The sequence below is a fragment of the Dipodomys merriami genome, unplaced genomic scaffold (assembly GCF_024711535.1).
Source record: "Dipodomys merriami isolate MVZ:Mamm:240054 unplaced genomic scaffold, mDipMer1.0.p SCAF_9, whole genome shotgun sequence".
NCBI classification, from domain to species: Eukaryota; Metazoa; Chordata; class Mammalia; order Rodentia; family Heteromyidae; genus Dipodomys; species Dipodomys merriami.
Window position 1 is genome coordinate 21,932,556 of NW_027206512.1, and position 222,148 is coordinate 22,154,703.

A 222,148-nucleotide genomic window follows, 5' to 3' on the forward strand; every position below is an offset into this window, starting at 1 on the left:
TTTTGTCAATACTGAGATTTGAACTCAGGGCTTTACAGTCACTAAGCAGACTATATTTAAAGCTTTCCATCTGTCCCTTTGTGTTAGCTGTTTCCTAGATAGAATTTTGCTTTATGCCTGGGCCTGCCTTGACTATGAATCCTCCCATTTGTGCTTTCTTACAGCATTGCGAGAATAGGTACACATCATCAAGCCAAGTCATCCATTGAGTGGGAGTCATATGAACTTCTTTTGTTCCAGTTGGCCTCAAACCACGATCCTCTGATCTCTGCCTGCCAAGTGGCTACATACATTATAAGCTTGAGCCACCTTGTTTAGCAGTGCTCATGTGGTTTCAGAAAAGCTAAGTTAACTTATATATTTTAATGTACTTTTCCATGAACAAAAGAGGCTTTTGTTTCATAGCTGAATAAGAATTGAAATTTCAAGTTTAAGTTAAAAAAAAAACTAATGTGTTCCATGGGCCACTTTCTCTATGGTCTGTCCTAGATTTCCACAGAGGACATTGTCTCTGTATGTCAAACTTTCTAAAGCTTTCTGAACATGTGCAAACCATGAGGCCCAAAGAAGAGAAAGCAGTTGTTAATATGAAAATATGAAGTCATGCATTGAATTTAAAAATGACCAGTATGTCTTTTTTTTTTTTTTTTTGGTCAGTCATGGGGCTTGAACTCTGGGCTTGAGCCCTGTCCCTGCTCTCTTCAGCTCAAGGCGAGCACTCTACCACTTGAACCACAGCGCCACTTCCAGTTTTCTAGTGGTTTATTGGAGATAAGAGTCTCACAGACTTTCCTGCCTGGGCTGGCTTTGAACCGTGATCCTCAGATCTCAACTTCCTGAATAGTTAGAATTATAGGTGTGAGCCACTGGTGCCCAGCTCAGTATGTCTTTTTGAGATTCTAATTTCAATAACTATTGTCTTAAGCTTAGATTTTTGTGATAAATCTGTTAGATATAACTTCAGTTCTATATTTTTTTCCTTCTAATGGAATCACAAACTCATTATTTTGGTCACTTTTCAAGATATATGAGACTTTTTTTTAAAGTATCAAGTTGCTAGACATTTGGAAATAGTCAAACACTGTTTCTGGTGAATTAAAGGAAATACTAGACTTTTTAACAGCACCATTAGCCCAAGCTAATCCTGATAAGGGTGATAGACAGTCCTACGTCTCTAATGTGCCAAACTTTTAAAAACTATAAATTTGATCGAATATTCCATTTTAAAATGACATTCAGTAGAATTCTTTAAAAAATACAAAAATTAGAAACTTTGAAGATATGTATTACCTAAAATTGTATGTTGGAAAAAAATTGTACAAGAGGCACTTTATAAAGCCATAAGAACTGTGTTATGTGTTAAAAGCTGGGCACTAATCTCAACTACCTGGAAGGCTGAGGTGGGACAAATCAAAATATGAGGCCATAACTGTGTTATGTGTTAAAATCTGAGCACTAATCTCAACTACCTAGAAGGCTGAGATGGGACAAATCAAAATTTGAGGCCACCTGTAGCCAAAACTTAGCATGATCTCATATCAACCAATAAGCTGAGTATGTTGGTACTCACTAGAATTCCAAGCTACACAGAAAATACAGATAGGAAGATTTCAGTCTAAAGCTAGCCCAGGCAAAAAGAAAAAAAATCAACATGAAACTATATCCAAAAAATAAATTTAGTAAGATCTGGGACTGTGGCCCAAATGACAGAGCATTTGTTCAGCAAGCATGGGGTCCTAAGTTCAAACCTAGTACCACCAAAAAAAATTCCTATGTTAAATTTTGTTTATAAATCAACCCAATTTGAAAGTCTCTGGAAGTACAACTATGCAAAAATTAGCAGATATAATTTTGTAAGATGTAATTTTGTAATTGCAGGTGCAAATTACAAGATACCCTTTTTTTTTGTTTATTTTCCAGGTGACAATAGTTCAGTTTGTATAAAAGTGTAGTTTCACTGTTATTTTCTAGGAAGAACTTAAAATTATATGAATGTTTCTATATTCACTAATTTTGAGGAGTGACACACAGGATAAAAAGAAAAGGAAGCAATAAAATGAAGAGGAACCTATAAAAGAATGATGACATTCAACAAAATCCCACTCTTTAAAAGAAGCAAGAAAGTTGTACAGAGATACATTTATTGTTATTAATGAAATTTATATTTATTATATAAAAGTTAAAATCATGTATAAATGGTATGAACATAATGCATTTACAAATATTTATGTACAAATACTATGTACATATGAAGATATATACATAGGAAATTCTGAAAGGGCGTAAAATACTAACAATACTTATCTATTTGTTAAAGAATTAATTGCTTCTCTGTCTTAATATCAATAAACAAATCATGTATTACTTGTACTTGGTAAGGTTAAAAAAAACACTATACAAGAAGATGGTCTCCAAAGTGAACTAATTTCAATGTGGTTTCCTAATTGGATACGCCAGTTCTCTTAGTGAAACATCCGTCAATTCTGTGGGGGAAATAAGTCTACTTAGCTCTTGGCTGTTTCCACTATTTTTGTGGGGGTGGGGAGTGCACGTGCACACACATGCACACCAGTCCAAGTGCTTGAACTCAGGACTTAGGTGCTGTTCCTGAGCTTTTTTGCTCAAGGCTAGCACTCCACCACTTGAGCTACAGCTCCACTTCTGGCATTTTTTGGTGGTTAATTTGAGATACGAGTCTCATAGACTTTTCCTGCCTGGGTTATCTTCAAACCCTAATCCTCAGAAGTCAGCCTGCAGAGTAGCTAGGATTATTTACAGGTGTGAGCCACGGATCGGCAACATCTGTACTTATCTCACGACAATGATTATGTCATAGATTCTACTCAGTATCTATTTTTAATCTCCTTTTCTAGTAACAAACCCCTGATTTCACTGAGATGGGCAGTGAGCCCAACTAATACAAGATGTCTCAGAATTGATGTTGGCCTTGGGCTAAATACTGCCAGTTATTATGATCAGCTGAAAAAAGTAATGGATGTCTTCTTGAAAGAAATCCCTGAAGGTTCACTCCTATCATCCTTCCCTCTTGAGTTCTTTGCAAGACATGTAAGAAAAGAGAAAACTTTCATCTATTTTAGCATTTATTATTTTAGTTCTTCTCCTATATACTGCTGAGCCCAATGTCAAATTGTTCATCAGAAAACGATGTTATATTCATTGTGTCAATCCTTTCTATGGCAATGTCCTGCAGCTAGAAACTACTGGTAGCAACTACTGAGAACATACCCACCCATGGGTGTCTTGTGAGGATGAGTTAGAGAAGATTCCCAGGATTTGGGATTGTGTTCAGACGCTTGGAGGAGAAGTTCAGAAAATAAAACTTTGCTTTGGATTGGATGCTATCAGTGAGTTGGTATACTTCTGTGATTTGATTTTCTAAGTAAATCAACTGTGGAAGGAGAGAGACTAAAGCTCTAATGATGTTAACAATCAGTTGTCACCTGTTCTAGCCAGGATACTGGGGTGTTTTGCATGGTTGTGGCTTGGACAATGTTCCTGTTTTGTCAATGGTCAGTCATAATTATAGATGGTCTTGCCTTGCCTTAATCTGTCATGACATTGTATCCTTGTATAATGAGTTAATGGTGAGAGAACTTGTTGTGTTCAGTATAACATAAAGGCTTAGGTGATAATACCAGACCACTCCTGAATGTCAGGAGTTGCTGTTTCATTCCACCTATAATGGTGCCCAGAACATGATAGAAGCTCAATTAATGTTCAGTGAACAAAATGAAATAAATTAACAAGTATTTAGTAAACAAATCAGGAACATGGGCTTGTTATCTTTATTTCATAGTTAGCAAGGTAACATTTATAGCAACTTATATCACTTCTAAAAATATTTATTTTTTAAAATTATCTTTACATAGTTGTATAGAGGAGTTTCCACTTAATAAAGCAATTTATGAATACAATGCATCTTGATCAGTGTCACCCCTTTCAACATTCTCATCCTTCTCACCCAATCCTTCCCTTCTTTTTCTTAATCTTGTAGAATATAAAATTGAATTCTTGACAGCCTTCTCCCCTCCACTCTTGCTTCTCCTCTTCATTCATCTACCCCTCTCCTCTTGACCCTACCCTACTCCTTTCAACTATCCACTTCCTGGGGTTTAATTTGTTGAACTTTGACTTTTTAATGTAACTACCAAAGCTAAATGAAAGAGGTACTTGAAAGACTATGGATAATTAATTGTGTCAAACATGGATAATTTCTGAAAACAGAAGAAGCAAAGATGCATTTTATTCATCTGTTCATTACCTTTAATTCCTACATTATTTAAAAATATATCAGATGTTTTCTATAAATATTATTTACCACAGTATACAGGTTCTGAGGTAGGAATAGAAATGCATTGAGTATTATATTTTTTCAGAGGGAATTGAGGTCAAGGAAAGGGAACAAATAGAGAGAGGGAGGGTAAGGGAATATAATCCTAATATCTAATGTACATATGTGAAAATGGGAACAGGTAACATGAAGGAATGGGTGTGGTTGGAAGTGATTGTGGAGAATGATGAAATTCAAGTGACATTGATCCAGACATATTGTATTAATATTGTAACCAATTGCACTAATATTATAACTAACATATTGAATTGAAAGCTTTGTACAACTACTTAAAGATAAAAAACAAATAGAGCCATATATAAAAATTAGCATTCATAATTATGAAGCCATTCATTTGAGTTTATATTCATTTTATAGCAAGATGTTTCTGTGATGAAAAGAATACATTTCAATTATAAATTCATCCCATAATTGAGGTAACTTTTATTGAGAGTTTATACTCTAAGCAGTCTATAGATCTGTATCCTAAAATCCTCCTAAAACTGTTATAAAGTGACTGTTTCCAGGCTCATGGAAGAGATGAGGAAATCAGCTCTTCAATTAATTTGTTTAATGGTCACATATTTTCCCCAGAGGAAGGATCCAAATGCAGGTGTTTTTGACCAAGAACCCATGCATTTAATTTCTATATGTTACAGCCAGCATAGCATAGAGTGTTTTGAAGATAGAAATGAATAGTTGTGACAAACTGAAACATTATTGACATGAGGGTATAACTGGAAGGAAGTCTAGGAATAAATTGACCTCTGATTCTATGAACAATAGAGCACAGCAAAAAGATCCAAACTGCTTGTAGGCCTATAAGACATTGTTTTAACTTAAGAGTAGCCATAGTAGAAGAGGATTTAGGAAGGAAAAAGTTGATTCTGTACATGTATCTAAGAAGAGTCATCTGTGACACAAGGAAGCTGAAAGCTTCCTTGAAGTTCTCATATCCATCTCTTTCTACCTAATGCCATTAGGCTTTTCCAGTTAGAATTTCTCTTTTCTAGTTACCTAAGATAGGGGAGGCTAGATAGATTCTTGTACTTAAATAGCAGTTGTAAATACAGATAATTAGTCTTCTAGATTTGTACCTCACATGGTGTATATATGAGTCAGCTTTACCCTTTGTTTTACCCTTGCAAAATACTTATTCTGGATTTCTGGGGCTGCAAGTCATTTTTCTATTCAGCACCAATTACATCCCAGGCCTTGTAGTAGCTACAGGGCTGAAATAATTAGTAAGATCATTATTTTATGCAGTTTCTACAGCAGAAATAGATACTAATCAGATGAGTTAGATGAAGGTTGAGTGATCTTGTACATAAATTTAGTGGCTGTGATGGAAGGAAGGAAGGATGGTAGTGTTCTTGGCAAAGAGAACAGCATTTGCCAAGGCATACAACTAGTTAAGAACTAGGGAAGTGCTACTGACAAAGTTTTAGCAATCAGCTAGTTGGGCCCAAATTAGCAGTCTTGCAAATACAATGAAATAGATCTAACGCTTAAGACAGATTAGATGTCTCATCCTTACAACAAATCCTCTCCTTTCATGACATCTTTTTTTTTTTTTTTTTATCATGGGCCACATAAACAGAGAGCAAATCCCAGGCAATTTGTGGCTTTTCTCTGGCTGACATCATCTGTGTCCTGATGTTTTGAGAGAGATTGTTTCCTTCCAAGAACAGTTGGGCTAAAAGAGTCATTTCTGAGATCTGAACGTGTAGCACCCTTCTTGTAGTCAAGAGTTCTCCAGATGAGATACTGTTTGCAAATTACACAATTCAGGGACTCTGGGGGTTGTTATTGTAAGCTTCTGGTGTAACCTTGTCTAATTCTTTACAAGGAATCAAAGAAGGATTTCCCCAGAGCAAACTGAAGAAAAGATTCTCAAGCAGCTCAACATTAAAAGGGTTGAAGTATGAAAAGAGTAATTTTGTATAGAGTAAAAAGACCTGGGGATCTTAGACATTTGAAGAGTATATCCTAAATGAAAGGGTACGTGTGTCATTTCATATGGATCTTTGCTCCAGTCAACTAAATCAAGGGCAGTGATGGAGCAGAAATATGGAGGGTACAACTGAAAGGAAGAGTTTATCAGTTCTCTTAATTATTGCCACACGAAAATCCACATTTTTCTTTAGTAGTGAGGATCGAATCCGGGACCTCATACTTGCATGAACGATGCTCCAAATATTTTTGTTCTTATTTTGGTTTTGAGGGAGGATGTTAACTTTTGGCTGGCTTTGAACTCCCAGTTCTCTTGCTCTGTCTCCCAAGTAGCTGGGATTATAGACATATACCACCATGCTGGCTCAACTGGGTATTCCTTATGACATATTTTAGCTTCTTACTTACTCAAAATGTCCAAAGTGTGTCCGGGAAAAAAAATAAAAAAGCTTTATTTATAAAAGAAAAAAATTAATAACTATGAAACCAAAAGACTTTCGTAGAAGTGAGACTTCTTTAATTGATTCTGAAACACCATTGAATAAGAATAACTCACTAAACCTCAGAATGGAAACTGAGTTGGTTTATCAATTTAATTGTTACATTTTCAAATTAACCATTTGGTATGTTTAAATAAAAGGAAATCAAGAGGGAAACATGAATGAAATAATTCCCAAAGATTTCTGCCCAAAAGTTCACTTTCTCAGTGTTGCCACTGGTTTTCATTGGTTTTGATTCTTCTGGTGGAACTGTACAACTTCATAGAGTACTAGATAGAATATGTAGACTAAAACTAGGATGGTTGTAGCCACCAAACATTTTTAGCTTACTATTTAGTCCCCTGTGACAAGAAGTAATGTCATCTATAATCCATCTCCAAAGATGGCTAATTTGTGATTTTTTTGTGACTTATTATTTCTCTTTACTCAGTAGCATTTATGACTCTAAATGATGCATTTACAAGGCTGTTTTGGATTTATTGACTTTACTGAGAGAAACACTAAATCCCTTCAAAGAAAAAAATAGACATGAATGTATTTTGCTCTCTTGAGTTCCCACTTTTTATTTTTCACTTCCCAAGTTTTAATGGTTACTTCAGTATGGTAATATTATTCTATTTTATAACTTGACAATCTATTTGAGTTACAATAATTAGCCTCATTTGAGTTTTCAATGATTTGAAAATTAATAGCTCACAAAATTATAGAAGCAAGCAATATTGTGCCCGTTGAGAGATGCTATTGAAGATTTTTCATTCTTTCAAGCATTGCCCATCAAAATATTTCACAAGAAATTTCTGGCTAATTTCTTTTTCTTCTGGTAGGTCTTATCCAGCTGGGAACATTTCCGGCATGTTGTATTACTGTTCAGATTTTGCCTTTAGCTATTTCTATTGCCTAAGATATCTTCTCTAGACTTTAATATGGGGTAAGTGATCTGTTATTTGTGTCCTTATATATTGAAAAGGTTTCTACTTTTATAGTTGGTAGAGATGTTGGCTGTGTATCAAACTCCAGTTTTAGAATATTGTCACTTAGTATTATTGCCACTTCTTCCTGGCCTTCTCATACCCCATTTGAGTGCCTAAAAGTCCAGCATCTTCAATCTGGCTCCCACCTTTTAGGTCTCCTTCCATTTGCTATTTTGAAATGCATGTAAAATCATAAAGGATGGTTTTCCCTTTTCCCTTTAAATGGTTCCCTTAAGCATGATTTTAAAGTCTATCATATTTCTATTCCAGTTTAGTATGAATTATTACTATTAGCACTTTCAAGTATAAATTTAAAATTTATAATTGTAAATTATTTCTAATGAAATTCTAGTGCATTGATTACAAAAGGCAGATCATGAAACACAAAATACAGAATGAAAAATATCATGATGGACCTTTAAATGAGAAAAGCATTATGAGCTTTAACCATTTTTATTATAAAACATCTATATACAAATCATAGGTAATTGAAGTAATAATTCAAACAAAATTTTTTCTAAATGAACAATGTTTTACTGTGGCAGTGCTCATAACAGCAAACTTTAGAATCAGCATATGTATCCATCACTGGATGAATGGATAAAGAGAATGTGAACTATACAGACAGTAGCGCACTTCAGCCACGAGGAAGAATGGGATCATGCTACTTGTCAGATAATAGATGGAACTAGAGATAATTAGGCTAAGCAAAATATATCAGACTTGGAAAGGCAAATGTCACATTTCTTCTTCATCCCCAAAATCACATGAAAGAAAAATGAAGAGGGGACCATTATGAGGGAAAAGGGTCATATTAAACATATTCATGATCAAAGTATGTTCTGTACATAAATGGAAATGTCAAATTGATACTCATTTTGAATAATTAAAACCAATGATATTCAGGCACTGGTGTCTAATACGTGTAATCCTAGTTAACCAGGAGGATGAGATCTGAGGTTCAAAGCCAGTCCAGGCAGAAAAGCCCAAGTGAGACCCTTATCTCCAATTAACCACTCAAAAACTGGAAGTGGGGAGCTGGGAAGCTGGCTCAGTGGTAGAGCGCTTGCCTTGTATGCATGAGGCCCTGGGTTTGATTCCTCAGTACCACATAAGCAGAAAAAAAACGGAAGTGATGCTGTGGCTCAAGTGGTAGGGCGCTATCCTTGAGCTGAAGAGCTGAGGGACAGCGCCCAGGCCCAGAGTTCAGGCCCCACAACCAACAACAACAACAAGAAATACCTGGACGTGGTGCTGTGGCTCAAGTAGTAGAGTCCTAGCCGTGAGCACAAAGAGGCTCAGGGACAGCCTCATAACTGAAAACAACAGCAACAAAGACAATGATAAAGAGGAAAGAGCACTTGGGTATCCAGGCTCCAGTTTTACTGTAACTGATTGTTACCTGTTAGTAAATCCTTTGAGACAGTTTTCTAATCAGATGTAATAATTTTCCACCTAACAGTTGTTATGTAAACCACAACATGGTGCATTCCTTGTTTTCACCTACATATTTTGCAATGCATTTTCATCACAGTACTTTAATTGATTTCAACAGGAGCTTGACACAGGGGGAGCTATGTGGAGACTCAAAGAAAGAGCCAAGTTGGCTTCTACAAACATGCTATGTACCATGTCTGAGTCATACTATTTTGTTGACTGTTTATTTTCTCTGTTGTCAGCACTATAGAGCTAACACCAACGACTTGGAAGTGAGTTACTTGCTATTCTTAGTTGATTACAACCAGCTCTTGATAACTTGGGGACTCATTATCTACTCTGAAGAATGGTTTCTTTCCCCATACTTTTGCTTGGAACTTGGGGACTCATTATCTACTCTGAAGAATGGTTTCTTTCCCCATACTTTTGCTTGGAAGTGGCCTGTACTGGAGTAATCAATTCTTTAAAGCCTTAACTTTTATCATAATGCCAAAGTGTGTTTGAGGTAGAAATATTATCGAGCCTACAGGTGGGATCTTTACTCAGCAGTTTAATAGTTGGCCAGTCTTAGGATGGGAATGGCATCTTACAACCTCTATATTATCTGCTAACTCTTGAAATTCTTTGATTTAATCAGAGAGGAAGAGTTGTCTAACTTGTTGCGAAGATGATTATGAATAAAGAAAAAGATGTCTTAATTCTTGGTGGAGAGAATCTAAATTAGAAGAGTCTATGCTCTTTTCTTAAATGAGTATATTTATCTAAAACAATGTGAGATAATGAAATACAAAATTATGAAATACTTATTGAAATGCTCAGTAATAAAAATATGAGCATTACTGAATTAAAAAGTAAGGCCCTAACATCTGGACTGAGATAGCTTGGATTTAAATATTGCCTATTCTACCTACCATGGAGAAGTTTACAAGAACATATTTTGTTTGACTTTGAGAAACCACTTAGCCCATGATCACCTTAGTTTATTAAAAACAGCACCCTTTTATGATTGAATAGGTTATTGTGAAGATTATAGTAGAATACTGTGCTTGGCATTGTGAGCATTGTGAGCATTCATACATCTTTATGAACATTTTTTATTTTATTTTTCTATTTTTCCCCAGAGCATTTTGTTCTACTACTCTACCACTTTGTAAAGTTCTTTAGGACTTTTACTTAAAGTTAATATATATGTATTTTATATGTTAAGTTTATATATACATATTATATATATTAAGATATATATGTGTGTATACCATATATTGTATATGCCATATTTATACAATTATCTATATATTATATATATATATACACATACACACATATATTTTCATGAACCAGCAATTCAACTCCTATGTATTTTATAAAGAGCATGCATATCAGGGTTATTAATAATTGCACCAACCTAGAAGCAACTCGAATTTCCATCAAATCATATCTTTGTTAAGTGAAATAATTGCAAAGAAGAAGAACATATGCAATGAATGCTTGCATATATGGCTGAATCTCAAAAACATTATACTATGTAAGTAACCAGACACAAAGATATAATTAGCATATTTTTCTGTTATATGGGTTCAATAATAGTCAAAAAGAATCTTTAATATAAAAAGACTCAAAGTGCCTGGTCTTGTCAGAAAACAAAGAAAGAACTGAAGAGGACTGGGACTTTCTAATTAAAAAATACTTTAGGGGCTGGGAAGGTGGCTCAGTGGTAGAGCGCTTGCCTTGCATGCATGAGGCCCTGGGTTCGATTCTTCAGCACTCCATAAGCAAAAAGAAAAAAGCTGAGAGTGTCGCTGTGGCTCAAATGGTAGAGCGCTAGCCTTGAGCCGAAGAGCTGAGGGACAGCGTCCAGGCCCAGAGTTCAGGCCCCAGGACCGAACCAAAAAAAAAAAAAAAAACCAACTTTATACATGGTTTAGGTAGGTTACATGGTTATATTATCTCTGTCAAAACTTTTCAAATGGAGACTGGGAGTCCAATGGTAGGACTCCAGCTGGGAATATAGGAAGGAAGAGAAGGAATAGGGTCTCTGTGGGAAGAACAAGATAAATATTCAATTATTGGAACTGTATAAGACTACAATTAGCATAATCAGGGAGGCTTGGTCAGAGAGGACAGATGACAAACATGGCGTAATGTTGAACCAACATAACTGGCTAAGGACTCCTTACAATTTCCCCAAATTGACTAGAAACATAAATAGTCCCAAAACTGGAACAGGAAAGAGGCTGTTTTGAAGAGTGGGCAGGTGAGCCATAGCCAATTGTTTGCACTGGGATTTGGACAAAAGTCACAGAAGAGGGCACTAGTCACTAGCAGGCAGTCCTGCTCACTTTCTTCTTGATGTCCACGCTCCATCAGTAGAGCCACTCAACCTACACATTTCAGATTTCAATTTAAAATCCAGTTTTACCACCTTCTTTTTTCCTATCTCATCTCCCCATTCCATACCCAGATTTTCCCTTACCTTGAGTAGCGATGCCTTTTCTATAGAAGTTATAGTAATTGCAAATATCACCACTGCTAAAGATTGATTCATCAAGACCAACAAGAGCAATATAGAGGCCACTGGTTGTGAAGAAGGAGAAAAATTTTTATGGCAAGAGTGAAATTCAAACTACAGATAGCTGGCGAGAAAAGTGGTTTTCTGCTTAGCTTCTTTTCTGTAGTAGGATATGGAATATGGATAGCTGTATTTATTAGAACATTAAAATAAAACACAAACACACATCTATCGAAGTCCTGGTGTCCAGGGCCAGTCTATTTCCTTCCTTTGTTCCTTTATTCCCTCGTTCCTTCTTCCTTCTTTCCTCTTTTCTTTTATTCTTGTTCCTTCCTCCTTTCTTTTCTTTCCCTTCCTTCCTTCCTTTTTCTTTCTTTCTTTCTTTCTTTCTTTCTTTCTTTCTTTCTTTCTTTCTTTCTTTCTTTCTTTTCTTTCTTTCTTTCTTTCTTTTCCTCCCATATTTTCTTTCCTCTTTCTTCCTTCCCTTTCTCTTTTCCCATTTTCTTTCTCTTCCTCTCTATCTTCTCTTCCTTTTTCACAATGAAGCTAATAACATAAAGCAGGATCATAAACATGTACAAAAGGAAGCAGAAGTGAATGGCCTACTTTTCCCTCCTATATCAAGGCAGTTGTCACAAGCTGTCACATCCAAATACAATATGATATGAAATATGCAATAAGAGTAGAGAAGCAGATATTGAAGATGAATTCCTTTTCTCACATCAGGGTCCTTGAGCACATCATAGTGTAAGCAGAATCCATTAGGTTTAGAATCAGAACAAGTTTTAATTTGAAATATGTGATCTTGGACAGGCTATTCAAAAACTATTATTTTGGAGCTGGGAAAGTGGCTCAGTGGTAGAGTGCTTGCCTCACATGCATGAGACCCTGGGTTTGGTTCCTCAGCACCACATAAACAAGAAAAGCCAGAAGTGGCGCCGTGGCTTAAGTGATAGAGTGTTAGCCTTGAGCTGAAGAGCTGAGGGACAGCACCGAGGCCCAGAGTTCAAGCCCTACAATTGACCAAAAATAAAAATAAATAAATAAATAAATACAAACTATTCTTTTCAGTATTTTTATCTGATTAATGGGAAGAACAAGGCACATTATGTAGAGTTACTTTGAGAATACTGGATCAATAGTAGATAGCCAGTAAAGCCAGGCTGCACCCAGGTACTAGACCTTGGACAGTGTGTGTCTGAATGTTCCCCCCACATAACCATTGCTTTTCTCAACAAAGAAGTACAGTGAACTAAGATGATTCTACGTTATACAAATACAAGTATTTTGTTTATCAAGTTCGTCACAATGAACAAAGTGTTTACACATACATAAACAAAGGGAATCTGAAGAAGATAAGTGAGTAACCAGATGACAGAGACCCCCCTCAGGACTGATTCATCTTCTGAGTTTCAGCTCATAGAAGGGCCAAACTACATCATATATTTACCTCAAATCTTTAATGTTGTTTGTTTCAACTCTGAGGTGACTAGATTCAACAACCAGCTTGATGCACTGCTTTCAATAAAATTCTTTTATCAGTATAATTTGCAACTATATGCGACCACAATATACATTTCATATTTGCTTCCTTCATCCAGTAAATATCTACTGACCATCTACTATATCAGGAGCTTTCATGGCTGGAGGTGAGCTCTGTTTTCACTCCAATGAAGAGGCACAGACAATAATTTCAAATGATGGCAAGATAACAAAAGAGTCAAATGAATTAAAGAGGGTTAAGGTGATGATGCCAATATGTACTGAGAAGGAAAGAAAATTCCAGAGTGAATCACTGAACTGGATGATTGATGCGGCGATAACTATGGGATGCTTTAGAGAAACAAAGTTTGGGCAGAGAGAATAGCAAGTTTAAAGTCTCAGAGTCTATAATTATTTCAGGATGTATTACATAGAGTTCCCTGAGACCTTCTAAAAGCATATGTGTATGGGACAAATAACGATGTGGGATTATTTGATCAACATAGAAGGCAGAGTTACAAATGGGTGTTTCTACCTTGTTCCAAAGGAATGTAATGAACTAAAATCCTTAGTTAATAGTAAATAGTCAGCTCACATCCACAAGGGCGTTCAGGTTCACATGTCCTCAGAAGAAACTTGGCAAATGACTTAATGTAGTGAGTTCCACAAACTCCATTCCTTGACTTTGCTTCCCACTTGAGGAAGTGTCCAGAGAAAGATAGGTATGGGATGGGGGGTGTTCATATGCCCTCTTCTGTCTGCTCTTACCTCCCCCTACTTCCTTTCCCACTTTCCACAGAGGCAGCTGTGAGACCTCCCCCGTGTGAATAAGGAAATGACACTCATCTTCTACACCCACTTGGGACTACTGTGATGCCACTGGCCATAATTGTTTCTCTCTCATCCTTACCCCCACCTGTAACCCTGCCCACCCAGGATGAGAACATGGAAACTCATTTTAGAAAATGTGATCTAAATGGTCCCTAAATGTGACTTTGCTCATCCCTCGGTGATTATATGAACCATGACTTTGTTTTCTTCATGGTAGTTAGCTGTGTTCCATTTTGTTTGGCAACCAATATTAAAAAGTTATCTCTTTTTTTTTTGGACCTGTTGCTTCACAGAGGTAGATAATATCAGAAAAATGACCATAAGTTTCCAAGGGGCCACATCATTGTCTCATTATTAAAAATTAAAAGAAGAGTACTTATTTTAATTCACCAAAATGCCCATCTCAGCAATCAATATAAAGAAAAAGCTTTTACAATATATAATGGTGGGTACCCAAGAATAAGTCCCCATTTTACTTTATTTTAAAGCATTACTCAAGATTCTGTAGTGCATTTAGAATTCATTTGACTCAGTGAGAAAAGTTAAGGACATCTCTCAAACAGAAGGAGTTGTTGGGTGTATCATAAACCAGGAATAAGATAAACAGTTTTTAAAAGGATGTGATATCACTCATCTCTTTAGGACAGCATTTCTCTGTCTTAGAGCTAGAGCTCCAGGCAGAGGAAATGGGAAGGCGGGGAAAACATGGACCAGTTCCAGAGGAGAGGATGCGTCATGGAGAACGAATGAGGGTGTATTAGCAAGGGTTTGGGGAAGAAAGAAGAAAGGAAGCTGTTGGAGCCTTTAAATCTCCCCTGCCCACACCATGTACGCACATGGAGCTCTTGGGGGGACAGAAACTGTCCTCAGTGTCCTGAACAAGTGACTGTGTTCCCCATGCAGTAAGCCACTGCCAGAAGCTGGCTCAACTCTGAAGGAAAGTGTGACACACCAAAGTTAAGCATGGGAAGGAAGTCTAAGAATCGCTGTAATAGAATGGCATTGTAAACTGTCAGTATTTATGTCTTTTGTTGGAAAGAAAGCAAGAACCTGCTTTCTAAAGAGAACATGTACAAAGTAAGTGGATAGCATTAATTGAAAGGGAAGCTATTGTGGTTGCGTTGAATGGTGTTACCTTTAAGAGGCAGGTCTGGTGTAAGGTAATAAGGTCCCTGGGGGAAATGCCCTCTGAAGGAATTCATGTTAGTCTCTTGGGGTGAGTTTGTTCTACCTGGAACTTATTATTATTGAGATTAGCCCATGCACTTGGCACTGCCTTTGCTTGAAATGATGTTACAAAGTTGTCTTACTTAACTGCTTTAAGGTAGCCCAGAGGCCTCTCTGTATCATCTGTGTGAGGCATTTTAATGCCTCATAGCACAAATTGGAAGACCATTGTGTGTGTGAAAACCTACTTTTGTACCTTAGGCCTTGAACACATTTTTTTTTTTTGTCTGTCATGGGGGCTGAATCCTGGGCCAGGGTGTTTTCCCTCTGCTCTTCAGCTCAAGGTTAGAACCTTACCACTTGAGCCACAGCACCACTTCTGGATTTTTCTGCTTATGTGGTGCTGAGAAATCAAACCCAGGGCCTCATGAACGAAAGGCAACCACTGAGCCAACTTCCCAGCCTGGATACATTTTCTTAATGTTTGCCCAACTTTTTTTTCTCCCAGTACCAGACCTACTGCTAACATTTTAATTCAGAGCTTGCTTATTTGGCTGGTGTTCTACTGTATTTCCCACCTGGATTTTTGCTGGTTAACAGGAGATGGAGTCTAGTGAACTTTTCTGACCCAGCTGGTTCCAGATTATTATCCTGTACACCTCAGCCTTATGAATAGCCAAAACCACAGATAAAAGACACCGTTGGCAAACTCCAAGTCTTTTATAAGCGTTTCTTCATCATATTTATGTCCATAGCATTAGAAATCCTTCAAATTTATCTAGCACTTTTCATTCCAAAGATAGTAAAATTACTTATGGGAATATTTTAACCTAATGCTCGTGACTTTTAAACTCTATACAGGGAAACACTATGTAAATTTATACAAGATATATTGTAATTCAGCAATGTACACCCACAGGAGATCAGTAAATGAGCCTGATAGAAATAGAATTTGAGTTTTCTGTAACACTGCTTCATTTGAAGTAAATGTAAAGTGCTTAGAAGTATTTCATAATCTATTTCATAATCTATTTCATAATCTATTTCTATGCCCTCCAGAATAATTTATTTATAGTATTACATGGGATTAGGTTATTTCAACAATAGAAGTTATTTTTCTATAGGAATAACCAACAACAAGTGAATTGTAGCCCAACACTTCTGAATGACTGGCCTCCACCAGCCTGTCCACACTAGGGGTTTACCATGCATCCTGAGTATTATTTAAATAGTATTAAGTATTTTAAAAATATCATTATTTAAATAGTAAGTTAGGTGATCACTGAATTCCAACTTCATCGTTTGGTCCCCTCTTCAGTAACTATAGTTTAGCTCATTAGCTACCTCAAAAATTCAGAAGGAAGCCAAGCTCATTTTTATCTTTGGCCCCTGCTAAAGACATCCCTTCTGCCTAAAGTACATTTCTTCTCTTCATTGAGTTAACCATTTGGCATCTTTCAAGTCTATTGATGTTCACTTCTGCACACAAGTCTAAATCCATAAGCTTCGAATTCTAATTTCCAAAACTGTGTGCTTTATGAAACTGTTTTCTTTATAGAGTATTGAACCTCCGATATTTTATGTTAATAATAGAAAACAGGCAGAAACAGTTACATTTCTGTGAATTTCTTTAGTATCTGGTCTTCTCCACAAGCTCTTAGGCAGAGACCTGACTGGCTTTCACCACTATGGCCTGTGCATGTTCCTATGTAGTTGTCTTTTTCATGATGGGCATCGAGAGCATGGTAGACACTGGATCCATTTTGCTACTAATGAGACAATGATTATGTCATGGAATTTCCTTTTTTAAAATAAGTTTTTTATTGTGAAAAATACTGTACAGAGGGGTTACAGTTACATGAGCAAGGTAATGAGTACCTTTCTTATCAAACATTATTGCTCTTCCTTTGTTTTTCCCCTACCATCTCTTCCCTCCCATCTCCACAACTACATTTCCCCCTCCCCCGCCTAAATTGTAAAGTTCGTTTTTCGACATAGCATCTTGTACATCTCATTGTTGTAGAGGGTCAACCTGTATCCCTATTTAAGCAGTTTGTTTTTTCCTTTCCCCTCCCCAAATTATACCAACATCAACTACAGTGAAAACAGGAGTTATACTATGAGGGAGGGACATACAACGCAACAAAAAAAAATTATGTGGTATCTTATAAATACATTAGAAACAATAGCAAGAAAGAAAAAAAACATTTGCATCCTTCTCTTAGGGTTCATTTCACTTAACATCATCTTATCGGACCTTTTCTGCTTATCTCAGACATATACTAGTTATTGCAAATAAGGGGAACTATGAGACCTATGTTTCTTGGGGCCTGGCTTACTTCACTAAACATAATTGTTTCCAAGTCTTTCCATTTCTAACAAATGGGGCAATGGAATTTCTTGAACTCAATTCATTTAACCTCTGTTGAACTCTTATTCTGTACAAGACCTACAGGTAATAGCTCAAATCTAGTACTGTAAAGACTGGCTGGAACATGATAAAGAGGCTGAATCTCAAGTCCAGACCTATTGAATCACCATCTGTTGTTTAACAAGTTCCACAGGAAGTCCCAATTATGCTTCTCATTAAAGTCTAATTGCTCTAACTTACAGCACATTTACCTAATAAGCCTGGAAAAATAAAAAATTAAATGACTAGTCATCCTCTTTTCACTTCTAAGCAAATGTCATGGTCCATCAAATGGTCCAATTACAATTATTTTATTAGTATTGTTTTTCTCCACATTTTATTTGCACTGATTAGTTGAAAAAGGTGTGTGTGTGGGGGGTTATTCTTACATGTCCATATATGCATGCAATACACCTTAATGAGATACACTTCCTATATCACACTCCTGCACAACCTTCTTCCTTTTCCCCAAAGCAATTTCAACCAGCTTCATTGCTTCATTTTCACACATGTTCCTAAAGTATCTTCACCATACTCACCCTCATTCACTCTGAACCATAATAAGGAGCTAAACCCTAGCAAGACGTGTTTTACATTCTTATCATTCATTTAAGTGTTCACTGATACTTTATGCATGCATATATAGTACTTTAATCAGATTGGTCCCTTCACTTATAATTCTTTTTTTTTTTTGGGGGGGGGTCCGGTCGTGGGGCTTGAACTCTGGGCCTGGGCGCTGTCCCTCAGCTCTTCAGCTCAAGGCTAGCACTCTACCACTTGAGCCACAGCACCACTTCTGGCTTTTTTCTTTTTGCTTATGTGGTGCTGAGGAATCGAACCCAGGGCCTCAGGCATGCAAGGACTAAATAAGGTATCAAAAGCGAAGTAAGCTAGACCCAAAGAAACATAGGGTGCATGGTTTCCCTCATTTGTAGACTGTACCTACAAATCTACAAATAAACACAATGGATGGTAAAAGACAAAAAAAAAAACAAAACCACTTGGCTATGATAAATTAAACAGGGCTCTAAACATTCACACACTGAGACCAAAAGAGGATATTCAGAGGAAAGGATCACAAAGGCTCAATGGTTATTTGCATATGATCATATAAAATTATGTTTATAAAAATAAACTCCAAAAAATGGAAACAAGAGGTTTGTTACTTTACTTTTTGTGATTTTTTTTGCTTTGTTTTTCCCCTTTTGTAGCTGTTTTTGAGATCAGTACTTTTTGTCTTGTGTGAAAGTTTAACTGTTTTGGGGAGGGCAAAGGGAAGTTCAGAAATAGTAGAACAAAAAGTGATCTAATTCAGCAATGATACTCACTAAACACTATGCTGAAAATGAACTATACAACTTAGGGGGGGAAGGGGGATTGGGAGGGAAAAAATTGGGAGAGAATGAGAGAAGAGGTGACACTGTTTAAAAAGAAATGTACTCATTAGCAGACCTATGTAACTATAACCCCTCCATACATAACCTTTACAATGAAAATAAATTTAAAACTCTTAAAAGTGAGGAATTACAAGTGGAATTAAAGGTGACATTTGGTTTTGGAGATGTATCTTCAGTTCATAGCCAAAAAAGTTTAAAGTTTTCTTATTATTCTAAACATACTGAGATCATTATGGCAAACAAGAATAATTCAGTTAATCATAATCTGTTTGCTCATCTTGGACATTTTTCCTACCATAAACAAGAGTAGGCAGAATTAAGAATCCAATTGAAAATAAATAGAAAGGCACAAAGTATTGAAACTGCACAGTGGTTTTATACTAATTGTAATTGTTCTGCATAAAAATGTTCATGATTCGGCTGGGAAGGTGGCTCAGTGGTAGAGCGCTTGCCTTGCATGCCTGAGGCCTTGGGTTCGATTCCTCAGCACCACATAAGCAAAAAGAAAAAAGCCAGAAGTGGCACTGTGGCTCAAGTGGTAGAGTGCTAGCCTTGAGCTGAAGAGCTGAGGGACAGTGCCCAGGCCCAGAGTTCAGGCCCTATGACTGGACCCGCCCCCCCACAAAAAAAAATGTTCATGATTAAAAGTAAAACCTAGTGATACATAATAAACTCATTCGCACTGGTGACTCGCCCATCCTTTATGCATGTTTTCAAGTTAACTTTCACACAGAAGGGATTTTTTGCCTTTCACTTACTTCAACAATTGGTTTCCTGTTAATCAAGATTTTCAAATGCCATCTGTTTACTTTAGAATAGACCAGGACAGCTTAGGAGGACCCAGGCTAGTCTCCAAAAATGACAAAGGTGATCAAATGAACATTGATTTATAGAAAATATTGCTATACATTCTGTAGCTAATCTGGCATCCTCTCAAGTTGGGTCTGTTTTATAACCCTGAAGGCAATAAGGAAGGCAGAGAGAGAAAATTCAGGGTACATGCCAAGGCATGTCGAAACCCAGTACCATCCATCCATGCCAGAGAGCTGCTGAACAAAAATCTCATGTATTAGACAAATCTTCCAACATGTTTATATAGCTATTGATGTGCTTACTAGTTTTGTACTCATACCACTGAGAAAGTAAAGGTACTAATTTGTCTTACAAGATCCCAAATCCAGCACTTGAAAAGAAAAGGGCATCTGTAGATTATGAAATTGAATATTTTTATTGCAGTGTGTATTGTGAAGATGGATCTAGCTTATTTTTATGAATAGAGAATACAAATTGTCTCAATATATGCAATTTGCGGCATTTCCAAGAAAAAATAAAATTCTCAAGTCTTTGTAATAGAGACTTTGTAATAGGAGACTTGAAGCTTTGAAATCAGATAATCTAGACATAGGTATTGGTTTTCATAATTGAGCTTCCGCCATGACTACACAATAATTACTTAAGGTTTCATTTTTTGTTATGTTTTAGTTCAATAACAATGTTTAAATTACTTTTTAGTTATACAGAACTGTTTTAGATCACCGTGAAATACAGCTATAACTCAGTTATATAGTTTAAAAAACCTGTACCACTTTATTTATTGAATTTGCTGACCATTTAGTAGGGATTGAACAAGGCAAGATATGAGATTACAATGAAAAAAGTCTAGTGGTTTTCAAACAAAAGGACTGGTATATTATATAGAGCTGTGTCAGTTAAAGGGATAAATAAAATCCCATCATGCAAAAGAGTTACTAGGACATTTTAAAATTTTGCTGGTCCTAGGGTATGGACTTGGGGCCAAGGTGCTCTGCCTGAGCTTTTTTGGTAGTGTTGTTTTCTCTCAAGGCTGGTGCTTTATCAGTTGAGCCACAGCCACACTTCCAGATTTTTGGTATTTAATTGGAAATAAGAGTCTCACTGACTTCCCTGCCTGGGCTGCCTTTGAACCACATTCCATAGATCTCGGCTTCCTTGGTAACTAGGATTACAAGTGTACCTGGCACTTTCTGGAACGTTATACAGGTTCCTACAATGCTTTAAAATAGCTATCTTATCCTCTTAATCAGGGTTAGCTTTGAATACTTATTCTATTGAGTTACATATCATCACTGGGAATCCTAACTAATTATGCTAATTACTAGTAAAGAGAACAGAAAACCCTTTGAAATAAAATGAAGGATTTAGTAGAAATAAGGTATTCAGAAAATAATAATAATTTCCAAGTACAGTGGCTTATCCCTGTCCTCCCAGCTACACGTAGAGCTTGGGTAGTCAGGTTTTGAGGCAAGAAGTTCAAGAGACTCCCATCTCAACCAAAAATCAGGGCTTGGGGACATATGTTTGTGGTCCTAATTACATCTGAGGCATGGTAAGAGAATCACAGTCTGAGGCTGCACCTAGGCTAAAATGAAAGAATAAAATCTGGTGTAGAAAAGGACTTGGAGGCACAACTCAAGTAGTAGAAAACCTGCCTAGCACGTACAAGGCCCTGAACTTAAATCTAAATATCTCCAAAAAAAGTTTGTATAAAAGAATCACAAGCTTAAAACTGTATGAATTGTGAAAAATATCATGGAGACAAATTACAGAATGGCATCAAACTATTTCATAAAGCATGAATGTAACCATAAGGTCAGAAAAGGCTTTAAAGAAGAATAAGTAGAAGTCATGGCCCGGATTGGGGGCCATGATCAGGACAACAATCAGTGTATATATATATATATAGCATATAGCATATACATAGCTGGAAGACATGGCATGATTGGAGGCAATGATCAGGACTTTGTCTGATAGAGGGGCAACATGGAGCTGGATACATCTTATCCTGAATGCCAGTGGCTGCACTGGGGGCTTTGAAGATATGAATACTGTGAACTCATTACCTGGCTCATGGTGGAAGATAAATCTGAGTGTGAGTACAGTTGGAAACAAGATTACTTGTTAACCTTGGGTACATTCTTTCTGTAGGTAATATTGTTGGAGAATGAAAAGCACCAGTGAGAGGAAGCCTTACAAGCTCACATTTCAGTTCTCTTTCACTTCATCTTAAAACACATGTTGGCTGAGGGATTAAATAACAACTGTGTATATTGACTCATTCATTTCCACTGAAATTTCTTAATATTTTCTATGTATCTACTACCAACCCCTCAGCACTGGGAATAGAGCAGTGTATTCCTCTAATTAATTGTACATGGCAGTATGGGAAAAAATAGTTGATGAGCGAGTATCTAACATAAGGTACTTATAAAGAAAAATAAATCCAAATACAAGCATAAGGGAAGATGGTACAATTTTAGTGTGTTTAGAGAAGAGCACTCAGATCACATGATTTTTGAGCAAAAATTAAAGGTGAAGCACTTAAAATATAGAGAAAGATTATTCAGCTAGAGATAACATAGGTAAAGGTGAAGCCTCTATCAGTGTTATTATGTTTAACATTTTTAAGTTATCTGGAATTTTATGTACAGTTAATGTGATTCCACCATCATCACCATCATCATCGTTATCTTCATCACCATTACTATCCTTCTCAGCCCCCTTATTACCTTTTCTAACATGATAGCCCTCACCACTGTCATCTTTATTACCACCACTACTATCATCATTGCCAACATAATCACTGTCACCATCATTTAACTTTGAGGAAATTTCATATGGGCTCTATTGGCTACATTATAATATAGCTCCAACAAGTCATAGTTTTATGTTCAGTTAAAAAAGACTAAATAGTTATCTATCCCCATTTTTTTGTATCATTTTGGTACTAAAAGTTAGGAAATTAAGTCATTTAAGGCAGATTTTTTACTCATTAATGTTATCGAGAGTCAATGGGGGTACTTACTAAAATTCTCATTCCTATTTAACAATTGGGCTCATTGGATCCACACTGGAGGCCAGAATTACCCATGGGCAACAAGACTACTTGGTACAAGTTGTCCAATGTACTTTGGAAAGTATTTGACCCTGCTATACTATTTCTGAGTGTATATGAAACCAACTCTGCTTACTACAAGTGACACTGATGCACCCATGTTTATCACAGCACTATTCATAACAGCCAGGTTATTAATCACAGAATGAATAGAGAGAATTTGGCATATATACCTCATGAAATTTTATTCAGGCTTAAGGAAGAATAAAGCCATGTTGTTTGAAGGAAGATGGATGGAAATGGAGATCACCAGGGGAAATTAAATAATCCAGTCTGACAAAGGCAATCTTTCATTTTCTATGTGGAATCTGAGTGGGGATGGAATCTAAACCATAAAATGGGAATATGGTAAGGGAAATGGGAATTATGGATAAGGAAGGGCAATAAAGGGGGGGAGCAAAAGTGATTGAAATACCTTGTATGCATGTATAGAAATGTTATAACAAAACTCATTTAATAGCTAACATTCATAAGGAATAATGTTATGATTAATTAAGACAAGTGAAAATAACTTGTAAGTCTATTATACAAATATACGTAGGCTTGTAATATTCTGGCAGTCATAGGGTTTGAAAACAGGATCCTACATTCAAGGGCTCTACCACTTAAGCCACACACATACACACCTCCATCCCATTTTGCTTTATTTATCAGATAGCATCAAATGCTTCTGCCTTGAGCCTGAATCAGACCATGAGCCTCCTACCTCCACTTTCCATATGGTTGAATTAGAGGGGTATGTTAACACATCAGGGCCTAATAATTTTTAAACAATGTTTCAATATTAAATAATAATATTTTACAAATAATAATGTTACAATAATAAATAATAATCATTCTTGTATTAGGAATTTTCAGAAATGCCAAGTGATAGAACATGGTGGTTAATAAAATATTGGGTAATAGAAAACTGATATAAATGTATATCTGTCTTCAAATATTAATATTGGCAACAGAAATGTGTTTTAAACAGAATCTTCCTAGCACATATATTGAGTGAATTGGCAATTTCATCTTAAAGTTTAGTGGTAGCCAAGTTCTCTTTTTTGTACCTATTGTGATGATTATGTCTTGTTAGCCAGTTTCCAATTTTTAATAGTAGTTCCAGATCATCATTCTGCTTTGCCTTAGAAAAGGAAATTAATGGATAATATGGATCAGTATTAGAATCTATAGAGTTTCTTCTGCCCTAGTAATTAGCTCTTTTTTATCTATTTCAAAAGAGTAATAATAGTCTGAATGCTGTGTAGTGTTTTTGAGAAACATGAAGACTAAGCTAAAATATTTGTAGAAACATAGCAAAGATCATTAACAAGCAAAACATTAATTTTAGATTAGACTCTGAGATTCTGACCTTAGTAATTTGGCTAGATGATTCACCATGATAAGTCTTTTCAAGGTGCTTTTTAAAATAATTATGGTTATTATGATAAATAACTTTAGTTGGAAGTTGAACTTGAAAGTGAACTAATTTTTTTCATCTATGTAAATCACTTTTATATTTGGACTCAAAACTCAAAATAACTCTCTTCTACCTCTATTTTGGGTCCAACCATGATTCTTATTCTTTAATTGGTTGTTTACATGCAACATTATGTAGGCAATATTATGCTAAATATAAAGTTTGGGGCAGAATCTCTGCCATTGTCCCATTAGGCCTTTCACTATTCTTAAAACCCAATAAAATTGAATTCTTAAGTAGAATTTTAGTAGCTATGAAAAAAATATATATTTGTCCAAATGTCTATCTCACAATTTAGGAATCAGGATATGATACTGAGTAAGGTGGGAAGATTTATGATTTTTCTTTATTTCTTTCATTCCCTTCCAAGAACTTGGAATCAGAACAGCCAGTGAGGCACAATCTCTGATCTTCAATCTTCAGAAACTTAGCAGTCTCTCGGATGATGACTGATTTCCCTTGACATGGGAGTGAAATGGGCATGTAGACCCCTTTAGTCGACATCAAAGATCTCATTGTAAGGCCAGATACCATGAAAATATTACAGGAAGGGATAGAGGAAACAATGTGGCTCCTTGGCATGGGTCAAAACTTCCTAAGATCCAGAACCACAGCAAATCAAAAAAGGACTGGAGAAATGGGATTATATCAAGCTGAAGAGTTTCTGCATGGCAAAGGACATAGCTAGCAAGATAAATAGAAAGGACACAGAATGGGAGAAAATCTTTACTAACTGCATCAGACAAGGGTCTCATAATTAAAATATACATAGAGCTAAAAAAAATTACCCCCCCCCCAATCCTCAAAAAAACAACAGCTCAGGTAGTAAATTCGATAAAGACTTGAAGAGAGACTTCTCTGAAGAAGAAATAAGAATGGCCAATAAACACAATGTTCAACATCTCTGGCCATAAAATGAATGTAAATTAAAACAACATTAAGATTCCAACTCATTCCAGTTAGAATGGTCATTATCAAGAAAACTAACAGTAAAAGGTGCTAGTGGGGATGTGGCTGAAAGGGGACTCTATTACACAGTTGGTGGGAATGTAAATTTGTTCAGCCACTCTAGAAAGCAGTATAGAGGTTCCTTAAAAGACTAAACATAGAGCTTCTTTATGACCCAGCAATTCCATTCCTGGGCATTTATCCAATTGACCATAAACCATTCCATACTAAAGCTACAAGCACAACCATGTACATTGCAGCGTTGTTTACCATAGCCAAGCTATGGAATCAACCCAGACACTCCTCAGTGGATGAATGGACCAAGAAAATGTGATATATCTACACAATGTAATTTTATGCTTTCATCAGAAAGAATGACACTGGCCCATTCATAAGGACATGGAAAGACTTGGAAAAACTTATATTAAGCAAAGTAAGCCAGACCCAAAGAAACATAGGCTGCATGATTTCCTTTATTTGTAATAATTAGAATGTTCCTATGAAGCTACAAATAAACCCAATGGATAGTAAAATACAAAAACAAAATACATTTGGACATGATAAATTAAACAGGATTCTAAACATTCACACTGTGAGACAAAAGAAGGCTATTCTTAGGAAAGGATCACAAAGGCTCAATAGCTATGTGCATATGATACTGTAAGATGAGGCGTTTTGAAGTGAACTTCAAGAAATGGAAACGAGTTTTTTATTTTATTTTTTGTGTTTCTTTTTCTTTTTTCTGCTTTTTCCTTTTGTTGCAGTTTTTATTACTGTACTTTTTGTCTTGTATATAAGTTTATTTGAATTGAGGAATGTAAGAGGAAGCAAGAAACGGTGGGACAAAGGGTGAACTAATTCAGCAATGATACTCTCTAGACACTTGAAAATGAACTATACAACTTGTGGGGGAGGGAGGGTGGGAGGAAAAACTGGGAGAAAATGAAGGAAGATGTGACACTGTTCAAAAACAAATGTACTCATTACCTGACTTACATACTGCCACCTCTCTGTACATCATTTTTACAATACAAATAAATATTTAAAAAAAAGAATATAGAAGAAAAATTTTAATAAGTAACAAAGAAAAAGACATTGTTTGTGCTGCCAAGTGTACCTAAAGTATGAAGTTTTAAAAAGAAGGGAGAGGGGAGGAAGGTGCTAATACCAAGTGTTAGCTGGTATCTCAGCTATGAAGGTTTGGCTAATTAATACATGACTTAGTACTTTGACAAAAAAAGGATGGTGTAAAAAAGTCAGACACTAGGGCAGATTGGGGGATTCACAGCAGGTCTCTGCATCTCCTTTTAACTACTTCTTCTGGTTGGTATAACCTAAAGAAAAGTCCCTCTTACCTTTCCAAGAGTTGGCAGTGGCAGATTCTAACACACACATTCATATTTTATTTTAACCAGTTTTAAAAATCTTGATATGGAACCATCTCCTGGGTAGGGCAAGTGAAAAATCAACCACGCAAATAGAAGACTCAAGTATAGTCCTTCCAATGAGGAAATTACAAACCAGGTACATGGTAACTGGAGGCATTTGCACCATCTGCTAAGATTTCAGATTCTGTTGAAAACATTGCAAATGCACTCCTTTGTGCCTTTTAAGTTCCTAATGGGAGGAAGCTCCAAGTGATCGGAAGTTGTTCATTTATGATAGAAGGATTGCAACAATCTAAGACAGGCTGGTTCTTGATTGCCTGTTAGCTAAGGGAAAGGCACATGTAGCTTTTTGGCTCATGTCAGTCTTACAAGTCTGCTGAGGCATGTCTGTACTGATGGGAGATGTACAGCCAGCCTGGAAGTTGCAACCTCATTATTTAATACATTTCCTGGAATGTAAGCTCCCTGATCACAAGTGCTGTTTACTGAATCTAGAGCACAATGAGATGGTCAGAAGAATTTTTCAAAGTCAATTGAATTGTTCAAGAGGAGTTGACTGGACATTCAAACATGTGTTGAATGCTTCTGTGGAATCCAAAGATCAGATAAGAAATTAACCTTAAGGAATTTGAAGTTTATTAGAGGAGTTCAGTGTGAGTTCAGATACAAAAGTCAAGGACATTAGAGAGGTAAATAATTGTATTATGTTTCAAAATATCTCCATGTGAATCATTCAGTGTGGTTGGTTACACTGCTAACACTGTAATATAAAGAGCACTAAGTAAATGTAAGGGATATTAAAGCTAGCTCTGTTGTTTCTCTTGATCCAATGGTACAATCACTACTTCTTCTTCCTGAATTCCTACAGAGTTGTGAGGAAGATGTGGGAAATGTGTGAGGTCATTGCCTTGGCCTGGCTGAACATAGAATGCACTGTGACGATTTGAAAACTTCTCACACACAAGCTACCCTCCAGATCTTTGTACCTGAGTCCCTGGGTGTGGAATCCAGGTGGGCCTGTTTAGAAAGTTACAATATTAAGTGACCCCATTGGTTGAGGTAGTTGTTCTCAGCCTGCTCTCTCTGTGAATATTGCAAGTGACTTCTAAATACTGTGCTTTATCCACCAAGAGATTCTGATTAAATCTCTTGTATTGAATAGTAAGATTCAGTGGAAATTGGTAGGCCTGGGGTTAAAGGCTAACAAAAAAAGTAAATCAAGTCATGAAGAAGCTATGGTAAAAATCTATTTTGTAACTGATATTATTTCTTGGTCATATTGTGGCATCTAAGTAATATCCAGTCAAACAGATTGCTGGTTTGAACTAATTTTTTTCCCAAGTGGAGGTTTGTGTGAAGCTGATCTGAAAAGCTTTCTGTCCATGAACTTTTTGTAAAAATATTAATTGTGTAAGCTCATTTAAAAGTAGGAGGAAGCTGTGAAAGAAAGTAGCAAGATCCTTCAACTAGATAGTAGACCCAAAGAGGAGTCCTTCTATCCCTGAACTTCTGGTAAGTTGAGCCTGGGCAGCAAAGAAGACTGTCTTGCAATTCTTGGCCTCATGAGATGTTGTAGTCTCTCTTCATCATTCTTCCTTGGTAGAAGCCCAGGCAAGAGTAGCACGCAAGTGTGTCATCATTTTACCACAATGTAGCTGTCTATACAAACCACCATCTGGAAAAGAAATTTATCTCTTCTGTGAACAACTCACATGTTTTAAATAAACCATTGTGCTATTTCAACTATCAGTTATTTGTAAATACTTGTGTAATCCATGATACATTTTGGAAATTGTTTGTGGTCTCAGTTTCTCAAAACTATTGGTATAAATGGATCCTTCTAATGCATTCTATCAGCTTATTAGGATAAACACATACTACAAAATCAAAATTTTATCCAAAAAATCATCTATCTCTTTTCAAAGGCAAATTATCAACTTAAATTGAAAACATATGAGTAAGTGTAGGCTGATACTACAACTTGAGAACATTTGTATAGTTTCTGTCTAGTTGGGACCAAAAGAAAAACAGAAGAGTCACAAAACATTAAAGAAATGTTACAAGAAATGTTACTGGAGATTCTGAATGATGTTGGAGAGAATTCAGGTGCTTTTTGGAGAAAAGAATTTACTCTTTTCCCTAGACATTCAATTCATTTTATTTAAAGCATTTCATACAAAATTTTCCTAATGCCTTCAAATGGTATCATGTTTCCATTCAAATGAAGCACATAACTAGTAGTCTGGGGTAGTTTGTTTTGCTAGATTTTATTCCTAGCTCATCTCTCTCTAAACAAAAATCCAACAATTTCTCAGGGACTTGTGACTACAAAGATCTACACTGGAAGAATATATTTTGATGAGCCCCATAGTGTGTTTTTCTGCTGTGGGTCAACTGCTAATAAACATACTCTCTGGTACTATGTTCCTGGTGACCTTTAACTGATGGACATCAGCAGAGCAAATGATGCTTATTTAACAAACTGTGGTTAAGGGAATTTCATCTTAAAAACTTACGATGTTTACCCATGAATCTGCTAATATTCTGACTTGTAGTTTATAGCAATGTGCTATATGGAATTATGTTAGTTTTGATCAAAACAATGAGATAGTAATGGTATTAGTTTACTACGTAAATTTTGTCCCCTCTTAATCAGCTTGTCTTGAGAGATGACTCAAAACATCAAGAAAACTGAGAACCAAAAGAACACTCCATGCTCAGAGGGTTGCTTTTGGGAAAAACATCACTAGTTACCAGGAGAAAGAATCAGATGCAGACAGAAGATAATTATATGGCTAGCTCACTTTAGAATTTCCATTGTATGAACCATAGGATATTCTTACACTTGGGAAGTTTTGCATACTGATATCTTCTATGTGCCTGTGTAAAATCCTCTTCTCTGGGTTTGCCACTACTCTGACCTTCATGGCTTTCCTCCATCCTCTCTGTCCCCAGAATGTATATCCTGGCTCCCCATCCAGGATTATTATCTTTAATAACTTTCCATAGCCTGCATTTTCCCTTCATATCTGCTCATTAAAACCCCTCTCCTGCTTCAGCTCACATTTCTGCTAATATGATCCATGAATGTCTGATATTATAGTGAAAGTTGCTAATGGATAACATGTTATCTCCTATTCTATCGTGTTAGTTGTGTGTGTGTGTGTGTGTGTGTGTGTGTGTGTGTGTGTGTGTGTTTAAAGGAAATCACTAGTCTTAATTCAAAAGATTAATGAGACTATTAGGAAGACCATTTATGGTTTAGCAGTGAACATTTATCTGGAATAATGAAGATCTTTAGCACCTGCCAGTTACATCATGTAAAATGAATCCACTAAATCTACAAGGAGACGCCTACATTATTATGCATTCAATAGACACTGCTATCCAGAAACTTTCAACTGGGAAATAGACATCCACTTAATAGAAAAGAGTAATATGCAAATGCATAGCAATTTTATCTGCTGCCAATAGGTGGCATGAGGGACCATGAGTTTCCTTTTCTGTGTTCAGGCAAGAGTTTTATTGGATGTTTGCGTAGTTTTAAGGTGTATTATAAACACTCATCATTGTACAGTAAAAGTGATTCATTTACAAAGTGAATCATGTGGTTTTTTTATTCTATCCAAAGTAATTAAAGTCAGGGAAAGTTATAGAAAAAACGGAAGGACTTTTGACTTTAAGTAGATAATAAACATCAATGGCAAATGTCTATTGGCAGACATTAATTCAAGAAGGGAAGTTGGTTAGGAAATTTAAAGGTTAAAAAAGGCTGAACATATTGCCAATGAAACTTTTTAAAGAAATCACTGGTGACTCATAATCTGTTGGATTCTAAGTAGCATCGAAGTTGTAGTAACATGGGGCATCCCAAATCTGTCCTAAGAACTCAATATTATATCCTCAGAGATGATGGAGTATGTCATAGATGCCCCTTGCTCCCCCTCTGCCCCCCACCCCACCACTGTGAGTGAGCTAGTTATAGAAAAGACGCTTTGGGAAACATGAAATCAGAGGGAGCAGTCCATGGAGGCCTTTTGTGGGTGGAGGCAAGAGGGGATGATGAGGTAGAATATGATTGAAGTAAGTAGTATGGATGAATGAAAATATCATAATGAACCCCATTATTTTCTATAATTCATAATAATAGAAAAGATGCTCAGTGAAATATTTATTGCCAGATCTTTAACAAGATGAAGGTGCAACTCATATTTCAGTTTCGTTTACCTTTTTCACATTAATTCTGAATGAATTCCCTTTTTACAAAATTCAAATGGCCACAGTCCAGAGATAATATTATATTAATTGTATCTCAATGTATTCTCTTCTCTCCTCTCCCTTCCTTTTTTCTCCTCTTCTCTCTCTGTGTTCCCTATCTCTTTTCCTGTGGTAGTCTTTCTCTCCCTCCTTCCCGCCCTTCTCCATCTCCCTGCTCCCAATTCTTTTTTTCTGTCTTTCTCCACAATAGGATCACACTAGCTTCTGCAGTGACATGGAAGAGCGTCCATAATATCTCTCTTCAAGAAAGAAATTGCCAGCAGCTGTGACTGTGAGGAGCCACAGCCCAGTCTCCAGCTGTAGCCTCTGCAAAATCTGTCACAGGAATGGAGCCAGCTTGGCTCTTCACACTGTCCAGTGTGAGCACAACAGCAAGGTCTGGCAACTGGCCCTTTCTACCTCAAAGCAGGATCCTCTTCAAGCAACCCATGCCAGGTCTCTTGTTGGCCAAGACTTTCTTGGGGCTGTGCCACAGTGGGAGTTTGCTCTCACCCAGCTCTCTTTCTTCTTTCCTTTTACAGGAGGCAGGCCAATGGGACTTCTAAAGTCTTTCCCTCTGCCTCTCTTATCCCCTCTCCCTCATCTGTCATAGAATTCTTCTACCACAGGTCATTTGCTTCTCATAGGACCCACAAATACAATTTTATATCTTATCTTTTTTCCCAATAGCATTAAAATATTTTCATATATGTTTCATTTTGTGAATTCTTTATGCGATATGGATATATAAGATGTAGATATATCAGTAAATAAGATGTATGAATATATATTATTTATCCATGTTTTATCTTATATATAACATAAAAGATATACTGATATTCATCGCATGATGTATAATTGTCACTATAAGTAATATTATAACTTTTTAAATCTTCATCATTATTCAAAACATTTCTTCAGAATGGCTTGCTCAAATGCAATTATCATTCTAAGGTCCTTGCTATTAATTTGCAAAGTACATTTTTTAAAAAAGCTTTATCAACTTGCCTTCTAAGTAGCTCTTTAATCCCACATGTTAATGTGGTGTTCCTGTGTTCTTTAATTCAGAATCTCACTTTATATCTTTACAGATTTGCATCTACACTTCTATTTCCTGAGAAGTCTCTTGTTTCTTTGCACACACCTCTCTGTTTCTTCTTCTCCATTCCTGAGCTATGGTCTTTAAAAGGAAGCAGAAGCCACTCCCTCCAAGGTGACTCTGAACCTTCTCTACTCACTGTGATTATGATTCTGACCAGACAACTATAGAGGTGGGAGGCTATTCTCTGTGGTCTTTGAACTGTGCTGATGTCCAGAACAGCAAATGCCCCACTCAATGGAAACACTTCAGCTGCCACCTTCCCATCATGCTACTTCTCATCCTCCATGGAAGCTGTTTTGTCTGCTGTGTTAATCACTTTGAATCTGCCAGTCACAGCCAACTTAGGGGAGGAAGGATTTATTTGGGTTGGCAATTTCAGAGTTTGTCATCTTAGATTTCTGGCTTCAGTGCAAGGAGATTCATACAGTGTTTTCCTAGTTTTCTTCTTGGTTATGACTATCAGCAGCTCCTGTTGATTTAAAATACATGCTGCATTCCTAGTTACTTCAAGGTAGAGATAAGACTCCACATAGAGCTCTCCTATGACCCAGCAATCCCACTTTTGGGCATTTATCTAAATGATCACAAACAAGACCATACTACAGCTACCAACACAACTATTTACCATTATTGCAGCATTATTTACCATAGCTAAGATAAGGAGGATCACATATCTTTTGACAGATTCAATGACTGTTTCTTTCTCTTTTCTTTTGTTTACACTTTGCATTTTTCTTTGGCCCTCATTCTTGGAAGTATATCATCTGAAGTGCTGCTCTGGCTTTAGCAGGAGTTTCTGTGATGGGTTCCTATCACTAAAGCTTTAATCCTGTCTATTGTCCTGTAATGTGTTTGAAATCCAAGCTCTGCATTCAGAAGACATCATCAAAGAAGTAGATTGAGACTCAGGACATCTGGGATATTGTATAAGTCTGGTGATTTTTCAAATCACAACCTTCCTGGAGACTATATACTCTTTTTTATTTAAAAAAATTTTTTTGTGTGTGTTCTGTGTTGAATCCAGCATCTTTCACATACTAAGCATGAGTTCTACCACTAAACCCTACCCTCATTTTATTTCCTGTGGGTATAAATCTCTACCTGCAATCTCACAGTGTATATAGAAACAGATGAGCAGTAGAGGTCAAAATGTTCTGAAAATTATAAAACTATATAATAATTTTGAGGTAATACCAAGTATAGCAAATATGCCATTGCACACATACACCCTCTTGTTACCCTTAGATTCAACAAATTCAAACTAGAATCATTTTCTTCTTTGTTAAATTAAATTCTCCCTGTTTGCTTTTTTCTCATATCCATCTTCAAACACTACAAACTCCTGATTTTCAGTACGACGTGTCTAGTATTTTCTTCTTTTACTTTCTTCTCCCAGAAAAAAACCCTAATGTAAATTTTTCTCAGTTTACACATAGGTCATTATTGTACTCCATTGGCTGATCTTTCGATCTCCAGCCTCTGGATTTCACTCATCCATCTTCAATAGTTTCATTTTGATATTTGAAAAATACTGATGTATTGGATTTCTATTACTGCACCCCTTAATTTCTGTAGGTTACTGACTTAAAAACAACAAGAACAACAACAACAACAGAATTATATTCTGTTATAATTCTGTAGACCAGAATTTCAACACAAGCCTTGCTTTCAAATCAAGGTGTTGGCACTGGATAAACATGACCTGTCTTCTCTTCTTCTCTATTGTCTATAAGGGAGAGTCTGTTTCCTATCTTTCTTTTTTTATTTTTAAATTTTTTTAATTGTGAAATACTGGAGAGAGGGTTTACAATTACATGTGCAAGGTAATGAGTGCATTTCTTATCAAGCATTGCTGCCTCCTCCTTTGTTTCCCCTTACTATCCCTTCCCACCTCCCCCCCCCTTGCCAAAGTTGTAAACAACCCAGATGCCCCTCAGTAGATGAATGGATCAAGAAAATGTGGTCTATATACACAATGGAATTCTATGCCTCCATCAGAAAGAATGACATTGACCCATTTGTTAGGAAATGGAAAGACGGAAAAAACTATGTTAAGTGAAGTAAGCCAAGCCCAAAGAAACAAAGGTCCCATGGTTTCACTTATTTGCAATAACTAGTATATGTCTGAGACAAGCAGAAATGGTCACATAAGTTGTTAAGCGAAATGAACCCCAAGATAAGGATTCAAATGTTTTTTTTTCTTTCTTGCTATGGTTTCTAACCTATTTATAAGATATTTATTTTTTTTCGGGGGGGTCCCGTCGTGGGGCCTGAACTCTGGGCCTGGGCGCTGTCACTCAGCTCTTCAGCTCAAGGCTAGCACTCTACCATTTGAGCCACAGCGACACTTCTGGCTTTTTTCTTTTTGCTTATGTGGTGCTGAGGAATCGAACCCAGGGCCTCATGCATGCAAGGCAAGCACTCTACCACTGAGCCACCTTCCCAGCCCCTATAAGATATTTCTTTGTTGCTTTATATGCCCCCCCCCACGGTATAACCCCTGTTTTCACTGTATTTGATGTTGGTATAATTTGTAAAGGAGAAGGAAAGAAACAAATTGTTTAAATAGGGATACAGATGGACCCATTGCAACAATGAGATGTACAAGATGTTATGTCGAAATGTTTCCTATCTTTTTGAACTTTATAGACTATCAACATTTCTCAGCTTAGGACCTGGTTTATTCAGCAGAAACTACATGTAGGTGAATTCCTTTCATATCTCTTTGACCAAAGCTAGAACGACCTTTAGGCACTCATGTGCCTAATCTCATTTTTAGCATATATTCACAGATTCTGGGGATTCCAACATGGACATATTTGCATGTGCAAGGAGATTTTTTTTTCTGCCTGCCAACTCAATTTATAGAGCTAATTCTAATCATTGTGACATTTTTTATTATGAGGTATTCTTCATGATAGCCTATAAAATGTGATGCTTTTATGGAATGCATTTGCAAAGTAAAAGCATTGTACTCTTACATTGTCTCAAATTATACTTCTGATACTTTGTGTATATGCTGGGAGGAGTTTCTGGGCTTAAATTCAGGGCCTTATGCTTGGTAGGAATGAGCTCTACTACTCTAGCCACTTAATGAGGGAGGGGACAGCAAAATATTTTTAAACAAAGAAAGAGACCAGATTTTTACTCATGGTGCTAAATGTACTTTTAATTTTCAACTATATTTTTAGCCAATTTCCAATAAAAATAAATAAAAATGAACAATACCTTGTAAATTATCTACATTCTCCTTCAATATCTTAAGGTACACAATTATCAAAGCTGATATTGAACATAAGCAAATTGATACAATTCAGTACTCTAATAAATTCATAGTCAAATAAGTTACTTTAAACTGCATGCAATACAACTTTATGTTCCATAGCATCTTTAGCAGAAACTGTATACCAAAATGGCTCTTCAAACTTAAAAGTGCAATTATGGAGTGCAAAAATAGGGAAAGAGTAAAAACCATATATTACATTAACATGATCAGATTTGCATGAACAGATATGTTTTCAACTTAGTCATTCCTCATTTAAAACTTTAAATGTACAGCAGAAACACTAACTGCCCTCCCCCCCCCCAGTAGTACAAAAACAAAGCAAAGCAAAGCAAAACAAATAAACCCAGAAAACTTTGGGAAGTGAATCAAACATTTTTTTTCAAAAATTTAAAATAGAAATTGGAACAAAAATAATCCAGTGAGTCAGAGAGAGACATTACTGAATTTATCAGAAAATACACACTAGGATTGTATATTTGCTACACAAAAACTGATATGAAAGCAGATGACAGGTCAATTTAGCTAGCTCTATTCTCAAAGACTCAGATAAAACATAAAACCAGAATTAAGACATAGCACTGTCCGTGTGCCATTTCTCCATTGAGCTGTCTCAAGCAAAAGTGAGGACAAAATGTTGTATAAGAGAAACAGTAGTTATACTGCAGCAGAGATGCTTAAAATAGTAGATAAATCTCAGTTTTAAAATTAAATTTTTAGTACCACTTATACTATTTAATGTTGATTTGAGTGTATCCACTGAGATACTCAGTGGTCTTGTGAGACATTGTAAGTTATTCATTTTTATTTTTTATATTTTGCACTTAAGATTGTTTTGGTTCAATGAAGTATATGCAGTCTGTTTGGCACACAGTGAGAAATCCATAACATAGGGAGACAAACCAATGTGAGCCAAAATCTTTTCATTATTTGTAGGAAACACAAATTGATAGCCATATTTTATATGCTTACATCAACATTATTTTCACAAAGATCATCATACTTTTGACCTATATTCACATCCAAAATGCAAGCTGGATCATGACTTTTCACTACTTACTAAGTATTTATAGAGAATGGGGTGTTTTTAAGTTAGGGTGTTGCTAAGTTGTAGAGTGTTTGCCTACCAATTCTGGTCTGTGGGTTCAGCCCCCCCCCCCAGTACCAAAAACAAAAACAACACCACCAACAACAACAAAACGCTCACACTTATAAAATTTTAACTCTAACTTTTCTTCAGAGACTTTTTTAAAGTATTAAAAATTATGACAAAATATCTAAAGCCACTTGCATCAAGTTATAATTTATTTAATATATATTGGGATGCTTAAGATAGAGCGATATAAAAATATTGAGCTATTCATAGCAAATTTTTGTGAATGATATAAATTAATTGTAGTTGAACTCTAGTGAGTTTTTTCTTATAAAAGTGATCACTGAGAAAAGCAAATGGATCACAATAGATTCTTTTCCTCCTCCTCCTCTTTCTTCTCCTCCTCCTCCCTCCTCCTCCCTCCTCCTCCCTCCTCCTCCCTCCTCCTCCTCCTTCTCCTCCTCCTCCTCCTCCTCCTCCTCCTCCTCCTCCTCCTCCTCCTCCTCCTCCTCCTCCTCCTCCTCCTCCTCCTCCTCCTCCTCCTCCTCCTCCTCCTCCACTTCTTCTCTTTCTTCTTCTTCTTCCTCTTCTCTTAGCAGTACCGGGGTTGGAACGTCATGGCTAGCACTCTACCACTCAAGCCATGCTTCTACTTCTGGCTCTTTTGCTTATTACTTGGGGATAAGTGTTTCTAGGATTTGTCTGGGTAGGATTCTCAGATCTCAGCCTCCTGAATAGCAAGGATTCTAGGTATAAGCCTGACTTAAAAACAGATACACAGTTGTGTCTACAGAAAAGTATAGGATTCAAAACATGTTTCTACATAACACGTTCGACTTCAGCTATAATAAGTAGGAAATAAATATACTTTTAGGTTTTACTAATTTTAATTTCACTTTATCCTGTTTATAAGTATCTTGTTTATTCATAAAGTGACAAATTATTGTAAAAAATACTATGTTCAATGGAGCTCATGATTGTGTGAGCATTTGTATATGAATATGCACATGTATACATCATTGTTTTACTTATCTGCTTGCTTCGGTAATGCAAGGGGCAGGGTCAGGAATTTAAGTGGCAGCAATGTGAATGTACCAGGTATGTAAAGCAAGGCTCCATGTGCAGGCAAATCCTAGCACACAACACTACAAAGGTCAGCCTCTGTTTTGTCCTAACAACATGTCAGGCAAAGGTGAAGGAAGAATGGGTCCTCCCTGACCTGGTATGTGATCCAGAGTGACTCTGCCCAGCGGTTTAGCATTTGGTGAGGCAGCTCCCATGAAATCCAAAGGTGAGGACAGCTGCAATTTCCTTATGCAACCACCCAAAATACTCTCAGGAGCTAAGAGCACAAAACAAGCCTTAGTACCTTCCCAAAACATAAACAAATGACAGAAAGGGGCCCTAGTTTCATCTTAGCTACCATAGGAATGGGAGACCAAGTCTCTACATGTCAAAAGCTTGCAAGTACATTTCGTGTTTGGTAAATAGCATTGTGCTTTAATTTTCCTATTTTTCCCACTTCTTGTGTCAGGATACTCGACTAAGCCTATAACTTCAGGTCCTAGAAAAAGCTACTTGCAATACTATTTGTGAGTAAAAAACCCTCCTGAATAGAAAATGAAATAACTGTATTTCAATCTTTAGACAATCTTTAGAACTTTTGTCTAATTACATGTTCAAATAATGAGTCATCCACCAAATTTGTACTCAAATTTAATATTCAGTTCTTTAGCAAATTCCCTCTAAATACTCTAAAGAGAAGCACAAATTTTGTCTTCAAGTAAGGATTCTCTCTCTGATTGTCTGAGCAAGCAACAATTACCTCACATAATCATGTACTGTATAAAAATGAAGTCTCTACAATGCATATAACTATAATAAAAGTTTTTACATTTATTTTACTTAAGGAAAATCTGTTTGATAATGACTAGTAGTTACAGGAGTTGTGGGCTAACATAAGAAACTGTCCTGTTGCCCTCCAGCTAGACAAATGCCAAATGTTTGGTTAGCCATGATACGAGGAGCAAAGAGACTCACAAAATTCAGGTTCTTTTTTGGGGTTTTTTTTTTTGTTTTTCAAATTTGTAGTATGTAACCCAGAACCTGTGTTTCCTTCTCTCAAATCTCAGTTGTACTGCTGTTTTAATACAGTGGTCCCAGCGAATGTAACAAAGCATATATGCACGAGTGTGTATATGCCAATTATCATTTGTTTAAGGATTAGAATAGTATCTGAAAATAAAATTGTTTTGACCATATACTTAGACTCACAGAACTGTGTCACTTCGGACACTGGAACAATGAACCAGATTTGGCTGATCCCTAAGCACTGGGCCACATGCAGACTTCTGGAACCAACAACAACAAAAGAAAGCATTTCACTCAAGAAATTCTTACAAAAATATCAATTTTGTTCTGATATTAAATATTTTACACATAATATATTAGCAAATAGTCTCTCAAAAATAAAATTCTTTCTGAGTGCATTAAAAATATACACTTTTTGACCTAACACATGACCCAACATAAATATTATTAATAAAATAGAAATATGAACATAAACAAGTACACTGGGCATCTCTGCCCAAATATTTGATGGCATCATTAGACTTGTGGCAATACAGGGTCCCCGGAGGTCACTCTTTCGTATTCTTTCTTTGATTTTTTACTTTTTCGATTTTTGTACCTGGAAATATTAAAAAAAATAGTGATCAATAAGAATAAAAACAAAACATTTTAACCAAAGTAATTACTAGATAGACTTCTAAAGCACATTCATATAGTGTCCAAAATGACAAAAGTAACTAGATAAAAATAAATGGGTGAAGGAAAGAAGCACTTTATATTCAAACAAACTTGGGAGGAAAATGATGATTTCTCAAAGGTTCCAACACAGTGCATATAACTGTGCACTGTGAAGTTACAGAGAGAACTTCTGCTGCTCTGTCCTTGTCCCTATCTCTTTGTCTCTATTCCTCTTTCTTTCGCTGTCATACTCAGTTCTGTGATGAAAACTAATTAGAAGACATTTTATTTGATGCATACTTAGTCTCAAAAGTGGCATAATCAATTTGATCTTATAAAGGTAGCATACATTCAGAACATGAGTATTCATAGTAAAAACACTAAATAATTTGCACCAACTTCAAAATAACGATAAATTGGAGATATTTTCATGACAATTATTATTCATAACTCCCACTGTTTCTTGTGATCTGGTCCTAATCAATAAAACCTGTCAATCTATTACTGTATTTTCTCCTGGTTATCATCTTGTGACAATATTGAACAATGGAATCGGGTATGACTACTTTAGGGAGCAGTGAGATTATAAAATTATCTGAAAACTCATTTCTACAACTTTTCCTGAAATGTTAATGTCACAAGACCAGTTGGGTTATTCATTTACAAGCCAATGTTTTATCAAATAAAAATATGACCTAAAAAATTAAAATGAAAGAGTCTAATGACAGCATTCTGCCTCACAGTGTACTTCCTCATGTGTCTGTATTTTGTAGAGGAACTAATGTCCCTATTTGACTTTCTAATCACACAGGCAGTAAATAACAGAGCTCACAGACATTCTGCAACTTTGTAACTATCACAGTGCTGATTCTGTGTTATTCCTCTGGCACTATGTCCAGGTTTCTACCCAATTGTGTAAAGCGGCTGCAATCAGGAGAGTATAAAAGCACTGGCTTACCATCTGCAGAAGTAGTACAAAGAACCGGCGACTGTGACAAGAAACAAGAGGACAAGAATCACAGTCAGAACCACGTATTCTTTGCTCAAAGGTTGGTGGACGTTTAAAAAGGAGTGCTCACATCGGACTCCAGTGTAACCCACTTCACATCTTAAAAAAAAAAGAAGAAAAAAATCAGTTACAGAAGAGAAAAATCATGTTCTTTTTCTAAGAACTAATTTTGCACCATAGTTCATGCAATGAGGAAGATTTGCTGAAAGTCACAAAGATGAGTTCAAAGATTGAACTTAGAGAGGTTCTGTGTAGCTCTTGGGGCAAGGGGGGTGGAGAGGGATTGCAGTATTAAAATGACACAAATATTCACTTGGATGCCAAGACAGTAATCTAGAAGAATGTTTTAATGTAACATTGGTATGCATTGAGATACTTTTGGTATAAATCAATGCAATTATTTCTTAAAACAACAGTTGATGTAGATAGTCGATGAAAAGATTAAAAGTGGAGTTGCTGTTATAGCAAGGGTAAGGGAGAGGGGAGACACATCCCAAATCCTTTCTACTGTGTACCCTGAAACTTATGCACAATTTGAAAGCTGGAATTCCCTAATTTCAAGAGCACGCACTCCCTTCCCCTCCCTCCCGCCCTCCAACCCAGCAGTTCATAAGGAAATTCATAACAAGAAAGAAAGAACTGTAGGCTGAAACAATATGTTGGTACTTATTTTTGGAATATTACCTGCAGTAGTTTTCACTCATGTCCACAAGGTAGATGCACTGGCCATGCAAACAGTAACCGTTCATGTCAGAGCTACACTTTGTTATTGATACTTGAGCCACCCGTGGGTTGTCCTCTTTCTGAACTGTGAAAGAAATGGAAAGTTGAGTGCATTTGGTTTCAATTCCTGAGACCATCCATTTCCCTTCTGTAACAATAACACCTAAGTTGGTCAGGTGCCATTCAGCCAAAGAAATGTTCAGTTATCAAACTCTCTAGCCCAGTAAACAAACCACTGAAGCTCAAGGAACAGACCCGCACTAAATAAGACAAAATAAGATGCAAGGACTTCATTCTCAAAAGACAGACTCTGTGGATGGGAAGGGTAAGTTGAAAACACATACATACTGTTACTCTCCGTCATAGGGATTATTCACATCTCAAAATAAAATTTGTGTAGTTTTTTTCAGGTCTCAATTATGAAATTCATTATTTCCGAAAGCAATTAATTTCAAATTGAAACCACTAACTATGTCAAAAAGTAGTAAGTCTATTAGGGATTTTTATGCATGTAAATCTTATTGTTTTGGTGTATGTTCCCAAATTATTGAGGTTCAAAGTTTCTTTTTTTAAAATAAGTTTTTTTTATTGCGAGAATACTGTACGGAGGGGTTGCAATTACATGAGCAAGGTAATGAGTACATTTCTTCTCAAGCATTGTCGCCTCCTCCTTTGTTTTTCCCCTATCCTTCAAAGTTTCTTAACATCTCTTACATAGAAACCTGAACTTGAACTAGACAACCAGAGTTAGTAATGCCTGTTAAATAAATACAACAACAAAAGTCCAAGTTGTGTTAAAACTAGTGTTGTAACCTGCAAGGAAAATTCACTTTACATGTTTGTTTAATTACTAAGATGTGAAGCTTGTTTATGAAATTGTTTGATTTTTTTTAAAAAAGCAAACATCTTGACTGGAATACACTTATGCAAATAACCAAAAAGGATATGAACAGAGAGGCGGACCAAACCTAGGAAAGCTCAATGGTAATGGACAGGAAAAAAGCTAATGTTGTGGTTGAAATGTGCTGTTTCCTCAAAGTGACCCTTGACTTAGTCTGAATACAGAGCAGCTCTCTTGGAATACGCCTACAGTCTACAGACCTTGAGGAGAAACACTGTGCATTGTGTATCTTTATCTCCATGTCTCAGTATCTCAGTATAGTATGTGAGACATACTAAGTATTCTGGAAGAGTTTTTTCAATGCTGAGACTACAAAGGATCTCATTTGTTCCATATATATATATATATATATATATATATATATATATATATATACTTATAAGTATATAAGTATATATGTGTTTGTCTGTGGATGTATATACTTATAGTCAACTGTTTCCATTTATATCTTTGCTTTAAAATGTTTGATCACCTGATGCACCACTAATGAAGTTAGGCTCACCTAAAGCTGTGCAATTATTGTCAGATTCTCCTGGCATGCATGATGGGATCACAGTAGTGCCGAGAACTGCTGGTAGAAGATGGAAACCTAATAATGGAGGAAAATCAAAGACATAATTAATGCTCCAAAAAAAGAACAGTAAATCAGATTTCTACACAATTTCAGTATTTGGAGTGTTGTTAATTGTTTTAAAGGCTGATTCCACCAAGCACATAAGAGAAAATAATTCATGGAAGTGGGCATATATTGAAAATAATTGAGCTCCAGATCTTCTCTCCAAGGATAAAAGCCCTGGCATTTTATTCAAAGCAACAGATCTGACCTCTTTCAAATAAAACACAGGTTCTACTTCTGATAACAACTGAACAGGAAACTCAAAGTACATTCAAGCATTATTAATTTAAATGTCTAAGTTCCTTTTCTGTGTTATATTGCATGTGAAAACAGACCTAGTAAACTACAATCAGAATATGGTTGTCTCCCTTTAATCATGGAATTGATTCCAAAATCCTCTACAGATATCAAACTCTGTAAGTGTTCCAAGACTCTTATGTATAAAAACCTAATATTTACATATAACCTCTATGTAACTTCTTATATAATTTAAATCATCTCCAGATTCCTTCTGCTATCTAATACAATCCAGATGCTATGTATGTAATGACAATAAACTTTATACATGTTAGGTATACATTCAATATTTTTAAGAAATATTTTTGTACTTGGTAGATACAGAAGGCCTGCTTATCTGGCTTATCTAATATATGAAGGATCAGGCATATCAGGCAGACAACACCAGGTCTTAACACCCACTTTCTATGAGCACAGTTCGAGTGTGAACAAGCTGTTTCACTGTTTCCAGTAAACAAACAAACAAACAAACAAAAATATATTTGTTGGGGGTCTGGGAAGCTGGCTCAATGGTAGAGTGCTTGCCTTGCATGCATCCAAAAGTGGCTCTGTGGCTCAAGTGGTAGAGCGCTAGCCTTGAGCTGAAGAGCTGAGGGACAGCACCCAGGCCCACACAACTGACAAAAAAATGATATTTGTTGGAAAATAAGCAAAATAAACATCAGAATGACTCAAGGAGTTTGTTAATGGCATTGAGAACTGGCAAAAAAAATCCTTTCTAATGCCACACTTGTTGACTCATGAGCTTTCAGTCTTCTGTTTAAGTTTCAGGTATTTGCACTTCAACCCTATTCCAGTCTGTGGGAGCAAATGCTAGGTAATGAATATTCATGATGGCAGCAGTAGTAACAGCAGCATTTGGCATGTCTTGAACGTAATACTGTATGGAGGGCTTGACTCAATAATTTTCTGAGGACACTATTGTTTGTCCTATGAGACATGTAAGGAGACTGAGCATAAAGACTTTAGGCAACTTTTCCTAATTACACATGTTTCTGGATGAATTACATTGTCAATTTTGGAAATGGGAGAAAAAAAAACTGCTAGAGCTTAATGAGTATCATAGAGCCCACTGGGCTGTCCCTAACTGAAGCAGAATATTTACCTTTTAGGAGGAAACAAAGCATGATTTAAAAAAAAACACAATTGTATGACAAAACTAGAGCTATGCAATTTTTGGACATGTTATTTAACTTATTTAAGTCTCAGTTTTCTTTATCTTATAGAGTTTGGATAAGAAGTAGCAGCGATTCCTATAAAAGTTCCTTGACAACTTCTACCTACTAATTTTAGCTGTATGTGTGGATAGGGCCCTCTAGTGGGTTATAATAAAATTACAAATCTCTAAAATTTGTTGTTTGGAGGACTAGTATATGCAAAATAAGAATTTTATTTTTTCTTAAACACCACAAAGTTGTATTGATTAAGTAAGTTCCATATTCTTTGTGGACTAAAAGCCAAGTTATTTATCAGCATCACCATCATAGTTTATGTTTTCATATTTTAAACATGACACGTATAACAATCCTATGGCCTTATTAATCCTGTGAAGTTTTTAGTCCTCCTGTGCATACAAATTAAATATCTTAGCCAAAATTGCTTATAAAGTCTATGAACATAAGAGTTAAAAAATCAACTCATATGTTTTATCCATGATCTGAAAATACTGTTTTCTTGAATGCTATGAAACTATCTCCTCACGAGTGTTTTAGCTACAATACAAATACTGCTTCAATTGTGCTTCTAGAATTTCCTGTGAAAAACTATCCTCCTTATATGTTCTCACAAAATGGCTAAAAGCTGGATTTCATTGTCTGTAAAACAGAAATGAAAGTTCACGCACATTATTAAGGAATCAAACCCCTTAACTTAGTCTCCTCAATACAAACTGAGCTTCTCCTATTTTTTTCTTTCGTTCTCCTATTCCTCTATACTTTACCAAGAAAATCTGCACCTTCAAACCTAGTTTCCCCATCCTTTGCAAAAACCAATCCTTTCTTGCTTAGTGCTGCTTACAAATATAACCTACAATGGAATGCAGGTAATTGGATTTGAGGTGTTAACTTTTGAGTCTGTTGTTTTTCTCTCTGTTAAGGATTTTAGCAGCGATTAGTTTTTTCCACTGTTGGGAACTGTGTTCTAGTTGTTCAGGCGACAGCCCAGTGAAATATTTGTCTTTGTTAGTTCAAGAATGTTCAGCCCAGGGTGTGCCTCCATGAAATGTGGGCTTCCCTGACCTGCCACACTCCCTTGTCCATTGCTCAGGACAGTTTCTGTGAGACTTTCTATAGCAACCTAACAGCAGGATATCTTTGAGAGTAAATGGAAACATTTCTCTCACATGACAGTGTGTAACTGCAGCTCCATCATAGATACATGTGGCTAATGAGACAGCAAAGACAGTTGTAAATCACTTTTCCAAGGACGTGGCTTTACTGCTGGGAAACAGTGGTTCTGAAGTATGCCTCACTATGCCTCTACTCCGGGCCCTCAAACCTGGATAGTGAAGTGAGTGGGGAGATTAGGAGACTGCAAAGGCTGCCCTCAGAGAATTAGGATGCCTACTCTTAAAAGCCATTATTTAAGGTAGGTGCTGGTGGCTCGCATCTGTAATCCTAGCTGCTCAGGAGGCTGAGGTCTGAGGATGCCAGTTCAAAGCCAGCCCAGGCAACAAAGTCCGAGAGACTCTTATCTGCGATTAATCACCATAAAACCTGAAGTAGAGCTATGTCTCAAAGTGGTAGAGCAGGAGCCTTGAGTGAAAAAGCTCAGGGACAACACCCAGGCCCTGAGTTCAAGCCCCATGTCCGACCAAGAAGAAAAATATAGCCATTCCTCATTATTTTATAGTCATACAGAGAAGAAATAAGCACCAAGGTCATGGTTGTATATTTCCTCCATGATTTCCTTCAGGATTTTATCATTCTCTGTACATGACAATCTCTATGATTCAGTCACAAATGTGATATTTGAGTTTTTTGATCCTCTACTATGGATTGCTAAGGAAATGATTTACTATGATACTGAGGTTTTTAGATATTGTCTAGGTCCAAACCCAAATCTGGTGAAGAATTTTACACCAGTTACTACAGTACTGGAAGTTTTGTAGGGAGTATTGAGGAAGTTTGTGCAAGGTGATATGTAGGTGGATGATCTATAACCTCAAACTGACTGTGCAAATTTCTTCTCTCTAAATACAAAGACCAGACTCCCTTCAAAGGTTGTCATTTCTGCCACATTTCCAACTGGGTTAGGAATCTAACACTCACCTAGTCATCTCTCTTTCTTCCTCTTTTGGGGCTTGTTTCAGTGAAATCTCAAAAGCCAGCAGGAAGTGGAGCCACTGACTCACAGGATGCAAATCTCCTCTTCCCTCTGAGTCAGGATGAAGCGCTCAGCCTTATGCAATGCTGGAGACCATGCTCTGGGAGAGGCCCAGTGCCATCCCGGGAATGGGGATAGCACCAAATGCCACAGGCCCTAAAGCACCAACACACCCGGCAGAAAAGGTCCTCCTAGCACAGGTTTCCTCTGACTTTGCCTCTTAGTGGCTCACCTAAAAGGGAGCCATAAGCAGAGGAGGCTGGAATTCTGTAAGTGGCTGACCAAGCCAAGTCAACCATATCAATTGCAAGTCTTTGGGTTAAAAATGGCTCTTCTGGAAGGCAAATTTATAAAAATGATAGTAGAGAATGAGACGTATACACTTTCTTTTCTCCATTAAAATCTTTTAGAATATTCAGACGGGGGCAGCAGACTCATAATGAATCACTGTATTTGTGTGGCCCAAACAGGTAGTGAAATCTGCTTTCCTAACACTTTTGCTGTGGTGGCATGCCCAATGGCTCAGGGACTGTTCCTTTCCTATCTTCTCCTGAGGCAGTCTGTAACTTTAGGATTTGTCTGTAAAGTTGTAGGCTTGTTAGGTCTTGTGCATTTTCATAAGAGGGATATGCAATGCCCATTTTCTGATGTCATTTTGTTAAAAAGTAAATTTCGTTATTAGATAAGGTCAGGCTTCACTTTGGTTAAAAGTAACTGTAAACCCTTATCAAGTCAGATACTGAAAGACCTTTTATCAGTATTTTTTCATATAACTCTTTTTTTTTGAGAGAGAGACAGAGACAGAGAGAGAGCCTCTCATCTCACTATTATGATCCAGGCTGGCCTGGAACTCATTATGTAGCCCCACACTGACCTTGAACTCTCAAGCTGAAGAACTTCCTGTGGTCTGGGGTTATAGGCATATAGCATCATGTCATCCATTAAAAATTCATTCAAAATTTCCCCAAAGCTAACTATTTTTCATCCAGAGAACCCACCACAATACAACTCACATACTGAGAGCTATTAAGGAATTGTATAAAAATAAAATAGTTTATAGAAGTCTAGATTTGATTCATCTTGGAGACCTTGACCTCAGCATGAGGCACGTGGACATCCAACATAGAACACAGGGTAAAAAGAGCTTAGTTACAACTTGATGAGCAGAAAAAAGAAAGATGATAGCTTACTTTATACTCATTGTTGTTAATTTTTTGTGTCAAATGGTATTTATTTAATAAACATCTATTGAGCATTTTCTGCAGTGAGATATTAGGCCAGATGCTGAAAAAAGAATTAGTTCAAAAGACATAATTCTTGTCCTTTATAGATTTCATGGAGCGCCTACTGGAGTCGATGTTAACGGTAGAGAGTTCATGGGCAATACACAGTATCCAACCAGAACACCAAGATTCAGGTGTGATTAAATGAGTAGAAAACACAGGCAGAGTTACAAGTTGTGTTGGCATGTGGACAGAAAGAAATGGAGGACATCAGTGAATAATCAAATTTGGATTTATCTATTTGTATTTATTAAACAGTTGAAAACACAGACCTAGTGTAAAGAAGTGTGAATATAGTTGATGGAGCCTATTTGAAATTTCTACGTGGAGTAGTAGCCCATAAGTATGGGAGCCCTTCATTCACATATTGCAAGATAAATACCATGGAATGAAAAGCACAGAACTTTGGAGAAAGTTGGAGGAGAGCATACAGAAATGGTCAAGAAGGAGCAAAAACAAAAAGCAGGTGCTAATGGCTTGTACTTGTCATCTAGTTACTCAGGAGGCTAAGATCTGGCAGACTGTGATTCGAAGCCAGCTAAGACACAAAACCACAAGAGACTTCATCTCCAAATTAAACACCAAAGAGCAGGTTTGGAGGCATGGCTCAAGTGGAAAATTACCAGCCAAGCAAGCCAAACCAAGCAAGCAAGCAACCCTTAGTTCAAATCCTGGTACCAGAAAGGAAAGAAAGTAATGATAGAAACAAAGACTAGAAAGAAAATAATTTATATCTCCGTCTTGCCTTCCACACTCCTTCCCTCCTTCCTGCCTCCCTCTCTCCCTTCTTTACTTCCTTCCTCTCTTCCTCTCTCCTTCCCTCTCTCCCTCTCCCTCTCCCTCTTCTCTCCCTCACCTTTTCCCTCTCCCTCCCTCCCTTGCCCTCTCTCTGTGTCTGTCTCTCTCTCTCTCTCTTAGGCACACACAGAGTGCCAATGTCTTGACATTTTGGTCAACATACTATCAGTGAATACAGACTGATAAGAGATAAAAAATGTGGAGAAGAGGGGAAAATGATTCACTTAATCAGAAACAACAGAATCTCAGAGTATTTTCTCTCCAGTATATTTTAAAAGAACAATTTCTTGAACCAGATTTCAGTGGTGAGAACTCTGGATAAACTATTGACCTTGTCATCTGTTCAATAAGCATACACTGATGAGCAATATCTAGTTATTTTTACAAAGCTTCCACTAATCTTGGTTGAACACATCCCTGCAATGAAGTATGACAAGGACACAAGAGGAATGAATGAGGTGCAGTGGGGGGATGGGTTTCATCAGTGGAGAATTCCTGTGATGGTCCCACGATCAGTCCTAGTGAAGTAAAAAATTTCCTTTCATCAACAGGGAGCAGGGATTTGGGGGGGGTACTGCAGTAGAAGGTGCAAAGCCTTATTCGAGGTATACATCCTGTGTAACTGTTTCTTCATATTGTTCCTATTTCTTAATACTTTACTTAGCTAAATGGGCATTATTTTAAGAATCATATAAGGCCCTTTATAAGATAGCATTTTGATGACAATGATAGTGTTAATGATAGGTCTAGTTTATAAAGTACTTTTTATTCTTTCTTTCTTTCTCTCTTTCTCTTTCTCTTTCTTTCTCCCTTTCCTTTCTTTCTCTCCTTCCTTCCTTCTCTCCTTCCTTCTCTTTCCTTCTTTCTTTCTTTCCTCCTTTCTTTCCTTTTTTTCTTCCTTTCTTTCTTCCCTCCTTCCTTTCTTTCCTCCTTCCTTCCTTTCTTTCTTCCTTTCTATCTCTCTTTCTCTCCTTCTTTCCTTCCTTCCTTCCTTCCTTCCTTCCTTCCTTCCTTCCTTCCTTTCTTTCTTTCTTTCTTTCTTCCTTTCTTTCTTCCTTTCTTTCTTCGGCTTGAACTCTGGACCCAGGCACTTTTGCTGAAGGCTAGCTCTCTACCACTTGAGCCGCAGCACCAATTCTGAGTTTTCTGGGTAGTTTATTGGAGTTAAGTCTCATGGACTTTCTTGCAAGGCTGGCTTTAGATAGTAATCTTTAAATCTCATTCTCTTGGGAAGTTAGGCTTACGGACATGAGCCACACATGCCTGGCTACTTTTATTATTGTCTAATATAATCTTGCCCATTAAATCTATATATAGTAGGTTGATATAATCCACATTTTACAGGCTTATGGAAGAATATATCTGTCTAGAAGTATAAAATAAAAGAACTGATATTTTTTTAAATCTGTGTTTAATACACAAAGCCTCTTAATTTGAAACTATAAAGTTTTGACATATATAAATTGTGTGTATGTGTGTGTGTGTGTGTGTGTGTGTGTGTGTGTGATCAATCACTGTCATGCCCCAACTTTAAAATTGCAAAATTTTATCTAAGCATTTAAAGGCTGATATCTTATTTTCTGGGCAAGTATCAAATCATCCTAAGAAGTTTGAATGGCATGCTAGTTAATTAAATCATTACTTTAACTTAGAATGCCATTGAACCCTGGGTTGCCCTGTACCTAGACACCCAGTCTTACATAAACTACATGGCCAGAGGACACTGAGTCTGTTGCATTACCTCATGTTTTCAGAGTTTCCAGAATTGCATTGCAATGGTTGTCAAGCTACTCCTCCCTGAGGATCTCACCTATAATAGCCTTACAATGTCTTCCAATGGAATGTCCCAACTGCAGCTACAGCCACTTTAATACATTCTTTGCATAAGCCTATACTCAGAATGTACACGGAGTGATTAGAAAGCCACACGTATGGTCTCCTTGAGTATGGTCTCCTTGAAGAGAAGTCTTTTTTTTATGGGGGGAGGGATTGGTCATTGGGCTTGAACTCTGGGCCTGGGTGCTGTCCCTCAGCTCTTCAGCTCAAGGCAAGTGCTCTACCACTTGAGCCACTGTACCGCTTCTGGTTTTCTGGTGATTAATTGGAGATAAGAGTCTCACAGACTTTCCTTCCTGGGCTGGCTTTGAACCGTGATCCTCAGGTCTCAGCCTCCTGAGTAGCTAGGATTACAAGCGTGAGCCACCAGTGCCTAGGTTGCAGAGAATTTCTTAGTGGACATTTGTATGTCCAAAATTGGAAGTTCTTTCCCAGAACTCAATTCATTTTTTTTTCAAAATGACTATATGAGTATTGATACTAAAATGTCGAAAATGAACTTTACAACTTTGGGGGGGGGAAGGAGGGTTGGATGGGGGGAGGTGGGGGAGGATGGGATGGGAAGGGGAAACAAAGGAGGAGGCTACAATGCTTGATAAGAAATGTATTCATTATCTTGCCCATGTAATTGTAACCCCTCTGTACAGTATTTTCACAATTAAAAAAAAAGAAAACACCCAAGACAACATTTCTTTCTCATCATTAAAATAAATAGGTTCTCAATTCCAATTCAGTGTCTAATTGCTGCTATATTCAACTGCAATTATATAAAAATGCTACAAATAAAGTTCAAAAAACAAAAAAATAAATGAGATAGCATTTTGCTTTGTGTATTATACTCCCTGAGAAATTGAAAAACATAGCTAACTGACTCCAATAACTGCTTTATCATGGAAGTCAGATCTTAGAACAGTGTTGGTTTTAAAAAGTATGACCATGACCCAGAAAATTGATATCTTGTAGCACAGATTTGGAGGACAGTCATCTATTTTCTAGACCTGATTTTGCATCACGAGTCAGGATGCGTGTTTACATATAAACACTTTCCCTGGGTGTGTTCCCAGCACTTTGGGCAGCCTCAGACACCTCAGGAACTTCTATTGATGCTGTGCTCACCAACCTTCAGATCCATCTTATATGTTGTTTTAAAAAGAACCTTGCAACTAACTATCTCTAAGTCCTCGTAAGTTATTTTATTTCACTGAGTCATAGTTTCTGCTCTTGTCAAAAGTAGCTCTTGCCTGTAATCCTAGCTACCTAGTGGCTGAGATAAGGGGATCCTAATTCAAAGCCAGTTTATGTAGGAAAGTTCTGAAAACTCTTTTCCCCAGTTAACCAGCAAAACGTTGAAAATAGAGACTTGTCCTGAGCAAAAAAAAATAATGCTAAGGAAAAGTCTAAAGCCCTGCATTCAAGCCCCAGTACTGGCACAGAAAAAGAAAAACAGGCTAATCTTAAGTATATGAACGGTGGATTTAATGAGCAAAATGATGGATGTAAAGCACTGAACACCAACATTCTTAGCTCACTGCAGGCATTTTAATAACTACTGCCTTCCTTCCCACCTCTTGGATTTGGGTTCCAGTTCTGAACCAGACACCACAATTACCCCAGCTTCTCACCTGCTCACCTGGCAAGACAGCACAGAGGGCAACTGGGGGACTTGGGTCAAAATCCAGACAGGATTGGCCTGTTATGTGTCATCTCAGGTTGTGCCAAGACTTGGTAGCTCATAAACTCTCAGGGTCAACAGGGAAGATTTAAGGAAAGCTCATTGTCTCACAGAGTCATGCTTCTCCTATTTTCAAGAAAGAATGTTTACCCTGCTTCGTTTTCACCCATCATGCAATGACATTGGACCAAATTGTCTAGGCGATGTCACTCAGGATTGTGCTCAAAAACCCATCTGAACATGAATGAAAATGTTTGATTTAAGACAAGAGTTCCTAACATAACTGCAGAACTCAAGATAAACAGATCTTCTCCTCTTTTGAGAACAATCATAAAATTAGAAAGGAAAATTCAGCTCCCAAGTTTTAATTAGTCAGAAAGCTAATTCCCTGTACATGATATTCAGTAGGATAACCGTCAAGGTCAACCCAGATGTGAACTCTCAGTGTAGCATTCCCTTTCTGTGGGAATACGAGTCAGCTGCTCAAGCTCTGAAGCAAGAACATCAATATCAACACATATGATCTATAAATAATCAGACAATTATGTGTGTAGCTACTTAAATCTAGATGGACTGAGGAGAGAGAGTACAACCTCTCCCCTGAAATTCTAAGTGCATATAAATTCAACAAGAAGCAATAATCTCTTTGAGAAAAGTATTTCTATATAATCTTTTATGTGGAGAGGGGGGAAGCAATTTCAGAAAAAACAAGTAGCCTTGCCTTTCCCACCACACATGCTTTGGAATTAACCAATCAGAGCTGCATACCTTAATAGAGTATAGAGATATGATACAGAACTTCAAACAGGAACTTTCCTAGTGGCAGAGAAATATCTAAACAGACTGGGAAAACAGAAACTGACCTAGCTCATTTGGAACTGGGCTTGGCAGCTGATGAAATAGGTGAACTATAATTAAGTAATGCAATAAAGGAGTTAAGCACTTTCATGACAACAAAAACACACAACACACACACACACACACACACACACACACACACACACACACACACTAGGTGAGTAGTAACCAGGTTATTCATAGATTCTTCTTGTCTCAAATTAGAATGTTCAAAGAGATACTCAGAACAGACACTTGCATTGTTCAACACCACTTTACTGGTGGGAGTGGGGAAAAACACCATACCATTCTGACCTCTAGGTTAATTTGGAACTCTAGGAAGACTATTATCTTTGTAATTTCATTCTTTCTCACAGAAATCTCAAAAGGAAGACAGCAAAGCCATATTATCTATTGAGAATCTTCTAGCTAGTAGAAACCACAGATCTGGTTTCTACTTAGTTCCTGAACTTGAACACAACTATGCATAGTATGCGTTTTTATTAAGTCTCCCAATCCCTGAGATAAGGCATGTGGAAACAATAATTTAACTGTCACATCCTGCAAAGATGTTAGTGTGTGGGCAATTCACCTCCTTGCAATTTTAGGTTGAATATGATCCTGTAACTTTCTTATTAAAATCTTCATACATGGCAAGATTTCCTAGCCACGTCCAAATTCTTCTTGCATTTTAAGAAATCAGAAATAAAGAGATTTAGAATAGCTATAAAGACTCTATATAGGATTACTCGCCCTCACACAAACTTATTTAGAATTAAATCATCTCAAACAGGAAGACTGGCAATATAATAACTCTCCATACACTACAGAATTTGGGGTGCAATTATCACCTAATTTAACATCTAGAGGCACAGGTGGCTGGGAAAAACTAAGCCCCTTACAGGCTCAAGATACTCACAAAAGGGCATTTTAATTCTGTGGCATCTATTAGCTACAGCCAAACTGGCATAGGTGTACATATCAGTGCCCCCCCCAGGAAGTGAAACAGAACCAGCTTTTATAACACCGGGTGCAAGGCTGGGAGGAAAAGGGTTTCTTTTCCAGAGCTTTCTTACTTGCAGGTCTAGTCTCTCCCACCTTAACCGAGAAAGCAAAATACCAAGTATCAACAGTGCCTTCTGCTCTTTGGGATTTCTAGGAATGGCAACATTTGCAAAGTGAAAAAAAAAAAATACAAAGGTTTTTCAACTTTTTATTCTGCCTAGTAAGAAGGCAGGTTAATCAAGTACAACATAGATGCCCATAATAAGTTTATCCATGACAGGGATTTTTAACATCCATTTCACCCACTCCTTGCCAGAAGGTCAGCTAGATTCACAAAGGAGATCACTATGGGAGTGTGAGGACAAATCCACACCTGTCCTATGACAAATTCACCCGGGCTACTCTGAGCACTCTTTGGGAGTGGGGAAGGGGGCACGGGCGAGGGCTTACCCAGGCAGAGCAGCAGGGCCTGGACCAGACTGGAGGGATGCGTCTCCATCCTCCTTCCCGCAGGGACCTCGGTGGTGGCAGTGGCGGCGCTAGAAGTGCAGGCGGGCTGGCGGCGGGCAGCTGCGCAGGGGCACAAGGGTCCAGCAATCGGCTGGGCTGTGTCTGCAGCACGCTGGGAACAGAGCCTGGAGTCGTGGCTACTAGGTCTCCCTGCCAAGACCCGCTGTCACCGAGCCTGCCGGACAAGTGAGTTCCACTACCCATCTCCATGAGCTTTTATAAGTCTGGGGAGGTGCTTGGGGCCGGCAGGGCTGACTAGCGGGGTGAGGTACAAATGTCCAGAGTTTCCTAATCCCGGCCCCCGGGGGAGGAGGAGTGCTGGCTGGAGAATTGTCCAGCTGTCATGCCTCTCTCTCCCAGCACCTGAGAGGAGTGTTTGAGGAATGAAAAAACGTCCTTCTGGTGAGCCAGGGACTACTCCCCAAACTTTTCCATGCTTGCTGGCTGGCTGGGGACTCATCGCGGGAGGGGGTGGGGAGCACAGACCAGATGGGTTGGTTTGCTTCCTGGGGTCACCTGCCGGGTAGTGGGTGGCTTTGGTTGCTGTAAGTGACAGGCATAACTTTGCATCAAAGTCATCAAAGTCAGTTTTCCAGCCAGGCATCATGGTGTGTGTGTGTGTGTGTGTGTGTGTGTGTGAGAGAGAGAGAGAGAGAGAGAGAGAGAGAGAGAGAGAGAGAGAGAGAGAGAGAGAGAGAGACAGAGAGACAGAGAGACAGAGAGACAGAGAGACAGAGAGACAGAGACAGAGAGACAGAGAGACAGAGAGAGACAGAGAGAGAGACAGAGAGACAGAGAGAGACAGAGAGAGACAGAGAGAGACAGAGAGACAGAGAGAGACAGAGAGAGACAGAGAGAGAGAGAGACAGAGAGAGAGACAGAGAGAGAGAGAGAGAGATTGCTGACTCCAGTTCACCTTCCCCTCCTTCCCTAAACCCATCCTCTGCTTTCAACGTAATTCAGGCTATTAGCATCCATGAGTCTACTAAATTTGAAGACACGTCTTTATTTTTTTTAATTCTGTTTTGTTATCACTGTTCTTTTAGAATGGATGTCCCCAATTACCACCTTCATCTTGTTGTTCCTCCGTATAAAAATCTTTCAATAATTTTGCACTGCCTTTTTGGGCATGATACGCCACCGCTGAGAATCCAGTGCATCCTATTTCCTTAGTGCTCAATCGTTTGTCAGATGAATATCCAGGCTGCAGGCAGGCCAGAACTCCCAACAGACCTTTGCTGCTTCCTTCTTTCCTGCCTTTACTAATGAAGACACATTTAGGGGGAATGGCTGCCCTTTGTGGAGAATGGACAAATTCAGTAGAACTTTCATGGTTATGTTCAGGACCTGGAATTCTCAAACCTACCAAGATGGCTTTTCATTCTGATCTATAGCTATTTTCTCTCCTTGGTTTAATTTCTTCCTAGATTCAGAGAGTTCTAGATCTGGAACTGTTCACCAAGTATAATGACTTGATGTTTAAAAATTAAATACACTTTAATTGAATTTATTTTTATTATCTTTAGTTGCATGAAGGGGTTTCAAGTCATCATGTCATTTTATGAGTACCAGGTATCTTGATCAGTGTCACCCTTTCCATCCACTTATCAAAACTCCTCCTGTCCAAAGTTCCATTCTCACATATGTACATTGGGTATTATGATGAATTCACCCACCATTTCTCTGTCCAGTCATCCTTGCTTGCTAATACTCCTTGTATACATGTAAGTCTCACGTTCAGATCTTTGTGTTATTTTCAGTGGGATTCCCCCTGGAGGGCCTAAAAATGAGGAGTAGGTTAAATACTGCACAGCTTCGACTAGAAAGTAGAACTTGATGAATGTTAACTCTATACCACTTTATTTTTAATTTCAGCTATTGTACTTGTACTACTACTAGTAGTAATTGACAATGTCTACCTCCCTTAAGCCAAGGACTTTTTGTATATTTGTCTTGTTTTGTTTGTTTTCAGTACTAGAAATGGATAGTTGTGCCTCATTCATGATAGAAAAATGTGCTAGTCTTTTTGTTGTTATTTTGGAGACAGTTTGGTTAACTTTTATGCCAGGCTGGCTTCAATTTCTGGGTACTCCTGGGTTTTTGTTTATTTGTTTTATTTTTACCTCCCAAGTGTTTGGGATTACAGGATTACAGGTGTATGCCACCATGACTAGCTTCAATATATTTTAATGACCAGAATCTCTTGTTGGGAATTAATACTTCATGCTTCTTTCAGTGGTCAAGATTTAGAATGTGTATGTGAGTCCTTGAACAACTTATTTAATTTCTTTCTGTTTACTTGTATGTAAATTAGGGATAATAGTATTTCACTCCTAGGAAGACAATGTATCACTTAGCACAATACCTAGTAAAGCTAGAGCTCCTTAAAAGTAACTACTAAACTCAGGACTTTGGTGCATCATAGGTGGACAATAAAGTAAATAATATAAAGAATAAATAATAATAAAAGTTAATCGATGAACATTAAGATAGATGAAGGCTGGGTTCTTAAGTCTAGCTTCAAATCTGTCAAGAAAACCCCACAGTAAGTGACAGTTCACTTATGTGTTCTAAGAAGAATGGAGTCAAGAAAAATGACATTGGTGTGGAATATTTTTAATGAACAATTTATAGGAATTTTTCATAAATTAGAATTAGAAAAGAGACTTTGCAAAATAGTTTTTACCTTACACAATAGATCTGGGGGAAAAATAGCTCAATTGTCTGGACAACAAAAGCATAATTCAAAAGAATGAGGTGCCAGCTGGAATCATTTCCTGATTCTGCCTAGCGACACCTTCAGGTATCAGCTTGAAGCTACAGGAAGAAGAATTCATTAGTCCCAATGTCATCAAATAGTGTTGTGTCTTATGCTCAGAAGAAAGATGGGGGATTTTATGAGAAAAAAATGGGGTCATGATAACAGTTGGCAACAGCCAAGTCTACAGGATTGTTATGATGCAAAGAAGGATTATTTTTTCATTTGCTTGCTGGTGACTACAAGCATGAGCCATTACCAGTGTGAAAAAAATCCTCACGCGTGCCTCAAAATTTTCCACAGCACTATGCTCTTCAACAAGATGATTTTTAACATAGTATGAAGAAATGTTTTCTTTATTGGTTCTATGTTTACTCAATTTTCTAGCCATTACTTTTCAAGAATGACTCCACCATGACACATCAGGGAAGATTTGCCACTGCCTCCGCGAAATAGTATTCTTTTTTTTTTTTTAATAATTGGTAACAATTTTCATTAAGTTCATTTAAATGGACATATTACATAGTATGAAGTATAATCATATTTTCTCTTAAAGGCACAAAACACATTTGAAGATAGACTAGACTAGACTAGTGGAGGAAGAAGATAATCAGGTCATATAGAATTTTCCATTTAAGAAATGACTTCAAAGCATCAGCCAGATCAGCATTCTCAGTTAGACAGGCATTTGTATTTCTAAAGCTAAATATAAATTTAAATATAATCTACAGACTGACTATAATTATATAATACTATTAAAAATACATTGTGTCTATTATGATTAGTAAAATGTGTTTATTGATATGGTATTGATGATGGCTTTCTAGCATGTGTTTTAAAATGGTACTTAACAAACATAAGGACACTATTGGACTAGCTCTGAAAGTAATTGTTTTATGATAAAAAGTGCTCTCATATACAGGAAATGCTAGGCCAAGAGAATCCATATACAGGACCTGCACTAAACTCCATTGCTAACAAGTAGAGCAAGCTATAAAGCACTAACTCTATCCATAGACCCAACGTTTCCCAACAGAAAGGGACTTATAAAACCATTGTATTCTTCCATTTCCTGCTTTTTGTTCAAATTAACATTTTATCTGACCCAAACTGGCATTTGTTTATTATAATAGCATCACTGAAAAATAGCATCACTCTTTTAGTGAATTAGTTCTTATGTAACAACAAATGTTTTAAGTCATTTATTAGTTAATTGTTAGCAATAGTCATTTAGACAAAATAGTGTTGGGTTGCTTTTCAAATAATTAAAGTAGTCAGGCACTGGTGGCTCACACTTGTAATCCTAGCTACCCAGGAGACTGAAATCTGAGGATCATGGTTCAAAGCAACCTCAGCCGGGCAAAGCTGTAAGACTCTCATCTCCAATAAACTGCTCAGAAAATTCCAGAAATGGTGCCATGGCTCAAGTAGTAGAATGCTAGCCTTGAGCACAAAGAAGCTCAGGGACAGCACCAAGGCCCTGAGTTCAAGCTCCAGGAACGGCAAAATAATTAAAGTATCTGTAGAACAGATGCTTGCTATGCTGGAGACACTAAATACAATTTGAGTACACAAAAAGACAAACATAAATAAAGCAAGCCATTGAAAAATATAGGAAAGTGTTCAATAAAGGCTGTTAAAGTTAATATTCAAAACATGCGACCTTAAAAATGGATTCTTTACTAGTAAAATTATTGGGAAAGTTTTTAGTCTAAATGTATCCTCATGTTGACCCTCTACGGTCTTTTTGGCAAGCTCTGCCTGAGTGAAGAACTTATGTCTTCAATAATTTTTAATATATAATAAGTGAAAATGATGTATTATAAAAATAAAAATAAAGCACAAGTATCCAAGCAAAATTCTGGATACTGTATTTTCTCATATTTTTTGGGGACAGAAGAGACTTTTGGATTTTAACCTATAGTCTACATTTCTATCTGTACTCAACAATGCTAGCTAAGTAAATCTGTTAGCAACTATTTGTTAACTTATCAAGTATTTGTTGAATGTCTCTGTAATAGCATGGTTAAATAGATCCAATCTTCAACCCTCTTCTCCACCAAAAAGAAAAAAGAAAACCTTTCAATCAAATCAGAAACAAAGAAAAATACAGAGCATAGAGAATGGTATGATTCTTTTCTGCATTTAAATAGCCTGCATTACAGATTGAGGGAGGTATTTTTCCTTTGAACTAATCCATTATTAAATTGCTTTAAGAACCTCAAAAGGAAATTTCTCTCGTCTTTCTTTCAGCACATAATTTAAAGAGGTAGAAGAATATCAAAGCTGAGCACATTTTGAAGTTCATTGAATAGTAAAAGATTTTTCTCACTGATTAATCTGATAACTTGAAGGATATTCTGAAATTAAAATGGGTTCTAATACATTAGAAAATTCTATACCAATTGAGTATTGAGTGATATAGTTGACTAATCAGTTAAATAAGTTCTTCATTGTGATTTTACTAAAAGTTATTTTGATATGAAGAAAGAAACATGAACGTGGATATTAGTTCTTAAACTTAATGAGATTTGACAAATAACAAGGACACCAAATACTCATTCTGAGCATTTTTAACTCATTCAGTAGTTTTAAATACATTTTTTGTGTCTTACTCAAAATAACTCTGTGATATAAACACATTTTTATTTCCATTATATAGGTGACACTAAAAGAAAAAGAATAAAGAATTTGTTTAAGATCCCATAGCTCATAAACAGAGATAAGATTCAAATCAGGCAGCTTCACTTCAGCCTCCGCATCTTTCAGTACCTTCTATATTGCTTTAACCTGTAACCCCTAGTCATCTCAAGTAGAGGGTTTGGTTATACAAATACATATTTATGTAATCCATATAATATTATATAGTGTATATAATAGTATACTCATTTTATAGATACAAAACACTTAAGAGGTATGATAACACACATATATTCATATATATACTCTCACTTTTTACAGTCCTTTTTTTTCTGGAGTTTCATAGTCTCTGATGGTTTTCAAAGACCTTTCACATTTCTTGGTAGATAGTTTTTACTTTCTTTCCTTAAGAAGAACTTCCTATGCTGCGGTCTTCCTATTAAGGATAAAAATCATGCTTGACTTTCTTGTTTGGAGACCTTATTTTTAAAATCCTTGTGAAAAGCATTTTATTTGTTTTATTATTTTGTTACAACAAAATGCCATCTATAAAGCTCTTCAACAGAATCCTCTGGAGAATCTATTAGCAATCACAGGACCAAGCATATTTGCTGTTAGAAACCTGACTGAGTTTGAGGCTGCTATTGCCTACGCTTGCCAGGAGTTATGCCCTAATGACAGTAGAACCTCCCCTCTGTACAAACCCACACAGTGTTAATTATACACGTAGTGATGATGAATTAGGAATGCAGCTTTACCTACTTAAAGACTGCCCGAGTTTAGCTAACACCTAGTTGCATGGCCTGCATTGACATGTGCCTACATTAATGTGGCTGCTCCTTAAGCAACGTTTTTATAGTTAAATTGTGAGCTTTTATAAAGCCATCCATGATATCGACATTTTAGGTTTGTGTGTTCAACAAAACATTTTATGTCTCAGGAAAGCAGCCATGTAATTGAACGTATTTAATTCAGGAACTAAAATTAAATTACATTAAAATTGCATTTTTTATGTAATTGCATGTAGATTTATGGGCTCCTCTAAGTATTTAATATTAATAGTTTTAGGTGTGGCAAAAAAGATAAAATATACACAGAAACATTTAAGCAGAAAGTGATCTTGTCTTTCAGTTATCTCTAGGTTATTGGCATTACTTTCTGTATCTAAGTATTAATAAACAGCACCTAAGATCTCCATGTTTATGTGTGCCTGGGAGGCAAAACATCTAAAAATTAGAATGTCACAAAAAAAAATCCAGGAATTTTTTTGCGATGTTAAGAGAGAATTCCAACCTAGATCCTGTTAGGCCAGTATTCTACATTTGCAGCCCCAGGATTTCTTTTTTTTTCCTTTTCCTATTTAATTGTATCACTAAGAGACAAATAAAATTTTGCTAGTGAAGCCAGTAAAATAGTAACTATTAAAGTCTTTACTGCTGACATTGTGTGTTTGACTTAGAAAATACTCCCAATGTAGATTAACTACGTATCAGTAAAGATCTATTATATTTTATAATGACTATTGTTCTGTAAGGATATATTTGTATAGATGGTTAGTATTTTATTAGGTGACTAGATGCAAAATTGTCCTCAGCCATGTCTGCACTTAAAATCATTTGGTCAGCTTTAGAAAAAAATACTATTGCTTATGCCTTTCAGAGACTGAGGTTTTGAGCCCCAAACTGGTCCTAAATAAATATATGTTTACAAACAGCTTTCTGCTTTATTAAGTATGGAGTGAAAAATGGTTGAGCTGTATATTTTAGAAATGAACTGTAGTTCTGAGGCTACAAATGAATTTTTGTCCTATCTTGTATAGGTCTCTGGGCTTGATTCTTTTCATCCTAAAAAAGTAGATTTGAGCTATGGGATCACCAATGCATTAAGAATATGGTGCCCCTTGCACATGGCTTTAACACTGAACAAGATTCAGCAAGTTTGCAAAACATTGCTAAAATATCCTAAAGTGACAGCAAAGACCATGCCCTCAGGCTCTGTACAAGCCCTTCACCTTATAAGCAGGCTGCTCCATTTTTCCAAACCTTGACTTTAGCCTTTCTAGGATCTTTACTTGGACATCTTTATTATTTTGTTGTTGTTGTTTTATTTTCTTCCCTTTGTTTACCACTTAGTAGACGTGAAATCAAGAAAACAATATAGTGATTTAAAACTAGAATATCCAGACAATTTTGCAGACTAAGAGGATTATTATGTTTTAAGACCCAAATCACATTTCTGATACTTTCCCTTTTTCAAATGAGGGAAATAAAAAAAACCCCAACTATGTAGAATCTCCTTAAAATAAGAAAAAGTCAGTTAGAAGGAAAAAAGAGCAACCCTGTACTGCTTCCCATTATACATACTTCCACCTTATCATCCGATTTAAGCTCTTGTAACCTCAGTCGTAAAACTTGAAGATAATTACTCCTATCTTTCATGGAATTCAGATGAGTCCAATAAACATTGAGACATGACTGTAAGAGGCAATTGTTGACATTAATAAGCATCACATACTTATTTAGTTTCAGGAGATGCAAGAAAGAACAAAAAGTTTAGAAAGTAACAATCACAGTGCCAGATTGCTAAAAACCATGGAAGTAAGTAAGTGCTCTGAAGAAGAGGCGTGAACACCAACAGCAAGTGGAACAGTATTGTCAGGAGTGGACAAAGTCAAATCACTGACACATAATATCCTCCATTTCTTCTAATTTCCAATATCAGCAAAGAGGATCATCTGTCATCTGTCATCTGTGAACATCAGAATGAGGATACGTGCTGTGAAGGTTGTCAAAACATAATACAGAACCCTTTTAATAGGGATTTTTTTTCCCACACAAGCCTTTATCTTAACTTGTAATATATTCAAATGAATGAAATAGAAACATGGCTAATGATAGTTTTACCATAATATGCACACCTTACTTTTTAGTATTTAATTTAAAGTGACATATAGCTTTTATATGTGCTCATTTTATTTTCCTAAAAAGGCATCCTTATACAGTATAATTAAAATTCTGTACTATTTCACTGAATCCATATGTAAATTGGTTGTCCATTCCTTTTTCCTTTTCTATCCCTATTTGATCATTTGTGTCGAGGAAATGTGTGTGTGTTTGTGTATGTGTGTGTGTGTGTATGTGTGAGATGTGTATACACTTCAATCCATCTACCCCATACACATGGGCAGACAGACGGATGGATAAGTAAATAATTCATTTTGTCTTCAGTGAGGAGGTAATGGTGGACAGTAGAGAAACAGTCTTGGTCCAGTAGGTTCAGGCTTTAAATGCAGATAGGGAATTGATTTGAACTTCAAAATAGTATAAGATCAGGAAAAAAGATATAAAATGTGTAAATTTATGTGTAAATTACCATGTCTCTGATGGACTCTAAACCCAGCCTCAGGACCCTTTAAAATGTCCATTTTTCTAAACCAATAAATTCCCTAAAATGTTATAAACTGCCTTTCCTCTAAAGGTAAAGTTCTCAAGACAACCTATATATGAAATGCAATTTATCCTTCACTTTTGTGCCCAAGGTAATAATATTCAAGTTCTATTCATTCTGGCTCATTATAGTGCATTTTACTATAACATGTGTTAGAGAATATATACCTAAGAATATTTGAAACTGCTGTTATATTAAACCCAAAAGTCTTACCAAAAGAAAAACTAAGCTTTATGTAAAACTGAAGCTAATTTCTTAGAGGTTTTCTATGTGCTACTTAGATGACAAAATGTATCTTTGAAATTGGAAAACATTTTACACAGATAGCTGTGGAGTTCTAAATGGAATGAATGGTTGTAACTTGTCTTTTTTTAAAGTTACCTGTATGCCAGGCTCTCTGTAGATATTACAATACCCAACATTGAGACCTTGTGATCACTGTTATATGTTACACAAAAGTCTCTGGAAAATAAGATATCCTTGATTTTTCTAAAAACACAGATCAATGAGTTTTGTTTTTTTTTTAAGCCAGGTGCCAGGGTCTCACACCTGTAATCCTGGCTATTTAAGCGGCTGAGGTCTGAGGATCTTGGTTCAAAGCCAGCCCAGGCAGGAAAAGTTCCAGAGACTAATATCTCCAATTAGCCATTAAAAAACACAAGTGGAGCTGTGGCTCAAAGTGGTAGAGTGCTAGCCTTGAGTAAAATAATCTCAGGGATAGTCCCAGGCACTGAGTTCAAGCCCCAGGACCATCACACACAAAGAAAGTAAAAAACACAAACAAAACACACTGGGAAATGGCAGGGATTACAGGCTTTGCCTATAATCCTAACTTCTCAAGAGGCCAAGATTTGAGGATCTCTATTCAAAGCAAGCCCAGGCAGGAAAGTACATGAAACTTTTATTTCCAATTAACTATTCAAAAAAGCCAGAATTAGAGCTGTGGCTCAGATTCAACCATTGGGCAGTAGGAAAAATTATTTTCTCCTGTTCCAGTGTTTTCTCCTATTCCAGGGCTCGAACTGAGTCTCTCTCTCTCTCTCTCTCTCTCTCTCTCTCTCTCTCTCTCTCTCTCTCTCTCTCTCTCTCTCTCTCTCTCTCTCTCTCTCTCTCTCTCTCTCTCTCCCTCCCTTTCTCTTTTTCTCCACTTGCTTGCTCATTGTTGGTGTTCTACCACTTGAGTAACACCTCCAGCTTTATTTTTGCTGGTTAGAGATGGAATCAATTGAGTCTTGTGGATTTCTTGCTCAGGCTGGCTTCAAACCATAATCTTTTGATCTCAGTATCCTGAGGAGCTAGAATTACAAGCTTGATCACCAGTGAATGTCCAGCTCAAAATATTTCTATGACACATTAGCTCAGGTTGATTGGCACTTTTGCTTACTCTCTTGGTCAATTCTCTGAAAATCTTAACTTGAATTTTATTTTCTCTGGAAGTGTTACTTGGTCTTCCCAGACCTCGAGTAACAACCTTTATTACATCCGAGCTTTTTCTACTGTAAAACTGTTTACTTCTTCACATGAAGAAATCATTGCTTTCTGTATTAGTCCTATACTTTTGATATTTAATGTATTTTCTAACTCCCAAGAAGTACCCTGTAAAACATTTGGTTTAAAATAATTAATTAATATTTATTATGTTAGAAGACTTCACAACTTTGTAACAATTCTGTGACATGTAGTAAAAATACAAATATAAAGGCTGTTTGGGGGCACTATTAAAATACCAGGTAAAAACAATAAACTGAAATGTGTTTTATTCTTAGATCAAAACATCTTACGAGGGAAAGGGAAAAAACAAAAAACAAAAATTATCTTACGAAGTGCTTCTTAATATACAAGAGAGATACTTTAATATCCATGTTTATAGCCTCACTGTTTATCATAGCTAAGACTTAGAACCAGCCTAGATGGTTGGTTCATACAGTAATATGTACCATGAAATAAATAATTCATCCATAAAGAACAATGAAATTATGTTGTTCTCAGGAAAAATGGATTGAATTGTATCACCATATTAAGGGAGATAAGACAAGTTAAGAAATACAAATAGCACATGATTTCACTTACATGAAAATTCTAGACCTAAAAAATGAAGACCAATATGACATGATTGTAAAAAGAGGATATTTGAGGGAGGGAGAATCAGTATAGGTGGGGGAAATGAGGATGATGAGGGGGTGGATAGTATAGTATATTAAATATATGTATAAACATAAATTTTGATGAAACCCATCAAAATTTGTTTAAAAGGAGTAAAGAAGAGGAAGGTGGATTAAGGTAGAGAAATACATGGAATGAATTTGATGATTTGATCACACACAAACACACAAACATGCACATGTGCACATAAAAACATCCACAGTATATTTATCAGATTCCAATATTCTTTTTCCCCAATATTCTTAAAGTCAGAATGATCCTGTCCTATTATCTGAATACCTTATTTTCTCCAATTGTATATCTTGCACATAGAATAAAATACGTTATATGCATATTGTAGATATCACGAAGTACCTCCTTTAATGTATTTACACTAATAAATATTTTTCTAAAAAATGAGTTACTTGAATCATACTGGTTTCTGCTATACTTTTTCCATTTCTCATTTATTGTTCTTCATTGGCATTACTTAGAAAAATGTCTCTTTCCCTTTGACTCCTTTTCTTGTTTTCTTTATTTAAGTACCCAATCACTTATAATTCTCTTTTAAATCTTCATTGAGCTTCTAATACCACCTTTCTTCTGTTTCTCATCATGCTTACTTCTTCTCTACTTCATTTCCACAAAATCCTCCACCATGTCTTTAACAGTCCCACCTTTTGTTCATTGTCCTATATTTCGAAAGCGTAGTCTGAATGTCCTGTTTCTATGCTTTTAGCCCCTTATCTTGGTTTCCATTCTTAACCTCCAGTAATGTGCCCACTGTTCAAAGAATATCTGCAAAACTCTTCAATTGAGTTACCATTGACTTGCTAATCTTCTAGCAAAGCATTTTGTCTAATATATCCTTTATTGATTTGCAGATTTTGTTCTCTTCAGTCTTTTTTAGTTATTATCAAGTAGTATTTATATGATAGGATCCGAATTATAGTTCGGCTTTTAATTCTGAATCATTTCATTTAGGAAGTCCTGGTTTGTAGGTACATATGGTTTTCATTCTATCTTTGAAATCCCCACAGTAATCTAGCTATTTCATTTTGTGCTGGAGAGACTTCATGGCACACTGAACTCAATACAGTTTCTTACCTGCCTAAATATAATTATGTGGTCATAAGGAAGCTTTCTTATGTGTAAAGTAAGATGCTAAGGGTTTTTATGAGTGTTAAATAAATTAATAAACTAAAAAAAGAAACATTTACCGGCACATATTTTTTCAATAAATATTATTCGTCCTGTTAGTGATGATTTAAAGTTTATTTGGGCTATTGGACTAAGTCAGTGGTAAAATAGCAGGTTAGCATTGCAGAGACCCAGAGTTTGGTCTCTAAGACCACACACACACACACACACACACACACACACACACACACACACACACACACACACACACACACACACACACACACACACACACACACACACACACACACACACACAGTTTTTTCCTTAATGTCAGATTCTAATATTATCTTCCTGTTATTTGAATATCCTGCTGTCTCTAGTTGAGTGTCTTGCATATACAGTAAGCACTAAGTACCTAGTTGTTGGGTGAATTAATTGATTACCAAAGCTGAATTCCAAAGTATAAATTATAGGAAGAGAAGGAATTACACTAGGACTGTGTTGTCCTATATCTGGTAGCAATCAAACATGACAATGTTATTAATTACTTCATCTGTGAGTCTTACTACATTAATGATGTTGTATTATTTCAACTAGCTCTTGGACTAGTTTGACAGACAGTTGTGATTCCAATATAGTGCCAATCGTCTGGGAGAGTGGCCCCATTAATCACCGCACGTAACATTATTTCTCAGTACTGATTAGTGTCACCCACAAATCTTAAGATGATTTTGGTCCAGACAACCAAAAACTTGCTGAGCAAAAGCAATACTGTATGCAATCTTTTCAATATGCTGCTTTTTTGATGACTCTATACCATCTTGAATTATACTTGGAAAATGTGGTAGGAGATATGATAAATAACTTGGGAAAAAAATTTCAGCCCAGCAAGAATGATAGCTTTGTTGTCCACATAAAAAAAACTAATCATATTTAAATATTCAACTTAATGAAAATTAGTGTAGGAGAGTTATGGAAACTTGCAAGATAAACCTATCTCCAGTGTTATTGAGAGAAGAGACATTGTCGAATTAAATGGATTAACTGAGTTATTTGCTAAGCCCACTTTTTGAATTTGAAGCATTAGAACACTTGTACATGTGCATCACTGATTTATGAGTTATTTAGTAATTATGGTAAAGGTAAAAGACAGGCCAACTATTCAACAATATTATATTTGAAATTAAACCCCTATTTTTGATAAGAAAAAATAGCATTAAAGAAATGACTAAGGATCATTTCTCATTTCAAAGAAATTATAAGTAATAAAAAAAGTTAACTGCTAAAAAATACCCAGATTTTTTTTTCTAGTGTCTAAGATTGAGTTGAGGTCTTCATATCTGCTAGCTGGCATTACACCATTGAGCCTTTCAAAGATTTCTCTTTTTGTTGCTAACCATTCATAGGATTAATTCACACAAAAACCAGTTTGTAAAGATGAATCAAGATTGGGGAAATGGAGTAGGAAACAAAGGAAGGAGTAGTTATTCTGGGTGAAACATTACGCTAGGCCCATGCCACATATTCTGTGTTTGAATCCTCACAATAACCGAGTAGGAAAACATAATTAGCCCCCAAGTTACTAATGAAAATGAGAGTCTTGAGGGGTAATACATCTAAAGTCAAGGAGTCTGTATGGAGCTGGGATTTGAAATTAGGTTTTGTTAAACTTCAAACCCCTTAACTATTTGGTGTTCCTGGCTTCCTGTCACCAATATACTTCTGCATGGATCCCTGCCCTTGCCTTCTACCCTGCTACCCTGGCACCAGGTTCTATCCTGTACTTTCTATGCTGCTCTCCATCACCCAGGCTTCTCCTGGCCAATAGCTTTATGGCTCCTTTCCCTGACTCTGGGGCCCTCAGCTCATCCTTTAGATGAGCACTCTGCCTCACCTCTGCCTTAGCAGAGTCTGACTTTAACTTCTGTCCTTTGCAGCAGTAGGCTATATTAGGCTAATCTTGGTTTAAAACAGTATTATAGTCCAGCCTTGATCATTTCCCTCAACAATACCCCATCTCCTCGGTTTAGGCTGGATCCTCCACACAAAGAGCTAATGCTGACACAGCATCTCCAAGTGTCTCTGGCTTTGTTAAGAAATCATTAAGGGGTACTCATGGAAGATGGCGGAGGAGAAGCTGGAATCTGAACAAGCTCTCGCATAGAAAGCAGTTTTAGAGTTCCAGTGAACAGTCCTAAGCCAGAGAATCACACCAAGTGTGCCATCACAGGACAGAGATTTAGACAAGAGAGGGGAAGCCAAGGCAAGAAGACACATCTGAGCGCTTGCCAGCACCCGCTGCGGCAGCGGTGGCGGCAGGGTTGAGGCGCCCACCGCAGCCGGAGCCATATCTGAGCGCTCACACAGAGAGTCCGGGACGAAGGAGCCAGACGCAGCAGGTGAGCGGATTCTACTCAACACCAGCAAGAACCGACAAGGAGCGGACATCTTCATCCTGCAGTTTGCAGACCAGAGACGACCCAGGAACCAAGACTCGGCGTGAGTACAAGCCCGACGTCCTCACTCCTTCTCAGGGAGCAGAGGAGGGAAGGCCACCCCTCCCCCCCCCCCCCCCAGCACCGCTGATCTCCATCTTGGATACCGACAAAGCTCAGAGGAGCTGCTAGCTCCAACTCAGGCCTTGGAATAAAACGAGTCATTTAGCAGGTCATAAGAACTTAACTGCGAAGTGACCTGCCAGACTCAGCTCCATCCAGGGAAAAGTCACCCAGCTCAGGCGCCAGCCATTAGAGTGCCTTGCCTCACTGGGTAACCAGAGCCAGAGGCTGCCCCTCCCTCTAGCAGCCACCACAATCAATTGAAAAACAGAAACCCTGAGAATGGCTCCAGGCTGGGCTCTGTGAGTTTTTTCACAAAAGAGCCCCAGGGAAAAGCTACTGATTGTTGAAAGGCCTCACCACTGCATCCCCCTCTTTTGTGACTCTCAAAGCAGGTCACCCTCCATTAAACTAATCTGGGAGGGGGATCTCTAAATCTTGGGTAAAGCAGAGCATTTTTCTGCCTGTTCGAACAAACTGACTTAAGAAACCAATCAAGCCACAGGACCTCAAGCTGACCAGAGACTCCAACAAGAGGCTGGTTACAGACAAAAGGGAGATACAGGATTCTTCCCACCCCTCCCAAAAAAAAAAAAAAAATCAAAGAACTTTTTTTTTTCTTCTTCTTTTCTTTTTTTTTTTTTGTTCTTTTTTTTTGGTACCTTATATGTATAAAAACTTTTTTTCCTTTTCTAAAAATTTTATTAATCTGTAATTTTTGCCTTTTTTGAAAAAATAATTGTTTTCCAGTAACTTTTTTTTCCTCTTATAATTTTTATTTTAGGAATATGTGAATGTGCATTTTCCTTTCTTTTCTTGTCTTCTTTCTCTTTTTCTTTCTTTCTTAACTATCTTTTTGTTTTTTTGTTTTTTGTCTAGCTCTACTGAACTTCTGATCTTTTTTTCTCCCTTTCTTATCCTTTGCACCTTATCCTCTCTTTTGATCTTCTTTATGTGACTTAACTCTTGTCCTGCACATCCTCAGATAAACCCGTAGTTAACTAGTAGACCCTATCCCCCATTGTGTACACACTTAATCCACAAATTTATTACTCAATTCAAAACCTCTGAGACTTAAATTCCTTAATAGCAGTACTACCTCTTTATACCTATATAATATTTTAAGCATTTTTTTTAAGGTTTTCACTTCTCCTCTATGTCCCTTCCCTTCTCTTTCCTCATTCCTCTCTAAATAGATGGTCATTTAATCTCCATAATAATATTAATTTTTACGTTTCTATTTTTTTTCTGGTCTCTTTTCATTTCCCTTTCCCTTTCTTCTTTTTCTCTCTCTCTCTCTATTTGCATCCTACCCAACCTATTTCCTGCATTGGGATTAGGACATAGTTAACTCTCCCTGTGACTCCCCACACCAATCTATTCCTATTTTTTACCCACATCTCTCCCTAACCCTAATAATTTCTGGTTTTACAAATTCTTCACTGCGGTGTGAAGCCCATTAACATATAGTTGTTTGATGTTGAATAGATGTATCTGTTGAACTAGATTGTATCTGTAGATTATTGACTGTACAAATGCAAACTTGGATTGATGGTTGCCTTAAGATAGTGTTCTAGCACAAAACTGGTGCTATTTTCATCTCAAATGGGCAGAGTAAGCCGGAAAAACACAAGAAAAATGGCAAATCCGGATATCTCAATTCCCAATCTTGATAATCAGGGGTCAGAACAGACAATGAATAATCCAGAGGAGAGTTCCCAAATAGCTTTACAAACTCTGCTAGCAAACATGATAAATGAGAAATTTGACAACTTACAAAGGACTCTGTACGAGCGTGAAAGGGAGAGAGAGGAGGCATCCCAAAAGCTTATACAGGAATATCATAAGCATGAGGAAGCTATTCAAAAACAGATACAGGATTTGCGTGAACAACTTGAGAATACTCAAAGAGAAAGGGAGGAATGGCGTGAGCAGGCTGAGAACACTCAAAGAGAACTGCAGGAATCCCACAAACGGGAGGAAAGAGAACTACAGGAATCCCACGAACGGGAGGAAGCTAATCAAAGAGTAATACAGGAATTGAGAGACCAGGTAGAGAATACACAAAGATCACTAAAGGCATTCATGGAATCCATTAACAAAGAGCTGAAGGAAGTCAGGGAGACCACAAAGGGAATGCTGAATGGAACCCAACAGAAGGAATGGGAGTCCAAAGAAACCATAACCAATCAACTAAGTGATTTGAGAACAAACACTAAACACCAAATTAAGGAAGTAAAGAAATTCATACAAGACCTAAAACAGAGCTTCAACAAAGAACTTGAAGCCATCAAAACTGAGCAATTAGAAGGAAAAGAGATAAAAAAAAACAAAAACAAAGTAGAGAGTCTTGACAGCAGGTTAGACCATGCAGAAGATCGAATCTCAGGGATTGAAGACAGCCTAGATATTATAGAGAAAGAACATACAACCATCCAAGACAAGTCCAAGAAATATGATAGATCTATCCAACACCTGGAAGACACCATCAGAAGGCCTAAATCTAAGGATAATGGGTGTAGAGGAGCACCTAGAAACAGAAGTTAATGGTCTAGGAAATTTGTTTAACAGGATCCTAGCAGAGAACTTCCCAAACATGCAAAAAGATAGGCCTATTCAGATACAAGAAGCCTTTAGAACCCCAAATAGACCAGACCAGAATAGGACATCCCACTGTCACATTATAATCCACACAGGATCAACTCAGAACAAGGAAAAGATCCTTAAAGCTGTCAGGGAGAAAAGGTTAATCACCTATAAAGTGAAACCAATTAGAATCACCTCAGATTTCTCAGCAGAGACAATCAAAGCAAGAAGAGCCTGGAATGATGTATGCCATGCCCTAAAAACAAACAACTATCAACCAAGAATACTGTACCCAGCTAAACGCTCCTTCATAACTGAAGGCCAAATAAAAACCTTCCACAGCAAAGAAAAACTGAAACATCTCCACCAAACCAGCCCTACAAAAGATTCTTAAAGATGTCCTACACATAGAAAGCCAACAAGACCACAATAAAGGCCAACAAACTGCACCCAAACTGAGAATCCAAAAACCATAGGAAGAACCCAGTTTTCGCAGCCCCCAAGAAGGTGGATAACATGGCAGGAACTCCCAAATACCTCTCAGTCCTATCTCTTAACGTTAACAGGCTGAACTCTCCAATTAAGCGACATAGACTGTCTAGTTGTATTAAAAAAACAAGACCCTTCTATCTGCTGCCTGCAGGAGTCACATCTTGCCCATAAAAACAAACACATTTTCAATGTTAAAGGCTGGAACAAAACCTACCAAGCAAACGGCGCTCATAAACAGGCGGGAGTTGCAATCCTAATATCAGATAAAATAGACTTCAAATTAAAATTCGTGAGAAGAGATAAAGAAGGTCCCTACATACTAATTAAAGGATCTCTCCTTCAGGAGGATATTACAATTCTCAATATCTATTCGCCAAACAATGGAGCACCCAAATTTATCAAAGAAACACTACTTTCCTTGAATCCCATATAGATCCAAAGACATTAATTGTTGGGGATTTTAACACACCACTCTCCCTACTAGATAGATCAACTCGGCAAAAACTCAACAGAGAAACCACAGATCTAAACAGCTGCATAGATCAACTAGACTTAACAGACATCTACCGAACATTTCACCCAGCAGCATCAGAATACACGTTTTTCTCAGCAGCACATGGAACGTTTTCTAAAATAGACCACATTTTAGGCCACAAAGCAAACTTGTCTAAATTCAGAAACATTGAAGTTATACCTTGCATTCTCTCTGACCACAAGGGAATAAAATTAGAACTCAACAACAAAAGCCATCAAAGAAAGTCCGGCATCACATGGAGGCTGAACAACACACTGCTGAATCATGAGTTGGTCATGGAAGAGATTAGAAAGGAAATTAAAATGTTCATGCTATTCAACAAAAATGAACACACAAATTACCAGCTCCTCTGGGACACAGCAAAGGCAGTACTCAGAGGCAAGTTTATAGCTCTGCGATCCTACATCAACAAATTGGAGAGATCTGAAACTAACAATTTAATGACACATCTAAACCTCCTTGAAAAAGAGCAGCAAGATAAACCCCAATCCAGTAGATGGAAAGAAATAATCAAAATTAAATTAGAATTAAATGAATTAGAATCCAAAAAAACTATGAAAGAATCAACAAAACAAAGAGTTGGTTCTTCGAAAAACTTAACAAAATTGACAGACCCTTAGCAAATCTTATCAGAAAAAGAAGAGAACACACCCAAATTATTAAACTCATAGATGAGAATGGAAACATCACCATGGAAACAACCAAGATTCAGAACATTATAAGGGAATACTTCTCAAAACTTTATGCTAATAAGTTTGAGAACTTGAGAGAAATGGACCTTTTCCTAGCAAATATTGACATGCCAAAACTAAACCAAGATGAGTTAAACTATCTTAACAGGCCCATATGAAGCACTGAAATAGAAACAGCAATAAGAGACCTCCAAGCTAAGAAAAGTCCAGGACCAGATGGTTTTACAGCAGAATTTTACAAGGCCTTCAAAGCAGAGCTCACACCAATACTCCTCCAACTCTTCAATGAAATTGAAAGAGAAAGCTCACTACCGAACATATTCTATGAAGCCATCATAACCCTCATCGCAAAATCAGGCAGGGACTCATCATAGAAAGAGAACTATAGACCCATTTCTTTGATGAATATTGATGCAAAACTTCTCAACAAAATTTTGGCCAATCGACTTCAACAATTCATCCAAAAAATCATACACCATGATCAAACAGGATTCATTTCAGGGATGCAAAGCTGGTTCAATATATGCAAATCAATTAATATTATTCATCACATCAACAGAAGCAAGAATAAGAACCACATGGTTATCTCAATAGATGCAGAAAAAGCATTTGACAAGATCCAACACCCCTTCATGATGAAGGTCTTGAAAAAATTAGGAATCCATAGAACATTCCTCAATACAATAAAGGCTGTATATGACAAACCTACAGCCAGCATTATACTCAGTGGTGAAAAACTAAAGCCATTTCCTCTTAACTCAGGAACAAGACAAGGATGCCCACTCTCTCCACTCCTCTTCAATCTAGTATTAGAATGCCTAGCTACAGCAATAAGACAAGGTGCAGACATAAAGGGGATCCAAATAGGGAAAGAAGAAATAAAACTCTCCCTCTTTGCAGATGACATGATCTTGTATTTAAAGAATCCCATAGACTCCACTCCCAAATTACTCAAGCTGATTCAAAACTTTGGCAAAGTAGCAGGTTATAAAATTAACCCCCCAAAATCAATGGCTTTTCTGTATGCCAACAATGAGAAAAGTGTGGCTGAAATTAGGAAAGCAACTCCATTTGTAATAGCCCCACAAAAAATAAAATACCTAGGAATTAACTTAACTAAAGAAGTGAAGGACTTCTATGATGAAAACTTTAAAATCTTGAAAAAGGAAATCAACACAGAACTAAAAAAATGCCAAAGCCTCCCATGCTCCTGGATTGGCAAGATCAACATCGTGAAAATGGCAATACTTCCCAAGGCTATCTACAAATTCAACACAATATCTATCAATATTCCAACCTCATTCTTCAAGGAAATAGAAGAGGCAATCCAAAAATTCATATGGAACAATAAAAGACCCCGAATAGCAAAAGTGCTCCTCAACGGAAAGAACACTGCTGGAGGAATCTCAATACCAAATTTCAAACTCTACTATAAAGCCATAGTAATCAAAACAGCTTGGTATTGGCATAAGAACAGACCTCAGGACCAATGGAATAGAATTGAAAACCCAGAAATGAACCTACAGACCTATAGCCATCTAATCTTTGATAAGGGAGCTAAAACAATAGAATGGAAGAAAGACAGCCTCTTCAGTAAATGGTGCTGGCAAAATTGGTTAACTACATGTAGAAAACTAAAGCTAGATCCTTATATATCACCCTGCACCAGAATCAACTCCAAATGGATCAGAGACCTTGAAGTCAAAGCAGACACTCTGAAAACATTACAGGATGGAATAGGAGAAACCCTAGGTCTCCTTGGCTCAGGCCGAAATCTTTTGAATAGAGACCCGGAAACACAACAAATCAAAGAAAGGTTAGACAAATGGGATTGCATAAAGTTGCAGAGCTTCTGCAGGGCAAAGGACATAGCTGGCAAGATCAATAGAAAGCCCACGGATTGGGAGAAGATCTTTACTAGCCGTACAACGGACAAGGGTCTCATATCTAAAATATACTTGGAACTCAAAAAATTAAACCACCCAACAACAAATCCTCAAAGAAACAACTGCCCAATAAATAAGTGGGCGAAAGACTTAAAGAGAAACTTCTCTGAAGAAGAAAGAAGGATGGCCAATAGAAACATGAAGAAATGTTCAACATCCCTAGCCATAAAAGAAATGCAAATCAAAACAACATTGAGATATCACCTCACTCCAGTTAGAACAGCAAAAATCAAGAACTCTAACAACAACAGATGCTGGAGGGGAGGTGGACAGAAAGGAACCTTACTTCATTGTTGGTCGGAATGTAAACTTGTTCAACCACTTTGGAAAGCAGTATGGAGGTTCCTCTAAAGACTTCACATAGATCTCCCCTATGACCCAGCAGTTCCACTTTTGGGCATTTACCCAAATGTTTACAAAGAAGACCACACTAAAGCTACCAGCACAACAATGCTTATTGCAGCATTATTTACCATAGCTAAGATATGGAACCAACCCAGATGTCCCTCATCAGATGAATGGATCAAGAAAATGTGGTATATATACACAATGGAATTCTATGCCTCCATCAGAAAGAATGACATTGCCCCATTTGTTAGGAAATAGAAAAACTTGGAACAAATTATATTAAGTGAAGTAAGCCAGGCCCAAAGAAACATAGGTCCCATGGTTTCCCTTATTTGCAATATCTAGTATATGTATGAGTCAAGCAGAAAAGGTGAGATAATGTGAGGTCAGGAAAATGAACCCTTAGATATGTATTTTAATGTTTTTTTTCTTTCATGCATGTGTTTTTAACGCATTTATAAGATTATCTCTTTGTTGCTTTGTATGTCCCTCCCCCACAGTGTAACCCCTGCTTTCACTATATTTGATGTGAGTGTAATTTGTGGAGGAGATGGGGAAAAACCAGTTTTTTAAGGATACAGGTGGACCTGTTGCAACAATGAGAAGTACAAGTTGTCATGTCCAAAACGAGCTTTACAACGTCAGTGGGGGGGGGGGGAGGAGAAGGATTGGGACTGCGGGGGAGGGGGGAGCCTGGGATGGGATTTGAAGGGTAAACCAAAGGAGGAGGGTACAATGCTTGGTAAGAAATGTACGCATTATCCTGCCCATGTAATTTTAACCCCTCTGTACAGTATGTTCACAAATAAAATAAAATAAAGTTAAAAGAAAAAGAAAAGAAATCATTAAGGTCCTGGATGAGGGTCTGCTTGCCGCTGAGAAGCCAGTGGAGCAGGCTAGTTAAGGTGGGTGACCTACCACTAGATCCAACTGTTGAGGGCATTCAAAGCCAAGAGTCAACTCCTTCCCATTCCAAATAGCCAAGCAGATAGGGCAGAGGTTCCCCCAAAAGGGAGGATGGCTAGAGCACATTACCTTAATAAGGTAAAAGAAAAAAAAGACACTGTGGGAGATGGGGGCCCTCTATAGAAGGCAAAAACCAGAAAGTTTCTTGTCCAGAGGCTAAACAGATAAAGCCCTAATGATGACTCAAGAACACTGTCAGCCAAAGGTCCTTCTTGGCCTCTTTCAAGGGTACTTTTTAAAATAAGGAAGGAATCTCACTTCCTAGACTAGAGTAGGTCAAGTGATTTCTTTGTGGTCAGCTCCAAGACAGAAAGGTGAGGGGAGATTGCCGGTTCTCTAGCCAGCACAGGGAAGGAGAAATTTCAGTTTCAAGGATATGACTTGAGAGGTACTTCTGAGCCAGGAACCATGGATGAGAGCAAAATACCTATGTTGCAATATCACAACTGTGCTCTCACTTAAGTTCTATTTGGTCAAGAATTTGATAGTCTCCTGGGGGTTTGATTCTGGTAATGATAATTCTCAATATTTTTAGATTCTGTGTGTGTGTGTGTGTGTGTGTGTGTGTGATTGTGTGTGTGTGTGTGTGTGTGTTCTGGCCCTGATGTTTGAACTCAGGGCTTGTGTACTACTGTACCTGAACTCTTCAGCTCAAAGCTAGTGCTCTACCACTTGAGCTACAGCTCCACTTCTGCCTTTTTGGGGGGAGGGTAGTTTATTGAGTATGATAGACTTTCCTGCCTGGGCTAGCTTCGAACCACAAATCTCAGATATTAGATCTCATGCTCAGCTAGACTTCATTTTTATATCTCAACTCCCATACTGACTAATTTTAAGGTGTTTAACAAGATCAAATGATATTTTTTTCTGAAAAATGAAAAATAAACAGAACACATTTCTGAGGTCATGTATACTTCTTTTATTAATATTTTTTATTGTGAAAATACCGTACAGAGGGGTTACAATTACATGGGCAAGATAATGAGTACATTTCTAATGAAGCATTGTAGCCTCCTCCTTTGTTTCCCCTTCCGATCCCTTGCCATCCCCCCCTACCCCCCCCACCGAAGCCTCCTCCTCCTTCCCTCCCCCCCTCACCAAAGTTGTAAAGTTCGTTTTTTCGACATAACGACTTGTACATCTCATTGTTGCAATGGATCCATCTGTATCCCTGTTTTAACGATTTGTTTTTTTCTTTCCCCTCCACAAATTATATCAACATCAAATACAGTGAAAGCAGGGGTTATACCGTGGGGGGAGGGACATACAAAGCAACAAAGAAATAATCTTATAAATATGTTAGAAACAATGGCATGAAAGAGAAAAACATTTGAATACATATCTTAGGGTTCATTTCCCTAACATCAACTTATCTGACCTTTTCTGCTTAACTCAGACATATACTAGTTGTTGCAAATAATTGCAGCATTATTTACCATAGCTAAGATATGGAACCAACCCAGATGCCCCTCAGTAGATGAATGGATCAAGAAAATGTGGTATATTTACACAAATAGAATTCTATGCTTCCATCAGAAAGAATAACATTGCCCCATTTGTTAGGAAATGGAAAGACTTGGAAAAAATTATATTAAGTGAAGTAAGCCAGGACATGGATACTTCTTTTTTTGCCGGTCGTGGGGCTTGAACTCTGGGCCTGGGCGCTGTCCCTCAGCTCTTTAGCTCAAGGCGAGCGCTCTACCACTTGAGCTACAGTGCCACTTCTGGTTTTCTGGTGGTTTATTGGAGATAGGAGTCTCACGGTCTCTCCTGCCCGGGGTTGGCTTTGAACCGTGATCCTCAGATCTCAGCCTCCTGAGTAGCTAGGATTACAGGCGTGAGCACCAGCGCCCAGCTACGACATGGATACTTCTAAGGTCAATATAGTCTCACATATTTAAAATTTTGAACAAATTGCTTTGCGTACAAAGGTGCTCAAAGAATACATTTATATATGTATATATAGAGAGACTATATAGAATATATATATATATATATATATATATATATATATATATATGCAAGTATGAAAATATCACCACAAAGCCCCACACACTGTACTGTTAAGATATTCTGCAGAATATTCAAGGTCATGTCTATAATCTAAGCTACTCAGAAAGCTGGAATCCATGGATCACAATTCAAAGTCAGCTGAGGTAGGAAAGTCCCTAAGACTCCAATCTCCAATTAACTACTAAAAAACCAGAAGTGGAGCTATGGCTCTAATGGTAGAGCACTCGCCTCAAGCAAAAGAACTCAGGGACTGTCCTAGGCCCTAAGTTCAAGCCCCAGGCCCAGCACAAACATGCACGTGCACCGCGCGCGCACGCGTATACACACACACACACACACACACACACACACACACACACATACACACACAAATATATTAAAAATTTTTAAAGAAATAATATGTCAGTTCTGCCCAAGCAGTCACATGCATAAACACACATATACTTCTTGCCAATAAAAAATCATTGCTCATGACAAAGCTTGCAGATTAAACAACCTATGACCAAATGTCAGAAATGGCCCTTTTACTTCATTATGAAGTAAGTATATAAACATACCAGATACAAATGTCGTCTTTTTGAAGTGTTGCAATAATGTGGTGGCTTATAATGATGGTTTCACGTATGGGAAGTTGTTGGATAATCAGTAGTACATGTTACTGTAAATAATAGTTATTCCACATTTAGAGTTGGTAGGATCTTTGTCTTTTACGAAAGAGTTGAGTAACAGGATGTAGTATGTTTTTTTTCATGTCTAAACTTTGGACAGCTAAGTAATGCAGAAAGCATAGGCGTATGCTGAATGCTCTAACATGCCATGGGAGGCAGCCTGGGAACAAATTCTACTTTCGGGGTTTTGTATTGTGTTACATACCCAGGCAAGGGAGTAGGGGGTAGAAAGAAGTAATGATTCCTGTGTTTATTTATTCATGTGAGTGACATCCATCTTCGTTTTCATTTCTGAATTGACGTCAGCAGTGTATTATAAATACTGCAAGATAAATGTTTTAAGCCTGACCTTGTTTTACTCTTAGAACTGGGGGTTTGTTGTTATTGGTTTTTTTTGTCAGAAAGCATAAACGTTACATTTTTGCAACAGCTGCACATTTCAAATCTTATTTTGTTCAAGTATATAAACAATTGAAGTCCCGAGGAAGAAAACTCTTGGAAGTACACAGAGCAGTAGTAACAGACTAGACTATCTGAAACATTACACTCTCCACAGATTCCTGTAGCTGTCTACAAAACTATAAAGCTCCTAATATTTGTAGTAAATAATTGCTTGTATTAGACTATAACGTCCCTCCATATCTAAAATCAACAGACCCATCCCTCATTCTTAGTTGCCCATGGTCAATTATGGTGCAAAAAAATTTTGAAATAGACATTTCCTGAAATAGTTCATATGGTTGAGATTGCATGCCATTCTGAGTAGCAGGATAAAATGACCTCTCGTCCCGTCCCCCGGATGTGAATCATCCCTTTGTCCAGTGTATCCATGCAGTGTAATTTTCCTTTGTTAGTCACTTAACCATCTGACTTGTCAGATCCAGTACCTTGGTGTTCACACTTAGGTAACCCTTATGTAGCAGTCTAGTGCTGTGTCACAATGCCTCCCTCATTCATCTCGCTCCAGCTGATCACATCATCACTGTATCACTTAGCATCATCACACAAAGATGGTGAGTACAGCATGAAAAGACATTTTGGTACAGAGAGACTACTTTCATAACTTTTATTGCAGCACGTTGTTCTACTTGTTCTCTCTGGTTATTTTTATCTACTTTTTTATTTTTATAGTTTTGGTCTTTTGAGACAAGGTTTTGCTACAAGCCCGGATTGACCTGGAACTCATTACAAAGTTGAGACTCACAGTTCTCTTGCTGGGATTATAGGTGTGTCAACTTGGCCAGCTATGATTGTCCTATTCTATAGTTAGCTATTTTTGTTAATCTATTATTTCTCTTTTATAAATGTGTTGTTTTGCATTGTGAAAGAATGAATGAATGCATTTTTAGAATTATCTTTGTCTTGTACAAAGTTCCAATTCAACAGACGTACGATGTATCCTGATCAATGTCACCCCTCCCATCACTAATATAATTGTGTAGGAGATCTCAAGACTATGGGCAAGCAAGATACAAAGTCATCCCTTTGACCTTACCCTGAAAGTAGAAGAGATAAGGAATATCAAGAGAAAATAAAGATAATATTCAGAGTTTCCAGGCTTATGTCTAAGCTCAAGTAATCCTCTTTTCTCACTGAGCATCTACTCTTCCTCCAAATGGGTGTATTGCTGTTTGTTTGATACTACTCGACCAGATTGCCCTAAAACATCACATCAAATCTGGCTTTCATCATGTCCAACACCTCTGGGCTTTAAAAAATTATTATTTATCTTATTTTATCTTATTGTAAGGCTGATGTACAGAGGGGTTTCAGTTAAGTAAGGTAATGAGTACATTTCTTGTCCAATTGTTACCCCCTCTTTCCTTTTTCTCCTTCTTTCCCTCCCCTACCCAAGTTATAAAGTTAATTTCCAACATAGTGTCTCTGGGAATCACTGTTACATTTGCTCACCCTTTGTCCTTGTACTCACCATTTTGTGATTCTCCTTCCCATCCCCCAATCAGATAAACATATATACAAGATATACATCACCAAAATCAAAAACAGTGACTTCATTGTCCTAGCCAGTGATGAGTTGGTGCACTCACTCTGTGGTCTCAGACATACAGTGATGGCCTTAGAATACATTTCCCGTGTTTAAGTGGGGAACTGTTATATAGCATGCACTTTTTATTCTTTTGTCATTCCTACTGGTTAAGACTAATTGTATTGATTCCACTGATTTGAGTGAGTTTATTTTTTCAGTGTTAAGATAAAAACAGCATCTTTTGAAGCAGAATGTATGTTCTGAGCTACCCTGTACTCTCCATTCCAGCATTCCTATGTAGAAGGCCCAACTCTCAGTACCTCAGAATTGGAATGTATTTGAAGAGGAAGTCTTTTAAGAGAATAAAATAAAATGGGCTGTTAGAGTGGCTTCAATTCAGTCTGATGGGTGTCCTAAGAAGAAGAAATTTGGACATATAGAAAGATGGAAGAAGTGTCAACATGCACAAAGCAAAGAATACAGACAGAAAGTGAACTTTTGCCAGCCAAGCACAGAGGTCACAGAAGAAACCAACCTTTCTGTTATGACATTAATCTTCAACTTCTGGCCTCCAAAACTCTGAGAAAGTAAAACTGTTGGTTAAGTCATTTGATCTATGGTCCATTGTAATAGCAACCCTAGCAAACTAAGGCTTGATCCTTGCACATTAAAAAAAAAAAACATAAAACCAAAGCACAAGAAACTAGAATTTGAAACCAAGAGTTAAAACCTGGACATACCTGAACATAAATTGCCTAAGTAACAAAAGTATTTGTCTTCAGCATTCACTCAAGGATGGTTTAAAACTGGCTTTGCTTTCATTTCCTTGTGCTTTTTATTCATTGTTATGGCATGAACCCAAATTTTTATGCACATTAGCCAAGCATTTATACCACTGAGCTACATGCCCAGTCCTGAAACCAGCTTTTCTAGAATGGACATGGGTGCAGAAAAAGCCAGCTCTATGTCAATGACCTTTGATCTTTTCTTACCCCTCCCTCCCCCCTCATAAAGTTGTTTTTATAGCATTTGTATTAGTTACATTGGGCTGGGCAGGGGTGATTTCGCTGTTAACTTTCCCATACATGTTTACAATATATTCCAATCAACCTCACTCCCTCTGTCACTCTCCCTTCTGGCTGGTGCTTTCATGCCATACCAATCTTTCTCAGAGAATGGATTAATCCCTTTCTTCTTGGCTTCGTTTTTGTCACCTTTTTAAGGTGCTTGATCTTACTCACTGCTATGGTGCTACCCAGAGAACCAAAAAGCATCAATGACTTTTTGATGTTACAAACTCTAAGTCTTCTGCAACAGAACATATTTCCCCTCCCCCCAAAGAAGCCTGTGAAGAGAGATGATGACTTCCTTGATCTAAACATAAGAATCTCCATATCTTGGGATTCGTTTCACTTAGCATCATCTGAAGTGGTCATATGTACATGGCTTTTGAACTTTTCAGCTCATCTGATAAGATTATCCTAATGTATTCTAATTATTACAAATAAGGAAAACCATGGGACCTAAATGTCTTTGGAACTAGGTAACTTAACCTAATATGATTTTTTTCCCAAGTTTTTCCATTTCCTAACAAATGGGGTCATGTCGTTCCTTCTGATGGAAGCATAGGATTCCATTATTACCATATAAGATGATGCTAAGTGACATGAATCCCAAGATATGGGCACAAGAGGTCTGTCTTTATTGTTATTGGTTTAAATGTACCATGTGATTTTATTTTTTGTTGTTGCTTTTGTTTCCTTCGTATGTTCTTTCCCCTATGGCATATCCCCTGTCATCACTGGACTTGATTTTGGTTCCCTGCATCTTGTATATACGTTTGTCTAATCTGGGGAGGGGAAGGTAAATAACAAAATGCTGAAACAAGGACACAGGATTACCCATTGCAACAAGGATACCCACAGGACAGTATATTGGAAATGAAGGGTGGGGAGGAGTGTGGGAGGGAGTAGGGAAGAGATAGTGAGACAACAACAAGGGAGGGGTAACAATGATCGACATGTAATGTAGTCATCGCCTTACTCATGTAACTGTAACCCCTCTGTACAGCATCTTTACAATAACATAAAATACATTAATTTAAAAAAGAATCTCCAAATTCCTCCTTCTCCAATCAACAAGCACCTATTGCAATTCTGGTCCTTCCCAGAACTCCACCCTCCCCCTTCCCCTCCCCCGCTACCAAATGACCAGAGAGGAAAATAAAACCTTTATAGACTGTTGGACTAAACAATAAAGCAAGTTGTTCAGATGCAAGAGTAAAACACCAAAGCCTTGCCTTTCACCTTCAAGTTCCTTTGCTTTTCATACTGCATATGCTATGAGCAAGCATAGCCAATACAATTCTGAAAAAAATAGATTTAAAAATGATGAACTTCAGGCATGTTGCACAACTATAATTGTTCCAAAATATATGTTAGACTAAGGCAAGAAGACATAGAGAACAATGAGGTAGAGATGAAGCTCAGAAATGAGAGTATGAAATTAATATATTTAATATATTAATAAATTTTACAATTGCATATATAAATTGATGGCAAATTTAAAAGAATAAGATTTTCAGCAAAATCCTTGAATCAAATGAAATACATCAATTTCTTTTTGGTGGATAAAAAATGCTTAGGGCAAAAAGGTTAGTTGTGATAATGATCTTTTGATGTGAATATATTTTAAGTTCTACATTTCAAAGAGAAGTGATCTAACAAAAACTGAAAACATGTTGAAACAGATATTTGCAATGCAAATAGTGAAAGATTAATGTTGAAGCATTTTAGGTTTTCTATATGTAAATAAGAAACTTGAATTGCCACCTAAGAGAAAAATAGGCTATGCAGATGACGAGGAATTTCACAAAAGTAGAGTTAGAAATAGTCAATAACCTTATAAAATATCCAATATTCCTTTCAATGAAAGAAATTAGTTTGAAATGATAACTTTTCTTTGTTTAGTATATATCCTCACAACATAAATGGGAAGAAATTCTCACAGTTGTCTCAATTTCATGATAAAATAGGATTAAGAGACAGGCAGCTATAATTAGTTATTCCTATTGTGCAATATTCACATTACAATCATAACTTGGTTTTGTTGATATATTTCTGCTTAATCCAAGTAGCATCTGTATTTTCCTATACCTTAACAACTTTCAGAGCATAGTAACGGGTTATTTCCTGAGTTTTGTGCTCTTCTGCTCAACCACCTGATATTTTCTTCTTTTAAAAAATTGTTATAGACATTTGCACAAAATAACATATCTTTAGATATAAAGAACCATCAGGAACATCATAAAGGCCATAAAGCTAACTTGTAATAGAAAATAGCCCTATTGCAAAAAGGAGGAGGAGGAGGAGCAGGAGGAGGGGAAAGAGGAGGAGGAAAGGCAAAGTCCTGAGCAAAGGGTCTATCTTTCCTGTACCAATCCACAGAAAATAAATAAGAATTGTTATTATAAAGGAAATGTGCAAAAGATGTGCCATTTTGTGTCAGTAGTGAGCACATTTCTTTTCACCTGCTATTTTCTTTCCATACTTCTCTTCCTGTTTTTCTGTCCCTTCCTTTTTCCTCCTATCATTTTTGAACATTTCAAAGATTTATATTCTCTCCTATTTCTCTCTCTGTATATTTGAAATTGGAAATATATATTTGTTTCTACTTTTTAATAAAATAAATATTATAGATGTGTTACATATAATATATTATTATAATATATACAATAAATTGTATATTATACTTTTTAATGAAATAAATATTATAGATAACACACCTGGATTTCAATACTGTGCTAGATTGTGTCCTATATACTTTCCACAAATCCATACACTTATAATTCCTTGTTAATTGTTATAATAGCTCATCAATTAAGTAGTACTCATAATAATTCTATGAGTTAGCTTCTATTATTATATCCATTTCTCAGATGAAGCAACCAAAGTGTAGAGAGATGAGTAACTTGCCCTAGGTTATTGGAAGTGACAGAGCTAGTACCCAGGCTCTCTAGCAATGGAGTCCCTCTCCTATACATGAGCCCATTTGCCCTTATCCACTCTCGTTTTCATCCTTCCCCTCCAACTCAGATGCATCCTTCTATTATAGCCTTTGTACGTTTGTGTGAACAATGTATAATTCTGGAAGTGTGTGTATGTGCTCAAACCTTTACAAAAACTTCCATCTCTTTCTCTCTCTCTATATATATATTTTGCCATCTCTTTCTCTCTATATATATTTTTTGGTTTCTCACTTACATTTTCCGTAGCAATTAATGTTTTTGAAATAACTATTACTATTACTCAAACTGTGTTCTACAGTTCCATCATTTGGAACTTGGATCAATCTGTTGTTTGTTATGATCAGATTTTATCTGTAAAATGCCTTGTTTGTAAGTATACTGTTTTATTCCTAATTGTGTAACAGACATTGCATTCTGTAAAAATGTTTGTGATTTATTTGTAAGATATTTGCAAAATAATTTTCAAAATTATTTGAAGCCTCGGATTATTTCATTTTATTTTTTGAATTTGATTTGCACTTATCTGTAATAGGTGCCTGGGGAGCAGATTTAGAATGCCAGGATATCGTTAACCTAATTTCCAAGATGGTAACTACAAAGGTCTATTTCTAATTTACCTTTTTCTTACATGACAGTCCTTTGGTTTCCAACCCAGAGCAGAGGAACACACACACACACACACACACACACACACACACACACACACACCACACACAAACACACACACACACAACCATGTGATACCACATCACTCCACCTAGGCTTAGCACTTATCTCTGCCTCCAAAGTCACAAGTATTTTCTCAGACTTTCTATTTTCCCTGCTGGGGTTTGCAACTAGCCTCAACAGTAAAAAGAGACAACAGAGAGAAGAGAGAGAGAAAGAGGGAAGAAAGAGAAAGGAAGAAAGGAAGGAAGGGAGAAGAGAGAGAGAGAGAGAGAGAGAGAGAGAGAGAGAGAGAGAGAGAGAGAGAGAGAGAGATCGCCCCAGTGTTTTTTTTGGGGGGGAAGGGTTTTGGTCATAAATTCTGTAATTTCTCACTCTCTGGTTCGCTGTTTTTCAGTTTGCAGCAATTTAGTTCCCTCTTCTGCTCAAGTTGGCATCAGGAAGTAGAAATTCTTTTATTTTAAATATTTGAAACTAAATGAGCAGAATGCTCATTAGCTATGTACAAATGACCATATACGATGATGCTAAGTGGGGCTGGGAAAGTGGTAGAGTGTTTGCCTCACATGCATGAGGGCCTGGGTTGGATTCCTCAACACCACATAAGCAGAAAAAAACTGGAAGTGGTGCCGTGGCTCAAGTGGTAGGGCGCTAAAAAAAAAAAAAAAGATGATGCTAAGCGAAATGAACTCCAAGACATGGACACAAGAGGCTTTTCTTTGTTGTTGTTGTTTTTTTATGTACTATGTGATTTTTTGTTTCTTTTGTATGTTCTTCCTCCTATGGTACATCCCTGGTTGTAACTGTATTTGATTTTGACACCCTGATATTTTACATACTTTTATTTGAATTAGGGAAGGGAAAGGAATATAGAATAGAGAACCTAATGTAACAGCGATATACACATGACAATATGTTGGAAATGATCTGTACAACTTGGGGATGGGGAGTGGGCACAATGGAAAGTCGGAGAAAAATGAGGGAAGAGGTAACAAGTTTGCCAAGAAATGTACTCATTACCTTACTTATGGAACTGTAACCCCTCTGTACATCACCTTAACAATAAAAATAAATAAATAAATGTTTGAAACTTTGACTCATCTCTTATTTAGTCCATAACTTGCTAAAATGAATATATTTTCAGTTTTTAATCCATTTACTCTTTCATTTTTCCTGATAATTTCTCATCCATAGACTTCTTATCACAGGATATTGGTACAATTTTTCTTTTAACATTATGATAGAAGTTACTTCTGTGACTGAGTACAAATGCTCTGCATGTGCTTATGAACATGCACCTTTCTATGTTATTGGAGGAATACCATTTATTTATTAATTGTGCTATTTAAAGTTTATTCACCCATTTATTTCTTTTATCATCATTTTCTGTGAGATGTGTCCATATTTGGATATATAGTAGTTCAGTGTTATTAGAAGTTTGAGTGCATTATTATGTGTGTTTATTAAGTGAGTTTTCTCTTAATCCCAAAGCTTTTTGGCTTAAACTCTATCCTGATCAATATTTCACATACTTTAAAATACAATGAATATTTATATCCACAGACTGAAATTTAGTAATTATGTGTCTTATCAACATTTCAGTGCTTGAATTTTCTTTGGTCCAGCTTGAATATCACCAATTCTTTTTATTTTTATTGTGAAAATACTGTATAGAGGGGTTACAATTACATGGGCAAGATAATGAGTACATTTCTTTACAAGCATTGTAGCCTCCTCCTTTGTTTCCCCTTCCCATCCCTTCCCATCCTCCCCCCCTCGCCCCCCCACCCAATCTTCCCGCTACCCCTCCTCTCCCCCCCCGCCCCCTTCCCCTCACCCCCTCCCCCCCACCAAAGTTGTAAAGTTCATTTTTCGACATAACGACTTGTACATCTCATTGTTGCAATGGGTCCACCTGTATCCCTAAATTCTTAATTGTGTACAATGATTATAACTCATAGTATGCCTCTGCTATCTCGTTTTTTGATATTGTTTACTATTTAACTTAATATTTCTTTCCATCTTTTATTCATCCTTTTCTACTGTTATTGATTGAAAGAGGGTTTTTTTCCTGTTATATTTTTGTAGTCATTCCTGTTTTAGAATTGGGATATAATATCCCTCCTGGCATAACCATAAATATTTAATATAATTAAAGGTTAACTGTATGCTTTATACTTACTCTCAAATTTTCTAATTTTATAACTTGTTTCTTGTTTTAAAAAAATCTCTATTTTTACTTGAACAAGACAGGCTGAGCACACTGGAGATTTTTTGGGGTCCGGTCGTGGGGCCTGAACTCTGGGCCTGGACGCTGTCCCTCAGTTCTTCAGCTCAACGCTAACGCTCTACCACTTGAGCCACAGCGCCACTTCCAGCTTTTTTCTTTTTGCTTATGTGGTGCTGAGGAATCAAACCCAGGGCCTCAGGCATGTAAGGCAAGCGCTCTACCACTGAGCCACCTTCCCAGCCCCACACTGCAGATTTTTTTTCTGAATTCCCTCTTCAGTCTTCTTTGGTATTGTCCTCGAGTATTTAAGTTCATACTGGTAGCTTTCCCTACTTAGTATCCCATATTTATTTTTATTTACCAACATGCATTTGGTTTCCTTGCTCATCACTTCTATTTGCAAGTGTTATTGTTTCCTCCTGGCTTCTTTTTCTTTCTCACATATTCACTAGCAGTTCTTCCAATGATGGTTTGGGGATTCTAAACCCTTAGTCTCCTCTCAGGTCTCTAATTTAGACCTTCCTTGAAAGGAAAAGCATAGGTCATAAATTCTAATTGTATTATGACCATCATAGGAAACACTGAAAAGCAACTAGAAGATCATTATCACTAGTCTGTGGAAAGTTGAAGTACTGATTAAATCCCAGATCATGTGGATAAGAGGTCAGCCCATTAACTAGTGAGTTACTACAAAATTAAGTTCACTGTTCGGTTTTAGTGTGTCATCTGTCTCTAAATATCAGTTTAAGAAGAAAAAAAACGAATGATTTTGATCAATGTACAATTTTGAAATCTCAAAATGTTTAACTGGGGAAAACTGTATTTGTTCCAGAAACTGTTCATATACAGTTGCACACTCCTCATTATTGTTGACAACTGAGCAAAAAAGCCAAGCAAGAACAAACATCAGATCAAGTTTAATCTCTGGCACTGACACCGCCACCCCCACATACAAAATAAACAAAACAAAAAACAAAAAGAAAGTATCAAGATGCTTTGTGGTTAGAAGTCTTTGTTCTATTTTTCTTATTACAGGTGCAGAACTGTACTCTAACCTTGAGCTACTTAATCCCACTGTATTATGCCTATTTTTGCTTCTATTGGATATTTGTTCCCATTCTAATTTGCCTGTGGGAGGGGATATGTTCTATTGCTTATTGAATTTAACATTTTTAAAAATTATCTTTAAGTAGTTGTAAAAAGGAGTTGCCATTGAACAAAGAAGTTTATGAATGCAATATATCTTTTTTAATACATTTTATTGCAAAAATACTGTATAGAGGGGGTTACAGTTACATGAGCAAGGTAGTGAGTACATTTCCTATCAAGCATTGTTGCCTCCTCCTTTGTTTTTCCCCTACCATCCCTTCCTTCCCACCTCCACAACTATACTCCCTCCCCCTATCCCCCCCAACCTAAATTATAAAGTTTGATTTTCAACATAGTGTCTTGTACATCTCATTGTTACAATGGGTCAACCTATATCCCTATTTAGGCATTTTGTTTTTTCCCTTCCCCTCCCCAAATTAGAGAAGTATATATACAAGATGAAGAGCACTGACATCAAATACAGGGAAAACAGGGGTTATACCATGAGGGAGGAATGTATTTATAATGTACCAAGTTATTTTTTGAATGCAATATATCTTAATCAATGTCACCCCTTCCAATATTTTTACGACTCCCTCCCCTATCCACCTCTTCCCTCCCTCTTCTTTTTTTAAAATTTTTTTATTGTGAAAATACCTTACAGAGGGGTTACAATTACATGGGCAAGATAACGAGTACATTTCTTATCAAGCATTGTTGCCTCTTCCTTTGTTTCCCCTTCCCATCCCTTCCCATCCTCTCCCCACCCCCACACCCAAACCTCCTCCCCCCCCCACCAAAGTTGTAAAGTTTGTTTATCGACATAACAACTTGAGCATCTCATTGTTGCAATGGGTCCACCTGTATCCCTATTTAAACGATTTGTTTTTTTCCCTTCCCCTCCACAAATTATACCAGCATCAAATAAGTGAAAGCAGGGGTTATACTGTGGGGGAGCGACATACAAAGCAACAAAGAAATCATCTTATAAATATGTTAGAAACAATTGCATGAAAGAAAATATACATTTGAATACTTATCTTGGAGTTCATTTCCCTAACATCAACTTATCTGACCTTTTCTGCTTGACTCAGACATAACACTGGTTATTGCAAATAAGGGAAACCATGGGACCTATGTTTCTTTGGGCCTGGCTTACTTCACTTAATATAATTTTTTCCAAGTCTTTCCATTTCCTAACAAATGGGGCAATGTCATTCTTTCTGAAGGAGGCATAGAATTCCATTGTGTATATACACCACATTTTCTTGATCCATTCATCTACTGAGGGGCATCTGGGTTGGTTCCATCTCTTAGCTATGGTAAATAATGCTGCAATAAACATAGTTGTGCTGGTAGCTTTAGTGTGGTCTTGTTTATGATCATTTGGGTAAATGCCCAAAAGTGGGATTGCTGGATCATAGGGGAGCTCTATGTGGAGTCTTTTGAGGAACCTCTATACTACTTTCCAAAGTGGTTGAACAAGTTTACACTCCCACCAACAATGCAGTAAGGTTCCCTTCTGTCCACCTCCCCTCCAGTATCTGTTGTTGTTAGAGTTCTTGATTATAGCCATTCTAACTTGGGGGAGGTGGAATCTCAATGTGGTTTGGATTTGCATTTCTTTTATGGCTAGAGAGGTTGAGCATTTCTTCATGTGTCTATTGGCCATCCTTCTTTCCTCTTCAGAGCAGTTTCTCTTTAAGTCTTTCGCCCACTTATTTATTGGGCAGTAGTTTCTTTGAAGATTTGTTGTTGCCCTCCCTCTTCTTATTATGTAGGACATACATTGGATTGTCTGCGTTTTCCCCTTCTTCTATTCACTCCTCCCCCCTTTCCTCTTGGCCCCACCTCATTCTTTTCAAGAACCACTTCCTGGTGTTGTATTTTGCTGAACTTTGGTTTTGTCTTTCTAAGTAATTACAGTATTTGAGATCTCCCTTGAATACATTTTTAATCAATAATGTTCTCACCCATTTTATTGTGACTGTTTCGGTGTACATTTGTTTTTACTCATCTTTCTAAAGACTTAGGGGGAGCATCTTTAAGAACTGGAGTCTTGTTTTTCTTCTGAAATTTTTAGCAGTTACCCCAACTCTTTATTTTATACTTTAGGAATTTCATATGAATTTTCCCAAATGATTTTATGTCTTGTATCTCTTGTATCTAATTCTCTACACTGCATTCTAGGTAGTTTCTTCAGATCTTTCTTCAAGCCTCTAATTCTGTTTTCAGCAGTCCCAGATCTAATGTTTAACCTACCTGCAGGACTTGTGTATGTGTGTGTGTGAGAGAGACAGAGACAGAGAGAGACAGATAGACTGACAGAGAAAGACAGACAGACAGACAGACAGAGTGACAGAGAGAGAGAGGGTAACAGAGATAGAGACAGAGACAGAGACAGAGAGGAACTCACTAGCTTGGACCGTGATTTTCCTATTTATGCTTCAGGCCTTAGCTGGAATGACAAGTGCATGACACCACATCCAGCGTGTGCAGTCCCATGCACCTACTTTATGATTCTGCACCTGTGATCCTCCTGATCTCAGCTTTTAGCTATTGGGATAACAGGAATTGGTTGATATGTGGTATCACAAAGCCTTTGCCTGGGTTAGCCTTGATCTGGGTCTTTCCTTCTCAATCTCACTCTTCCCAGTAGTCAGAGCTACAAATGTGAGCCACTGGCCTTGGCCCTAAAGGATTTTCTTGAGTTGAAAATTCTATGTTTCCAATGTAGAATTTTCATTTGTTTTTTGACTCATACTACTCTACTACTGAGCTATACCACTAACCCTAAATTATCCTTAAGATAAAGCTTTTTAGATTATACTTTCTCTAGGCACTTAGGAGGAAATTTCACATTCCTGAATCTACTTTCTCCACTCTGAAATTCTTCATGTGTTTTATTCATGAGATCTTCCTAAGTTAGAAATTTTATCTTTATCCAGAATACCATTTATTATAGAAACTTCTCTAAAAAATTCCATGCTTCGTTTTGTTCAGTTGGTTCTGACTCTTTTGTTTTTCACTAAATCTCTCAGTGTGGGATTCATAAACTTTATGAGGAACTTGACTTCCAACTCCAGCAGCCTTCCTTGTTCTATCAAGTTTGAATGTATTGAAGTTGTCTTTATTTTGAGTTGTACATTTTTCCATTTATTAAGACCTTGACTGTCTGATGAGGTTTTTTTCTCTCACAAATATGAGGTTCTAGTTCAGGGCTCTAACCATCTCATGAGATTCCTAGGTCTTACGGCCTGTGTCAGGTGCAAATTCTAAACTATCCCTCTCTCCACATTCTGGCTTCAACCTCTGCCCAGTGGCTCTCAGGGAATCCCTGGTTTTCTGTCCCTTTCCTCTGAATTTGATCAAGTGGTGATCATTTCTTAAACTACAATAAATTTTTCCAGTGAAAATTTGAGCAGGCAATGTTATCCTCAGAGATCACAGACAAAGACCTTCAGAAAGCTTTGGATCTCTGCTGTGCTATCAGATTCTGCTGCTCTGTTGAGAAAGATGGCACACGTGTACTTGAGGCCTTTATTTGTGACAGTATTGTGTCCATGACAAATGAATCTTCTCACTGAAGTGATGCTGTTCAAGTTCATGTTTTCTCACTTATCACTTCAAAGTGTTTGATGGAGCCAATACCTGATTAACTACTGCAAAACCGCTGCTTGAATCACATCTGATATAACGAAAGGAAATCAATGGAAATGCAGAACCCTACCAAAGTCAGCACAACCATGGGATCAATTGACATCAGGACATTTTAGACATATTCTATATAAAGGACTTTTATTTCCCATTATTTTTATTTCATAGTCTGCCTTGAACAAAATTAGTCTATGAAACACTTTATATTGATGACACACAGCAAGAGCCATGACACCTAAGGCCTGATTCCTGATTCCAAGTTCTACACTCCAGCTGGATATATAGAAAGTATAATGGTCATTTCTTAGCTATTTTCTTTTGTTTAATGGATGCATCTTTCTATTAAATGTTCAGGTAACTTTTTTTGGTCAGTCATGGGGTTTGAACTCTGGGCCTGGGCTCTGTCCCTCAGCTCTTCAACTCAAGTCAAGTGCTCTACCACTTGAACCACAGTGCCACTTCCATAAGGTAATTTTTTAAGCAAGATGTTGCTGCTGGAATGTCTGTAGGTTGGGCTCATTTTTCTCTCTGGTTGAACCAAGGTCTCATATATGCTAAGCACGTGCTTTGCAAATAGCTACATCCCCAATCCAGTTTGAGCTACTTTAGTGCCTAATACAAATTGCTAACAGAAACAAAAGTTGCTCTGCACCATTTCAGCAATTTGGATTAACAGTAGCAGTTTATTCAGAAGATAAAGAAGAGGAGGGAAATAAGTGAAAATAGGAAATACAATTATACATTGTGAAATACAGTTAGGAAGATTTCTTTTTTTTCATTTAGAATGTGATGAAGGAAAGAATAGCCAATGAGACAACTAGAATTTGAAGTCACAGTCACAGGAGGCCTTGGAATTCTGTCCTCAACACTCATAATAGTGAGATAGAGAAATGAGGGTTTTCATGACCTTTTCCCACCCCCAAGGTCCTGATAATCAACTAAGATTTAGGTCAGGAAACAAGGGCTGTGTTCATTTCAAGGTACACTCAGTTTTATTTCCATGCTTGTTTTGACAACAGACATTTGTTCCATTTTAAAGAAAGGAACAATTTGCACATAACTGGGAATTTTGTATTTGCTTAGATATTACTTTATCTCGGAAGACTAGATACATGTGGAAAACTATTGAGCAGAGCAGTGTGGAACACACAGAGCACACATGCACGTGCATGATTGTGTGCACGCACACACACACACACACACACACACACACACACACCTCAAAGCGCACACCAGCTACCTGGGCTCGTGTTGATGTATGAAACATGTTCACTCACCACTTTACCTCACCAACTTCATTGTTGTTTGACAATATCAGGGAAGCCACAACTTTTACAAGTAATCTGTAGGTCTTTTCCAGGAGAACTGGTTGTATTTACTCTGTTATTTTTGTATATCTTATCCATCCAAAATGTACAAAACTGTGTTATCACTTTAATTAGATTTCCTTTTTTGGCTTGTTTGCTTTTAATATGTCATTGATGTTTTCTCCCAAGTGTTGTTCTCTGAATCCCAGGGGTTTCTTTAAACAAGTTTAGTGGGATTTTTTTTTCAACAGTAATGACCTTTAGGAATATGTGCCCACCTTATAATGAAACTATATTGAGCGTTTACAGTAAGTGTTCCAACAAGAATTTCAAATGTTTAATAACTATGATAAGTATTGCCTATTCCAGTGGACATTATGTTACAGATATTATATATATACTACCTAAGGATATATCTTAATCCTGAGAAGTGTGTTTTTCCTCTTTTATAAAGGAGTCAGCTGATTTAGAGGAATTCAATTATTTGTTCTTAGTCTCAGAAAGCTAATAAATAATTGGAAACTCAAACTCTAGTTCTCTAAGAATGCAGCTCCTATGTCAAACAACACTGATCAAGCTTATCCAAGGCTACCCCTCACTGAATGCAGAAGGGCCAGAGATACCAGCACGCATGCGTTCACTGGCCTTTCACTACTTCAGACCATGGGTCTTGCAGCTGGCCAGACTTAGAATCAAATCCAGGTTCTACCAGTTACTAAAGAGATGTTATTGATCGGGTTACTTACATTTCAATTTCAGCTTCCTAAGCTGAAAAACTAGGAGACAATTATAATAAAATAGTTAACATGTATTGAACACTTACCATTAACCTCAAAATATCCTCTGGTGCAAATGCCTATCCCTTTCTACAGGCAACAAGATTAGTCGAAGGAAAAGTAAAGAAACTTGATTAAGATAGGACAATTAAGAGATAGGCAAAGCTGGAGCTAAACCTCTGTCTATTAAACTTCAGATTCTCATCCTGTTAACCAGCATTTTTCCCTGACTGTCTTTCAACTGTCTCTGAGGACTGAGAGGGATACGGCAGCAAAATTATTTAGCACTGTGCCCAGTCTATGGCATGAGCCTAATGAACCACACTCCTTAATATTACTATTCCCCTTGGAACTTAGTCAAGAACATAAATGATTATAACAAGTGGCAGAAAGTATATAACATTTGAGAGATACCCAAAAAGGCTGTCAAAGAGTTCTGCTGAGATAGAGATGACATCTGTAAATAACAGAATGGTTCCTAAAAGAGGAGACTCAAAAAAAAATCACAAAAATCACCATTGTCCAGGACTTTGGCAGACAGTGATGAGAGCCTAATATATTTAGAAGGAACAGCAGAAAGGTGACAACACCTTCCCCCTAGCCACACATGCATGCCTTGAACACACAGGCAGAATCATGGCATCTACTTGGAGACTGAAATGTACTACTTACTGGGAAGAAGGGGACGTACTGAGAAAGACAGACCACCCAAGCCTCCCTAGGGAGGCCTTCAGCCTTCTGAATTTCAAGATCTTCTTAAACATGGAGCAGGCTGGAGAGTTGGAGTTCCAGCCAAGAGGGAACCCAGGCTAGCTCATGTGCTGAGAAGACAAACCTGGCAAGGATTGAGGCAGAGAGTGGCTGAGGGCGTGGGCAGGGCAGAGTGTCTTGAGTCACCAGATGCCACAGTGCCAGCTCTCAGGTGAGTGTGGCTTCTCCTACAGAGTACATTCCTGGGCAACACTTTGATGTGAGATTGCTTTGTGAGCTGTGAGGTGTGTAGAGCAACACCACCCTCTACAGGCACAGAGGAACTGGGTGAAAAGATCTGGAATCCAAAGAACCAAGTGTGCAGAGAATCTTGAGATGGCAGCTAGGCTGAGCTGTTGAGGCCTCATTCCTAACCGTAGCTCCTGGAGAGGACAGAGCCAGCACCTTGTATCTTACATTTCCAAAGGATACTAGATGGTTTTACTAAACCATCTTGGTTTCTGAATGTGGGCTTGGTTTAAAACAAACACAATGAATTCCAAAGGACATAATGTCAGTGGGTTAGACTTGTCTTAGAGGCTTCAAATTTTTTACATACCTAGTCCCATCAGGAAGGAATGTGGACGTCATCTTTAGGGTTCAACGTCTCCACTTAGCAGAAAAGAAAGTCATAGCGAAGAGGTCCCACAAAATTTAACAAATGTGTAGTTCCATTAGAACTCTGTCATTAGAGTGCTAACTTATTGTACAGATTTTTTTTTAAGGTTTCTATTTTTTCCCCTAAGGTGATCCATCATCTTTTACTGTTTTTTTCTTCAAAGTGCATATTGGGTCAAGAACAGGACTGGGAATTGAAGGAAAAAGGTTTTCACTGAATTGTACCATACAGGAGATGTCTACTGTATGGATGTCTTGTTGCTTCTCCCAGGGCCCACCTGAGTCAAGTGTGTTCCTGTTAAGATAGCACAGCAAGAGGACCGAGTCCTCCTTATCATTGCGTCCTGAGGATAAGCTAGAGTTTGTTTTCATCCTATAGTCTCTTCTTAGTCTGCGGCCCCACCTGTCCACAGACACTTGACACTGTTTGGCCCCACCCTGAGAACAGTATGCGTATCTCCTCTGCAAGCTGGAGCAGGGAATTTCTGTGATTGATTCACAGCAAAGGTTATTTTACATGTTCTAGTGAAAAGAAACTTCCTTGATCTACAAATCACTTGGGATGCATTATCATGGAGATCATATGGAGAGCCCTGGCCTTGGGTCTACCTGGTTCACATTCTACCTGGGACTCTTAAGAGCTGTGTGCCCTTCAACAAGTGACTTATGTTTTCTTAAGTACCATTCCATACAGATGGGGATTCATTAAAATAATGCAAATAATGCCTTCATGCATTCTAGGTGCTCACAAATGGTAACTCCACACACTATTGCTTCATCTTGATTTGTTAAAGGATTGAATATTTCAACCATATTTTTGTGCCATTTTAAAGTTCTAGCGGTGCCATTCTTTCCAGAAAGATATGAGGCTTAATGAACATTGTCTTTTAGATAATAAATTCTGCCAGAGTCAGGTATAACTGCAACCCTAGCTATTTAGAAGGCTGAGATCTAGAGGATCAAGTTTCAAAGCTAGCAGAAAAGATTCAGAGACTCCATCTGTAAAATAATCAGCAAAATCCTAGATTGAAGGTGTAGCTCAGATAGTAGAGAACCAGCTGAGCAAATATACCAAACAAATGAGAGGCCTTTCTTAAGTTTAACCTAAATACTGAAAAAAAATTCTTAATCAGATTTCAATCTAGGTGGCTTACATTCTAATTCTGAGACGTAAAATGATAAAAACTATCAGATGTTAAGGTAAGGTTCGACTCAACAATATATACTCTTTGTCATTGTATAATCACCGTCACAATCTTCTTGAAATGTTTCCTTGGTAGCTGCAGGTGCTGCCCACAGTCTAAAACATCCATCAGATTTAGTTTGGGCAGAGAAGTGTTTATACAAGGATATTCAGAGGGCTTATCCTTGTTCAGAGGGCTTATCCTTGGAATTGTTAGGAAATTAACTGTTCTGGAATTTGTATGCTGTACTTGTCATTGACTGATTGAACAATTAGGAGAAATTTTGTACAGAATCTAGAAAACACAGTCCTGAATATGCTACTGACGAGATCTGTGCTAAAGGTTTGAGCAGGAATGTGGACTCACCCAGATTAGCAGTGCCAGACTCTGACAAATTACATTTCAACACTGCCAGTTCATCTTGGCTTCTGCTTCTATCTGATGTCATGCAGCCATGATGTAAGCCAGAAAGAGTGATATTTTGCAACAAAGAGATTCTGCTAACCCTCCCCCTAAGTGTGGGTTGTGAGATATCAATATTTATATCACACACAGAAAGCATGTTACATTTTGTAATGCAGAGAAGTTAGATGACTTACTCATAGCCATCTCATCCATGAATTGTCCTTCATCAAAAGCTTAAATTGCTGATGTTTGTCTTGTTATTTTCTTAAGACATTTTTTTCAATTAAATATAATGAATGGAAATTTTATTGACGTCACCAAAGTGGATATGTCAAATTGAAAGGATTAGATCTACATTATGCCAGGAAAAAGATGAACTCTATTATAATTTCATTCTCTTTATGTAAACATGGCTACACACAAAACTAGTTTGGGGCGATAAAGGATACAATGACAAACTATCGTGGTTCCTTTTTTTGTAAATGTACAGGTATAGGTATGGTTGAGATAATAATGTTTGCGTTTCCCACCACACACCTTATATTCCAAATGCTAAATAATGAGGCCCTCATTGATATGGATGACCTAATAATATGCTCTCAAAGAACTGAAGGCCAGACATAAGTTAGAAATAATAAGGGAATGAAGTTGGGCAGCTCATACCTGTATCCTAGCTACTCAGGAGGCTGAGATCTGAGAATCTCATTTTGAAGCTAGTCCAGGCAGTAAAGCCCTGGAGATTCTTATCTCCAATTAACCACCAAAAAGTCAGAAGTGGAGCTGTGGCTCAAATGGTAGAGCACTAACCTTGAGCACAAAAGCTCAGGAACAGTGCCTAGGCTTTGAGTTCAAGCCCCCAGGATCAGTACACACACATACACACACACAGAAATAAAAGAAATAGATAAATTTAAGTCAAAGATGCCAGCACAAGTTGTTATTTCCTTCCTAATGATCTACCAAACTTACTGATCCATGATTGATAACTGGAAGTGTAGTTTGGGGAATGGGCTTCATTGGAAGGCTCTTTACAAGATCTTATTACATCCAAGAAAAAAAAATCAGAAGATGAAACAATTCTCAGATCATCTTATATTTGTGCATTTCTTCATTTAATGTCTTGATATGTATATAAATATCTGTAGGTGTGCTTCTAGCTCTCTAAGAAGGCCAAAGATACTTTCCTGCAAAATTAACCCCAAAGGTATACGATCATAGATCATTTCATATGATAGGCCATATATAGATGGCAGTCATACGCCAGCCTCTTAAAGTTTATGCATTGTCTCCCTGTGTAGATTTTATATTGTTAAGAAATACTATTCTACAGGTTACAAAATGAGTCTGTATTAGTATTTGTTTTGGTTAACATTTTGGTTTAGCAGCTTTGGAATTCAAATTCTCTGCTGTTCTAATTTCACTTCCGTGTGTGTTGGAAACTAGCAAGCTTTTACAGACTGCAATGTCTCTCTTTGTTTACATCACACCTCCTCAGACTATAGGACTGATTCCTCCTTCCTTTTTATCAGGAGGCAGTTCTTAAGTAATTCCAGACAGGTCTTTATTGTTTCTTTCTGGACTCTCCCCAGCATTTTTTATATCTTTCTGAAATGCTCAGGAAGCTCATAGCTTTCTAGGTGCGGTTGCTGGAGTCATTGGGAGGAGCCTTCACTCCCCAGCCTTGGGGATGATGTAACCATGGCATCATGTGTGAAGACAGGCGCGGAAAGTGCTGACATGCAGCTCAGCTGCATCACATTCCTCCTGAATCAAAATCAAGCCAGGGAAATACCTTCTCCTCAAAGGAAAGCTGAATGTAAAGTTTTATTTTGTTTTTTGGTTTTGGTTTTTGTTTTTGTTTTTGGAGCGAGTGGACAGCTGTAACTTAGTATAACTCAAAACCTTATTCCTAGACAGCTACTAAAGAATATTCAAATCTCACTCTCTTAATGAATCTCATCATCAAAATTGTTTTGCTTATCTACATCACAAGAAAAAAAAAAGTCCATCATTGTAGATTGAATCTACAAAGTAAAACCATAGCTGTTGTTATTCTTTCATTTTATTTTGCATTTCCTTTAAAAATAAATTATTATCTTACAAACTGAGCACTAAAATATACACCTAAGATAATATCCAGTGGTGTGTCTCAGGGTGAGAGGCAGAATTGGAATGGTTGAAGGATTATCTCACCTGCAGCGCAGATGTGAAAGAGTTGTTTCTTCCCTTGGCTAAAATTCAGAGGTATGAAGGCCTTATAGAAAAAGGGCAGCCAAGGCCTAGAGAAATTAAAGGACCTGCATGCACTATTCAGATTCCATGGCAGAAGCAGAATTAAAAAAGGAAGAACCTGGATTCCTCAAGAGTTATATCTACCCTTGCTGCATTATTGTGCATCACCAAATTTTCAAAAATGGTGGAGCTTGCACATGATGTGTCTATAGCGAGTTTTTCAAGTTGGGTTTTGGGACCATTTGTAGACTTTCAGTCACTGAGAGAATCCTAGGATTTCAATCCAAATGGATGGTCACCAGAAAATTCCATTGGTAAACAGAGGACATGGTAAACAAAAACAGTGAGGAAAAGTGAGTCCAACCCAGTTTCATAATCCACACAGAAGCAGAAATCCTCTGCCTACTCTGGATGTGAGATCCAGATGGTGTTCAGTCTTCAGAAACAGTTTAGCTCATTGCAGGTGTCACGTGGAAAGGTTGCACAGTGCTCTCAGAAGCTGGGTATAATTTGTGTTTGCTTTGGACGTTCTGTTTTATTTTCAAGTGCTATACACTTATCTCACCTTAAAAAATGGACATTAGATTCTATTAACAACCATGGAAAAAGAGAATGCTTGGGATCAGGTCCATCAAGTGAAGAGCCAGAGGTCTTTTTAGGCAATTTAAAATTCCAGGTAGTGGGCCATGTAAACCCAAGTAGACATCACTTGGAGACTGTCAGCTAAAAATTGTTCGAATAAAAACCCTCATCAGACATGGTCAGAAGCATGAAACACAGTCTTTCTGCAGTGATAACAAGCACACAACAACCTATAAACTTGACTTCTAGCTTGTTCATTTGGCTTCATGGCCCACAAATGGCAAAGTCTAATGCTTAATGTCGAATTTTATATTCTCATTTTGATGTAATCCCAGCTTCAATTACTTTCAAGTCTCATCAGCTTGGCACTTTATGTTGTTTCATTTGAAGATTTCTATTTGGACCCCACTGATTCTTCTTTTTCTTTTTCCTTTCTTTCTCTTCCTTCCTTCCTTCCTTTCTTTCTTTTCTTTCTTTCTTTTTTTTTCTTTTCCTTTCTTCTTTCTTTTTACAGATGACGCAAAAATGACTCGATGAAAACACCTTACAAGGCCTCACAGTGGTCTCCCTCCAGAACAGATGTTGTAAGGTGATTTCAGTTTTAGGCACCTAAAAGAGAGTATTGGTTTCCATATGATTGCTGTTTGTACTGACGCTTGTGGAGTACTTATAATGCTGCTGCTGAAGGATTTGCTTTTGGTGCCTATGCAGTCCCCTTCACCACAAGAGGACCTATCCCCTGTGGCTGTGAGCCCTGAGCCGGTGCACAGCAGAATCCTGTTTCAGAGCAGCTTGCCAGGAGATTCCTGGAAGATTGCAAGTCTCTGCCTCCTACCCTATCAGGAGCATCTTGTGGCTCAGGATTCATGAATATGAAATACCAGAGCTGCATCTTACTCCTCCTTGGGACAGGTTTACGATGCCATTCACAAGCCAGATCTCCTGTGGACTAAGGCTGAAGCTACACTTTCACTAAACCGCTTCTGTTGCTCTATCTGCTATCCTTTACTGCAGGGATATTTAGGTTCTTCCTCCTCCTCTTCCTCCTCATTATTATTCTTGATGTCTTAGACAAACATGAAACCAAGAGAATATAGATTGGACTTGTCCTAAGACATATTCATTAAGCAAATAAACTTTTCTATTTGGGACATATAGTTTCAGTTTTGGAATTACAGTAATCCTAGCTACTCAGTAGGTTGAGATCTGAGGACTATAGTTTGAAACCAGCCCAGGCAGGAAAGTCTATGAGATTCTTATCTCCAATTAACTACCATATAGCCAGAAATAGAACAATTGTTTGAATAGTAAAACACGAGCAATAAAACTAAGGGACAATGCCGAGGCCCTGAGTTCAGGCCCCAGCATTACACACAAACACACACACATACACACACACACACACACACACACACACACACACACACACACACACACACACAACTAAGTAAAATGCAGCATGGGGAATGTAAACTAAATATATAAAATAAATACATCTCACATTCTTACCTTCTTCTATTTATATAAATTGAAGAAAAAAATCACAAGTGGAGCAAAGCAAGAAGTATGACTATCTACAGATGTAATTAATACTTATTTGTAAATCACGTTTATCATTTTAGGCTGTAAAAGGTAGAATTATCTTCTAAGCCTCAATTTAAAGTCTGAGGACAAAATGTCCCATTTTTATTATGTCGTCACTAATTTAATACTTGTTAGTTTTTGTTGTTGTTGATGATCATGGGGCTTGAACTCTGGGCCTTGGGACAGTCCCTGAACTCTTCAGCTCAAAGTGAGTGCTACCAATTGAGCCACAAAGCCACTTCCAGTTTTCTGGTAGTTTATTGGAAATAAGAGTCTCACAGACTTTTCTGCCTGGGCTGGCTTTGAACTGTGATCCTCAGATATCAGCCTCCTGAGTAGCTAGGATTTTAGGCATGAGCCACCGGCGCCAAGCTTTGTTAACTTTTTTTATTCAGCAAATATTAGTCAGTTCTATTGTATGCTTGGCAGAGAATTGGACACTTAATGCATAGAGTGAACAATATCTGCTCAGTCCCTACACCCTTGGGATCTTCTGTCCTTCCCGTGTGTGTGTGTGTGTGTGTGTGTGTGTGTGTGTGTGTGTGTAGATATATGTGTATGTACACGTGACTGTATATGTATATATGTACATATATCATGATACAGATAGATATAAATATGTGTGTGCATGTGACTGTGTGTATATTTGCATGTATATGTATATATATACATATATATGTGTGTGTATATATATATATATATTTATATTTATCTGCCTGTATTTGAGCTTGAACTCTGGGCTTCATTCTTGCTCAGCTCGCAGCTTGATAGCTCATGGCTGGCACTCTGCCTTCAGTCTGACTTTTTTCTGGTTATTTTGGAGATGGAATCTCTCAGATTTTTCTCCATGAGCTGGATTTGAACTATGATTCACCAGATCTCAGCGTCTTGAGTAGGTAGGATTACAGGCATAAATCCAGCTCATTTATAATTCTTGTTTAGGCAGATACAAATGGACAGAAGGGAAATCATAATTATATCCTATCATATTCTAACTGAAGGTAAAATTTTACCTCTTGTTTGAGTTTATGACTAAAGGCACCAACATGTTATGAAGAAACTTCCCAGATTTACATACTTTTTTGCATTAAAAATTTATGCATGTCAATGCACATGGCCTGGCACATGATTAGGGCTCAATAAATATCTGTCAAATGAAGTGACTTCATGTTTTGTCTTTTCCATACCTCTTTCTTATGTAGCAGTAAAACATAGCGAGAAAACTACTTAATAGTAATCCAACGCCAATCCCAATTGGAATGTATTTTTCATAAGAATCCACAGCATATGAAGTTAAGGTCAAGTGCTCACACCTTTCTCCAGTATAACCAGTAAAACATCTTGAAAAAGAGAAAATAATATATAATTTTACAGTTTGTGGTGACAGAAATACAAAGACATGACATATTTCAAAGAATAAAAGGAAGCATTTTTAATTAAAGAAATAAATACCAAATCAAAACCAAGCAGCGAAAGACAAGAAGTAGATATGAAGGCATGAACTTTACATCAGTCATTTACTTAAGACCTCACATTTGTCCCTCATTGGTAGACAGGGAAGGTGGTATGCTAAACAAATCAATGGCTATAAGAATAATGTCTTAGTTGCTCTAGACGTCTATATTCCTAAAGATTATGTTTTGTTTAGACTGTTTTCTTTCATCTGACAAACAATCCTGAGAAAATTCAGAATCCCCTTTGCAAGTTACAAGTGTAGATTCCTGGGTGTAAGGCAGCCATAATATTCAAGGCATCTATGTGAAAATGGAACTTGGAAAATTGAGGGGATGGGTGGGGTTGGGAGAGATGGGAGAGAACTGGGAAAATGGGGTGATGCTGACCAAGATGCAGTGTACTCATAAGAAACACTTTGTATAACTACTTAAAGGTAATTTAATTTTTTTTTAATGTATAGATGCTGATTCAGTAGTTCTGGGATAGAGCATAAATTCTTCATTTCCAACAAGTGTTAGGTCTCACACTTGCTGCAAATCTTGAAGCCATATTTTTCAGCAATGTGGCTTCAGTAGTTTAGAAATCACTCCTTAGAAACTGAAGTACAAAGAAATTTGGCAATTCATGTTCAGGTCAAGTACCACGTTTACTGGGTAAGAATGAAGAGTATACGAATGTACTGTGTGCACACCACCTCCTCATTCCTGTCTTGAAGTCTTGGAAAGTTCTTTGCTAATACCTGCAGATGGCTTTCTCTAGCTCATGGTGGAAAGCGCACACTCCATTGATGCAGTAACTATTGTGGTCTTCCAGACAGGGATGTGAAAACTTCAAGGCTATAAGCCCTTCTACATAGTCAGCTAGGAAAAGAAGATTCAGTATTAACAGATGATAAATTTTCAACACATACATATATACCTGTTATGCATTCATCCTTTTAACTATTGGTTCCTTGGTGTGTTGATTCCACTCACAGGGTTGCATGAATATTGTCTAGATATATTGTTAAGGTGGATTGAGAATTGTTCCATTCTTTAGAAGTATAGAGATATAGGGGTGAGGGAGAAAAATGAAGAAGAGGGGTAACAAGTTTGACAAGAAATGTCCTCACTACCTTATGTAACTGTAACTCCTCTGCATATCACCTTGACAATAAAAGTAAAATAAAAAATAATGTTACAATAAAAAATAAAAAAAAGAAAGAAAGACGAAAGTATAGAGACAACACGCTTGCCAAAAGGTGGCAGCACTGGTTCGAGTCTTCAAAGGTTATTTGAACAATGCTTTCCTGTGGTATACCTGAATGTTCAAAAACATGGAAGATTTCATACAATCTTCACATTTTCTACCTGTACATTGAGAAAGCAGAACATAGAATATTTGATCTACACAGAGGGAAAGGTGACAAGAATTTCTCTTTATGTAAAAGGTGCTAACTGAAAAGGGGACCTTATCCCAAACTGATTTCAGAAGAGTTACTATGATGACTTGTACTGGAAACCCCAAGTAAGTTATGACTCAAGAGAATATAGTTAGTGATGATAACTTCGAATACTACCTGTTTTATGTCATTAAGTAGTGTCCAAGGCAAGGGATTTGGAATTGAGGAAATCCAAGTTTTTATTTCTAGCTCTAACACCAAGCAATGTGATCACAACTGAACACAATTTTATAGTCAGGTGTCCAGAAACCCCCCTATGACAGATTCTTTTCAAGAAAGTATATTTAGGCAAAACAGTCATGTCTCAGGATGCCTTCCCTAACTCTGATAGGCTAATGACATATTTGGACTGGGAACAACTCAGATCATCCCCCAACTACAGAACTGATTCCTTTTCACATACTCCAGCAATTTTAATTTTTTTTCAAGCAGAATTAGTAGACTTTTCTTTTGTCAGTGCCATGAATCTATATCCTCATTACAAGTTATTAGGTTATGATGATATACTCTTGTATATTTGCCTCCATGAGATTAAGAGACTCTCCTGCCTGTTGGATTTTAGAAAAGCAAACAAAATAAACTTCTTCTTGTATGAAAAATACTAAATCTTTTGGTATTTTTGGTAGCAATAAGATGCTCTCTTGTGTCACTTCACTTTGAAAACATCTAACATTATCTAAAACTTCACAATCCTTTATTGAATGCAGCATCATGAATACAATTTATTATTTTGCAATTGGTTCTGAGGTATGGAGAAATTCCCACCATAAATTCTTCTTTTGAGATTCTAGGGATTAAACCCACGGCCTTGAGCCTTGTAATTCCTCACTGAGCTATATTCTCAGCTGCCAGTTTCTTTTAAGTTCAAGACAAAGCAGGTTTATTTTACCAAGCTTAAAACAGGAGTTGATAGAAAATATGAAAATTGAAAGAAGCATTTTCAAAGAAAGAATATAACAGATTTGTTCTTATCCTAAGAATATTAGTTACACTTGATAAAAATGTTCTAAGATATTACATTCATATTTTAACTGAAATAGAAAAGCAAAAGGAGAAACTAAAGTTCTTTATCAAAAAAAGCAAAGGGAAAATATGGAGATGAGATAGTCAATCCTTTTACTCATTCCTATTATTTTTTTGCTAGTAGCTCACCATTCAGAAATTTAAAAAAAAAAAAGATGAGGCTAGAAATGTAGTAATGACATCATTCACCAGAAAGAAGTCACATTATTTTACTTTTCCTAGGATATTATTGATCTTATTCTAATAAAACAGCTGCTCAGAGGTCCAGATGGCATTAAGTTGACTAAAAGTTATTCTGAAACTCACACTGCTCTTATTTTACAAAATAGTATCTGAAAAGCCAAGTGAGTAAACTATTTTCGAATGATTGTTTAAAATTATCAATGACATGAAGAGTACTTAAATATTATTATCTTGCATGTTTTTAAATGAAATGTTTGACTGATCATCTTTTATTTGCTGTGTTCTGAGAGAGCAGATCTCTCCAGGATCCTATCAGGGGACATTCTGTGATTTGCATGAAATCTAAAACCATTTGGTTACAGATCTTAAGGGCTATGAGACTTCGCAAGGTCACCTCTAGTTCAAACATACTGCTGATGTGCCACAGCAGCCAGAAGCCACTGTAATAACAGTAATGAGATCAAAAAGAAAACATCTCATCATCATCAACAACAAAAATTGGCTCTAAGTGGTTAGGAAACTCAGTGCAAGTTAAAACAGCAACAAAAGCCCCTGAGGACCAAGCAAAGAGAAAAGGATACTTACTTTCAAAGACAGACAAGGGAAAGTGCTTCAGCTTAGAGCCATAGCTACTAATCACAGGCTAAAATTTAATGTCTTCATTAAGAATGCCAAAACAGTCATGTACCCATGGCAGGCTGAGATCTGAGGAGCACAATATGAAGCCAGCCAGGGCAAGAGAGTCTGTGAGACTCTTATCCTCAATAAACTACCAGAAAGCTGTAAATGAAGCTATGGCTCAAGTGATATACTTAAGAAAAAAAAAAGAATAGAGAAGCTCAGGGACAGCATTCAGCATTCAGGGTCAAGTTCACGCCTCGGGAGTGGCACAAAACAAAATACAACAAAACAAAAAGAATGTCAAAATTGCTCGAAGCCACGCAGGACATGCATCGGTTATTATTGGAAGTAAGGAAGAAAGAGTGTGGAATATTTACATACAGAACAGGAGGTGAAGACAGATTTTTTTTTAAAGTTTCCTTTTTTTCATTTCCTTCTTTTGAAGAAGGCAGTTCTTGGCTGACACATTTATCTGTCGCTTCAACCTAACAGCATCTTGTTAAATGAGTTGATTATCCAATAAAACATAAAGTGAAAAAATTTCCAGTGCTGCTTTCCAAATTTGCAATGCAAATTCCTCTCAAAGGCTTTAAAGAAGTTACTTGGAAAAGAAGGATGGAAGCAAAATACCTTCGGTTTGGTTAGCTGTCCAGTTACTCTGCTGGACTATACTGTCAGGTGTCACGGCCACTCCTGCATCTTCTGTCAGTGCTGTCATTGCTGTGGCAGGGGAAAAGCATCTTTTCAGAGGTGAACCTCCTTCCGTGTGTAAACCACAAATCCAACATTATTCTTATTCTCTTATTTGTATTTTCTATTCTGTTTTTCATTGATTACATTTGAAATCCAGAACCTGATTGGAGACCATTTACAAGCTGTTTCTCAACCATTCCATGACTACATTTCATAGGAAATACAAACACATTAATTCTAAATAGAAAGTTTCAAGCTGGTAATGAAATGTATAAAGTATATTAAGTTTTAATTCATTGGTAAAATAAAGAACATTTCAATATTCATATTTTGTTTTTTATTATCTTTAAGTGGCTGTACAAAGAAGTTGTCATTAGCAAAGCAATTTATGAATACAATGTATCTTGATCACAAACACGTGTACAGTTATATATTAAGTCAATCACTAGGACATTGTACTGAAGTATAATAACTAAATGTTCATCTGCTACAATCCAATTGCAAGTCTTTTAGAGCTCTCCAGGAGAGAAAGAAAGAAAGAAAGAAAGAAAGAAAGAAAGAAAGAAAGAAAGAAAGAAAGAAAGAAAGAAAGAAAGAAGAAAGAAAGAAAGAAAGAAAGAAAGAAAGAAAGAGAGAGAGAGAGAGAGAGAGAGAGAGAGAGAGAGAAAGAAAGAAAGAAAGAAAGAAAGAAAGAAAGAAAGAAAGAAAGAAAGAAAGAAAGAGAAAGAAAGAAAGAAAGAGAGAGAGAAAGAAAGAAAGAAAGAAAAAAGAAAGAAAGAAAGAAAGAAAGAAAGAAAGAAAGAAAGAAAGAAAGAAAGAAAGAAAGAAAGAAAGAAAGAAAGAAAGAAAGAAAGGAAGGAAGGAAGGAAGGAAGAGAGAAAGGAAGGAAGGAAGGAAGGAAGAGAGAGAGAATGAGGGAGGGAGGGAGGAAGGAAGGAAGGAAAGAAGGAAGGAAAGAAGGAAGAGAGAAAGAGAGAGAAAAAAAGAGAGAAAGAGAGAGAAGATAATCCAAATATAGGAAGAAGGGAACATACAATCTGTAAAAGAAATAAACAAAAAACAAAACACACACACACACACACACACACACACACACACACACACACACACACAAAACCCTAAATTAATCCAGGTTCCTTGCTCTGATCTTTGTCAGAAGCAAATATTAGAAGTGAATGTCTGGTTCAAAGAAACAAATCCCTGCAATTTAGAGCAATACAGCTTTAACAAAACAAAAGAGAATTTACCTACCTTTAAATAAAAGGCAGATTAATACTGGAACTCGCAAAGCCATCTCCTGCCCTTGGTCAACTTGCTCTCTTGTTCTCCGAGACTGACAGGTTTTTATTGTGCTGTCTCTGAGTCTTTCTGCCATTTATGTTTCACCAAGCGTCATCTCGCAGTTCTTACCAATCAAAAAAATATGTACTTTTGGCATCAGCCTGAAGCCTCAGGGCACACAGGCACTTGTTTAGGATACCTGTGTTATCTACAGATGTGATCAGGTTTCCTTTGGAAACACTGGTTTCCTGTGACCTGTAGGCATAGCCATATGTGTAAAAGTACTTAAAACAACAAAAAAGAGTGGGAATTCTAAATCGACCCCCATCGATGTCAACAGAACTATTCTTGCTCTTCAGGAAGACTCTATAGGATTTCAACAAAGGCATTTGCAAGTTAGGAAACATCATAACCTGTTAAATAAAATGAAATAAAATAAATACCAGGACTGGGTGCTGGTAGCTCATGCTTGTAATCCTAGCTGATCAGGAGGTTGAGATCTGTGGATCACAGTTAGAAGGCAGCCTGGGCAGGAAAGGTCCATGAACACTCTTACCTCCAATAAACCACCAAAAAGCTGGACGTGGAGTTGTAGCTCAAGTAGCAGAGCTCTAACCTTGAGCAGAAAAACTCAGGAACAGTGCCCAGGCCTAGAACCCATACACACACACACACACACACACACACACACACACACACACACACACACACACACACACACACACACACACACACACACACACACACACACACACACACACACACACACACACACACACACACACACCCTGATAATTGAACAAGTAATTCAGTTTTAAGTCCTTTATCATAGATTCAGAGTTCCAATGCAAATCAAAATATTTTTTTCTGAACATCTACAGGGAGAATCATTAAATTTGTGTAAGAGCAGATTTAATATTCAATTTCAGTTCTTGTTACTTTACCTATAATAAGTTGTATAAGTACTATACATCTTTGTGTTGTTTTTACCATTTAGTATTTTTCTGAGAAAATGGATGGGCTACCAAGTTCCAGGAACAACAATGCTTACATTTATGCTTCAAAGAGCCAATAAAGCTCCAAAATAACCATAGTAATAGTAGTCATAGTTTTAATATTCTCCTGTGAGACAAAATCAAGCTGACCTTTAGTTTGAATGAATGAATAAAATGATTAAAATTGCTAGATTTAATACAACATTTAATACTTTCTCAATTTTAATCTATTGTGGTTTTTATAAAGACTAAAAACATGTAATTATTGCTATTCCATTTTCTGACTCTAGGGGCTTCCCACAAACTTTCACTTGCTCTAAATTAATATAGGTATTTGTAAATATATTTTGTGGAAGTCATGTCCTTTTAATCGGAATATGACTGCTCACATTTTCTAAACTTTGAAAAGTTGTTGAAGTCAAGATAAGTTATGCATCATGTCTATACAGCAAATTAGATTTATCAGAAATTATTCCATTCAATATTCAGATATAGATTTTTGCTTTAGAAATCGCACAAGAGTGAGCTTGTTGTACTCATTATATCTTGGGCAATCACCCACCACAGAGTCATCCTTTTAATGTTAAAATACTTAGGTCATTTTAAATGTGCCTACATTCTCTATTTTGTTACCAGTACTGGGGCTTGAACTCAGGGCTTTGAACACTGACTTAGCTTTTTCATTCAAGTCTGGTATTCTACCATTTGAGCTATACCCCTACTTTCAAATGTGCCTGCTGTTTTGTATTTCTACTTTTATGGATTTATGTTTAAAACTTTATTAAGTCAGTTTATGGATACTATCTTTTCAATATTTAAATTATAAATAATATTTGGATTACAAATAAATTATAAATATTCTTTTAGTACCCCTGGTGAAACTTTGATAAGAAATCATTTATAAAAGAATAAATAATTGTCATAACTCCATTTGCACTTCTGGAAGGAAATGACTTACATTAAATATCTGTCCATCTATCTATCTATTATCTATCAATCATCTATTTATCCACCCAAGACCTCACCTATGCTTGGCAACTGATCTACAACTGAACCACAACCCTACTCCAAATATCTTTGAAACACTAAGATGTGAAATTTGGGTGACCATCATGTAAAAATCTCAAAACTATGGATAATATAATGTAAGGTTTTCATATACATCTCAATTCTTTCTTCACTAATCCTAGCCCAATAAATCTAGTGGTAGACAAATAAATACTCAACACATCTGTCTGGAGTTGATAAAGAACTAAATAGCTGACTTTATTTTTATTCTCAGATAATACATGAGACATGAAGGCTCAAAAGATTTGAGTAAAGATGTAGGGGGTTGCAGCTCAGTGGTTAAGGATAAACTTGGCATGAGAGAGATTGAGGTTTAAGCCCCAGCCCTACAGAGGGGAAAAAACGTGATTTGCCAAATGACATGCTCCAGAGTCAGTATTCAATCATATTTTCAGATGTCCAATCAGATAACTTTGCATTTCCCCAGCTATCTTGCCTAGTAGGAGTTGGCGTACTGATCTTAGAGGAAGTAAGTCCTAAAATTATCTAAAAAATCAAGGTTTCCATTATCATAGGAAACTAAATGTTAAATCATCTGTGGGTTTATTTTTGCACATGTTTAGACTGAAAAGGATGGATGGTTGCCTGTGTGGATGCTTCCAACTCTAGAAAATTAGGTCACGTTGTTTAGGGACTTACCTACCATTTTGAAATCAGAAAATAGCTCTGAGTCATTCTGAGTGCTTTTCCTCCAGGGTCTGTATTAATGATTTCCACTCCCACTTTCTAAAGTTGACAGCCTGCTCATACTCTCTTGCCCGTCCTAAAGGAGGGAGATAGGTATTTTAAACTAACTTCACTGATAACTTTATTCATTCCTAACACCTAAGGCAAGTTTGGGAAAGAAAAAGAGGCAAGAAGCCAAGAGCTCACCTAACAATTTTCCCTTGTACATGTAGCTATACATCCGTTACTGTATTCACTCTCTCCTCTAGTCATAAGCATCTCTGGAAGAGACCCTTTCCTTTCTTTTAGTCTTTTTTTTCTTTTCTTACTCTTTCACAAATTCAACCAGAATTTGTAGCTAGTTATCACTAGGAAATGCTCAGTGATCTATTGCTTCTTCCCCTAAGTTTATAATTCTCATGAATCCAGTTGCTATTTATACCATGCATAAAGTATTAAATGCCTTCTACATCTTTGGCACTAGGCTGAACATAGTGATGTTTATAAAATGAACAGACGGTGTGTATTATTGCCTCCAAAAAGGAGCTGGGCAAAGTATGTACCCAACTACTGTAGTGTGCAAGGAGTGACAGCTATTATCAATATGTACAGGACAGCATGGGCTTAGGTTACCAATATGGGCTAGGACAGTTGAGAGAGGTTCCTACATCACACTTGCGTAACATTTTTCCTGGCAAAGTTTCACTTGCAGTGAGTCTTAACAAATGGGACTGGGGTATGTAATGGTAGGTAGTAGGGACACTAAGAAGGTGTTATAGAGTAGATTCTGACCTGCAGACTTTCAACAGATCAAACTCTAGCTCTATCCATTGGGTCATGGCTAGATTTTAAGGTCAGGAAGGATCAATTTCTTCATCCATCAAGTACAAGTTTTTAAAATTTTTTTTTTATTGTGAGAATACCATACAGAGGAGTTACAATTACATGAGCAAGATAACAAGTACATTTCTTTTTTTTTCAGCATACATGTTTGTTTATTTAACAGACTTATTTTTTACATTTTAAAATTCTGGAAATTATTATGATATACTTCATTTTTACACCAGATGTTTTTTAGTTCTAAATTCTGAAATTGAGCAAAAGGGAAGCATCCTTAAAGCATGATGTTATTTTAAGAAATGAAGTTGAGAGCCAGGTGCTAGTGTCTCATGCCTATAAATGTCTAGTACCTGAAGTGGCTGAGATCTGAGGATCAAGGACTTATTTAAGTAACTATCCAGAAGTAAATGTATGGCTCAAGTGGTAAGGTACCCTTAGAACAAGTACATTTCTTATCAAGCATTGTTGCCTCCTCTTTGTTTCCCCTTCCCATCCTTTCCCATACTGTCCCCTCTTTCCCCCACCCGATCCTCTCCCCCCCACCAAAGTTGTAAAGTTCGTTTTTTGACATAACAACTTGTACATCTGATTGTTGCAATTGGTCTACCTGTATCCCTAGTTAAACAGAAGTAGAAATTTTTTTTATAAGGAGTCAAGACCAAAACCATGAAAATAAAAAGAAAGCACATAGCACATGATAGATGCTGAGTGAAGGACGGGGGTTCCTAATGAGTATGTGTAGAAAGACACGGGAGGCATAGTGGTCTCTGCTAGCTATGACTACTTCTTCCCAAATCTGCAGTACTTATGTAGTGTGTCCCCTCAAATTCAACAGGACTTAAATGAAAAACATTCTAGCTGTCCTCCAAAATCAGCCCCTCTTATGCTAATCGGTAATATCTTATAACCTCTAACTGCAAGAATCACTGCTCCTTAAATTTGGTAGACATATTGATTTAGCATGTTTTTACATATTTTATGTGTTTTCCATATTAAGCCCACTGCCATTTCTAACACTCTGCAACCTACATTTGTCATCTTCGTCTATCTACACTCTTTCAAAAATATAGTTGATGTAGATAAAAATGTTACATATGTAGAAAGGCAAGGAATATGTATATATATATATAATTCTTGTGTCTGTACTGTTCAACAGCCATTAATTCTTTTTTGTGCATTGAATATAATGACTGTACCTACCCTTCCTCCCCCCATTCATCTACCACCCCTATCCTTCCCATTAATTGTTTAGGAGTCTCTTTATAGACACAAATAATATAGGAAAAGAAAATATATGTCTCTCCTCCACAAAGAAATTGCATGCCTATATTTCAATGTTTCAAATTACCCACGAATAAAGTCATGATACCAATGAATTGACTTGATCTCTTTTATGTACTGACAGACTCCTTCCTTCACCAGACTCTACCCAGTCTCCTTTGAGGCCTCTTCTTGACAAAGCTTAATTTTAATAAAGAATCCCACTAAATCATTAAAAAAACAACTCACCCTTCTGTAACTATCTTATCTAGTTTTCCATCTCTTACCCTTAATATCTAAGTCTGTGGAATGCTTTTATCAAGAACACTGATAAACTAGTTTAGGAAGAATTTCTCTGTCCTCGGTAAGTAATCAAATCTTCTTCATCATTTCCCCCCTTGTCTCCCATCTCTGCTCATCTACTCTTAAGTTGCCAGCTGTATTTGCTATAGAGTTCTGTCTCTCATCTCTGCATGATTCCATTGCAATAGTCTTGAATAAAGTCTCCCTTACTACTTTAAATAAGTGTCAGACTTTTCTTTGTATTTCAATTAGTGTTTTGGAAGGCAGACTCCAATATATTATTCCAAAATAATGTTTCTTGCACTATGGAGGTAGGGTGCTCAAATTACAGTCATTCCATTTTTTCACATCTATGTATTCTCATTACCTTAGTTGTTTGAGAAGTCAGGAATCTTTACAAAGAGGCCCTTTTAAAATTTTGCTTGCAAGCTTTGGATTTACATTTCTATCAAGACTACTAAACAAAAGTGGTCTGGACCAATTTGAGAACACATTCTAATGTCTTTGTTTCCCTCTTCATAAAACTTACTACATTTTCCTATCATGAGTGAGATGAGGAAACCAGTAGCAAACATATGGGGAAAACATATAGCTATCTTAAAAAACACAAAGGAGGAGGCAACAATCCTTGATAAGAAATGTACTCATTACCTTGCTCATGTGATTGTAAACCCTCTGTACAGTATTTTCACAATAAAAAACTTATTTAAAAAAAAGAAAAAATACAGCTATTCTTTTTCATCAAATTATGTTTATTAATTAGTAGGATGTTATTAATTACAAACATCTAGTCCATGTTCACACAATCAAGAGTATGCACTGATAAAGACATGTACTGTTTAAGAGTCACTATTGATATACAAGTAACTGATGTGGTTTGGGCATAAGTGCATGAGACAAGTAACAGAGATACGGTTCCCCAGCACCACATAAGCAGAAAAACCTGGAAGTGATACTGTGGCTCAAGTGGTAGAGCACTTGCCTGGAGCTAAAGAGCTGAGAGACAGTGCCTAATCCCAGAGTTAAGACCCCATGACTGACAAAAAAAAAATCACATTAGAATGGTGGCATCTATTTCAAGAACCAAATGTCATAATGGAAGAGGGGAGAATGGTTGGCATAAAGAATTTGGTACTTAGTTGCATCCTAAATTTAGTTTCCATAAACTAAAAGCATTGTCAGATCAGCTACTGTCCTTTACTGATAGCCTCAGTTATATTCTATCACATTTGACACTTGTAGAAAACCATAATGTGAGTTTTGTTTTACATATGTGTGTGTGTGTGTGTGTGTGTGTGTGTGTGTGTGTGTGTGTATTTTTTCTGGATGTTTGTAGTATTATTCACTGAAAATACTGCCTAATAGTTTTTCGAAAGGAAAAAAAAATGATATGCAAAGCTAACATGTTCTTCAAATATTTTTTACCATGACAGTCAATCATTATTTGATATAATCACTACTTTTTCAAGTCATGGAATGTATTTCTTGTCTTTCGTGATTTTTCCCCATTAATAGAATATCGTTTCTCATTAGGATGGCCTTGTAGGCTGCATTTGAGAGATATCTTATATTCTGAATTTATTTTCAACATTCTATCTTTCTTTTAATTCTTAAGATCTTTTTCAGCAAATGACCTAAGACATGAAGTAGATTAAAAATTCAGCATGTTTATAGGAAAACCAGAATTGAATTTGACATTGGTACCTATTTGAGTGACAAAACATTTGTTGAAACATACTATGTTGGTACATAATTGTCAAAAATAGATTTCTTTATTATAAATCCTTTCTTACCATTATGAACACATATCCATAAAACGAGCAGTTATTACCAATTTTTTAATGGGAATTGTTTCAGTCTTTCCTAAAACTCAAAATTCATTAGCAGGAAATGCATAAAGATCAGAATCATCTGATCCACAAGGATTTCATCCATGAAAAAATAAATACAATGTAGAAATAAATAGCTTCATAGTAAAATATAAAGTTTTTTTTTTGCCTTTTGTGAAATAAATACACAGTTTGACTTCAGTTAATTTGGCTCTTTCCTGGGATCTGATAAGAGCTGTTTTTCGCTGCGAGAAGGGTGTTCTTCAAAAGCATGGCCACCGTCATGGGTCCCACGCCTCCTGGGACAGGAGTGATGAGGCCAGCTTTCTTCTTCACAGCTAAAAGAGGAAACAAAATAGTCTTCATGTCTAAGTATATCAGAAACCTTCACATTATAAGAATGCTATACATAGGGGGTTTTGGTTTGTTTGTGTTATTTTTGTTTTGTTTTTTTCAGTCATGGGGTCTGAACTCTGGGCCTGCGCGCTGTCTCTGAGCTCTTCAGCTCAAGGCGAGCACTCTACCACTTGAGCCACAATGGCACTTCTGGTTTTCTGGTGGTTAATTGGACATAAGAGTCCATGGCTGGCTTTGAACCACGATCTTCAGATCTCAGCCTCCCGAATAGGTGGGATTACAGGTGTGAGTCACCAGAACCTGCCTTAAGTTGTTTTTTTTTTTCACATTGTGCACATAACTATCACAATCTTGGATCATTTTCCATCTTTTGTTTTTATGACAAATTTTAATATTATTTAAGTAGTTGGACAAAGGTAGTTTCCATTCAACATGTCAATTTAGGAGTGCAATGCATCTTGAACAATGTCACCCCTTCCCTCACCCCGTCCCCATCTATCCTGATGTTATCTATCTCCTCAAGTGCCACAGTTCCTTTTTCACATATGTATATTGGATATTATGACTTTATTTGTCTACTCTTCCTATTCTTTTTTTTTAGAATGAAGTAAACACACATACATACTCACTCGGACAAATATCTCTGGATATGATATCCAAAGCAGACAGGATCAAGATTTTTATTTCAATCTCCTTGTCCCTGCAAGCTTTACCAGATGAAAATCTATAGCCCATGTTTGACTCAATTTACCTGATCTAGTCACTTTACTTTTTTTTTTTTTTTGGTCCGGTTGTGGGGCCTGAACTCTGGGCCTGAGCACTGTCCCTCAGCTCTTCAGCTCAAGGCCAGTGCTCTACCACTTGAGCCACAGCGCCACTTCCGGCTTTTTTCTTTTTGCTTATGTGGTGCTGAGGAATCGAACCCAGGGCCTTAGGCATGCAAGGCAAGCGCTCTACCACTGAGCCAACTTCCCAGCCCCAGTCACTTTGCTTTTTAAAGACACAATAGTCTCAAAAGGGATAAAGACAGTTCAGCATACTCTCTTCAAGAAACTGAGTAATTCCTGTCACAGCAATATTATTGAGGGCACAGGTGATGCATTCCAGTACAAGTCCAGTAAAAACCATTAACATATTTGAATTATTGAGCATGCCCACATAGTGCTGGGGAAAGATAGGGAGACTTTTTTTATTCTCTTTTTATTCTCAAAGGAAATGTCATGGTAATCCCAGAAAGGCTGAAGAATGTGTCCACACCCACAATATTAAAGGTGACTGGCTTCATGCATTCATTGACTAGATGGTTCAGTGCTTCATCATGTGAATAAGAGCAGTAAAGTTTTCCCAGATAACTCTTGGTATGAGTCTAGCACAGGCAAGACTTTTTAAATGCACCATCTTCCATTATTAATTACAACACTCAGATGTGTTATCTTTTACAGGTTTGTTATACATGGTTCTCCATGAAACAAAGCCCAGAGATATTTTTTAGTTCTCTTAGTATTTTTGTACAACATACATGGTCTTCTTCATAAATGGCCTGTCAGATTTTGTAAAACTTGCTTTTACCTTATTTGAAGTGGAGTAGTATATCAGGATTTTTTAACCCAGAAAAAGCAAATGAATAATATTGTTTTACTAAAATAGGCCAAATAAGCTCAAGCATTTCTTTCTGTGTCTGTCTCTGTCTGACTCTCTCTCCCTCTCTCTTACATACATACATACATACACACACACGTGTGTACACACACATATGTATGTAAGTAGGCACAAGCCAAGTAACATTTATCAGGAATATTCTGATGGCAGGCACTGATGTTTGGATATGTCCCCCAAAGTTTCATATGTTTAAAATATGGCAGCCAAGGAGGCAGTATTGAGCTGTGATGGAAACTTTAACAAGTGACTCCCAGTAGGAGATAATTAAGACTTGAAGAAACTGCCCTAAAAGGATTAATGTAGTTCTTGGAAGACCCTAGTTAGTGAGATGGAGTTATTATAAAAGACGAAGATTCAAAGCTGGGTCCCCGTGGCTCACGCCTGTATTCCTAGATACTTAGGAGGCTGAGATATGAAGATTGTGGTTCAAAGCCAGCCTGAGCAGAAAAAGTCCATGAGACTCTTTTTTTTTTTTTTTGGTGAAAATACTGTACAGAGGGGTTACAATTACATGAGCGAGATAATGAGTACATTTCTTATCAAGCATTGTTGCCTTTGTTTCCCCTTCCCATCCCTTCCCATCCCTCACCCCGTCACCCCCACCTCCCCACCCCGGCGCCAAAGTTGTAAAGTTCGTTTTTCGACATGGGTCTTATACATCTCATTGTTGCAATGGGTGCACCTGTATCCTTATTTAAACAATTTGTATTTTCCCTTCACTCAAAAAACCGGAAGTGGTTCTGTGGCTCAAGCGGTAGAGTGCTAGCCTTGAGTTGAAGAGCTCAGGGACAGTGCCCAGGCCCATAGTTCAAGCCCCATGACTTACAAAAAAAAAGAAGAAAAAACACATAGAGCTGCCCTATGACCCAGCAATCCCATTTTTGGGCATTTACCCAAATGTTCACAAACAAGACCATACTAAAGCTACCAGCACAACTATGTTTATTGCAGCATTATTTACCATAGCTAAGAGATGGAACCAACCCAGATGCCCCTCAGTAGATGAATGGATCAAGAAAATGTGGTATATATACACAATGGAATTCTATGCCTCCATCAGAAAGAATGACATTTCCCCATTTGTTAGGAAATGGAAAGACTTGGAAAAAATTATATTAAGTGAAGTAAGCCAGGCCCAAAGAAACATAGGTCCCATGGTTTCCCTTATTTGCAATAACTAGTATATGTCTGAGACAAGCAGAAAAGGTCAGATAAGTTGATGTTAGGTGAAATAACCCCAAGATAAGGACTTAAATGGTTTTTCTTTCTTGCTATTGTTTATAACATATTTATAAGATGATTTCTTTGTTGCTTTGTATGTCCCTCCCCCACGATATAACCCCTGCTTTCACTGTATTTGATGTTGTTATAATTTGTGGAGGGGAAGGGAAAAAACAAATCATTTAAATAGGGATACAAGTGGACCCATTGCAACAATGAGATGTACAAGTCATTATGTTGAAAAATGAACTTTACAACTTTGGGGGGCGGGTGGAGATGGGAAGGGGAAACAAAGGAGGAGGCTACAATGCTTGATAATAAATGTACTCATTACCTTGCCCATGTAATTGTAACCCCTCTGTAAGGTATTTTCACAATTAAAAAATTTTATTAATATAAAAAAAGAAAAAAAGACCAAGATCCACCTTTCTCTCTGCTTCTGTTCTTACTATATTGTTACTATATTAGTACCTTCACATGTGCTCCACTATTTAAATTCCCTCAGCAGAGCCAAGCAGAATCGGATGCCATGCTCTTGAATCGCCAGAATAAAAAATAACTAAACCTCTTTTATTGCTAAGTGTCCAGCCTCTGAGATTTTGTTGTAGCAATGGAAAACAGACTAATATAGTATGTTATTTAAAAATTACAAGAATATTGTGATTTGGGAAATATTATTTCAGTTTTCCAAAAGCCATATTTATGTCTCAGCAGATCCTTCTATTACCCATATTTCCATCCTCTGAACTCTGCTATAGAAATGTAAGACTGGGAAAACAGCTATAAATTTTTAATCCTTTCTTCCTCTGTATGAGCTATGACTTTCACTTGGACTACCTTCCACTTTATCCAATACGAAATGCCTTGTTATTCATTAAAACCAAATAAAATTTTACCTGACTATAGATTATTTTTCAAAAACATATTCCACAGATACCAAATTAAGAGTTAAATTATCTGTGTTTCCAATGATTTTTTTTTAAATTTTTTATTATGAAAATACCGTACAGAGGAGTTGCAATTACATGGGCAACATAATGAGTACATTGCTTATCAAGCATTGTTGCTTCCTCCTTGTTTCCCCTTCCTATCCCTTCCCATATCCCACCCCTTCACCCATCCCCCACCAAAGTTGTAAAGTTCATTTTTCCGACATAATGACTTGTACATCTCATTGTAAATGGGTCCACCTGTATCCCTATTTAAACAATTTGTTTTATCCTTTCCCTTCCACAAATTATACTAACATCAAATACAGTGAAAGCAGGGGTTATATCATGGGGGAGGGACATACAAAGCAACAAAGTTCAATGATTTTACACTGCATACATTGTAGAACTTGTTGCATGGGTTGTTCCCTAAACTAGGGACAAGTATCTAGATGGCAGGAGCAACTCCTTGTGTTTCTTCTTATTATTTTTAAGTTCAGAATTTATCTATGCACAGATTAGCCATTCAATAAATTTTGATGCTAAATAACCCATATTTAAAACCTAAAATCAAATTTCAGAAATGTGTGAGTGCATTTGGACAGACAGAAGCAATATCGATGTAATTCAAGCTAAGTTACTGGTAAACTCAAGCTACTCATTTTGCTTGAGATGATAAACTGGATTTTTTGCTTATCAATAAGCTGGTTTGATGGCATGAACAATGCTTTTCAGAGCCTTTGCATATACCCTGGTAAAGCTTTAAAACCTCAATGGGCTTTTAGAGAAAACTTTCTACTACTGTTGACAGCAACAGTATATAAAAATTGTATCATTGTAAAGCACTTTGAAGTGCTAATACATAAAAATTGAATACTGCTAAAGAATATGGCAAAATAAGCGATCAAGGACAAACTAAAATTTTAACATAAAACATTTTTTCCCAAATAAAATATGGTCATAGAGTTAGCTAAACCCAGAAATCTGTTGTCCATATTTGTTTTGTACAGTTTGCTTTTCAATTTTGAAACTACATTTGGAGACAAAACCACAAGTACTGCCAGTTAGGTCTTTATGACTTGTCAAGAACTTCACATATAATTTTTGTTGCTGCTTTTGAGATGGGATCTATGTTGCTTACACTGAGCTTGAACTTGCAGACACAAGTAATCCTCCAGCCTCAGTCCCACCTACTTAAGTATACCACCATACCTGCCTTCATTTATATTATTTTAATAAGTACAGCTCAATAAAGTTATAATGCCTTATCACTGTCCTGTTGATAGACATTATTCACAGTCAGGTTTGAAAATTTTTTTATGATTTCCTAAATCTACCCCATCCCAACACACTTATATTAGTATACCCTGATGAAATAGAAAAGTCCCAAGAATGATTCAAGGCCCTAAACTGAGTCCTTTTCTTTTTCTTTCTTTATTTCTTCCTTCCTTTCTTCCTTTCTTTCTTTCTTTCTTTCTTTCTTTCTTTCTTTCTTTCTTTCTTTCTTTCTTTCTTTCTTTCTTTCTTTCTTTCTTTCTTTCTTTCTTTCTTTCTTTCTTTTTGTCAGTCGTGGGGCCTGAACTCTGGGCCTGGGCACTGTCCCTCAGCTCTTTAGCTAAAGGCAAGCACCCTACCACTTGAGCCACAGCACTACTTCCAGCTTTTTCTGCTTATGTGGTGCTGAGGAATCGAACCCCCAGGGCTTCATGCATGCAAGGCAAACACTTTACCACTGAGCCACCTTCCCAGACCCTTGAGTCCTTTTCTTAAAAGGTTAGGAGGATATTCTTAAAATAGAAAAAAAAAGGGGAAAGTGGTTCCAAGATACTAATTTTCCTACATTTTAACTCTGAGTGCTCAGAGGTCACCATCTCTACATTGCATCCTGTACTTCAAATTACACAGCTGGCTTAGCAGTCTGAGTAGCTTTATTCCTTGGGTTCAGATAAGACCTTCCTCTTCCAAACTGTGTTCTCTTATAACTGCCTACTATTGCATTTATGCTCAAAAAGTAAAGTTCTTGTGGAGGAAAGGATACTGAGGATGAGAGTTTGAGTTGTTGTATGAAGAATTTCCCTCTGCCACTGTACACTCGGAAGGAATTTAACTATCATGCATTCGTTCTGCCCTGCCCAGCAACCTTCATAGACTATGTGATGGGTGGTGCATCTGCACCTGTCTTGGGTTAGGTCTCCTCCACATAATAATAGGCATTTAGTAGCATCAGTGGAGCCTTTAAATTACTCAGGAGGCAGAAGATTATGACATTACTGCTAACACACCTGACTATTCAAATGCATATTTCAAAGGTCTTTTGTGTTTGAAATAAAGCTGAGAGGTATAGACACAGTCTGCAGATAGTCATGAGAGGCAGACAGTGGTGAATCTTATTCACAGGAACACATTTGGTCTCTGTTTTTCCCCACCTTGGTTTTCCTGAGTATTGATTTTTGAGAGGAAAAAAAAATCAGTCTATGTGCTGCTGGGCAGTGCTAATATGTATTTATGTACATAAAGATCAGGATCTGGAACTGAATTTTCAAGAAAGGTAAAGAATGCTTAGTAATTGACAAGTATGCACGGGAATGTTTAAGAAGCATTCTCTTCTCAGGCATGTGTGGAGTACCACATAATGTCCCAGTTCTCAGGAGACTGAGGCAGAGGTATTGCTTAAGCACAGGCATTCATGTGTGGACCAGACAATGTCATTAAGACCTGCTCTCTGAACAATTAAAAAGAAAAAGAGGAATTTTCTAGTCTAATCATCTTGCATAACCATTTCAAGGCTATCCTTAACAATGTGTATATAGAGCCATAGTTGGCCAATGAGATAAAATTAATCATGGGAGAAAGAGATAAATCCAAATCATGTTTGGTGCCCCCAAAGCATTTTCCCCAGTCCTGCCTGAGATAGAGCAACTAACAGGTACTACATCACGAGAACAACCTTGGCTCATACTCCCTTAAAGACAGTCAGGTTTTATATTTGCTTGTAAAGATGATGCTTTAAAAGATCAATCCTAGTGTGTGTGTGTGTGTGTGTGTGTGTGTGTGTGTGTGTGTGTGTGTGTATGTTGGGGGGGTGTTCTATGTGCTTCATGAAGAGAAATACAGAAGCATTACAAGGCAATAATGTCTTTCAGAAACTTGTTTACTGTGTTTAGGGATAAGGAAATATGGTTAAACAAATACCAAAAGTTCTGTATGGATTGGAATCAAGAATTAGATCTTAATTGATTTCAACAATTTCATGAAAAGTTAACATGCATATAAGGAAAAATCAAAATCAGATTCAATTTCACAAAGTCACCATGACCTTAGAGTTATTGACTATTAAGGCAAATGGAACAATAATCAAATGTTGTTGTCTCTGTGGAACTTGCTTGGAGGGTTGAGAGGTAGATGGAAATGACTTAGGAATGTTTAAAATAACTTACTTAAAATAAAAATATTTTGAGGAAAGGCAATAATTATGATGACAATATATTGGAATAGTCTCACTTCAAATTCTAGATTCTGCAAAATACATATGTATTACTCTCTTTGTCTAACCTACTTTACCCTCTCCTTTCCATCTGCTCAGTATTTATTTTTCCTTCTCAGACTTAGAATAAATATCATTGCCCTAATGGAGTCTGTGAAAACAACTTACAAAATGACTTTCAACTTACAATTGGAGTAGATTGGTATCTCCTACAAAATGAAGTCAAACTACATATATATCCTCTAAAATGAGAAATGTTTCTAATGGTAGGAGAGAAGTGTTGCATAAGAGCATGGTGGAGGAAATGTAAGAGCTTGTGAAGATTCACTGCTTTAGAGAGGCTACTGAATACAGTAGCCAAGGGCTGGGAAGGTGGCTCAGTGATAGAGTGCTTGCCTTGCATGCATGAGGCCCTGGGTTTGATTCCTCAGCACCACATAAGCAGAAAAAAAAGCCGGAAGTGGCGCTGTGGCTCAAGTGGTAGAGCACTAGCCTTGAGCTGAAGAGCTGAGGGACAGCACCCAGGCCCAGAGTTCAGGCCCCACGACTAGATCCCCCCCCAAAAATAATAATGAATACAGTAGCTGTAGTATACAGTCAAGTCCTATTAGGGACTTCTGCTTGCATCATAGTTGTTAATGTCTTATAGGCCACAACAAGTCTCATGGTTAAGCTCGAATTCAAAGGCTTGGAGTAAGAAAAGCAGCGAAGTCACATTGTAAAGGAACTTCATTTGTAGAGACAGAAAATAGCATGAGGCCAGTTTTTAGACTCTGCAATAGTAGTCTAGTGGCTCCCAATCTACTATATCATTTATGCTATCTACTGCAAGATTTTTCCTTCAAAACACAGATTTGGTCATTTTAGATTATACATGCTTTGTGAATAAAATAAAAAGTTAATATTTATTTTTCTTTGAAATAGAAAATATAGACTAATTGTCAAGGCAGTCAAAGATCCAATACTTTTGTCTATCGCTTCCTAACTTTGTGCTTGATCATTATTCCTACATGTGCTATAACTCACCCTCAGAGAGATTCATGTGAAAGACACAGCTACTACCCCTTCAAGCTTAGAGACTAGTTTTGGTGATAGATACTAAAAATACAACTACCTAAATACAAATCTGTGCCTTTGCTAGAGCATGAGCACAGATGCAATGTTTACTGCATTGTGGATATGTTTGGAGGATCTTCCTGATCCTGACCTATGTGTATGTGTGTGTATATGTGTATACATACATATATATGTATTTATATATGTATGTACACATCAATATATGTATATAGCACACACACACACATCAATGCAAGCCTTTTCCATGTGAAATAGAGAGGTGAAGAATAGACAGTGAGGTGAGATGTTTATAATGAAATAAGAAGAAACTTCTCTCAGGTGGAAAGCAGCTTGAACTCTGGGAAGTACCACAAGAAGGCTGCTAGGGCTGACATGTCAGAGTAAGAGGAAAGGGTGACAGGAGATGGTGTGGAAGAGGTGGACATCATTCAAGATTCATAGAACCTAAGAGATAATGTCAAAAAGATCAATGGTTAAAGTAATTTTACTATTTAGTGAAGATGTGTTTGAAGGTGGGATAAAATCAAGCTGGGAAAGTGCTTATTCTGTGTTTGTACATTTCTCCAGTGAAGTCAGTTTAGTATCTGTGGTAAGTATAAAGCTGATATATGCAAAAAAAATAACATAAAGTGAGATTCACTAGAGACAGAAGTAAATTCAGGTGCTTCCCTTAAATAGAGATGAGAGCCAAATATGGGCGCAGGGAAAGTTTGGAAAGCTACAGAAAACCTTCAAAACCTAATGAATACATGAAGGGTAAAGAAATGGCTATGCAGATACAGGAGAGGTAAAAGCAAAGGATGTTTGTACTTCCAATGGAGAAGGTTAAAGATGCTCAATATGACAGAAACATGAGGAACACAGTGAGAAGGTACAGGCTGGGAAGCCTTGTTCTCTTACCTGGGAAGTCAGTGAGGAGTCAGGTAATTTAGATAGAGTGATAGTAGCTGTAGTCCCTGTGTTCAAGGTGAATACGCTTTAAAAAATATCTTTCATCAGCATATTGGAAATGAACTTTACAACTTTGGGTGGGGGAGGGTGAGGAGTGAGGGAGGTGGGGGGAAAGAGATAGTGGAAACAACAATGGAAGAGGTAACAATGCTGGACAAGAAATGTACTCATTGCCTTATTCATGTAATTCGAACCCTGTACAACATCTTTACAATAAAATAAAATTGAAAAAACAAACAACAGCAGCAAAAAAGTGCCTTTCATGAACTAGCTTACTTTATTCATATATTTAGGCATTAATAACGAACTTTGCAAAATTTGAGAGAAATGTCTATGCCAATAAGTTATGTTTGTAAGAAAACTAAAGTTGAAATTCACCAGGAATTATCACAAAGTTCCAAATTCTTGCATGTCATTCAGTCATTGCAAGGTGTGTTTTCAGGGTGTCTATTCGTTGTGTTCCTTTTTCTCTACTGTAGGGATGGCTACTCTTTTACCAATGCAGGGCTTAACATTTCTAAAGGGAAGAATAAAAGTCATTTATAAAGGGAAGAATAAAATTATTTCCATTATTCTTTTTTTATTGTGAAAATACTGTACAGAGGGGTTACAATTACATGGGCAAGATAATGAGTACATTTCTTATCAAGCATTGTAGCCTCCTCCTTTGTTTCCCCTTCACATCCCTTCCCATCCTCCCCATGCCCCCCCACCCAATCTTCCCCCCCCAACCAAGGTTGTAAAGTTTGTTTTTGACATAATGACTTGTACATCTCATTGTTGCAATGTATTCTTACATGAGGAAAAATCTGAGTGAGAACAGTTGCTATGGAGCAAAGATTATTTCACGTTTAACTGAGGTAATGACAAGGATGATGAAAGAAACTAGTTGTTAAATCTATGCTTGTGCCACTGGAAGGGAAAACCAGAACCAAGGCTGACATGTGGTCAAAGGGTGTGGAAAGATTACTCATGAAGGATACTAATAGCGACATAAGGAATATTAAAATGCCCTTTAACAACTTAAATAAGAACAAAAGAAAAAAATTAACCTTTGGGTACCAGAAACCATGCTTTGTGACAGGGTGTCTCCAGATTCTGTTTTCCGTGCTATTATTTCCACTGGGAACTTTACCTTCCTCAATTCCCAAGGCCTAACACTTAATAATCCAAATTGTCATCTGAAATATTCTCTGTGGAATACTCTAATTCCTGGACAGATAGTGAATTTCCCTATCAATACACTTCGTACTATTCCAAAAATCCCAAATAATGGAATTTCTAGATGTAGCTAAATACAATTAATTTTGCTATCATATCTTGGAAATTATATTCTGTCTAAATAAAAAAATACAGTTGAGCTCTGTAAATCTATTTTTGAGTGAAGGAGGAGGGGGTGTCACAAGTTTATATCGTGTTTTCCTTCTCTATTTTGTCTGATTCTCTGTCACTTCTAAGGAAGTACTCTATAGCCCATGTTAGAGTTCTGACAATGATACAAACGGTTTTTTTATTTTCTTTTTTTCCGATTTTATTTTTTTTTATTGTGAAAATACTGTACAGAGGGGTTACAATTACATGGGCAAGATAATGAGTTACATTTCTTATCAAGCATTGTAGCCTCCTCCTTTGTTTTCCCTTCCCATCCCTTCCCATCCTCCCCCTGCCCCCCCACCCAATCCTCCCCACTCCCCCCCACCAAAGTTGTAAAGTTCGTTTTCAACATAACGACTTGTACATCTCATTGTTGCAATGGGTCCACCTGTAACAATCGGTTTTTAAAAGCAACTTACTCCTCCAGAAAAGGGATAATTCCTTATTGGTATGACAAAGCTCCAGAACAAAAATTCCATGTTTCCCTCATGTGAATTTCAGCCTCCTCAGATACATATGTAATTGTCTAAATTAAATGCTTAGAGGATTTTCCCATGGTTCTAAATAATACAAGCCACTTAGGCATGGCCTCTGAAACATATCCACTCTAATGAAGGGGAGACAAGGTTCAAGAAAATGAAGTACAGGAATAACAACCAGAAAAACCTGAATGGCATAGGCCTAGAGAAATAATATGACTCAGGAGGTAATACAGAAAACACTCCACTTTCTCATAGGGCTGATATAAAAATGATGCTTAAGAGCATGTGGAGGGGCTGGGAAGGTGGCTCAGTGGTGGAGCGCTTGCCTCACATGCATGAGGCCCTAGGTTCAATTCCTCAGCACCACATAAACAGAAAAAAGCTGGAAGTGACACTATGCCTTAAGTGTTAAAACACTAGCCTTGAGCTGAAGAGCTGAGGGACAGCTCCCAGGTCCAGAGTTCAGGCCCCACGACTGACAAAAAAAAAAAAAAAAAAAAAAAAAGAGCATGTTGAACCAGAGAGAACCAAGGGCTCCTTAACACACCATTGAACTCTTGCAAGACAACAGCCAATCAGGAATTCCAGAGGCAACTTACTAGGTGCTTCCCCTTGCATTAATCTGGCTGTTTTACCATGTACTATATTAAGATATTCATTGTAATGGCATCCTGGGGACAGTAATGGAACACAGAGAATTACTGGCTTAGGAAGATATGAGAGACTGGTCTGTATGGGTTCATTAATTTAGTGAGCTATACTTACAAGGGCTTCCTCCATCCATTGACTGCTCAATCTATATTGGCAGGGTAGCTGAGATACTTCTTCCCTTCATTTCTTGCTCCCTTCCTTCTGCCTCCCTTCCTTCCACCCTTTTTTCCTTCTTCTGTTTTTTCTTCCCTCCCTCCCTTTCTCCTTCCATCCTCTTTTCCACTCTCTCTCTCTCTCTCTCTCTCTCTCTCTCTCTCTCTCTCTCTCTCTCTCTCTCTCTCTCTCTCTCTCTCTCTTCTCTTTTCCTGGCTTCTTTTCTTCTTTTTGTTTATATATTAAACCAAATCTCTATCTGGCTGGCTGTATCAGAAGTGAGTGCTTAAAAGACTACCTCTCATCTTAGGAAATTCAATGTAGTCGAACAGGAAATAATTTACCTGGTGAAAGTTTGAAACTGCTTTCTGTGAATGCTGTCACTTATCTGTTATTTATGTTATTTATACTGCTATTTATCTTACAAATCACGGATCGTGTTTGTTCTCCTACTCAGTTCCTATTCTGGTTAGGCAGGAATTCAAATACTGTTATGACATTTACGGATAGATTGGGAAATGATGAAAAGTATCTTCCTTTCATGGTGTCTTTTCAATAAGCAAAATCATTATCCCTTGTCATTTTCTGTACTTTTTCTTCTCTTCATAATTGTTTTTCTTTTAAACCATTAAGCATTGTTTTCCAAGTGGAGTGGCAAACCTATAGATTTAAAAGATTGCCCAGATCTCTTAGAACAGCCTTTGGAGGAGAAAACATTTCTATCTTATAGGTATTTTTATTTAAAGTACAATGCCAAAAAAGCAATTATAAAAGCATTTATGTGTGGTAGATGGAAGAAAAAGTAAGGTTGGACACTGTGTCATGCTACTTAGGAGACACAAGTCAGAGGATTGCAGTGTGTGGCTAGGGTAAAAAAGCGTGAGATCCTATCTGAAAAGATTGGAAGGTGGCTCAAATAACAACACAGGTTCTGCCTTTAAGCCACAGAATGGCAAAAGTGAAAAGAAAGGGAAAGAGAAAGAAGAGAAAAAGAAAAGGGGAAGGGAAGGGGAAGGGAAAGGAAAACAAAAACTTGCAGTGTTCTTGTGGATGTGATTGTGCTTCAAAGGTACCTTTTTCTTCCACATCAAATGCACTTACTTCACAATAACCATTTCATCTCTGTAGTAGGCAACATTGAAGACAACCGGTTCAATGATGACAGGGATCTCACAACAACCATAGATGTTCTACCTGTTTTCTGAAGTGACCTATTTGGGTGCTGTAACCAGTGCTAGTGAATGTTGACACATGCTAGGGATTGACCCAGTTAGTGGGTATATAACCATGCATACAATTTGTACAAGGTCTCTGCAATTTATATTTTTCAAACCACGTACTGTTAACTTCTTTTGAAAATGTTTTAGGTATTTATTACCAAGTGTGTCAGTTTCTACCATGAATGTGATAAGTTGCTGTTGATTATTTTCCTTCCTCCCTCCCTTCTCTCCCCTTTTCTCCCTGTCTGCCTTCCTTCCTTCCCTCCTTTCCTCTTTCCTTTTGTCCCTTCCTCCTTTCCCTACTTCATTTCCTTCTTTCCTTGCTTCCTTGCTTCTTTCTTTCTTTTTTTAAATTTTTATTGCAAAAATACTGTACAGAGGGGTTACAATTACATGGGCAAGATAATGAGTACATTTCTTATCAAGCATTGTAGCCTCCTCCTTTGTTTACCCTTCACATCCCTTCCCAGCCTCCCCCCACCCCCCTACCCAAACCTCCCCGCCCCCCATCGAAGTTGTAAAGTTCATTTTCCACATAACAACTTGTATTTCTCATTGTTGCAATGGGTCCACCTGTATCCTTATTTAAATAACTTTTTTTCCCCTTCCCCTCCACAAATTATACCGACATCAAATACAATGAAAGCAGAGGTTATACTGTGGGGGAGGGACATACAAAGCAACAAAGAAATAATCTTATAAATGTGTTCATTTCCCTAACATCACATTATCTGACCTTTTCTGTTTGACTCAGACATATACTAGATATTGCAAATAAGGGAAACCACGGGACCTACGTTTCTTTGGGCTTGGCTTACTTCACTTAATATAATTTTTTCCAAGCCTTTCCATTTCCTAACAAATGGGGCAATGTCATTCTTTCTAATGGAGGCATAGAATTCTACTGTGTATATATACCACATTTTCTTGATCCATTCATCTACTGAGGGGCATCTGGATTGGTTCCATATCTTAGCTAGGGTAAATAATGCTGCAATAAACATAGTTGTGCTGGTAGCTTTAGTGTGGTCTTGTTTGTAAACATTTGGGTAAATGCCCAAAAGTGGGATTGCTGGGTCATAGGGGAGCTCTATGTGTGGAGTCTTTTGAGGAACCTTCATACTACTTTCCAAAGTGGTTGAATAAGTTTATGCTTCTTTCATTCTGTTTGCTACTGGGAACTAAACTCAAACTCAAGGCCTTGCTAAAGTTGTAAATTAATACTGTGCTGCTCTATGGCGTGGGAGATTTTGTTTCAATTCAGGTAAACAATAGAGAAATACATCTGTGATATGAGTGAAACTATAGACTTAGAAGTGCAGAGAATGTTTAGAGAAATAGCTAATGCCACAACTAAGAAATACAAAAAAATACAGAGGAGATGCTCACATTACAGAGTCACACAATCTAGTTGTAAACAATGAAGCAAAAGTGTAAGGTCGTGTTGCATTAATAGCAAAATTATAAAGGCAACTTAAACCAGATGATGGAAGTTTGGAGAAGATAGGAGTAAACATGAATATTAAAAGTTGATTTTATACAGCAACAAACTGAACGGAAGGTTGAAAATTACTGAGAAGCACAGCAGTAACTTAACTGTGCAGTCAACGATGAGCAGTAAGAGTGGGAGTAGAGAGAAAGTGACTGATAGACACACAAACAGATACTGTTCTCTGCTAGCATTAGGCTCAGCAACTCATATACACTAATTAACTCATGTAAGGTGATTATTTCATTTAATCTTCACAACAACTTTCTAAGATAAGTATTATTATCTAAGTTTTTCAGATGATAAAATCAAGTCTCAGAAGAGGTACAGTGATTTACCTAATTGTTTTCAGCAAGACTAGCATGATCTTTTAGGCATAGTATAAAAAGACCAAGGAGTGAAAGACCATGCTAAGGTTTCACAGGTATAGCACCAAAACCGGAGTAAACAGAGATGAAAAACTTCATAGAAAGTACTGTTCCATTGACCAGTTTCTTCAGAGCTGTTACCAGGCTTCTGTATAATTCTAAACCTCTGTTGTCTTTCCATTGGAAAGTTTGTGGAATATTTTTGATTAGCTGGAGTCTAAACTATCACGGTCTCTTAGTGGTACAAATTTCCTGCCCAGTGGAGAGTTTGAAAAGCACAAGGTAAGTCTCCAGCTCTTGAGGCATATTCACAGCTATGTAAAGCACCACATTCTCTGCTTCAGTAAACTAAGTGGGGCCTACCACTGAGTATGCAAATACACAAAGTTTTCTCCTCTTTGCTGCCTCTACCTGGAAAGACCCATTCATTTCCTGTTCTCTCTGTATCCTAAATACACGTTGTTGAGTGAAATCCACTGACCCTTTTAAGATTTCTTTCAAGAGAACTGTAGAGTTGTTACTTCTATTCCTGCTTTTTTTTTTTTCCAGTCATGGGGCCTGAACTCTGGGCCTGGGCACTGTCCCTCAGCTCTTCAGCTCAAGGCTAGTGCTCTACCACTGGAGCCAAGCACCACTTCCAGCTTTTTCTGCTTATGTGGTGCTGAGGAATCGAATCCAGGGCCTCATGCATGCAAGGCAAGCACTCTACCACTGAGCCACCTTCCCAGCTCCTATTCCTGCTTATTTTAAGAACCTTACAGTTACACTTAATTTTCTAACCATTTAACCAATCATTCCAAACTCTCCTTTTAAATGATATTTACCATCTACCTTTTAACACCAAAGCCTGTTACCATTCTGGTCAAGGCGCCATCATTTCTTACTTGGATAATTACAATAGAACAGGTACCCCTACTCCCTATTTACCCCTCACTTCTCCAAAGCTTAGGCAACATCCAGGAGTGAGATTTGAATTAAAAAAAATATCTAACATCATTTCTCTGTCCCAGTTCCACTAGTAGCTCCTTTGTCCATAGGGTGAAATTAAAAAACTCTTTTTCCATAGTCTATAAGGAATACTCCAGGATGTGCCAGCCCAGGTACAACCTCCATGGCCTTGAGCCTGTCATTCTCTTTCCCCAGTATGTCTAGTTACAATGGTTCCCCTTGTAGACCAGCAAAACTACTAGGATAGACTGATATGGTTGAGGCCACTAGCTATCTCTGCAGTTGGGAGGCTAAGGCAGGACGATTGTGAATTGGTAATATAGAAAGTACATGTCTCAAAACAAAGAAGAAAGAAAGAAAAGAATGGAAAGGAAGTGAGGTAGGAAGATGCATTGTACTCATAAACTGATACGCTGAATCGAAACCCCTTCATACAACTTGTTAAAGACAATATAAAAAAAATTAAAGGAAAACAAAAGAAAAAAAAAAGAAAGGAAAATCTACTAACCATGCCCCTCTTTAAGTTCTTTGCATTTGCTGCTGTATTTTTCTAGAATGTTCCTCCCTCATATATCAAAATGATTCTCCATTTTCTTTAGGGTAGCAGTGAGCCTTCCCTTTCTGCCTCTTCTAGGCAACTCTACTCATAAATCTCTTACTCTCTTTCCTGTTTATTTTGTAACACAAAAATTCTCTTTTGTTCATCTGTAGTATGTAGACATGCATGTATTTTCTATAGATATGCATGTGTTTTGTTTATTATCTGACTCCTCTACTAGAATGTTAGTAAACAATGAATAAGAACTTGGTTTATTTAGGTTGTAGTTGTAACTAATGTGTGTGTGAGAACTAAATTAAAAAAAAAGAAAACAAAAAAACATAAATTGAAGAGTTGGAAGGATTATATTACAAATGTAGAGATTACAAATGAAGAGATTGAAAATAGTGCAGTAAAAATGGAAACGAACAATGAAATCCACCAAAGGACTTGGTACCATTTTCAAGGTTACCTAAAGTAGACAAATGCACCTAATCTCTTGCAATGATTTAGTAATAAGCCATGCTCAGTTAGTATGCTTTGAATGAAGGTGTATTATCTATACACATTTTATTGCAAATATCTATATCTCTGGACTACAGAAAGTCCAATGTTAATGTTGTAACTTCTGAACTAAGTCATAAACTCCTTGACACTAGAACTTTAAGTACTACATACATCAACTCAAAAGCAAGTAGACAATAATGAGATTGTCTGCTATGGGATTTTACAACTAAATAAATTCAGATAGACCAAATGGCATATGCATATTGGATGAGGACATCTCTTGCATTTTTCCCAAATAAGAGAATAATCTTCACTTTCTTATGTATAGGACATAATACTATTCACCCAATATGACCCCTATATAAAATATATGGATTCCGCATCCCTTCCACTCCCACAGGTGAGCTGGTTCAGCCCATTGGCTCTAGTGGGAGTGATACATGGAACTTTCAGTTCACTTTTCCTAAGGGTGGCACTAGTGGTCCTACTGTCTCTGTTTTGCCTTACCATAGAAGAGAACATGGATGAGAAGACAGCTCAAACTCAAGTATAAGGATGAGGACAATACTCAGGTGGAACAGAGTTAGGTGCTGAACTGTGGCTCCATCCCCATTCAGACACTATAGTCCTAAACCCGGGGTTCACAGAATGTGACTGTCTTTTATTATTATCGTTAAGTAGTTGTACAAAAAAGTTCCCATTCTACAGAACAGTATATGATTACAAGGTGTCTGACAACATTGTCACCCATGTCTCCTAACCCATCCTTTGGAGATGAGGTCTTTAAAGGGGTAAGTATGTTCAAATGAGATCATCACCATAACGTCTAAGCTGATAGGAACAAAGTGATTGAAAGTAGAAGAAACTTGGTCATGAGCAGGTACAGAAATAAGACGAGAGAGAAGAGGGCCATGTATCTGTTAGGAAGAGAGGGCACAGAAGAAATAAGCCTACTGAGCCCTAGAACTTAGACTTCTACTCACCAGCATTGGGAGGCAGAAATGTCTGTAAATGTTGTTCTGACAGTTCTAGAAAACTATTACAACCATGACGATGGATGAAAACAGCATTGTTACCAAAACAGAACTGCCGCGAATCCTTTCATGCCCTGCTGAACTCCAGCCGTGAGTGGGAAAAGGCTAAATTGCCTTGAGTGGATGTTCCTTTGTTCTGGTAGCTTAATCTACACTTGACCATAATCCTTAGAGGAAAAAAATGTAAACAAGCCAAGTATTTAACAAGTGAGAAGAAAATTTTGATAAATTCACTGAAAATAACTATACTCTAGAGCCTTAGAATAGACAGTGACTGACTGGAGTTTAAATACTCATGTCATGTATCCCCCTTAGACTGTAAAATAAATATACAAAAGAAAATTTGGAAGTAGCTATAATAAAAATCTAATATAACACTTATAATATATTGATGTTATAAGTTATAATAATATAAACATTAGTTCCAACTATTTTGATTTTCCAGAAAACACTCACATATTCTGGTCATTTCCTGATAGCTCTTTGTTTCCTTTCTTCTTTGTTCCCTGTATTATTTTTCCCTCTGTTTGGTAGAGACCAGCAGAAAGGTGTGGTCAAGATTGGGAGACAGGGAGAGGAGGGATTGGAAGGCAATAGGCGGCAGACATTCCAGTTCTTCTCATTTCACCTCCGTCTCTGTTGACTGCATCCATAAAACTGAAGCAAAGCTATTAAAGCTTCAGAAAATTATAGGAACTTAGCAATGAGATTCAAGTGAGGCCCCAGAGTTCACCAACATGAGCAAGGCTAACTGATTTAACAGCATGAGAAGTCATTAACTAGACTGTTCAGCTGACCAAATACACTTGCTGAATTGCTGTTATAAACACAATGTAATTATAAGCATCTGAGTCTGAGGCTAGAGATTGTTTTCCAGCTTGTTATTCTGAAATAGCTATCGGCCCATAATCTTGTGTTTGTGTCTTTTGAGACTAGCTTCTTAGTTAAAAAGGCTTGACACTTCTTCCAAATCTATAACAGAAAACGCTTAAAAGAAACTGAGGTTAAAATAGGTAGGTCTCAATGTTAAAAAGTAATCATCTATAGGGTAAGTCTAAATTTTTCAAATGGACTACTTGTTGCATGATTATCTGCAATAAAAAACAGTTCTTAGATATAAAAATTATTTTGTCACAGATGCTTATAAACACGGTCTTAACCTGGACAGGGAAATGGCCAGGTAATTGATGGGAAATGGTGAGGATTTGTTAGAAGGAGGAAGAAAACATCAATGAAATATCTCCAGTTCTGTAATTGAGGATAATACAAAACAAAAATACTATTTCAACTTAATGGCAATTATAATCCCTATTTGGTTTTTATATTACCTAGAAAGGCATGGCATTGCAGGAAAGGACCAACTTGGATCTATATAGAAAAACAGCACTACTATGAGAGTCTCTAAAATGTAGTGGGAAAAATTATCTCCAACAATAAATAACCTTCATGGACAGTGTTGTGATGATAATAGCAAGGAAGCTTCATTGAATAAATTGAATAATTATGTTGATGTTATGGTTATGATATGAGATACGAATTTGAACTACATGAACACTAACTTCATGATATTTTATTGAACATAGAGATGAATATAATGGTGCTTAGTTTTCACATGATTGTAAAATCATAAAAATTAACTGCTAAACTGGGTGCTGGAGGCTTACATCTATAATCCTAGCTACACAGGAGGCTGAGATTTGAGGATCACTGCTCAAAGCCAGCCTGGACAGGAAACTCTATATGTCTCTTATCCAATTTACCATCAAAAAGTCAGAAATGGAGCTATACCTCAAGTGGTAGAGTGCTAACTTCGCACACAAAAAATCTCACGGACAAGGTCCAGACCCTAGGGTCAAACCCTAGGACTAGCAAACACACACACAAACACATATACATACATACCTACACTCAATATAACTGCCTAAACATCATAATAATCACAGTAATAATACAGCACAACACCACTTCTGGCTTTTTTTGACTAGTTTATTGGTGATAAGTGTCTCACAAGCTTTTCTGCCCTGGCTTGGTTTGAACCACGATCCTCAGATCTCAGCTTTCTAAGTAGTTAGGATTATAGGTGTGAGCTACCATCTGGCATATATACACACACACACACATATATATATATATACATATATAAATATGTATATATATATACACATATATATACATATATGTGTATATATAATTTTTAAGGTAATAAGTACATTTGTTGTCAAATTTGTTACTCCTCCCTCATTTTCTCTCACTTTCTCTGCCTCCCATTCCCCTTCCCCCATGGTAAAGTTCATTTCCAATAGTGTCTTGTAAGTATCACTGTTGCATTGATTCACCCTTTGTCTTTTGTTTTACCATTTTGTTATTCCCCTTCCCCTCCCCAAATCAGATAAAGGTATATACAAAACACAGCTTACCAGAATCAAAAACAGTGACAACAGGTGAAACAAAAGGGGGAAAAACAAAAGAAAAAAGAAATAACTTCACATAGTACATTAAAAACAACAACAAAGCAGAAAAATCCCTCTTCTTTCCATATCTTGGAGTTCATTTCAATTAGCATCATTTTATATGATCATATGTACCTAGTTATTGAGCTATTGTGATCCTCCGCTAGGACTATCCTAGACATATACTAATTATTACAAATGAGGGAAAACATGGAGCCTATGTTTCTTTGGGCCTGGCTTACTTCACTTAATATGATTTTTTCCAAGTGTTTCCATTTCCTCACAAATGGGTAATGATATTCTTTCTGACAGAAGCATCAAATTCCATGGGGTATATATGCCACATGTTCTTGATCAAGTCATCTACTGAGGGGCATCTGGGTTGGTTCCATTTCTTAGCTATGGTGAATAATGCTGCAATGAACATATAGTTGTGCTGGTAGCTTTAGTGGCTTTGCTTGGGGTAAATGCCCAGGAGTGGGATATCTGGATTACAGGGGAGCTCTATGTGTAGTCTTTTGAGGAACCTCCATAATGCTTTCCAGAGTGGTTGAACAAGTTTACACTCCCACCAACGGTGTAGTAGTGTTTGCTTTTGGTCACATCCATGCCAGCACTTACTATTATTTGTTTTCTTGATAATGGCCATTCTAACTGGAGTGGGTGGAATCTCAAGGTGTTTTTGATTTGCATTTCTTTTATGGCCAGAGATGTTGACTATTTCTTCACATGCCTATTGGCTGTTCTTATTTCATCTCCAGAGAACTCTCTTTTTAATTCTTTAGCCCACGTATTAATGGGGTGGTTGTTTCTTTAAGGATTGGTTATTGGGGATTAATTTTTTGAGCTCTAGGTATATTTTTGATCTGAGGCCCTTGCCTGTTGTAAAAGTAGTGAGGCTCTCCCAATCTATGGGCTTTCTATTAATATTGCTAGCTATGTCCTTTGCAGTGTTGCAATCTGATTTATCTAACCTTTCTTTAATTTGCTGTGATTCTGGATCTTTATTTAGAATGTTTCAACCTGTGCCAAGGAACCCTAGCATAGCCCCAATCCCTCCCTGTAACATTTTCAGGGTATCTGCTCTTACTTTGAGGTCTTTGATCCATTTGGAGTTGATTTTGGTGATATATAATGACCTAATGTCAGTTTTCTAATGTGTATATCTGGCTTATATTTTTTTAAAGATCATGATTCAATCTTTAAAAAAGTCAAAATGATAAGTCTCTTACCTTGACTTATAAATACACAAGGAATAGAAAATAATGATAAAACGATTGGGTACAATGGTCCACGCCTGAAATCCTAACTACTTGGGAGGCACAACTCATGGGATCATTGTGAAAAAAAAGTTCACAAAGTATCTTTTTTTTAATTTAATTTAATTTTATTTGTGAACATACTGTACAGAGGAGTTACAATTACGTGGGCAGGATAATGCGTACATTTCTTACCAAGCATTGCAGCCTCCTCCTTTGTTTACCCTTCACATCCCTTCCCAGCCTCCCCCCCAATCCCAATCCTTCTCCTTCCCCCCCTTCCCCCCCCCACCGCACCAACGTTGTAAAGCTAGTTTTGGCATGACAACTTGTACTTCTCATTATTGCAACAGGTCCACCTGTATCCTTAAACAACTGATTTTTCCCCATCTCCTCCACAAGTTATACTGACATCAAATATAGTGAAAGCAGGGGTTATACTGTGGGGGAGGGATATACAAAGCAACAAAGAGATAATCTTATAAATGCGTTAGAAACACATGCATGAAAGAAAAAAACATTAAAATACACAACTAAGGGTTCATTTTCCTGACATCACATTATCTGACCTTTTCCGCTTGACTCATACATATACTAGATATTACAAATAAGGGAAACCATGGGACCTATGTTTCTTTGGGCCTGACTTACTTCACTTAATATAATTTTTTCCAAGTTTTTCCATTTCCTAACAAATGGGGCAAAGTCATTCTTTCTGATGGAGGCGTAGAATTCCATTGTGTATATATACCACATTTTCTTGATCCATTCATCTACTGAGGGGCATCTGGGTTGGTTCCATATCTTAGCTATGGTAAATAATGCTGCAATAAACATAGTTGTGCTGGTAGCTTTAGTGTGGTCTTGTTTATGATCATTTGGGTAAATGCCCAAAAGTGGGATTGCTGGATCATAGGGGAGCTCTATGTGGAGTCTTTTGAGAAACCTCCATACTGCTTTCCAAAGTGGTTGAACAAGTTTACATTCCCACCAACAATGAAGTAAGGTTCCTTTCTGTCCACATCCCCTCCAGCATCTGTTGTTGTTAGAGTTCTTGATTTTTGCCGTTCTAACTGGAGTGAGGTGATATCTCAATGTTGTTTTGATTTGCATTTCTTTTATGGCTAGGGATGTTGAACATTTCTTCATGTGTCTATTGGCCATCCTTCTTTCTTCTTCAGAGAAGCTTCTCTTTAAGTCTTTCGCCCACTTATTTATTGGGCAGTTGTTTCTTTGAGGATTTGTTGTTGGGTGGTTTAATTTTTTGAGTTCCAAGTATATTTTAGATATGAGACCCTTGTCTGTTGTATGGCTAGTAAAGATCTTCTCTCAATCCGTGGGCTTTCTATTGATCTTGCTAGCTATGTCTTTTGCCCTGCAGAAGCTCTGCAACTTTATGCAATCCCATTTGTCCAACCTTTCTTTGATTTGTTGGTTCACAAAGTATCTTAACTGCGTGGGTGCAGTGGTACATGTCAGTCATTCCAGTGATACAGGGAAGCAGGAAGAGGAGGACTGCAATCTTGGCCAGCCTAGCCATTATGTGAGATCTTCTCCTAAAATTAATATTATAAGGACTGGTGGTGTGGCTCAGGCAGGTAGATTTGCCTGTTTTAGCAAGTGTGAAGCTCTGAGTTCAATCTCCAGTACCTCCAAAACTATCTGTTTATTAAGAGTAACATATTTATTTTATTTTATACTTTGTTGGTCGTGGGTCTTGAATTCTGGGCTTGGGTGCTGTCTCTCATCTCTTCAGCTCAAGGCAAGCACTCTACCACTTGAGCCACAGCGCCACTTCCAGTTTTCTGAGTGGTTTATTGGACATTATTAAGAGTCCCATAGTCTTTCCTGCCTGGGCTGGCTTTGAGCCACAATCCTCAGATCTCAGCCTCCTGAGTAGCTAGGATTGCAGGTGTGAGCCATCAGAGCCTGGCAAGAGGCACATATTTTAAGACCTTTAGGAGCATGGAGAACTAGTTTCTTATTTCTTATCCTATTAAGAATCCTATTAAGAATATCTTGACTAGTGCTCGGCTTATCATCGTGCAACTTATTTGGAGAGTCTTTTCTATCCTTGGTTAAGTACTCAATCCTTTTACAATTTGCAATGGCTTCTAAATTTTTTTAATTAGTCCATCACTTTTATTTACTTATTTATTTTTAATCTTGCCCTTTCAGGTCATAAGTTATCTCTGAAAGTTGGTCTAGTGTGAAGTTCACCACAGCATCACTTCCTTTGGTACACCTTTTTGTCACATCTACTTTGTTCATTTATGTCAATAAAGCCTTCTCATCAATGCAAACTACTTCATGTGGGTGGCTCAGTTCGCTTTATTAATGAGCCAGACTTCTCTGTAGGACAATTAACTTCAGCATTTGATTCTACCGACATCCGTTTTGTTTTTCTTGGCAGGAGTTATAGTGAAACTTTCACCGATACTCACAAAGCAGCCACATTTTCCCTGTGGCAATTTGCAGCCCAGTGCTACCTAGGAGTTTTGTGGCATAATCCAAGTTCAAGTCCCTCCCTTTCTGCTGGGGGACCATCCCTCACCTCAGGTTAAGTCGTGATGAACAACCTGAAAAGCAACATGTCAAAACCTATCACTTGCCAGCTTCTATGGATGACTGAGTCACCGCATCACCGGAAAGGCCTTATTTATATAGTGTGATCTTCCTTGGTGCTTTGGCTCCATGCACTAGCAGGATAGCCAAGAAAATTGATAGATAATACTAATAAACAGCTGTCTATATTCATTATAGGATCAGCAAACTTGAATATTGGGACTTCCTTCCAAAAGTTTCTGTGCTTTATACATGAACATTCGGTAATATTCTGTTGAACATACAGACCAAACAATAAAACACTAACATATAATAATCATTTCCCTTTTATCCGTACGGAATACATTTCAAGATACCTATACACAGTGCTGAACTGAACATTTTGTTCCTATACCTATTTTCCTATGATAAAACTTAATGCATCAGTTAGGCATAGGAAGACATCAATAGTTCTCTCTCTAAAATAACCTCAGCAGTTTTACCAGCTAGTATTCTTCCCATTTATCTTATAGCTTTATTTCTTTTTGCCATGTTCCTTTTTCTTATATACTTTGTTAATAAAGAACTACAACTTGATTTAATGGATATTCACCAAGTTGAGCTTTATGTAAGTTGAGCAAATACGTAATCACGTCAATAAGCATTCATGACCACTCCAAAATGCTCAGTTTGAAAAAAATGTTTTCAGGGTATTTTTCATGAGCAAAAAAGCATCATTGATAAAACTAAGAAACCAAGGACATGATCTGAGCCCACTGAAATACCCATGACAGAAGAATGTTAAAAACGGTTGTGTATTGCTAGATAAGCCTGCCCCACAAACCATGTCAAGGTTGTGAGCTGCTCCTGGTTTTGTTTGTTTGTTTGTTTTTCCTTCAGCTGGGTATCTCATGCCATCAATATCCCCTCACCAGTGAATTATAAGTGTATGGTGATTTTACAATTATGTTATCAAGAAATAAAATGAAAGTGCAAAACAAAATAATGATCTAGGATTTAAAATGAAATGCATCTTTACTCATTTGAGTTGGGACATTCAAATAAATTACTGATATAAAATAATTTATTGACTGAATAAAAATGTGTCATTTCATAAGAATTTAGCACAGACACAGAGAAAGAAAGAGAGAAGCTGGGACCCGGTGGCTCACGCCTGTAATCCTAGCTACTCAGGAGGCTGAGATCTGAGGATCTTGGTTCAAAGCCAGCCCGGGCAGGAAAGTCTCCAATAAACCACTCAGAAAACCAGAAGTGGTGCTGGAGTTCAAGTGGTAGGGTGCTAGCCTTGAGCTGAAGAGCTGAGGGACAGAGCTCAGGCCCAGAATTCAAGATCCACAACCAAAAAAAATTAAGAAAAAGAGAGAGATGCAGACACAAATTTTCATGCACAGAACCAACACTGATAGACTAGAATTTCAAGCACATCAAGAAACTGTAGGTATTAAAGCCTATAAGGGCAGAAGTGTATTCTTCAACAAGGTACATCCATGCTTTGTTCCTATTCACCATTCTGTCCCTAGAACACACTAGTGCATATTTGTGTTCATGGATTTATTTTTTATTTTATTGTCAGGCTCAAATTGCTTGCCTGTACCTGCTCTCAGTTATGTCCCAGAATTTTACATATAGGTTACCAATAACTTGGGACAACTCCAACTGTCTAAGCTTTTAATTTTATTCAACATCATGTCAGGACTTGGGTAAATATCAGGTGATAACCAGGTTCTGAGTGAAAATTAAAATCTGAAATTTTAAAATTTTATCATCTATTCCTTTCTATTTATAATGATACTAGTAAGTCTTCATATGGGCTTGCTTGCTTGTTCATGTGATCAGTCATAGACATAAAGTATTTTCTATATGAAAATGTCTCCAGTCATTTTACTTATATCTTTATAGACATCTGAGACTCCTATTATTCTACTAATATAAGTACAGGAAAGAATCTAATGAAGATCGTGGAAGTAAAATTGGTTTAGGGGTCACTCACCTAGAAAGCTATCTCTTGAGGGATAAGGAAAAGTCATGGAGTCAGAACTTTAACAATTGGCTTTCTTAAATCCTTCATTGACCATAGGAATATTAACCTAGTTCCACTCATTCTCTTTAAAACACAGTGAAACCAGGTGCTGGTGCTGGTGGCTCATGCCTGCAATCCTCACTATGCAGAAGGCTGAGATCTTAGGATAACAGTTTGAAGCCAGACTGAGGCAGGAAAGTCTGTGAGACACTCAACTGAAATAAAAGGTGGAAGTAGAGCCACGGTCCAATTGGTAGAGCACTAGCCCTACAAAAGCTCAGGGACAGTGCCTAGGCCCTGAGTTCAAGCCTCAGGACAAGCAAACAAACAAAAAAAATGAAATATAAAACACAAGTGAAGAATGTAACTTCAGTTATTCAGACCATTGTTTAGATCTAAAACATGATTCAAGGTAGCAATGCATTCCAAAAATACCTTCTGGCTGTAAGAGTGAAGGGCTGAGTAAAGAGCAGAAATGTGTAAGTACAGTTAGTATGTGATGACTTTTCAGAAGGTCAAAATAATGCACATGTTTCTGAAAGGCCAGATGGACGCTTTCATTAAAAATTGTTATAAGCTGAGCACTGATGGCTCACACCTGCAATCCTAGCTACCCAGGAATCATTTTGATCATACTGATCATATCTAACAAACAAGGCTGAGATCTGAGGATTGTGGTTCAAAGCCAGCCCAGGCAGGAAAGGCCGTGAAACTCATCCCCAATAAACCACCAGAAAACCAGAAGTGGCATTATGGCTCAAGTGGTAGAGCACTAGCCTTGAGCTGAAGAGCTGAGAGACAGCGCCCAGGCCCAAAGTTCAAGCCTCACAACTGACCCCCTCCCCCCCCAAAAAAGGGAAAAAATGTCTGTGAGACTCTTAGCTCTAATTAGCTACCAGACAAAGCTGGAAAGTGGCTCAAGTGGTAAAGTACACTAGTCATGTGGGGCGGGGGGAAATAGTTCAAGGAGAGTGCCCAGGCCCTGAATCCTGAGTTCAAGGCCAGTGTGCATGCTCCCCCCCCCCCCGCCACAACTGCTCTTAGATATGTGACCTTAAAACCTAATTAGAAGAGAGGGAGGATAAAAAGGAAAGAAAGAATGGAGGCAGGGAGAGGGAAGACAGAAAAAAGGGGAAAAGGAGAGCAGAAGGAACAGAAAGAAGAAATAAAGAAAAAGAGGGAGGGAAAAGGAGGAAGGAAGGAAGAAATGGGGAGGATGATGTAAGCATGATTAAACTCTTCTTACAGGAGAAAATGATGATTAATACCTTAATAATATCCCCACTAGGTGATAGAACATTTCTACTATCAAAGTATATAAGATTGAGTCATTTTTTAACTCTTCAGTTGCCAAAAAAGATTTGATTTCTTACCTTCAAAGTCCACATCTCCCACTAATTTTGTCTTCCCTGTCAAAGGATCTTGAACATAGTTGATGCCCACATCAATCACAGCAGCATCTTCTTTAACCATGTCAGCTGTAATCAACTTTGGAATGCCTGAAAATAAAAGAGATAAAACACTCCTGAATCTTACTTAAGCTTTATTTTTGAGTTATGAAAGATTTAAACATCTATTGTTTTGTGGTTATAGATTTTTTAAAATACATAAAAATGTACTCTTTTGTAAGGATGAGACATTTCACTCTTCTCATTTCTCATCAAGCAGAGAACATCAATGTGTAAAGTGGGATATGGGCTTTGGTGGATGGAATCCTGCCCAGAGCTACCCTCACCTTACCTTACCTCCATTTAATCTATTTGGATATCAGCCTGAGCAGCCTCTTTCTGCAAGGCATGAGAAGTTATAGACAGACACTGGTTTCCTGCTGATGTCAAGTGGAATAGAATGAAAGCAACATGAAAACTGGAGGCAGAGAGAGGAAAGGAAGGAAAAAGTGTGATATAATAATTCATATACTTACCAGGTGCCAGTGGCTCAGGCCTGTAAGTCTAACTACCCAGGGGGCTGAGATATGAGGATCGCAATTCAAAGCCAACCCAGGCAGGAAAAGTCCATGAGATTCATCTCCAATAAAACTACTCAAAAAAGCCTGGAAGTAGTGCTGTGGCTCAAGTGGTAAAGCGTTAGTCTTTAGCAGAACAAACTCTGGGACAACACCAAAGCCTGAGTTCAAGCCCAGGACTGGCAAAAACAAAATAAATAACTAAAATTCATATTTTCAACAGCTATGGTAAACAGTAAAGTGTCATCTGCATGGCAGCATCTCATCAATTCCAAGCATAATGTGTTAACTTTATTTTTTCATGGTATAGTTGATTACTTGCATTTATACAGGACTCAGCAATATGTATCATATCATAAATTCTTCTCTGTATTGCTCCATTAGAGTTGCAAAAGTAGATCTATAGAGATCTTATGTTATCGTCTGTTCCCTATAAGCATTTTTAAATTTGTTTCAAGTGCAACAAGTTCTGGCTCATTCATTTTTAAATGAGTGTTTATTAAGTCATCCCTAAACTTAGCAGATTAAAGTTACAACTTATGATTATGTTCCATGGTTGTGTGGGGACTGAGCTCTGTGGGATAGAACTGGCTTGGGATACTTCATTTAAGTGGAAGTGGAAAATGCAGACAAGAATCCCCAATGTATATTTTACAAAATTAAGAAGAATGAGGGGAGGGTTCGAGAAGGGAGAGATGGGTAAGAATGTTGCAAGGGGTGACACTGATCAAGATATATTTTATTCATAAACTGCTCTTTTAAATGACAACTGCTTTGTACAACTATATAACGATGATAATAATAGTGATTAATAATACTAAATAAAATAAAATAAATAACCAGAGACAGATAGTGTCAAAGTCTAGAGCCCTCTAAAGATATGACTAGTTTAGTTCCAAAATGGTTCAGTCACATGGCTGCAGATGATCTTCTGTTGACTGGAAATCAAGCTACAAGTTTCTACTAGAGCAATATGTATGTATATTTTCCCTGTTGCTTGGGATTCTTGCAGCCTAGCAGTTGTCTTCCAAGAGTGAGTGTTCCAAGACAGTATTTAGAAGTTACCAGTCTTTTAAGACTAGAAGCCCAAGACTAGCATGTCTCTTCTATCATATTCCAATGTCTGAGTAGTGGCACAATCTACTCAGATTTAAGAGAAAATAGAGTACACTTGTCAGCAGGAGGTGAATCAAGGATTTGTAGTTACCTTTAGCACCGTAACTCTAGTAGACATTGTGTCTGACAAGTGAGTTATTCATTCGCACATTCTCTATGCCTTTAGGAAAAGCTTACTTATTGTGCTGTTGGAGGTTGCCTTCTAGCACTCCAGCTAGTGACTTAAACATTCCACATGCCACTTTGTGAGGCATACATTTTAGTGCTAGTAAGAGTTAATAACAAATGGTCAGTGCTAATATGAATGTAGCTAATGATAAGCTCCTTGTTGAGTAATGGCAACAATATTTGAGATGAAATTTTTCCTTGCTTTCTAATCCTCTGATATAGCTCTTCATCCTTTCAAATCAACTTTAGTGTTGACACCGTGGATCTAAAGACAGTAGAAAGCTCTATTTATCTTTTGGGAAGGAAAATATAGGGCTGAGGATGTGGTTGGGGTTGAGTTTGCTTGACATGTATGAGACACTGAGTGTGACCCTAGAACTTCCAAAAGAGAAAATCAAGAAAAGAAAATACATGTTGATGACAGTTTCAGGTATTTTTATTTTTTAAGATAGGGTTTCTAACTTATAAACCTGCTGCCTCTGGTTCAAGAGGGCTAGGATTCTAAGTGTGAGTTACCACACTCAGCTGCAAGAAAAACTTTAAAGAGGGAAATATTTATGAATCAAATATTAAAATCAAGCTCCTTTAATAATGGCAGATACATTCTCCCTCTTGTTACAATAATATTCCAGATGCCATCAGACCAGAATGGAAATTCTACAATCTTAAAAACACATAGAAGGAAATGCTAGCAATAGTTTAATTCCAAGGAAAAATACCAACTAGGAAAATTTTTAAAAATTTTTTTCTGATAATATCATTTAAACGAGTCCACTATAAAGGCTTCAGATGTCTAAGAGTTTCAAATGAAAATAAAAGCTACAATATTCTTGCAATCCAAAGATAAAAAGTGTTAATAAGTGCTAATCTCTTTTCAAAACTTAAAAATATTTCTAATATTAGCTATAAAATATGATAACTGAATTCCATTTATATTTTGTTTCACCATATATTAATTTCATTAAAATTAAATTGTGAAATAAGGAAAGTAAGATTTTTTTAAAAAAAGAAACTTTAGGCTTACTACAAGTTTTGAAATTGTGGATAGCCTGAGGGCTTTAACTGTGACTACTTTATAAAAACTAAACTAAAATAAAGTGAATATATAAGAAATTAAATTGTGATTATCTTCCCATCTCATCATTTATTATTCTTTTTAGTGTTAGATATTCCTAGAAAGTTTCTTTTAATCTTTTCTTTTGTTATAAAGGTGATGTACAGAGTAGTTAGTTACATGAGTGAAGTGTTGAGTACATTTCATTTTGAACAGTGTCACCCCTTCTCTCATTCTCTGCCAGTTTTTCCCCTCCTGACTTCCTTCCCTTCAAAGTTGTATAGTTCATTTCCAACATAGTGTCTAGTGGGTTTCACTGCCCCTGTCACCATGTATGTTAAGTGAAGCAAGTCAGGCTCAGACAGACAAAGGATGAATATATTTCTCATATGTGGAAGCTAGAACTAATTTATTAATATATAAGTAAACACATATTGAGTTTGCACACAAATATACATAAATTAATGGAAGTATGGTATTTGCAGGGGAAATTTCAAATGGTGTAATTCCTTAGAAATACTAAAAATCTAACAAAATGAATACCAGGCAACTGGCACTTGAAAAGTGTCAGGAGAGGTCAAGGGGAGGAGAGGTAGATGTATGAAGAGAGGAGGGTGGGAGAAAGCAATCATACTATTTAATGTATATCCAAATAAATTAGGAAATTTGAGGGGAAGGGTTGGGCTGAGAAGGATGGGGACAATGATGAAAGGGATGACATGGCTCTAGATGCATTGTACTTACAAATAGATTTTTTGAATGGTACAACTACTTAAACAAAATGCTTAAATAGGGATACAGGTTGACCCATTGTAACAATGAGATGCACAAGATACTATGTTGAAAAATGAACTTTACAGTTTAGTGGGGGAGGGGAGGGAGTGTAGTTGTAGTTGTGGAGGTGGGAGGGAAAGGATGGTATGGGAAAAACAAAGGAGGAGGTAACAATGTACTCATCACCTTGCTCGTGTAACTCTAACTCCTCTGTACAGTATTTTTACAATAAAAAAAGTATTTAAAAATAAAAAAGGAGGCAACAATGCTTGATAAGAAATGTACTCATTACCTTGCTCATGTAACTGTAAACCCTCTGTACAGTATTTTCACAATAAAAAAGTATTAAAAAAAAAGAATCAACGTTACATCGGAAAAAAAGATATGAAAGTATTATTTAAGAAGTATATAGCGTAAAAAGAAGATGAAATAATTCATCATAAGGATTCTCATAAGTTTATTCCTTCATTGTTTCTAATTTTTCTGTCAGTTATGAGGCTTGAACTCTGAGCCTGAACACTGTCCCACAGCTCTTTAGCTCAAGGGTAGCACTCTACCACTTGAGCCGCTGCACCACTTCTGGTTTTCCGAGTGGTTTATTGGAGATAAGTGTCTCATGGACTTTCCTGCCCAGGCTGGCTTTGAACCAGGACCCTCAGATCTCAGCCTCCTGAGTAGCTAGGATTACAGGTGTGAGCCACTGGTGCCCAGTATTTCTAATATTTTGCTAATAACAAATATTATAATGATATTCACGGGTTCAGAAGAGTATAAATTATTTCTTAGTCGCAACATCAAATTTGATCAACGAAAATATTCACCAAACCCTTGTTAAAATCATGAAGAAATGTGACTTGAATGAAAGTACCTCCTGGAAGATTTATAGTTAAGAACATATCCCCCAAAGTGTTCATCAATGTATCTATAACAAGATATATTGAGGTCCACTGAGATCTTTGGGGAAAAATGAATGTCAGTGCTATTTACGAAAAATTTTCATAAAGGAAGCACACACATTGGCCATGTGGTGGTGATTTTATTTTTGTCATCTTCTAGGTTAATATCCATTCTTACTCTGCGGTATGCGATGCCAGGGGTGGGGCTGATGCTTTCACAGATCTTTCACACTTCCGTTGGAACCCGGGCATGGCCATGAGAACAAGCTCACGCTAGCCTAGTTGAGGATGCAGACATGAGTCATTTCAGCTGAGCCCTTCCTGGACTGTTCAACTACCAGCTTACTGCCAGCTAACGCCAGATGTTTAAGCAACCCTAGTAAGAGCAGCCAAAGCCATCACAGCTGAACCACAGATAGGTGAAAATTGGTTTTGCAAAATGGATGTTGAAATGGTTCAATCTGGGGTATGGCAGGCTGTTTGTATTTTTAAATACATCATGAGTTGACTAGCTCCTATCGACAGATGACATAAAATCAGAGAGAGGAGCTAATAGGTTTTCACTTTGGAATGATAGGCTAATGGCAGCAAAAAGAGATTGAAGTGAGATGAATAAGCAATTCTAATTGCATAATACTGTACTAAGTGAAAAACCCACTAAAAAGAAGGGCCAAGAGTGTGCCCATATAAAAGTAAAATATTTTCCACTATATTCTCTGGTTGCATTCCAGAGGCTGCGCAAGTGAATGATAAGAACAGGTCTAGAAATCATGTCAACTGCTCAGCTATTTGGCGTAACCTTTCACCATCAGTTTTTGGCAGTAAAAATAAAGTTTGTGCCACCATGTAAAGCAACTATATCCTTAAACACACACTGTTTAATTTGGCTAGCTTTACTTTTACATTGCTAACACTTTCTTAATGACAGAAGTGGTATGATGATTTATATTCTTCCTTTTTATAAGCTTCTCACCTTGTTCACCGAGGGTAAGAAATAGTTCCAAAATAGCAAACAGCGCAGCAAACTTATTGAATAGCTCTGAAATAAGGGAATGGCTGCCCAAACTCAGGCTGCTTATCACAGGAAAAAATGGAAATAAAGACAAAACAAACACAACCATTGTAGTAGTGTATTCCGTACTTTAAACTGAATTTGGGGTAGATTTACTCTCTATGGTTTGAGAGAAGAAAAAAAGAAGAAAAAGTAACAAAGGAAGAAAGTAGGAATTTAGATTATTTTAAGAATAGTAAAATATGTAAAGACAAGAAACTTGACACTACCCTTATTTCTTGATAAAAATATTTAGACAAGGTAAAAGGAAGTGCACTAGGAAGGTTAGTTGTAGGAATACAGGTACTAGATGGCTGTGGCCAACTCAACTTTATCCCCCTTGTAAGTCTCACAATGCACCAAGAACTGGCCATCCTGAGATAAAAAGGAAATGTCAGAATAACCCAGATTATGTCTTAGTCTCTCCTACCTAAGGATGTTCTGCAATGCTTGAGCTCAGCAATCCATGTGACAGCCAGTCTCTAAACTCAGGGTGGAATGCTTTGGGGTTCAGTGAACTGTGTGCACTGTAGCACGCATACAGAAGAGATCATCTTTCTTCAGCGGTTTTCCTGAGCCCCAGGGACCAGCTTTCCTTGAATCCTAAGCTTCTATTTATTCTTGCTACTTTCCTATGAGCAATGGATCGGTAATGCAAAATTGTTGTGAGGGCACTGTCTCACTAGATTCATTTAGTGGTAAAATTACTGGAACTCCTTTGTCCATCATAGCTGTCCTTATGATGTTGGGACTGCAGCAGCAGCTGGCTTAATTCTGTTTCTGCGATGTTTGATGTTTATGAATTTGTGCATTTGCGATGCCTTTCCATGACAGGATTTAAATATTTTCCTTTGGTCTTTTCAAATAAAAAAATTCTTTCTTTTTCTAAGTAACTCATTTTCTAATCCTTTGTAGACTTCTGACCCCATCATTCTTCTTTACAAAAGAGAAAATAGAGGGTGCTCCAGTGGCACAATCGGTTAGCGCACGGTTCTTATGTAACAAAAGAGAAAATAGAATACAAAATATAACCACATTTTAACTTGGATCTTTAATGTCCCCAAAGGCCTATATGCTAATTGCTTGGTTGCTAGGCTGTGGTGTTATTGGGAAGTGAAGGCAGCTTTAGGAGGTAGAGCCTAGTGAAAGGAAATTAGGTCATTGGGGGTGTGCCCTTAAAGGGGGTATGCCCTTGAAGGGGGTATATCCTTGAAAAGGATATCAGGACTGTATTCTCTCTGTGTCTTCCAGTTATGATGAAGTGAGCCCCCTTATTCCATGATACATTGCTTCCCCAAAGACCCTAAAACAACGGAGCCAACCCACCCTGGACTAAGACTTCTAAAGGCACAAGCCAAAATAAATCTTTCCTCTTTTTAATTTGATAAAGCTCGGAACCTTGTCACAGTAATAGATGATAAATTGATATTTGATGATTGAAATTATAACAAATGAACATGTAAAAGTATCTATTTCAGAAAATAGAAACATTTTAGATATGTTAAATACTTTACATATATTTTGTCTTACAGCAACATATGTTTGGGACTACAAAGTTTTGCAAGAATTGTATTTTGTGTGTGCGTATTTGCACGTGTGTGTTTGTGTGTGCATGTGTGTTCACATACGTGCACTCGAGTCCTAGGGCTTGAACTCAGGGTCTGGGCACTGTCCCTAAGTGCTGTTGCCCAAGGTGAGTGCTCTATCACTTGAGCCACAGATCCACTTTCAACTTATTTTGGGTAGTTAATGGAGATAATAGTCTCAAGGACTTTCTAGACTTAATGTTTTTCTATAAAGTAGCTTTGCTTATCGTCAAAATATTCATACATTTTCTCTTCTTGTTTTGACCAATGAAGAGAAAATGATATGAGAGTCTCACAGTTCATAGTGGTTTTTATCTCAGCTAGAAATATAATTTTAAAATATTATATTTGTTAGCCCAGCTTTTCTGCAACCAAGCCCATCCTGAGTTTGATTAAACTGCCTCAGCCACAAAAAAAGAGAAATTCTCTTGACACAGACCAAAATGCATTGTACACATAAAAACGGTTTTGTTAAAAGGCAAAAAAAGTAAATACATAACCTAAAATGAAGTAAGGGAAAGAATGGGTGGGTGGGGTAGGTGAGGAGTTGGAAGTGATAACACTGATCAAGATGCACTGTATTCATAATCTGCTTTGGTGAATAGCAATTTCTTTGTACAACTATCTGAAGATAATAAATGTATTTTTTAAAGCAATTCTCTTCGTCAGGGTCCAATACATAAACTCAGAAACCACAGGTGTCTCTTGTGTGGCCCTGTAAGTCTTTTGGGACAGCAAACTATTGGCCTTCTCTGTGATGATCACACAGGGTTTGTATTGACACTGAATTCTGCTTTCTTATAACTCAGACCTGTCAAATCAAGCTGACTTTGTTTTCTCTGAATTAAAAACTCATTTTAGAAATCCTTTTATTACATAATCAGACTTGAAAAACTTAATCCAGTGAAAGTCAGTTTCATTACTAACACCACTAATGATCTGTCACTCTGTCATTTTGTGGTTTTTCTATGTAAAAGAAAATTCATAGGAAAAGGTGGTGAAAACCAAACAAATCTATTCTTCAACCTGACTTGGAGCACTGAGACCAGAAACATCTTTTGAAAGAAATTCTTTGGAAAAACTTTGCTTCAGGTCTTTTAGCAAAAGATATTGAGTACTTCTCTTAGCCTGTCTCATTTTATCTATGAAATCTATCCAGATCTCATGGTCTATGAAATTCGATAGCTGGAAACAACCAAGACAGCAGGGGTAGATCACTAGGCAGAAGGTAAGATGCACTACTTTCATTTTTAGACTGTTGGATTTTCTCCACCCTAAGTCTATATGCTCTCTAGGCATCAGCTTCCTTACAAGTGTTTACACCTTAACTCCAACTTTCATGTTTACTCTCTTTATAAATGGCATGCCTTCAGGAAAGTTCATTTAAAATAATGATAACTTCTTTGTGGAAAACAACACAAGTGCTCATTTGAGAAATGCCTTAAAATATGAAAGAATAAAATTCCAGACATCTAATAATCTGTATTTTAATGTGTTCGAAGAAATGTCTAAAGGTATTCTGATTCTAAAACCGTACCCATAAAAGAATTCTTGGCCAAGACAGAAATAAAAACAATACAAACATGTTAAATTGAAAACCCCTTGAACAACTATTTCCTACCTTTCTTTAGATTCTTCCAAATGTTAACAAAAACATAATGGCTTTAATCCTGCTATTCCTCTCCTCCAAGTCTTTCTTCATTTCCTTCTGACTTACTTCTCTTCCCAGTTGGCTAGACATAAATCCCTCAAGGACAATAAATTCATAAAGAAACAGAAAACCCCTTATTGATGATTGTAAGACCTAGTCTCACGGTGAACTACAATCTAGCGTTAAAAATTTCCCAAACGTAGTAAGAAATAGAATTTTCAAAGGAATCAGGGACAACTTTCTGAACATTATAACCCAGAGCTCTATGTTAGTTAACATTTAATCCTTACAATGATATATCAGAGATAGGCTACTTCCAAATTATGTTAAGTTATTTAATTCATGGTTTTGGAAGTTTAAAGTCCAATATTGAACAGGAGTCAAGCCTTCTACAAGGAACTAACAGCATGGAAGTAGGTGTAGATGGGAGAGTGATAAATCTGCACCACTGGACTGGTCTATGGTCTTGAAGAAAGAGCCCATTGACACAGAGAGAGAAGTAAAGTGGCAAAGATGGATTTTTTAAAAAGATAAGCAGAACTCCTGCTGGGAGGAGGGGAAGGGGGACACAGCTTGAGTGTGTTGTGGAGGGGTTAATAAAGTGTACCTAGGGAAAAAAATTATATGACTTGAGATCATTGGATAGCTGGTGGGCTAAATCAATACCCAGACCCAATTAGAGGTTCCATGCAGCTTACACAAGCTCTCTGTGCATTGTTTAGCCCCTCTGACTGGATGCTCATTCCAGCACATACCTCTGGAGTCCAATCTGTCTTCTGTTTACATGCAATGGGTCATGATGCAATGCCCAGGGAGCCCTATGCACAACTGCCCAAGCCATGGTGATACAATGTCTAAGGGGCTTGAATACAGGACTGCTCAAGGCCATGGTGAAGAATGCAGGACTACTACTACTGATTGCCCAGCCATGATGCTTTTGTATGCTTAGAGGTGCATCTCAAACAAGAAGCCAGAGAGAGTGACAGATATTATGCGTCCTTCTTTTATAATGACTCTCAAGTATATCAAGGGGTTACATGACACATACTGTTATCTCTTTAGATGCAATGACTCCAATGAGTTCTCACTGGCTCCACTTCTTAAAAGTCCCATCATTTCCCAATACTACCATATCTTAGAGACCAAGCTTGCAATGTATGGTCCTTTGGGGACATTTAAAGCATGTCTAAACCATAGTAATCCCCAAATCTCCATTAATTTATGTGCTGAGATGCTAAAGAATTGGCTAGGAAGACAGAATTCAAAGGTGCCAAATTATCTAAGAAATTAGAAGAATTTAGAAAGCTGTAGGTATTTGAAATCTTTTAGAAACTGTCTCCAAAATCATGTCTTGAACACAGAGTCAGAATCAGAATCAGTTACATAAGCAAAGAAAGGATCAATTCATTGGACTATTATGGTTATCTGTTGCATTTTGATGGCATTCACAAGTCAATCCTGGTGCAGGAAATGAATATTCTATTTGTGCTTCTATGATCTTGAGTAAAATTATATCCTCAGCAACTGGAGTTGTTTGACTGGGAGAAGGACTGTTTTGAGAATCAGTTCCTTCTTTAATAGTTCAAGGCCATAGCTTCTGTTTAAGAGTGTATCATATTTACATGTATGGTTTATATGTGTATACCATTATATGTTGTAGACCGTGATAGACAATTTGCTCCAGGAAAGTTAGAATGAGCTTGTGACTTTAAATGAGCATCATTATTCCACAATACTGTGAAATTTGGGAAATTATGTAATCACTTAATCACACACACAAAAAAAAAACCCACCAGAAAACTAGAAGTGGCGAGATGGCTCAAGTGGTAGAGCATGAGCCTTGAGCTGAATTGTTCAGGGACAGCTCCCAGGCCTAGAGCTCAAGCCCCACGACTGACCCCCACAAAAAGAGAGAGATCTTTCATGCAATTGTTTCTAACATATTTATAAGATTATGTCTTTGTTGCCTTGTATGTCCCTCCCCCATGGTACAACCCCTGCTTTTATTATATATGATGTTGGTATATGTGAACGGGAAGGGAAAAACAAATTGTTAAAACAGGGATACAGGAAGACCCATTGCAACAATGAGATGTACAAGTCGTTATGTCAAAAAACAAACTTTACAACTTTGGTAGGGGGTATGGCGGGGAGGGGGAGGATACGAAGGGATGGGAAGGGGAAACAAAGCAGGAGGCTACAATCCTTGATAAGAAATCTGGAAGTGGCGCTGTAGCTCAAGTGGTAGAGTGCTCGCCTTGAGCTGAAGAGCTGAGGGACAATGCCTAGGCCCAGAGTTCAAGCCCCACGACCGACAAAAAGAAAAAAAAAAAAAAAAAAAGAAATGTGCTCATTGTCTTACCCATGTAATTGTAACCCCTCTGTACAGTATTTTCACAATAAAAATATATTAAAAAACAGTGTATCATATAAATTTAAATAGATGATTACATGTATTAATCTGAATCTGGATGGGTCCAGTACCAATTATTCTGTCAACGCCATCAAAATAGTACTTTAAAAAACCCTCTGACATCTCTTTGTGAGTTCCAGTTTCGGCTTTGTTTGAATGAAAAAGTACAGGTAAGTCTAATATAATGTCTATAAATATATAGAAGGATAGAAATATAAAGAAGGAATCCCCGGGGCGGGGGGGTGTTTAAGAGACCATGATAGAAGCATAAATAGAATATTCATGCTTCCTTGTAATGGCACACTCAAATTCTATTTTACAATAACGAGCATATATTTTAGAGTTTTACATTTGTATTTTGTTTCCTTCAGTGTCTCCTTATCTTAAAATAATCAGTTGTCAACTATCTTCTGTAAATAGAGTTTTAACGCTAGATTACATTTAAGAAATAATTTGTATTTATTTTTGTTCAAATACTGGGGTTTGAATTCAGTGCCTGCATGCTGTCCCTTAGTTCTTCAGCTCAGGGCTGGTACCTTGAGCCACAAGTTGTTTTTTTTTTTTTTCAGGTTAATTGGAGATAATATGTTTTTTTTAATTGTGAAAATACTGTACAGAGGGGTTACAATTACATGAGCAAGATAATGAGAACAATTCTTATCAAGCATTGTAGCCTCCTCCTTTGTTTCCCCTTCCCATCCCTTCCCATCATCCCCCCACACCCCCACCGAAGCCTCCTCCTCCTTCCCTCCCCCCCCACCAAAGTTGTAAAGTTCGTTTTTTTTTTGTTTTGTTTTGTTTTTTTTTGTTCAGTCGTGGGGCTTGAACTCTGGGCCTGGGCGCTGTCCCTCAGCTCTTCAGCTCAAGGCGAGTGCTCTACCACTTGAGCTACAGCGCCACTTCCGGTTTTCTGGTGGTTTATTGGAGATAGGAGTCTCAAGGTCTCTCCTGCCCGGGCTGGCTTTGAACCGCGATCCTCAGATCTCAGCCTCCTGAGTAGCTAGGATTACAGGCGTGAGCCACCAGCGCCCGGCTGTAAAGTTCGTTTTTTCAACATAACAACTTGTACATCTCATTGTTGCAATGGATCCATCTGTATCCCTATTTAAACAATTCGTTTTTTCCTTCCCCTCCACAAATTATACCTACATCAAATATAGTGAAAGCAAGGGTTATACCATGGGGGAGGGACATACAAAGCAACAAAGAAATCATCTTGTAAATATGTTAGAAATAATTGCATGAAAGAAAAAAACATTTGAATACATATCTTAGGGTTCATTTTCCTAACATCAACTTATCTGACCTTTTCCGCTTGACTCAGACATATATATATATATGAGTCTTGCAGACTTTTCTGCCTGGGCTGGCTTCAAAGCATGAATCTCAGATCTCAGCCATCTAAGTAACTAGGATTATAGACATGACCCACCAGTCCAGCTTGAATTTTAAGGTTTTAACTGTTAAAGTGAATTTGGTTATGTTTGTCCATTTGCAGATATATTTCAGAAGTACCTAGGTTATAAGTAACATGAAATGTAATAAGAGAGCTATTAAAATGTCTACTAGTATTTGCTGTTTCTACACATTTAGAAATGTTTAGAACTCTTATCAGTTGCCCACGTTTTCAACAAACTAGTATCAGCTCTAAATTCTGGGTCAGTTACCAACATGAAATCAAATTGCTTCATAACTTACAATATAATTAAAATGTATCACACATATAATTATATGTGAAAATTCAAAGTTTATGGAAATAAATGTGTATTTTCCCCCAAACCAGTAAATCTATCTATGAATTAATTTCTGGAAGAAGAAAAATACCTATTATTCATGATGAGTTTTTTTAAAAAATTGTTACTATAAAGATGATGTATAGAGGGGTTGCAGGTCAGGTATAGAGAACATTTCTTTGTGGACAGTGTCACCCCTTCCCTCTCTCCCTCCCAGTTTTTCCCTCCCATTCCCCACCCACAAGTTGTATAGTCCATTTTCAACATAGTGTCGAGTGAGTACCATTGCTACATTTTCCACCCTTTGTCCCTCCATTTTTGTGCCTCCCCTTACACTCCCAAAATCATATAAACAAACAAAAAGAAAAAAGAAAAGAATAAAAAACAGCAAAGAGAAAAAAATTGCTTGCTTCATGATGAATTTTAATGATATTTGGGATGTTTATTTTAGGGTGAGTTACGCTCATTTGGAAACAGTAAAAATTTTAGTTACTAAGATTACTCTGTTCTGGATTAAATCTCTTTGAAAAGTCATCAATGAATGAACTGCACAGAACCACACTATCTCAGAGGTTGCATTATCTCAGATAATGCAAACACTGTGTGCTATTTTGTGATTCTTCATTTGAAAAACATAAAGCAATTTAGCACTGTTTAGTACTGAGCAATGTAACATTTTTAAATGATAGCTACACCTAAAGCACAGAGGAAGCTCCTCCACATTGCAGAAGCTAAGTTTTCCTTAATATAAAGATGTAACTATTCCCTCTTGAATAAGTGTGATGCTGTGCACTTATTATCAATTGAGCCCCAAAGCCATATTAATAATATTTTTCAATTACAGTCATAAATTTTTGAAAACAGACTCTTTCCTATGGAGTCTTCTCTCATAGTTACCTTTAAGTCTATGAAATGGCTCAATCAAGGCATCCTGATAAAAAGGAAGCAATGTATTTACACAACACTTTAATTAGTAGAGTTCAAAGGGCTGTACAAACATTCCCTAATTAAACTTCACAATTCAGTGAAGCAAGAGAAGGTTTACCCATTATCCTCATTCACAGAAGAGAGATTTTGAGGTGCTGAGAAGCTAAATGATTTCTTAGTTTCACAATGGTGAGTCAGAGGTGAGGCTGGGAACAAGAGCAGAGCTCTGGTTCTGATACAAGAGTAACACCCTTCATGGAAATGCTTTTTCAGGTGGACCACTCCTTCAGCTGGATGTTACTTGTTACTCTACTGCATACTTAAAAAGAGTAAACTGTGATGGAATTCCTGCTGATGTGTAAGTTTCTTTCTCAGTTAGAGAAACTTGCTTTAGCATTATTTGCATTGGGGGCAATCACATTGGTTAGTTGCATCTTAGTTACTCAGAACTACCTTAAACGTATCTTCTCCTGAAAGCCTTATGCTACTTCTAAGAAATCATATATTTTCAATCCTCAGACAGAACCTGAAAATCTGAAACTTTATTGAAGCCATTTTCAAACTAATGAGTCTGTGGTAGTGACCACACAGAACAGCTTGTCCTTTTACATTTTCTCTGTTTTCTTTTCTTTCTTAGTTTCTTTGGCTCCTTTGTGGTACCTTTATGGACATGACACCTGCCAAGAGAATAATGTTTGTGCCAATGACAATATCTGGATGTTTCCGAGCTTCTGCCCCTGGAAATACCAGAAAGGTATTAGGTGTCTCGCAGGGGCAGCAGGTTCCTGATGTGTACCTATTTGGTCAGGTGGGAATAGAACCCCTTTGTGTTTAGAAATTCATATGAGTACTTTGTAAGTTTATGCCTTGAATCATTTTTGTGCAAAGCCAATGAGCATCAGGCATCCAACTGCATGCTCTCTCTTATACCTGTAAGCAGCCAAATCTTACTCCTTATACCAAACACTCATATATTTAGGTATGGATGTAACTTGGACAGTATGGAGCAAATAGCCCAATATTTTGGAAGCACAAAGTGTTTTGTATAATCTGTTATTCCATTTGTATGAGTCTTAGGCCTTTCCTTACTCTTCTACTTTCTTCAACATATTCTGTGCTCATTGACTCATGCAACTGATATTTAAAAGAAGACAAGAAAGAATATATCCCTTATCTGTAAGATTTCAGAAGTCCCCACAGAAAGACCTAAAGTAGAAAAATGGAAAGTATAAAGAGGAAGTGAGGAGAGTTGGAGAAAAAGAGATAAAAGCTTCAACTTGCCAGGTGCTGGGAGTTCATGCCTATAATCCCAGCTACTCAGGAGGCTGAGATCTGAGGATTTTAGTTCAAAGCCAGCCCAGGCAGGAAAGTCCATGAGACTCTTACCTCCAATCAACCACCAGAAAACCAGAAGTGGAACTGTGGCTCAAGTGGTAGAGTCTTGAGATGAAGAGTTAGGGGACAGTGCTCAGGCCCCACAACTCCCCCCACCAAAAAAAGCTTCAACTTCAGAGGTTCCTAGAGAAAGGAATATTAGTCAATAGGACCTGGATTGTGCCTTAGAGTTGGCAAAATTCTAGTATTTGGTTGAGGCTATCCCCAAACAAAAGAGATCTTTTCTTTATAGCCTGCATAGAGGGTTAGAAAAGCAGTACAGTCTTAAATAATTAAATAGTTGGGAAGAAAACTGTGACTTAGACTTTTCATTGTTTCCTATTGCTTCAAGCAACAGAAATTTCAAGTAATAGGAACTTCCATAGAAATGGAAATGAAGGAGCACGTCAACAAGTGCAGATATAAACAGATACAGATAGTCAAGGACTGGAAGTGATGATATTATCTTATTGGTGTTTATTGGAACATATTACTGAAACCTAAATGCCCCCATCTTGTATTAATATTTAGATACAATCTCAGAGAAAATAAAAGTTGAAGTTAATTAAGCTTTGATTCCTATAACTTACAATGCAAATTTAAAATATTAGTGAAAAGGTCAATAAAATTGTGTGCTGTGGTTTGAATGTGTCCCCTAAAGGTTCCTGCGCAGGAAGTTGGATCCCGGAGTAATAACCTTGCAGAATACTAATCGGGTGGGAGGCAGTTAGGTCGCTGGGAAACTGCCCTTGGAAGGGATTAATGTGGCTCCTACAAGGCCTCCTGAGAAATTAAACCCTTATGAAAAGAGAAAGCCAATCCCTCGGATCTCTAGTTTTTTGTGTTACTGTGTGATTCTTTCTGCACACTCACTCTGCCATGAGATATGTACATGGACAGACATTCTCTGACATTGACTTTGACACGAGACCCATCAGAGATGGGGTTGCCTGAACATGGAATTTTGGTGCATAAAATCTGTGAGCTAAATAAACCTTTATGAAGTACCTAGCCTTGATTGTCTATTTACAGCAGCAGCAACAAAAATAACCAGACTAAGTCATGAAACAATCCATTGGTAAGAGTATTTTTTTTAAGAAACAGCATAGTATACCAGCATGGTTAATGTGTCAAGGAGCAAAATACAAGGATATTATTTGGGAAAAACAGTATACATTTATGAAACCATTACCAAAATCATAAACAATGGCTTAAACGTATCCATCTCCTTCCAAAATCCTCCTAACATCTTTAAATTCTAATTTCATTTTATTGATTTATTTATTTGCCAGTCCTAGGGCTTGAACTCAGTGCTTGGGCACTGTCCCTGAGCTTCTTTTGTTCAAGGCTAGCACCCTACCACTTTAATTTAATTTAGTGTGATAAGAGCACATAGTATGTAACCTCTCAACAATGTTTACTAATTAACACACTATTGTTAACAATAGCACTATGCTGTTGTCATAGATTTCTAGAAATTATTATTCATTATATATAACTGAAACTTTACACCATTCAAACACCTTCTCATTCCACCTTTATACCAGCCCTGAAAACCACCATCCTACTGTTTCTATAAGTTTGACTACTTTATTTTCCTCATAAAAGTGGGATCATGTATTATTATTTGACCCACTATGTCTGTTCCAATTCACTTAGCATATTTTCTTTCAGGCTCATCCATATGGTAAAATTTTCTTCTTTTTATAGCTGAATTTTACTGAATTGTAGCTGAATGTATAGTTACACTGCATAAACCTAACACATTTTTGTTTATCTGGTCACCTGTCCATGAACATTCAAGTTGCTTCCATGTCTTGGCTGTTATGAATGATGTCCCAATAAACGTGGGCAGATAACTCTTTAGATACTGATTTCAACTTCTTTGGCTATATCTCCACAAGTTAGTCTGTTGGATCATACAATCATTCTGTTTTTATTTTGGGGATCTCACCTTATCAATTCCCATGGTGGCTGCACTGTACTTATTTACATCCAACTAACAATACAAAGCTCCCTTTCCTCAAACCATCACCAATACTGTTTATTGTCTTTGTGGGGTGCTTTAATTTTTTTTTGTATGTCATGGGGCTTGAACTCTGAGGCTGGATGCTGTCCCTGAGCTCTTCAGCTCAAGGTGAGTACTCTACTATTTGATCCACAGCTTCCGGTTTTCTGATGGTTTCTTGGAGATAAGAATCTCAGGGACTTTCTTGCCTGGGCTATCTTTGAACCGAGATCATCAAATCTTAGCCTCTGAGTAGCTAGGATTACAGGCCTGAGCCACCAGTGCATGGCTGGATGTTTTAATTTTTATTTTTATTAAGCCAAGTAATCAAAAGTTTGATGTGATATCTCATTCTGGGTTTGATTTGCACTTCCCTAATGATTAGTGTTGTTGAGCTTTTCAGATAGTTGTTGTGGGCCATTTGAGCATCTTTTTCAGAGAAATGTCTAAGTAGGTACTATGACCACTTTTAAAATCAGGCTGATTATGTGTTTTTGTTATTTACAAATAATAAACTAATCTTGTGTTGCTATTTGCTATTAAGTTTTATGAGTTCCTTAAATGTTTTAGTTACAAACACTTCAGTAACACACATGGTTTACAAATTGCTTCTCTGGTTCTATAAGTTGCTTTTTCAGTTTTTAGTTGCTTCTTTGCTGTTTAAAAGCTTTTAAGATTGTACCTATTTTTGCTTCTGTTTTAGGTATTAAAAAAACTTATGTTTTAGGTATAACAAAAAATTATCTAGTACAAAATGAGAACGTCACTTTGTTAAAGGACAACTCCTTTGTATAACTATGCAAAGGTAATTACAAAATAAAAATAATTAAAATATCAGAAGTTTTATAGTTTCAGGTTTAATATTTATAACTTCAAATCATTTTGTATATAGTATGTACATGTACATGCAAACACACTTGTATGTATAAACGTAAGTGTGACTACAAATAGGTTGTATCTTCATGCATAAATGTATGTATGTACACATATACATATTCTACAGATGTGTATATTACATTTCTATGAATACTACATATTCACAGATATTGCTCACGGTTTATTTATTCATTCATAACCATTGGATGCTTAGGTTAATTCCATATCTTGGCTATTATGAAAAATTTGCAATAATCATAGGAAGGGAGGTACCACTTTAAAATCTCATAAAAATTGATTTGGCTGCATGTAGTGATGTGTGATTGCTAAATGCTCTGATATTATTATTTTGAACTTTGCAAGAAATGTCTAATATTTTCCATGATTTTTTTTAACCAATTTATATCCTTACTAATAGTGTTCAGGGTAGACTATTTTCTCATATCCTTGCTAATATTAATTATGTTTAGATTTTTTCCTAATATAAATCTTGAATTATGAGTGTATGTGGTTTTAATTTGTATTTCTTTTGTGATTGGTGATATGAAGCTTTCTGTGATCTGATACAATGTAAGTGTTTCACCATCTTGGATAAATACATTCCTAAGTGTTCTATTATATTAATGTACATTCCTTCTATAACTAATTTCATGGAAATTTTTAATTGTGAGAAGTTACTGAATTTTTTCAAAATGTTATCTATTGTGGCAATTAATCTTTTATTGTGTAAATCTGATGTTACAATTATTGAATTATTTGAGTCTCCTTACATGCCAGGAATAAATCCCTAGTGGTACCATGTATTTTTAATGTGTCTTTGAATATTGTCCATCAAGGATGTTGGCTTTTAATTTTATTTTCTAATAATGCCTTCATAATTAATATAAGAAAAGAGAATATGAATCAATACATAGGAAATTACAAGAAAACTCAAAAAGCTGAATGAATGAAAGAAGACAATGGAAAGCATGGAGAAATTAAATAAATAGGTAGAAATTCTGAAAAATATCAGATTGAAACTGAAAATGAAAGTTCAATAAGTCAAATAACTAAAAGAAAAAGAAAAATACTCTGTGATAAACAAAGACTAAGCAACTCACAACAACTAAATCATCACTGCAGAAGATATTTAAAGAAATCCTATATGCAGTCAAGGAAGATACATGTAACTATGAAAATACAAGAAAGAATAAATTGTACTTGACAAGAAAAGCAAATAAATAAGGAAAAACAATCAAGCACCATAAAACCAATAGATGTCTTGAAATACTACATACCTTTCAGAAATAACACTTCTTCAATCAGAGAATACACATTGGAAAATTGGATTAACAAACAAGATGATCATTTGTTGAACTGGTAAAAACAAACATAGACTTAAGAGTAAAGGGAAATGAAAGGATTTCCTAATTCAATGGGTTTCCAAGACAAGCAGGAGTAGGTATGCTCATATCTGATGAAATATACGTCAAACAAAAATTAGTCCAAAGGCACAAAGAAAGCCACTTCATATTGACAAATTGAACAATTCAGCAGGAGGAGATAACAAGTATATATATATATATATATATATATATATATATATATATACACACACACACACACACACACACACACACAACACCAGTGCATCCAGTTTCATAAAGAAAACATTACTGGACATGAAACACAGAGAAAAGCCAACACAATAATATTGGGTTACTTTAACACCCCATTCTCACCAAAAGACTAGTCATCCAGCCAAAATAACACCACAATTTTAAAATTAACTACCACTGTGAATTTATCTAAAAGCACGGATTCCCAATAAACTTGAAAGATAAGGAAACTAAAAAGAGCTTGTGACAGGGATGTATGTTGAGCTTGAGATGATGGCTGGAGAAAAACTAGTTCACAGCTAAGTGATCACACTACAACTCAGTTATATTTTATATATGTAATAAAATGTCAGAAACAGTAAGTTTTATATCATACTAAATTCTTGAAGAAACCATCACCGGTTTTACCTAATGATCTGGAGGAGCAGCCATGATGAAACTCCACATGATGGGCTTAATCTTTGATAGCAGTAAAAAAGAAATGAGACCAAATAGGTCTTAGTGTTTATTTTTCATAATATAATCTACACTCTTGTGGCATCTATTTGGAGTTATAAAGAAGAGTAAGTCACAGGAAAGAAATAAAATATATAAAGTATCTTTAAAACTTCATGGGGAAGAGCTGCTTCTTCCTTATTTTACAAAAGAACACTGCAGAAATCAACTATGAGGGCTCTAGCATATCTTGAGCAAAACGTGCAGATCAAAGACTGTCTGGCTACAGCAGTATCCATTTGGGATAAGAATAACAGTATACGATTTTAAAAACATACATTATCTTGCATGCTGTAGGGAAAAAGAAGTAAACATTTGAAGAAAATAGAACATTATGTAATAGCCAAATGGATTTTATTATAAGAAGTAGCACTTTAATGACACTTCAGTACTTTGGAGATTCTTTTGTTCTGCATCAAACTTCCAAATTTCTTGGTTAATTTTAATAGGAAATTTGAAATCATTTCAATGGGTATCTTTTGAAATCATTTCAATGAATATCTTTTCCACCCTCCCAAGTGCTGGGGCTTGAACTCTGGGCCTGGGCACTATCCCTGAGCTCCTGCACTTTACCACTTGAACCACAACACCACTTCCAGCTTTTTCTGTGATTAACTGTAGAAAAGATTCTCAAAGACTTTCCTGCCCAGGCTGGCTTCAAATCATGATCTGCAGATCTCAGCCTCCTGCGTGGCTAGGTTTGCTGGCATAAGCTTTGGTGAATATGTTATACTGTGTAAATATACTGTATAATATTATATTCCATTCACCTACTTTGGATTTTGAATAGACTTAAATATATTATGCATTGGTTATCTGAAAAAATGTCATTTCATTGAGTTAAGCAGATTTGACATAAAAATTACATTCATTAATACTATCATGGATCTAATGAGGAAAAAATTAAGCATTGAGAAGCTGTCACTGCTTTCACAAAATTCTAAGGTGCATGAAATCAAGATAGCTCTTAGTCCATCATAACTCACCTGGGTGCATTTGGTACCCACTTCCATTCCTTCCTGTGATATCTTCTCTGTAGGTGTTTGAAGACATACAGTGTAAGTGACAGAACACTGTCCTTGGGGAACTAGGACTGTATTATGTGGGAAATAAGAAAAATATACCAGATGTCTAGCTCACAGTTATAAAACTTGTCATTAGGTAAAGGAGGATGAAGCCACTTAAAAGTTTTTTTATACAAAATAAGTGAATTAAAGGGTGACATCTTAATGACTTTAAAAAAAATGGAAGTTAATCTTAGTATACATGGAGGAATTGTTATTCATTCTGACAAGGTTAATCACATTACTTTTAGAAATATTTTCACCTTCTTTCCAGGGAAGAAATATAATATTATAACATGTCCTTTAGAGAGAGAAAGAGAGAGAGAGAGAGAGAGAGAGAGAGAGAGAGAGAGAGAGAGAGAGAGAGAGAGAGAGAGAGAGAGAGAGAGAGAGTATGTGTGTGTGTTTTACTTGGGTAGCAGAGATCAGGAAGATTATGGGTTCAGGAGCCCCAGGTAAGAATTTATTAGCAATACCCCATGTCAACCAATATGGGGCATGATGGTCCACTGTCAATCTCACCTATGTGGGAGGCTGAGATCTATAGGATTGCAAATCCTGACCAGCTGAGACAAAGAAAAAAATCATGCGACTTCCATCTCAACAGAAAAAGCTGGGACAAAATAGCAAGCCCCTGTGAAAGCAGGAAAAATACATAAGAGCATTGTAATACATAAGAGCAGGCTGTCCAGGGTAAGAAGCAAGACCATATCTCAAACACAACCAGAACAGAAAGGGCTGGAGACCTGGCTCAAGCAGTAGAACACTACTTAGCAAGCAAAAAAGCCCACATTCTAATCTGAGTACTGTCAAAACACACATGTATAAATTAGGAAACACACATAATAGAAACTCAACAGCAACATTATTGCAATGCATCTGGTTTTTCAAACAATGCAACATCTAATCTTTGCTATTGATTATTATCTTAATTCCTAAGGTATGTATTTGTAAACTACTAAGAGTAAATTGCCTGCAATCTGCATGCTCAGAGAAGAACTATGACTTATTTGAATTTGTTCCAAACACAGTTGGAAAGTCTGCCACAGTCCTGTATGGTAAGGGTTAATTCTCGGGTTTTGTAACAGATTTAAGTCTTTCTAAATATGCAATTATTAGTTATCCAAATCAAAAATACATCTGAAAGAAATACAGTTAAAGATGAAAGGGTAGGGCCAAGAACCTTTCCCTGACTATAAATGGGTACAAAGAAAGAGCCATCACAGAAAGTTACCTGAGGAGAGACAATAAATGCCAACACAATGATTCCTTCCTACATGGCTCTCCTTCAGTGCCAAAGATACACCCAGAGCAGGCATCCAGATGCACACCGCCTTTGTATAAACTGTTATGCAAGCACTGATGTGTGACATTTTGCTCCCTACATTTATTTATTTATTCTATTTTCCTAACTTCTGCTTAGATTTGTGGGGATGCCCTGACACTGCCATGATTAAGAAGGATGGACTACAGACCTCATGAAATGATTTCACTTTCTGCCAGTCAACACATGTCTAGAAGAAACATTCAGTAATACCACACATGGAATACACCACAGAAGTAATGACTTCACCCTCAGAAGGGTTCTTATTTCTACCCACACCAGAAAGTAAAGCAACAGTATTTTTCAGTTCTTTCATTATAGGCAGGCAGGCATTATTTCTCAGTTGTTCCTCTTGCTCCTCCCTCCTTTTATTTGAGCTCTGCAGGTGCAATCTCTGACTCAATGGTGCTGATGCAATGCCATATTAAGCCTTCATGAAGTAGAACAGCTCCAAACAAGGCATTCATGAGAATCTAAAAGTGGATGGGTCCTGAAGAGATCATTAGCCTCTATGAAGAACCTCATCTTCTAAGGGGGGGGGGGAAAGCTGTGCACTTGACTTCTAAAGAAGGATGTTGATGTTCAACAGTAAGTTGTCTATTCCGGCAAGCAAAGTTCTTTACAAGGTTAAGAAATACAAAGACAGGGCTGGGAAGGTAGCTCAGTGGTAGAGTGCTTGCCTTGCATGCATGAGGCCCTGGGTTAGATTACTCAGCACTACTAAAGCAGAAAAACCCAGAAGTAGCACTGAGGTGCAAAGTGGTAGAGTGCTAGCCTTGAGCTGAAGAGCTGAGGAACAGCACCCAGGCCCACAGTTCAGGCCCCAGGATCAACAACAACAACAGAAAAAAGAAAGAAATACAAAGACAGTCAAGCAACAGTGGCTCAAGCCTGTCATCCTATCTAGCTACTTAGGAGGCTGAGCTCTGAGGATCATGGTTCAAAGCTAGTCTGGGCAGGAAAATAATAAGACTCTTATCTCCAATTAACCACCAGAAAAGCTTGAATTGGAGTTGTGGCTCAAGTAGTAGGGCACTAATCTTGAGCAAAGAAAGCTCAGGGATACGTGCCCAGGTCCTGACTTCAATGCCTAGCACTGGTACATATTATAAAATTAATAGTATAATCCTGAAGCAAGGACTTTCCCTGTGTTACCATGATATTTTCACATTTTGCATAATATTTTGACATATTTATGACATGGTTGTCATTAAACATCTTTCTTATGACTATAAACCACAAATTGACAATAGCTTCATATATAGTAACATTTATTTTAAAAAAATTCGATAAATCTAGAAAGATAGTAAGTCTATTAAAAGTATTGTAAAAAAAATGCCTTAAGTCTCCTCTTCAGCATCATGCAGGCAGCTTTTACTGGAGTCCCTTACTAAAGGAAAACACACAGACCTTAAATAAGATTTTCAGTTTTGGAAAATACCATGTTTTATCTTTGCACAAATGAATAAACATGGAGCCATCTTTTATTGGCACTGGTTATGCAAAGGAAGAAGACAACATGATGGAAGCTATCATATCAAGCAACGTACTGTGAATTTGCTAGAACAGAGCTATTCAAAGTCACATACAAACTAACTTACTCTAAATGTTATCTATACCTCTGTGCCCACTTTCACTGCTGCTATGACTTGTAAACCTGTCACTTAAGATTAGAGCTCTCTTCTAAACCCCTAAATCACAAATTTCAACCCTCTCCTAGAGTTTTCCTCCTGAATATCCTGAACATACCAAAAGTATCTCAAACTCAACAAGTTGAAATTGAATTCTTCGTTTCCCACCCACTCATCGTTATTTCTTCCATTCTGTATGCCTTTATTTGTTCATGGTAGCACCATATAACCAGGCTTTAAAGCCAGTACCTTCTTAGTCTTCTTCCTGTTTGTCCTTCTCAGTTCCATTTGCTCCTATTAGTTTAGAACCACAATCATCTCAGCCAGAGATCTTTATAAAATGCAAGTTTATTATGATTTTGTAGCACTTACAAATATTTAAAGGTTGTCATGACCCTCAGTATAAAATCTTCTAATCACTATTCTAACTTCTTAACCCAACTACAGTGTAGAGCTGCATAATACAAATAATAGGGACAAGATAAAAGAATGGTTTAAACATTTTGATTAACATGTAAAATAAAATAGTGGAAACTAAAACATCACATTGTTAGCCTTGGTTCCTGGGCAGGAATTTCAGGCTTTTCTTCACCCTTTCTATTGGATCCATTTTCTGTTTTCCCATAGAAAGATGTTTTACTTGAGGAGAGAAATTCAAGAATCTAGCTCCTATCTTCTATTTACAAAACTTGTTGTAGATCAGAAATGCTTTGCCTAGTTGGTAATTTAGACTCTGGGTATGTATTGCAAAAGCCAGAATGGTATGGAGTGGGAAGAACAGGTAGAAAGAGAAAAGGACAGGCTGGAAAGAGGGGCCAAGGTCTAAAAGGAAAAAAATGTCCTTCATCAAAGTAACTCAACCTAGCCAATCCCTTGACAAATTCAGGTTATTCCACAAGAATGAGAAGCAATAAGGGATTTTCCAGGAAACAGTAGAATACACAGCTATGAACATAGACTGGCGCGGTCCTAAGAAGTCACAAGTCTCAAATAAAAATAAAAAATTGTGTGAAGTTGGCCTCTGATGTACACATTTCTTCTTAGATTAACTTATTTATGTTTATGAGTCAATTCTAACACTGTGTTAGTAGTGAAAGTAATCAAAAAGGTACATTCATTAGCTATGTTGGCTTGTAATAAATAATAATCTGTGGAGTTATTATTTCAAAATTATTGTTTAAATAGTCATAGGCAATGGACTAAGAAGGAATGGCAGGCAACGTCTTTGTACATTACATTTATTGTGTATGTATCAGACAGTAGGTACTGAGCTTTGCTCCTTACATAGACCAGGTGGCTAGGCCACACTGCGAAAGGCTGTTGTTCCTCAGTCTTGATCAATGAAGAGACTGAGATTCTGAGGGGTGGCATGACTGGTTGGTCATCCAACTTACTAGTTGGTCATCCAACTAGTAAGAAGTAGAGTTGAGGTTTAAACCTTAGAATTCTTACCTCAGCACAACCTGAGTATTTATACTACTCTCTCACACTGACAATATTACATAAATTTAAGATAAAGGGTGGACGATAAATTTAAGATAAAGAGAGAGGATGAGAAACAGGATATGGGATGAACAGTAGAATTTGTAAAGCCATAAGGTGTGTTGGCCTCAACTCAGGAATCACCCAGGGGTGGATGTGAACAAGTTCCACTCCCCAGATGCATGAGCTGTGATGGTGGAACAGCCTATTTCCAAGCCCCACCCCTTGAGATTTCTCACTGTCCTGGCATTTCAGCAACTACTAACCCTGCTCCAAAAAGTAGGAAATCCACCAGAGAGGAAATGGCATGACATCCAATGGGAGGGTGTCTAAGACGACAAAACAATGGGACAAGTGGTGAAATGAAGTTAGTTGGCCATTCTATTTTACAATGAGCATGTGAATATCCCAAATTACTCCACTGAATTGTGCCCATTTATCCCATTTTATATTACTGTGTCTGTCATTAAAAGTGTTCTAATAGACATGCTAGTGGCCACTGTGAGGTTCATGCCTCTTGCTGGAGGGATGGCTTAGTGGACAAAATGCCAGCTTTCAGCAAAGTGATGGATTAACAGTCTTCAGCGGCTAATATGCAAGAGCCCATCCTAGTTTATCCCTGTGGGTGGAAGGTCCTGTGGGCAAGGTCTGTTCTGCCGGGATAATTAAGATTCTAAGAATTTTTATAAACTTACGATAGCCCTGAAGCAGAGATGGAACAGAGTCCAAGGCTCTACTTTTAGAATCTGAAAATGGAGGCCCTGTTCAACCTAGATGACCCTTGCAATCATTCACTTGGTGCAAAGGTGATTTGACGACTCCTTGTCACTCAGCTGTGTGCTTTAAATATCAACAAGAATGTCTTTATTCTTTCTTTACCTTCTCGTAATTCCTTAACCTTAACATCGGTATTCAATCAGCCCAAGTGTTCACTTAAGACTCTGAACTACTCTTTCATGAACAAATGTTTCAGGCTTATGGGCTTATTAACTATATTACAATGACAAACTGGTTTCTGAAAAGCATGCCATATGATATGTCAAAAATACCAACAATAACAATTCATATTTTAGATATTATAATCTTAAAATTATATTAGATAAATGTTTATCAATTTGAAAAAGTCCTTTTGCAAATTAAGATCTTATTATAATCTCAAAGTCAATGCAATATGAATTAGGCTATCACTCTGTGTGGTTCTCTCCACAATAAGCAATAAGCACTTGCCTTACAAATTAAGGGAAAAAAATCATCAATCCTATCTCTCCCTGCTGTAGTCTTGTGAAGACGACAAACAGGAATTATGTACTGTAAATTCATTAGGTGCCCTTGAAACCAATTACTTCTCTCTGTGAACTTCAAATGGAGGTTTTCCATAGACTTGAAGTCTCCTAGCTCTAAATGTATAATTAAAAGGACTTACTTTTCAGATCTGACCTACTAATGTAGTCTAAAGCTCTACTGTGGGGGAGGGGGTTTTTAAAAAGTAATAGTTAAAACGGTAAGATTTCTAATAAACAGGAGGGCAGATATTCTTATTAACATAAGTTAATATTATTCATGCCTGAGGATCTTCACACAACTATTTCTTCTTTTACTTTTCCAGATTTCATCACCACAATCTTCACTGTCATCTCTCAAAGATTATTAATCTCCTCCTCCTTCTGCACTTCCTGACTTCTCCCAGATGGGACTGCTTCCATGTATGCTGACTCTCTAGTTATAGCAGTAACCCAGCCCTCCTACTTCCTGCCATCTGAGCCATTAGATCACTATCTACCTCTTCAGTATCTCCTGCTAATTGCATTTGTTCATTTCCCACACATGCTGCACGATGTGGTCTTTTGGGCAATAATTTATTCCTATTGTTTTGCTAGATGGGTTTTATATTAACAGATATTTTCCCTCTGTCATGTCACTATAGTATACAAAGACCTACATGATTTATCATTAAATTCTCCAGGAGATTAATGATGTAGTTGAAATGCAATAATACTTTAATTTCTCATAAAGTCTTAATTTTCTTCCCTGAAATTTTATACTAATGAAACACTTTCTTTTTCAAGATGATTACAAATTAAGAGTTGTCTAACAAGTTGTCTAACAGCATTCACTGTGTATCATCGTATCCAATAAGAGGCATCACAAGTAGAACACAAGGTAAGGAACAGGATTTCTTCTCCCTCAAAAATGTTTTCTGGGTTGGGAAGGTGGCCCAGTGCTAGATTCCTCAGCACCACATAAGCAGAAAAAACCTGGAAGTGGTGCTATGGCTCAAGTGGTAAAGCGCTAGCCTTGAGCTGAAGGACAGTGCCCATGCCCAGAGTTCAGGCCCCACGACTGACAAAAAAAAAAAAAAGAAAAGTTTTCTGGCCAAGATTAGGATGGTGTTGTCCAATTTATTTGCCTTTATCTGAAATATATGCGTAAGTCTACCAGTGGTTAGATGGCACCCTCAGTGAGACACAGGTGAAGAGCATGCTCAACTCTATCATACCCAGAGGCTTTTACACCTGCTGGCTCCTATTTTGTTAGTAATGAGCTTTATTCTTCTGATCCCTTCCTTCCCTTTATTTTCCTTTTCCTTCCCTGTCTTTTATGTAAATATAATATACATATATATATATATACATACACATATACACGTTATAAACAATAGCAAGTTAGGCCTTTTCAAAAGAATATACAGGAAAACTACACATTGCAGGCATCATGAGTTGTGACATAGGGGTTTACTGTGTCACAAGAGAATATCAGTGGATCTTGCAAGAGGATTGTGAGCACGTTTTCCATTTGTCATGATGACAAGACAAAACATGAGTATGAGTGACAAATTTTGACTGAATTGATAAAGAGCATTCTGACATGTTCTTTGCAATTGTTAATCTCAGGGTTAAATACCACTTCTTAAATATGATCTAAACGTCACTCTATTTAAAGTTAGAGATGGACAAAGAGAACCACTTAACTCTCCTACTCAAATAATTGAGTCTTGTATGTGAGTACAAGTATTTCTAAGATTTCAGTAGAACATCTGTCTTCCCAGGAATACTTCTGCAGCAGTATTTTACTTCATATAGATCTGTGGTCTGAAAAAAACATATTATCAGCCAGGTGCTGGTGACTCATGACTGTAACCCTAGCTACTCAAGATCTGAGGATCACAGTTCAAAGCCAGACCAGGAAGGAAAATCTCCATTTAATCACCAAAATGGAGCTGTGGCTCAAGTGGTAGAGCACTAGCCTTGAGCAAAAATTGCTCATGGACAGTGTCCAAGCCCTGAGTTCAAGCCTGAGGACTGTCACAAAAACAGTACATTATCTTTCTAAATATGTCTTACTTCTGTCAATCTAGATCAAAAGTTTGCATCTGATTATCACCTGAATGTAACTTCTCATCTCTAATTTGGTATACTAGCTTACTGATTACTTCTGTCAATGGGAACATTTCTCTTTTTACTCTATGAGAAGGAAACTACTGTTCCTTGTGTTCTCAGGTACATTCTATGTGTCAGAAAAAGACCTATGTAAGAATAAGAAATTGAACTTAATTTGGTTCAAACCAATTTAAACTATATTATTCTCCAATGAAACAGTTTTCCATAACTCTCCATTCATATATTGCAAATCTTCACCAATCCAAATTAAAATGTAGAATTATCAGTGACATCTCATTTACAAATAAAACAGTGAAGGCTCTCATTCATTCTTTTTCTTTTTGAATTGTTTTTGCTTCTCCTAAGGCTTGAACTCTGGGTCTGGGCACTGTTCCTGAGCTCCCTTTGTTCAAGAATTGCATTCTACCACTTGAGCCACAGTGCCACTTCCAGCTTTTTCTGTGATTAATTGTAGATAAGACTCATGGACTTTCCTGCCCAGGTAGGCTTTGAACTTCAATCTCAGATCTCAGCCTCCTAAGTAGCTAGGATTACAGGCAAGAGCCACTGGTGCCAAGCTTTTTTGGACAATTATTATCTTTAGGTAGTTATTCAAAGGAGTGTCCATTCAGAAAAACAGTTTATGAAGACTGCGCATCTTGATCAGTGTCACCTCTTGCAACTTTCCCACCCATCCCTCTCAACCCACCCCTTCCTTCACTTTTCTTAATTTTTGGACTATGTGTTGGATTTTTTTTCCATTAACAAAGCAGTTTATGTATACAATTCATCTTGATCTGTGTTATCCCTTCAGTCTCTTCACTCCCCTCTGACCCATTCCTTCCCTTATTTTCTTAATTTTGTGGTGCATACAATGACTTCTTGCCAGCATTATCTCCCCCTTATACCTTCATTCTTCTATCCTTCTCCCCTTGACCCCACCCTCCCCTATGCAAATACCCATTTCCTGGTATTTATTTTGTTGTCTTTGACTTAGTCTTCCTAAATAATTATACAATTTGAGCTCTCCTTAGAGTCTATTATACTTTAGGTAAGTCATTTGTAATCCGTTTCATACCACATAGTGTGTTTACTTACAGATTCATAGGTACACTCTAGCTACCAAAAATGAGACAAACCATGCAACCTGTGTTTTTCTAGATCTGGCTTACTTCACTTATAATTTTTTCCCACAGTTTTCTATTTCCTTACAGATGATACAGTGTCATTCTTTCTGATAGATGAGTAGAAGTTCATTGTGTTGAGGGGTGTCTATGCTGATTTCCTAACTTGGCTATGGTACATAGTGCTTCAGTGAACATGGTTGTGTTGGTGGCTTTACTATAACCTTGTTTGTGTTCTATTGAATAAATGCCCAAAAGTGGAATTATAGGGGTCATCACCTTGTACCAGCATCAACTCAAAATGGATCAAAGACCTCAATGTGGGGCCAGAAACCATGAGACTAGTACAGGAAGGGGTAGGGGAAACACTAGGGCTCCTAGGCAAAGATAAAATCTTTCTGGGTAATGATCCAGAGACACAACAAATCACAGAAAGATTTTATAAATGGGACTGTATCAAACTTAAAAGTTTCTTCATGGCAAAGACATAGCTAACAAACTAAATAGAAAGCCCATGGAATGGGAGAAGATTTTTATCAATCATACATCAGATAAGAGCCTCATATCCAAAATATAACTAGAGCTAAAAAAAATCAAGCCCTCAAAAAAATAAACCATTAAAAAAAACAACCCAATTAATAAATTGGCTAAAGACTTAAAGAGAGACTTCACAGAAGAAGAAGTAATAATGGCCAATAGATACATGAAAAATGTCCCACATCTCTGCAATCAAATGCAACTCAAAACAACGCTGATTCTACCTCATCCCAGTTAGAATGGCTATTATCAAAAAAAAACTACAAATAACAAATGCTGTTGAGTTTGAGATCAAAAGGGAACTCTATTGCACTGTTGGTAGGAATGTAGGCTTTTTCAATCACTTTGGAAAGCAGTATGGAGGTTTCTCAAAAAACTATACACAAAATCCAGATATGTCATTCATTCTGCCTTCCTGACCAAACGTCTTTAGTTCACAAGAGCATACTTTATACACCACCAATTTATCCCAGATGTTTTACTTTGGACATGATCTAGTCCATCCACTTTCTCCCTAAAGTCCAATCCCAAAACACAAGTCTTATGCTGTAGTAAATGTGACCATTATAGCAGAATGGTTTTCTATCCCTTCTTCTTCCCTAGACTTTCTATCTTCACAAACACAACTTGAAAATACACATTTCTTTCTGTATTGCCCACAACTATAATAACTTATGATTTTTCTATGAATTTTACTTAATCATATTTGTCAAAACCATGGGTAAAGTGCACATATGTTCCCATGTTTCACCTATCATTCCACAGACTGTTTTCAACAATGAAGTGGCAAATTCTCACAAAAGCATAATGGACAAACACATGATAGTTGCAAGGAGACAGAATCCATTCCACAGAAGTTAGTCACACACATACCTATATTTCTGTCCCCTACATGGTTCTTTCTGTTGTGTCACATATTAGGGTGTGAGTTGCTCTGTAGGTGACATTCCACCAAATAACAGTCAGTAAGGACTTACCTGCTGCTACTACAATAATATCTGCTAACTGGGTATGGACCTTTAGTTGTTCTCTGGGGGTGTATCTGTGGGCAATTGTCACAGTTGCATCACCTGCAATGAAGAAGAATTCCCATCAATGTCTACTGTGTGTTTCCAATTTTTTTTGTCAGTTGTGGGGCCTTGAACTCTGGGCCTTGGCCAGGGCGCTGTCCCTCAGCTCCTCAAGGCTAGCACTCTACCACTTGAGCCACAGCACCACTTCTGGCTTTTTCTGCTTATGTGGTGCTGAGGAATCAAACCTAGGGCCTCATGCATGCAAGGCAAGCACTCTACCACTGAGCCACCTTCCCAGCCCTGTGTTTCCAAATTTTATTAATGTTTTAAAGCTAGAGAAGTTTGAGTTACTGCTTAACAATTGAAAAAAATGTTGCTGAGTGCTCGTGATTCACATCTATAATCCTAGGTACTCAGGAGGAACACAGTTCCAAGCCAGCCTAAGCAAGGAAATCATGAGACTCATCTCCAATAAACTTCTCAGAAAAAGTTAGAAGTGGCACTGTGGCTCAAAGGGTAGAGCACTAGCCTTGAGACAGTGTCCAAGCCCTGATTTCAAGCTCCAGGACTGGCAAAAAAAAATAAAGAAAAATTGTTTTGCATCACTAAATCTACATGAACCAAAATATTTTGCATTTCAATTATGTGCATGGAAAAATCAAAGAGGATTCAATGAGGATACTTTCTGATAGTCAAGGGAGATTATAAATCTTTAAAAATCCAGAATTTGAAAAATTTTATCAGTTGGTTAATATGTCTATCTGGGGGATAATACGTTGACTTTCTGAAGAACAATACTGAAAAGAAATAAGTGTTGGGAGAGTAAATCATGGGCACACAGTTGAGAGATTAGTTTCACCATGGAAAGGTGATAAAGAAGGGATCCTAGAGAATGTAAAATATTGTTTAGGACTTCCAGCATAAGCATGAGTATATTAATCAGGAAAGGATTGAAAGGACATTGTAAGCTAAAAGAAAAGTAGGGTGGAGAAACACCTTTGAAATGATGTATTTGGAAAATGGTGAAGAAGACCAGAATAAGAGAAAGTTTTTGTATGAAAAGTTCAGTTGTGCACTACTGTTGGTGAGAATGTAAACTTGTTCAACCACTCTGGAAAGCAGTATGGAAGTTCCTCAAAAGACTAAATATAGAACTTTCCTATGACCCAGCAATCTCACTCTTGGGCATTTATCCAATTGACCACAAACCAGGCCACACTAAATCCACCAGCACAACCATGTTCATTACTACATTGTTTACCATAGCCAAGATATGGAATCAACTCAGATGCCCTTCAGTGGATGGATCAAAATAATGTGGCACATATACACAATGGAATTCTATTCTTCCATCATAAAGAATGACATTGCCCCATTCATAAGGAAATGGAAAGACTTGGAAAAAATTGTATTAAGTGAAGTAAGCCAGATCCAAAGAAACATAGGTTGCATGGTTTCCCCATAAAACTATAAGTAAACACAATGGATAGTAAAAGACAAAAAAATTACACTTGGACATGATAAAATTAAATAGGACTCTAAACATTCACACAATGAGAACAAAGAAGGATATTCTTAAGAGAGGATCACAATGGTTCAATAGTATGTGCATATGATTGTATAAAATGATTTTTTAATCAAAATCAACTAAAAGAAATGGTAACAAGAGGATTTTTAAATTTTACTTTTTGTATTTTTTGTGTATGTTTTTCCCTTTTGTTACTGTTTTTTTTATTTCTGTACTGTTTGCCTTGCATGTAAGTTTATCTGGTTTGGATAAGGTAAGTGGGGAGCACAAAATGGTAGGACAAATGGTGAACAAATAGAGCTGTGATACTAGAGACTACATTAAAAATGAACTATACAACTGGTGAGGGGTGGGTTGGGAGGGACAAACTGGGAGAAAATGAGAGAAGAGATGACATGGCAACAATGAGAAGTACAAGTCGTTATTTCGAAAAATGAACTTTACAACTTTGGTGGGGGGGCGAGGTGGGGGGGGCCGGAGAGGATTGGGTGAGGGGGTGGGGGGGGGAGGATGGGAAGGGGAAACAAAGGAGGAGGCTACAATGCTTGATAAGAAATGTACTCATTATCTTGCCCATGTAATTGTAACTCCTCTGTACAGTATTTTCACAATAAAAAATAATAAAATAAAATAAAATGCTCAGAAAGGTTGATTTCACATACTTGGGGGAAAAAAAGAAATACAGAGGAGGGAAGGGATCGTAGGAGAAAAACAAAGGAGGGGTAACAATTCTCAACAAGAAATGTACTCATTACCTTATGTAACTGTAACCTCTCTGTATACCATCTTTACAATAAAAAAAATTTAATGAACAAAAAAGCAAAGTTCAATTATGGAGTTCAGTTAGGGCTAAGTAGAGGTATAAGCAGCCTGAGACAGCCCAATGGTTAAAAGGAAAGGAAGGGTGGTGATGAGGGACTTTAGTGAATGTGGAGCTGTGTGAGACACTGTTTTCGTCCAGGAGGATATGCAAGTGCTGCCCAGTTAACAACAACAAAATCTGCTGCATAACCTTCATCTTTAGTTAAACTAGAACACATTTTCTTCAAAGACTTCAAAAACTTGCAAAGATTGTCCAAAATGGCCATTAGCACGTAACCCACAGGGATAAAGAAAGCAAAAAAGCCTCCAAGAATAACATGATATTAGCAACAACAGATCTGTGAAAATGGCTGTGAAAGTGGTAATTCTGAGGGTAAAGAGCTCCCATCCAAAATGTGACAAGCATATCTTTCTCACTGTAGCAGGGAGTATAGGAACAATGACAGAGAAGCCCTCTTGGGCACAGTATAACAGACTGTGTGGAAATGCAGACCCACAAGGGAGTCACCCCAATAGGAAACAGGGAGAAAGAGGTGAGGAGATCAGGAAGGCAGCCTGCACCTCCTCCCTAACCCATAGAACTATCCTACATGTAACAGATCCAATAAAAACAATGATGGGTAATTGGGAAAAAAAAGAATTTTATGAAGCATAAATCAAAGGCCCTATATAAGGTCAAGCCCAGGGAAACTGGTCTAAGACACAGACTAATAAATGCAATTTGCATTTACTGCATAGAAACAATGAGCCACCAGCACTGGGCTCCAACTAACATTTCTTGCTTGGGATTTAGAAGCTGATATTTGCTAGTTCTTAAACTGGCAGAACAGCTGAGTTTAGAAAATAATTGGCTCACACTGGAAGAAGTTACAAAAATGTCAGAATTTACAGCCTACCTTAGGCCCACAATTAGAATTCTGTTGTCAGGATTTTCTTCTAGGCAAAAGAAGGGAAAAAAATTGTCACTCCTAAATTTATTGTTCAACAATAAAGATGCTTTCTTAATGTTCAAAATTTTGGTGTCCCTAAACTGGACCAGTGGAAATATTGAATGTGCAAATAAAGCTAAGAATACTTAACTTCTAGGTTTATGAATTATTCTGCCTAAATTAGTGATAAGCAGCATAGTTCAATTTAGACTTGATCAATCAGAGTCACATAATGATATTATATGACTATTATAAAACTATAATGTTAAATAACCACGGTCATGTGTTTGGCCTGCTATGCAGTAGGCCTGGCAAAGAGTGGTGAATCAAAGAAATCATAAACAAAAATGTTTAAATGATGCCTCCAGTTCTCTCTCACTGGCCCCTGTGAGTGGGCACCTCTGCTTGATCCTGATACCTAGCTTTCCTGGTAACATCTGGTTTGGCAGTGGGAACATTCTTGATATTTTTATTCTCAAATGTGATTTCCCCCAGTAATTTTCTTTAATCTTCTGGCTTGCTGCTTCTCATCTTTTGTATCTCCTCAGCTTTCTCCCAAGGGTAACCAGAAAACTAACAAGTTAACAGCAGCCATTGCCCCTGAAGGAAGATGAATGGAGAAACTTTGTGACGTGATGGTGTGTCACTTACTAAGACAGTGTGTGTGTTGGGGGGAAGGGGTGGATTCATCAGTTTTTCATGACTGTAACAAATACTTGAGATAACTTACAAATAGAAAAGGCTTATTTTGCTCATAGTTCTTTCTTGGTTTTGCATCATGCCAGGAATGGGGAATAGAACAAAACCAGTCACTTTATGGACTGGGAGTGAAAGAAGAGGAAGAGACTGAAATCTGACCATCCCCTTCTATAGCATTTCCCAATAACCTAAAGACCTCCCAGTAGGCCTCACCCCCTAAGGTGCTACCTCCCAGGAGAGCCTGCTGGAAAGCAAGTCTTTGCTGCATAGAACCCACTGAAGAAGGCCAAAACTATAAGAGATGAAGAAGTCTACAGGGTAAAGTTAGGAGTTACTGTGTATGTGATAAGTTTGAAATGCTTATTGGTCATGTGAGTGGAGTTACTGGATGGATGTGAGGTGGAGAGTGTAGAGGGGGATACAAGGGTACTTAATTGTAATGGGGCTCCAGAAGAAAGCAGTTAAGTACTGGTCTCATGCAAATGTTTTGAACAGTCCTTCTAAGAACCTAACCTTTGTTGTATTAGATTACAATATGACATATTCCAAAAATACTGCTCAGCTTCAATTTCTAGAGTTTCATTTGATCTTGTTTATGTGTTGGACAGAGGCAGCTATTTTTTTAGGGCTCCTGATAATTGTAAACAGCAGGAAGAGTTGGAAACCACCAGTTTACGAGTTGAAAAAGAAAAGGAGACCCAGAAGCAAAGACTGAGCAGAAATATCTCTGTCTTGCCGAAACTAAACCAAGATGAGTTAAACCATCTTAACAGGCCCATATCAAGCATTGAAATAGAAACAGCAATAACAGACCTCCCATCTAAGAAAAGCCCAGGCCTTCAAAGCAGAGCTCACACCAATACTCCTCCAACTCTTCAATGAAATTGAAAGAGAAAGTTCACTACTGAACTCTTTCTATGAAGCCATCAAAACCCTCATCCCAAAACCAGGCAGGGACTCATCAAAGAAAGAGAACTATAGAGCCATTTCTTTGATGAACATTGATGCAAAACTTCTTAACAAAATTTTGGCCAATCGACTTCAACAATTCATCCAAAAAATCATACACCACGATCAAACAGGATTCATTTCAGGGATGCAAAGCTGGTTCAATATATGCAAATCAATTAATGTAATTCATCACATCAACAGGAGCAAGGATAAGAACCACATGGTTATCTCAATAGATGCAGAAAAAGCACTTGACAAGATCCAACACCCCTTTATGATGGAGGTTCTGGAAAAATTAGGAATCCATGGAACATTCCTCAATACAATAAAGGCTGTATATGACAAACCTACAGCCAGCATTATACTCAATGGTGAAAACTAAAGGCATTCCCTCTTAATTCAGGAACAAGACAAGGATGTCCACTCTCTCCACTTCTCTTCAATCTAGTATTAGAATGCCTAGCTACAGCAATAAGACAAGATGCAAACATAAAGGGGATCCACATAGGGAAAGAAGAAGTAAAACTCTCCCTCTTTGCAGATGACATGATCTTGTATTTAAAGAATCCCATAGACTCCACTCCCAAATTACTCAAGCTGATTCAAAACTTTGGCAAAGTAGCAGGGTATAAAATTAACCCTCAAAAATCAATGGCTTTTCTGTATGACAACATTGAGAAAAGTGTGGCTGAAATTAGGAAAGCAACTCCATTCGTAATAGCCCCACAAAAAATAAAATACCTAGGAATTAACTTAACCAAAGAGGTGAAGAACCTCTATGATGAAAACTTTAAAAACTTGAAAAAGGAAATCAAAACAAAACTTAGAAAATGGCCAAAACTCCCATGCTCCTGGATTGGAAAGATCAACATCGTGAAAATGGCAATACTTCCCAAAGCTATCTACAAATTCAATGCGATACCTATCAATATTCCATCCTCATTCTTCAAGGAGAGGCAATCCAAAAATTCATATGGAACAATAAAAGACCCCAAATAGCAAAAATGATCCTCAACAGAAAGAACACTGCTGGAGGAATATCAATACCAAATTTCAAACTCTACTATAAAGCCATAGTAATCAAAACAGCTTGGTACTGGCACAAGAACAGACCTCAGGACCAATGGAATAGAATTGAAAACCCAGAAATGAACCTACAGACCTATAGCCATCTAATCTTCAATAAGGGAGCTAAAAAATAGAATGGAAGAAAGACAACCTCTTCAGTAAATGGTGCTGGCTAAATTGGTTAACTACTTGTAGAAATTTAAAGCTAGATCCTTATATATCACCCTGCACCAGAATCAACTCCAAATGGATCAAAGACCTCAGAGTCAAAGCAGACACTCTGAAAACATTACAGGATGGAATAGGAGAAACCCTAGGTCTCCTTGGCACAGGCTGAAATTTTCTTAATAGAGACCCAGAAACACAACAAATCAAAGAAAGGTTGGACAAATGGGACTGCATGAAATTGCAGAGCTTCTGCATGGCAAAGGACATAGCTAGCAAGATCAATAGAAAACCCACAGATTGGGAGAAGATCTTCACTAGCCATACAACGGACAAGGGTCTCATATCTAAAATATACCTGGAACTCAAAAAATTAAATCCCCAACAACAAATCTTCAAAGAAACAACTGCCCAATAAATAAGTGGGCTAAAGACTTAAAGAGAAACTTCTCTGAAGAGGAAACAAGAATGGCCAATAGACACATGAAGAAATGCTCAACCTCCCTAGCCATAAAAGAAATGCAAATCGGGGCTGGGGGTTTAGCCCAGTGGAAGGGCGCCCGCCTGGCGTGCCCAAGGCCCTGGGTTCGGTTCTCAGCCCTAGTTTAAAAAAAAAAAAAAAAAGAAAGAAATGCAAATCAAAACAACATTGAGAAACCACTTCACCCCAGTTAGAATGGCTAGAATCCAGAACTCTAATAACAACAGATGCTGGAGGGGATGTGGACAGAAGGGAATCTTACTGCATTGTTGGTGGGAGTGTAAACTTGTTCAACCACTTTGGAAAGTAGTATGGAGGTTCCTCAAAAGACTCCACGTAGAGCTCCCCTATGACCCAGCAATCCCACTTTTGGGCATTTATCCAAATGATCACAAACAAGACCATACTAAAGCTACCAGCACAAGTATGTTTATTGCAGCATTATTTACCATAGCTTAGACATGGAACCAACCCAGATGCCCCTCAGTAGATGAATGGATCAAGAAAATGTGGTATATATACACAATGGAATTCTATGCCTCCATCAGAAAGGATAACATTGCCCCATTTGTTAGATAATGGAAAGCCTTGGAAAAAATTATATTAAATGAAGGAAGCCAGGTCCAAAGAAACATAGGTCCCATAGTTTCCCTTATTTGCAATAACTAGTATATGTCTGAGTCAAACAGAAAAGGTTAAGTTGATGTTAGGGAAATGAACCCTAAGATATGTATTCAAATGTTTTATTTCTTTCATGCTATTGTTTCTAAAACATTTATAAGATGATTTCTTTGTTGCTTCGTATGTCCCTCCCCCACAGTATAATCCCTGCTTTTCCTGTATTTGATGTTGGTATAATTTGTGGAGGGGAAGGGAAAAAACAAATTCTTTAAATAGGGATACAGGTGGACCCATTGCAACCATGAGACATACAATTCGTTATGTCGAAAATGAACTTTACAACTTTGGTGGGGTGGGGGCGGAGGGCTGGGTGGGGGGGCGGGAGGAGGATGGGATGGGAAGGGGAAACAAAGGAGGAAGCTACTCATTATCTTGCCCATGTAATTGTAACCCCTCTGTACAGTATTTTCACAATTTAGAAAAAAAGAAATATCTATGTCTGAGATAAAAATAGTGATAGCATTAATCTGTACTTAAATGATCAAAAACAATAGTCCTACATAATGGGGCCATTTTGTTAACTTAAAAAAACTTTGTAACCAGTTAATGGTGGGTCACACCTATAATCCTAGCTACTCAGGACACTGAGATGTGAGGATTGCAGGTCATAGCCAGCCTGCACAGGAAAGTCCATGAGACTCTTATTTCCAATTAACTGACAAAACAAAATTAAAAACCAGAAGTGGAGCTGTGGTTCAAGTGGTAGAGAGGTAGCCTTGAGCAAAAAGCTCAGGGACAGTTCCTAGGTCCTGAGTTCAAGCCCCAAGACCAGCACCCCCCCCCAAAAAAAAAGAAAGCATGTTGTGACTCTGAATCTTATCCAACCCATCATATAGCTTACTTTTTATAAGAACCCTCAGGAAGAGTTACTATTAAGTTTTTTTAATTATTATTAAGTTTTTTATTATGAAAATACCATACAGAGTGGTTACATGAGCAAGGTAATGAGTACATTTCTTATCAAGCATTGTTGCCTCCTCCTTTGTTTCCCCTTACCATCCCTGCCCTTCCATTTCCTGCCCCCCCCAAAGTTCGTACTATTAAGTTTTAAAACTCCAAGATGCTTTCTTTTCTAAGCATGTGTTTATTTTTATAGTAAAGACATTTACTTATGTAACTAGTCTTCTTTTCTTGCTAACAATATCTCAGGATGAAATTATTGACCCAGTATACCAAGTATACTTTATTCTCAATTCAATAAATTCACCAACTACCAAATCAACTAGCAGTGCAGAGTTGGGCTGCATGGTAAAGGGCAATGAGATTGTACACAGGGGATCAGCAGACATGAGTGCAAGGAGACACAAAGGGAGGGATCTCTGGAGTCATGCGCAGTTCATGGGGAGAAGAAGGGAAAGACAGTGACCAGCAAAATGTCCAAGGAGGCATCTGTCATGTCCTGCTTTACACTGCTGTCAACAATCAGACTTCCACACATTAGAAACAGGATGCATTGTGCGGCTAAGAAAACAAAAGGCTAGTATTCTAAGGACATGGACACAAAGAGAAAAGGAAAGACTGGGACTTGCTGGATAGTTTAAATGAAGGTTTAATGTTACTTTCAACAGTACCATAGCCCTAGTTGTCTGATGAGAATATCTATGTTCCCAAATGCTTCCCAGACACTAACCTGTGCTTTCTGTTCATCAGTTTAGAAAATGAGAGTAGCACAAACATATATTCTCTGCTACCAAGTCGGCCACCCAAAGTGGAAGCTATAACAACATGGAACACTGTAACATATAATATTTTCAATGCCTTGTTATGAGTACTTCTAACTTTGGGGGGGGGGGGTTGGAGGATCAGCAGAGACTATAGGCCTGCTATCCTGATGCCCCAGTTTGACAATGGATCGTTCCCTCCACTCCATGCCCATAAGACTAGTTATTTCCCTGCTCAGAGCTTCCATCCTGTGCATGACTCCTGCATTCCTAGGCGTTGTTGTTGTTTGACTTCTCTCTGAAACCCTGGGGAGCCTGGCCCAACCTGCCACTGGGCAGAGCTGAATCACATATACTGCTTACATCACACAGGGCCTCAGGCATCCACTGCAGTGTTACTGCCTCCTGTAGGTGGAAGATAAGGTTCCCAGCCTAGCCACACACACACACACACACACACACACACACACACACACACACACACACACACACACACACAAATCATTTGTATAGACATAGTCAATTCTCACAAAGGAAAGGCATTCAGTTGTCCCAATTCCTGTGGTTTTCCACTTAGATGGGTGTCTCTTGCAGATCAAATGACTGATACAGAAAAAGTTGAAGGGCAGCATCCAGGCCCTTTTTTAAGCCCCTGTATCAGCCCTCCAGGCATGCGCACACACACTCGTGTACACACACACACACACACACACACACACACAGAGCAGTTTGGAATCTACTCAAAGCATTTGAAATGAAATTCTTAATTCCTCTGGTGACAATAAATAGCCATAATATCTTGGTCATCAGGCCACTTTATTATCATGAAGCCAAAAATAAGTGACTCACACCTGTCATCACAACTACTTGGGAGGCAAAAATGTGAGGATCACAGTTGGTGGTAAACCTAGACAAAACTGTTAGCGAGACCCTGTCTCAAAGAAGACAAGCATGGTGATTCCCATCTGTAATCTCAGCTACTATACAAGAGGCAGTGACATAAGAAGGTAGAAGTCCAGGGCTGATCCAAACAAAAAACACAAGATCCTACCTAAAATGTAATTCAAGCAAAAGGGTTGGCGTGGAGATACATGGTAGACACTTTCTTAGCAAGTGCAAGACCCTGAGCTCAAACCTCAGTGTCACAAAAGAAAAACACCACCAAGACAACAATAAAAACCAGTTTTAAGGAAACAGGAAGTTTCTCCCTTCCTCGTAGTAAAGCTAAAAACAAGGATACTGTGCTAAAACCAGCAGTACTCAGTTTTCATTCTGAAAGAAGATACAACTAGATATGTTGCTACATAGAGAAAAGTTTAAAAGAGCTGGGCACATGGACACATGCCTGTAATCCCAGTTGTGCAGGACATTATGCAGGAGGTAGAGATGGGAGGTTCACCATTTGAGGCCTGACTAAACAAAAGTTAGTGAGACCTTATTTCAAGAAACTTACCAGGTGTGGTGAAACATACCTGTAATCCCAGCTAGGTAGGAGGTGGAGATACTAGCATCATAGTCAGAGGCTAGCCCTAGTCCTGGGCTAAAAAAAAACACATACAAGATCTTCATCTGAAAAACAAACTAAGCAAGGGGGAGAGGGGGGTGGAAAGCAAATGAGGCTCACGTAGAGTATACTTGGGGCCCTGACTTTACAAAGCCCTGAGTTCAAAACCCAAGTACTGGGCTGGGAAGGTGGCTCAGTGGTAGAGTGCTTGCCTTGCATGCATGAGGCCCTGGGTTCGATTCCTCAGCGCCACATAAGCAAAAAGAAAAAAAAAGCTGGAAGTGATGCTGTGGCTCAAGTGGTAGAGCGCTAGCCTTGAGCTGAAGAGCTGAGGGACAGCGACCAGGATCAGAGTTCAGGCCCCACGACCGCCCCTCCCCCCCAAAAAAAACCAAGTACTATCAAAACTAACTAAATAAACGAAACCACAGTAATCTGTCACAGGTCACCATAATCCTCAATCCTTGTAATAATTAGCAGGACTCATAAGAAGAGACTTTTTACTGTCACTCTCTTTTTCTCATTTAAATCAGCCATGGGTTGCCCTAAAAAGCTAAAATGCTTGCTCATGAGAAACCGTATTTCCCCACTGAATGCTGATCATGTATACTGTCTAATGTACACAGTAGACTAGTGAATATTGCTCATGAGAAACCGTATTTCCCCACTGAATGCTGATCATGTATACTGTCTAATGTACAACAGTAGACTAATGAATATTGTTTCTTTGTTTTTTAAGTAAGTTTTTTTGTTGTGAACATACTGTACAAAGGGGTTACAATTACATGGGCAAGATAATGAGTACATTTCTTATCAAGCATTGTTGCCTCCTCCTTTGTTTCCCCTTCCCCTCCCTTCCCATCCTCCCCGCCCCCCCCCAAAGTTGTAAAGATCATTTTCGACATAACGACTTGTACATCTCATTGTTGCAATGGGTCCACCTGTACCCCTATTTAAACAATTTGTTTTTCCCTTCTCCTCCCCAAATTATACCAACATCAAATACAGTGAAAGCAGGGGTTATACCATGGGGGAGGGACATACAGAGCAACAAAAAAAATCACCTGGTACCTAATAAATACGTTAGAAACAATAGCAAGAAAGCAAAAACACTTGTGTCCTTATCTTGGGGTTCATTTTGCTTAACACCATCTTATCTGACCTTCTCTGCTTGTCTCAGACATATACTAGTTATTGCAAATAAGGGAAACCATGGGACCTATGTTTCTTTGGGCCTGGCTTACTTCAATTTATACTGTCTCTTTGTATCCTATCACAACCACCAGCGCTATAGCTGTAGTAGGAGATAACCATCTGTCGCAGCCCTGCTCTCCATAAAGCATGCAGAGGCCAACACTAAGTCTTCCGCAGAGCTTCTGCCAGCCTGGCCCTCAGCCCAATCTCCATCCTTGTTTCCCAGCAGCATAACCTTACCCTTCAAGTTTTTAGTACCCTCTCCCTCCTCTAGAGAGATTTAAAGCCCACAGTGAATTAAAAGAAGCTTTTTTTTTCTTACAAAACAGCTGGGATCTATTTCCTTTACGTCAAAACTAAAAGCTAGCTGGGTAGGCACCTAGTAATGAGACTAAATTACAGTATAGTGATTTTTCTTTTAGTGTAATTGTCTTTGGCTTTAAGACAAAAATGAATCATTAGGGTTCTGAATACTCCAGATCGTGAGTGTCATTAAAACAAGTACAAGAGAAACAACTGTGCGGTGAATCCTCTTCATTATGTCCATTAGCTAACAATGCATGGGGAGCCCAGAACACAATTACTGCCTACCAGACATGTAATATTCTACACAGGGAATACTCCCTCCCCCAAACCTTCAGTTCACAGCCCTCTACAATGCATTGCATCAATAACATCATCATATATCTGTTAAATATGCATAAAAGTAAACTCACCCACATTGCTAACTTTCTGGCATTATATTTTAGCCTGACTTCTTACCTTTCAGGTAATGTATGCATAAAGGCATTTTGGTACCACAAAATAAAGGTCAATTGGACTGTTAGGTTGTAATCAGCATCATAATTGATTCCATGTTCATTCACTTTTTTTGTGTCAGTAGCAATGTGTGAACTCGGGCCCTTGAGCTCTTATTTGCTCTTGCTCCCCTTTTTTGCTCACCAAGCATTCTACCACTGGAGCCAGGCCTCCATCCTTGCTTTCTGCTGGTTAACTGGAGATGGAGTCTCAAGATTTTTCTGTCAAGGCTTGTTCTGAATTCTGAGCCTTACCTCTCAGCGTCCTGAGTTGCCACGTTCATATGTGCAAGCAACTCTGACATGCATTCAGGTGAGAATATTGCATTATACAAAGCATGAGATATTTTTAAAGTAATATTTTTACCCAAAAATGTTCTACTCAGAGATCATTGCTCGTATCAACTCATATTTGTGTTCCTCATGATTACATTGATGCCTCTTTATGTGTATATGAGCTATAAAGAAACCACATGTGATAAAGTATATGAAAGGATATTTATAATATACCCTTATCAAACATAAAATTGTATCTAAAGAGGTAAATTAATTTTCTTAACTAAGTATTTTATAAGTAAGTAATTAAGAATTGAAATTTAACAAGAAATTAGAGTATGGTTACACTGAGAAAAGAAAAATGTATATTATAAAGTATTATTTAAAGCATTGTGTATCACACATCTAATAAAATAACCTGTGAGCTTTCATAAATCCTGAGTTTCTTTTAAACTATTTCTCAAAGAATTAAATATGAGGAAAATAAGCAAATTAAAAAATCCCACAAAATATAATTTCAAATTAAGGTAAAAAAATAGCATATATCTATGTATCTACCTATCTATATAGTGTATGTGCAATTATAATTAACTTCAGATCATTTACTATACACTTTATGGTTAGCATGGTGATAGGTGATTATCTCCATCTTAAGAATTAAAACAATATGGGGCTGGGAAGATAGCTCAGTGGTAGAGCGCTTGCCTTGCATGCCTAAGGCCCTGGGTTCGATTCCTCAGCACCACATAAGCAAAAAGAAAAAAGCCGGAAGTGGCGCTGTGGCTTGAGTGGTAGAGCGCTAGCCTTGAGCTGAAGAACTGAGGGACAGTGCCCAGGCCCAGAGTTCAGGCCCCACGACTCGACACCCCCCCAAAAAAAAGAAAACAATAGCCAGTTGCTGGTGTCTCATGTTCTAATCCTACATCAGGAGGATTGTGTCTCCAGGCCAGCCCAGCCAAAATATTTGTGAGACTCCAATCCCAACCTCTCAACTCAGTCTGGTGGTATATACCTGTCACTATACCTATTTGGGAGGCTGAGATCACAAGTATTAAAGTTCCAGGCCAGCCTAGCAACAAGTGTGTGGTCATATAGTCCAGGCCAGCAAAGAGGGAGACCCTATCTCAAAAATAACCAGAGATAAACAGAGTGGAGGCATGCCTCAAAGCATAAAGCTTAACAAGAAGAAAGCCCTCAGTTAAAAACCAGTACTGACTAGCAAAAACCTTAGTAATCACAATAATAGCAATAGTCACAGGTATATGTCCCACTTCATTACCTTACTGTGTGTCCATCACTTTGTACTTTAAACACACTTTAATTACTGCCTCACAGCTCCATCTTATTTAATTCTCATAGCAATCAATGAGAGACATGAATAGTAGTTTCATTTTTACAGAGGAGGTCAGTGGAGGCCTGCGAAGATTGAATGTAACAACTTGAGCAGGTGAGAACTGAGAATCACAGTTCAAAGCCAGCCCAAAAATCAAATCCAAGAGATGCTTATCTCCAACTGACCCAGCAAAAGGACAGAACTGGAGATAGGGATCAGCAGCAGATGACTAGTTGTGAGGAGAAAAGTCAAGGAAGAGCAAGATGCCTTGAATTCAAGTCCTAGTACAAACCCATTACATAAAGGCAAATAGGAATCACTGGCTTTATGGCACACTGAAAGATAGATATGCAGCAGATACTGCTGCTAAAAGGCAGCAATAAAGCCAGCAGTGCGACCATGGAGATGAATGTCACAAGAATGGTTCTGCCAGCAGTGCAGCCTTCCGGAGCCCTTGCAGCTAAACCATCCTGAAGTTACCTGAACCCATTCCTGGCTAGATTTAAAACCTTAGGCATGAGCCGGAAAAATGCTATTCAAAAGCCTCCATACTCATCATTTTAGACAAATTTAACAGCAGGCTTATTTTTCCATCGAGTTTTTTGTTTTTTAAAATTAACTTCAGATGCGTTCATTATGTAGCCAAAGCCCTAAATGAAAGAATGTTAAAAAAATAAAGGTCATATTAGGAAACTGGAATTCAGCAAGACTCATAAGAAATTTATATATCTATGTATGGTTGTGGATGTGTGTGCGTGTGTGGATGTGTGTGTGTGTTGTAAGCAGATGGATATTTGTTCACTTATTTTGGACTTGAAAAAAAATCAATGAAATACTGTAATGAAGATCAAGCAAAAACAACAAAAAAGAAACAGTAGTCCGTAAAAGACACAGTAAATAAAATCTCTAACAAAGACATAAATCAGTAACTACTGGCATTAAAAGCATGAACTTAGTCTTCTATTTGTATTAGGAGAGAATGTCGCCCAGTCATGAGCAGAGCCAATTTCCCTGCACTGGCTCCAGCGAGGTCAAAGGCCACCATGAGCAGTACCTACCCCTTTGCTGCATTTTCTTCCTCCCTGCATCTCCATTCCTGCCACCCCCACTCCCTGCCCACTAGCAGCTACTCAGCATCCAACCATCAGGCTGGACTGGTGATGAGAAGGCAGATTCCTGGTATGTGGCTTATGTGCTCAAACATGTCTACATCTGGCTGGGCTTTCTTACTGACTTGGGGTTTCCCTCATGATCCCTTGTACCTCCGTGCCCAGTCATGAAATCTTGCTAGTAAGCTAACAGCCCCTTCTGTCTGTGAAGTAAGCTAACTAGCGGACTTATTACTTTGTACTCTGACCTTGTTTGTTTTGGAATTCTACATACAACTGCGAAAAGTTTTGAGAATTTTCTTGGGTGTAAGTTTTTCATGCATCTCATAGCTTGGTTTTTGTGTGGGTCTTTCTTTTACCTTTCTTAATGCTTACATTGTTAATTATTTAAAGAAAGCATGTAGGCACTGGTGGCTCACACCTGTAATCCTAGCTACTTAGGAGGCTGAGATCTGAGGCTCAAAGTTCAAAACCATCCTGGACAGGATAGCTTGTGAGACTGTTATCTCCAATTAGCCAGCCTTAAAAGCAGTGGAATTGTTGTTCTACCATGGTAAGAGTGCCAGCCATGAAGGAAAAAGCTAAGCAAGAGCATGAGACCCTGAGCTCAATTTCTAGTACCAACACAGAAAGAAGGAAAAAAAGAAAAGAAAAGAAAGGAAAAAGGGAGGGAGGGAGGGTAGGAGGAAGGAAGGAAGGAAGGAAGGAAGGAAGGAAGGAAGGAAGGAAGGAAGGAAGGAAGGAAGGAAGAAAGGAAGGAAGGAAGGGATATTTATCCAAAAAAATAGAAATAGAAGTGCCATGTACATCCTCAATTTCTGTATTCACTTTCAAGGCCTTCACACCATTAGATGAGAAATAATGGAAACTTTCAATGGCACAAACCCACAGGTACACAGAGTCATCAAAAGGAAAGTTTTCCCATGATGGGTGAAGGGAGGACACCATAGGACCACAGCATCTCCATGAGACGCCCCATGGGTAGGCGCCCTACCTCCAGGCCTCTCGTGCTCTCCATCCGTGTGCAGAAGCATGGCAATGGGCATGCCCACATTCTTGGATCTTCCAGCCACAACTACGTTTTTGCCAAACGTTTCAATTCCTTAAAAACACAGAATTCCATTTACATGTACAACCAACACAAACCAAATGAAACCTGTGAACAGCCAGCTGAAAAGGATGAACAAAATGTGGATGTGGTGGCTTGCCTTTAATGTGCCCCACTTTCGATTATTTATAAATTTTTCTTTGTGATGCTTCATGGGTTTGTCATTTCCTCACCCATCATATCGTCATTCAGAGACTACAAGCATTACCAAGTTGCCATTTAATTACTTTTAAATATTAAGAATCCCACGACATGCTGGAAGTGTAGAGCCTTGAAATTATAAACGATGTCAAGTGCAATGATAATGTCAAGCTCCACTGGCAATTAAACTTGGAGCAAAATAAAGCTTGGGATAAAATAAAGTGGGGGGGGGAGAGTATTTTTCACAGAGCTCATGTATTTTACTACCCAAGAGAGAAACAGGACAACTTGCAGATTTAGGATCATGGGAAAGACAAAGCCTGCAGATTCTCTGATTCCCCGGGACTCAGTTTCTCCAGAAGGAAAAAAACACAGAAAACTAAACAGTTTATGCAGGCACTAACACTCCAAGATGATGCTCCTCTCAGAAATGATCTGTTTGGAGATAGCAGGTTAAAAGAAGATGCTTCCACCAATGGCCAGGACAGTGGTCGGGCCAGGAAAAACCAACCCCACACAGGTTCCTTGGGGTAGATTCATGGGGAAAAAAACATCCATGGTATATGGGTGAAAATGACAATACCTGGGGACAAACATGTACCTTCAGGCACAAACCTAGGTCAGTAGATGAGTCTTGTATAATCCGCACATTATTTTAGGAAGGAAAATACTGACTATATTTTGAAAATATTTTCACCAAAATACATGAAATGCAGGGAGACACAAGCACTACTTGAAATCTCAGCCCTGACGCTTGGTCCTCTGGCCTTTGTTTTATTCAGGATCAGCCTTGGACTCCTGTTAAAACTTTACGCCTTTCCACAGACAACTGCAGTTTCATGGCTTACCCGTGTCTGCCCCTCCAGAGGTCGCTCTGCAGGGCAATGCACAAAACCTTGCGGTACCCACCTGTTCTTTGTATTATTTCCCACACAGCACTGGCAGTGGCGGGTATGAGTGTGTGCTGGTCAAGGCACAGTCTTCCAATATTGATGATATGAAATCCATCTACATCCTTCTCTGGGGCGATTCCATTGCAGATTGTTCGTTCATCCACATGGTCTGAAGGGTAGTAAATAAAGTTGGTGTCATCTTAAAATGACCACTTATATGGAAGCCTGGAAAATGATCTATGGTGGCTTATAGCCAGATACCTTCTGATTGTGCTCCAAGAAAGATATAACATCATTATTCTCTTCTCACCATTAAAACAGAAAGCCACAGGGCTCTTGACTGACAGCTTCACATAGCTGCCACTAGAGCTGTTGGAGGGTTAGAAGTAGGTGGACTGGTGTGGGGAACAATAGAGCCATTCCAGTGATAGCTGAGAACAATCATGTATTGCCTTTGCTCAAGAACCTTGCCTGTTGAGAGGGCTTAAATCCAATTTTCTCCAAGAGAAAATTCCACTGAACACTTTGATGAAAGCAAGTTTGCTGTGTGCTGAACTGCCCGGGCATACTTAAAACAAAAGAGGACTACAGATAAAATAGTTATAACATCCCTAGTTCCTAATGTTCCCTCTTAAATTACAGGATGAAAAAGCAGATCACACACACACACACACACACACACACACACACACACACACACACACACACACACACACACACACACACACACACACACACCTTGAACCTAAAGGAATAATACACTGAAATTCAAAATATAAATTAGTCTCTTAATACACTATGCAGAGCACCTTATGTTATCATTTACCTAGAAATACTGCATTTCATGTACAGAATATAGTGAAGTAAAAGTATATTCTGCATGTAATAACATCCTTGTCCATTATATAATGCATTCCACTTAGACATGTGTATATGTGCTCGTGTGTGTGTGTGTGTGTGTGTGTGTGTGTGTGTGTGTGTGTGTGTGTGTGTGTTTCTATCTAGTATTGAAACTTGAACTCAGGACTTCCTTGCTCAGCTGACACTATACCAATTGAGCCATACCTCCAGCCTAGCTTTGTGTGGGTTTTAAAGATGGAGTCTTGAGGACATTTTTGCCTGGTCTGGCTTTGAACCTTAATCCTCCAGATCTCAGAGACAGGAGGATAGCAGTTTGTGTTGCTAGGATGACAGAGAGAAGGCTCTGTCATGACAGCTCCTGGCTCATTTGGACATATTTTGATGGTGATGGTATGGTGACTCAGTGATAAGTGTCACCTGTCCCACACTGATCTATGGACTGCTAGATGAATAGATAGATAAATATGTGACAAAGAAAACAATAAAACATTAACATCTAGAGAATGTAGGTCAGTGGCACAGGGGAGTTCATTATGCCATTCTTCTAACTTTTATACATGTTTAGAATATTTCATTGTGAAATGGTGGAAGGGTGGTCAACAGTGTAGTTCTCTACCATCCTGGCCCTTCTTGATCCACAGTCTACTTTTTCTTCTTATCCACTGCATAGAACAACAATTGAAAATAGTGCCTTTTATTTGACCCCTACTCCACAAGGCCAGAACATTTTAGTTTCCTTTTCTCCACAGATGTGTCCCTGGTACAAAGAACAATTACAGAGAATGAGGATCAACCAGGAAATAGGCATTTACTGAACAAACTGCTACAACTACAAGTTTACACAGGAAGACAAATCAGTGGGCGACTGAGAATGATGAGAATAGTCTCGCTGAGGAAAAAATCCTTCCATGACAAAAAGAGCCTTCATGATCTTCTGACTACATAAAACTAAAGTTGCATTCAAATCTTGATGTGTTGATACCTTTCCATCTACACATTCGATATCTACCATGTCACATCCTCCAATATAAATTATACATGAAAGACTCCTTCTTGAGGTGGCAGGGGCCTTGAGCAATTAAACATAAATCCTGGTAAAGTCTTCTTCTCATAGATGAAAGTCTGCCTCCTTAGTGTATGTATGTTTGGGTCCTTGAAACTTAACTCTTGGAGTCCCTTTACAGATACCCATGGAGTGTCCTTCTTGTCCAGTGGGAGGCTGTGGGAGCCAACAGACAAAATGTTTTCCTTTTGGAATCTACATTCTCATGGAGTCTGTTTATCTAATCCCATTACTTTGCTCTAGCTTCTTAATGGGTTGATTCGTTTCTAGGAGCTATACTAGAAAATGCAATATAGCTCACTAAAACTATACTAAAATATGAAAATAGTCTAGTCATACTCTTTTCTGGAAGATAGACTGTGGAAGCTTTGTTCTTTTTTTTGTTTGGAGGGCGGGTTGTGGGGCCTGAACTCAGGGACTGGGCACTGTCTTTGGGCTCTTATGCTCAAGGCTAGTGCTTTACCACTTAGTCACAGCTCCACTTCTGAGTTGTTTTTTTTTTTTTCATAGTTCTCCTTCTGTGACTTTAATAATATTATATGTAATGATACATGGTAATTTTTGTGTATGTGTGCTGATGTTGGGGCTTGAACTACGAGCCCAGGCACTATCTCTGAGCTTTTTTTGCTCAGGGCTCGAGCTGCCATTTGAGCCACAGTTCCACTTCCACCTTTTTTTTTGTTTTTGTTTTTGTTTTTGTTTTTGTTTTTTTGTTTTTTCTAACAAGATTTTTTTTTAATTATTTTTTAATTGTATTTTATTTTATTTGAGAACATACTGTACAGAGGGGCTACAATTACATGGGCAGGATAATGCATACATTTCTTACCAAGCATTGCAGCCTCCTCCTTTGTTTACCCTTCACTTCCCTTCCCCGCCTCCCCCCTCCCCCCACCCAATTTTACCCCCCTCCCCCCACCCAATTATACCCCCCTCCCCCCCCCACACCGACATTGTAAAGCTGGTTTTGACATGACATTTTGTACTTCTCATTGTTGCAACAGGTCCACCTGAATCCTTAAACGACTTGTTTGTCCCCATCTCCTCCACATGTTATACTGACATCAAATATAGTGAAAGCGGGGGTTACACTGTGGGGGAGGGACATACAAAGCAACAAAGAAATAATCTTATAAATGCGTTAGAAACACATGCATGAAAGAAACGAAAACATTAAAATACATATTTAAGGGTTCATTTTCCTAACATCACATTATCTGACCTTTTCCGCTTGACTCATACCTATACTAGATATTGCAAATAAGGGAAACCATGGGACCTATGCTTCTTTGGGCCTGGCTTACTTCACTTAATATAATTTTTTCCAAACCTTTCCATTTCCTAACAAATGGGGAAATGTCATTCTTTCTGATGGAGGCATAGAATTCCATTGTGTATATATACCACATTTTCTTGATCCATTCATCTACTGAGGGGCATCTGGGTTGGTTCCATGTCTTAGCTATGGTAAATAATGCTGCAATAAACATAGTTGTGCTGGTAGCTTTAGTTCCACTTCTGAGTTTTGAGTGGTTAATTGGAGGTCAGAGTTTCATGGAGACTTTTCTGTCCAAGCTGGCTATGAACCATGATCCTCAGACCTCAGCTTCCTGAGTAGCTAAGATTATAGGCATGAGCCACTGGCACTCAACCCTTAACTGTTCTTGAGCAAGTAATACTCTCTCTGTTGCACATCAAAGTTTCAAGAGAGAATCTACATACCAGCTGTCTACCAGGTGCCCAGCATCATGGATGAGTTGCTTCATCATGGTACAGGAGGGGACAGAAAAGGGACGGGAATGACTCCAACCTCCCCAACTCCACCCTCTAAATTGAGTAGATTCTGCAGCTTAGAGGTAGAATGGGAGCCATTCTTTTGGCCAGCGGGCTGGAATTAGCGCTCCACCCTGCCTCAGTCTCCCTCTCCTCCAGCCCCAGAAACTTTTGCCCTACAGGATGGACACCCTAAACTTGCCTGATTCTTCGGAAGTAGTATGAAAAAAATCTCCCCCCCCCCCCCGACTAAGCCCTTGGTTTCTAGGCACTCTATATGGTAACTTCTGTCAAACACAGAACAGAATAAGACACACCGACACAAAGGACACTCAGAAAAGTGAAGGGGTCTGTTCCCATGAGAGCTTCCTCAAACACAGAGAAGAAATGCTGCATTGTGGTAGCCTTGCATTCAAACTTCTCAAGAACCACAATTTACCTTCAAAGTCTTTCCTAACTATCCATTACCCATAGTGCCTAGCACAGACTTGTTTGTAGATTGGATCTATATAAACGTAGTCAATGAATGAAATGGATTAGAGAGATGTCATATAAACAAATGTTTAAAGGGATCTTTATTTACAATGAAAGATGCACTAAAAGAGCCTTTTGATTTTGGTAAAGCCTTTTTAGCATTTCAAGGTGAATACAGTCAAAAAACAGATGCAGATATCATGCAACAGGAAAAACAAAAGATGAAGAAGAAAAGCAGAAGTGGCCACAGATCAAGAAATTCTCGAAGGTATTTTGTGAAATCATCTCAAGTTAGATGATATAACAAGCCGGCAATACAACTGCTCAAAAAGACATAATTCTATAGACTCCAGTAACAACAACAACAAACCCTCTTAGGGGCCAACCACAGTGGTTCACACCTGCAATTCTAACTCTTGGAAGGTAGAGATAAGAAGATCAAAGTTTGAGGCTAAAAGTTAGCCAGATCCATCCTCACCAACAAGCTAGGTGCACTGATGTACATCTGTAACTCCAGCTATGAAGAAGGCATAAGGAGGAGGATCACTGTCTGAGGCTAACCTCCGAGAGATTTTATCTGAAACCTAACTAAGGCAAAAAAGGGTTAGGGGGCCTGGCTCAAGTGGCAGAATATCTACCCAGCAAGTGTAAGACACTGAGTTCAAGCTTCAGTACAGCCAATAAAAATCGCAACAACAAAAAAAAACCAATTAAAAAAAAAAAAAAACCATCTTAGAATGATTTCCACCTGAACCTGAAGAGCAAGAGACAACTGGTTACAGAAATCAACCAATCCCACTAAGTAAATTGCATCTCAATGATTTATTTTGCTAACTATATAAATGGTTGTTAGTCTTTCTTTAAAAAAAAAAAAAAAAAGATTGCTGTCAGACGCTCTGGGCTTGCAAGTTTAATGACAGTTAAAGAGGAGGCTGAGGTCTAAGGATCCCAGTGCAAAGGTAGCCCAGATAGAAAAGCCCATGAAACACTTATCTCCAATTTTAAAAGCCAGAAATGGAGTTGTGGCTCAAGTGGTAGAGGACTAGTGTTGAGCAAAACAGCTCAGGAATAGTGCCCAGGCTCTGAATTCAAATCCCAGCACCAAGTACAAGCACAGGTGCATGGGCACACACGTGCACGTGTACACACACACACACACACACACACACACACACACACACACACACACACATACACACATCATACACACTACTAGCCAGGCACCAGTTGCTTATGTCTGTAATTCAAGCTACTCACCAGACAGATACAAGGATCAAGGTTAGAAGCCTGCCAGGGAAGTCTGTGAGACTCTAATCTCCAATTAACCAGCAAAAAAAACCCACAAGTGGAGCTGTGCCTCAAATGTAGAATGCTGGCCTTGTGTTAAAAAACAAAAACAGAAACAAAACTTCAGGGACAGTGCCAAGCCCTGAGTTAAAGCCCCAGGACCTACATAATTAAAAAAAAAAAAAAAAAAGATTTCTTGGTAAATGCTGCCATCCTGTGGTTCAAGTGACATGTTACATGTGCAGTAGACATGTCTTCCATATTTCTTTCCCTTGTTCATAAAGTCTGTCATAAAAAAAAAAAATCCTACAAGAATGTTTTTAAATTGTAAAGGTGGATAAAGGAAATTGTAAGAGTTATTTTGTTTCTATGAGATGATCAAATCACATGAAAAACTGAAATGAAATCACCCCCTGGAAATCTGGAGTTCTTTCAGTGAATGAACCTCAAACATGGAGGCTGGATTATGATGCGGTCTCACTAGCAGTCTAAACACTACAGAACTTCAGATTATTTAAGTTTTTCTCCTGTTAGGCCTACATAACCTCCCATCCAAAGGAAAAGTTATGGCCTTCATAATAATTGACATTTTCTTATATAATCTACCTCATGCCCCATTTCCTTTGGTACTCCAAAGTGATGTAAATTTTATCCTGATTCTTGTGTTTATGAGTTTACAACTACTCTGATTTCTTTCCTATGGCTGCTTTACAGTATGAAGATTTCGACTTAAAAAAACAGCTTCATGGAAGAATATTTGAATATAGTAACTAACTGCATCTTTTAAAGTGCACAATATGAAACAATCCCTTGCCATCAAAATAATGAATGTCAGCCATAGTGAAAAAGTTCTACAAACCTACTCTGTAATCTTTCACCTGTTTACCCCTCTGTCATGTCTCTTCCTAACCCTTCATCTCAACCAATGATAAATATTTGCTAGGGGTCGAATCATAGTCCGTCCACATTCAAATGTTGAGCCCTTAATGTGATGGTGTTTGGAGAGGAAGCTGAGGGAGATGAGCAGGATAGATGAGGTCTTGAGGGTAGAGCCCTCAGACAAGATTAGTGCCCATGTAAGAAGAGAGCCCAGTGAGCTGTCAAACCTTGGAGAGTAGAACAAGAAGCTAGAAAAGAGGTTTCACCAAGAGCCAACCGCACTGGCAGCCTGATCACATACTTCTGACCTTTAGAACTGGGAGAGAATAAATTTCTGTATTTAACCCAATGTTTATTTCATGCACAAAACCACCACTGTTCTGCTGTTTGTTGCTCTCTACAAAGGTCACTTTTCATGAAATTTTACACCAACAGAATCCTAGAATATGAACTCATTACTCTAGATACATTTACTGAGCAGAATTAATTTGCAATTCATCTATGCTCTGCTATTGATCTATATTTACTTTCTTTTATTGCTGAATGGCATTTCACTGTCAGAAATCCTCTTTAATTGCCCTTTTGCTCATTGATGGACATTTTTATTGTTTCTGGGTTTGTTTGTTTTTTTACTAATACAAATATAGCTTGTGGAGATGGGAGGGAAGGGATGGTAGGGGACAAAGGAAAAGGCAACAATGCTTGATAGGAAATGCACTCATTATCTTGCCCATGTAACTGTACAGTATTTTTACAATACAAAAAACTCATTTAAAAATAAGGAAAGCAAAAAAGGAAGTAAATTGACCATATTACCTGATAGTAAATAGCAAAGCTGATTCCAGACCCAGCCCTTCTCATTCCACAGCCTGCCTTTTAACTTCATTATGTTACACTGCATCTCAGAACAAAATGAGGCTTAGCATGAGCACATGTGCTTCAACATTGTGTAGTGAGAGTAATTAGCTGTGATTACGAGTGTTGGCAGTGGGATTCAATGGATTCAAATTCCAGCTCAGTTACTGAGAAGCTCTGTGACCTTGAGAAAGTTACTTAATGTCTCTGTACCCCAACTACCTCTCAGAAACATGCATATAATAATAGCACCAACTCCACAGGATTATAGCCAAGGATTCAAAGAATTAATACAGTGCATGATACAGTAAGTGCTTAGTGTAATAAATGTTCATCACTATCATTTTGTAGATATAGAAAACTGTCCTTTAAGATACATGAGTTGGGCACCAGTGGCTCACACCTGTAATCCTAGCTACTCAGGAAGCTGAGATCTGAAAATCATGGTTCAAAGCCAGCCTGAGCAGGAAAGTCCATGAGACTCTTCAATAAACCAACAGAAAACTGGAAGTAGTGTTGTGGCTCAAGTAGTAGAACGCTAGCCTTGAGCTGAAGAACTCAGGGAATGCACCCAGGCCCAGAGTTCAAGCCCCAGGATGGGCGAAAAACAGAAACAAAAAGATACATAGAAACTGCTCTTTCTCTGAGCATCCACACATTTACTCTAGGTACTTTGCCTCTATGCTTATTTAGTCAGGATCACAGGTTATCAGGCTTTAATGTCTAGCAGAAGTAGATCATCACTGCCATCTAGTGGCCAGTTGACAACACAGTCACCAAGTAAGTCTGCACTTGAGAAAGTGCACTTTCTTTTTTTTAAAAATTTTACTATTGGGTGGGGGGAGGGGGGAGGCTGGGAAGGGAGGTGAAGGGTAAACAAAGGAGGAGGCTGCAATGCTTGGTAAGAAATGTATGCATTATCCTGCCCATGTAATTGTAGCCCCTCTGTACAGTATGTTCTCAAATAAAATAAAATTAAATTAAAAATTAAAAATAAAAAAATAAAAAAATAAAAAATTAAAAAAAAATAAAAAAATTTTACTGTAAAGTTGCTGTACAGAGGGTTTACAGTTACCTGAGTATGGTAATGAGTACATTTCTTTAAATTTCTATAGACAAAAATTTTGATTTTCCCAGGACAATTAAACCTAATGGAGCCATAAATACTTGGTAGAGTAAATAAAATCATTTAGAAAGACAATCTTAAAAATTTTAAGTGACAAAAATAATATCTATTTGGGGTGTCAGCATGCATTTTGAAGCATGTATGCACTGCCTAAGGCTAAATAAAGCTGATTAACCTAGGCAACCCATCTTCTGCTTTTTTTGTGGTGAGAATCTGTAAAGTCTGCTTTCTTAGAAATTTGAAAGGATACAAGTGCACTTATTAACTACAGTCACCATGTTGTACAGTACAACTCCAAAACTTATTCACTATATCAATGTAAGATATCATGTCATTTGACCAACATCTGCACCCATCCATACCCCAGGCCTTGGGCCCCAGGGACCAGGATCCTAATCTATGTCTCTATGAGCTTGCCTTATTTTCTAGGAATAAGGGAGGTTACTAGCATTGTTCCTTGGTGCTAGCTTCCTTCCCCTGCACATAATTGGCTCCAGGTTCACCATTCTACAATAAGTGGCCATTCTTCCTTCCTTTGTATGGCTAAATGGTATTCCAGTGTGTCGATAACCGTATTTTCATAATCTTTTCATTCATGATGGACAATTAGGTTGGTTCTCTATATGGGTAATGTAAATAATCTTGCTGTAAACCCTTTACTAAGGGTTGATGCCATTTCCTTTGGATGTATACCTGGAAATGAGACTGCTAGGCTGTATTGTAGTTATTTGGGGCTGGAGCACCTCCATGCTGTTTTAATAATGGCTGCACCAGTGTACACCCTCAAGAGTAATGCACAAGTACTCCTTTAGTCTGCCTTCTGTCCAACACTTCCCATTTGTTATCATGATACAGCCATCAGCATAGATGTGGCTTTAGTTTGTCTTTTCCCAATGATGAGTGTGGTTAGCATTTTTTTCATATACCTGGTAGCCATTTACATTCTTTTGTGAAAAATGCCTCCTTTGCCCATTTTCCCTTAGGGTCTTTGTTTCCTTGCTATTGAATTTCATGAGTTCCTAGTATATTTGGGGAGTTAACCCCATGTCAGACATATGGTTCACAAACACTTTCTCCATTCTGTATGCTGTCTCTTTATATTCTTCACTGCTTCTTCTACTGTGCAAACATGTTTTAGTTCTATGCAATCTCCTTTGTCTACTTTTTGTTTCATCACCTGGATTTTGAGAGTTGTATGCAAGAAGGGATATTCAAAGCCAAAACAATGTCAAGAAGTTTTCTCTCTTAGTTTTCCGTTAGCAGTATATAGTTTCAGGTCTAAACTTATGCCTTTAGTCAACTTTGTGTTTATTAAGGGTGAAATAAGGCTCTAGTTTCATGCTTCTGTATGGAGATCCAATTTCCCCCATGTCATTTCTTGAAGACTCCTTTGCCCATTTGTGTTTTTAGCAACTCTGCCAAAGGTAGTTGATTCAAGTGTCAATTTGTTCCTGGGCTCGCTGCTCTGTTTCATTCATCTGTATGTCTCCATTTGGAAGAGGACCACTTGGTTTTGTTACTATAGCTTTGTAGTAGGCTTCAAAACTATGTAGTGTGGTGCCATCAGCTTTGTTCTTTCAATCTGGATTGTGTGGGCTATTTGAGGTCTTTTGTGGCTCTATATGAATTTTAGGATGATGCTTTTATTTCTGTGAAAAAATGCTACTAGAATTTTGATAGAATTATAGCAAACATTAGGGATATGGTCAGTTTAATGTTAATATTGTGATAAAAATTAATATTGTGATATGTTTCACAAAATTATTTGAAAGCTGTACAAATAAAGTGGGAGAAGATTCAACCACAAACTGTAAAACAACTGATTGACAAATACAGTACTAGAAATCTTTTTTCTCTTTTTTTCTTTTTCTAAGCAATCCTGAGGCTTGCACTCAGGACCTGGGCATTGTCCCCGAGCTTATTTGCTCCAAGCTAGCACTCTACCACTTGAGCCACAGCTCTACTTCCAGCTCTTTCAGTGGTTAATTGGATAAAGGAGCCTCATGGACTTTCCTGCTTGGGCTGGCATCAAACCATGATCCTCAGATCTCAGCCTCCTGAGTATCTAGAATTACAGAAGTGAGCTACCAGTGCCCTGCCAAAACTAGATTCTTTTGTTTGTTTGTTTGTTTTGGTCAGTTGTGGGGCTTGAACTCTGGGCCTGGGCACTGTCCCCCAGCTCTTCAGCTCAAGGTTAGCGCTCTACCACTTAAGCCACAGTGCCACTTGCAGTTTTCTGAGTGGTTTATTGGAGAGAAAAGTCTCATGGACTTTTTCTGCCCAGGCTGGCTTTGAACCATGATCCTCGATCTCAGCCTCCTGAGTAGCTAGGATTACAAGCATGAGCCACCGGTGCCTGGCTTAGATTCTTTTTTGTATAAGCCAAACCCTGCTAAAATGAATCAGGCAAATTTTTAGCATTGAAAAAAATGCCTGCTTTTCTCTAAACCCATTTCTCTATGGTATGGAGTAAAGTATTACATGTACTGAACTTTTTATATTTTAAAACTAAATTATATATCATTGCATTAATTTTGTCATAATTAATTTACAGAATTATCTGTCATAAAATTGCTTAAGAGTCCTTCCAACTTGATCATTTTTTAAGATGCAGTTATTGTGGAACAATTAGAAGGATGAATTTTGATACAACTTAAATAATATGAATTCAATAACATATAGTAATATATATTGTTTGTAGTATATGTATATATTAAGATATAATATATAAGTATATATGTAATACCTTATATATGTAATATAACATATATATGTAATATAACATATATATGTAATGTATATGTACATATAACATATATTAGTATATATGCATTCTATGTGTATTACATAAAATACATGTACATACTAAGTTCTATCATTGGAAAAAGGAAAATATTCAAATTACATGAAGATCCCATGTAAGAGCATCATAGATGTTTACTTTCTCCACATCATATAATTGCTGATCAAAGTAGCAGAAGTAAAATCTGAGTAAAACTGTAACCTACACTATAATAGCCATCCTCTCACAAGGTTCAAATATACATGTGTTTCAGAACCACAATTTCATTAGGTAAAAGCATTTCTCCAACAACACAGTTCAAATTTCACATCTGATAATATGAGAGCAGCTGTCTCTTCAATCCACAAATCACTATGAACATAACAAGCATTCATCATGGTCATTGACCAATCATGACACTTCTTGCAAAGAACACTGCTAATGGGGCACTTTAGTTTTTTAGTTGGAACACACTCAGCAAAGTCTTTTGTCTCGCATCTCCAATGACAAATAAACCCACATAACATTTTACAAAAATAAATAGGAGCCAGGCACCTGTGGCTCATGCCTGTAATCCTAGCTACTCAGGAGGCTGAGATCTGAGGACTGCAGTTCGAAGCCAACCGCGCAGGAAACTCCATGAGACTCTTATCTCCAATAGACTACTCAAACAAAGCCAAAAGTGGCACTGCGGCTCAAGTGGTAGAACACTGTCCTTAAGCTAAAGAAGCTCAGGGACAACACCCAAGCCCCGAGTTCAAGCTCCAGCACCACACCACCAACAACAACACAATTAGGTTATTAGCCTATAAAGATGCAGATATAACAAAGACAAAGGTATTGAATGCTGGACATGGAATGCATTTGGGCAGCAAATCTGAAAAATTATGGCTGCAAAGCAAGGATAAGAGAAAGCCTGGTAAACAAACAAAAAAAGATGAAGTCACTTCAAGAGGAATTTAACTGAAGTAAATGGGACATGCAAGCTGACTAGGGGATTTGAAACTGCATCCTTTGAAAAGATAAACACCTGCATAAAACTTCATATCAAAAGAATCTCTTTATGATACTACATGACACTAAGGGAATACAGGATACAATGTTAGAAGCTGATCTAAACATAGAAAGCAATATGACAATTTAATTTACCATAGCATTTAAAAGATACTTGTTCTATATCATAAGTTGTATAATGATACTAGTCAAACCACTCTGGAAAAAAATGCTTTATAGAAAAAAGGTCACTTTAATTTTCAATATTCCTAATGTTTTAAATTATAGTGTTTTGGGTCTGGCGGCATGGCTCAAGTAGTAGAGTGACAACCGTGAAAGGAAAAAGTCAAGCTAGAGCACTCAGAACTGAGCTTAAGCCCTAGTATTAGCACTATAAATAAATAACAGTATATTGCTTACTTATTATTTTCCTCTTATTTCACTATGTATTCATAAATCATAACAGAGTTTTGTGCTTTGATTAAAAAAAATTAAGGTCAAAAAATGTAAAGGTTCAAAAAAATTTGTTTCCATTCACTAGCAAGATCACTTTAACAGATTTCAATTTGTGGTCATTTTTATAATTGTACCAACTGTGCCAAACAAAAACGGTATGTACTGCCAATGCCTAAATGCTTCCTCATAGTTGTCTATCAATACAAGCAGCAATCATTCAGAAGTTTTCACTTATAGTTATTAATCATCACATATTACTAGTATAACGGCTATGTTGCAAGTGCCCCTCTTCCAACCAAATCAGATCTACAGAGGAGTGTTACATACCTGGAAGTGGTAACTGAACCAATATACCACTGACTCTTGGGTCCATGTTCAACTGATCAGTTATATCCAAAAGTTCTTCCTGAGACACATCCTTAGGCTTTAGAATGAGTTCACTACAGATACCTGGAAGAAAACCAAGCAGACAGTTATTTGTGGCTTTTCATTAGAGGTGTCCTACTGATGTCACTGATTTCCTAGATCCTTGTTCCATGGAAAGAAAAGGCCCTTCTGCAAACAAGATGTCTCATACACTTTGAGGAAGTATTTCTCAAACCATATAAGTAATTGTGTCTGTGTCTGTGTCTGTCCATGTGTGCTGGTCCTGGGGCTAAAACTCAGGGCCTAGGTGCTGTCCATGAGCTTTTTTGCTCAGGGTAAGCACTCTACTACTTGAGTCACAGTTCCATCTATATAGCTTTTTTGTTGTTTAGAGATAAGAGTCTCATGGACTTTCCTTCCCAGGCTAGCTTTGAATACGATCCTCAGATCTCAGCCTCTAGATTAGCTAGGATTACAGATGTGAGCCACCAACTGATACAGGTATTATTTTTTCTTTATATGCGCTGGTATTGCTTTATTGTGAACTTGCTAAAAGCCAGGCATAGCAGCACTTATCTCTAATTCCATCACTTCTGTCACTGCAACAAGGCTTGCAAAGTCCCGACCATTTGGCACCTTATATGAGAACCTTTCTACAAAGAAGGGGGAGAGAATAGCAAAAAGAGCAAATGAACCTTCCAACAGTTTTGTGACATATTCTTTACACTTAGCCATTAAGATCACCATAATAGTATTTTTATTTCTTTTTTAACATGTATTATTATTATTATTATTATTATTATTATTATTATTATTATTATCTTTAAGTAGTTGTACAAAGAAGTTCCCATTCTACAAAACAGTATATGAGTACAAAGTGTCTGACAACATTGTCACCCATCGCTCCTAACCCATCCCTTCTCCCACTTGTTTATAAAATTGAAGTAGATGAGATTATATAAATTTCACATATTTCACAGTGTTGTAGAATAGTGATACTTAGTTAAAATCACAAGCACATTTTAACCTTCCCAAGGCAAATTATCATTATCCTGGTTTATAAAGTTTGTGAATTCTATGAGCTTTGACAGTACAAATTATTTCTTCCACATCTGGTGATGTTTACATTTCTTTCCTTCTGCTTAGTGTAGGCTGTTCCCTCTTTCCCTCTCATTCCTCCCTTCCCATCGCTGTCTTTGGGTTGCATAGTTCTTTTTCTTCTATGTCCAGTGTAGCTGATGGACCCCTTTTTTGTATGCTGTTCCGTTTCCCACTTATTCTGTTCCTCCTCCTGGCTTCCCTCCATTGCGTGCCTACAGGTAATGTTTTATGATTCACATGTGTTCTTTGGATAGTTCCCCAGGTAACAACTTGCACTGACATATGATAACCTACTCTTTCTGGATCTGAGGAGAGTAGAAGTACTATTACCATAATGCTGTAAGGCTAAACGAGACAGAGTAAACTAGCAAAGTTTGTCATTTGATTAAAGCAAATACAATGAATACAGGCTCTTGAAATGCAAAATAGTTATCCCACATTTCTCCTAAGATATAAAGTTACAGGAACTAGTGTTATAAGAAATTTGAAGAAAAATAGAAATAAATTAACATATAGTAACTGAAAAATCTAATAATAATGACACATTATTCAATGGATACTTAATTTGTAATTGATGATTTGTAATTATGTAAAATTATGTAAAAATAGAAAACATACTTAATAACAATTACAACTAAACTACATACCCACCTACAGCAGTAGCAGCTCTTATCTTATTCCTCACATATGTGTGGCTTGCTGGGTTGTCTCCCACCAAAATTATACTAAGGTGCGGCCGTCTGTTCCCAAGGGTGACCCACGATTCCACCCCTCGTTGTATTTCTTTCTGGATTTGTTTGGCCATTTCAGTTCCTGAGATGATAATGGCTTCATATCTGTGGACAACAAAACAATCAGTTCAGTGCTAAAAACACTATAAGGAATATTAAATATTAACTCAAACAAGGTTAACTTTTTGGTGAACTTTAAAAACAAATTATTTAAAGTTGCATCCAACTTTGTACAACAAATATACTATTGGACCTAAAAACACACATGGATACCTACACAATGATAGTGGGATACTTCAATACCCCACTCTCACCAACAGACAAGTAATCCATACAAAAATTTAACAAAGAAAACTCATGTTTGAAAACTCATGGACCAAATGGATGTGATAGATACTTATAGACTATTTCATCTAGCAGCTGCACACTACACATTCTTCTGGTAACCCATGGGACTTTTACAAAATGGATGGTGTTGTAGGACTAAAAGCAAGCCCCAGAAAGTCTGAGACATCCCCTGAATTCTATCATACCATAGTGGAATTAAACTAGAGCTCAACAGAAAAAGAAATCACAGAAACCACTCAAATCCATAGAGACTCATCACTGTTCAATGATGAGTGGGTCACTAAAGAAATAAGAGGGAAAATGCAAAAGTTCCTATATCCAATAACAATGAAAACATAACATATTAGAATGCTTAGGATACAGAAAAGGCAGTAATAAGAGGAAAGTTTATAAGTATGAGTGCTTATGTTTAAAAAAAATCTCAAATAAATACCCTAATGATATACCTTAAGCTCCACTGGTGGCTCACACCTGCAATCCTAGCTACTTAGGAGGCTGAGATCTGAGGATCATGATTCAAAGCCATCCCGGGCAGGAAAGTCCGTGAGACTCTTTATCTCCAATAAACCACTAGAAAACCGGAAGTGGAGTTGTGGCTCAAGTGGTAGAGCGCTGGCTTTGAGCTGAAGAGCTGTGGGAAAGCGCCCAGGCCCAGAGTTCAAGGCCCACACCGACCAAAAAAAAAAAAAAAAGTACTAGCCAAACTGAAAATTAGCAGAAATGGAAAGAAATAACAAAGATTAGGGTAACTGCCAGGTAAATCAATCTGGAAGAGAGTGAGGGAACAGAAGACAGTGTACGAAAGGAAATGCATTGATTACTGCGCATGTGTAATTGCAATCCCTCTGTACATCACCTCTATGATAACAATAAAGTAAATTAATTTTAAAAAGAATCAACAAAACAAGATAAACAAAATCAAAAGACTCTCACACAATCTGACTAAAAGGATGAATGAAATGACTCACATAAGTAAAATTGGAGATGAAAATGGACTTAGCCCAACAAATACAAGTAAAATCCAGGACATCATGACTACAGACTTTGGAAACATATACTCAAATTAGAAAACCTAAAAGAAATGAATTTATTTCTAGATAACCAAAACTGAACCCAGAGTACTTAAACTACTTAAATAGAGATACAGATAGGAAATGAGATTAAAGCAGTAATAATCTACCATCAAAGAAAATCCAGGAACTGAAAGATTCACATGAGCACACATACGATCATTCTGATGAATGGATGGCACAATGCATGTGCAAAATCCCATAGGGAAAGCCTTCTGAACAATAATTATTCTGTAGGTACCCTAACAAAAATGAATAAGACGAGGTTGAAACTTGTCTTATCTGGGATGGGAGCAATGAGAGCAGACAGGATGAAGACGTGTAAATATGGTCAAATATTTTCTGTGAGTGTCTGAGCATTGAACAATGAAGCTGTGGAGACTGGCTTGGGAAGGAGAGCGGGGAGTGAGGGTAATGGAGGAGTGAGTTCGATCAGGTACGTTGCCTGCATGTATTCAAATGTTGAAATGAATACCCCACATACAACTGATGGATACTAATAAGCAACATTCGATTTTTCTCCCATTTTATTGACACACCTGCAGGCTCATATGTACATTTGCAAATCTGTAAGGATTCATGTTCTATTTGGTTCTGCCTTATAATCTAACTTCTAAAGACTAATGTCTTTCACCCTTCCTCATTGCTCAATGCTACAGGATTTGGAGATGGGGCTTTTGGGAACCCTGGGGAATGAGATTAGGGGCTTTATAAGTCACTCCTGAGAACTCCAACCATTGGAAGACAAAGAAGATGACCATCCATGGATCAAGAAACGATCCTTCACCACATACTAAATCACCCACCATCTTGATCTTTGGAATTTTGCCCCAAGAGTTGTGCTACCTACATTTTTGGGTTTTTTGTTGTTTTATTTCCAGGGCTGAGGACCGAACCCAGGGCCTTGCGCACGCTGGGCGGGTGCCCTTCCGCTGGGCTAAACCCCCAGCCCTGTGCTACCTACATTTTGCTGTCAACAGGCCATCAAGTCTACTGTATCCTGTTACAGCAGTCCAAATGACACCATGCAGCAGAAGCCCCCAATTTTCATTCATATTATATGTGTGTATATTGAATCAAATCACATCTTGAAGATCTTCACTATAACACTGGCTATATTTCAAGTGTTGCTGTTTCTTCTGAAGAGCAAAATCAGCATAGCCTAGTTAAACTTGACATTCAACTTCAAAGGTGTATTTTATATTCTATATTTGTAGCTCCACAATCTTGTGAGCTCAGTTAAATCAGTTCACACTTGGCAATCCAGAGCTCCATAAAACTCTTAACTTTACTCAAGGAATCATTTTATTCCTCAGCCCCAGAGCAACTCGCTGACAAAAGTTGTGAGTCTTGACAGGTTTGCTATTATGTGAGGCACCTGCTCAGAAAGCAGATGGTTGGTTGTTCTGTACCATGGAATCATGTCTTATAGAAAACTCTTTATAGAACATTATTCCTTGGCAATTTATAAGTATTTAAGGTAGGTATTGTTACATTTTGACAGATGACAATAAATTATCTGTAGAAAAACAAGGAACAAAGTAAAGTGTTGTAAGATTACTTTGTTCTCTATGATGTCAGATTTAAGTGGTGATTTAGGTTCTTGCTGTGTGTTTATTGTTTAAATGTACATATCTTTGGTGTAAAACAGGATTTTTTAAATATATGTACATATTCTAAAATAGATAAATGGGTAAAACTTGGAAAAAGTAACTTTGTTCCTTCCCTGCTACCTGCTTCTATTGAAAATCCTATTGTATAAAACTCAATTCCACAAGACACCAAAAGTAAGTCAATAAGACAGTGAAGAAGGAAGTGGAGAAAGGGAACGAAGTACAAGGGGAAAATGAGGCAAGGAGTCCCTTAAGAATGAATTCTTTCTACTGTGTACTTTTAACTTTATAATCACAATGGGCATGACGAACATCAGCCAACACACAAAATGCAAATTTGCTTCCAAATAAGTTAACTGCCCTCTCTGAAAGGATTGTGTGCATGAGATGGATCCATATCAGTATTCCAGTTCAGCCTGGCATTGTCCATAGCATTTAGCCAGGCTCAAATGATGTTTTGTCAGGAAGGGATTCCCAAGTGTCATCTATGAATACATATATGTACATTGGCTGGGGAATTGGCTAAAATTGTGCTACAACCACAGCTGTGATTCAGAAACACGATTCTTTCTTGCTATCGTTTCTAACGTATTTATAATGTATCATGTGATTTTTTTTGTTTCTTTGTATATTCCTCCCCCATGGTATAATGCATTTTCACTGTATTTGATGTTGGTCTAATTTGGGGAGGGGAAGGGAAAAAACAAAATGCTTAAATAGGGATACAGGTGGACCCATTGTAACAATGAGATGTACAAGATGCTATGCAGAACTTTACAATTTAGGCGTGTGGGGAGGATCTTGGGGGGGGGGAGGGAAGGAGTGTAATTGTGGAGGTGGGAGGGAAGGGATGATAGAGGAAAAACAAAGGAGGCAACAATGCTTGATAGGAAATGTACTCATTACCTTGCGCATGTAACTGTAACCCCTCTGTATAGTATTTTTACAAAAACTATTAAAATTTAAAAAAATAGTCCCGGTCTGAAATACATGATGACTAACTCTAGTTACTGTGCTGTACAATGGGAACTCCAGATCTTCTCCATATGGTCCAACAAGCCTTTTGCCCTTTGGGCAGCATTCCCCATTTCCTCCTACTTCCCTCTCATCCCTGGGAGTTCCACGCAGTATCATGTGATAGCTCCATGGAGATCATGTGACATTTTAGAGCTTTTTTTGTTCTTGTTTTCTTTGGAGTTTTGTTGTTACTGTTATTGAAACAAGTTACCACTAGCTATTACAGCCTGGCCTCAAATTCAGTCCTCCTGCCTTAACTTCCCAAGTGCAGTATCTAGTTTTCCCAAAGCTACTTATTGAAGATTGTCTTCATTGTACTCTTTCTTCATGCCTGTCACCTTTGTCAATGACCAACTTTAACTACACAGGCTCATTTCAGCAATCTTTGTTCCATGTATCCATATGCCAGTATCACACAGTTTTGATTACTACAGCTTAGCATCAGACTTGGCTAGTACAAAGCCATCATCTTTGTTCATTTCCCAGATTGAAGTTATGACAGTCTTTCAATGGTTTATGTTCTATGTTCAATTCCCAAACTCAAACCTGTAAATAGGATATTATTTGAAAACAAGGTTTTTGCATATGAAGTTAAGAGGAAACATTGCATCCAACTGGACAGTTTGGGGCCTTAATCCATAGGACTACAGCCCTATTAGAAGACACAGAGAATACTACTTACTACATGAAAACACAGAAAACAGCCAGGTGATGACAAGCAGAAATTAGGACTTAGAAATATGAAAACTCCTAACATAATTGTTAAAAGTTCAACATTCTTCTCAAGCACTAGTATGTACTTCAACCATTTTGTGTCTCCTGGCACATTCTGAGCATTCTAGTTCTGAATTAACAATTTCCAAGAAAGATTACATGTGGAGTAAAACCTGTCACTAATAGTAGAGAATAGGTTGAGCTATATTTTTAAAGTAAATGAATACTGTTGAATATTCATTAGGTTCAAATTCTTTAAAAAATTCATTATACATCTACAATGTATTTTTAAAGTAATTTTACCAAAAGAAAAGCCTATTTGTGTATCAGTAAAAATAAAGCAAGCTCTTATCCTTATATATGATTTTTGTTATTCATTTTTATAGTTTAACAAAGGACTCTACTGTGGAAATCAAAGAAATGCATTATTGAATACACTGGATTACAAGGGAAGCCAGTTCTATTGATACAGTATAATCAAATACTTTTCTTAGAGCATCATATAATAGGATCTAATGATAGGACTACTTAATATCAAATACCTGATTGACACTACCATTCAATCAAAGCAGCCCTAAGTATAAATGCTATTTTGTATAATCAGCATTAACTGACATTAAATTTCTGTGCTTTGTATGGATAATTTTACAAGTACTGATGGTAGTCTTATGATTTGTGCCAACATTTACAAGTAGGAAAAAGTGCTGATTAGATGTTATGACCTTGACCTCCCATGCAAGGGTATTTATGGATTTTTCCTATCCATGAGGCTCTAAGTTAAGTACATGCCACATAAAGGGACTATGACAAATTCAGTTTTTTTTAAGATTAATAAGAAAAATTAGTTTCTTCTTACACAAATGTCCTACATGAATAAATTATTTTCATAGAAAGAAAGCAGCAGTGAGATAAGTCAACAATCATAAACTGATTATAAAGAAGAGTCCTGAAAAGCTGTCTTTATTATAATTTTGGTTGTGATAACCTGGGAAAAATTGTTTCCTTTATCTAAGCTCCAATTTCCCAGTCCATTAGTTTTGAATGGCTGTGCTTAAGTCTACTTCTTTCAATGCTTGTGAGGGAAAAAACAAACAAACAAAAACACAAAAACCCTTGTGTATGTGAAAATTCTCATCTAAGTGCTTAGCAATGAGAAAGATATCCATAGGTAAGAGTAAGAATTTATTTTTCAATAAAGCAACTGGATTACTTAAAACCAAGATAATATTCACTGCAAAATTAAAAATAGAAAAAAAGAGGGGGAGGAAACAGATCATCTATTTTAAGCTGAGCCTGCTCTTGAATTTCTGGATGGCCTTTTCACTCAAGGCCATCCAGAGATTCAAATGGGGGCACAGTTTAGTAAGAATAGTCAGCCAAACCAACTTACAGTTCTGACTATTAAGTAAACAAAAGGGGTTCATAGGATGTTGACCAGAGAATGACCCAAATCTGAAGATTATTTTACATTTTGCAAAAACTAGACATTAAATGAAAATGGCAATTGAATTAGGAAAGTCATAGCAATTGATTTATTACTATGTACACATTAAAATACTGGAAACAGTAACAAGAAATGGAATGCATATATTGTAAAGCTGAGTGGAGCAATTATACGTATTGACACATCTATAAGCAATTTGCATATATCCATACACTAACTAGGGTTTTCCTGTACACAATATTTCCTTAGGTACAAATTGTACTTAATAGAAAAATATCATTAGTTGCTAAGAATTCTCTCAATGTGTCCCTCTTATCTAAATTTCATCTAACCTCTCAACTCTATGAATCTCTGCCAACAACATAACCAGCTCCAAAACAAACTATTTTATAGACCTTCATTGAGCTCTCTGTGACTTCTTGAAAAACTCCGAGGCTACTAAAGATTATCTGGTGGTTTTGGTTTTGGTTTTTTGGTGGCTGTAGTGTGGTTGGTTAGTTGGCTTTGGTCTTCTGAGATAGAGCCTCACTCTGCAGCCAGGATGTCCTGGTTCTCTCAGTCATCCTGAACTCAGCCTCCCAAATGCTGGGTACTGGTCTACTTTCATTGTTTTGTTTTTGTTTTCCCTGCTCTTTTTATCTTCCCATCAAGATACTGTCATGAAAGGATAAACAACTTCAAATCATCTGAAAAATCAAAATTCATTTCATTAAACTGCTAACCTACAAACAAGATTTGAGATTTAATAATCACCCCTTTGTGCATCTATTGATCTATGTCAGTCAGTAATTTTCAAGACACTTCAATGGAATATAACATCTCTGAACAACTGGGACATGGATATGATAAAACTAACACCTGAGATGCCAAACACTGAAACAGTTTCTAAATTTAAAATGGCATAACTGCTAGCAATCATAATCATAGCCAGCTAGGTATTAAGTATCACTTTTATTAGAAGAGGAATTCATTTTCTATTTTCAGATTCTTTTAATAAAACTCATTTTTTTCAAACAAAATAATGCAATTTTGAAAAACTGTCTTTACTAGCCTTAAGGATCAATCCTCAGTTGAACAAAATCAGTGTATAGAAAAATGAACTTTTGTACAGTTCCCACTTGGAGTCTGGGTCCTTCAAGTTTCAGATGAGGATAAAAACAATAACTCTACTATAGGGAGGAAGATGTTGAATAAGTACTAGTAGGGAGAATCTGAGATTTAGCAGTGTTTCTGCTAAAATTTGTTAAATTGTTAAACTACCCACTTTAAAAGACAGGCATATTTAAATAAAGTACTATATGTTAGTAGCTCCAAATTTGGATTTTTTTTAAAGCTAGCCTAGCTGCAAAAATTAAATAGCTATTGGCAATGAGACATAAAGAAAGGTGAAGGGTTTATAAAAGGCTGTAGGATGGCACTCAACATTGTACAGATGCTAAAAGGAATAAAGCATTTCTAGGAAGGAAAAAATAAAATCTAACAAATTAATGACAAGAAATTTTTGAGCAGCAGAATAAAAATGGAAACACATGGGATTCCATGTGGCTACTAAAAATGAGTTGTTCAGGTTTGGGGAAGTATCTGTGTTGCAAGACATCTGCTCTGAGACTACCTTACCCAAACAGAATAGGCAGCTGCCAGACTGAAAAGCACTGGCTCAGACTCCCAGGATGTTTATTACCCAAGGCCACATTCATTTGTGAACTCTTCACACAGCCCAGGGAAGTAGGAAAAATTTAATCACTAAGAATTTTCTCAGACTTTCGGCTAAGTAGTTCAAGAAATAAGAAGCTATAACAAATTAAAGGACTTAATTTCTTGACCTTAATTTCTTCAAGTTATACTATCTACTTCCCTGGACAAACAGGAAAGGAAATTTATTGCAAATCTTAAGGGGATAATCATTAAAAGATAAATCTTAAGATTTTATAATTCCTGATTGCCATTAACTATAATTTCTTGAAACTCCACCATTTAAAAAATATTTAATATGCTCCATTACTACAGGTGTCTAATGCATCAGAAAAATAAAAAAATACTAAAAATATTTGTCCACTTAAGGGAAAAATATTTCTAATGGCTGTTAATTTAATGCAGTTTCACTGGGAAATTTATCACACTTGAGGATAATTTTCAATAAAAATAATACTAGGGCTTGATTTCCTACCATGGTGATGATGCTTAATTTAAATAGCATTCACACTTAGGAACTAGACTACAACTAACATGCCATTAAGTATTTTTAAAAAGATGACTGAGGATGGGGACAAGTGGGGAGGCAGACAGTGGCAATCTCTGGAAGATGGAATCTCTTCTCTCTGCTGGTCCTAGAAGAGAAAAGAGACACCAATAAGCATCAACACACTGTCCGGCTTCCTCCCGGCCCACTCTGTAGTGCAAACCTGACAGCCAGCCTCACCTTCATATCAGGTATTCAGTGCCAAGAGAATGTAAAAAATGACACCTTATCCTAACCAGAGCTATCTTTTTAAACAAAATTAAGCTATTAGAAATATTTTCTCTTATATAGTTATAATCTGTATCCAATGGGAGGGAACACAGCCAGACTGAAAGTAATAACTTATATCATCTTTCTGAATAATGTATTTCCAAAACCACTGCAGTCAAATATTTTAACTTACAAATCCTGGGCCTCATGCCAATGCTAAAATATCTGAATTTTCTATGAATGGGTGTTGTAGGTGCTGGTGTGTCTGAAGCATGGAGTTCTAATCATGTGTTTGAGCTGTAACTGCTTTTTGTGACTTCCAGTCAATGAACACAGTCACAGTGAAGGGAAGGGAAATTAATCAACTTGTACAATTTGAAAAAAGATAGTCCTTACTCTGGAAAGAAGTGCTAAAACAACTGAAATTGATCTAATAATTGATCTAACAATAATCTGAATAGTTTAGAGCGGCAGTAATAATTCCCTCATTTCTATAATACAAAGAAGATTCTGCAGAATGTACTTTTGCCCGGGAGTAGAGCTAGCTGATAATTCCGAACCCCGTGGCCACCCAACAAATTCCTGTACAACACCATTACAGTTTACATCATCGTAACTCTGAATTACTGTAATTTTCTCACATACCCTTGTGGAGACCTAGTCACTATAACTCACGTCCCCAATAAATCTTTCAGGCATTCATTGATTTTAGTGGCTCAGGCCTGCAAGGTAAGTGTACACAATGAGGAGCTACTTTAAATTCACAGCATCTGTGTTGACCCATGATGGTTTGCTTTCTTCCAAATTGGACACTGGGGATAAAGAAATCAAAGAGACACTCTCCAGCCATCTAAGATAGCAGTGAAATCGCATCTCTGGAAGCCTTGACAGTTTTAATAAACGGTTCTTGTGGACTCTGGGACCCCAACAACGACTGGTAAAAAGACGGGGCAGAATGAAGCATTCCTGGGCACCACCGTGCGTCTGCATCGCGCTAGCCAACACGTGTGCAAAAGGCCACCGCAGACCCCAAACAAAGGGAGCCAGACCTGCCAGGCCACCCCGCCTCCTTCACACCGATCAGAGCCAAAACCAATGAACACCGGGGTGGGACAGGCGGACTCGACCTCTTTGCAGAGGGCCTCTAAGGTCCTCCTGGTCGCTCAAGTGCACCTGCTGTGAAGACGGTTCATTCCCGGGCGGGAGCCCAGGGCCTAGTACGGCCAAGTTCCCCGGACCGGCAGGCGTGATGACCACCAGGCCAAGCTCACGGCTCTCCCGCGTTCCACGCGCCCTCCCCGTTCCCGCGCGCCCTCTCCCGTTCCACGCGCCCTTCCCGATCACGCACTCCCTTCCCTGTTCCCGCGATCGCCCTCTCCGTTCCCGCGATCGCCCTCTCCGTTCCCACGTGACCTCCTGTGACCGCACACCCGTGCCAGACGCCAACCGCCCGCACCCCGCGGCCAACCCCGCTTAGTGCACGCACCTCACCCGGCTGCTCCGAAAGCCCCGGAGCGCGCGCCCCGCCGTCCCCGGGAGCAGCGCGGGCCCGCGGCCCAGGCGTCCGCGGAGCAGCAGGAGCCCGCGAGCCCGCATCGCCATGGCTGCGGACGCAGGATCCCAGCGCGAGGCCGGCTCCGCCCCAGCCGGCCTGGTGCAGCGCGAGGGGCCGCCCACCGCCCGGTCCCGGAGAGCCACGCGGGGCGGGGCCGGGAGGGGGACGGACCTGGAGACCCGGCTCCGCCCCTCCTGCGCCGCCCCTCCGCAGGTCCCTCCGGCGAGGTCCAAGGGGAGGGCGCTTCCCCGAAGCACTGCAGACTGCGTGCCCCACTTTCCCGCAGCCACTGCGCCCCTGGGGCCATCTCCACGGTTACGTGAAATACCGCTTTGAGTTGCAGAGCTGCTGCGAGACAGAGGCCTTGGCTTCCCAAGCCAACCCTCTCTGTGTGACCTTGAGAAAGAAACACAAGGAGAAACGGAAACAAGGATTTCACTGTGTGGAGAAGGAGAACTCCACTCAACAAGGTCTGGATCCCAGGATCTCCATAACTTTACATACGTTTCCACCTTTGGAAGATGGATGGCTTCCCCCCCCCCCCCCCGCCCCCGGGGTCTGTAATCAAGTTGACATAGCCAGGAAACTCTTCATTGTGCAGTGAGTTTGTATTGAGAAAGCAAAATATTGCTCTCTTTGAAAAAAACAAAACAAACCTTAATTCATTGTACAAACTAAGAGAGACAACTATCACAAGTAAAATCGCTGCCAAGCTAGCAAGAAATAATATTTTTTCCAAGGTCAGGCTGCAGCTGCAAAGTCATAATCTCTTTCACAGATGCTCTCTACTGAGAAAATTTGTTCTCTAAAATCCAAGGTTGTTAGAAATGGAACCTCCCATTTGCGTCTAGCTGATAATAAGTAAAGCCCATGTGAAGGAGTGGCTTGAAAGACAAAGGGAGAAAAATATCTGTGAGGTGTTTTTGAAAAGCATTTACATTATAATCTATAAACCGAAATAGTTTTAAACTTCTGCTGTGCAAAAGGAGAGTTAACAGAATGAAAAGGTAAATCAGGGCAAACACTGGGAGAAAACGTGTGAAAAAGATTACTCAAGAATTCATATCAAAAAATATCTGAAGAACTCTTAAAACACCACCAATAAAAACACAAGCCAAAATTAGACAAGGCATCTAAATAGATATTTGCAGTAAACAAATGTCAAATAAAGCATTTTTTAAAATTGCCATTTGGAAATGAAAATTAAGACAACAATGAAACAACAAACATCTATTAGGATGGCTAAAGTGTCCCAAAACTGATAATAACCAATGTAGAGGAGAACATGGAGCAATCAGAACTCTAATCATTGTTGGTGGGAACTAAACAATGAATTTGTCCCTGTGTCAGTCAGTTTTCTATCACCAGGAAAATAATGCCTGAGATAATCAACTTAAAGGAGGAAAAAGTTTGCTTTTGCTCATGTTGCTGGGAGTCCAGTCATTTAGCTGTCATGTTGCTCTGAGTCTTTGGTAGCCTAGTCCAAAATGGCAACACCACTATGTGTTTGAGGAGTACTGTTGAATCTGGCATCTTGGAAGTAAAGAGTGAGACAGATTGGGACTTCTGTCCCAATGTCTCTTTCAAGAGCACATCCCCAGTGACCTCATTTACTTCAGTTAGGTCCTATCTCTTAAAGGTAAGTAATGGGTAAACAAATTGTTTTATGACCACACAATGAGATAGCATTCATTAACAATAAGAAAAGTCATAAAAACAGATGTATAAGCTTTAAATGATTGTTCAGCCAGGTGTGGTGGTTCAAACTTAACATTTCTGCACTCAAAGCAGCAGGAATGTGATGAATTTGAGGCTGGCTAGCCTGGACTACAAGGTAACCTGTCTAAAAGAATTGAAAAAATAGATAGAATATTGATAAGTAAAAACAGCTTAGCCATGCATCAGTGGTTCATGTCTGTAATCCTAGCTACTCGGGAGGTTCTGATCTAAAGGTTTTGGTTCAAAGCCAGCCACTCAGGAAAGTCTATGAAACTCTTATTTCTGATTAACAACCACAAAAAGCTGGAAGTGGAGCTGTGGCTCAGGTGGCAGAGAAAATAGCTCAGGGGCATCACACATGGCCTGAATTTGAGCTCCAGAATCTGTACACACACACACACACACACACACCTGGAAAAGACAGTATTATTCAAATTATTTGGCATCATATAAAGAAAAAAAAGAACCATTTTTTTAAAAAAAAATCTAAGTGATGGATAAAGTCTTAGGAAAAAGGTTTAATAGATAAAGGAAGCTTAGAGGGATTTTAGGAGTGAAATCATTCTGTATGATAGTATAATCATTGATATCTGTTATGATACATTTGCCAATACCTTTAGAACTTTACACATTAAGAATAAAACTTAATGTATATATATATATATATATTATTAATGTAGAAGGCTTCTGGTTTTCAGAAAATAATATAGCCTGTTTATGTCAAGATAATCTGTTTTACCAATGTATGAACAACCTCAATGAAAGGGACAGGGGCAAAGTGATGACCTCAGTAACATGAAGGAACATTAAAACTGAGTGGAGTCTTTAAAACTGAGAAACTGCTTATCATCATTGTACTCTGATCTTTAATAAAGTTGGTTGTATATCAACAGTTCTGATAATGTATATGTGCTCACTGGAATAAAATAGCTAAATGTGTGTTGGATTACAAGAATGATCTGTAAGAAATTTACAGGGAAGAACAGGGAAGAGGAGAGATCTATATTCATATGGATTAAGTTCAATATTTTTGAAACTAATGTTTGGTATAATATAGGCACAGAAAAGTATATATAGATGAGTAAATATTCAGGAGTTAGTGTGCACACATTTTCAGGATTAATGAGCATACCTACTCCCTAGATCTTGCATGCTAATATATTATACATGTCTATAAATAAATACATTTATTTCAATCATCTCTAAAGATTATCTGGATTTCTATAGAATTAAGGGTAATATCCCCTTTTCTATCTCCTCTAAGTCTTGAACTGGCTCTTATTATTGTAAAGTTGATGAACTAGTATGAAAGTAGATTTCTCTTAATCAAATTCAGTCAATGATATTTTGTTATGATACCTCAAGCTAACAAATACACCATGAAAGCTCAAGGATACTGACTATCCATTTTAGGGGGTCATTGAAGACTCTCAGGGAGGCCATGCTCATGACCTCTGTGTTTCGAACCAATTACTTTGCAGTAAATAGGATTGACTAGAATGGATAGGCTTGGAGTGGAGAGATTCAACATGAAGTTACTTCAATGATCCAGCTGAAATCCAAAATCAAAGCAATTGCATAGGGATGAAGGAAGGAAGACATACTACCTATGAGAGTAGCTAAGGGGGCTAGAAATAGCAGAGTTGAGAAAGAGGCTCAGTCTGTGATGAAATATAGGTTCCTGACTTAGATAGCTGGGTAAATTGTGCATAAAGCAAAATGGTAAAATAGAAGGAGCCAGGCACCAGTTGCTCATGGCTGAGTAGGTAGATTGCTCTAGCTACTCAGGAGACTGAGATCTGAGAATTATGGTTCAAAGCCAGCCTAGGAAAGAAAAGTCTATGAGACCCTTATCTTCAATTAACTCCAAGAAACTGTAAGTGAAGCTGTGGTTCAAGTGGTAGAATGCTAGCCTTTAGCAAAAGAGCTCAGAACACAGGCTTTGAGTTCAAGCCATGGTATTAACACAAAAAGAAAGAAAAAGGGAGAGAAAGGAAAGAAGGAAGGAAGGAGGAAAGGAAGAAAAGGAAGGAAAGAAGGAAGGAAGGAAGGAAGAAAGAAAGAAAGAAAGAAAGAGAGAGAGAGAGAGAGAGAGAGGGAGGGAGGGAGGGAGGGAGGATAGGAAAGGAGGGAGGGAGGGAGGAAAGGAAAGGAAGGAACGGTTTATCAGGCCTAAGTTTATCAGGCAAACTCTGGGGAGAGCTAACTAATTATAGTGTTTAATTGCCAATGCCTACATTGGCAACAAAAAGAAAGTGCAGCAAATAGACATCAGCCCGGATTAAGATCACTGCACTGGATGTTCCTGTGACAGAGGCTGACAGAGCTGGCAGGGAGCAACAGTCAGGATGTCTTAGTGGGCTAATGAGTTAGAGAGAAGAAATGTACCACACCCAAGCCTACACAGAGGCCTGTTTTTCTGGTGATTTTATATGTTAGCACTC

General features: G+C 37.6%; 3 protein-coding genes across 9 annotated transcripts; all 3 read right to left on the bottom strand.

Annotated features, from left to right (window-relative positions):
- Nucleotides 1–38,986: 38,986 nt before the first annotated feature.
- Ereg (epiregulin) lies at nucleotides 38,987–42,429 on the bottom strand. The gene is made up of 4 exons (XM_070012591.1): nucleotides 42,353–42,429; nucleotides 40,911–41,034; nucleotides 40,176–40,325; nucleotides 38,987–39,158 (listed from the first exon to the last, which is right to left on the bottom strand). Exons 1-4 carry the CDS (start codon nucleotides 42,387–42,389, stop codon nucleotides 39,077–39,079), a joined length of 393 nt encoding a protein of 130 aa, XP_069868692.1. The 5' UTR covers nucleotides 42,390–42,429; the 3' UTR covers nucleotides 38,987–39,076.
- Nucleotides 42,430–101,026: 58,597 nt separating this feature from the next.
- On the bottom strand, nucleotides 101,027–108,766 carry Epgn (epithelial mitogen). Of its 2 annotated transcripts, XM_070012601.1 has the most exons (5): nucleotides 108,724–108,766; nucleotides 107,437–107,499; nucleotides 104,251–104,371; nucleotides 103,370–103,396; nucleotides 101,027–101,081 (listed from the first exon to the last, which is right to left on the bottom strand). In XM_070012601.1, exons 1-5 carry the CDS (start codon nucleotides 108,764–108,766, stop codon nucleotides 101,027–101,029), a joined length of 309 nt encoding a protein of 102 aa, XP_069868702.1. The 2 variants fall into 2 exon arrangements, with proteins under 2 accessions (XP_069868702.1, XP_069868703.1); XM_070012602.1 differs by lacking the exon at nucleotides 103,370–103,396.
- Nucleotides 108,767–114,662: 5,896 nt separating this feature from the next.
- Mthfd2l (methylenetetrahydrofolate dehydrogenase (NADP+ dependent) 2 like) lies at nucleotides 114,663–218,059 on the bottom strand. Of its 6 annotated transcripts, none has more exons than XM_070012458.1 (8): nucleotides 217,917–218,059; nucleotides 207,696–207,880; nucleotides 205,905–206,027; nucleotides 193,045–193,197; nucleotides 191,881–191,988; nucleotides 175,653–175,745; nucleotides 143,824–143,949; nucleotides 114,663–116,052 (listed from the first exon to the last, which is right to left on the bottom strand). In XM_070012458.1, the coding sequence occupies exons 1-8, from the start codon at nucleotides 218,030–218,032 to the stop codon at nucleotides 115,913–115,915; spliced, it is 1,044 nt and encodes a 347-aa protein (XP_069868559.1). In that variant the 5' UTR covers nucleotides 218,033–218,059; the 3' UTR covers nucleotides 114,663–115,912. The 6 variants fall into 6 exon arrangements, with proteins under 6 accessions (XP_069868559.1, XP_069868554.1, XP_069868557.1 ...); XM_070012453.1 differs by lacking the exon at nucleotides 217,917–218,059 and adding an exon at nucleotides 214,377–216,205; XM_070012456.1 differs by lacking the exons at nucleotides 114,663–116,052; nucleotides 217,917–218,059 and adding exons at nucleotides 139,122–139,421; nucleotides 214,377–216,205.
- Nucleotides 218,060–222,148: the final 4,089 nt, after the last annotated feature.

Coding starts and splice junctions, on each gene's coding strand:
- Ereg (XM_070012591.1), bottom strand. CDS start 42,389: ATGCCAGGAGAATCTGACAATAATTGCACAGCTTTAG. Junction 40,326..40,910: donor ATGAGTGAAAACTACTGCAG/GTAATATTCCAA, acceptor TTTTTTTTTAAG/ATGTGAAGTGGGTTACACTG. Junction 39,159..40,175: donor TTGTACTACTTCTGCAGATG/GTAAGCCAGTGC, acceptor TAATATTTCCAG/GTACAAAAATCGAAAAAGTA.
- Mthfd2l (XM_070012458.1), bottom strand. CDS start 218,032: ATGGCGATGCGGGCTCGCGGGCTCCTGCTGCTCCGCGGACGCCTGGGC. Junction 206,028..207,695: donor AAGAGCTGCTACTGCTGTAG/GTGGGTATGTAG, acceptor GTTTTCTTCCAG/GTATCTGTAGTGAACTCATT. Junction 193,198..205,904: donor GGTTCAGTTACCACTTCCAG/GTATGTAACACT, acceptor ACTACCCTTCAG/ACCATGTGGATGAACGAACA.
- Epgn (XM_070012601.1), bottom strand. CDS start 108,766: ATGGCTTTGCGAGTTCCAGTATTAATCTGCCTTTTATTTAAAG. Junction 103,397..104,250: donor CTAGAGAAAGCCATCTGCAG/GTATTAGCAAAG, acceptor CTCTTTTTCAAG/ATGTTTTACTGGTTATACTG. Junction 101,082..103,369: donor ACTGGTTATACTGGAGAAAG/GTGTGAGCACTT, acceptor ACTCTCTTTTAG/GTGCCTAAAACTGAAATCAC.